General features: G+C 34.1%; 2 protein-coding genes across 9 annotated transcripts; both read left to right on the forward strand.

The window, feature by feature from the left end:
- The first annotated feature begins 58,064 nt into the window (after nucleotides 1-58,064).
- On the forward strand, nucleotides 58,065-227,535 carry LOC111054002 (formin-binding protein 1-like). 8 transcript variants are annotated; one of them, XM_039432515.1, is made up of 14 exons: nucleotides 58,065-58,232; nucleotides 130,721-130,836; nucleotides 162,767-162,817; nucleotides 177,405-177,552; nucleotides 180,145-180,402; nucleotides 182,423-182,608; nucleotides 185,519-185,761; nucleotides 192,616-192,645; nucleotides 196,472-196,599; nucleotides 205,173-205,394; nucleotides 213,390-213,578; nucleotides 217,405-217,556; nucleotides 220,074-220,249; nucleotides 222,652-227,535. In XM_039432515.1, exons 1-13 carry the CDS (start codon nucleotides 58,209-58,211, stop codon nucleotides 220,235-220,237), a joined length of 1,911 nt encoding a protein of 636 aa, XP_039288449.1. In that variant the 5' UTR covers nucleotides 58,065-58,208; the 3' UTR covers nucleotides 220,238-220,249; nucleotides 222,652-227,535. The 8 variants fall into 8 exon arrangements, with proteins under 8 accessions (XP_039288449.1, XP_039288451.1, XP_039288453.1 ...); XM_039432517.1 differs by having other exon boundaries at nucleotides 58,072-58,232; nucleotides 217,417-217,556; XM_039432519.1 differs by having other exon boundaries at nucleotides 58,072-58,232; nucleotides 213,402-213,578.
- Nucleotides 198,084-202,270, forward strand: LOC120352361. Its single transcript, XM_039432514.1, has 2 exons — nucleotides 198,084-198,568; nucleotides 199,263-202,270. The coding sequence occupies exons 1-2, from the start codon at nucleotides 198,479-198,481 to the stop codon at nucleotides 201,798-201,800; spliced, it is 2,628 nt and encodes an 875-aa protein (XP_039288448.1). The 5' UTR covers nucleotides 198,084-198,478; the 3' UTR covers nucleotides 201,801-202,270.
- Nucleotides 227,536-238,525: the final 10,990 nt, after the last annotated feature.

Raw genomic sequence — 238,525 nt, forward strand, 5'->3', positions numbered from 1 at the left:
GTTTATTGTCAATTTTTTTCAAATTTTTTCGGGCTTGTGCACTACAAGTTCACGGAGCCCTATTATAGTCATGGTCTCTTTATAGACCTTGATTATATTATTTTATAATATGTGAAATAGACGTATACACTATTCTGGTAGAATGTAAGCTGTATGTCCAGTCTTCATTTTCAACAAGATAGCATGCATTTATTCCACATACCATTATAATAATATTCAAAATAATATATTCTCTATTATTTAATATAGTTGTTTACTTTGTGAAATTTAATGTACACATTTTATATATATCTAGTTGGACTACAAATGGGTATAAAAGAACCAACAAGAGACGAACAATCTAATAATGATTTGTTATATTTATAGTTAATTGAATTAAGTAACATTCTTTAGCACCAAACAATATAAATTTTGCACAATAGAATTCCATAGTTATTAGTAAGTACATGAATTTAGGAGCTAGTAAAAGGCTATAGTAGGCTACTTGTTAAAAATTATTCATTTTTATGAGTTTTAGTTAAATAGTAGGCTACTTAGTTCAACAAAACATGTTTATAATCTATTAAACTAGGTTTACATCAAAGTTATTAACAAAATGTTAATAACTTAATCCCTATATATTCTATTAGATTGAACATAACTTATCATACACATGATGAACATAATATGTGTTCCGTTCAATGTAATAGTATGTAAAGGATTAAGTTATTAACATTTTGTTAATAACTTTGGTTTAAACCCAGCTTCAGGCTCTAAATCAAATCAAAATCCATTTTTTTTCAAAGACAAATTACAATTTGTATAGGACACTTCATGAGAAAATTACATAAATTATTACATAAAAACATAATCATACCACATAAAAACAAGAAATCATCACATTAACGTCTTACAAATTCTCCATATTAAAGGCAAAATATTCATCATTAGTATAAAAACAGGTTTCTTATTAGAAAATCCTTAATTTTAAGTTTATATTCACTCACTCTAGTAAGCCTCTTTATATGTAACGGTAACTGATTATAAAACCTGATTGCACAAGCCATAAAACTGATATGACTAGATTTATACCGACAATATTCGTTTCTAGGTTCAACCTATTGTGTTGTACGAATAAACATCAAAATGACTAGAGAATGAGAGCAAGTTAATCTTTATAAATAATAAATATTGAAAAATAAAAATACACGGCAAACACATAATTCTCAATCTAACAAATAGCGGTTTGCAGTGCTTAAGTGGAGGAACATAACCGTATACATGGTTCTTATTGCTTTTTTTTGTAACACAAAACATGAATGTAAATCACTACAATTGGCCCATAATATTGCTCCATACAAAAGATGTGAATGCACGTAACTATAGTAGACATTGACTAAAAAATTTTGACACACTATTTCCTTTTATCTTCTCAACATAAAAACACCTCTTGTTACCTTGGGGATAGTGCAGTCAATATTACACTTCCATTTGATATTATTCTGTATATTGATGTCCAGAAATTTGACAGAATGTCCTGAATTCAAGTTATTATGAAATACAGATAAGTTTTGCGTTTTGTTCAAATTCAGAGCAAGTTTATAAGGATTACACCAATCAGACATCAGTTCTAATTTTCATTTGATAAGGTTTCTCTTCTGTTGAGATCGTTCATGATATTTAGGCACACATCGTCTGCATACATAACAAGTTGTGCTCTCATCCTCAATATTGCCTAGCAGGTCATTCATATAAATAGCAAACAGTAATGGTCCTAGAATTGAGCCTATATATATTTGAAAAGTTTTTAAAAACTAGGGTACTTCGATTTTTGTGTTTTAAACCATTTTATTAAGTAGAACCAAGTGAGAATTTCAATTTTTCAAACGACTGATCAACCAGAGATTGCTCACAAGTAATTTGAAAAAAAAGTTATTGACCTTTAAATAAAATTAGTTTTGTTAAAACTTGGCGAACTTGAGCGCCCCTCAAGTTGGCGGATTCTTCACGGCACATATGGTGAATTCGTATAGTGAAATAATGCTTCAAAATTATCTTCAATAGTATTGAAAAATGTGTTTCTTCGCTCAACTCTGTCGCGAGCAGCAGATGTGGTACATTTTTGGATATCTCTTGGCAATGCCCGCTGAGTCAAACAAATGAACTTTTGTATCAAATTAGAGCCCCTCTTGTTGAGTATGTTCATTGACCTGAATGTTGTCTCCGCCACCGTACAAATCTTGACAACGTCAGGGGCTGGATTGACAAGTCCATTTTTCACATCTTTACTTTTTATGAGGCCTGTCTTTTCATGTCCTGCAGTCGCATACATCGCTTCGACACAGTCACTGCATTTGAGCTTCCGGGCGCAAACACGAACAACATTTCCTGATATGTATTGTATAACATTTTCACAAAATACACTCAGTGATAGATATTCTGGAACATAGTCATGATCGAATCCTATTAGGGATGAAATAGTGCCCTGCAGTAGAACATTTTGATGCTGCATATCTAACACGAGTTGGTTTGTATTATTGTTGGCATCACAGTTTCCATATTTAGAAGGATCAATCTGGGCAATCAAACATTTTCTATAAGCAGATCGGAACTGTAATGTGGTTGGATTATTGTTGTTTCCCCCGCGATTACGAATGGATGCAAAAAAAAGCTCAAGATGATCTTGACTCAGTCTCCGAGTCAAGAAATATTTTAGAATTGGATCTTGTCCCCAAAGGTACTCTTCTGCAATCCCTCTGATTGACAGCAAATCTAAAAAAAGGCCATATAAAGGAGTACCTCGCTTGGAATTCCAGACTAATTTTCCATCTGCAAGCTTCAATGATTTTAAATAAGTAATCCCATCTTTGATGCAACTCAGAACTGAAGCCTTGTTTTTTTGCGTGATGGGATGCTTCGTACCCACACCATGAGGATGACATGAATTATTTGATAAGTCAAAAATGACATCTACCTTCTTGATGAATTTAACAGTTGTCCCACAATTCAAAAATGCATCAAGCCCTATGTCCTGGCAGAACTCCATTGAATTTCCGACCGAATTACTCAGTGTTTGCGCTGCTAATGATACTATCATTTTCTGTCTTTGCCATTCTATGTGGTACCGGCGTAGCTTGTTTGCAGCATGGAGGCCCTCCTTACTTTGAAGCTTTTCCAACTCAGCAAAGTAATGCCATTCAATTTTGTTGTTGAGTGAGGGCATTGTGCCATCTAGAAGAAGCTCCTTTTCTCCTATTAAATTTCTCATCAACTTCAACATAAGGGCTGCATCTAAAAGGCAATACACTTTATAAGTGAGATCCGAAGGGTGTGCAAACCAACTCTTTGCAGATTCCCCATTGATTTCGACACCAAGACCATCCAGCACTGATTTATTTGTAGTTGTACCGTCACATGTCAATGCTACAACTTTCACTCCAGTTTCATGGAGCTTCCGTAAATATTGATTGATCAAATTAATTCTTGTATTAGCACTGAGGCCATTAATCAGGCAATATCCTATTGGTATTTTCCAGCTCTGATTGACGGTGGTTAGCATGAAAACCAGAGCTTCCTTTGCCACCGGGCAGTTTTTGTTATCAAGGGCAGCATTTCCCAAGTCACAGCGACCCACAACCTGTTTCCCATCCCAATCAACTTGCTTCTTTAAAGCTATCTCATCAAGCATCAGACAACCAAGAATGGGAACCCGACTCCTCTCCACTTCTTATTTATTTATTTATTTATTCACATTGTGTACAAATACTCAACATTAGGAAAGGCACAACAGGCTCATGCCCAAAACTGTCCCATTTCCAATTTATATTATAATGTCCAAATCAAAATGTTGGTTATGTCACTTTCACTTTTCAAAATACAATTTACACTCTTCAATACTCAGATAAACGAGCAAATTTTAAATCAAATAGATACTATTAGAGTCTGAAATTAGAAAATCTAGAACAGTAACTTAATAATTATTTAAAAAGTCTAAATTTTGAATGAAACTACAAATTTTTGAGCTAAAAACTTCACACTTCTGATGCTATTTTCACAAAGCTCTCCTCGGTGAACCCTGGTTTACCATCTACAGCTAAAGCCCAATGTCTAATTGTGCGCGGATGCGGCAGCTTTATGAATTTACGTAAATAAGTGTATGCCCTTGCAGAATAGAAGTGAAGGGTTAGGGCAAATGTTTTTACCATATCAGGATACACATTGTTCTTGAACCCTTTGGAGTGATGCAGCAAGAGATCCTTCAAAACATCATCGAAACAATTGTCTGTAATTAGAGTACCAGTTTCACAAAGTCTTTGCTTGAGGCCTCGTTGCAGTTTCTTCAAGGAATCACACTTATTTCTTTGTCTCTCTGAATCCTGTTTTGCTGCGTGTAGTCATTTCCATAGCATCTGGCACTCTGTCTTCTTTTCCTCGTACATCTTCTTCACCTTCCGTGGACTTGGCAGGCAGTACTCATGATCTTGACAAGTTGGTGAGAAGTCGGTAGAGGCTTGTACTTCATCTGATAGAAAAACAAATAATGCAATATTTTTGAAACTACATAGTTGTAATCATGCATGTTTATAATTCAAGTAATAATTCAAAGAATTCATTCTGCATAACTATATAAGTCAAAAAAGAATAATTATAGTTGGCCAAGGGTCACTGATTCAACTTGAACTGCTCAAACGTTTTGCATTTGGTTTGTGTTATAATATTACATTTTTTTCTCAATTAAAATCGAATCTTCAATTCGAGATCTATAAAACTTGATAGTAAATATCAGAGTAATCGATATGCAGACAACTTTTAACTGAGAATTTATCATAAATAATTGTGTTGCACATTCCATGGTATCACCGAAACAGAGTTAACAGAATTAACAGATCATTATAAATAGCATAGAGGATAAATAAATTTAAAATAATAGTTTCGAAATAAAGTTTTATTGAGAACAAATGTAAAATGTAAATTCTAAACTTGTAATTTATAATTTTTGAAATTTAATATCGATGATGTGTTCATAATGTTGTCACTGTTTTTGGCTTCATCTAAAATGCTATCTTTGTATGCCTTCTCTAAAAAATGGTGGCTGGCTATGGTGTTCTAATTTTGTGCTCTCTGAATATTTTTCTGTTTAATTGAAATTTATAATGTTTCAATTTGAGATTTGAACAGTTTTATGGTGTTCTAATTTTGTATAATTTTATTTGTGTGTCTACAAGCCTATAGCCATTGTTTTCAACTATATAAATTGTAATATTACATTTTTTCTCGATTAAAATCGAATCTTCAATTCGAGATCTATAAAACTTGATAGTAAATATCAGAGTAATCGATATGTGGACAACTTTTTAACTGAGAATTTATCGTAAATAATTGTGTTGCATTCCATGCTATCACCGAAACAGAGAAACAGAATTAATAGATTATTTAAATATAGATGATATAAAAATTTAAAATAACAGTTTCAAAATAAAGTTTTATTGAGAACAAATATAAAATGTAAATTCCAAACTTGTAATTTATAATTTTTTGGAATTTAATATCAATGACGTGTCCATAACATTGACACTGATTTTGAGGTGTGGTCTTTGCTCTGTACTTTGTGCTTGTTCTTCTCTAAAAAAATGGTGGCTGGCTATGGAAAGTGTTTTGTGCTCTCTGAATATTTTTCTGCTTAATTGAAATTTATAATGTTTTAAATTGAGTTTTGAACAGTTTTATGGTGTTCTAATTTTGTATAAAACTGTTTTGTGTGTATACAAGCCTATAGCCATTGTTTTCAACTATATAAACTGGATAAGTATTTTAGCTTGTAATGATGCTAGGATGTTTAAGTGTGTAAGGTATTGTATTGTGGATTTGTGTTGTATATTGCCAAAATTCTTCTGAAGATTATAAGTTGGTTTGCTTTGAAAACTGGATTTCTCATTCATAGGCGATAGATCCATTCATAGTGAGATATCTGGGCCTAATTTGGGTGTAACTCCGAATTGTGAGATAGTGGACTGTAGACAATGAATAATGTAGATGTTGAAGTAACTGTCTAGGTTAGACAATGTCGGTCCAGAATCACATAAATTCAATGCGGAGAAACAACAACTTGAGTGTGCTGGTTCTCGTTCTCTCTGGTATGACAGAATACAATAATGTATCTGTGAATGAAATGAAAACAGCTCAGGACGCTGAATGACAGACAAATAAATATGTTTATTTGCTGTTGTGTTGAAAATACCTCTAAGCATGTAGTAGGATCTTAATGTATGAATTAATGTAGGAATGTATAATACAATTGATATTTATTGAATTGCCTTGTGCAATGCTTAAGACTGATTGCAGTCCAAATGTTGATGAAAATCTGAATAAATGAATTGAATGCTCAAAACCGCTTGTATTTAATGAATTGACCTATTTCCATAGATATAAGAATAATGTAGGAACGTAGGAATTGACCTTCTGTGAGGTTTGAAATTGAATTGATTTGAGTAATAAGAATACAACTTAATACTATGAATAATTGCATGAATAAGTAGAATAATAATAATAAATGTGCTTCCAAAATTGCTAATGGAATGATTGAAATTGAAATAAGTATCACAACTTGAAATATTAAATAATGTTTGAATAATAATTGAATTGAGATAAATAAAATCTTGAATTGAATGATAACTTGTCATAAAGTTTCATGAATAATCTTTGCAAAACACAATAAATGAATAAATGTACTTGACCTAATAACTAATGATTAGATATGGTATACAAAATTGAATGTTGGTAACTTGATGTTACAAAAAGTCTCATATGTGAGATGGAAACCTGAATCTTATGAGATGTCAGTGAATCAGTAATTAATGAAGCCTTCAAAACCAATAATGCTTGGTGGAAGGTACAGAAACAACAACTAGAGATGCTCTGTAAGATGACTGTGAGGACAGTTGAAACCGCCTTATTAAGTTTTAGTAAATAATGTACAAAAATGTTGAAGGTGCCATATAATATCCAGTGGTAGAGCAATGCATAATTGACTCTGATATTATATTTCATATGCTGATAATTGTAAGACCTAACCTCAGTTAGAATTATGAATAATAATAATCGTTGAAGCAAGAAAAATGCACAAGTGTTTATGAACACTGTCATGTGAAAATTATGCTGCAAATAAATGGGAGCTACCATGAAATATGAATTAATAAATGCCTCTGAGAAAAGGGACCATGAATAAGATTGTTAAATGAATTGAAATTTACGTATCTTAAATGAAACCTGGTGAGGGAAGAGCTGGTCTGTCCCATATGCGGCCGTACCCCCGTACTGGCTCTGCTTGGCTGAATCCAACGTCATTGGGCGCGGATGAAGACCTCTTGGAGTTGAATGATGAGTGACTGAACCGAATCGGGGTTGAACTATGACGAATTTGGACGATGACGCACGAAATGAATGTTTTTGACAGGACAGTTTATGAACTTGGTGCACAATGACTAATTCACTGGGTGTAATGAATGTTCTGACTCTAATCCACGATGAATGAAGGCAATTGATGAAAGTTCAATTCTACATGTGCATGTTGGATGGCTAAGTATGAGTGGGCAAGTTAGGTTATGTGAACTAACTGCATGAATGTAACCATGAATTGGCTGGTTCAATGGTGAAAATAATGTTGCTAATTAATTGAATACTGCAAAATATAACTTTATGATGTAGATATATGACCTGGCTGACTCTAGTGTCCAACGTATGTTGGGATGCTTGGATCGTTTCTGGAACACACTAGTTGAAGGGTCTCTAACTTGATGTCTAGAGCCTATGATGAAAAGCAATATGTTGCTGAAGTTGGATTGAATTGTTGAATTGATTGAATGTAGATTGAGTGCATTCTATATGACAGAAATGCCTCGAATTGGTTGTCAGCCAGATGGAAGGAATGCAGAACCAAGTCTTACAAAACCATTGAAACTAATGAAAATTGCAGTTTGAAATAACAGTTCATAATTGTGTGAGCCTATGCTTTATGTTGAATTGATAATTAATGATGAGAGTTCTTGAGAATAAACGTTTGAAGTGATTGAATGTGAAAGCATGGTGAGATTGGCACTAAGTCCTAAAGTTGAGATATTTACTGAAATGGTCTTACAAATTCGATGAATGATATATTGGCGTTGACGGTATTCCTTGATGAATCCATTGAAAACACTTTTGAACTGTTATGAATGACTGGGAAGTTTAAATAAACTTTCTTGACGGTATTCCTTGATGAATCCATTGAAAACACTTTTGAACTGTTATGAATGACTGGGAAGTTTAAATAAACTTGAAAACGGGAGCCTACCCCATGACAATGTTGACCTGTTGAATTTGGAATTGAGAGTGCCCGGCAGAAGCCAAAAAGTAAAGTGCAACGTGCGTGACCGGAAACACATGAATGCATGTGCGAATTATGAATGTAAATCTTGTAGAGATGAATTTTGAGCGTTGGCAAATATATGAAATAAACCAATAAATACGTTGACGTCGAATAGATAAAAATATACGATGAAATATACGCAGAAATAGTATGATGCAGATGACCAAAAAAGATGGCGGTGGGATTGATCGATGGCAGTGGCGAAATTGGCGGTCGATTCAAATGAGGTGTCGATCGATTGAATCAGCTGCTGAAACGATGCTGACAAAGTGGTAAGACAAAATGTACAAAATTGACACACCTTGATGATAAAAATGGCGAAACAAGTTAATGAGCAGCTGAGATTTCACAGTTGAAATATGCAAAAAATCTAAGTAGAAAAACACAGACTTCTACGTTTGATGCCCAATAACTTTCTTTAATGACCAGTAAACAAATAATTTTTTGCAATAAAAATTGTAGAGAATTTATTTCTGAAAAGAATTATGTAAGCTGTGTAAACTAAATTCAAAAGTTGATTAAAATGTATTCTTATGTAGTACATTGCACCACAAAAATTTGCTGTTTTATGAGGAGAGAACTAATAACTCATAAGTTGTAGCTGATTGCAAATAAAATATTCGGTTATTTATGAAAAGTTTTTTTTTATATGAAAGTAGCATATCTAAATGACATTGAACTTATACCAAAAGACTAGTAGATTATGCCATTAAGCCCGGGTGGAAGCTCGAACAGAAGTAGATGATCTCTTAATGATTTCTGCCCAAATGTTTACTGAAAACTGATGTTGTGGAAGATTAGTATTGATGGCATGAGGATTCTCAGCTGCCCAAATATGTTGGTTGTGGACGTAAACGATAGCTGTTCTTGTAAAGTATTGTAAAGTAAAATTTCGTCAGTAAATAAAACGGTTGTTAAAAAGTTTGGGTTAACAAGTTTTTCTAAAAACCATCGGCAAATACCAGCACGAGGAATACAGTCTCGTGGCAATAGAGTATGAACTTTATGGAGTTGGTATGGATGTAATTGTTGCTCTTTTAGTATCCTCCAAATATTAGATTGATTGACATTAAACTGCACTGACAACTCTCTCGTGCTCTTCTCTGGATGTTCATAAATTTCATTAAGAACTTGTTCTTCTAACTCAACAGTCATAGTAGATGAGGGTCTGCCTGCATAAATGTGCTATTTGGATATCAAAGAATCTGTTTCAGACAGACGTTGATGAATAGTGACAAAAAACCTTGAACTTAGATATACTATAGGTTAGGAAAGTTCTCTTGATACAAACGTCTTGCTTCAGTACTATTACAGTACCGTAAACCGGGGTGAATTCGGACTACTGTGGCGAAGTCGGACAGAGCTACCCGCGTCTACTGATTTTGAATTTGGAGGCATTAGACACTCGATATAACCTCAAAAAGTGGTGACTCGAGAAGGCAGTAAGCTGTTGAATGTTGTTTACATGTTTTAAGAACCAACACACGTGATATTTCGAGTGAATAAATAGAAATTTGAAGTGCCAAAAATATTGATTTACATTTATATTGATCAAAACCTCCACAAATCATCGATATCAAAGTAAGTTGAAGCTTGCACTTATTTTTCTTCGATAATACATATTCTCAGCTACATAACCAAACTTTCACATTCTATGTTTTCGACTTTTTAGTATTTTTTATATAATAAATACTGAAAAGTCACACTTTTCAGGGGCGAATTCGGACATGCCAAGAATGGTTGTAAAATGGTGTTTAAAGTTTAAATGTCAAAACAAACGTAATTTTTCATTATTCTATGCATTGCGGTACAGATACGGTATCGTGACAAACTTTTTTTTTGGGGGGGGGGGCAAAATGTTTTATGAGTGAAGGGGTGTACAACATGCCAATATTGTGTAGTTTTTCATTATTTTATGTTTAGCTAATGCATTATTGTGTACCTACATTTTTATTACCTATTCTATGCATGTCGGTACAGAGGTGTACTGTGATCAACTTTTATTGTTGGGAGGGGGGGAGTAGAATAACTTTTTCTTGAAGGGGGTACAACATGCCAATATTGTGAACTTTTTCATTATTTTATGTTTAGATAAAATGAGTTACAGTGTAATGTTTCATTATTATTAGCTTAGTGGTACGGAGGCGTACCGTGACCTACTTTTTTAAAATGGGGGGGGGGGCAAAAATATTTTTTGTGGAGTACAACATGTCAATATTGTGTAGTTCAGGCATTGACAAAATTCTTTTTTTTAAGGGTTTTCAACATGACAAGGAAATATAAGCCAGTCCTTGGGCCAACTGGCCACAAGAAATATAGTGAAGAATCACTTCTAAAAGCTGTAAGAGAGGTGAAGACTGGATTACTAACGATACGTAAAGCTGCAGAGAAACATGGGGTCCCAAGGTCTACGCTATCAGATTATCTGAAAAGAAGCCGTTCAGGACAAATGCATCGTAAACCGGGGGGACAACCTGTTTTGTCAAACAATGATGAACAATGTTTGATGGATGGACTCCTTGTATGTGCAGAGTGGGGTTACCCACTACACGCTGCAGACGTGAAAGATGTTGTGCAGTCTTTTCTGAACCGGGAGGGTAGGGTAGTGAAGCGTTTCAAAGACAATAGGCCTGGAGAGGATTGGACTTGGAATTTTTTAAAAAGACACCCCCAACTGACCAATAGGTTCGCGGAGAACATCAAGAGGTGCAGAGCAGCAGTTGATGCTGAGGCAGTAAAAAGCTATTTTGAACACTTAGACAAAACTCTTGAGCCTGAAGGAAGTGCTGCAATTCCACCTGAAAATTGGGTGAACTTCGATGAAACAATTTTTCCGATGACCCCGGATCCAAAAAAGTAATTGTGCGTCGAGGCTGCCGCCGTCCAGAAAGAATAATGGACCACTCTAAAAGCTCCACTAGTGTTATGATGGCAGTAAATGGGAGGGGTGATCTACTGCCACCATTCACTGTGTACAAATCTCAATTTTTGTACCCCACCTGGATAGAGGGTGGTCTCCCAGGAATGAGATATGGATGTAGCAAGAGTGGGTGGTTTGACATGCGCCTGTTCGAGGAATGGTTCATCACGGTGGCCCTCGTCTATTTTCGTGACAAAGTGGGGAGAAAGTTGTTGATTGGTGACAACCTAGCCAGTCACTTCTCAGCTGAGGTTATAAGACTGTGTAAGCTGAATGGCATTGATTTTGTTTTCTTTCCGCCAAATTCTACCCACTTATTCCAGCCGTTGGATGTTGCAGTTTTCAGAAGCATGAAAGCTGCCTGGCGTAGCACATTAGGAGAGTGGAAGAAGAGGAACAGAGGTGCTGTGCAAAAATCTGTGTTCCCCAGACTTTAGCGTGAAGCTATAGAATCCATGGGGGACAAACTTCGAGCGAACATCATTGCTGGATTTAGGGCTACTGGTCTAATCCCATTAGACAAAGAGGAGGTGCTCAAGAAGCTACCTAAGCAAGCAGATGATACTTCACCAAATTGGTGCGATGCTCTAAGAGAAAAGTTGGAGGAGACACGAAAAGGTGACACTCCTAAAAGTCGTGGGAAACGCGTGACTGTCCATCCAGGGCAGAGCATCACAACAACATGTTTGAATAATGACACCGACAATAACGTCCTGCAAACTGTTATGGCTGAAGAGGAAGGAATCTTTGCATCTGAGTCTGAAGAAAGTGATGCTGGCACCTCCCATGAAGAGCTGGTCGACATCCCTGATGAGCACAAGGCTGAAGGTGACTTCGTCCTTGTTAAATTTGTGACACAAGAAGATAACCGGGACAAAGTTTATGTTGGAAGAATCGAAAACATCCTTGATACAGAGAACACCGAATATGAAATTCGATTTTTAAGAAAGAAGGATGGAAAAAAGGAGATTACTTTCAGTTTTCCTGATATCCCAGACATTGAAACTGTGTCACTGGGATCAATCATAACAAAACTGAAACCCAAAAAACTGCGTAGAGAAAAGTTCATGTTCCCTGGACTAGAAGACTTTGTGAATATTAAGAATGTATACTAATATTATCTGATTGTGTTCAATTCATTCCTTCATATTATCTGATTGTATTTTTGATTTTTTGCATTATAGTAAATTTCAATAGTGAATTTTATGGATAAATGCTTCTAATTATTTTTAAAGGGTTTTCTGTTTTTTTTTTTTAACGAAAATATGTGTCCGAAATAGCCCCTAGTGTCATCAGAATTCGGAAATAAATGCAAAACAACCTGTGTCCGACTTCACCCCAACCCATGGGGTGAATCCGGACACAATTTGGGATTTAAAAAAAAAAAACGGGTTGGTGTACAAATATGAAAATGGGATAGAAAGCACCGGGAAGAACAGTAGATTTTATATTCCAAGTATGAAAATGATCATTTTAATATAAACCACTTAAATATTTAAAAAACCTGAAAAAGTGTCCGACTTCACCCCGGTTTACGGTAGTGTCCCATTACATACATTAAATGCATGTCAGCTAATTCGGAGTATGAATAATGTCTAAGATTACCTGCCATTTTTTAAAAACTTAACACTAAAGCAAAGTGGAATGGTTACAAATAACTGGTTAATAGATTAAACAAAAAACACAGCGCGGTAGGCCTAACTTACAGTTTTTTTTTGTTCAACAGTTAGCTAAAATATTTCTGAAAATAATTTTCAGCTGATAATTTCTTTTAAATATTTTCTTATTTAAAACATAATAAAACAGCTGTTTTGGAACAGCTGTTATTAAAATCCATGTTTTATTTGCAATCAGCTACAACCTATGAGTATTAGTTCTCTCCTCATAAAACAGCAAATTTTTGTGGTGTAATGTATTACATAAGAATACATTCTATTCAACTTTTATTTAAATTTAGTTTTCACAGCTCACATAATTCTTTTGAGAAATAAATTCTCTACAATTTTTATTGCGAAAAATTATTTGTTTACTGGTCATTAAAGAAAGTTATTGGGCATCAAACGTAGAAGTCTGTGTTTTTCTACTTGGATTTTTTGCATATTTCAACTTTTTTCTCAAAAACTACTCACACTACAGCATATAGACTAGTTTTATTCAATTTTTCAGATATTTTTCCATATGAATCCAGCATAAGTTTTTCAAAAACTAGTCCCCAAACAATTCAGCATCGGTGTATTTCACCAGAGGAACTGAATTCTGGGTGAAATCTTTCACTCTGTATAGCTCGCTAATGAAGCATTTATGGATATAATATGTTTATAGAATAGAATAGGATAGAATAGAATTTATTGGTCATTCAATATTCACAAGAAATACATTGACTTTGTCAGATTACATTTTGAAATCAAAATTCATACATAAAAATTTAATACATAAAATCATAAATCACTATTACTACAGGAACTGCACCCAGTTAATCAAAAAGAAATCATTCACAGTATACAAACATTCATTAATCAACACATATTTTATTTTATTTTTAAATTGTGCATATGTGAGTAACTTAAACTTGTCAGGTGTGGAGTTGTATAGCTTTATTGACATGAAATGCCAGTTTCTCTGCGATTTGGTATGGCTGTATTGAGGAATTCTAAGTCTATGTCTATTTCGTGTATTTAAGTTATGGTGATTATTATTTGAGTCATATTTTACCAAATTTTTTTGTACATAACAAAGAATATTAAAGACATACAGAGATGGCAATGTCAGTAAGCCTAGTTCAATAAAATGCGGTTTACAATGAGCATTGAGAGGCAAATTACAAATGATCCTAATAGCTTTTTTTTGAAGGACAAAGATTGAATTAGCTCTTACACTATTAGCCCAAAGCATTATTCCGTAAGATAGGAGACTTTGTATGTGTGCGTAATATATATTTATCAGCACAGGCCTATCAACCGTTACAGATAGTCTACGAAGCATATAAAGGCCTTTAGCAAGTTTACTAGACAAGAAATCAACTTTTTGTATGAACTTTTTTTCTTATTTTTACCTCTTCTATCACGTATTAAAATATTTTACCATAATTATGAATCACTCTGTATATATAATAAGCACATAATATGCTTATTCCGTGGCCAAATGAAAGAGCAACTCAAAACAGTTTTTGTTTGTTGGCACCAGTGCGCATGTGTGTAAAATGTTTCCGCGGCGATCCGCTAGAATGCGGTATAGCAAAGATAGCGACTAGCAAAGACCTTAAAGAGATATAGACCCACAATGCCTATGCCTTCCCAATGATAGCTCTTACTTGAAATTGAAGGCCGCCATTAGGGTATTTTAGCACGAGATATTATATTATTATTTATTTGTAATACTATAGATCACAAAGGCATTGGTATTGGTTGCCCCCTCAATTTGGTATGGGTTGCAGATTTCAATTCCGCCAGGTCATTGGTAGTCATTGATTATAGAGAATAAGATTAATAAGAGCGAAGTCCGCTATGATGCCACTGCGCTAGTATCGCTACCAGAAATTTCGGGCAAGAAGTCGGGTATTTGTATTCACTGTGTAGAAAAAGAGCCTTTTCCAAATGATAATATTTTTTTTCTACAGTTACGTTGAAAAGTGGCCATTGCTGCACTGATTACAGAACGCAAAGAATCACTTTTCCGCTCTAGTGTGGGAACATTTTTCTGCACTCCAGATTTGCAACATGGCAACGCAAAATACTTAGTAGGTTATATGGAACAACAGTGCAGCAAAATCAAAATGAAGTTGGTAACAGTGACTGGGCTGCTATAGTGAGCAGAGGTGCACCGAGCACCTTATTAAGTAGATATTATAACCAAGGACAACATTTTTATTCAATTTGACAATAAATTAAGGTTTTTATCAATAATAAAATTACACAGAAAAACATTTGATGCATTTCAGGCAATTTTACCATAATTACCCACTTTTCATATTCAATGGTAACTGTAGGAAAAATTTAATGTGCAATACGTGCGCAAAGTTCCTCTGCTGCACTCAAGAAACCATTCCGCCATTGCCTACGGCTCGGGCGTAAACGTTTCTTTTGGTGCAGCAAACTGTCACTTTGCGCACTAGTTGCAGAAATAACTATTTATTGAAGCAATAAAAAATATTCAAAGTATGGTAGTTTCATGCAGTCCTTATGGATGTACAAATTGGCATGCACCATATAAAAATACTAGCAAGAACCCGTGCTTCGCAAGGATCTATTTTAAAACTTGACATACTGAAATTTTGAAGAATTGAGAATAGGCCTATAACCATCCTTGGTTAATTAAGAATCTATAAGCAGAATTTCAAGTTAATTAGTCCAGTAGTTCAGACATGATGGTGCGTCAAACATATTTTCCTATCCCGTACATGCATAAGCCAGCTCTTTACTTTATAATTATTATAGATATAGTTAACGACTGCAAGAGATAGGACTGTGGAACAGAATAGTGGTGAAACTATGATAGCGCCAGAAGTGTCTCAAACACAAAAAAATAGTTTGTTTGTTCCCTGTAGACTTGAAAACTACTTGACATAACGGCTTGAAACTTTGGGAATATGTTGTGTGAATATTGGGGATGGTTTCTGAACAGAAATTTCAATAGGGGGGCTAATAATAATTAATCCAATTTACAGACATATGTTTTCGAAATTTTCGGCTGAGCGGCTACTGAAGAATGTAAAGATGATACTGATTCAAGATCATATTGTGATAATATGATTTAGCATCTAAAGTTACCAGCTGTAATAAACATATCACCCTGTGATAAATTATTGTGTACTGGTATTAAAACAGTAGTTTGGAGTTGAAGTGTAGTTGATTGGTACCAGCTGTTGATAATGGTTCCTTAGAAGACCTATACAAGTAATTATCACTCCCCTATCATTGAGAAACTGGAAAATGTCGAAAAAATTATTCACCTAATGACAGAGAGTATATATTTATTATATAGTATTCATATTGCATTCATGAATTACTGAAGAATGAAAGAATAATTTACAATTTTTGAACTTAGCTTAGCTTATATTCATCCTAAAATGGAAAGAATATGGAATTCTGTGTGATTCATCGTACATCGCATATTTCCTGGACCATATATCGACAATCTACAGCTATGAAAACATTGAATATTTTTCTTTGAAACACTGATATAACCTTTCTTTTTTAATTAAAACCTCTACTGATAGATATTACTACCAATTGATTGAGAAGAATAATATGTTTTCGGAATAATGAATGCTGCATGACTAAGCACATAGGAAGTCCGTATTAAGATGTAAATGAACATGTTGATTGTCAGATAAATTTCATGATTCACCAAATAAAGTCAAGTGTAACATGAGATACATTGGCGGTACGAAGTTCGCTGGGTAAGCTAGTTGTAAATTAATATTTATTATTAATAGACAACGCTGAAAAAGACAGGCTCAATCACCAGGAATACTATAAATCTATGAGGGACCAGTAAGCCATTAATTTTGAGTAGTTCAATTACTTCCATTATGGACACTGGATACATTATGGACAATCAATATGTATGAAATTTATTAGCTACTGTACAGAATAAAAAATTTTTGATTGCAGTGACCCCGACTACTGTATTATGAATAACCATTCGGATCAAATATAAGGAATTACTCGCATCTCTCATCAACTCGTAATTTTTATTCACAAAATATTAACAAAAATCTGGTGTGGTACACTCACACAACTTTCCTTGCTCATATTTGAAACTATGATCAGACTTTTGTATATGTGTATATATAATTGTTTTCAGAGTACTTTTTCCTTTGTGTAAATAAATTGTGAAATTCGATGATTTTTTTTGTTGTCATTTTTTTAAGGCATCAAAACAGCTGTTCTACAGATGAAATATCTCGACTATGTGTTCTTTTTATGAACTGCTCTACCTACCTACCTCATGCACGAGAAGGAGGTTACAAAGTCCATTTCTCAAGGATGGGGTGGACCCCCCATTAGTTTCCCAGAAAGGAGACTCATGCCAGTTAATAGAGCTGATAAATAACTATACAGAGAATGAATTTGAAAAAAATCGGTCAAGTTATTTTGAGAAAATCATGAAAAACATGTTTTTTTTTTAGTAGTTATCCGCCATTTTTCTTAAGTATATTACGGAGCTCCTGCAATTTTCTCGTTGAACCTGCATTAGTGCATGCCCCCGCTCCACGACCTATTCAATTTTCACAAGGTTTCAAATTACCAGAAATACCATTGCCTCGTTTTAATGGTGATTTTGAAAATTGGTTGAATTTTCGTTCTGCATTTACTAGTATTATAGTTGATAATGATTCAGTTGATAACAGTGCAAAGTTTCAATATCTCAAACAGGTATTATCCGGCGAAGCGTTGAATAGAATCGCCAATGCACCACCAGGTGATTTCACTTTAGCTTGGAATTTGTTGAAAACCAGGTACGACAATCCAATACTTATTGCTGATCGACATGTTTCGGCAATCTTGAACCCACCGCAACTCAATTCAAAATCAGCACAATCTTGGCGCAGTCTTATTGACCATCAAAAAACAAACATTTTTGCTTTAGAAGCACTTGATTTAGGTATAGATGTTAAAGACCTTCTGTTCATGTATGTCACTGTGTCTCGTTTTGATATTGCTACCCTACGTGATTGGGAGCGATACAACTCTACTATGGATGATGTTTCTATTGACAATCTCTGGAACTTTATGGAGTCCCAACATAAAGTGTCACAAGCTGTGTCACTTAATTTGAATCACTCAGCTCAGGTCAATCCTAGGGCTAACCAGCAGCAGCCCAGCAGATCGGCAGCTCTTTCTTTCAACTCTAACAATCATAGTATTGGAACATCCAATTCATCATTCAACAACAGTCGCAGTACTGCTACACCCAATTCGGTATTTCAACGTCCCAATGCTTGCTTGTATTGTAACAACTCAGCACATTCTGTCTTCACTTGTTCTCAGCTGTCAAATCTACAGCCACAAGCTCGTGTTGACGCAGTACGCAAAAAGCACTTGTGCTTCAATTGTCTCCGCCCATTTTCAACAGGACACCAATGCTTTGGTGCATGTAAGCAGTGTGGCAAGGCACATCATTCCATTTTGCACGGTGCATCATTTCAATTTACGTCATCTGGCTCTAAGGCTACAGCAAATGCCAACAGTGTTCAATTAAGGAATACTACAATTTCCTCCAACAGCAATCGTTCAGCACATCTTCACAGCTGCAGTTGTGGTTCACAGCGGCAGTCAACCTCCGCACGTCGCCGCTCGCTTCATCATCAGTTGTCGCATCTACTTCTGAACAGTCATTGAATTCAACTGTAGAGTCATCTGCTAGGTCGCCGATTCCAGCCGCTGGTCAAGTAGTTAGTAATTCCAGTCACACATATGATGGCAACAAAAATTCAACAGTATCCATCATGCCTACTGCAGAGGTAGTAGTCTATGATAAGGTTGGTCAACCTATTTTGTGTCGCACGTTGTTGGACACAGGTAGTGACACCTGTTTCATTTCCAAACATCTTGCTTCACGGTTGTCTTTAGTTTCAACTTGTCATAACAATACTATACATACAGTTTCTGGCATCAATACAGCACCGATGTATTCCACATCTGTGGAAGTGTTTTCTTCTGATCGCACATGGTCTAGAAAGGTCTCTTGCATTATTGCCGACAAAATTACACCCAGTCTTCCATCAGTAGGAATTGATATTCAAAACTTAGTTTGCCCACTCACATTCAGCTTGCTGATCCTGCTTTTCACCTTTCTCAGGGAATCGATCTTCTTTTGAGCGTTTCAGTCTATGCTTCCATATTGACATTCGGTCAAATTCAAATTTCATCTGACTGCATTTTGCAAGGCACCAAACTAGGTTGGGTGGTTTGGGGTGCTGTCTTGTCCACGCATTCATCTCAGATAGAACCTTCTGTTCATTCCAACTTCATTTCTACTTGTGAGATTTCCAATCAGATGGAAAAATTTTGGAAGCTTGAAGAAGTTCTTCCTAAGGACAATCTAACAGCTGAGCACCGAAAGATTGAACAGCATTATCTTGCCAATGTCGAGCGTGCCTCAGACGGCAGATTTTCTGTGGCTCTTCCCAAAAAAGAGTCACTTCACACTCTAGGTCAATCTCGTTTCCAAGCTCTTAACCGTTTCCATTCACTGGAAAAAAGATTGGCTGCTAATCCTGAATTGAAGGAGCAGTATACGGCATTCATGGATGAGTATCAATCACTGGGACACATGTCTCCAGTTCCACCCTCAACCTGGAAGGAGATTTCATCGAATGTAATCATTTCACAGCCTAAAATCTCGCTTGTCACTTGTTCAACAACTTCATTGTTTTCAGATTTATCGTCAAAAATTTCATCATATCACAAATTAGTTCGCATTGCTGCTTACATTCTTCGTTTCATTCATAATTTGAAGCATTGCCGTGAACCAGCATCTCAGCAATCTGTTGAACTGTCGGTTCAGGAAATTCAAGCTGCTGAATTGCGCATCATTCAAGACATTCAATCAGATGTTTTTGCCGACGATTTGAAATCTTTGCGTCAGGGTAAGGAGCTGCCCTCCAATAGTTCTATCAAGTCACTCTCTCCATTTATTCATACTGACAATCTTCTGAGAGTAGGTGGTCGTCTTCGGGAGGCAGATATTCCATTCGACTATAAACATCAAATCTTATTGCCAGCTAAACATAGGTTCACGCGTGCGCTCATTGTCTCATTTCATAGACGTCTTCAACATGCTGGCGTTCAGGTCACTATGGCCAGTATTCGACAACGTTTTTGGATACCATCCACCCGTCGCATCATCAAGAGTGTAATAAAGGGTTGCAAAATGTGTTTTCGTTTCTCTACGTTTCGTTCCGAGCAAATCATGGGGCATCTTCCCGCAGTTCGTGTACAACCGGATTTTCCATTTTATAATTGTGGAGTTGACTACGCAGGTCCTCTTTCAATTCGTCTTGGTGGCTCAAAGTCGCGCAATTTCTCCAAGGCTTACCTTGCTTTGTTTATTTGCATGGTAACGCGCGCAGTTCACGTAGAGGTGGTCTCCGAGCTTTCAACAAAGGCCTTCATTGCCGCACTCATCAGGTTCTCTGCTCGTCGTGGCATCCCTTTTGCCATTCATTCAGACAATGCTACAACGTTTGTTGGCGCTCACAATGAACTCAATGAGTTACATGCATTTCTTTCAGATTCTGCTATTCAGTCTGAAATTCACAACTTTGCCGCCGTTTTCAACATTGGTTGGCATTTCATCCCTCCCAGGGCTCCTCATTTTGGAGGTCTATGGGAAAACGCTGTAAAAAATTTTAAACGAATTTTCAGAGTGGTCACTTTGAATAAGATTTTGAATTTTGAAGAGCTTTCCACGCTGTCTGCACAGATTGAAGCTATCCTCAACTCCCGGCCTCTTGTGCCTCTGTCTGAGGACCCTCAAGATTTAGCATACTTGTCTCCTGGGCATTTTTTGGTTGGTCGTCCGCTCACCGCACTGCCGTTCCACACACCAACCACCACTCACATCGATCACCGTTCACGCTGGCGTCAGTTAGCACTGATCACTCAGGAACTCTGGGATCGTTGGTCTGCTGAGTTTCTAGTCACACTTCAAAGGAAGAGCAAGTGGAGCTCTGAATCTGAAAACCTGCAGATTGGTGCTGTGGTTATTCTCAAGGACCCAGGTACGTCACCTTCGGTATGGAAGCTTGCGCGCATCACGGCCGTTCATCCAGGGAAGGACAACAAGGTACGGGTGGTCACCGTTCGCACCGCATCAGGCACTTTCAAGCGGGCTATTTCTAGCATTGCACCGCTTCCACTCGACGAGGAATTTTCTGATTAATTCAGCATTGCTCATCCGACATAATCTCCGTTTCTTTTTTGTTCTCTCGTATGTCTCTCTTTTGAGACCCTGCAGGCCTCAAGGGGGCCAGGTTTATGTCAGATTTCGCACTATGCATTGTGTTCTTGTCCCAACTTGTCGCGTTAGTGCGCAAGTCACTTTGTCATCGGTCCACTTTCACTGTGTTTTCTGCAGTTCACGGATTACATCAGTTTTTTGTCATGCTACATTTGTACATTAATTTTATTGTACATTTTGGTATTATTTAATATTATTTTGGAGTATTTCCTACCGTGTCTAGACGTTTTTTACGCATATCTTTTTCATCGACGTGGCTATGGGTGGCTTCTTACATCGCAATTCGTGCAGGCACTTTCCTGTTTTCTTCTACACACTCAGCAATGGCGTAACAGTTCACATCAGCTTTTTTCCGTTCTTCAATTTTCGTCGCTTTCAATTCAAAATTTTCAATTCTCAGTTTTAAATTCATGTTTATTCAACGTAGAATGTTTCTTCCAGTGCTTTGATAAAGTTTCAGTATTTTCGGTTCGTTAGTTTGTGAAATATCTTCAATCATCAGTATTTGGTATGTTCCAACACGTTTCATTCGTCACGATTATTTCGAATTTTTATCTTCAATTTAAATTTATTCACTTCTCAGTGTGAGAACTCAAATCATTTTCATATTACTGATTATGAAAATCAAGTTTCCAGAACATTCAGCAACAAGTTTATGATTGAACTGAACATGCATTTAGCGGTAGGCATTTTTGGTAGGGCTTGAGGCCCAATTTCGCATTCATTCGTTTCATTGAAGTAATTCTGGTCTCGCGGGACATTATTACTGGTGTGTTGCTTGCATTCCAAGATCACACTCTCATCATTTCACGGTGCAGTCAGACGTTCTGCTCTGTATCCGTTTTTGTTAGGTTAGTCAGCTAGCTACCTACTCATTCATTGCTAGATCGAAGTATTAGCAATTTTTCATGTCTACCCCGTAGATGGTGTATCAGTTTCAATCAGTTATTTTAGTGATCTACGAACATTTGTTACATTTCATTCACCATGCCAAGCATTTGGATGGTTGTCTATTCAGACATTCACTATAGCATCAGTGTTGTGATTTTTGGCCGTAACCAACTCAATTAACTTTGCATTTCATTCACCGTGCCTAAACTTTTGGACGGTTCATTCAATTCAGTAAATCTTCAGCTACGTTACATTCAAATTTATGTGTTGCATATCTCAACTGTGTCACACCGTCATTGTGTCAGCCTTGCCCGTATTGCACTGACAATAGTTAACCTGACATTACCCACTCATCGCTGTGTCGCCGCCGTTCCTGTGTCGTCACCACTGAGCCATCGCTGTTGGCTATCCTGATTCGTCACCATTCCAGTCCGGAGTCTGTCGCTCGGATTGATTCTTGTCCTGCCTGAGGGTCATCCTAGTCGCCGCTCTTCATGGTTCGCCGTCCAGTCCAGCTCCGGTTGCTCGCTCTGGTCCGCTCCATTTCGTGGGTCCATCCAGGTCTCCACCATCGTCCGGTATCATCGAGGGGGTCTCGATGTACTGCCCATCCAATTCAAGATTGGATCTCATGCTCTTCATGCATTTGATAAGTATTCTGTATCAATTTTGAATCATTATCAGCATTTTTCATTACTTGTTCAATTGCCTTGTTTGTTTTAATTATTATTTGACCTTTTCAGGGTTTACTTGGAATTATTTATTCTAAAGTCGCGATTCCCATTTGTAGACACAACTTTTTACCAATATTTTTGGAAGTATTGCAAGTATTTGTACTTTACATTTATCATATCAGACTTATTGATCTATCATTTTAAGTTAGTCTAAGCCAATGTCAATTACGTTTTTGAATACAGTGTCTGTTTCATTTCACTGTACTACCTATTTTATATTGTCTTTGAAATTATTAATTACATTGAATATATGCTTTTCAATTGACGTTCAACTCATGATTATTTAGTGTATCTAATAAAACCTATCCAGAACTACAAAGGTTTTAATATGTCCTGAAAGCATTCGTTTTTTTGTTACCTTTAGTATTTACATTTCAATTGTTCTTTATTGTCAAACTACATTTACCTTTTGTATTTTTTGCGATTACTCTTTGACCTGATTTTTTCTATTTTACTTATTGCCATTTGAAAGTTTATTTTCTCTTTGAATTTATTCATTAACTCATTATGGAGCATTACATATAGTAGTTTTGTACTTGTTCATTAGTCACAAATTGTTTTGTTTACTAGGAATTTGGTCTAGTACCTAAATTAAATTTTCCTGTTATCAAGTCAGCATTTATCAATTGACAATCTCAATTTTTACTGTTTCAATTTTTTATTATGTCATTTTTATTGTTTTGTACTCCTGACTATTGAGTCAATTATTCGTATCTCGTCAGTCAACTGCCCTGTGTGGCATTTCCTAAATTTAAGACCATATGTCACGTTTCTCAAAGTATACAATAAATCTATTGAACTGTTTTACTTAAACCTTTTTTTTTATTATTTGGCGTCTTTCCCAGCTACCAGTTTTATTATAAATTATCATTCATATTTTTTAGCATGTTGGATTTGTGCAGTAGTACAATAAATATACAATTCATACATCTTAACATTTTTTATTTACAAAAGCATTTCTTACAGTCCACTATTATTTCATTCAGTGGCACAAATCACAGTCAGTAAGCCTAGTTCAATAAAATGCGGTTTACAATGAGCATTGAGAGGCAAATTACAAATGATCCTAATAGCTTTTTTTTGAAGGACAAAGATTGAATTAGCTCTTACACTATTAGCCCAAAGCATTATTCCGTAAGATAGGAGACTTTGTATGTGTGCGTAATATATATTTATCAGCACAGGCCTATCAACCGTTACAGATAGTCTACGAAGCATATAAAGGCCTTTAGCAAGTTTACTAGACAAGAAATCAACTTTTGTATGAACTTTTTTTCTTATTTTTACCTCTTCTATCACGTATTAAAATATTTTACCATAATTATGAATCACTCTGTATATATAATAAGCACATAATATGCTTATTCCGTGGCCAAATGAAAGAGCAACTCAAAACAGTTTTTGTTTGTTGGCACCAGTGCGCATGTGTGTAAAATGTTTCCGCGGCGATCCGCTAGAATGCGGTATAGCAAAGATAGCGACTAGCAAAGACCTTAAAGAGATATAGACCCACAATGCCTATGCCTTCCCAATGATAGCTCTTACTTGAAATTGAAGGCCGCCATTAGGGTATTTTAGCACGAGATATTATATTATTATTTATTTGTAATACTATAGATCACAAAGGCATTGGTATTGGTTGCCCCCTCAATTTGGTATGGGTTGCAGATTTCAATTCCGCCAGGTCATTGGTAGTCATTGATTATAGAGAATAAGATTAATAAGAGCGAAGTCCGCTATGATGCCACTGCGCTAGTATCGCTACCAGAAATTTCGGGCAAGAAGTCGGGTATTTGTATTCACTGTGTAGAAAAAGAGCCTTTTCCAAATGATAATATTTTTTTTCTACAGTTACGTTGAAAAGTGGCCATTGCTGCACTGATTACAGAACGCAAAGAATCACTTTTCCGCTCTAGTGTGGGAACATTTTTCTGCACTCCAGATTTGCAACATGGCAACGCAAAATACTTAGTAGGTTATATGGAACAACAGTGCAGCAAAATCAAAATGAAGTTGGTAACAGTGACTGGGCTGCTATAGTGAGCAGAGGTGCACCGAGCACCTTATTAAGTAGATATTATAACCAAGGACAACATTTTTATTCAATTTGACAATAAATTAAGGTTTTTATCAATAATAAAATTACACAGAAAAACATTTGATGCATTTCAGGCAATTTTACCCATAATTACCCACTTTTCATATTCAATGGTAACTGTAGGAAAAATTTAATGTGCAATACGTGCGCAAAGTTCCTCTGCTGCACTCAAGAAACCATTCCGCCATTGCCTACAGCTCGGGCGTAAACGTTTCTTTTGGTGCAGCAAACTGTCACTTTGCGCACTAGTTGCAGAAATAACTATTTATTGAAGCAATAAAAAATATTCAAAGTATGGTAGTTTCATGCAGTCCTTATGGATGTACAAATTGGCATGCACCATATAAAAATACTAGCAAGAACCCGTGCTTCGCAAGGATCTATTTTAAAACTTGACATACTGAAATTTTGAAGAATTGAGAATAGGCCTATAACCATCCTTGGTTAATTAAGAATCTATAAGCAGAATTTCAAGTTAATTAGTCCAGTAGTTCAGACATGATGGTGCGTCAAACATAATTTTCCTATCCCGTACATGCATAAGCCAGCTCTTTACTTTATAATTATTATAGATATAGTTAACGACTGCAAGAGATAGGACTGTGGAACAGAATAGTGGTGAAACTATGATAGCGCCAGAAGTGTCTCAAACACAAAAAAATAGTTTGTTTGTTCCCTGTAGACTTGAAAACTACTTGACATAACGGCTTGAAACTTTGGGAATATGTTGTGTGAATATTGGGGATGGTTTCTGAACAGAAATTTCAATAGGGGGGCTAATAATAATTAATCCAATTTACAGACATATGTTTTCGAAATTTTCGGCTGAGCGGCTACTGAAGAATGTAAAGATGATACTGATTCAAGATCATATTGTGATAATATGATTTAGCATCTAAAGTTACCAGCTGTAATAAACATATCACCCTGTGATAAATTATTGTGTACTGGTATTAAAACAGTAGTTTGGAGTTGAAGTGTAGTTGATTGGTACCAGCTGTTGATAATGGTTCCTTAGAAGACCTATACAAGTAATTATCACTCCCCTATCATTGAGAAACTGGAAAATGTCGAAAAAATTATTCACCTAATGACAGAGAGTATATATTTATTATATAGTATTCATATTGCATTCATGAATTACTGAAGAATGAAAGAATAATTTACAATTTTTGAACTTAGCTTAGCTTATATTCATCCTAAAATGGAAAGAATATGGAATTCTGTGTGATTCATCGTACATCGCATATTTCCTGGACCATATATCGACAATCTACAGCTATGAAAACATTGAATATTTTTCTTTGAAACACTGATATAACCTTTCTTTTTTAATTAAAACCTCTACTGATAGATATTACTACCAATTGATTGAGAAGAATAATATGTTTTCGGAATAATGAATGCTGCATGACTAAGCACATAGGAAGTCCGTATTAAGATGTAAATGAACATGTTGATTGTCAGATAAATTTCATGATTCACCAAATAAAGTCAAGTGTAACATGAGATACATTGGCGGTACGAAGTTCGCTGGGTAAGCTAGTTGTAAATTAATATTTATTATTAATAGACAACGCTGAAAAAGACAGGCTCAATCACCAGGAATACTATAAATCTATGAGGGACCAGTAAGCCATTAATTTTGAGTAGTTCAATTACTTCCATTATGGACACTGGATACATTATGGACAATCAATATGTATGAAATTTATTAGCTACTGTACAGAATAAAAAATTTTTGATTGCAGTGACCCCGACTACTGTATTATGAATAACCATTCGGATCAAATATAAGGAATTACTCGCATCTCTCATCAACTCGTAATTTTTATTCACAAAATATTAACAAAAATCTGGTGTGGTACACTCACACAACTTTCCTTGCTCATATTTGAAACTATGATCAGACTTTTGTATATGTGTATATATAATTGTTTTCAGAGTACTTTTTCCTTTGTGTAAATAAATTGTGAAATTCGATGATTTTTTTTGTTGTCATTTTTTTAAGGCATCAAAACAGCTGTTCTACAGATGAAATATCTCGACTATGTGTTCTTTTTATGAACTGCTCTACCTACCTACCTCATGCACGAGAAGGAGGTTACAAAGTCCATTTCTCAAGGATGGGGTGGACCCCCCATTAGTTTCCCAGAAAGGAGACTCATGCCAGTTAATAGAGCTGATAAATAACTATACAGAGAATGAATTTGAAAAAAATCGGTCAAGTTATTTTGAGAAAATCATGAAAAACATGTTTTTTTTTAGTAGTTATCCGCCATTTTTCTTAAGTATATTACGGAGCTCCTGCAATTTTCTCAGAAATGAGACTCATGTCAGTTGATAGGGCTTATAAATAGCTATCCATGGTATGAATTTAAAGAAAATCGTTAAAGCCGTTTTCGAGAAAACCGTGAATAACATGGTTTTTTAGTGATTATCCGCCATTTTTCACAAGAATATTACAGAGCTCATTCAATTTTCCCAGAAATGAAACTCATGTCAGTTGATAGGGCTTGTAAATAGCTATCCATGGTATAAATTTGAAGAAAATCGTTAGAGCCGTTTTCGAGAAAACCGTGAAAAACATGGTTTTTTAGTAATTACCCGCCATTTTTTCTGCCATTTTGAATTCAATTTTATTGAATTTCTTATTGTCAGATCCTCATGGTATAAGGACCTTAAGTTTAAAATTAGCTGGTGATTACAATATAAATGTTATGTCAACTTCGCCTGAGCATAGAAATTTATCTCTTATGCTGGATCAATATGACTTGCGTTATACCATAACTGAGCCAACAAGAATAAGGCCCAACTCGTGTACTGCGATAGATAATATAATAACAAATATTGAAGATGAACTTTGTGAGTCATCCGTATCACACACATTACTGTCAGACCACTCTGCAATAGTTTTCTTGATTAATTCATCTCCAAATTACAATAATTGTCATAATAAAGAGTCTTCTGGTATCAACTATAAATGCTCTGAATCAAATTTAGTTAATTTAAAAGCTGCTCTTAATAGAGAAGAATGGTCCTCTGTGTATGAAAAGAGGGATGTTAATGAACAGTTCAAGTCATTTCATAATACCCTCCTTTATCATCTTGGTGTTCAGTGTCCGGTGATAAAGAAGAAAAAATTGGGAAATGATAATAAAAATAGAAATATCAGAAACAGGGTAAATTGGCTTACTCCTGAGGTTGAACAGATAAAAACACTTCTAGACATAACTAAGAATAGGATTGATCAGGGAGCTGCTATTGATGATAATCTTCTAAAAAGAGTAAGATCACAGTAAGATCATAGAGGCCAACAGACAGTACTATGGTAATATAATCAAAGATTCTTCAAACAAATCTAAAACAAGCTGGAATATAATTAATAATTTTAGAGGCAAAAATAAGGTGGCTGAGCATGATATTATTCTTGAAGAAAATGGCATAAAAATTAAAGAATCTAAAGCTGTAGCTGAGACTTTAAATAGGTATTTTATTTCCATGGCTCCTGAGATGCAAACCAGTCAATCTTCTGTTGAATTTGCACAGCACAACAATATACCACATAATTTTGTTCTCTTTCCTACAAATAAAAAAGAAATTTTAAAAGTTATTAAGGGTTTGAAAATGAAGAATAGTGTAGGTTATGATAATATTCCAATGAAGGTGATAAAAAGCTGTAGTGATGAATAATTAGTTGAGCCACTTGTTTTAATTTTGAACTGTATTTTTCAGTCTGGAGTTTTCCCGGACGCCCTCAAGATAGTCAAAGTCATAGCCATTTTCAAAAAAGGACATAGAGCTAGCAAAACAAATTATAGGCCCATATCTGTATTACCTGTTCTCTCAAAAATTTTTGAAAAAATTATTCATAATAGAATTTTAAACTATCTGGAAAAATTTAAACTTTTTAGTGAATGTCAGAATGGTTTTGTAAAGGGCAAATCAACAACTACAGCTGCAATAAAATTTATGGGAAATGTTATAGAAGAGATCGATAAAGGCAACTATGCAATGGGGGTACTACTTGATTTGTCTAAGGCTTTTGATAGCGTAAATGTCAATATTCTCTTGAAAAAGCTTTTTTCGCTGGGTGTGAGGGGTGTTGCTGGCAAATTGATTAAACCATATATGTCCAATAGGATGCAATACGTTAGTGTATGCAATGGAGGATACAGAGCGAGCTCTGATAGATTGAATATAAGCACTGGAGTCCCTCAAGGATCCATACTTGGACCTCTTCTGTTTGTTCTCTATATTAATGATTTGCAGCTCTCAATTCCCAGAATCTCGGATATCACACTTTATGCTGATGATACTTCCTTGTTATTTCTTGTCTAGATTAATTCACAATTAATAGCATTTATTTTAAATATACTTACCATTGTTTGAATAAAAATATTCCATTTTAAATTATTAGCTTAAGATTTAGAAACAGTTACGGTAAGTCTCTACTCCTACTGGCGAACAAGTGTTTCACTTATGCCAGTAGTTCTTCACCTCCAGCCGTATTTTACAGTTAGATGATATAGATATTTAGAATAATAATTATTGTTTTTTTCTGATTGTCACATCTTTGTAAAGTTTTTGTGTTTTGGTGAAATAAATTGAATTGAATTGAATTGAATTGAATTTCATAGCAAAAATATTGTTGACCTTGAGATCACATCAAACTTATTCACAAATCAAGTTGTGTAGTTTTTTAATGAATGCGCCCTCTCTGTGAATCCAAGTAAAAAAAAGCCTGGCAATTCAATTTGATTTAAAGAAGACACATCCTTTTGAACCAGCTATTTTTATAAATGACAGCATTGTAGAAAATGCTAATGTAGTTAATTTTTTAGGTTTAACTGTCGATGACAAATTGTCATGGAATGAGCATGTGGATAGGGTGGTGGGTAAAATTAGTAAGGGACTCTTTGTCTTAAGATATATTGTAAAGTATGTACCATTGAACGTAGCAAAATCTGTATACTTTTCTCTGATTTATACTCATCTTGTCTATTGTATTGAGCTTTGGGGAAGTACATCTATTGGAAACACTCAAAAAATTTTCATTTTACAGAAGTGTGCAGTACACATTATTTGGCTAAGCTTGATTACAATCACCCCTGTAGAGATGCCTTCATAGATTAAAAAATTCTAACTTTACCATGTATTTACATCTACAGAGTTGTTCTTTGTATTGCTAATAACTTAGACTCATTCAAAATTAATTCTGAGATGCATGGCTATAATACACGAGGTAGTGGCAATCCATGTATTGTTCAGCATAGATTGAAGTTTTTCGACAAAGACCCTCGAACCTATGGTCTGCGGAAGGCCTTTTTAAAACTAGAAAGATGACATCAATAAAAATCTATGATACTTTTATCCAAAATGGCGGCTGATTGAATTTTATCAATTATTTCTTTAAAAACCAAAACTTCAATCAGCTGCCATTTTGGATAAAAGTATCATATAAGATTTTTATTGATTTCATCTTTCTCGTTTTGAGAAGGCTTTTAAGATAATACACAATGGGTATTTACATTCAAAATCTTTGATTTACAACCCCCAAGTCACCCCCTTATGAGGAGTTGAAATTCAGTTGTATGTTAAAAGGTGGAGTATTCGACCAATAACTTATCCTGAAAGTTACCTACAGTATTATATCTACAACAGTCTCCAACTTATTGAAGGGTTGAAGACTGTGATGTTTTGAAAATAAATTCAATTTTAATATAAATTATTGTTGTTTCACCATTTTATTAAAGCAAAAATCTCCCTATTGGCCATCCAGACATTTATGGTTTTTTCCCATTGGTGATGCAAAGCTAATACAAGCAAATGGCTGATACAAAGTCCAACAGCTGAAAAATAAGCTTACATGAAACATTTTTGAAATTTTTCAACTGTTGAATGATTACAAATGAAAATGAGCTTTCTTTTTGTAATAAATTATAGTGTCCAGCTGTTAGATTGCATATATCACTACTTACTAGGAAAAATCCATTTATCTGAATAGGACTCTATAGTTGAATTTAATTTTTATTCACTTTTGTGTAAAATTATTGTAAAGTTAGGGTAGAGAATTTACTTCACATTATATTGTGGTTATTCAAAAGTTTTATAAGATTTATAGTTTTTTAATGTAAAAATAAAGAATTGAAAAGGTTATTCATTCAGATAATTAAGGTAATCCTTCTCCATCTTTCACAATAAAATATTGTAAAAATGTATTTTAAAAACGTTATTTTCATGTGAATTTTTGTAAATTTTCATGCGAAAGAAATGACCAAATGTGGGACAAGAAATGTAGAAAAAACCGTTTTATTCATGTTCTTTTCTGAGAGTTCAGTATACATGTTCAGTATAACGTGAAAATGTAGAAACAAAAAAAATGTTATTTTCAAGTTTCAGTTTCACGTACTTTTCACATGAAAAGTTGGAACATTTACACTTTTTTTCACATGAAAAAATGTGATTTTCTCAACTTTTCCACCAAAATATGACGTTATAATGTAAAACTGTGAGGACATAATTTTCACGTGAAAAGAATGCTCTTGTGTTATCTTTGACTTTCATTCCAGGAGAGGGAGAATCATGCATATTTAAATACATTTTTAGGTTATTAAATAAATTTGCTAGCAGATTAATTCAGGAAATAAAATCCTCATTTTCTAATTTGTAAAGATTGTATACTTTGAACTGTTATTTGTTCTAGAAATGTTCAAACACCAGATCCTGGAGGAAAATCTGAATGCTACAAAAATTGAGATTGAATTGAGGTACAGTAACATAAACCAGTATGTAGCTCAAAAAATTGCTACTTCAAACAGGAAGAGATTAAAGTATTCTGGAGCACCACAATAAGGACCTTTCTTAATAGATAAATGACATGAATATGAGTTATTTTAATAAACAAACTTCTCACATTATTCAAGTCTTAACTATTTATATCCCTTAATTTTTCATCAATATGTCAATAGACATCTATTCACTGAATCCAATTCACTTAATATATTAATTATAGATAATTAAACAGGTCTTGTCTAATGCCAGTTGCAGCTGGGTTGAAATATTATAATACTTGCAAATGTTATCTTCATCCTTGTATGGGCCAGCCATTTGAATCAACCGCGCTAACCCACGGCCATCTAGCATGCCACTGCCATCAGCCACTCTTAGATCGCCTAGTTCAATATGTAGATGGCACTGTTCTCCCTCTGGCTTTGCTTTGTTTCCCAGTCCTCTCCACTTGTAACCGCTTCTTGAGGAAGCTTGCTGTCCTTACGCTACATGGTTGTTCCTCTTTTTAAAGAAACAAACAAAAAAAAAAAACAAAAACAAAACATAATAATACAACACTTTACAGCATAGAGAAACACTAAAGAGATTTATAAACAGTGTATATAAAAAAATACATAATAATAAATGTTAATCTATGCAAAAAGTACAGAACACTCAAGTTAAAATTGAATTGAAAATCAGAATTAGCGGTTAAAAATATTAATTGAGAGGAAAAGAAGAAAAATACTAAGAGAGAGACAGGTTAATCGAGAAATTTTGATGTTTTTCTTTTTTTTTAATATTGCATCTAATAAATTAGATATTTTTATTCAATATATCAGACAGATCACAGCGTAATCTGATTAAGTATTTTAGGATATGGGTCACTCGAGTTTTAAATGGTCGAAATATAAATATATCGACGTAAAATGAAAAGGAAAAATGAAAAGGAGACAATACAGACATTTATATTAAGTAACGTTACTGGAATAGTTTCTCATCAAGCTTGTAATCTAATATGTTTTTATCTATAATCTTGCTTAAATTGTAAGTATTTGCAATACCTAGTACCTCATCAGGAAGAAAATTGACTAATTTATTTGCTACAAATACAAATTGTCTACAGCATACATCGAGAACAGTACGGTCAAAGTTGTAGGTTATACTAGATGTTCTTAAATTATATTGAGTCACACGGGGATGAAATTTGTGTTTATTTTTTATTATGTAAAGGATAAGGCTTTTTGAATACAGCTGTCTGACGGTTAAACCTTGAAATCGGTAAAGAGATCGTTAGTTGGGTACATTCTGGGTTTGGAAGATATAGCTTTGATTAAAAATTTTTGTGTGACAAACAATTTATTGAAATGGACATTTCTGGCTCCCCCCCAGGCGATGATTCCATACTGAAGGACTGATTGGCCATAAGCATAATACACCAATCGAGCAATATCTCTATCTTTCAGCAAGCCGATGTTGTAAAATTTATAAATTACGAATCTTAGCCTACGACATAAGTTATTGATGTGTGCATCCCACCTCAAGTGTTGGTCAAGGATAATACCTAGGAACCTTGTATTTTTTTCACTTTTTATGCTAGGGCAGTCACAGGTTCCATTGACGTTAAGCAAACAGGAATGAATTTTTAGGTCATTAAGATTTCCAGGGAGACCCGACTTATTAGGTGAGAAAGTTAAATAAATACTTTTCTTTGAGTTCAAAGTTAAGGTGTGTTCATCCAGATAGTTTTTTATTTTTCTCAGACCATTTTCACAGATGACCTTCATGTCTTCCCAGGAATCAGCCGAAAAAACAAGTGTAGTATCATCTGCATAGGACAAAATTTCACAGTTTTTGACTCCCATTCTAAGCATATCATTGATGTAGATCAAAAATAGTATTGGAGATAATACTGTCCCCTGAGGCAACCCATAATTCGATAAATTAATAGTACTCGTTTTACCATCCAATGTCAGATACTGAGAGCATTCATTTAAATAATTGGTGAATAATTTTAGAGGGATGCCACATATGCCCAAATATTGTAGCTTTTCGAGTAGTCTGTCATGAGGTATAGTATCGAATGCTTTACTGAGGTCGATAAACACAGCTAAAGTCTTCTTTTTATCATTAAAATTCTTGTATATAATATTTATTAACCTAATTATCGCATCCTCCATACCCCTACCCTCCCGGAAGCCATATTGATTATCCTGAATTATTTTATGGTAATTTAAATATTTAATGAGGCAGCATTTTATTACTTTTTCCATAATTTTAGAGAAAACACTCAATAAACTTATTGGCCGATAGTTGGAAGGATCCTTATGGTCACCAGATTTAAATAAAGGGACAATTGAAGCAATTTTGAAATGTTTTGGAAAGACTCCTTCAGTAAAACATTTGTTAATGATCAAAGATAATGGGAAAGCAATATAATGAGCTATTCTCTTCATGGTTAAGTTAGATATTTTGTCTATACCCGGAGATGAATTATTTTTCAAAGAAAGAATTAATTTTAAAATCTCATTTTCATTCGTAGGAAACAGAAAGAAAGAGTTAGGAGAGTTTATTTTTGAATCTGAACTCGACGTGTGAGATGATGGGCTACCATAATTTGTGTTGTTTTGCGATTTAAGTCTTTCCGCATATATTTTACCCACATCGGCAAAATGTTTATTGAGTACATCAGGGTCGATTTTTGGAGATGTAACTTTTTTTCTTTGCCTAACAGTTCGTTAATGCAACTCCAAGTTCTATTACTGTTCCCTTTAGCGTCTGAAATTTTGTTCCGGTAATACATTATTTTACATAGTTTGATGAGTTTGTTTAACCTGTTTCTGTAATCTGTATATTCCTTTTTAAGAGTGACATTATAAGATTGTTTAGTAAGAGTTCTATGCATTTTATCTCTGGTGCGAATAGATTGAATAAGTCCTTTTGTAATCCAATTTTTTAATGGTTTTAACTTATGTGGGATGGGCTTTTTAGTAGAAGCGATCTGAATAAAGTTTTGCAATCTGTTTATTAGAATATCAGTTGATTTATTTGCATCGTTGAGGGGGTCATTTATATCCACCCACTTTTCTGACTCTAACATTTTAAAAAGTGTATCAAAGTTTATGATGTCTCTTTGGGTTTGGGTTTTATTATTACATGTTATTGGTAAACTTATATGTAGGCAAGTGGGATAGTGATCTGTTATATTGGTTTTAAAAATAATCCCCAACATGTCGTTATCCTTTAGATCGCAGGTTTTAAGGAAAATGTGATCAATGCAAGAAGATGAATTTAAGTGAACTCTAGTTGCTTTATTAATGTGAGACCTGAAGCCATAGGAAGACATTGAGTTGAAATAATCATCTGTGTATTTATTGTTTGAATTTAAATTTATGTTGAGGTCCCCAAGAATTATAATATTTCTATGATCTCTAAAAAAGTGTAAACAAATATTGAAGCTATTTAGAAAGCATTCCATGTTAGAAGATGGGGATCTGTATAATGCTAAAATAGTTATATCCACATTTTTCAAAGGCTGAGATATATTTAGTATAATGCTATTGCATTCATCCAAACTATAATCGAGTCGCTACAATTGGCTAACTCGGAACTCGCTGACTCAATGTTAAATCTGCCATATGAAACTTAACTGCGCTGATCGGCATTGACTAACTGTGGAAGTGGTTGTTTATGCATCGACCGGAATTCGTTGACTGAGAATTCACTGACTCTCCCTCTTTTCAACAGCAGTCGACAGAAATGGCTAAGTCCGGAACTGGCTAACTCAGGATCCACTGATTACTACGTCATCGTCTGTTTCGTCTGCTACTCATTCCCTCGCACTCGGTCCTGTTCACTCTTTCACACTGGGACGGATAACAGATTGCGGCACACTAAGCTCGTATATTTTTTGGTAGCTTATTTCAGTATATAAATGATTGGATCTTATGTAAAACTTTCTGATAAATCCAATAAAACTAGTAAGAGGTTAGTAACTTTGATGGTTATTGAAATAACAGGCATAATATTATGCCGAAAACCATTATTTTCTCCCGTTAAGAGTTGTTCAACTTGATTATTTGATTGTTGAACCAAGTATTTGTATTGGATGAAACTTAAATAATGAATATAACATTTTCAATCACCCAATAATAGTTTGAAATGCTGCAATACTTCCATACCTCAGGAATCAGGATTGAAAGGAGGCAAAAAAGAAAAAAATACTATAAATTTTGAAGAATCAGTGTTTTGATTAAGCCTCCTTTATACTATTTAACTGTTATAAAACAATTTTATATCACAAAAGTTACAAAAAATTATATAACTTTGTTATAAAATAAAAAATAAACATTTTCAAACAAATAAATATAATATTGTCATATAACATTACTGACTCAGAGTCTCAGTCAAGATGACTTATGGACTCAATGTAGTCTCTCATAAGAGTATCTAGTATACCCATATCCGTTCACAGTAGAATTTTTAGTATGGCATAATTTTCCGAAAATGAATTGCTACAAGAATAGAACTTTCCACTATGCATTTATGCAATCCAACACCTGAAAAGTGAATGTAGCCTATGCAATCATAAGGGGAAATTTGTTTGAAAATGATCTGTATATAACAGAGTTTTCAGCATTCAAAAATACAAACTAATCTAGTGAAGGTCGATTCCCTGCCTACTCCCCCCCCACAAAAAAAACTCGTTACATCATAAAACAACAGACGATGCAAACTATAACACATTAGTGTAATTCAATACTAGTCCAGTCAATGAAAGATTATAGAAGGAAACGTTTGGAATACAATTTTTGACCCCACAACACTTTTAAGGATAGTAAGTAGGTAAACATTACAAAAGTCCTCACTCCTACCCCCTGTGTTAAGTGGGTGGGGGTTATTTAAAAGTTCCATATTCTGTTTTTTTTTGCATATATCTTAAACAAATTCGTCTCTCGGAAATTTTTGTCAATTACAAAATTAAAGTTTCATCCTTAACATTCTTCCATATATCTCATAGTTTTCTAGATTTGAGCTCTTGAAGGAGTCACATTTTTGAAGAAACCCTTCCGGCTCAGATTTTTTCATCTTTTTGGCCTTATATCTTTTCCACGATTGAATGAAAAAATCTGTGCCAATCATGAGCCTATAGAGCACCTTATTCTCTTCAATCTCATGAATCTTTTCATTATTTTACGCATCTCCCCACGATTGTTGCAGCCATTATAGTGTTGAGTGTAAAAACTTCAGTTCAACAACAATAGATCTTTCTATTCTGTTTCTGAGAATCTAGCCCACTCCTCTGCCTTCAACATATCAGCAAAATCGATGGCAGAAGTTGGAAGTCTCGGAAAATTCAATTTTCTACATTTCCGCATCGATTATTCGATTGTTCCAAAGGCCAAACTTTGGGCTACTTCACTGGAAACTCTGAAATTGAAAGATTTTATGGTAGAGTTGGTGGACCCTTGAGTTTCTTAGTTGTATTGAATAGATTTTAAACTATAAACGTTCCTTAATGTTTACATTATACAGAGTGAGTCATATGTATGGGAACCCTCCAATAAGTTGGAGACAGTTGTAGATATAATACTGTAACTTTCAAGATAAATTATTGGTCAAATACTCTACCTTTTTACGCACAACTGAATTTCAACCCCTCATAAGGGGGTGACTTAGGGTTTGTAACTCGAATATTTTAAATGTAAACACCCATTGTGTGGAGAAGGAGAAGAGGAAGGAGAAGAAGAAGGAGAAGGAGAAGAAGAAGAGAAGGAGAAGAAGAAGGAGAAGGAGAAGAAGAAGAAGAAGAAGAAGAAGAAGAAGAAGAAGAAGAAGAAGAAGAGAAGAAGAAGAAGAAGAAGGAGAAGAAGAAGAAGAAGAAGAAGAAGAAGAGGAAGGAGTAGTAGAATAAAGAGAAGAATAAAAATGAAAAGAAAATGAAGAAAGAGGAAGAAGCGGAAGAAAAAGAAGAGTTTAATAAAGTCGCACGTTCGTGCGACCCGGGATAACCTAGTGAAATACAGTATTAACTATTAACACATTGATTACACTCAATAAAAAATAATAGATTCCATGAGAAACAGGTTGAAAGCCAAACATAACCGAAAACTAACTTAACGCTTATGAGTACCCAGAACCCAACTGTAAAATCCAAGTTTTAGAAATAATATTATTCTGAAACTAATACAATAGTCATGACTCTATGTAACAAAACAAAATAATAGAAGAAATTACAAATTTATTCATATCATAATAAGTCACAAGTTGATAATTTCAGATCCTGGAATGAGAAAATCCAATTTTTGAGTTGTATTGAAAACAAATTCAGGCTATTCGCTGATTAAATATGGAGTGGTAATTGATTCAAATACTTTGGAACAATACAATTTTTGAAATTTCCGTTCATAGATTTATTAACTTTAGGCAAACATTATTTGCATTGTAGGTCCCGTTTGATTATTAAATATATAGTTAATTAAAGTATTGAATTTTATTGATAAACTTACTTATTGCACTCCTCGTCAAAAATCCTTTTCAGCTGTGTTGATTCACGTTCGGCCCGCTGAAATATTGCTTCTCGTAGCACATGCTTAGCTTCTAGCAGAGGATCTGGGCTGTGATTATGGCAAGGGAAATTTTCATTATTTGTAATGTTTTTACTTCTATGTTCAACCCAAATCCTAGCTCTACACGTGTTTAAGTAGCAACGGTAATGTGTTTTCACCCTTGATATGCTAATATACTGGTAATAGAAACTATCGTTGCAAGTGAAAAGTGTCGCACCACGACGTACCCCGGGAATCTCCCTTAATGCCATTAGGTACTGTATAGAAAATAATTATTACATGTGACCTCTGAACCGAACTAAACACACTACTTCCTCCACTACTGATATAGGATACAATACTAATTACAAAAAACACTACTTAGATTATCCTCCACATTAGCATAAATGGGAGAACCGTGTTAGGTGAAAATTGTCATCACGCCATCAGAACCATTCAAGCAAGGACACTCTAGATGAACTGGCCGTGCTCTTCCCCTACCACTTTGGGTAATGGTACGTCACAAGACTTGTCGGACTGTGTCCCGGGGATTCCCGTATTCCCCCACTGAAATAGATACGTTGAAACCTCCATTTAATAATTGATACTACCCCAATTGAATTTTTGAGCTCCGTATGAACTAAAATAGCATCGACTCGCTCAGTTCCAAGCGTTAGCTCATGTGGGTAATGCATCGGTGATTATGTGCAGTGCAGTTAATCATGCCTTATATATGCTGTGTACCAGGCTTTAGAAGCAATTATGATAGATTATCTAAGGTATCAGTATTTTCGTTCCCCAAGGACTTAAATGGGGCTGAAATATGGCTTCCAGCTATACACAAAATTAATATTGTGGATTGACTAAATCTATGTCAAGCCCGAAATAACATATAAAGGTAGAAAATTCGAAGGTTTAGCTGTTCAATCAAATGAAAATTCATGCAATTTAGCAACAACTATACAAACATTCATGGTATCCTCTCTGTTATGTTGTAGGCTTATCTCCTTGTAAAAATTTAACAGGAGATCAGTTATATGATCTCACTCTACAAATCTTAGAGTTGTTGACTGAATCAGGATGCAACGTTTTTAGTATAATTTCTGATAACAATCGTATTAACAGGTCAATGTTCAAAAAGTTATGTAGAGGAGCTCTGAAATCTAAGTTTGTCAATATATAAAGAGCTCCAAGTGATTTCATTTTATTCAGAATTTTATAATCTGAAAAAAGGCGAGAGCAAATTTAACTGTCCGACGACTGGATTTGGCGGAAATAAGCTGAAAACTAGAAAGTAAGCCGAAAATACGAGGTGTTTGGGCCATTCTGTATCTAGCATAAGGAAATTTTGCATGCAAAAATTGGTTCTGGACTTCTCTTATGTATACCAAATAATATTGAAAAATCAGAACTAGATTACTATATTGAAAGCACATACCCTTTGTCATGTCTATTATTGCTTGTCTATATAATATTGATTGGACTAATTATTAAACATAACATTTTTGGTTCTGAAAAACATATGTGTAATTTGATTCACTATCAATAATTTCAACATCGATAATACCTACACCAGATACTGAACTCTACCTCAAATGGATATAAAGGTATTTCCACACATGCCGAACCGAAGCTCGAACAGCGTAGCGAATCGTACAATCCGCCCTGCAGCGAACATTAGCCATATTATGTTTCATAGTTTTTAAACTCAGCTGTTAAACGACAGCCGCGAAGTTCTCCGAACCGTTCGACGTCCCTCTAGCCGCTCTCTTAACCATTCTCCATGCCGTTCGCCGAACGCTGAACTTTTCAGCCAATCAGAGCCCTCGATTAAAATTCGCCGTGCAGCTAGCGGTCCAATTTTGGCTATCCATCACAATTGGAAAACATGAGAATTCTTTCGCGAATATTAATACAGTACAGGCCTCCTCTGATAATCTATATTTTGAACAATTCATTGTCATGAATAATACATTAGGAATCGATAAATAATGTTTAATGCAAATATAATCATTTCTGAAAAATTAATGATTGGATAAATTTCAATATAAAAATATTTTTGACCAAGAACCAAGTATCATGACAATTATTTTCTTTTAAAATTATAATCACTTTGTTATGTTTAAACTAATAATATTAATTTCACCAACTAATTAAGTTCACTGGAATAGATTCTGTAATTTCAATATCCTATATATTTTAATAAATACTACAGCATATAATAACTCACAAAAAGTGACACCTTTATAAATATTTTCCAATTGCCATCGATTTTTGTTGGTAAGAACCTTGATCATTGTTATTTCAAGAAAAAGTGGGTAGAGTTGAATAATTTCCCCCAAAAGGTGTCTGGTTTAGTCTATGTTTTGGCAACCAAAAAAACGTACTCACGTGGATAGGATCTTCTCAGGCTCACCAATCTATACTATAATAAAGTAAAGAGCTGGCTTATATTAGTACAGGATAGGAAAATTATGTTTGACGCACGTCTGAACTACTGGACTGATCAACTTGAAATTTTGCATATATATACTTAATTAACCGAGGATGGTTATAGGCCTGTTTTAAATTCTTCAAATTTTCATTACGTCAAGTTTTCAATTTGTCAAGTTTTAAAATAGACCCTTGCCGAGCACGGGTTACATGCTAGTCAATAATAAAGTTTTGATCAAGGAATAAAGGAGTGTTATTTCCATCGATTTGCAACATTCAGAACAGTTCTGAACACTGTACTCTGCACGACACTCCACAGCGTTTTCGGCCAACTGTACAGTGCGTCAGTCAGTTTATCAGTGACTTGATTTGATGTCTTAAATGAGGAAGAGGCTGAACAAATTGAATAAAACATATCGTAGAGATTTACAATTTATTGATGAAAATATAAACACATCGAAGAATGCGTTTTTGCATTGCGGGTACTAGTCCAGGCAGTGAATGCTCAAAAAAGTTTATAGAAGGAAAAGTTAGTAAGACAATTTTTGACCCCGCGGATCTCTTTAGGGTAGTAAGGTGGTGAACATATCGAAAGTCCCCATCTCTACCCACTTTGCTGAGGGGGTGGTGGTGGTGGTTCAAAAGTACAATTTTTTGGTTTCTTGCATATAACTCGAAAACTATACATCTTACGGACATGACTATACAATAAAACATTGAAGCTTACATAATTTCCTACAATATTCATTCCACGACTTTTTCTATACCTTCCATACTTTGAATAGAAAAAATTCAAAAATTTGATGAAAACCTGTTATTCCAACAATTACATACTTTCAAGACCGGATTTCTCGAAAACTGTTGGAAATATCACAAAACTCCACTCAACAGGAATTGTAGAGAATCTATCAAACTTAATTTAGAGCAGTTATCTTGGTTGAACGCATTGTTGCGAAGATATAAGCGTGGAAGCAAAAAGCTAAAGAATGCAACATTTAAATCACCCTCATCACTTCAAAAAATGGGGTAGGGATGGGGACTTCTGATATGTTCTCCTCCTAACTAGTATCAACAACGCTGCAAAGTCAAAAATTGTGTTCAAAACTCTCCTTCAAAATTCATTTGTCAATTGGTCAATTGTTGCAAAACTGGAAATTTCATATTCAACACTAGATAAAGCTGCTGCAAAAGTCGTAGGGAAATGCGTAAAAGTGTGGAATTATACATCAAATTGAAGAGAATTTGATGCTCTATGAGCTCACAATTAGCATGGATTTTCTCCATGGGTATCAAATTTTTCATTTTGAATGTTGCATTCTTTTAAAGCTGCTACATTTTTCTCATCAAATACCTTAACACATAGCTTGACATTTTGCCTTTCAAGGGAACTTGGGAAGAGAACTTTTCTGTCGAGTGGAGGTGCTAATTTGATAACACTATTCGCTTCTGAGTAATGAAACGTTTTCAAGTGAGAAAAGCTTGCAGTGAGGATACTATCATGGTTAGCAGAATCTGGTATGTGAAAGGTTTGTTTTGAGTCAGTCTGATTCAACCAGCTGTTACGAATACATTCCAAGATATGTACTGAATCAAATAGTAGAAAATATACTATGTGAGGGATCAATCTATATGTAATGTGTTCTGAGTCACAAAAACGAGTGAAATTTCAACAAAATAATCAATTTTAATGAATTTTAGTTTTCAATCAACAATATCTTCTGATTGCTACAATTCAAATGTATAATCCAAAATCCCTTTGGGCGTGATTTTGTGCGCTCTCCGGTCTCAGGTTGAAGAGCACAAAATTACGCCAAGAGGGATTTTGAATTGTACATTTAAATTGTGACAATTAGAGGATATTGAAAATTTTGCATGAAATATTGGTTCTAGACTCTAGAATTCTCCTATGTATCCAAACGATTTATTGAAAAATCAAACTAAAATATATATTGCAAACACCAATGTATATACCGGTAGTGACTGGACTATAATGTTTCAAAGGGTAAAGGGTAGGATTAGCGAGTTTCGATTTTTCTTCTAAATTGCCTTTTTTGTATTATTCAGAATACATAGTTATAATCGTATAATGGTGCTACATTTTGATGAATAACATACTTTTGCACTTTTGAGATTGTTATTTGAGAATATTATATTCTTCCAATAAACATGTGTTTCAACCAGCAAGGAAAACCGGGAAGAACGGCAAATGGTACGCCCTGGTGTGGGACTGAATCACCACATTTGTTCCAAATGTTACCCCTGTGGTGGGACAGAATTACAAAATAAATATGTCCCAAATGGTACACCATGAAATCCCTGGTTATAGAAATTATTAGTAGATAGATATCTTGATAGGTTATGAATGGTTTGTTGCTGAGTGGGAAATCGGTTCAAGAGAGATCAAGTCCTAATGAATATATTATCTGTGCAGACTAGCAAAATGGCATACAATATGAAAAATATTAAAATTGATGATGAATTAATAGCTGCCTTAACACAACTGTTTGATAAGCAAGATGCTAAGTTAGACCAAATGTTTGAAAATCAAAATGCTATGTTTAATGCTAGGTTTGATGAGATGAAGCAAGAATTTGCTAGCATAAGACTAGAGCAGGTTAGTATAAACCTTCTATTGAAAAATGCAAATGAAACAGTGAAAGATAATCATGAAGATGAAAACAAATTGAAGCAGGATGATAGTAGTGTTAAGTTACAAGATCAACTCATTCAAGTTTCTGACAATGTAGGCCTAGTTACTGTTGTTGAAAGGGTCAACCATAGTGAAAGTGTAGAATTGAGTAAAGAAGTAGGTAGGGAGTTGTCTTCATTGAAAGTCAACTATCAAGAAAGTACTATTGCTACATTGAAGGTTAGGAAAACAGTAAACAAATCGAATGTTTCTATGGATCAGATTACTACATCGAAAGTTAGGAAAACAGTAAATAAAATGAATGATTACATGAGAAAGGTTTCTGTGGAGGTTAGAAACAATGTGAACAAAATGAATTTTGCTTTGAGTCAAGTTGATGAGTTCAACTTTCAACTGAAAATTGAAAAGGTGTATGCTATGCATTTTCAAGTGAACATGACAAACTTTTGTAGGCAAAACTGCTTGGTTGAAACTAATGAACCCATGAATAATATCATGCTATTGAAGAAAACAAAACGCAAAGTTTCCATTGATGTATTAGTATTCAAAGGTTGTTTCAAGTTGCTTATTTACAAGATGATGACAATGAATCACATGATGAAAGGGTATTCCCCAACACACAATGATTAGGAATCCTGTGTTATGCCGGGATTCAGAATAGCATAATCGCTACACAGTGTATGGTAAGAGTCCATAATTGTGTCTTTTTTCTTTCCTGTAGCCTATTTTCTTGGCCCTTAATCTTTTCAATTTTCGATTCTTTCCTGTCTTTGTGTAATATTCAGTAAATTTCTTCTATGAAGCATATCTTAACCAATCTTGTCCATAGTCATTTAAATTTGTATTTTTCTGAAATAATATTAGAAGTTGAAATAGTAGCTTATTTTCCTAATCTTTAAATTGTTGATAAAACTTAACTTTTCCAAAATCTATCCACTGTAGTGTAAAGAATTGTGTGCTTGTGACATATTTTTTCATCATGTATCACTTATGTGAAGTGTATCAATTTTGTGTGTGTTGTTTTAGGGAATTTATTTACCCAATTTTCTTTTCCTCTTGTTTGTATTTTTTAGGGAACTTATTTACCCAGTATTTCATCTTGATCATCTTTGTATCATAATCTTGAAATGTTTATACTTATTATACAGTCTTTAAATTTTAAATTATTTTAAAAAATAATTGGTTTAATTTAAAACGTTGTGTTATATTATCAATTGAAATGAGTTAAAGGCTAAAATTTTTCTAAAGTGTTTTGTAATTGATATATTTTTTTTTAATTTTAAAACTGTTTGTTCTATAAATTTTGATATGATTGATTATCGTTTGAAATGGATGCTGGAGTGTATGTAGAATTTTTAGTGGGTTTGTTGATTAGAATTTTGCTGGTATGTGATTGTTTTTTGAGATGGAAACCCATATTGCCTAAAGAAGGAATAACAGAGGTTATGACTTAGAGAGGCAGTAATGAGATAATATTTTTGTGTTGATTACTTATGTTGATTGCCATAGATGCAAAAATAATGATTAATAATGTTGATTGCCATAGATGCAAAATGATGATTAATTATGAATATTGTTTGCCTTTGAAGCAAAATATTATTGATGTTTTGAATGGTTTCTTGTTTAATGATTGATAGTAAAGTTTTGTCATGAAATGTAGTTTGTGTTTAGAACATTGAAGAGTCGAAATAAACTATAGTATCCAACAAACGATGATAAATAATATTAAATAATTTGCTTTTTATACAATTTTTGAAAACAAAATTAAAACTAAATAATTTTGAAACCCTGAATGATAAATCATAAATGTGAAATGAACATGCTATAAATGAAATGTTATATTAAATAATAATGAAATGCAAATATATTATGAAATGATTGAATAGAAGACCAAATGTCTGAAATTATTGAAATATGTATTGAAATTAAATTTTTGTTGTGTTGTTATGATGTTTGTTTTTTACAATTTTGATAATGATACAGGATGTTATGAAATTATATTTCTATTTTGAAGAATGGATTAAAATGTTGATATTTGAACAGTGAATAAATGAATGATTTTTTTTTAAATTTATCATTGATATGTCCATATTTCACAATTTATGTATTGCTGACTGTATAATAAGATGTTAACAAATTTCAATTTTATATATATTAAAATAATTTTTATGTGTATTAGATTGTATGGATAGCCTAATCAAGTTTTTCTTCTTAGTTTATAAGCATTTTAAGATAACAGGTACAGCACAGACATTAACATTGAAATAGTTATCATGTGAATCTCGAAATCAGTAACAAGTGAACGCCATGAAGAGTGTTAAGAACATTTGGGTGATTTTCGAACTAGTGTGACATATCTACGCCAAAATCAACGCTGCGGCCTACACCAATAACTACGCCAAAATCTACGCCGATGCCTGTGCTGATGCCAACGCCAATATCTATGCCGATGCCTGCGCCGAAGCCAATATCTGCGCCAATGCTGATGCCAAAATCTGTGCCAATGCTGATGCCTACACTAATACCTACAACAATATTAACACTAATAACTACGCCAAAATGCCAATAGCTACGCCAATAGCTGCAAAATGCCAAAATCTGCGCCAATGCCAACAACAAAAATCAATGCCAATAGCTACGCCAATGCCTGCGCCAATGCCAATAGCTACGCCAATGCCAAAATCTGCGCCAATGCCAACAACAAAAAATCAATGCCAATAGCTACGCCAATGCCTGCGCCAATGCTGATGCCAACACCAAAATCAACGCCGATGCCTGTGCTGATTTCAATGCCTGCGCCAATGCCAATGCCAAAGCCGACACCAAAGAATACGCCAATAGCAATGCCAATGCTTGTTGCTGACTCTGTATCTCAAACTTCAACACTACTGCATACCTGGAGGTAATTGCCATCCATGTTCACATTCACAACTTTGAATTCAGAAGAACAGTCACAGTATCATGAAAGAATTAATTCAAAAAATCCTCTCCTGAATTATTCCTGTATGCAGAACTCTAAACCTTGAAAGCTGAAAATATCAAAAAACCAAACCTTACCTAAATTAATCCTCACCTAAATTAATCCTGTATGCAGCGTCTATCTCTTTTCCAAAAAACGAATTACATTGTCATTTCAAGCCTGAAATGTACATTGTATAATTACAAATATGATACAAAATTTATGTGACTCTGTATTGAATTTGGAATGCAGCCGTCTACTACAAACATGAAGCAATGCTAACTGAGATGTCACCGGTATCAAGTTTGGAATGCAGCCGTCTACTACAAACATGAAGCAATGCCAACTGAGATGTCACCTGTATCGAGTTTGATATGCATCAGTCGACTACAAGTATCAGCTCAACACTACATGCATCCAGATCAGCCCAACACTAACGTCATCACACTGGAGTCACACTAAACTGAAAATCATACTGAGTGCCTTAACGGACTGTTTTCCAAAATGTGCATCAATAAAATCAACCGCGTCAATAGTGAAAGAAATGAACATTTTTTGATTTATTGAAATTTTATGTGAAAATTAAATGTAACAATTCATCAATTCATTAAAAAAAAAAAAAAATAATAATAATAATAATAATAATAATTTTTTTATTCAACATACTAAAATTTTTTTTATGCAATAAAATTAAATTTTTCTATCTATTAAATTTATGTGCAATTTCAAAAAACTATTCTTTACATATTAAACTTTCTGTTGAGATATTTTTCTTTAAATTATAAAGCTAAATCAAAAGTAATATTGATATTCTATATTCTGAAATATTGTTTGGAAACATATAACAAACGCTATTGATGAATTTTTATAATAATTTTCAATTATAGGGTGACATGTATTGTTTTTCTAGAAAAAATTGTTACTGTTCTCAAATTTAAATTTCAACAATTTTCATTAGGGTCAATGTAAATTTTTTCTTTGAATTTTCAAACAGTAAAATTTTTTTATGTCAAGAGGGGGGTATTTGTAATATTACATTTTTCTTCTCACATTGGAATCGAATCTTCAATTCGAGATCTATGGAACTTTATAGTAAATGTCAGAGTTATCAATAGACGGACAAATTTTTTGACGGAGAATTTATTATCGTAAATGTTTGTTGCATTGTTCCATAATGTCACCGAGGTAGGGTTAACAAATTACTGGATAAATCGTTTATTTAAATAGAATATATGTATAAAAATTTAAAATAACATTTTCAAAATAAAGTTTTATTGAGAACAGATGTAGAATGTGAATTCTAAACTTATAAGTTATAATTTTTTTGTGACGTGTCTGTAATGTTGAAGGCGTTGTCTTTCGTGACTGGCAATTTGTGTCTTTTCCTGTTCGACCTTCTTCTGAAACTAATGGCTGGCTGTTGCTTGTATAATTTTGTGCTCTGAGTTATTGTCTGTTTAAGTAAATTTATTAATGTTTTAAATTGAGTTTATATAAATTTTTGTGCAAAATTCGCTATTAGTGTTGTAAAGCCAATAGCCACTGTGTTTCAACTGTAAACTAGATAAGTATTTTTTAGTTCGTAATAATTCTGAATCATTAGGCTTGTAAGTTATTGTTCGTTTTATATTTCTGTGTTTTTGCCAAAATTTTCATCTGAAGATTATAAGTTAATTTGCTCTGAAAACTGGATTTCTCATTCATAGGCAATAGATCCATTCACAGTTTATCAAGAATCTATTTTATTGGAGCCGACAACTTTCCTTAGTGTGATAGGTGTTATATGCTATTCCAACCGTTTAAGGAAAAATTGGTAGCACGGCAGTATCCAAACGATTTATTGAAAAATCAAACTAAAATATATATTGCAAACACCAATGTATATACCGGTAGTGACTGGACTATAATGTTTCAAAGGGTAAAGGGTAGGATTAGCGAGTTTCGATTTTTCTTCTAAATTGCCTTTTTTGTATTATTCAGAATACATAGTTATAATCGTATAATGGTGCTACATTTTGATGAATAACATACTTTTGCACTTTTGAGATTGTTATTTGAGAATATTATATTCTTCCAATAAACATGTGTTTCAACCAGCAAGGAAAACCGGGAAGAACGTGAAATATACGGGGAATGTACGGGAATTTCCTGAGCCTGATTCAGTGGACACTCTGTATAGAGATTAGGTTAGAATTTTGTCAATAACTTCGGTCCAAACGCGGCTCAAGTCAACTCGCTAACGCTCATTCAATAAATGTAATTGAATTAAAAATATCTGAATAATAGTTACAGAACAGAGTTAAAACGAATATATAATAGTAACAACAATGTTATTATCATATTTAATTCTATTGATGTAATATTATACAATATTAATTCGAATTCAAATTCATTAAAATAGTTCTATTATTATTGTTTTAAATGTCATAATAATAATAATAATAATATAATAACTTTTGTACTAATAATAACAACAATGTTATTATCATTAGTACAAAGCTATGCCAAAGTTATAAAATCAGAATAATTTGTTATTATGACAAAACAATAATAATAGAATGAATAGACGACTCATATAATAGAACAGGAACCCCAGCAATAATAAGAATTCAATCATGGCAATATATTCAATACCCTCTAGAATATTATATAAAGAAATGATAATTTGGCCGGAGGATAATGATGACAAGGAGGAGGAGGAGGAGGTGAAGGAGTAGGAGGAGGAGGAGTAGGAGAAGGAGCTTGTGGTTGTAGAGGGGTTGGTGGAGGTGGATGAGGATGATGAGACGATGACGAAAGGAGAAAGGTGAAAACGATGACGTCATAATCAATGAGTTGCCAGTTAGCGACTTCCAAAGTTAGCCATTTCCAATTCTCCACAATTCTCTGGCCAGAATCAGCGGGTTCCAGAGTTAGCCAATCCTGTCTGTGACAGAATCAGTGAGTTCCTAGCCAGTCACTTCTACAACCACAGTTAGCCAAATTCCAGTTAGCGAATTCCGCGTTCCCCTATAATCTACTCTGGTGACATTTAATGAATCTTTGAAAAATATACAAATACCATCACATTTATTCAACTTACTGGGCTGATTGAGTACGCTATATCCATTAATAGAGAAATCGAAATAGTTATTATCTGTAATCCATGTCTCCGTGAAAACAATAACATGGAAAGTAGTTTTGCTATTTTGAATTAAGTATGCAAATTCGTCAAAATTCCTTCTAATACTACAAATATTCAACTGTATTATATTTATGCCACTTATGGTTGATTTTTTTGTATATGACTTAGGATCAAATGTAGTGATGTCATCAACCAGTAACGTATCGTAACATTCTTCTGTGATTTCATGATCAAAATCATTGAGAATAACCATAGAAAGCAGAAAAGTATGTATTAAAAGAGAATAAAAATGAAAGAGAAAGAAAGAATTGATTGTTTGACAATCGAAGAAAGTGTGAGTTGAAAGGGAAGATTAGGAGAATAAGAGATAAGAGATAATAGTGGGTTGACACCGGACTGTCATGCTGAAAGTTAGATAACTCCAATCTAAGCTAGGATTCGAAGCAGTTTCAAAATGTAATACACCAATTCATATAATATGTGATTGAGTTCAGAGTACGGTTCGTAAGAGAAAAGAAAAAAAATATAATCATAAATTTTGTAAATTAGTAAATTAGTTTTAGCTTCTTCAATGTATGTATGCCAGGAAAAGAAAATGCTTGTGTAATAAATCATTAGTCTACTATCATACGTCTCTGATTCACTTAATGATAGGTAATTCAAAACGTGATTACATAGGAAAAAAAAAGGGGGGGGAAATGTATAGTGTGATATAAGATAGAGTTAGTCAATCCTTCCATCTTATGCAGAGAATAGAAAGTAAAGTTTTTCTTTTCTATCGTTAACCACTGATAAAATATAGTAGAGGAAAAAAAATTTTTTTTTTCCAATGTGAGAGAAAAATCACACATTTCATAAAAGAATTCACATATGAGTTCATATATAACTGTAGTTAATATAAATAAATGCACAAACAAAAAATGAAACCTTCAGCAAATCAAGACTAGATTTAGAAAATTAGAAGTTATAAATGTATTACCCCTTCGCTTGTTTGAATTTAAACTACTACCGTGACTAGTTAGGAAAAGTTATTGTGAGAGTACTCCACTAAATATCTAGATTTGGATCTTCTTTGTGTAACCTCTTCGCTGCGACATGTGCTCATGTATTCATCATTGCCAGTGCAAGTGAGTCCTGATTATCTGAATGTGCTACCGTCTATCAGAACGAGGAGACTGCTCTTACAGTCTACTGTGAACCCGCCATACCCGAACGAGATGCTTTTAAAGGAAACAATTCTATTTTCTGAGCTACTAAGTAACATGTTTAGAAGCCCACCTCATTGGCTCTAACATGAAACCTGGTCCTCCGGGCCAGATATTGGAGGAAAAGCGACCTACGGACAGTGAAAACACTCATTTCAATTTATTCTGAGATTTTCTTTGTGAGTTTTCTTGGAAAATTGTAAATTTTTGATTCGGACGCTTTCGACCGCCATCTTGTATCGTAATCTGAAAACATTGATTAGTGACTCATGATATTGACTATCGAGCTGTTAACTATCGAACTTTTACACCCGGTTCGATATAACCTAAAAAGTTTTGTTTTGGTTTTGAACTTCAGTGCCTAACAGTCAGCTACAAACTTTTACCGCTAACTGTGTGTTTTCTTACCACTAAATGTAGTGAATTACCACCTATCTTTTATTAATTGTAAATATTAAACTATGAACTATTGATTTTGAACATTGATCTTGAACTATTTCTTGTTAAATATGAACTTTTTTGGCCATTAACTTAAACTTTTCTGACCCCTAATCTGAACTTTTTCGATTGTAAATTTCAATCTGAACAACGCTCTGAACACCAGTTTGTTGAGCAGCACCAAGCACCAAATCAATATGGACGCCCGCATACTGGTAGCCTACTAGCCAAAACGCCATGCACCATGCACCTCCTCCTGGTTTCAGCCCGCTACCTGTGCCAACTTTTGCCGCTGCCTCACTGCAACCGCCAGTAAGCTCTTATCATGTACATTCTAGCAGCACACCAAACCTGGCTATCAGCTCGAATCTGCCTCCTAGTTCGCCACAGTACAACGATTCATTGCCTGATGAGGTACACCTCATACGCTATGCTCTGACAATGCCAAAACTTTTGTATCTGCCGCTAGAAAAATGCATGAATTGGCCAAGCTTTTGGAATCACTACCCTCTGATGTCACTTGTTTTCTGTCCAACTATGGCATAAATTGGAAATTCATCCCTCCTTATGCACCCCACCATGGAGGCCTGTGGGAAGCTGCCGTCAAATCCACTAAAATGCTGTTGTATCTGTATTGGAGACAAGGCTCTCACATATGAAGAATTTGAAACAATATTCACCCGCATAGAAAGCATTTTGAACAGCCGAACACTAACTGAACTGTCTTCACAGCCCGCAGAAGCCGCTTCTGTTCTAACACCTGGCCATTTCCTAGTAGGTGGACCCCTGACTGCACCACCGCAACCGATAGAGACTAAAGAAATACTATCAACTTGCCATTGGAGACATTGTAGCCAAATGATGCAATTCTTCTGGAGCCAATGGTCAAAAGAATATCTATGCACACTAATGAACCGCACGAAATGGAAGGTTACTGAAAGAAACTTACAGATTGACGATTTGGTTGTAGTCAAATCAATCAACACCTTGCGCTAAGCTGGCCGCTAGGCAGAATTGTAGCACTGCACCCTGGCAAAGATGGACTTGTCAGAATAGCGACAATCAAATGTGCCTCTGGTAATATTGTCAGAGACCTAAGTAAAATTCACCGCCTCATTTAGAACAATCTAACAATGTTATTGTAAATAGTTTGGTTTTACCCGCATAACCTGTGACTGTCCATGTCGCTTCGTTATCGCCACCTTGTGTTATCTACTCTGCCGCAACATCCTGATGACCACACCGCTGTTTGTTGCTTTGCTCCACTTAGCTGTTTTGATGACCGCACCTCTGTTGACCGCACCTGTGACTGTCTGCATCGCTTCGTTAACGCTGCCTTGTGTTATCTACTTTGCCGCAACATCCTGATGACCGCACCGCTGTTTGCTGCTTTGCTCCACTTAGCTGTTTTGATGACCGCACCTGTGACTGTCCACATTGCTTTGTTATCGCCGCCTTGTGTTATCTACTCTGCCGCAACATCCTGATGACCGCACCGCTGTTTGCTGCTTTGCTCCACTTAGCTGATTTGATGACCGCACCTCTGTTGACCGCACCTATGACTGTCCGCGTTGCTTTGTTATCGCCGCCTTGTGTTATCTATTCTGCCGCAACATCCTGATGACCGCACCACTGTTTGCTGCTTTGCTCCACTTAGCTGTTTTGATGACCACACCTCTGTTGACCGCACCTGTGACTGTCTGCGTCGCTTCGTTATCGCCACCTTGTGTTATCTACTCTGCTGCAACATCCTGATGACCACACCACAGTTCATTCTGCAACTTGTGCTGTGCCACCCCACTTGTCTACTTCTATGACCGCACCGCAGTTCATGTCTACTCGCATTCCGCAACTTGTGCTGTGCCACCCCGCTTGTCTACTTCTATGACCGCACTGCAGTTCATGTCCATGTGCATTCCGCAACTTGTGCTGTGCCGCCCCGCTTGTCTACTTCTATGACCGCACTGCAGTTCATGTCTACACGCATTCCGCAACTTGTGCTGTGCCGCCCTGCTTGTCTTCACGTCACGCTCCCGTGTTCACACCACATTGCTCTGGACTTCTCGGCTCACTGTATTCAAGACCGCAGACCCATCGCCATCTAGTTATTGCCGCCTGCCCTGCCGCAATGTACAGTGTTTGTTGCTGCTTCACCCGATTTAAAAACTGTTCATTTTTGGGGGGGAGTATGTATGGGCCAGCCATTTGAATCAACCGCGCTCACCCACGGCCATCTAGCATGCCACTGCCATCAGCCATTCTGAGATCGCCTAGTTCAATATGTAGATGGCACTGTTCTCCCTCTGGCTTTGCTTTGTTTCCCAGTCCTCTCCGCTTGTAACCGCTTCTTGAGGAAGCTTGCTGTCCTTATGCTACATGGTTGTTCCTCTTTTTAAAGAAGTTATAAATGTATTACCCCTCCGCTTGTTTGAATTTAAACTACTACCGTGACTAGTTAGGAAAAGTTATTGTGAGAGTACTCTGCTAAATATCTAGATTTGGATCTTCTTTGTGTAACCTCTTCGCTGCAACATGGGCCCATGTATTCATCATTGCCAGTGCAAGTGAGTCCTGATTATCTGAACGTGCTACCGCCTATCAGAACGAGGAGATCACTCTTACAGTCCACTGTGAACCTGCCATACCCGAACTGGACGCTTTTAAAGGTAACAATTTTATTTTCTGAGCTACTAAGTAACGTGTTTAGAAGCCCACCTCATTGGCTCTAACAATCCTAAGCTGCTCTCCTAGATTTAAAAGAGGTTTTTTTCCTATAAAGGAGACAGGCTGCTTATGGATGGCTATTGATCTGTATTGATATCATTAGGTATTTGGGCCAATACATATCCATGGAAATGTATTGATGTGTATTGATATCAATACAGCTGGTTATGTATTGATATCCATGGATATGTATTGATATCAATAGGTATTTGGGCCAATACACATCAATACATATCCATGGAAATGTATTGATGTGTATTGATATCCATGGATATTGTATTGATTTGTATTGATATCAATAGGTATTTGGGCCAATACACATCAATACATATCCATGGATACCTATTGATGTGTATTGGCCCAAATACCTATTGATATCAATACATTTTTTTCTATTGATCTCTATTGATCACTTCCACTAGGGTGAGACTATTAAATAAGCTACCTAGATCTCTGTCCATGTCATCTGCAACTTTTAAAAAAGATCTGTATACTTTTCTTGTGGAGAAAGCATATTATAGTGTGGAAGAGTTCCTCACTGATAGATAAATATTGTTTATTTCATAATGTCTGTATTATTTAATACACGTGGTTGGATTGCTGGCTGTGACATGCTTATTCAGATGACATTCTTTAGGCTATTTTGGAATATTCTGACGATATATGTTAAGTTTTTGTGATATCTTTTTATAGTTTTTGTGTATTGTTTTACAATTTATTGTAAATATTGACTTGGCCTGTACTTTCTTGTATTGTTTATGGCTTGATAAATATCTAATCTAAAATAATCAATTATATTTTAGTAAGCAAAAAAATTATATTTTTCAATAACTACATGATAAATTTTCATAATTAAGATGAAATATTTTGTTATCAATTCAACATTGTTAAAAGACAATCTGGCAACAGAGCAAAGCGAGAAAGAGATAGCACTATCTGCTTTGTTGAATGATAGACAAGGAGAGCAATACCATTGTTAATTAAACAATGCCATTATAACATGGACCTCACAATAGTGTCTGCAACGTCACCATTTGAAAACAAATACCCTCGACTAGAGTCAAGTCTCTTCTCGACCTGAGTCGTGTAAGGCTCAACTCATACTTATGCAACTCAGGTTGAGAAGAGATTCGACTCTATAGTGAGGTCCATATTATAATGACAGTATTTGATCAACTTTGGTTTTGCTATCCTTGTCTATCATTAGACAAAGCCAGTGGTATTATCCTTTTCTAGGTCCACAACGATGCCAATTATGTTTTTGACAGTGTAGAAATATAATTAATTAATGCAGAGAATCGGCATCGCTATTCTTCTATCTTTATCCATTGCCGTTATAACGTGGACCTCACTATAGTCGAGAGCATGTGTTTCCAAATGGTGACACTCAGACCAGTCGATTCTAGTCTCCACGACTGTCACCATTGGAAAACACAACATGCTCTTGACTAAAGTCACAGAGAAGTGAGTAATTTGGGCGAAATTGAAGCATAACCTCCAATCTTCTAAGCGGACTGATTGTGACATTAAGAGTCGTCAAAATCTGAATTGCAACTCTCAATGAGACCACCCAAACTGTCCTCATAAAAGACTCTGGTAAGCAAAAAGGGAATGATAATTAAGAGAGTTATTGATCAGCTGTAGTTGAAATTGAATATATGAATTTATAGTACCATCTTGGAACAGGTAGGCCTAGGCTAAATGACATACAAGGATTAGAATCATAAAGAATATTATAATGATCATGAATACGTAACAGATCTTCTAAAAAGTGTAATTTGGTTTGTTTTATTACCTTAGATAGTAGATCATGTACATACAATGGTGGGTCCACACAGTTGGACAATTATGTTGACAAATAAAAAGAGAATTCAGAATCTTCAAAATACAATTGATTTGAATTTATTGTAGAACTCCTAGTCACAAAAATCGTGTAATTAATGAAATTCCAGCTGTTGCATAAACAAACAAATATTGAAAGCAGTAGGATTTCTGGAAGGTCTGCAATGCCCATGGGCTGGACACCAGGTAGGCATTGGCGTTGAATTGGACCAGATACCCGGACAGAACTGGCAACAGGACGGCAGGGAGCCGTGGAACCAAGTACCAGGGCGGCGTTGGCGGCGAACTGCGTTGGATCTTCAGACAGACCGGCAGTGAGACGGCAGGGAGCCGTGCAGAAGTTGAATCCACTCCATGTGTGACCAGCAGCAGGTAATGATGGTAACAAGGGCGCTGTACTAAGTGCTACAACTCAGTAGGTTTGTTACAAATAGAGATAGAATTGAATCCAAGTCAGTAGGATGATGATTACAGATGTCATCACGGCAGGTGTTGCGCGATAATGCGTAGGCTTGTGCATGGACAAGATGTTGTTAGAGAAAACTAGTAACTCCAGGTAAGTGAGTAGATCACAAATGTAAATTGTTGTGGTGATATGAACGAAGCACACACAAATTCTGATAAACCACAATGGTGATGATGATAGTTCAATGAAGGTGTACACACGGCAGGCACAATGTAACTTAACAGCATACAAGTAGATTGATAGCCGCGACCCAATAAAGCAATTTCAAACATGAACAGTTCTAGGTTACAATGAGGTGGCAACTGGTGGCCAAAAAAGTGTGCAATAGTCACTGAGAAAAGAAATCACAATGGTGTAGATTTCAAATGATGAGAGGAAATTACAAGGGTTGATGTAATTCCAGGAAGAATTTGTCATGGACAAGCTTCTTCAAATCCTAGATGCAGGATAAATTGTAACCTTGCTTAGTAACTAGTTCAATGCAGAAATGTCTGATGCATAAATCATTTTTTTTAATGCATTGAGTGTAATGGAACTATATATTTTCTTGATGATTGAAAATTGTCAGTTGCTGACAAAAATGTTCTTGCAAGTGAGAGATTGCAAATAAAGTTCATGATGAAACGAATAGCCTAACATGTATCATTTGGACACAGCTAGAATTGAATACAGAGAATAAAGTTCTTCTGAGCTTTCTTCTAGTAAAAATAGTTCATTCTGGATATTATCGTTGTTGGATCAACAGTTCTTCAGAATTAGAAGCACAAATTTGATAAATGTCGAAATTCGAAGTTGAGGGACAAAGCACATTGCGTGCGAGTAATGTCGTTCAGTTACTTACAAGTTTTTTGACACAAATAATGATGAACGTTGAAAACTAGAATACCAAATCGAGAATAGATATTTATGAATCGATGAGACACATTTTCAATGCGAATTTGTCACTTTTAGATTAAAAAGGATAAACTTGAAACTTGGAAATACACTTTCTTCAACCATTCCATTGAGAATCGAGATCGACAGGAGAAGGAGGAACTCAGCCAACAAGGCAGTGTACCAACTGTGAAACAATGAACCCACCAGCAGAAAAATGGCAAATATAAATGAATAATGCCAAAATAGGCTAAAATAGGACTAATGCTGAACTAAGTATAATGAATCTAATTGATAAATCGATTGAAATGACAAACTTGACGAATAAAAATTAAAACTATCAAAATCAACAGGGCAACTGTGAACACAAGCACCAGCGCTCCAAGCGGCAGCAATCAAAACAAGTGGTGACACACAAGCACCAGCGCTCCAGGAGGCGGCGACCAAAGCAAGTGGATACTGCAAATGCCAGATTTAACATAAGATAAGACTTTTCCTCCTACTTTGTGCTAAAGTCCAGTTTTTTCTCAACCTGAGTCGAGAGCTTGGAGTCGAAAAGCTTAGAAAACGCAGATTTTTGGCGTATCTTGGTAATTGTCTTCCAAATCCGTTCTTAATGCGACTGTACATGGTCAACTGAACATGCATTGCCACATTTGAACATATTTGGCCCAGTATATCCTTAGTTCTGTTGATTATTAATGAGTGAGTGAATGAATCAGTGCAACTTCGATCAAAAAGCGGTACTTCTTCAAATATCTTGTAAAGCGTTCACACTTTGAAACGTAGAATTCATCTATTCTTCTATGTTGTGTCTACAGAGTGATCGAGAGATGTTTCACTTCAAAAGTTTATGTTTTTAACAAATTTGTATTGAAATGACAATCCTTCAAAAAATCTTTTCAACTCTAATTCGATCAACCAACAGATTTTAACAAATTTTCTCCAAATTTTTCTCATCAAGTTTCATCTGTGATGCAGTAATGTAGTGAAAATATTAGTTGGTAGTACTGTATTCTTGAGCAGTGATTGTGGTCTGAAATTTCAGTCATCCATGAGCTAAGTTGTGTTGTGGTGAGTTTTTTGTTAGTGTTGGTGAAATAAAAGTGTAGAAAAAAATTCTTACAGTGAATTAAAGTGCAGTGTTGGATTATTAATTTTACGAATTGTGGATTAAACAAAAATGAGTTGGGGGACCGAACTCTGGGTAAGTAGGTTCCAACATTTTTATGTCATTTCAAGTCACTGCCTAAATATCTACATGCTAGGTAATATAATGGTTTCAAATCATTATTTGAATATTTTTAAATGTTAATTCATTAAAAGTTGTTTCTAATTGTCAATTTGGTTAAAACGAACTCAACAAGGAATGTTTTATTATGTATTAAATTTCTTTACAGTAGGGTAGTTTTATCTTTTTATTCAGGCTGATAGATGATAATAGGCCTACATTATTTATAAACCTGCATCATTGAGTAGTCGTGAAATAGTTTTTATCAGTTTTGTAGTACCCAATTAAAATTACCAATTCCTATCTCATTCATATTAAGCCCAGTAGGCCATGATTATGAAAGAAGTTGTTATTTTGAAAATCAGACTAGTATTGCTACGATAACTTACAATATCAAATTTTAGTTTACTACTCCTGTTAAGTATTTTATTTATATTCTATATTATTATGTTAGCAAGTAAAATTTTATCAACTCCTATAATAGTCTACTTTGAATATACCGTAACCTTGCAAGATTACCCATGCAAAAGACCATTTATTTGGATCATTTTATTTTCTGACAATAATTGGGCTTTATTTATGTTGATGAAAATTTAAATAAACGAGCACAGAAAGAACTCTTATAATACCTAGCATTATTACGAGTTTTTTTATATGTTACTTGGCTAAAGATCTTTCAACATTATCAATATCCAGTTGTTTTTTAATATTGGTAATATTATAAACCTATTATTCCCTTAGGCATTTGAACAATTTCTGCATATAAGTTATAGCCTAATTTTTTAAAACTACTAGGCTGTATATCTTTTGTTATTCCAAAGGTTTTATCAATTTAAATAGGCCTATAGTTTAAGTAATTCAGGTTTTTTTGCAATCCCTCTAAAAGGACTTCTATTGGAGTAATTCATTATCACATAAATCAAAAACTAGCCTTCCACTTTTAATCACAAAAAACGATAGTCTAATTAACTATACAATATGATTCAATGTTTTATAGAACTGAACTTACCAAGTTCTAGTATGTTTTACTTCTTACATTACGACAAATGTAATGTTCAACTCTTATTAATATTTTATATTTTTAAGGTCGCTTTCTGCAAATTTGGTTTACCTATTAAACATGTTTAATCAACATAAGAATTGAGTTGAACATTATATTTGTCGTAATGTAAGTAGTAAGACATACTAGAACTTGGTAAGTCGATTTCAGTTCTATAAAACATTGAATCATATTGTAGGCTATAGTTAATTAGACTATCGTTTTTGTTGATTAAAAGTGTGTGTATATAAACATTAGAACACCTGTATTTTATAAATTAAACGCATTTGTAAAATGCGGGTCACCTTCTTCAATAAAGTTGAACTGAAATTCTAGTTTAAAGAATCAGGTGACTCAATTGAAGTACATTTTAATAAATGCGACTATTATGTTGAATAAACATGTTTAATAGGTAAACCAACTTTGCAGAAAGCGACCTTAAGAATATAAAATATTAATAAGAGTTGAACATTACATTTGTCTATTAGCACAGACTTCATTCACTACAGTAGCTCAGAAAAACATTCATGCAGTGAGAAAGTATTTTCAGAAGCTCAAACAGGTGACCAACGCCCAAAATAAGGCAACATATTATTTCTTGCAAAAATGTTATATTTTATACTTTTGTAAGACTTTCAAACTAGCCTTCAACTTTGAATAAAACAATGGTAGGTGAAAATTTTTTAATGAGCTGGCATGTGTGAAGTTTCCAAATAATCTTGAAACGTTGATGATTCGAGGTTAGGAATGCGTGCCGGTGCGGACGCGGACTGTACCTGGCTGGCCGATCCTTTGAAACCGGTTTCAGCCAACCTCGGGTTCCAGCTCCAGCAGTAGAGACAGGTCTTACTTTAAAAGGTGACGTCGAAGGCATGCGATTTTCTCTAAGACTTCTGGCTGTCGCTTTAGAAAATGTGATATGTTCACTTTATCAGACTTACCAGGTGTTCTGTATTTGCAATCGATGTCCTGCACTTATTTTCTGTGACTGGCTGATTGACAACCTTCATAAAATCACAAATGTAATAGATCTGTTTCAATCATTCAAATTATAATAAAGTGATTAATAAAATGAAAATAATAATAATTTTTAATTATGAAGACAGCAGGTAGAGCCCCATTTTGCCTCCTTCACACAATACAATATTTTCAACATAATATTGTAAAATTTGAAATAAAAAGAAGATGAAAAATGAAAGAATTATATATTCAATTATAAAAGAATACAAATAATAACTGAAGTAATCGTGAATGATGCGCAAAAATAATTGATAACCATTGAGTTGATAACCATTCAGTTGATAACCAATTGAGTTGATAACCATCCTCAGTAAATAAAGAAAAAATCTGGTGTGGTACACTCACACAACATTCCTTGCTCATTGAACTGTGCTGAGCCTCATTCTTAAACGAGAATAATTTAGGGGAATAACATAATGACGATTGGCGTCAACATATTTGAAACTACGATCAGACTACTGTCTGTAAATATAATTAATTGTTTTCAGAGTACTTTTTTTTTGTGTAAATTGTGAAATTCGATGATTTTTTAAAAGTCGTCAAAACAGCTGTTCTACAGATGAAATATCTCAACTAAGTTAGGTATTCTTTTAATAAACTGCTCTACCTACCTACCTCATGCACGAGAAGGAGGTTAAAAAGTCCATTTCTCAAGGATGGGGTGGACCCCTCATTAGTTTCCCAGGAAGGAGACTCATGCCAGTTGATAGAGCTGATAAATACAGGGTATGAATTTGAAAAAAAATCGATCGTCATTTTTGAGAAATTAGTGGAAAACATGGTTTTCCATCCGCCATTTTTCTCAAGAATATTACGGAGCTCCTGAAATTTTCCCAGAAATAAGACTCATGTCAGTTGATAGGGCTCATAAATAGCTCCATGAAATATAATAATAAATCCATGGTATAAATTTGAAGAGAATCGTTAGAGCCGTTTTCGAGAAAACCGTGAAAAACATGTTTTTTTAGTAATAATCAGCCATTTTTTCCGCCATTTTGAATTGAATTTTATTGAATTTCTTATTGTCGGATCCTTATGGTATATGGACCTCAAGTTTAAAATTTCAAGTCAATCGGTTAATTAGGAATGGAGTTATCGTGTTCACACACACACAAACACCCAAAAATCATGTTTTTGGACTCAGGGGACCTTGAAACGTATAGAAAACTTGAAATTAGGGTACCTTAATTTTTTTTTGGAAAGCAATACTTTTCTTACATGGTAATAGGGCAAGGAAAGTAAAAATAGATGAAAAATTTCAAGTTATCAGTTGAGTAGTTGAGACCAGTGCAGTGAGTATAGGATGTAATTCATTCTATACTCACTGGTTCAGACCTGATGATGCGTCAAACACGTATTTCGTAACCCGTACTTGTAAAATGTATAAACCAATTCCTTCCTTTATATAAAGTATGCCTATAAATAATGTTGAAATGGGTTTTGGTTGAATTTGAGGGTGATTGGGTGAAGGCAGAGGCGGTCGCCGGTGGTCGAGAATTGGTTGATTCTTCAGCTTTGTCAAATGTCCGTCGTTGTATAAGCATAAGCCAAGGGCACCTGTCCTGTTCTTTTGTTACCAATTATTTTTGTTATACAATTTGCTACTTCCCCTTATCAACTGACTATCGTTAAAACCATTGTACTGAACCCTCAAATTATTGTAACCTGAACAATAAAGTCGGAAAAATAGAGTAAAATAGAATAAAGTCGGAGATGGGATTGAAATGGATTCTTGTTACACTTGCATATAAATCTCTTTAGCTGACAAGGTACTATCTAGTTTTAAAATTTTATTAGTATTTGAATCCATTGAGACTGTTAATATCTCAGTTTGAATTATTCATAACAGTCTTATTATTTCTAGAATCTTCATTAAAAACTTATATAGAAATACCGGTAATCAATGGCACCCATGAAAGTGAGCAGTGAGTGTTTTGATAATAATGGATATCAATGTAAATACTTACTTAGGAAGTGCTACAGCCCTACTTGGACCTTGGCCTCCTCAACAATTCGCCTCCAATCATCTCTAACACTTTCGAGTTAGAGGCTCGACTCCATCAGTTTCTCACTCCCAAGCACGCCAGATCTCTCTCCACTTCTTAAAGCCATATTAATTAGCAAAATTTAAATTTCTTTCTATATTAGTTATAGAGAAGACCTTTCACTTTTTCGCTCTTCCTTACTGATCCTGATTGTTCATTACTTCATCAAGTTATCACATCTTTGCCTATGCAAAATACTTGGGTTTTTCTGTATCATACAATGCAACTAGGGACTCCCCACCAACCAAAGACATAAGAATTTGCTTTATACACAATATTGTTACTGTAGGCCTATATACTGTATTCGGCTTATTAATTCACACATTATTTCAACGGTAGGTCAGTAGGAGAGAAACTAGTTTTCTGCTCATAATTTCATTGTAATTAGTTATTTTATAGTGTACTATTATTTACAATACTCTTCAATCCTTTAATCTGAAGACATTTGACTATTGATAGCTATTGATTCTCAAATTATCAAAACAGTATAAAGAAATAAGATTTTCGCTCATAACCCCCACACTCAACCAATTCAATCTATCTATTTTAATCACAGAAATATATCATAACAAATTCCTAATAAACTCTAAATTCACATAAAATAAACCCCTTGGCGTTTATTGCCTAGATTCAATCCGTTCAAACTGAAGTTGAGCATCAAGTATATACATAGGAATTGACATTTTGGATATATAGTTGTTGTTCTGATGAAAGCATTGATTGCCTGAAGGCTACAATCGAGAATTACGCCTTGAGAAAATCTAATATAGGTGGGCGAGGGTGAGCCATCCATGAGTCACCTCCCATCTCCCATCGCGCCTGCGTTGTGACGGGGTTTCCCCGACTCAAGGGATTGAGTTGAGGAGTAGGCCTATTCTAGTGTGGGGTGGAATGGACATCGCGTGCCACGTGGGGTGGTTAGACTCAACAATGGTATATAGATTGATATACACTATCCTTGGGTTAGACTTAGCATTGCGTAGCAACAGATAGCGTCAAAACCTTTCATCTATTGATCAATTTCCATTGTTGGTGGCTTATCTCAGTCAATGAAATTTGCATTGCATTCTTTCTTCAAGCCTCATTCTAGTTGCTACTGAATTTATCCATCTGTTACAACTTTACCATCAATCTCCTCTTTTCCTCTCAACCCTCTCACCCATTTAGGGTTGTATGGCAGAGGGGACCTCAAGTCCTAACTTCGCCCTATTAAAGGCATATAATCAATCAATCCCGGTCAAGTGTTTGGAAAGGACATCTGCAACATTATAATAATTTTCACGATCTTAATTTATGATTTTACTTGAAAAATCACATATAACAGCTTATTCATGTATGATTAGGAAATACAGTATTATGATGTCAGTCTGCTATCACATCCATTGACCTACTATATGAATATGTTTTCAATAATTTCTAGTCCATTGAAATTGACATTTTGAATATTAACATGAGGGAATATTGGGAATGATTGATTTGCATTCTTTTATTGACTTTTGAATTACATTCATCATACGTAGAGATAAGGTTCCACTTGATCATGTCATGGTTTGACATGTAGCTTCTTGTGTTTTTAATTTCACAATGAATGTCCATCATTATTTTTATCAATGGTTACCAATCATTTATATATTATTTCATCAATAATAAATTATAAATATTTTACTACAATTAGGTACAATAATTGAAGGAACTACTTTTTTTGTATGAATTTAATTCTTATTCTTCAAGAAATAAATTGGATGGAAATAATCTCCTTTTTTGGCAATCTTCTCCACCTATTTTTAATTTCTTTAGTTTCAATTAGGAATTTGCTAATCATATTTCCATTGGTGTCATTCTTCTCCAGTGGCTTTAAAGTAATTCTACTCCATGTTCAAAATAGGTAACTCCATTGATCAATGTTTGAATTGTAGCTCTTTTGATTTGGATTGATCCTAGTTACATTTATTATTGCTCTTTATTCTTTCCTTATTAGTTTCATGTGTCTTGTTTTACAATCCTTACAAGCAGAGACATTTCTTCCCAATCTTTTTCTATTTTTATTCCTCTTTATTTTTTATTTTTTTCAATAATTTGTCATCACAATAAATTATTTTCAACTACAATCGTTGAGTAATCATTTACATTTTGGTAATTTGTATTTTCTAGTATATTTTTGATCATGATTTTGACATCTCCAACTTACTTGATTGTCTTATTGTCTTTATATTGGTAAATATTTATTACTTTCTGGTTATTGAAGTAATTTTTATTGTACGAAATACCAAATAATATCTAATCAAAATATTGACAACATGGAGAATAAGTAGTGGTAAATTCATCTTTTAATTTCAGACTTATTTCATTTTCACAGTAGCCTACTGAAATTAATTTTATTTTATTATTTCCATGCTGTTCTGGGGTATTGTGTATTCCTTTTTTTCTATGAGGTAGTAATGTAATCACTTTTTAGCGACCATATTATAATAGACAATACACAGATTTGGTGAGACTGACACTGCTAGACAAGACAATAACTTAAGCTACAGTATTACATTTTTCTGTTATCAATGTGTATGAACTTTGTTCTTCAGGTAATCTACCACTTTTACGTTTCGAAGGTTATGATACTGTAGTATTTATTATTGATGAAACAGGGATTTTCAGTGACGACCTTGAATGGCTTCTAGCGTCCATGATGCTTTGGCTTACTCACGCGCATGCGTTGTGGGTCGTGGGAGTTGGTGCGAAAATTAGCATGTTCGTAGCTTTGTACAGTCGACGACGTAGGAAGCTGTCTCTTCTTGCCGACGCTAATTCCATTCTTTCCAATTCTGAAAATACATACCATTCTACTTACAGGCCAGAAATTGCCTGGACCAGAGGAGATGGAACCGTCTTTCAGTCGTCTTTCACCCTCACTACACTCATCGTGTAGGAAAATGCTGTGTCTAAAAAAAGGTCCCAACAAATCCATATTTCTTTGATTTCATTTATCCGTAGGAATTTGGGTTTTGAACAATTCAAAGTCGTGGTCATTAGTCATTATTATGAGGGAAAAAACTTGTACATTTTTACAATTCTTGTTCCAGTTACTGATTTGAATTACTTTCAGAACAATATAATTCAAACCTATAATGTGAAACCTATCAAAAGTGAATCTGTGGTTTACTTGATTGTAAAACAGCTATTTAGTTCACACAAGAGGTTTAATTATTTGGCACTGGTTAATTGTTCAGTCTATCGAGTCATGTCTATCAGTCTATGTTGTGGGACCGGACTCCCCACACCCCGCTAGGTTCTCAAGCTATTCAGTTTTCCGGCCCTCTTCGATGAATTTTAATTTCTCTCTTTTGCCAGTGTTTGTGCTTAATCATAACCTGTAGTCTCTGTTAACTGATGGCGTTTTATTGCATGATAGCGATTGTTGACCGAACACAGTGAGGTCTATGTTTTAACTAGGATTTTCTTTTGTCTGTCTGTATGTATTGTCTATTCTCTATTTAATAACAAATGTGCACTTTTGCACAGTGAGGATATAATGTTATATTCTATACTCTCTGCTCGTGCGATAGATAGAAAAATATTATTGTATACTCGAGGTGACTTTCATCTTTGGCATTGACTGATAGTTTATTTATACCCCAAAATTATCTTTTTTGGGAGAGCTCGTTTGATAGGACTCATAGTAAGGTTCGTCTGATCTAGTGAAGAGGATAGACATGTTTTTTTATAATAAAGTTTTTTCCGTCGCAGTTTGAGCAGTATAAAAAAGAATTTTATTATCAGAGAAGACAAGAATGAACAGATTCATTAGTTCAGATAATTTGATCTTCATTTTTAATTTGTAAAGTTGCGTCTATCAGTGAATTCCAAACGGAAGGGTATCTCGAAAGGTGTTTTTTTTTTGTTTTTTGAGATCCATTTAATTTTATTACCACAAAAATTCAAATCTTTCAAGCCAAGCGAGTAGCGTTCATATTTATTTATTTAAGAATCTTAAAAGCTAGTTTTGTGTAACTATTGTTTTTAAATGTTATATATATATTTTTTTTTATATATTTGATATAGCCCAATCATAATATTTAACCATATTACCACATTACCTACTATATTATTTAACCATAACCATAGTTATCATAATATTAAAAGTGCTAAATATTCTTTTCTACCATTTTTGTAATCATTACATATTTGGTGGACGCGCCCCGCCACCTTTCTCTCCTCGCCTTTACAATATGAATCGCATTTACGGCCAAACGCGTTCATAGGATTCGGTGAGATTTGGCAGGAATATTCCTTTTTCAACTGCGCGTCGTTGTATACACAAGGTTTTTTTTGAAATTTTGAATTTTAAGGATAATATGAAAAGAAAAGGAATTCCTCCAAACTCCGATATCACTATTATATAATATTATCATCTATTTACTCTGAAGACAGGATTAATTCAACGTTAGTAGACAGAATTGTCTACTAACTTTGGGATTAATCAGACTATAGAATTATTCATAATCAATCAGCTGACAAGTGGATTATTCATTGCATGCATTACACAGACGTCTGGTGAAGCCATGTCTATTTCTATAAGTTCTATGGTTTCAATATTTTGTTTTGCAGTCATGGTATTATGCGTGCCCATCAGTATCAATATTCTCACATTTGAAAAAACAATTTTAATAGATGATTAAAAATAATTAAATGAACCAAATAATGATAAAGAAATTATAATATTTTTGAATGAAAAAAATTAATTTTCTAATATTTGTGAAATATTTTCATCAGATAGAAAAATTATCACGGAACTGGATATTATCATATGGAATATAAATTCAAACGTGAACTGAGTTTTTTAACATTTCAAACAGGTGACATCAGATACTTGTGGATGAGAAAACTGCGTGAGGTCTACTGTTCACAGAACTACTAGTAATAATTTTGTTGAACCCAGTTGAACAAGCGTACCAAATTCCCACTTTTGACTTGTGGCTCGACAAGTCCGATTATGGGTTTGTTTGTATGTTTGATGATAAATTTCGAATTCTTGCATCAAAACAATTCAAATATTCAAAACATTCTTTGGACCATCATACAGATGATGTTCGTTGTCCAACAAAATTGATCTACTTCTTTTGACTTTCCACTGCTCTCAATAAAACAGCTGACAGAATATGTGCGGCTCTAGTCTGGGGAGCTCACTGGTATTTCTATTTTGAATGCTAGTAATATTCTGTATACTGCTGAATGCTTTTGTGTTTCAAAGACAAGTACAAAAAGAAAATGGTCAGTATTGTGTATTATAGAAAAACTGCTATTGATGAATTGTAATTATTCTTATTGGTTTTCAGGTAAGTCGCCTTCTACTGCTAATTAAAATCTGAAGAGTCTGTAAATATCCTTGAAAGTGAACATAATCTCATACTTTTTTCGCTGAGGGGTATGTTTACATAAGTCCTGGGCTTTGACATAGGTAAATGAAGAATGATTGCAGATAAATGATCATGCAGTATCCATGTAGCTGCGAACCATTGGCAAGTGATTTTTAAGCTTGTAATTGAACTTTTTTAATAGCTAGCCTATATTTTTGGTTAATTACAAGTACAGAAGTTGACAAATAATGAGATGGATTAGATAATTTGCTATTCAAGACTTCCTAGTCAAAGTGGTTTAAATTCCTCCTCAATTTTTGCTCTTATTACTGAAAAACTTTATTAATTTAGTTGATAAAGACCTACATAACGGATTGGCGATTGCCAAGGGCAAATTCGGGAAGGAGGCACGAGTTGTTCGAAGAGTAGCATTCATTGCGTGACACATAAAACTAAATCTAACCTAGCAATCATTTTATTTCTTGAAATGGATTTGTGACAGTTGTCAGTTAGTTCATGCATCAGTTATATCCTGAAGGCGACTAGAGGTTTGAGGAAGATTCCCAAGGATATATTTTTTAAGCCAACTCCAATTCCGGTACTTCGTTTTTGATCAATCTTTCTCATTTTAATAAGTGATCCAAAGCTAATTCACAGACTACTTTTTGATAGGGAAATAGGTAATTTTCTATTATTTTGATGATTTATTCTAATAAAGTTATTAGTAGTATAAATAAATAGTCATTTGACGCTTCAAATGTACTTTACAGAAATATAGTAGGCCTCAATTGGGTTCTTTAGCTCTGATATCTCTTGAATTCTTTAAATTAATTCTTCTAATTTAAAGAATTTAAATTTTTTCTTTCTTAATTAATTCTCTTGAATTCTTATTTTAGACACTATATTTCAGCCACCATTTTTATTTTTCAGGATTATCCCTGTAGCGGTAGGGTCACTGTATACAAATATTATATCTCACCAAATAATCAGTTTCATTTACATTTTAAATAAATTTCAGTAACTTAATGTAGTTCGTTGAATTGAATGAAAAAGACTAAGAGATTGTCAAAAAACACTGATTTATTGATAATTAGAAAGACCGGTTTCGGTTATTACACCATTGTCAATCTCTAATAAACTGTTTATCAGATAAAATGTTTATCAGAGATTGACAATGGGGTAATAACCGAAACCGGTCTTTCTAATTATCAATAAATCAGTGGTTTTTTGACAATTTCTTAGTCTTTTTCATTCAATATGAATAATTACCACAATATCAACTTCTCAACTACACAAAAAGTAGTTCGTTGAACTAAAATACTCAGTAGGCTACGTAGCAATTTAAAAATGGAAACTGATGGCAGCCATAAAATGAGAGAATTTTAATGACTAAATAGATTTCTAATTGTTTTCCGACTCCGTTTTTCGTTCACATACTAATGACATTTCCATTCCGTTGTTGTTAGCTGGCATAGTACGGTTAGTACCTCTACTGTTGAATCTTTTGTAGAAATATTTTTGAATATTGCAAAGGTGAAACAACGTAACCGTTGAGAAGGTGGATTCGCTCCAACAAATCTAACAAATTCCAGATTGGAAAGTCAACCACTTCTAAAGTGAAATTTACTTTGAACTGTCAGCGTTAGTTTTATGGGAAGTATTGTTGTTACTTGTAAGGAATGCTGACATGTCTTTGTTTGGCGCCACTCTTGGCGGATTATAGGAAGAAATTCTTGCAGTTATTAATTCAAAACTTGTTTCTATAAATAAAACGATGACTACAGGACTACATTCTTATTGCCGAAAATGTTTGCCATTGCTACAGGCTACTCTTGTATTTTTCACAGTATCTGTTAGGTCAAAGGAAAAAAGGATATTAGCTGAAATATTATATACATATACTGTATTCATTTTCTTTATCTTTACATCTTGATACATTTCCATTTTTGTTTGACTAATTTGTTACATTCAAGATTTTAGACTTTTCTATACATATTACACATTTCTATACACATCATTATAGTCATCATTTTTCAGTTTATAAAAAAAATCTGGTGTGGCGCACTCACACAACTTTTCTTGCCGTTATGAAAATTTATCACCTGACGCTAGTGTTACCGCGCATCTCAAGTCTACTATTCAAAGATTTGAGCCAGCTGATGACAGGACAATAACGTTGGGACACACGATGTCTGCTATCCTAGTGAATCATTTAATAGAATTAACAGTTGCCAACAGTTTGCAATTGGATAATCACATTTTCTTGAATTTCGAGCTTATTTCTAATTTTAGGTGAAAATGTTTCTGAACATTAATTATAGATATTCTCATGCTCAATCTTTTCCACTCGAAATGTTTTGTTTAAATTGTATCTGAAGTCTGATAATTGAGAATCTAAAATCAAAGTTTGCATTGATGGGGCGGAGCTCCTGAAATTTTTACAGATATGGGACTTGTGGCAGTTGATAGAACTTATCGATGACTATTTTACTTTAATCAAAATCGTTGGAGCCGTTTTCGAGAAAATCGCGAAAAACACTGTTTTTGACAACATTATCGCCATTTTAGCCGCCATCTTGAATCGCGTTTGATCGAAATTGTACGTGTCGGATCCTTATATTGTAAGGACCTCACGTTCCAAATTTCAAGTCATTCCGTTGATTGTGATATGAGATATCGTGTACACAGACGCACATACACTCATACACACACACACACACCACACACACACACCACACACACACACACACACACACACCACACACACACACCACACACACACACACACACACCACACACACACACACACACACACACACACACACACACACACACACACACACACACACACACACACACACACACACACCACACACACACACACACACACACACACACACACACACACACCACACACACACACACACACACACACACACACACACACAACACACACACACACACACACACACACACACACACACACACACACAGTCCAATACCCAAAAACCACTTTTTTGGACTCAGAGGACCCTGAAACGTATATAAATTTAGAAATTGGGGTACCTTGATTTTTTTCGGAAAGCAATACTTTCCTTACCTATTGGTAATAGGGCAAGGAAAGTAAAATGTAAATGGTTGGTACACTGTTGCATTTCAATGTGATTATAATATTCAATATTTAAAAATGTGAAGTGGTGTTATGTATGTGTTCAATCAAGTTTAGAGATTACTTTGCCCTTGTAATAATTCAAATGCCTCCTACTTTTACATCGAGTGTCACTTTCCCATTTTTGAGAAGTTTGTGATCAGTTGCTAACTTACAGCTTATCATATAGCCGCCCATATTCAGGGAGGATTCTTACTTTTAACCTTCTATGTTGTTGTGAATGCGATAGGCGATTTGTTGTCGTAAATATCCATATTATTATAAATGTGTTGTGTATGCTGCCTAACGCTAAATAAATTCATATTATTTGATGAAAACGACTTGATGCTTTCATTCAATTATTACTTTTGACAATGTTCATTTAGAAGTAACCCATGACATTTCTCTGATTCAATCAATTCATTTTGTGGAAATTGTAACTTTCCGCACTTTATTCCTCAGTTATTTGCTAACCACTATCTCGATTCCCGAGGCTAGATTGAAATATTGTATTTTCTTTCATTGACTTAGCCAATATATTTCGACCCTCAAGTTTGATTCTTGGCTGCTATCATCCTTGCATGAAACAGTTTGACTGAATCCTGGGAGCTTCTTTCTTCAGTGGCCAGCGAAGCTGAATGGAGGAGTGCCTCTGACTGCTTCCTCTTCTATCTCCTCGATCCAACATCTTTCTCTCTGCAATCTGATCCTTTTCTTCTTTCAAGAGGAGCCACATGAATCAGGAGCAAGGATAACAGGGTGCCCCCACAATGTGACGTCACTACGGTCAACGCACTCCTTTGCGCACCAACTGTAAATATGCAGGTTCTTTCTTTCACTTTTCCTCTCTCTCACTCGCTTATCTCTTGTCAGTCCACGTGAGCCGGACGTCTGTTGCAAATTAGTGACGCGATTCGACCGAAAAAAAACTCTGAAGAAGACGCCCAGTTGTGTCAATTTATTTTGCAATCCACCTACATTTGGTAGCTAGCCCTTTCCTTTCTACTCTCAAATTTATTCAGAACGCTGGATTAAATATAGAATACAATCAAACTCAATCGAGTTGACTCCACAATGGAGCATGACCGAATATGTAAGTATCTAAGTATATTTTTTTCAATAATAATCTCTATTAAAATGAAAATTTTACTTCACATTTTTATATTTTAACATATCTTGTTTGACAATAATTATAATAATGAGAAGAATACTTTTCAACATTATGAAATTGAAAATAATTCTGTGATTATGATTGTCCATTCAAGTCTATTACATTTTTTGAACTATTTGAGTAGTTTCCTGATGTTGTCTTACATATAACGTAGGAATGATCTGAAGTTTCAACAATATCACAGAAAACTAAGACTATATAAAGGTAAAATGAGAAGAAAACTAAACTGTGCGACGTAATGTCCGGGCTTCCATTTCTCCAGATGGCACCCAATGTAGTTTAATACATTCTGTGGTTGCGTGTCCAGTTCTACGCAATTTCCACATGCTCTGTTTTCCGCGGCTATAGTAATATATGAACATTTCGTATATTACTGTGGCACTGGCATGCCTCTGGTCCAGTTGGTTGCTTGATTCTCCTCTGTGGCATTCGATGAGCTATAGATATGTTAGAAAAACTCGGGTATGTATATGTATAGGTCTACTCGAGATGAATATAAGTATGTTTGGTGGCTAATTTGAGCGATTGGCCTCGATTTCATCTCAGTCGCTGTAGGCCTACATCCTCCTAGCAGCCAGCTTGGCCGGCCGGCCGGCTCTGCCAGTCGATTTTTCTGGTTGATTTGTTGCAATGACAACCTAACCTTGCGTTGCGTGACGATCGCTCCTCTCCCATGAACAGCAGCAACTGCAGCAATTGTAGTCCGGCTGTCAATCATTGCAGAAGATGATCACTAATGAACTAAGGCATCGAAAAGATTATACGCTGACGCTAACTTAGATTGCGTTCCTCCAAAATATCTGATGCCAGGCAAAGTATGTAGTGATTATAAAACGGTCATCAAGTCACAATAAATGCTGAAAAAATGAAATCCAATATATTGCAATTATTTCGCCAATTCTGTATCAAGTAAAATTATATAGTGCAAAATTCACATGTTACGAAGTGTTTATTATCTTTGAGTATATCACTTGAAGTTTTTGAAAAATCTTATTACAATTGATGAAGAGGTTAGGGGTAGAGGTATTGAAACAATCTACAATTATGATGTATATACCATGAATTTGAAGAACTGGCAAGTTTTATGCTGACATAATGTGTGTTCAACTTGAATAGTAAATACTTTTAGTGATATAAAGTACAGTAAATTGAAGATGACTACACTTTTCTTATAGAGATTGTCTAAAAATCTTTGCCAGTTTGTTTGTTATTTTTTCACTTGTTCTTTTCATTGACCTTGATCTTACTCATTAACATTGAACTTGCGTCAATGGAGTGAAATTCACAAACTCATGTTGATTTCGGAAAAAGCATTATCGTAGAATGGGGTGAATACGGACAATTTTCCCCAATTTTTTCTTATAACTTGCTCAAAAATTATTTTATTAAAAAAAATTCAGTCACAATCTCTCGATAAAGTCTCCTCCCAAATTGCAGTGCTTTGCAAAAATATGGTGACAATTGTTATATGTTTGATGGTTCATATCACAAATTATTGTAAAGTTGATTAATTTTCTAACGTGATCGAACTCTAGAGGGAGCATTTCAATAATATGATTATTAGACTATAAGTTATGTTGAGCATTCAGCTTAATTGAGCATCATTTTTCCAATTGAGTAGGCCAACAAAAGTGGTGTAAATCAATCTAATCCCAGCCTGCTCCGTTTTTATCAAGAAAGGCCGCTCTTAGTGCGTTGGCGTCAATTCATGTTGGACTGGACCACCCAAATCCTTCGATAATAATGGCCAGTTTTTATGACAAAATGATGTCTTATTTCCCGCTATTATTCTTGTTTTGAACGCTATTTGTACCTTCATTTTTTGCCACTAGGATGAAAGCTCTATTAGTAGGCTACTATGTTACCTGCTCAACATGAAGTGTTCCGTCCTGGAGGCTGTCCATTTAAATCATCATTTAATTTGGTAAATTAAATTTCCATGATACTGGAATACTAAATTATTATCCAAGTAATAATTACAATAATTAATCAACTAGGCAATTAAAAAAAAATTCTGAATGTTTTATTTTTTTAAACCACAATAGGTACTCAAATTATCGATTTGAACCTTACAATCGTAGTCTCTTAAATCATTCATCCATTATGCTATTAATATTGAGAATAATGTCATTTTGAATTTGTTTTCTGTTGTTAATATTGCTATCAAGTCTTGAGAATAAGGAGCAAAGAATTTGGAGTTGAATTTCAATTTGGTTTGTTTACTTCAATGATAATTTTATATGTAGTGCTCTTACATGTTTATAAAATACAAAAATAAGCGGACTCAATACTAATATCAGTACGTATAGAGATATTCTTCTAAATTCTTAATTTACTATGCAAATTCTATGTCAAGTAGGCCTACACCCGATCTGCTAAATAAGAACGGAATTGAACGCTACCACCAGACCAACTGGAAGAAACCTTTGTTCATTTATCAGTTTAGTTCGTGTGTTTTATGTCTTTGAATGGGAAACGTGGCAACACTGCAGCTATTTAATTGATTAGGGCTTGGCTATATACGATGTCGATAAAATTTATTGAACAGCTATGAGTCTGAAAGTGGACGCATTCAAGGCTTCTTTCTGTGTCTTGTTATCTGCCAGAAACTTGAACATTCTACAAGTCTATTAAGTGTGATTTTTTTATTTTCGTTTTAATGAGGTTTATATGTACAGTTGCATAATTTGGTTGTAAGATAAATGAAGTTGAAGATCTCCAATCTCCCGTTTCTGGTTTAAAGTTACCATTCAATTGAAAAATTACAGTAAGCCTAATTCTATTCTAATTGTACTGTCGCTAATTCTTGCAGCCAAGTCATGTACCTAATATAACTGTGATCGGCACCACGCTGCATTGTCATGTACTGTGAATGAGAAGGCAAATCGCCAAAAAATTGTCATGCAATTCCAATCGGCTGTAGTTGAAATTCCAAAGTGCGCTGCCTAAGTTTTTGAAAGTTTCTGATTCAATAAATTGTGACTATTGAAGCGCCAAGTTTTCAGTGTTCGAACTTCCTTATATGATTTCTCCAGTTTGAACTTGGACGCTGAATTATTTTGTTTTGCCAATTGTTATTTTCTACATTATCTTTCTGCTATCCCTTACCTACAAGCTGCGAATTTCATCACTGAAAATAAAATGAATCGCAATATAGTATATTGATTTTAGTTTTATTTGAATTCTACAAGTTGTATTTAAGCAATTTTTTCAACAAATTTCCACAGTATTAATCTTATTGATTCCTTATACTAGATTTACTAGATAATTATCATTCAGTCTAAAGACAGTCTATTTACATAATCTGTAATAATTATATAAGTTGTTGGGCAATTTCTAGTGTAAGATTTACCTCCATCAAATGAGGGAGGAATATCTTAGAATAGTGACTGTTTTCTTGGCTTCAGACTCTGATCCTGAACGTAATCTTAATCTTAATGTATTCGAAGATAATTACCCAAGCACAAGCCTCCAACCCTCTATCATTTTTCTCTGATGACGATACTCATATAAACAATAGGATTATGCTTGGATAGTGGTAGGGATGATGATAATATGTGGGCTCTGAACCACCGGCAAGTGATTTCGCAGCTCATAAATTACTCTTTTGCAGAATAAAAATATAATAATACAGAAAAGATATCCACATTAAAAACTATTTTTTCTTTATTATGTTCACATCTTAATGTATACATAATACACTCGACAGTCATATCACTTCACTAAAGCTCTTATGAAGGCTTGTACACTCCCTAGTCTTTCCTGAGAGGAACACAATCGGGTAACACAACATGCAATAGTTAAAAAAAAACCTAAAGACGACACCTATCCAATTTGCAATTTGAATTCAGCTCATGAAGAGATCCATGTAGAGATGTTCATTATTTAACATGTAATGTGGGTGTGATATTTGTCGTAAATTTTCCGGCTACAGAGGTGGGCTCAGATCTCGATAAAATGATGCGACACCACTTTCACTTTTCCCTGCGTGCATCTACTGAATTCGCAGCCCTGTCTTATTGGCCGAATGTTTGGAATAATAAGCGTGCGCTGGTCGTTTTCCAACTGCATTCCTCAGCTCTGATGATTGTCTATTCAAGGCACAAGCTCACTTCGACTCTATTATTGTTATTGTCTCTATCACACTACAGGCATAAACAGTATTATGGGTCGTATGTGATACTATGATAACGGATTGTCAGTTGGGTAACGTGGTTATTGAAGGGGCATTTGAACTGGATTTGCAGAGGATGAAGCTCATACTGGTAGGACACTTATTCTTCTTCTATCAGTCATATTTGATAGTATTATAACGGCTAGTCTTGCTTACTTATGGAGCAGTGTATTTGTTTTTGCGGGGAATGTTGCTCTCATTAGTTGTAGACTTATGCTTAGGCTTATAGACTTTGGGTCGTATTTGATTCTATGAAATCGGCTGTTGTGATGGGTGGTTCTGCCATCAAATGTATTTACATTTTGATACTCTTCCATAAGACATTTGTGGATTGACTACGAGTAGTAGGAGTAGTAGGTGGTGTGTTGTGTGTAGGTAATACTATGGAAATGGTCAATGCGGCTTGACAGACACTAGCATTCAACAACCTCTTTGGTACTAGGTTTTTAGTTCTTGGTGATGGTACGTTATTATTTAATGAGGATTCTAGAAAGAAAATTACAAATGAAAGTGTGAGAATTTGTTTGTAGGAGAGCTGACCATCATTATTATGTAATACAATCCAGGAAAATTGAACTACTGTCTCAGCTTAAGGAAGACGGCAAACTGGTTAATTTTTCTTGAACATGGAACATTTCTCAGCAATTTGGTGTGCAGTCGATGATAGTTATTCTCGAATCGACTCTCTGAGTGAACTGTGCCACTTCCAAGCCAAAGATGGCAGACACATACAGTAATTGAATTCACGTCCCAGAATCGTCTCGAAGTGCAGAGTGCTTTGCTGCAACCATGCTGTGAATTTATTTCCCGCTCCGAGTTAGCTGATTGAATGTAGTAAATAAAAACAAATCTGTGCTCAGATCGCAGTGGGAAGCCACTTCCTTTTCCGGGACTCGGTCTTCCCTCTTATCACATTTATTATCTATCGGGCCGAATCGCCTGTGTGGTAAGGGTCATTGCTCACAATACGACTTCTACCGTATTTAGTTTGTGTGTTCTGAATTTCTAATCACATATTATTATGTCTGTCCCTCTTATTACAATTAAAACGTTTATTTAGAAGTGACTGTACTTAAAATAAAATTTTAAGAAGAAAATTCTCTTTATCCCGTGTGGATGTACGGTATCACTTCAGTGTCAGTAATATTCATCGCTGAGAAAATCCGCTTCAATATCATCGTACTCTTCACTCGTCCTCCACTTATGATGATCAAAGTGAAGTTGGATGTATCAAATGAATATCCTAACAAATCAAACGAAGGATACTGACACTTGACAGTGACTTTAACTTGTACAACAAAAGTAAATTTTACTGGTTACGTATGAATTGTCTCAGTACTCGGTGTAAATCTGTGCAACTTTGGCTAGAAGATTCTTTTCTCCAAACTACCCTACTACTGTAAAGTAGTTCTACCTACTACCCTAAGCAAGCAATTGTCTCTTTTATTTATTATTTGTTGGTCTTCTTGTGGGGAGAGGATCCAGGATAGAAGTTATGATTTGCATCATCGAACATTCATTCTTTTAAGAAAAAATTGTGATATAGGCTACGATACTAGATTTTTCAGATTTTTTTGAGCTGCAAAAATAATCCAATCGAAAGCAAGAAGACACCTTGTCTCACGAATATCTGCTGAGGGTGTCTGCTTCAGTTTGAATGATGTCAATGATTAATAACCTTGAAGTTTTTATTTGGCTAAGTGTGTTGCACGCAGTGACAAGCGACAGGCTTCTATTAGCCGGAAGAAGAGACCGACTGACCCACTGCTGACGAAGAAGAGGAAAATGGATATGACAGAGAGGAAAAGTGTTCCTTTTGAAAGGTAATGAAGAACCCGGCAAACCGCCAGAGCATCTGCACAAACAAGAAAGAGAAAAGGCGGTTCTAAAAAGTTGAGTGAGTGAGTGAGATGTGAGGAGACGTTCAAAATAGTTTGAAGTGCATGGTAGACGGGCATTCCTTAATAATTACAGCGATACCTGGTGTTTTGGTACTAACGGTGTTTCTTGTCTCACTCTTTAGTGTCTTCTTTTGGGTTGAATTGACTAGCTTTCGTTGCAAAGTAGGACTGTTGAAGTGAATATGTTGTAGTCCATGTTTGGGGATCGCCAGACCCATTTAGTTACATAAATGGGTCGCTAAAAATAGTTTTTGGATGTTGAGCTATTTTTATAGTTATAGTGTTGAAACCCTGTTTAATGAGTAAATATGTTAAGAGTAAAGTTGGCTATCTACAAAAATCTTGATAATTATGGGAACTGCAATTCACCGATCAAATTCTTTATAGCATCAATAGCTGTAGAGAATTTAAAATTCGTTCGTTTGCTAGAGACTGTAGAAGTCTTGACACTGACTACTTTGTACAATTGTCATAAAATTACAATAGTGTTCTACTTGAATTAATAAAAACAATATAAAAATCGTGTAGTACCTAAATCTTGTATCTAAAAACATAGATAATTACAGCTAGTTCCCTAAAACTCCTTAATGAACAGATAACAATCGCCTTTGATTTATTTTTGTGACAATGACAGGTTTCAAGCTCTGCTTTAGTTTCATATAGCTTTGTTTCAGTGTTAAATCCAACAATTTATTTTTGCAAACAGGTAAACGTTTGTTTTCAATTCAAGGTCGTTTCTATGCTGATACTACTTCGGCTACTGCAACTTTTGTTCACTGTCATCTGCAATTTCATACCTAGATTTCATAACTTAGAAAAGTTATTTTCTAATGGTTGTGATGTGATTGTGTTCAGAATTTTCAACTAATAATGCGCTTTTGACAGAATAGTAAAGGTTCATTTTTTCACGGCATGATAATTGATGTAGGTTGATTCATGATCTGTATTTAACAGAGTATAGAGCACTTTGCTACTAAATAAAATTATAGCTATAACTTTTAACTTAGATTTTACCATATTTTCTTTTCCATTAAACCTGTATTGTTTAAAAGTATTCTTCCAGTTGAAATAAAATTTAATGGGTACTAACAAAACATCAATTGAACTTATTTTTCAGTGATCTTGGCGTGTTATCCAATTATTTAGATTTGAATCTTTTTCAGTATTATTAATGTTGTATTGAGTATAAATGTAATTCGAAAGTTAACGATCTGAAATATTATTTTATATAAAAATGTTGAAATTTTTCTGTGCTTTCATAGTTTTTACAAAGAACAGATATCATAAGAATAATAAGTGTTGAATCTACGTCAGTCAGCCGATTTCCGCATCGAGTAAAGTGCTTCCTTCAAAAGAACGGATGCTGAAACTCAATTACTGTACTTGATCGTAGTTGTTGACAATCAGAGGGGTTTTCATGGATTTTTGTGTGAGTCACATCGAACTTTTAGGAAGTAGTCATATTGCACACATCCCGTTACTACACCTTACTTTTTCCGCTCTATACTCCAAACTAACTAACTTTATTTTAAGTCTTCCTTCCACATTTCGAACTACATCATCAAAATATTATTATGTTGTAGAACTACTGTTTAAGGAAATTTTATGATTTTAAAATTTCTGTTGAGATTATACAATAGGTAGAACATTATTTGGTGAAAAAAGTTTCAAAATTTTACTCACATTATGAACCTGATGTGTGTTTTTCAAGTTGACAATGAGATTAGATGATTGAATCGATTTGTAATGGAATATAAATTTCAACAGAGGACAACTAACTATTCAATAGCTTTTGCTGATGAAAGTAAGCTAATTTGTTTGAGAATGTTTATATTTTGGATACGTAATTGGCATCAAATTGGTCCACGTATCCTAAATGCAATATTCTTAATTTGTTTCTAAAAATAATCATTTAAAGTTTTGGATTATTTACAATAAATTTTAATTCAAGATATCAATTTTGTTGTATGACTTTTCCTATCATGTAAGAATGTTACAGCATTTCGTTCAATCGTGGAAAAATAATCTACATCTATAATATATCGTTTGATGTACAATGTATATGTACACTATCGTGATCAGTCCAGTTCGCTCTCTAGTTTAATTGGAACTAATTTGAATGTGAATGTAGGTGGAGGGAGACCAAGGCCAATCACTTTCATCAGTGTTTTATACTCAGTTATCATTTTTATTAATCACAATTTTTGATCAGTCTTATTGAAAATTACCCATGATTTGCCTTGAATTCAGGTACTGAGGGTCTAAATTAAATAACAAATAATTGAGTATTCATATCTCACCTTGAAATAACCCTAAAACGTGAACCACCAACAGTAATTGATGTGTGAGAAAAATGCGAAGAATAAGGTCTCCTCGATTCAGGCCAGGGATATCACATGAGAACTCTGAAGAGCATTTTTCGAATTTATCGAACTCGTTCTTACCATTTACCCAATTATGTGCTCAAGCCATTTCCGATAGCGATTGGCCAGTAAATACAAGCCAAAACTATCAAGACGTCAGGCTAAGTTGCAATGACCAATTATATTGAAGCCTCTATCAACTTGTCCTAACTATCTGTGAGCATGCAACGTGTTCTGCCATCAAATCTGTTGCATGCAGCTTGCAAAACGAAAGGTTGGCCTTGCCTATTTACACTACACAACAAACGTTAGCTCCTAGCACAAGAAATGATCCAAGTGCTTTATTTTTATCTATTTTGTGTTGAGAATGTTGACTACATCAACCGTATTAGCATTGGGCGTTTTCCTTTATTTGTCCCAGAGTTTCATGCGAAAAATTCCATTCGTTTTTAAGCCCACGCATTCCATATGTGAGTAGGTAAGCGACCTTAATGTCTTCATTCATTTCTTTCTATGAGAGAATGATAAAGTATTGAGAAAGCTTGCAGACAACTTCATAGTCAAGAGAATTGCTGTGTTGAAGGTGACGTTTCCAAACTTGAAGGTTATTATTTGTGTTTTATGTAAAAGACTTTTAATTTCTGTTAACTCAATGCTCGTGTAAGCTTCTGTTGAAATTCCCACACTGGAAATTGAAAATGAAAATAAATTCAAATGAAATATTATTATGAATATCCTCACATATGTTATGCTTGCAAGTCTACTGTTTGCGCAAATGTGCCGGTTTGCGTAAACCTCTTTTCAAACGACACCAACTTTAATACAAAACTCAAGAGAGTCACACGACAGAAAAAGTGAGATTCTATTCAGTTCGGTAACGATTGTGTTGTGCAGTGCAGTTTGTGTTCCTCATCCGCAATGGATGAGCTTCTCTTGTGGTCCATCTATGTAAGGAGACAGTTCAGAAAAGGACGTCTCACTAAGCTAATAAATAATAGTTTGAATCGGCCGCCAGAGGCTATATATATGTCCAGTCAACTTGATGACGTCACGAATTGACTTAAAGTGATCAATTGGAAAATAATAATAATGGTATTTGTTAATTAAAAGGCAATTTGTGAATTTAATGGGCTAGAAAAATAATTAATATTATAATCGTCACAACTAAAATTACAAATTCATAAAATAGTTATATTCTCATTGGGTTGGTAATTCAAAAGTCAGCTGACTCTTGAGGAGATACGAGAAAAAATTTGTCTTGTTCCCGATTATTCTTTTAAACTGGCTGTGTTACCAATGTGAATTATTGTTCTCAACTGGTTTTAAATGTTTCATTTGTTTTCTCAATGTAAATTATAGTTGGGGCTAAAAAAATTAGAAACGCAAATGATATGAAAAGTAAAGTCCAAGTTGAATTTAGTTTGCTCAAATAATCTATCGCGAATGTAAAGTTAGTAGGCTAGCCCAACACGTTTGAATTGAACTAAAAGCAAAAAAATTAATTTCACTCTCAAACAAAAATTAGACGAAGGGCACATAAGTAATAGATTTAGTGGCCACTAGTCTTTAAGTCAGTCAGTTAAATTTATCTAAAAAAAAAGAAGTCGTTACATGAGACTTAATAATACAAATTTTCTTGTGCCAACTTGTTTGTCAACACAAATATTCCTATTGAATATTGTCCTAATCACTTTGAGAAAATAATAAGCTGCATATCCGATACAAGTTTTCTGGTTTCTATGAGCATTTCAAACTAATAGTATTATATTATATCATCTTGTAAGGTTAAGTTCTGGCTCACCCAACTGGCTATTCGAGCGAATAAACGTCAAGGAGGCCCTGAGGTGAGTCAATCATAGAATTTCTATCATTTTATTAGAACAACCCTTACACTATGTTATTTGTCTTTCGAAAAGTATTGAAAAAAGGAAGAAAACCTAGAAGTAAGTGGAGTCAGAATTGGTTGAATAAGAAGGGCTTATCCCCTATACAGTTATTAAAAGAATTGCGACATGAACCTTATGGCTGGAGGAATTACTTGAGGATGACTGAAGATACATACACCGAATGATCAATAATTATTATTGATGATCGATGTGAATCAATTAATTGTAATAACTCGATACAATCGTTTTTCTATTGACTCAAGTATTTGGAATAGCTATTTATTTTTTTACATTTTACCAAAATTTTCAGACCCCTGAATTCTACGGCCCTAGGCTATAGTCCATTCAGCCCATAATTATGTAAATCCAGCCCTGCTCTGACTTCAACTTTTTTGTTGAACCCTCCTCCTCCACCTTTTCCTCATCCTCCGCCGCCGCCTCCTCCTCATCCTCCTCCTCCTCCTCCTCCTCCTCCTCCTCCTCCTCCACCACCTCCTCCACCACCTCCTCCACCTCCTCCTCCTCCTCTTCCTCTTCCTTAATACTAATCAAGAATACTGTTTATTAAGTTGAGAGTGAATAACTATATCTATAACAAAATTATAATCTATTGAAAAATCTTCCTTATTTTTGAGTATTTTTCAGAATTGACCTCGCGCATCGTTAATTCGAGGGTGTTGAATCCAAATCTGAAGTCGTGAATTCTCTATCTTGATTTTGAAGCGATTTAGGTTTTGATGGATAGGATGAGTCATAATCGTATCCTAGAATTTTTTTTTTTTTTAAGATTACGTCCTAAAGACTCCAGTCATGGAGTATAAGACAAGTCATGTTATTACATAATAATTCTAACACTAAGTAGTTCAACCTAGTTTAGGTTTGAAAGGAATTCTTGCACTATAATAAGCTCTATCAACTAAATATTTTTTAATTTGTTTTTTGAAAATCTTCAAATCATCATTACTTTTCAAGATTTGAGGTAGCTTGTTATAAAATTTCCTACCAATATAATCTGGTTTTTGTTCAAATAACCTACTATTGTGACCCATTATATGATAATCTGCTCTGTTTCGCGTATTATACTCATGAACATCTGAATTCTGGATCACACCACTCGTTTTCACATGCATTACAACTTCATATACATACAAAGATGGCACAGTTAATAGACCAAGCTTTTTAAATAAAGGCCTACAAGAGTCTAACCTATTCACTTTCTCTATACATCTGAGTGCCTTCTTTTGAATCTTAAACACCCTGTCCATATTTTGTTGAGATGAATTACCCCATACTAAAATAGCATACCTAATATGAGATAGTATAAGTCCATGGTAAGCAGTTAACAGTAGTTTTTTATCATTCAGCCTAGCAAGCTGCCGCAGGACAAATACCCCAGATGATATCTTATTACATATCCTCTCAATGTAAGGATGCCATGTTAATTTCCTGTCCAATAAAATTCCCAAGAATGCTACTTTCTCTTCTTGGTCTAATTCATTTTCCTCTACAAACACATTTATTTCTCTATCCTCTACTGAATTATATTTACTTTTGAATTGTAGGAATTGACATTTCTTACTATTTATTGTTAATTGCCTTTGCTTCAAGAATTGGACAATTGACTGTACTCCAGTAAAAGCATTTATTTCTAGACTATCTAATAAATAATTGTTAAAGATAAGCGATGTGTCATCAGCAAACAACAGAGCTCTGTGATCTTTTAACTCTTTTGGTAATTGGTTCACATACAACAGAAACAGTAAGGGACCCAGAATTGAGCCTTGAGGTACTCCAGCCTGAACCTCCAGTTTTTGAGATTTAATTTTTACTATTTCATTCCCATCCACCTTGGTAAGCTCAACACACTGGTTTCTACCTATGAGATATGATTCAAACCATTTTAGTTCTATACCATTCACACCTACAGTTTTTAGTATTTCCAATAATATTCTATGGTTCACACAATCAAAAGCTTTGGATAAATCAAGAAATATTGCGGCTGCCTTCTCACCTGAATCTATTATATCTATTAGTCTTTCAACAAGAGAGTTTTCTCTCTTGGTTATGTCGAGTGAGTAAACGTGTGTCAGCTCGGCTCTGTCTTCTAACAGATATTTCGTAGGGTTATACAGTTCAATTCACTAGATATTATACATCAAGTTATTCAGTTTCTCGAGCTAAATTCAATAGTGTAATTATATTTTTGATTAACTCACACTCTTTTTATTTATCTTGAAAAAACATTCCTAATTCTTCAGTTCACCTTCTCGCCTAGCCTATAAAAGTGTAAATCCACCTAACGGTACACAATGGTTCGACCAAACAGAGGCACTCCGAAGAATGAGGTCAATGCTCCGAAGCCAGGGCCAGCTATTTCTGGATCACTGTCTGAAGAGACCCTCCGAATTATTCGACAGCAAATCGAAGAGTCTGTCCATTGTGCTGTATCAATGGCAGTGAAGTCCATTTTTGAGGAACTTCAGGCATTGAAGGAGGAGAACAAACAGCTGCATGATAGAATTCGTGAGCTAGAGGTGTCTTGTCACCTGAAGGTCGACGACCTCGAGCAATATGGGCGCCGACATTCCATACGTATTTTTGGGATCCCGGAGAGCGACAAAGAAGACACGGACCTGCTGGCGCTCGATGTCTTCAACAAGAAGCTGAACGTGCCCGTGACTCTGGCGGATGTCAACCCCTCGCATCGCGTTGGAAGGCGTCAACCACCTCAACAAGGGTAAGCTAAACCCAAGGACCGACCCATCATAGTACGACTCTGCAGCTACCGGACCAGGAAGATGATCTTCGACGCTAAGAGGAAGCTTAAGGGTTCTGGCGTCACCATTCGCGAGGATCTGACTGCGGAGTGTCTCAAGATCCTCAACGCTGCGGCCGACCGGCATGGGCATAGGAATGTCTGGTCATCGGACGGGAGGATCAAGATCTCTATCGGCGAGGGAGGATCCAAGAGGGTCCACACAGTCGAGAGGATGACCGACCTTCAAAAAATAAAGGTAAATTAAATCATTTCAGGATTCGATGACTAAGGTGCCCTTCACTACAATAATAGGAAATTCGTATTAATACATTTCACAGTAGATATACCTTGGCATTTTTCATGAGCCGGCTTTCTGTTCTATAAATGAATCTTTCCACTGCTATTTATGATTATACATGAGGCAATTATTTCAAACGAAGGAGATCCACATTTGTTAATACTGATTAATAATTTATCTTGATATTAATTCCCAAAACTATGTTCAATGCATCAACTACTATACTCCAGAGGGTACTTAGAGAATCATTATCTCTATTCTTACTAATAATTATTACATCTCTTACCAAAATTATTTCCATAATTAATAATTTTCGAAATGCTGAATTTCAAATAAATTGGATGATTAACATACGTTATAGATATGGATGTAATCTATAGGTAAAGATAGTAATCTCTTCTATATAATGATATCTTCTACTGTTGCCACAGCTTGAACAATAGAAGCTAATGTGTGAAGAATTATTGATAGAACAGAGGGGTGGGTAGTCTGTTCATATGCTTATATAGGGGCTGTGTTTCATTTAACGTTATATTAGACATTCATCACTAAACTATTACAGTTCTCAATTTACTACTTTTATCGTTATTGCAACTCCCAATAGTTAATTATACTTCTAATACTATATAATATTTTTCACACTTCACCATTCAATACTATTTAAAACTCATCTAAAATAATCAACCACTTTCTCCATCGTCTCCTCTACTCCTTATTTTTTCTTTCTCGTTTCTCTTCTTGATCTTATATTTATAATGATTACTTGAATATTGTTGTTTGTGATGATGATTATTATTCTTTTCTATTCTTCTTCTTCTTCTTCTTCTTCTTCTTCTTCTTCTTCCTCTTCTTCTTCTTCTTCTTCTCTTCTTCTTCTTCTTCTTCTTCTTCTTCTTCTTCTTCTTCTTCTTCTTCTTCTTCTTCTTCTTCTTCTTCTTCTTCTCTTTCTTTTTCTTTTCTTCTTTTTCTTCTCTCCTTGATTAATTCAAGATCACAATGCGATGTTCTATTTCTTATTCTATAATTCAGTTTCATAAGTTCTTCGCAATTTGTGCACATTCCTTCTTTCTCTTCTTTTCTTCCCTATTATTATCATTATTTTCCCTGTGATTTTTCCACTAGCTATCCAGCATGTTCAAATGTTTATTTTTCTTTCTATATCTATTTATCTTTCTACCTTTTCTCTTTCTATCTGATTACCTTCTACTAATATCCATATATTATATTATAATATCCATATATTTATCCATATAATATTCGATTCTTTCCCACATTAAATCATACTATTCCTCTTCAATTTTATGCGAATATTATTCATTATCAGTTGTATTATGTATCTTTCCTCTATTGATAACTTTCTTCAAAGATTTTTCGTTTTTCTGCTGGCTTCTTCTTCTCTTTTTCAGTTTTTACTGGATCCCATTTCGCTCTATCTCCACCATGAACACGATCTTCCACTACTGGATTTCATCTCTCTCTATCTCCACTTGGACTCGATTTTCCACCACTGGATTCCATCTCTCTCTGTCTCCACTTGGACTCGATCTTCCACTACTGGATTCCTTCTCGCTCTACCTCCACTTGGACCCGATTCTTCCACTACTGGATACCTACTCGCTCTATCTCCACTTGGACCAGATCTCCCACTACCAGTTCTTCCTCAATCTTCATCTTATTTACCATTAGGATTATTCATCACCGAAACTCCACACATCTACATCTTATTGTGTTTAGTGAATTTCTGAACTAGTGCTTTAAATAGTGAAGTGAGCCGAACTGTCAAGGCATACTGAATGCACTCGAATCAAGAGACTTTTTCATTTAGGTTAAGTTTTATCAGTTTCATCCCCATTCCCCCGTCATGTGTCGTTCTGAGGTCGGTTCACGATTGGTCTGCTGCTTCCATGATGCCTCTTACTGACACGTCAGCTCGCTCGCCCTCAAGTAGGTATGATTATTTCAATAATAGTAATAATGACGCAGGTATGTTTCTAGCAAATAAGCTCCACTCTTTCAAAAAACTTTTCAAGGCTGCTCACCTTAACGTACAATCCCTCAGTTGCCACATTGATGAACTCAGAGCAATCTTCCGTTTTCAGGACTTCAATATAATCGGATTTTCCGAATCATTTTTGAAGCCTAGTATTTCATCAAATTTTGTTGCATTGCCTGGATATAATCTTTTCCGGAATGATAGATTAAATAAAGCTTGTGGGGGTGTAGCAATTTATGTGAAAGATGGTATCAAAACAAAAGTTTTAATCACATCTAAACAAGAGTATTGTTCTAGACCAGAGTTTATGCTACTTGAATTATCCTTATCTAGTAATGATAAATTACTCGTTGGTATCTGTTATCGCCCACCAAAAATAGGTCATTTCACAGATTTCGAAAATGCCTTGCTTTCTCTTATGCCTTGTTATAACCGTATACTAGTTATGGGGGATATGAACACCGACTTGAACATGACGAATCGTAACTTTGACTACTTTCAACTGACTACAATTTTCCAATGCCTAAACATGACTATTTTACCCCTCGATCCAACTCATCATACTAATGAATCAGACACACTCATTGACCTTCTCATTGTTAGTGATCCCAATGAGGTTGTTCAAGCAGGCCAAATCTCAGTCCCAGCTATTTCTAGACATGATTTGATCTACTGTGTACTTTCCCATAAGATACCCAAGCCAGAACAGAAAATTATCACTTATAGAGACTTCAAAAACTTTGATGAAGCCGCCTTCCTGACTGATGTGGCTCAGACTCCATGGCATCAAATTGAAGCATTACCCTCAGTTGATGACATGGTCAAGACTTTCGAGAATTGGACTTTGACTTTGTATGACAAACATGCACCTTATGTGAGAAGGAGGATTAATAGAAAACGACGAGTACCATGGATGACTGAAGACATACTTAAGATGATGGGACGTAGAGACAAAGCACATAGAAAATTTAAAAAGACATTTGACTTGGACAGTTTGATAGAGTATAGGAGCCTTAGAAATAGGGTTAAACAGGAATTACGGAACTCAAAGATTAGGTACTTGAATTCGTTTATGACAAACAATAGACAAGACTCTAAATCACTTTGGCAGGGAATAAAAGAATTCGGGCTTGGCAAACAGAAATCGAATCCACAAATTGACTTACCATTGAATAATATAAATGACCATTTCGTTTCACACTCTAACCAATGCGACGAAGTTGTCATTGCTAATCATATAGATGATCTTGAAGAGCAGGTTACAAACTTAGATTTACCAATCACTGATCAATTTCATTTCCATCCAATCTCAGAAGAAGACACTTTCAGAGCAATTCAACGTATTCATAGTAATGCTACGGGTGTAGACAAAATTCCTATTAAATTTATCAAGAAGATGTTATTTGTTGTTTTACCAACCATTACATACATTTTCAACAAGTCACTTGAAGAAGGCATTTTCCCTGAAGACTGGAAGTTTGCTCTGGTTCGCCCTCTAAATAAAGATCCATCACCCAATAAAGTTGAGGATTTTAGACCAATCAGTATTTTACCTGCATTGTCCAAAGTGCTAGAAAGACTCATTCATGCTCAAGTTGTAAAATTTCTAGACAACAATAGTAAGCTTCATAACTTTCAATCAGGCTTTAGAAAATTCCATTCAACTGAGACAGCTCTGCTTCGTGTCACTGATGATATAAGGTTAGCTATGGACCAAAGAAAATGCACCATCCTCACCCTATTTGATTTTTCTAAAGCATTCGATACTGTTGATCGTACAGTCCTTCTGAATAAGTTGGCTATTCTTGGTTTCAGTCGCAACTCGTTAGTTTGGTTTAAATCCTATCTATTAGGTAGGAAACAATGTGTATCTGTCGGTGACAAAAAGTCAACTTGGAAAAACGTTATGCATGGAGTACCACAAGGTTCAATTTTAGGCCCTCTCCTCTTCACTTTGTATGCTAATGACCTTTCTTCCATTATCAAATTCTCCAGATTCCATACTTATGCAGACGACCTTCAAATCTATTTAAGCTGTCCCATAACAAAAATTAATGAAACAGTTGGAATAATGAATCAGGATATCAATTCGATAGTGGAATGGACAAAGAAAAATGGCCTTAAGCTTAATCCCATCAAAACACAACCCATTATAATTGGATATTCTCGTCTTATAAACACTATTGACCTTGAATTGATTCACAAAATTAGTGTAGACGGTAATGACATTCCTTACTGTAGCTCAGTTAAAAATTTAGGCATTATTATGAATAATACTCTTGACTGGTCAGAACAAGTGAACAAAACTTGTAAAAAGGTATTCGCAGCCATGCATGCATTGAAGAAAATGCACGATATCCTCCCTAGAAACATTAAATTATTATTGGTTCAATCACTCATCTTCCCACATTTAATGTATTGTAATTCTGTTCTTAACGATATGCAAGTCACTCTGAATGATAAACTACAGCGTTGCCAAAATTATTGTCTACGTTTCGTCTACTCTCTCCAACGCCATGATCATATCACCCCAGCCCACATTGCTAGTTCAACATTGAAGCTTCCGATCAGAGGCTTTTTCGAATAGTCAAGCTTGTTAGAGATATCTTGAAATACGGTAATCCGAACTATTTTAAAGATGATTTCAAATTTGTCTCTGAAGGTAGGAGGATAGATGCTTCACATACTAGAACCGGAGAAAGTACTTTAAGGATACCCAATCATCGAACTACTATTTTCACAAAATCCTTCTTAGTCAGTGCCTGTCGTGCATGGAATACACTTCCTGTTTCTATCAGGTCTATCGAGAGCCGAGCGAGCTTCAACCTGACTTTAAAAAAACATATTTTGAAACAAATGACTGAAACTGTCCGGCCCTAGAACGATCACATGACAACCATCCCTCACCCATTCCACCAATATAAACCTTTAAACCATGTTATAGAACGAATTGTATATATATATATATATTATATAAACTCATGTTATTTCAATTATCCACTGCATACTGCTGTATATTACTGAAATTTGATAACCCTGATCTACTTTCAGCCTACTTCATTTTATTAATCAATTATTTGATCTTATCTACCTATATAATTATTTTACTTTATCAATTTTCTGTTTTTTTTCTCCTCAGTATTCATATTGATTAAAACTTTTACAATATTTCCATTAATAAATAAATCCTTAGTTTAAATAACGAAATTAACGTTTTGGTAGAGAGTTAGTGGGGAGGATATTTTTAATATTCTTCCCAAAGAATGGACATTGATATGTCCAAAGCTCCGCCAATTTATGTAGATGCATAACAATATGATTATTATCTATAGTTATTATATTACAAATTGCTTTTTCATATCATATACAGTTCAATAGTTATTTTCCTAGTCTATATTATGTAAATTCATCTATAATTTTGCTGTATTGTAAGCTATTGTATATTAGTGTATACTCAATCAATCAATCAATCAAACAAGGGATACTATTGCAGTCTTAGTAGATTTCCCTTTCTGGAACCCATGCTGTTCATCACATATGAAATTAATTTCTTCCAGGTGCATCAATAGCCTATTTAAAACTACTCTTTCAAAAATTTTACTTATTACATTTAGAATACTAATGGGTCTATAATTTTCAACTCTTTCAGAATCACCGCTCTTGAAAATTGGCAAAATTTTTCCTTGTTTCAGATCATCAGGGAAAATACCCTGCTCTAGTGAAGTATTAAGGAGATGCAATAAAGGGTCCAGTAATTCATTTTCACATTCTTTTAAAATTTTGCTTGAGACCCCATCCAATCCTACTGTTTTTTTGTTATTCAAATTTTTTATTATTCTTGACAACTCATCTCTTGATAATGGATGAAATTTAAATACGTTTTCAATTGGCTCAGCATTTAATGTAGTTGTATTAAAAGTATTAGTGTTCAGTGACTTTTGGAGATTATATGCAACCTGTTGATAATACTTATTGAAAAAGTTACAAATGTCTATACTATCATCCATATAATTTCCATGTTCATCGATTATCCTAGGGACATTAGTAACTGTATCTTTTTGAGCTGCTCTCCTATTTCTATTAATTACCTCCCAAACAGCAGAGTTAAAATTGGTACTAGTTGTTAATATTTCAGCTGTTTTCTTACACTTAGCTTTCCTCACTTCTTTTGCATAGTTTTTCTTTAGACATTTGTATTTGACTTCACTCGGAACATCCCTCACTAATTTAAATTCCTCATAAGCTTCCCTAACAATATTTCTTTGAGTAAGAATATCTTCAGTTATCCATTCATCTACTTTGTTCAATTTACTTTTTACTTTGACTTTTTTTATTGGACAGCATACACTAATGTGAAATCTTAGAGTATCAATGAATTGCTTATATTTGTAATTTAGGTTACAACTGTTATAAACACTACTCCAATTTTCTTGAAGCAGTTCCTGCTTCAAACAATTTATATTTCCTAGCTCATATTGCTGAATTTCTTTCACAAAAGTTTTTTTTCTGCTTGGATTCTGGCCCTGCAACTTAACATCTAAAATTTGATAGTTATGATCTGATAGATCTGAGCTACCTAACCTGACATTACAACCTTCTATATTTATGAGGATATTATCAATAATTGTCTGTGAAGTTCGAGTTACTCTTGTATATTCGTGGACCTTAATTTCTAAATTATTCATATTAATAATATCTCTAATATCCTCTGTCATTTTATCCTGCCTGGCAAAATCGGTATTGAAATATCCTACAACTATAACATTTGTGAAACGAGCGGTTGTAATTTCCAAAAGTGTATGGAGCAGCTCACAAAATTTTTGCCAGTCTCCATTTGGTGACCTGTGAACCTAACACTGCTACCTCAAATCGATCATCAATTTTTAACCTTAGTCCCGTCACCTCTAAATCCATCTCAACAGAAAATCTCTTAACAAAATCCAGTTCATAAGTTTGGGTATGTTTAGCATTGCTAGTGAATATACCACCACTTCTATGAGCTATTCTACAAAATTCTGATCTCAGTGAATAGCCTGGAATCCTAACTTGATTTATTTCCTTTATTTTTAAGCCATGCTCTGTGAAAATAACAATGTCAGGATCCTCCTGTTTAAGAAATACTTCTAATCTGTCAATTTTGTTGCGAAGATACTGAATATTTTGATGATAAATACTAAAAACCTTACCATCTTGTGCTACTCTATCTCTAGCATTTGTAGCTATTTCCCTTTCCCTGTTTTGAGCCAATTTACTAAAAAATCGTTATTTGTTTTTTTGACTGTTTTTAAACCAGAGGATTGCAAACGGCTTTCAATCAGCTCTGCCAATCTATTACAAAATATTACTTTGCCAGATCGATTTAGATGCAACCCATGATTAGTGAAGTTATGTCTTATCAGCCTTTCATTTAGAAAACAAATCCCCAGTTGTTTAGAATTCTTATTTTTTAGGCTGTTGATTGTATTATGGATTGATTTGTTTGTCGAATTGATTGCTTCATTTAATTCTGGCCTATCAAACCTATTAGGAATAGTACTTATTATTAAGTTTGTTTTTTTGCTGAGTGGCACAATTTCCTTGATTTTTTCTGTTACTTGAGGAAGATGATTCAAGTTAGGTTCATTTATATTATTTGAGCCACCCAGTACAATTAGATAGTCATTTTCATCAAAGTCTTTAGTTTGTTCCCTAGCTGACTCTACAACTGCATTAATTGATGCACTTGGCTTGAAAAAACATTGGACATCAAATTTATTTTTCAATCTTTTATCAAGGAGATCACTGCAATCACGTCCATGACTGACGTCAGTAGCAGAACTCTCCCTTTCCTATCTTTATTTCCCTCAGCTATATTTTTGGTTGCTGTCTTCAAAACCTCACTGTACGTTTTATTTCGACCATTCTCAGAGCATTTCCCATCATTTAGGTTAGATTCTATTTTTTTGCATTTGGACGGAGGTTCTATCATACATTTAGTATTATCAAATTTAGATTTTAGTTTATTTATTTCCTCCGACATTAGACTACATTGATTTTTTAGATTTAGTATTTCTTTTTTATGGTCTTCATCTTGTAATTTTATAATCAGTTCCAAAGATTTAATTTCTTCTACCATCCCTAACCTTTCTTCCTCAGACGTTTTTAGAGTTACTTCTAATTGGTTTTTTAAATTAGTGTGGCTACTTTGTAGTTGAGCAACTTTTTCGGCTAAAGTAGTTTGAGGAACTGGGGTTTTTGGTTTTGGGAACGCGTAAGTACTCCCGCTATGTTGACATTTCTATTAATAACCTTCGGTGTTCTATTTGAGCTCATCTTCCTATCTAAGAAATTATATTACTTGCAATAATAATAATTGATTTATAAATGATAGGATTTTAATTAGGTTATAATTTTAGTCAAGTAAACTATCTATGTTTATTTTTAAATCTCGAAAACCTAACCTCAAAATAACCTCTAAACGATGTTTGGCTTATAAAATAGAATTAAGAATTAAAATCTAAAACAAAATGATAGCCTAAAACGTGATCAAGAACAATTAATAATGAAATTAATACAAAATTTGTACTTATCCGTGACTATTTATAACACAAAATCTTCCAAAACCCAGGAGCGAAATTATGTATGACTTTCATTCACAACCTCAAGGTCATCTCTCTTTAAAAACCTGGCTGAGATTGATAGAAAAAGAGCACAAACCTTCAAGCCTGAGAAATTTGCAATGATCTTCCGTCTACACGACGCAAACTTAACGTATAGTTAAATATTTACGCAAAATGCAATTTTTACGTTAAATATTTATTATATTTTTGGTTTACGCAAACCAGGTTTTCGCAAAAATATAGTTGTTGTGTTGACCAGTGAGTATAGAATGTAATATAAATTCATAATATACTGTATAATGTAATATATTTTGTCACATTCTATACTCACTGGTGTAGACCCGGCATTATGCTTGTATGTCTTGATTCATCTTATTGCAAAAACAGTATTTGTGTTTTTTCGAATTCTATTTTTCCCCTATGTGTGGTGAATCCTAAAATTTTCAAGGTTTGAGACTAGCTTACTTGAATACTTAGAAAAATACTGATCATTAGAGGAAAATTAAAAATGAATGAGGAAAAATATGTGCTTGTTAGGATGTCATTCAAGAATTGTGATTTGCCCATTAAGTAACCAGCAGCAATAATAGAGTAATCAACGTAAATTTCTATAACCTTGAACTCTAATAGCATATATTTGAATCTCAATAGTTGTAGAGCTTTTGCACTATTGTGCTATCAACTCTGTTTTGATTGATAAAAATGTATTGTAGTTGATAGTTTTCCAACTAGATTTCTAAGTAGCTTTTCAATCCACTTTTAACAATTAGCTTTTCAATTCATTAGTTACCGGTATTTCTGTAGGCCTACCAATCTCTAGTTGGTACGATGCTTGCATTACAAACTTGTTTTATTTGCCCAACTAATAGTCCATCTATTTGTTAAGTATTTCTCAAATACCGTCTGGTCTCATTTATATTAAAATACATTTAATACAATGTAATTTAATTTGAAAAATATATATTAAAATACATAGTAGACTAATCTAAAATAACCAGTTCGAAAAGCCCGCATATGTATAGAAAGTGAGTTCTCCCATGTAGGACAAAATTGGATTGTCGATATCAATGTTAGCTTTCATAAACTAGAACTAGAAAGTGAATCTGTTATCTTACAGAACAACTTATGTAAATATACGTTGCCTTTTAATCTTGTCTATTATTATGTCATGCTTCTACTATGATATCTATTGAACTAATGGCCGATTTAAACTGTTATCAAAATTAGAACAGACAATATGACGGTTTCAGGAATTGAAATATTCCAATCATAATGTATCTGAGATCAATTTACGAGTAATTGAATACAAAACATGATTGACCATCTATTTCTCTAATTGAAGACATTTTGATGTTACAGTTCATAATGAATCAAGAAATCTAGTCTCCATGACATTATTATTCCAAGGCACACCTTATTGTGAATTTTTATTTTTGACCTTTAAGAGCCTGTATGAATGAGTCTTGCATATTAAAAAGGTTTGGTAACTGAGGAATAGATTGTCTTTATAGAAAATATTACGTGTTGCGTGTAACAACAATATGATCTTGATGAAATTTTGCAAACTTGTCAAACTAAGCATAATTATGCAAAAGAGTACGGGGTGAAATACAATGGTAGGGCTTGTAGATTGTAGCTTGTATTGTGCAGACTCTAGAAGGCTAGGTGACGAAGAATGATGTGAACACTTGCTATGAGAATTATATATAATATTCTCCATTAGAAAGTCACATCACTTCTCAATTTCAAAAGTGAAGACGGCTGAACGATCTGTAAAGGCTAGACAAGTAGACATGTTTTGGTTTGGCACAAGACCGATTCAGACTGACACTGTGACAGTGGAACAACAATGAGAGGGGTGCGGGGAGGGGTGTGACAAAGAAGCCACGAAAATAAATCCTATGTTTGCCAACAGGACTCGTGCGTGGTTGAGGCTCTAGATCTATAAATTTAGGGTATATCGGTTACGGTTACTAGTGTATCCGCTTCAGAGTCTGCTTCCGATGGTTATCTCTCTTTCAACGCATTCTCCTTCCACTGAGCAACATTTGATCTCTGTGTCTCCAGCAGTCCAGATTGCAGATCAACATTAAACAACGTTCATTGTTCAAATTAGTATGCACAGTTTGTTGGTGTGATGTGTGATATGTGGATGGGTGCTCTGGTGCTCATTTCCTATGTTGTACTCCATCAAGTGTGTTGAAAATGTAGAAAGTAGAGGGACCGCTAATATATTAGGCACTCAAGCATCATGTACACTCTTCTTTTTATTTATTTTGTATAGTTTTTATTTTCCCACTACATATTACTCTGCAATTACATTATAATATTAATCTCCAATTATTTGTACACCATAACGATAATTTAGTGTGGCACGGCTATGTGTGGGATAGTGTGTTGCTGGTGTGTCTCCGTTGCCCATACCGGGATGAGACGGTGCCTTTCTTCACATGACCAGCAGCGGTCGGTCGGTATGGGCACCTCTCACCACGAGGTCACCGGCCAACACTAAATTACTCCGCAACATGTGTAATAGTGCAAGCCATGTAAGTTCATCGTTAAATTACACTTTCCCACTTCAAGTTCTTGCTCAGTACACAGAAGGGATTGTAATAAAATTCTCCACCACTAATAAAACTGGGCACAATCGTTCATCTTCGATCTTTAAGCATAATTTGTGAAATTCACTCCTACGTAACGAGTATCGTTTTATTGTTTTGTAATTTGCCGTTCAAACTTGGAGCCAACTTCCTTGAAAGATTGATTGAATCAATCACCTCTTCACTGAATTACTGGTAATCTATGCTAAGCTATGATGTCATCCAAGCAGACAGTGGTGTTCTGTTTAATTTGAATTGCTTCTCTGAAATTTCGTAATCGCAATTAATTCTTACGCTACTGCTTGGCATATGTGCCAATTCACTTATTGCACATTCTACTGTTTGTGTTCATTCATCTTTAATAATAATCATCTATCTTAAAAGTTATAATCATTGTAAAATAGTCATGAATAACTCATTTATTTAGGCTTGATATCTATTCAATTCCATATAGACAATGTTGTGTATGCTGTATTTACTATGTAACAAAATGTAGAAAATATAAATTTTAGTGGTGAATAAACTTGTTTTCAAGCGTTTGATTTTCAACTTTCTGTCAAGTATTGAAGGTGATATCGTGGTAGATTACCATATTAATAAAAACTTTGAGTTATCACAATCATTCATCCATTAAAATAATGATAAACTTATTTTCATTGTTACACCATTATTAATTTACAGTAATATTTCAAGAAATTGGCATAACAAACAAAAATAGCTTCTATAAGGTATTGATTTCAATAAATAAATTGTTCTGGCAATGCCAGGTTTTTCTATTTAAATCAAATTAAATTACTTCTAATTTCACATTTATGAATAAAATTAGTGAAACAATACTATACAGCCTAGTATATAAAAACAATGAAAAGTATCAAAGAATCATTACATTTGAGATTTCTACCTTTAAAAATGAATTATTTAAAATAATAAGTACAGTACTCTGAAAGAACCTTCATGACACTGTCATATTTCATGTAACAAGGAGTCATATGATTTTCATGTAACAAGGAGAAATCTGTTGTCTCTATTCCTGCAAATAAAGAAATATTATAAAATTTCCCAATAAAGCAATAGAAAGAAGACAATAATTGGTTTTTGTAATGTTCTATTAGTAGACTATTCTTACTTAGAAACTATACCGGTTCGTTTAAAATGAAAGACAATAAGTTACATGCTTTCCAGTCCTTAATTGAAGCCTTTTCGAAATCTTTTATTGGGAACAGTAAGAATTTGTATGAGCCAAATATGGTAACTTTTATAAAATGTGTTGCTATACTATTAGCCAACGACCTCGAATGGAAACTGTAATCAATCGCATTTATAACACTCGAATAGGCAGATACACTTGACTGAACCACTCTCATTTCTTCATCTCAAGTAGAAGACAGCTTACTTTTAATGCCAACTTATAGGTTATCAAGTGAACGTGAGAACGTTCTGGCATTGGTCAATCCAGTTCAATGTAGGTTATTACTTGGTGTATTATAAAGACGTTATTTACAATTTTCTCCACAATTCATTAACAGTGAAAACATTTTCAAATTATTAATCGCCATCAATTTTGTTTTTATGTAGTAAAAGCTAGTTAGTGATTATTTTGTTGCTTGTTGAAGCTGTATTTTCTTGTAGAAAATCTGTTAACACATTTATTTTCTTTTTCCAGGTAAGTGATTACTGATACAGTAGAAATCCGTCAAACGCTTTTTATCCATTCTTGACTGATGTTCATCATTGGGTGGGTCGGTGGATGAGTGAGTACTGAATACTGAGTTTCAATAATTTTCTGTAATCATAAACTAAATACAATTGAACTAAATTGAAATAGAGCAGAATACTACGATAATAATTGACGAACATTCATTCATGTTGAACACATTGATAAAATTTCATGTTTTTTCTGTCTAAATACTAAATTATAATCTGAGTGACTCTTTAGGAAATAAAATTTCGAAATTTCATTAAAAATGAAACCATACCGTTCTGGTAGATAAGAATTTAATCTCATACTGAAAGATTCAATGGCTGTATCTTTACTACTGGTTGTCATTCGATTATGTGCTATTCTTGAAAATATCCAATTATTCTGTACTGGTTTTATTCTGTATTATAATATTGATAGATTGTATCTGCCTGAAATGTATCTTCAAATTTGATGTAGCCTTAGAAAAATAACAGAAAACTTATCCCAAATTTCGTGGCATGAATGTTTGCCCTTCATTTCCGTTTCTAGAGTTTGATTCAGTTATGTTTTTTGCTGATTTGTCTTAAGCCGGGTTCACACTGAACAAAAATGTTCGACAAACATGTTTGTTGAAACAGTTTGGGAAAATTTTGTTATGTTTGACAAACAATGTTTGCCCTTGGCTAGTGTGGACGTGTCACTAAACAAAAATATAAAGTGGGGGAGAACGGTTTTGGGTTGCGCCAATCACTGAAAATGTTTGGAAAAACACTAGATTCATGTTTGACAAACAATGATTGTCCAAACTTTTTAAAATGTTTGTCCCTGTGCCCCTCAACAAAAATGATTGCCGAACATGTATGTCAAACATTTGTTCAGTGTGGACCCGGCTTTATTTTACAACCCTGATGTTTGTTAAACAAACCTGAATTTCCCTGATAAGTTCCAAATCTTATGCATAAATACAGTACTCTGTATTTTATTACTTTAGCTATAGTTACCACTGCTGGTTTCTAAGATACCCGATCCTTTTTTGAATTTTCAAGAACATCTTTCCATTAGTTTTTTAATAAGTTTTCACATGTGTTGTACTTTGCTCATGTCTAAAGCAGTTCTAAAAGCTCTAAAATTCAACTACAAATAATCCAAACGTTTGAAAATAATCTATACTCTATGAATATACATATGCACTATCAAATTCATATAAAATCTATACGTAAATATCATATAATTATTTATGAAATCATTGTAATTTGAAGTGTTATCGTGCAGCATATGCACGAATAGAAAAATTAATTTGGTTCCTTTTTTGTTCGTAGTAGTATCTGGTCTAAACTTGAAGAGAATGTAACATTCTATACTCTCTGGAAGACACATTGATTTTCAACTTGCTTGACCCCACTCAATATGTCCCTTAACATCTCATCTTTATCATGAATTTTTCATCACTACACTTTCTCTTTCTCTCATTCGTCAAGGGATCAATTGCGGCATTGATCACTATGAGTAACTAGCCGTCAGGCTCGCTTCGCTCGCCATATCCGTCTAGCCAGGGGGCTCCGCCCCCTGGACCCCCGACTGGATCGTCCAAGAATGAGATCAGCAGGCTCGCTTCGCTCGCCTGCATTTTTCATTTCAGCATTTTTATCATATGTTAGGACAATCCAGTCGGGGGTCCAGACTAAACGTCTGGCTAAACGGATATGGCGAGCGAAGCGAGCCTGACGGCTAGTAATATAATATTTCCAGGTGCCCAATCAATTTTTCCGCGATAAATGCATTTAAATCTTCAACTTGGTGCCAACCTAACGAAGTCAACTCAACTTAATTCCAACCTGACAAAATTATTAATTTAGTTGCCAGTTAACAACTGTTTCGAAGAGGTACTCTATCTAGATTATAGCTCTATAGTAACATATGATATATGATATGGAAATTTCAATTTATAATTAAGAGATTGGGAGAAGAAGAATATACATGCTAAAAGACGAACTTTAAACCCTTAAAAACCACCCTTAGAGTTAAAATATTGCCAAAAGATTTCTTAGTGCGCCTCTAAAGGGCCAACTGAACATACCTACCAAATTTGAACGTTTTTGGTCCAGTAGATTTTTAGTTCTGCGAGTGAGTGAGTGAGTGAGTCAGTCAGTGAGTGAGTGCCATTTCGCTTTTATATATATAGATGCAAGGAGGCGTATGCTCTTAAGGGGGGGGGGAGCTTAAATTTATCTCACGGGATCATCCTTGTCGCGTAAAGAAAAAAAGCTGAGATACTTTCTTGGTGCTACTGAGCAAAAAGTCTCCTTCACTCCTTGTAAAATTTCCTATAGGTTTCTCTTCAAATTTTAATAGATATTATATATTACATTCAACTCGTGAATGAACTGAGTTTACTAGTGATTATTGGCAGTGATGTATCATTATTGTAACTAGTACTTAGTATCTCTTCTATAATGATCGTTATATCTAGTTTCAATTGTATTATGTTCTTTATAATAATATGAATAGAATAGAATGACTTTTTTATTTGTTGACGTGGCGAAGTTTGGACAGTAATATCCACTCTACCACAACCACGAAGTGCCGTATATATGGACACACTTTATATTAATTTACATAAAATTCTTCGAGAGAAGAGGATACCCAGATATTGAAAATGAACAATTTTATGTAATCTGGACTTGTTCTGGATTTGTTCGAATCAAAAGCAATCTACGTATGTTCCCCCTCATTAATATAGTAGCCTACAGTCTACAGTGTGGTGGGTATCGAACTGAACACCATGACCACAAAGGAATGAACATAGAGTGTCTTCGCCTTCTTCTGTGCCATCACCAACCAAATGAAAATCATCTTATCTTGTGTGCTGTGCAGTGAGGTGTCCAAGCCACTCTAACAACATTGATCAACACCTAAAATCAAATGGCATAGGTTAATACTTTCCGATTTCGCCCGCACCTTGCGTGGAATCCGCACAAAGGTTAAAAGTCAATTATCTCCAACCTGTGACTTTCCTCCAGTTGAAACAAGTATCCAAAGCGTAAAAATCTCAAGATTTGTTTATTGGACATTGATGGTGTTTTATGGTAATTGATAGTGGATAGGAGTGCTCAATAGAAGAATCCAACAAGCTTACTCCGACAAGTTATTGATAAGGTGTGAATTTATTGTTGCATGGCGAACTTGTTACTAGTCATCTATCTTCTCTAATCTCGATTCAGCTTTCAAATCAGTTGATTAATTTACATAACACATACTTCAGTAGCATCCAGCTTGGTTTAGAATGGGATTTGCAGAGATCCAACTTTCTTTCACATTTATTTTTGTAGTTTTTGTTATTTTCGTGCTTCTAGTGAATATTATGTAATGATAATAGTTTAAAAAGATTTTGAGGGATGGAGTCTAACTATTGCAGGAACTGCTGGATATGTAGTTCACTGTCTTAATATTGACACTTCTAAGATTATAGCTGTTACTATAACTTGTGAAGCAGATCAAATTACGTATCTTAGGATAAATCTACAACTGGTTCTTAGCTAGTACTTGTACTTGGTTAAGCAGAGCTCTTGCAGACTTAAAGTTATAAAGTAGGGTTCTAGCAGTGCTGCACTTATTTGAGAGAATGAGGATTTTTAATTTCGGAAACAATGTTGTAAATGTATGAAATTTATCTCTACAGATATGAGTTTCTCAAACTTAGTTTCCAACAATATCCTTTGTTCTACTTTTATTCTGGTTTTTAATGCTATAAGCCACTTTTATCCATTCCTCAAACTATCCAGAAATAAGGATGTAATTTATAGTTTTCAATGACTACTGTATTTTCTACATAAATCTCATGTGTGGGTTCATTGACCATTCAAAAGAAGTGAAATGTAAAAGATAGGTGCATTCTTTCATTGTGGACTGTTAAATAATGCATCATGAATAGGATCGATGGGGTGAAAGTAATAGGCCTTTCCACCATTCAGCATTCAGTAGTCAGTAGCGTGGAAGGCAAAGGCTGTTGCTGTTCATGTTCAGTAGGCTCGCCCGCATCATTAGTTCCATATGAAACAATAATATTATAATGGCATGATGTCGAGCCTAACGGTATTTCACATTAAATTACCATCAAGATGTCGGAGCATCCGTCAGGAGTGTTGTTGTGTTCTTCTACTTGTACAATTTATCGTCTTGTCACAACATTGCTCGCTCTGATTTAGTAATAGATTGCTGTAAAAATAATGTATCAAATTTCTAGGTCATTTACAGTATGAGTGAGATTGATCACCTTAGATGAGGTAATTGCAGAAATAATTCATGATTCATAAACATGTTAGGTTAAACTATGAGCTATGTTTTATCTACTATAAGTCTCTTTAACTACAATAAAAATTCCTTTCCAATTTTTGTGATCGAAATTGAGGTTCTGCCTGGCCGATTCATGGAAACCCAATATTTTCAATTTCCTTGGGACATATTGGGCACCTTATATCGTATCATAGTTTTGTGTGTGAAGTAACACTCAGCCAATTTATTGATCTATGAAGTTAATTCACTGTTCAATACAAATGAAAATGTTTTTATAGCCTAGTACAAACCACTGGAGGAGTAAAATTTAGAAATATAGAGAGTTGAGAATTGAATGTATATGCTCTTGTGCTTTGAAAATTCAATCTTATGTCTACCTCATGTGAGCAGTTCAAATGATTCATTTGGCAATACATATTTTGGAAATCAAACTCAAGTTAAAAAAGAAAGCTTGTATAAACTTTATTATTTTATGTGGAGTGATATGGAGTTTCCCAATATTGTCTGGCATCTGTCTGTGTTTCCGGTACGATTTCACATGAGCGATTCATTCCTGACTTGATTTTGAACATAATTGCAAATCAATATTGAATTGATCGTTGGAGCATTAATATGTAAAAAAAGGGTGCTCCCTTTTGGATAGTCAGTTGGATTTCACCTTCACCTCTTGCTGCGGACAGGATTTGTTTTCAATTATTATTGCCATGACAACCTCTGTAGTCGTTTGTTCAACCGCCATGTCACCCTCTACTTCCACCCCTACATCAGTTTCCTCTGTAAATGTTATGTAAGTTATTCAAGCTTGATTGATGTTCGAAATGGAATTTAGGAAACCTTTTACTAAAGTTCCAAAGTATGTAAAATAATGCTTACACCAATATATATCAACTATTTTGAATCTACTGTTAATTTATTCTGCTGATAATAAATTTGAATTGATTTTCCTTATTAGTTATTTTAAGAAAAGAATAGAGAAACAGACTGAGTTAATCAAATTAACGCCATTTATTGGAATTTTACAATCCATAAATGCAATGTATTTTCTATCTTCATAGTATGATTGATGGTTATATTTGTTCTATATAATCTTGATCAATGTATGCTTCATTTTTGGTATCGTGCTAAATGTGTTCCTGTTCCATTTCATTGTTCACAGAATTCTATTGGTGAAAATACCTTGGAGCTCAAGTAGAATTATAATAATTCTAGTTAGAGAAAACAATAGACACATGTGATTTTGTACTTATTAATTAGTAAAATACGTGCTAAGGAATTGTCTTTTTTCTCTAGGGCTACTTTTGAATATAAATAAAAATATAAATCTGAATACCCTTTTTAAATTATTTTCTCATGTCATGTTTCGGCCACTAATACCATTTTCAAGTCATTTATGCCATTTTATTTGTTTTGGAATCTGGTATTAGGTATTCGTGGATACAATAAGGCCCTTTGCACACTGGGCCACCATGGAAGTGGTAGCATTGTCACTGCACACTAGAGCCATCAGCCACCAGCCACCAGCCACCAGCTGAGCTTCCAGGAATGTGGTGGCTCAAGCCGCCGATTTTGTTAGCCACCAGACTGTCGCGACACCACGTCATATCATTGAGTATTATGTGTCATTGCACACTAGAGCCACCAGAAAATCAATCAACCAGACAGAAATCAGTTCAGTTTCAATTCAAATCAACCTTTTTCTTAACCTTAACGTTATGAGTAACTCAACTTCTATGAGTATCCTGAAGGTACAGAATCTCTGAGCCTTGCACTCTCTCTTGTAATTTTATCTCTCAAACACATGAGAAGCTCGTCAAAGCTGGAAACACTCATTCTTGTGTACGTATAGTACTTATCGTGATTGTTTCTTAAGTCTTGATAACGGGTGAAAAATGTTCCCTTTGCTATTTCTGCGACGACGATTTCGTGCTCGCAGCACAACATATGCCAATAGTCCTGCTTCTTCCACGTCCATTCTTCAACTGATCATTGAGTTAACTAGTGAACTGGAGTGATGACTCAAGTGGTGGCGGCGTGGTGGTGGCGGCTGTAGTGTGCAATGCTATCAAATTTTGATGTTGGCGTTTCCATCTTGGCCTAGTGCGCAAAGATCCTAATCACATTTTCTCTCTAGACTACAAAATACTAAACTTTATTTGCTAAGGATTAGGAATGTATCTTCAATTTTCAGTGAATTTCCCGCTAGGTTTATTGACATCTTCTCATAATAAATTTGTGTTTGATGTGAGCTCAGATAATAGTACTAGACAAGAGCATTGTTTGTGGTGTGATTTAAGTCTTTAAAATTATTTGTGCAATTTGGTACTGTATAATTTTTTAATGGTTCGTTTTATTTTCTAACAAACTTTTCATTTTACTCTTATTATCTGGACAGTCCCAATTCATCTACCTATAAAGGATAATATTGAATCATTTGAGCACTAGTTAAAAATACATTAATTGCAAATAGTAACAGAGTCTGGGCCTCTTTGAGCTAATGTCTCCAAACTAATCGTTATCCAATTTGTACTTTTCTTCTCAACTTATTAATATCTCACTTTCTTGTCAGGTTTTGTTATATCACTCCAACAGTATCCTCACCCTCGACAATTTCCTTTGAGACAAATGAAAGGATACCTATTCAATTTGCTCTCTTAATTAAAGTGCTCAAGGTGATTACGGTTATAATAATATACTATTATCCTTTGAATTATGCTAACGGTATTGTGGATGATCATTAGCAGTGCATTGAAAAACCCACGTTTTAATTATAATCTATTTCAACAGTAGACTTTAAGTTGTTTTTATCGTAGGTTGCTGCCTGAGTAGAGCATACTTGGAGTCAAGTAGAGATCAATAGCTTTCAATTTGTTGTTTCTTCACCAATTCTCTGAAGTAGTATTTCAGTTCAGACAATAGTCTTAAAGGCTGGAGCTCCAACTGTGTTCTTTGAAAAGGCCTTCATATGTATTTCTGCCAACCTCCATGAATTCCTTAGAACGAAGATGGTTAGCCTTTCAAATTCCAATTTCACTTTTAAATTATATGAAATCTAGATACATTCTCATTCATGAATATGCTGGTTGAATTCTAGTTTATTGCTGAGGTATCAGCTCGTGGCATTCAAGATCTACACTGTATCATGCTCTCAGGTTCATTATTATTCCTGTATTCTGTATAAGTGTATTCCTCGCCATCTACTAGAGTGTGATATGAATTTTTATATGGAGAAGTATTTTGCGTGTATTTGTGTCGATTCATAATAATATGAATTATATGATTATTTTATATTGTATGTGTATTATTTGTGTACTAACTGGTGCAGTTTAGGGATCTCAGCAGTGAGAAAAGTAGGTGGTCACATAACCGTTAATCTGTATTATCCCTGTGGTTTTTGATTTTAGATTAGTAGCAGAAATAGGCTTATTATAAAGTTGACACAAGAGTTGCATTATAAAGTTGAATGGCGTCCGAAACGGGAAACTGTGTAGCGACGGAAAATCCCGAGCTTTTCCATCCCTCACTGCTTTATTCTACCCTCTGAAAATCCACGTGCCGTCTGAGAGCCACCCACCCTTTCACCGGCACTGCCTTGCACGTAGAACGTGGGGTAGGTTAGGTATTTTGGGTGACGCACCCCCTAGCAATGAGGCGATGTACTCTCAACAGGGGTAGAACCGGACTTATTACGGCGCACGTTCCTGGTTTTGCTGCTTTTATCACTGTTTCATCTCTCCCTCATCCTATCTTCTTCACTCTATCTCTCGTTATATGTTTCACTCTCTCTTACTTTCTCTCTCTCACTCTCTCTCTTTCTTTCTCCAATATCTATGTATCTCTTTCTTTTCTCTATCTATCCTACCCCGTCCTGCAATCTCCCTCCCATTGTGTTAAAAACGATTACTGCACTTTCCTTATGTGTTGTGCCTAGGGGATGTTTACTGCTACTTGAGATCACATAATGTGATCTGCCTTCTTTCTCATCTGAGCAAGTTAATCAAAGGGCGTTGGGTGTGTACCTTCCACCTTTCATTTATTCATTAACTGCGTCTTCTGATAATGAAGTCAGGTGTACTAAGTTTGCTGGAGGTGCCTTGATGAATCTTGTGGCTAGAGTTGTGGTTGTTGATTCTGATGATGAATAAGTTAACGGCGGTTTGGCACGCCAAAGAGTAGTTAATGAGTTGTATATTCTCGTAAAACTTTTTGAAAGAAGTGTACTCACTGTAATCGATCTCTCTCGTTTTAATTTCCCTGAAGTAAAATGCCTTCTAGCGAGTAACTATAATCTCCCGTCACATTAGTATAGTGTAGACATGATTGATATATTATTTCAAATTAACACAGTTTATCTATCAGCTCAAATATCTATAATTTAATAAATATTCTGTGTCTTGTGTCTGTCCATTGACTTCATATTAGAAATTTCTTCCCTCGTGAAGCAAGTTTGACTATAAAATATTTTTGATTGAAATACTTGAACAAGAAAGTTGAAATGAATTATTTTCGTACGATTCAAGTTTATAGTACTTCAGTTTGTAGTGTTCTGTACAATAGAAGATCTATTAGTTAATCAGGCTAACTATTGTCTTACTCATGTCAATTAGTCCTAAGGTTTAGAAGTCAGAATAACTTTATTAAATATTCCTCCCAATTTTCATCAGTAATGGATTAGACGAAGAATTTATAAACTTAGATTTTTTCACTAAGAATTGCATAAAGTGATTACCGATGTTAGCCATCAATACACGATCTCGTGTCCGGAAATTTGCGATTTCTATCTTATCAATCGATAGCTAGTTTCTATATAATTCGGCTGTTGCGATGGTGATCGTCTCCTGAAATGTTGGCATTGTGGCACTCAGTACTCAGTGCTCAGTACTCAATGGTCGTGACGAAACCAGATAGCTGCATGATTATTGATCTTCTCCGTTTACGTAACATTTAATTCACCTACCTCACTGATATCTATATCCACATTAATTTAACTGTTGCATTTTTCCAAGTTGTGTAAGGATTTTAATGTGAAAAGACTCTATTGTAGACTAGATGAACATATCTCTTTTCTGTATAGGGCTACTTGTAATATAAATATAAAGAAAATAAAAATCTCAGTACCCTTTTTTTGAAATATTTTATCACTACATGTTTCGGACATTTATGCCATTTTCAAGTGATATGAAGTAAATAAATTTAATACTACTGGAAGATTCTTATTTTGATCATATGTTAGTGTATTCATATGTTTTTATGAACTAGGACTGTAAATTGTGGGTTTAAATTCGCATGATTCTATCAAAAATGGGGTTATTGGTGTCTAATTGGATTAAGTTTATTATTTTATCTCTGTTTAATTTTGCTGCTTTATAAATATGGAATTCTTCTTTGACATTCAGTTTTTGACTTTTATTACCATAATTAAGTATTTTCATATTGGAATTTATATCTGTAAAATTATGGCCTGAATCTATCAAGTGTTCAGCAAATGCCGACTTTTGTGTATAATTTTTAGATTTTAGTGCTTGGATATGTTCTCGAAACCTGATATGGAAATTTCTACCCGTTTGCCCGATATACACTTTGTCGCAATCACTACAATTAAGTTCATAGATTCCAGATTTTTTAAACTTATCTTGCTGTACATTTAAATTTGATTTCTTTTTTATCAGTTCGAATGCATTATTTGTTGTCCTATAACCTAGAATGAATTTATTTTTTGTAAAGGTTTTTCTTATAGCTTTATTGAATAAATTGTGTTTTATGGAACACAAATATATTCTTTATTTCCTACATTTCCTTGATTCTTTTTAGTTCTATTCTGTATTAATTTTCCTTTTTGTTTGTAAATCATTCTATCAATAGTTTTGGTATTATATTTAAATTCAATATCACCTTCTATAAAATTTACGATGGAAGCTCAAGAACATGAAATAAATTTCCTTGATTTAACGATTAGTATGAAACATAACAAACATGATTTTAGCATTTATAGAAAACCCACGCATACAGATTGTATAATTCCTAGAGATTCAAATCATCCTTGGCAACAAAAAATTTCAACTTTCAATTCAATGATATACAGGCTAATAAATATTCCCATGTCAAAAGATAATTTATTACAGAAAAGAGAAGAAAATAATAAAATATATGGCAATAACAAATGGATATAATACCAAAACTATTGATAGAATGATTTACAAACAAAAAGGAAAATTAATACAGAATAGAACTAAAAAGAATCAAGGAAATGTAGGAAATAAAGAATATATTTGTGTTCCATAAAACACAATTTATTCAATAAAGCTATAAGAAAAACCTTTACAAAAAATAAATTCATTCTAGGTTATAGGACAACAAATAATGCATTCGAACTGATAAAAAAGAAATCAAATTTAAATGTACAGCAAGATAAGTTTAAAAAATCTGGAATCTATGAACTTAATTGTAGTGATTGCGACAAAGTGTATATCGGGCAAACGGGTAGAAATTTCCATATCAGGTTTCGAGAACATATCCAAGCACTAAAATCTAAAAATTATACACAAAAGTCGGCATTTGCTGAACACTTGATAGATTCAGGCCATAATTTTACAGATATAAATTCCAATATGAAAATACTTAATTATGGTAATAAAAGTCAAAAACTGAATGTCAAAGAAGAATTCCATATTTATAAAGCAGCAAAATTAAACAGAGATAAAATAATAAACTTAATCCAATTAGACACCAATAACCCCATTTTTGATAGAATCATGCGAATTTAAACCCACAATTTACAGTCCTAGTTCATAAAAACATATGAATACACTAACATATGATCAAAATAAGAATCTTCCAGTAGTATTAAATTTATTTACTTCATATCACTTGAAAATGGCATAAATGTCCGAAACATGTAGTGATAAAATATTTCAAAAAAAAGGGTACTGAGATTTTTTATTTTCTCTATATTTATAGATAAACATAATAATATGTAATCATTTCCAACGTAATTTAGTGACATTGATAGTGTGTTATTTTTGTAAACATTTTTTTCAAATTTGTTATATAGTATTCTTTTATCTGTGTGTCATAACAAGCGGCTACTCAGTACAAAGCATATATACAGCATACTTTCAGTATTGTAGAACAAGACATTCCTGTGCTATTTTAAATTTTGGATTGCAACAGTGAAAGTGGAAGTGCATCATATTTTTATGAATGCACTGTTTTTATGCTTTTTTACAAGACGTGCAGTTAATTATCCAAGTAAATAAGAAACTTTGTATATTTACTAACTGGTGTAGCGTACTTTGGAAAGGCAAGCCTCTGTTTTCAACAGACACATTGCAATTATTTAAGAGTCACACAATTTAATATCAGATGAAATAATTCCAGTTTACTCTTATACTATATTAATATTCATTTACAATGAATTAATGAATAGGTCATATTTTTCAAAATTACATTGATAAGCTCTGTTTCTTGTAATCTTCATTCAAAGTTTTTATTGTAGGGTCACATATACCAAATATATGGAGGATACTACTTAGTGAGTCTCTTCTCTTATGTTTCTCGTACAACGTACATAGTTTTAGCTGGTTTAGAACCTTCACTGTAACTGTAGAGTAAAGAAGAAGAATTGACGACGTACCTAGTCTACCTGTTTATTGTAGTTGAGAGGATTATCAGCTTTCTGCACGGCTGCCCATGTCTTTGTGGTTTCTTCTCATCCTTTTCTTTGCTACTTCTCCATTCCCCCTATTTCAAAATGTAAGAGTGGTCCATTCAAGTGTCCTCTTCATACTATCTTTTACATAAATTATTGATTCTCCAAGGATGTTCAACTCTTCAATTATCCTCAACTGTCAGCAAAAGTTATTCAAAAGGTTCCTTTTCATCAACAAACTTTAAAAGCTGTGACAGATACAAATAGAAAAAAAATTCTAGAATACCAATTTTCTTCCATGAAATATGACAACTTAGTGGCTCTTGGTACACGAATAGTAAATATTGGAAAATGAAGAATTTGGTCAAAAGATTGAGAATGTGAGAATTATAACTTATGAAATTCACTGAGAGAGGAAACACTCCAATTCAATTGTGAATAGGTATAAGGATACTTGACTTAGTTGTCAGAAATAGGAACCACTTGTCAGAGGGAGCAGGAGCAGGAGCAGGATTACTCCACTCATCACTGAGAACTGTTTGTTACTTTTCACCATGCTGCAGTTTGCTTACTTGTCCCTTGCACTAATAGCTTGAATGATAGAGATCTTTGAATCATGGATCTCTTTAAATCATGGAAATGTTGAATCTTCTGAGATAATAGACCTCAGCAAACTTATCCTGGACAACATTAGGATGAGAACTATTTAATAACGGATTTGTAGCAATATCCGTTGGCTTAGTCACAAAGGCCGAAAAATTGTGGGCCCAATTATTGTGGATTGCCGACTGTCGTACGGTCCATTAATATTGAAAGTACTGCACTTCCATGGACCGTGACACGTGATTGCCTCATGAACAATAGAAGAACAGTACAATGCAGTGCAGTAAAGTACGGTGAACTGTTCTATCATCCTTTCTTTGAGTCTGGTTCCACAGTTGTGATTGTCTGTACACTTTGTCTGCTTATTGCATTGCTTCTAATACTAATGCTAAACTCAGACCAAAGTATCTTTTCGTGGCTAACGGTGGTGAGATTTGCCAATTGTACTCCAAAATGATCAAACCGACAATGCGGTATCAAAAATTAGCAATTCTACAATGCGATCCGACGTGTGTGTAGGTTTTCCTTCAGCATGATGTTAGCTGAAAATTCTATCAACAGATGTGCTTTTTAAATCTAATAATAAATTGCATTCAAAAATCCAGTGATGGAGGAATAATAATAATAATAATAATAATAGGGCTATAGAAAACCTTGAAGATCCACCACTGGGAATATTTTCTACAGATACAATCAGAAAGAAATTCCAATAATATAAAATTAGAATAACAGTTATTATTAGAATAAAGTTATTAAAATAAAACTCTAATAACCCCAATCAGATGACTAGCCTTGTTCTACAACAAATATTATGATTGGAGGTAGTTAAAGAGGATCATCTGAAAAGTTGGCAAGTATTGCCGGCTTTAATATTACAGTATTTTGACAGTCAAGGACAAGCTTGCTTTGATCGAGTGGAAGCTTGCATTCTAGCACAAGTTTCGCATCTCAATTCAATTATATGACTCTAGTGTGGTGTAAACTACAATTTTGTATTAATCCAATACTATTAAACGAGCAACTTCTGTATATATGTTTAGATGTTTGGATGTTTATATGTTTGTATTTCTCCGTATCTCGAAAACGGCTCTAACGATTCACACAAAATTCAGAACATAGTAGGTTTATAATATAAAGATTCGATTGCACAAGGTCTCATCCCTGAGAAAACTCGCTGAAGGACATTAAAAGGATAATTATTATTCATCCTTGGAAAAACAGCTGATAATAATTATTTCGTCGTCTGCTGGTGATGGAAGTGAGTGAGCGAGTTCACACGGGACTGTGTAAGAATGATTATGACTCAGCTGTTGAACTTTTTTAATCATTCAATCAGGTACTTAGAGCCGGTTGCAAAAACGCTGGGTTATTTTCAATCCTGATCAATTCCAGTAGATCCATCTTTTTGAAATGGTCTTCTCTGATTTGGTTCACGTGAACTTAATCAGGACTAAAATTTAACCGGCTTTTGTGCAACTGGGCCTTTGTGAGGGAAATTTTTGCATTCCTCTGGGAATTAATCTCAATTTACTGTGATTAGATAGTACATTTCTGTATGAATGTTATTATAATTTATTTTTTCGTAATAAATTTTTCATTCTTTTGTACTCCAGAGCGAAGCTCGGTCCCCGTTATTCAGTAATAATCTCCCAACTCCCATATCATTCATAGTCGTACCTCTATAATTTAACAACATCCTCCAATTAACGAATTTTGTGACATGACATTTCAAAATTTTTTCTAGTTTTTCACCTGCATATAACGAAATCCTCTCTACAGCGAGAATTCTCCTCGCTCCACACAACTCGCTCCTTCGCTACAGCGAAGATTCTCCTGATTTTTTAGGATATTCTTGTGTCGAAGAAGGAATGTTTGTGTCTCTTTGTTACACAGAGTTTCAACTAGATTGTGAACAGCTGAGATTCATTACACAGGGTGTTTTGAAAAAGACCTCCCTATTTTTAGTATGTCATAGAATCTGAAAAAAGTGATATACACTAATCTAGTTTGTGGTGTTTGATTCAGCAACTGTCTATGTTTTGTCCCCCCGCAGATAGCAGACCTGCTTGGCCTTGAGACGGCGCCAGGGAACAGTTCCCTCAGTTGAGTTCGGGCTTTCCGGGAAGGTGGATAGGGAGAGCCCGCCCAGTTGCTTGTCACCACGAAGCCCGGACTCAACCCCTCTGGACTTTCTCTTTTAGGGACACATGAAAAATGTTGTGTACAGTGGAAAAATTCCAGACATAAACCATTTACAGGAAAGAATCGTCACGGCGGTTGGGATAACACCTGATATGTTGGTGAATAAATGGCAAGAGCTTGAATATCGTCTAGACGTGTGCAGGGCACCAAATTGATTCCATGTTGAAGTGTACTAATGTTGAACAAAACTTGAAGGTTCTCTCTTTCATTGTATGTACTTGTTGATGTAGTTTTGAATCAATTAACACATTGAATTTATACCTAAAACGAGTTCTTTTTCAAACACTCTGTAGATTAATTTTAGAAATGAGTCCATTTTGGTGAGAATTCAGTCAGCAGCGTCGCTTTTCTGAAGCTGCTTTGTGGTAGCTACAGGCGTCTCGCAGATTTCGGACAAGCGGGCGACGATGGGCGATTGCGTAAGTCATCCTCAACCGGTACGCGGTGGATGTGGATACATGCGAAACGGCTGCTGACTCCTTATCCTCTCAGCCATGTGCGGCGCGATGCGGTGTGGTGCGGTGAGATTGAAGCCGAGAGTTCGACGACCGGCGCTACAAACACCACACTACAATGCCATCCACAATCCACATTGCGACTGCTGCTTGCCTTTTACCACCATACAGCAAACAATACTTTATATTTAATCTCTGCTGGCCACCCAGCCTAATCGGGACAAATCAATAACCTTGTATAGTACTGTACTTGAAATATCAAGTGAGGATGACTTAGAAGTGAGAAGGAAACAGAAATTGTGAGGGATTTTAAGGATGTAATTGAAGGAAGTTTCTTAGAAAATGAATCTGGTCCAACCAAACATACGTCAAAGGTTGTTTGGCTTAGAAGAAGAAGAACTCGACTTACCATTAGAAGATTTCCAAGGACAAGACTAGTGAGAAAGAGGAATGATCCAAAGAACTCAGTGAGTTTCTTTGGATGAAGTGTTGGTGAGATGGGTTTAACCAGAGACTTATAAGAGACAAAAACAACCGTAATTTATATATAATTTACTCTATGGTTTAACTGAAACAATATAATAATGAATTTAAAATAACTATGTTATGATATTCTAGAAGAGATTTTCCAAGGAGAATCTGAATGATAGTTGATATTTTAAACTTATTCACTAATCAATGGGACAAGTTTGTCTTGAAACATTCTTTTGAAGGCAAGTACTTTGAAGGAGTTATTACGGTATGTATGTTTTAGTAGAGTTTTCCAAGGAGGAAAATGCTCCAATAGTCACTTGTATTAGGAAAATCACAAAATGAAGCTTATTTCATAATCGCAACCTATTCCATTCAAAAGAATTCTCATAAATGTATATTCGTTATAAAGTTAGTTCTGTAATAAGTTAGTGAATGTAGTTATGCGTTCAAATTACATTTATAGTTCTTCCTCCATTTCACAAAACCTCACTGTAGAATTCTCTAAAAAAATTTAGTTCGAATTCTTTGATGCCTAAGTTATTGGAGAAGATCATAAAAGTTAGTTGAGTTTGAATATCTAATATAATTATGCAAATAGGTATTCAGGTGTGTTATCTTGGATCTTGCGTGAAGTTAGGCTTAGCCATACGGCTGGCTATTGATCAACATTATTGTTTGCCAAGATAAAAAAGTCTGCGTTTGGACAACCAGGAAATGGAACGAAACGTAGGTAACATGATCGATCAAACTTTCACAATGAAAGTGAAATGTAATACTGTATTTTTGTTAGCTTGAAAACTAGGTAATCTGTAGAAGGACAGACGGTTAGTCAACTCGGCAAAAATACTGGCTGACAATATACAAGTAGTAGCCTACAGTATTTTTGCACAGTATAGTTACGTTTGTCTTACGATTTGTATTACGTCGTATGAATTGTTGGAACAACCCACGATTGGTTCGTAGTTGGTAGGTAATGTCATTAGAATTGTCAGCTCATTTCTCCTGTCTACCAACTTACTGTAGTGTGATACCCTGAAATTGCATTTTAAAATTTGAAATACAGTAGTAGGGGTATCCTAAGGGTAATTTGAAATACAGTACGAACTTTTCCATAATAGAAAAAAGTGTCAAAATATTTTCAAATTACTGTAAAATGTTCTGCGATATAATAGAATTAGTGAAGAGAGATTCGAAAAGGGTAATCAACACCGAAACCCCATATGTTTGAAGTAATATGTGAGTTTACAGTACACTATCGGGTAAACATTACAATAATTCAATAAATTATAATCCTTGTGGATAATCACTTAACCGCTTGAAACCAACTCCTCATCAGTAATGAGCTTCAGAATCGCTTTCCTGTGTTTAAAGAGCTCATTAAAACTGTGGATCACTCAAATGAAGTCATTATAATCTATCCTATTATTCATCGGTAAATTTTCTATATCGCATGCAAATCACCTTCCAGTGATTTCCTTAAATCCCTTCTGTTAAACCCTCCACCTAAATTTGTAGGTCAACTCATCTGTTTCTCACAATTATTTCTATCACAAACCACGAGAATCACTCACTGTTAGATCGGAATTCATCTAAAACGGGAGGTGCAGTCATATTTCTACCATCATTATTTTAGTTATAATCGTAGCAAGCTATTCTCTGGTAGATCGGAACTCACCTAAAACAGAGGTCAACTTATCTGCTCCGCACCATTATTATTCTCATCGAAAACGGCCAAATCTAGGTGACTTTTTGGATGGATATCATCACAGCAAAATAGATACAAGTTCATAGTTAATTTGAAATATTTTCCAATTTGAAAATCTTCTATAATCGGATTATATTAATAATATACAGTATAATTGATTTCCATAGCGTTTGGTGAAGTGGCATCCTCTTGGCTGCGCTGTGTTTACACTGGATGTTACTGAAATAAATTTCTCTCTTTTCCTCTTCGTGTTATGAGTCGGTTAGACTATTTTCATACATCTCTCGTCATCGCTCCCCTTTTATGCCCTCCTTTTCTCCACTCTTGGGCTTGTATCTTGGACCCCCACGAGCATCCTATTTTCGCCACTATTTCGGCTTTCCAACACTATATTGAGGACAGCCTATTTTTTGCGCGGGCTAATGCTCTGCCGTCTTCCATCAACTTCTTCACACAGTTTTGTCTAGATATTTTGTGTATTGCGCAATTGGTTGACCTCTGTAATGTTGCGTTACAACATACTGAAAATGTGGAATGTAAGTTATGTCAAAGTGAATATTATGAGAAAATATAAAAAACTTAATATTCTTGTAGAGAATCTGACGTCAAGCATACTGAGTATAGGCTAATGAGAAAATAGGAATGGTAAAAATGTTGTAACGACAGTACATTTTCTTTTTTTTTTTAGAAAGCCAGCTAGTGATTGGGAAATGTCAATTTGGACTATTTTTATTAATCCCAAATCTAATTGAAAGTGAGTAGATATTAGATATGCCTTTATTTACTTATAGTCCAGGCAATGAATGCTCAAAAAAGGGTATAGAGGGAAATGTTTGGAAGACAATTTTTGACTTCGCAGTTCTGTTAAGGGTAGTAAGGAGGAAAACGTATCAAAATGGGATGGTTCAAAGGTACCATTTTTTGGCTTCTCGCATATAACTCAAAAAGTAGGTATCTTACGGACTTAATTGTTGTATACAAAATTGAAGCATACATAATTTCCTACAATATTGATCTCTTAACTTTTCCTATAACTTCTCTAGTTTTCGAGATAACCGCTCTTGGAGGTATGACGTTTTTGAAAAAACCCTGTTTGCCTCCAATTGTTTTTCAATTTTTGCTCTTATAACTCTTTAAAAATCGATGGGAAAAATCCATGCTGATTATGAACTTATAGAGCATTGAATTCTCTTCAATTGATGTATTGAAAATTGAAATTAAAATGAAATTTATTCACAAGACTGACATGTTTTACAAATATTTTTACAATGCAATTATTATAAAGAAACAGTATCATGATGGAAAAAAAAGAAAAGAACTTCAGTAGCTTAACAGCAGCTGTGGTTGAAGTTCTACACTATTGTTATTGTACATAATAATATGAACGAGACAGTCACTTGATTTTGGTAACTAAAAAAAAAAAGAATAAATCTTTGTCAATTTCACACAAACAGAATTAGAGCAATAGTAAAAAACAAAAAAGAAATAATAATAAAACCCGAAAAAACAAATAAAATATAATTTCCTGAAGTACCTAAACATCTATATAGTAAATATATAACACAAAAAGAATAAATAAAATAATGAATAAATAAATAATTCACCAGTCAAATTTTAACAATTGAGTCTAAAACCAGTCAAATTGAGCATCAGTAAAGTGACAAATGAAGGCAAAAGTTAAATTTAGTACAAAATACTACTAGGAAATACTTCACACAAAAGTATAAATTATACACAATGTGTATAATTTCACATATTTACGCATTTCCCTACACCTTTCGCAGCAGCTTTAGTGTTGATTGTGAAATCTCCATTTTCCCCTCCAATTTGGAGGGAATGTTTTAAAAACAATTTTTGACTTTGCAGCTTCATTAGGAATAGTTGGGAGAAGAACATATCGAAAGTCCCCATTCTTAACTCATGTGCTAAGGGGATGAGGGTGGTTTAAAAGTCGAATTTTTCAGTGTTTTGCTCCCACGCTCATATCTTGAGAACAATACCTTCAACCGAAATAACTATTTTAAAATGAAGCTTGATTCACTTGAAATGATGACTCTAAACTTTTTGTTCAGTGGAATTTTGTGATATTCCCAACAGTTCCCGAGATATTCGCTCTTGAAAGTGTGTAATTGTTAAAATTACAGGTTTTTACCCAATGTTTTGCTCTTTCAGGGCTTATAACTCTCCAACAATGCATAGTAAAAATTTATGCTTATCCGAGGTTTGTAGAGAATTAATTCTCTTTGAAATGGTATGTTCACCTACTAACTAGTCCAAATTAAGCTGCAAAGTCAAAAATTATTTCACAGACACCCCTTCAACTGTCAATATCAAACGATCAATTGTTGCAGCAATGAAAATTTCACCCCCTGCATTGAAGCTGCTATAACAATGAAAGGAAAACTTGGAATAGTGGAATAATACATCATTTCAAAGCGAATTCAATGCTCTACAAACCTAGGATAAGCATCAGTTTTTACATCGCATTGTTGGAGAATTATAAGCCCTGAAAGAGCAAAACATTGGATAAAAACGTGTCATATTAACAATTACACACCTTCAAGAGCGAATATCTCGGAAACTGTTGGGAATATCACAAAATTCCACTGAACAAAAAGTGTAGAGAATGTATCAAGCTTCATTTTAAAATAGTTAGCTATTTAGGTTGAAGGTATTGTTATCAAGATATGAGCGTGGAAGCAAAATGCTGAAAAATTTAACTTTCAAACCACCCTCATCCCTTTAGCATATGAGTTAGGAATGGGGACTTTTGATATGTTCTCCTCTCAACTTGTCCCAACAGAACTGCAAAGTCGAAAACTGTGTTCAAAACATTCCCTCCAAATTCCTTTGCCAATTGGTCTATTGTTGCATAAATGGTGTTTTCACACTCAACACTAAAGCTGCTGCAACAGTTGTAGGGAAATGCCTAAAAGTGTGAAATTATTTTTTATTCAAATTCAAATTCTTTATTAAAAAAACAATCAAATACATTCAATTATACATTAAATTGAAGAGAATTTAATGCTCTTGAGTTCATAATCAGCATGGATTTTTCCCATCCATTTTTTAAAAGTTATAAGGGCAAAAATTGGAGGCAAACATGCTTTTTCAAAAATGTCACACCTTCAAGTGCGGATATCTCGAAAACTAGGAAATATATAGAAAAGTTGAGAGATAAATATTGTAGGAAATTATGTATGCTTCATTTTTGTTTATAACAATAAATTATGTCCGTAAGATACCCATAGTCCAGTCACTATATACATTGGTGCATGCAATTTATATTGTAGTTCTGATTTTTCAATATATTATTTGAACTTATGTCATTGTGTGAAATATCAAGACTATGTAGTTAGTGATGATGGTTGAAGCTGAAAATTAGGTGTTTTTCACAATACAAGGAGCATTGTTGTCAGGTGAACCTGGATATCTATATGAGATAGAGCGCTCTACCTGATCTCAAACTGTAGAGCACAAAAATACGCCCAGAGGGATTTTGAATCATACATCTAAATGGTAACAATCGGAAGATATTGTTGATCAAAAACTAAAATTCATCAAAACTTATTTTTTCTTCAAATTTCACTCATTTTTGAAAAGTTATGACCCAGTACTCATTGGAGATAGAGAGTTCCAAATGATCTCATTTTATGATCTAAAAAAAAGGCGAGAGCAATTTTTTTGTCCGATAACGAGATTTGGCAGAAATAGCTGAAAACTGGAAAATGAGCCGAAAATACGAAGTTTTTGGGCCATCCTGTATCTAGCACAAGGAAATTTTGCATGAAGAAATTGGTTCTGGACTTCTCTTATGTACCCAAATAATATATTAGAAAATCAGAACTACAATATAAATTGCAAGCACACCCCCTTTTTACTTTCCTTGCCCTACTACCATAGGTAAGGAAAGTATTGCTTTCCAAAAAAAATTAAGGTACCCCAATTTCAAGTTTTCTATACGTTTCAAGGTTCCCTGAGTCCAAAAACATGATTTTTGGGTGTTGGTCTGTGTGTGTGTGTATGTGTGTGTGTGTGTGTGTGTGTGTGTATGTGTGTATGTCTGTGAACACAATAACTCCATTCCTAATTAACCGATTGACTTGAAATTTTAAACTTAAGGTCCTTATACCATGAGGACCCGACAATAAGAAATTCAATAAAATTCAATTCAAGATGGCGGAAAAAATGGCGGATAATTACTAAAAAACCATGTTTTTCACGATTTTCTCAAAAACGGCTCTAACGATTTTTTTCAAATTTATACCATGGATAGCTATTTATAAGCCCTATCAACTGACATGAGTCTCATTTCCAGGAAAATTGCAGGAGCTGCGTAATATTCTCGAGAAAAATGGCGGATAATTACTGAAAAACCATGTTTTTCACGATTTTCTCAAAAATTACTCGACTGATTTATTTCAAATTCATACTCTGTATAGTTATTTATCAGCTCCATCAACTGGCACGAGTCTCCTTTCTGAGAAACTAATGGGGGGTTCACCCCATCCTTGAGAAATGGACTTTGTAACCTCCTTCTCATGCATGAGGTAGGTAGGTAGAGCAGTCCATAAAAATAACACATAGTCGAGATATTTCATCTGTAGAATAGCTGTTTTGACTTCTTTTAAAAAATCATCGGATTTCACAATTTACACAAAACAAAAAGTACTCTGAAAACAATTATATACACACATATACAGTAGTCTGATCGTAGTTTCAAATAATTGTTGCCACCAATCGTCATTATGTTATTTCTCTAAATTATTGTCGTTTAAGAATGAGGCTCCCAGTTCGATGAGCAAGGAAAGTTGTGTGAGTGTACCACACCATATTTTTATTTATGTCTATATTGACTGGACTACTAGTTTTCGAGTTATATGCGAGAAACCAAAAAATGGCACCTTTGAACCATTGGGGACTTTTGATATGTGTTCCTCCTTACTACCCTTAACAAAACTGCAAAGTCAAAAATTATTGTCTTCCAAACATTCCCCTCTATAATCTTTCTTTGACTGGACTATTAGCAGAATAAAGATTGTAAAATCTTTTGGTTTCAAATCTTCTGATGGTTCACGATAGGTTACATTTTTGTATTAAATTCAGCTCTCTTCTAAATTCAATCTCATCGATTTAGATTGATTGCTTTCTTTTTTTAAATCATCTTTTGATTATTTCATCATCCAACCCCAAGTAATATAATTAACAGAGATACCGGATATCGTGGAAACTCTCAAGAAGAGAAGAAAATTTTATTCTAAAATTCAAATCATACAGATTGCAGAACGTGCCATGAATAAGGGGTGCAGTGCCCGTAAGGAATAGTTTATGATTACAAGTTTTAAATCATATTATATCGAGTCCTGCAGTACTTGAATCTTATTATAAGTTGTAATATACCTAATTAATGAGCATTGGGATGAATGCCTTGATTGACCCGCTTAGTTGAATCCGCGGTTACTTAATATCACTGCAGCCACAAAGTTTATTTACGTAGTGGGCTTGAAAGTGTAGACTGTCTAGTAGACTATATACTGGAATTACATATAGAATTACCTACCCGTGTATCTAGTGCATGCAAATTGGACGAAAACTTTCCTTTCTTTACCGATTCTACTTTTAGTATGCAATTAAATACCCTGCCGCATACGTAATAGACCTACCTTAATTGAATAGGTTAGAGTATGTTATCTACACTACTTCTGTGTTACTTTATCACCTTATTTGGAGTGTGTTGATTGTTCCCATTGAAAATCCTATTTGGAAATATTTCGAGATAACTTGTTTGAAGTTTGTTCATATTGTGTTTATTCAAATTAAATGGTGAACATGAGAACCCTCGAATTGTATGAATTGTTCAAATAGTGTGATTTGGAATCATGAGAAATTCGACAATAATCCATATTTCCTTGGGGTTTTCATATACAGTATTATGCACTAAATTGAGCTCTGCTGCACCCAGAGAATAAAGTATGTTTGTTTGTATGTAATGTATGTTGCATTCTATATTCTATAATACGCTCTGAATGCACCTTGAATGCACCACCAATAATAATTTATTTTTCATTATTATAGTAATTGAATCAGTTATTATTGTATTGAGAAGATCTAGCACAGTACTATATGACTGTGAATAAATGACATTTGTAGATGTGCTTGAAAGTGCAATTTTTCAAAGGAAGTGATATGATTCACTTTCGTTAATATTTATATAGGTATTTATCATAATATACCTATTCATCAATTTTTAACAGACATAGGCTACTGATATTCGCCTCTAATTTATTTATTCGCCTCTTATTTATTGCACAATCCAATGACCTAATGGTTCATTTCCTTTCAAAATACATTGGAAAATTTCATCTAATAAATACCAGATAACAGCAATATGTATTCTTATTCACTATCATCACCATTCAGTTTCACTGATCCTGTCAGGTATCATCAGGTTGGTTGCAGATCTGTGAGTTGTGACTGTGAGGTAATTCAACAATCTGACTCTATTAAATATCTTGGGCTAATATTGGATCAAAGTCTAAATTGGGACTTGCATGTAAATAAAGTGAAAGGGTACCTCTTATACTTGGTAAGGACTTCCTATCAGCTGCGTCAATTCTTCCCTGTAAATATTCTTCGTATAATGTATTTCTCTTTTTTCAATAGTAGGCTGGAATACGGAATCTCATCTTATGCATCTACCTTCATCTCTCATTTTAAAAATCTTATAGTTCTAAAAAAATCAGTTTGAATAATTTCTGGTGCTGATAGACGAGCGCAAACTTTCCCAATATTCAAGTTTTTTTGGAATTCTTCCTTTCAGATACATGTATGTACTGAAAGCGTTATCTTTGTTTTATGAAATGAGTGGGGATAGGAATCAAACGGGGAATCTTGGACAAAAAATCAGCAGATAAGTAGGCAAACTACAAGGATACTACTCAGACTCCCCAAACCAAACAGCACTACCTTCCAGAGATGCTTTTTATTTCTAGGACCTAAATTCTTTAAAATTCTTCCAGATGACATCAGAAAGCTACACAATCTAAAGAAATTTCAAAACAAACAAAGAGTTGGCTATGGCTTCATTCACCATTAGAAGTAGAACACTATTCAAAGTAGTGCGCTGAGAAACACATGGTGCTAATATATGAATCTAATCCATTATTGAATATGAATTTCAGTGTAGTATGGCCTTTTTAGTGTAGTTACTTCTGTATCCTGTAAAGTTTAACCTTTGCTTTGAGCTTTGATCTAAAAACATTGTTTTTCTTTATCACTGTTATGTCCCACTTTTTATTTTATTTTTTTCCTCCCTTGTCATTAATTATGTTGATGCAATAATTTTACTGGCGGTTCTTCCTCCCATTTTTTCGCAGTTTGAACTACAAATTCATAATATAAGTGTATTTGAAGAGAGGAAATGCTTCAATCAATCAATAAAATTATTTGATGATGGTGATTGAATGTGTGTGTGTGTGCGCGGGTGTTGTGTGTATGTGTGTAGGCTTTTATCTTCTCTTATATCGCTTCCCGATTAAAGCTAAACTCCTGTTCACGGACAAGGGCTTCAGGAAGCACTTTGTGAGCAGTAATTATTGTTTACATTATTATTTTCTACCATGCATGATGGTATACTCTCTCAATATTTGATTTTGTTTTTTGCCATTTTCAATGTAGCCTATAATTATTTGATGTGTACCGATGTGAACAATAAAACTTGATTTGATTTGATATTATTTAATCGCTTGTATTTTTGTCTTCTCATGGAAATATGGATATATTTCACCATTCTTCCATCTTCCATAAAGATGGAGATATCCACCCACAATTAATAAAAAATCATTACTGAGAAAACAGTGTAAATTGAAAAAGTTTATACAATATTCTCAGTGTTGTGCTAATGTATAAAAATAATATTAGCCTACTATGTTTTGAAAACTGATAAAACGTCATCCATAATTTTATTGTATAGGATCAAAGACTACGTCGTGTTGACAAAATAACACGATAAGCCATTGGCGCCTCAATATAGCATAGATAAACTTTTGTATTTACCAATGTCACGATTTTGGAAAGCTGTGAATTTCCACTTGTGTAATTCTAAATGGTTGAATGAATGAATAATTTTTAAATAACATTTTTAAATCACATTATAGTTTTTGTTCGCTGCATAATAATATTCTTCAAATTGATCCGAAAAATCTATACGAGCAATGAACTGGTAATTCATTAAAATTCAGACTTATTCAAGTCTAATAAAAATGCTACAACAAAAATGATTCACACAAAAAGACTACAGCTAAAATCTGTACTATAATAGTCTACTAGCCAAACCAATAGGTTGTGAAATTTCTTCTTTCTTCTAAAAGTAGCTCAACGATTTCTATATACAATTATTTTCCAGCACAAACAGGAGTGCTCGTCTTATTCTTGATTGAAATGATTAGGCTACTGTTTAGTGTTGACCCAATTTAGGCTATCTCGCTAAGTTTGTCTGTCATGGTCAATATAGTTTGTTTACAAATCGTGTTCTTGTAAACCATGTACAATCTGAAAAAAATTAATTTATTAATAAAGTCTTGCTTCTGCTATTTTCTGACTGCTTGATCTTAGCGATTTGTGAACTGTGCCTGAAGTCAAATATTACTACTGAACTTGATTTATTGATATTTTGTGTTACTTTGGCAACAGAAAGTAAATCTTTTGCAAAAAATGCTGAAACAGTTAAGAATACGAAAATATAACTGTGAATTCAAATAATTTTTAGTTTATAATAAAACTATGTATATATTTTTTACATTACATTCAAATGTAGGAGCTTTTTTCTCAGTAATAAATCGACATTAGTTGACAAAAGTTCAATTGTAGGTTTAATTAATGCAAAACTAGATTTTCTTAATAATACCGTAGACCTGAGTTTCTTATTTTAAATGTTATTTTCAACCTCTAAAAATTCCATTCAATTCGATTCAAACCAGGATGGTCAGGTAAAAAGACTTTATTTATCGTAGGCTGGCAATAGAATCTTGTTATTCAACAGGGCAATGGAACCAATTAATCTCATTTCCAGTATACTGTATACAACAAATCTTGAATTGAGAATGCTGTATCTTGTTAAATATTCTGGTCTTCCCATTTTGTAACACTTGTGTAGGTGTAGAACATACTTATTTAGGAGCTTCCTTTTCGAGTGAGTTATTATCATAGCATTTGGATGCTCAATTATGCTCAGCATGGACATGGACACTGCTTAAGGCACATGCTTTCAAATTATCATCATTATTCTTCCTTCAAGATTACTGTGTCTGTTCCAGCCTTACCAAAATCTTCTGTTTTCTATTTTCTATTTTGAGAAACACGTGGATTAGTGTATAATGGATTCACTTTAAAAGAAGGAATGATAATTTCAATCCATAATGATTTTGATAGTTTTCCTTGTATTTTTTCCTTTATTTGACGAGTACTTGCAGTTGCTATAGAACAATAGAACTGTTCAATGAATCTAGGATTTACTATTCAACAATCTATTACATGATCAATCTAGTAATGCATGTGTGACGCACATGCGTTATAGAGAGTATAGAATATACTCGCACAGAGAGTATAGAATATATATTACATTCTATACTAATTTTAATATAGTAATTGTAAATAATGTAATATAGAATGTATATTACATTCTATACTCTTTGGTAATGCATGTTAGGAGCTCGGCAGTTTTCTCATCATTTTGCACACATGGTGATTGGTTGTCTGTCATTTACGGGAGCCTTCCGTGTCAAGTCTCCTATTTTATAATGGCGACGCTGTGTAGACATCCGGGGCAGCGTTACCTGTGGCTTAGCTGCTGAGAGCCACCCTTACAATAATGGAAATGGACTTGCAAGGTGTGGCTCACTCTTCAAAACACTCCCGCTTCTCCCTCACCACCCCAGCTGCTGCCTTTCGAATAAATAGATATATAAGAAAGCAAGAGGAGACTTATATAGGTTCGCTGGGAATCGTCCCCTACCAAATAGCATACGATAAGTGTATCACTATATCGTACTTGATATAGCATGTGTTAGAATGAGAAAGACATCTACTTGTTTCTCCCAGGCTGGTGCACTTTTGTATTCTTCCATGGTGTTTGTCTGCGTTTCAGTGGCCCATCTGCTTCTTCTAATCCAACATCAATTTGGAGCTTCCTCTTTCCATATCTTCTGATTGAGCCTACTATCAACAGATACCTGATCAACAATGTTTCATAGGTGGTGTGCCAAAATAATTTAGAGGAAAAAGCTTGCAATTTTTAGTAGTACAGTAATTTTAGAAGAGAATATTTGGAAAATACTCTAACAGACGTTGCAAAGTGTCTCGTCTTTGAAGTCATCATAAACTAGCTACTAAATATCCTAGAATTTTTCTTTGGATCCTTGAGTGTTTGACATTTCCAACTAGACCTTGAAACTTTCGGGCGAAATAAGGTTAAATAGACTACTGTTTCAGATGTTGGGAATGCGGTTTCAGAATTGTAGACGAATAGTGCTAGAATCCTAGAATTCCTAAGATTCAATGAAATTTGACTATCCCTTTTTGCTGTTTTTTTTTCAAAAAATGAAGTTTAGAAGTTGCTTCAAGATGCAATATAGGAGCAACAAAACACATTGTTTTGCAGTTTTCACCTTAAGACCTTTCATTTTACTATAGCGATTATCAGGACTGAATAAAAGAATGAATACGAGATATATGAAACCAACCCACCCTCTCTTCTATCACTTTAACATAATATTCATGGACCCTATTTCTAAAAACTCGAACCTTGTACACGCTAGATTATTCAAATTTCAATAAAAATCACAAGTAGAACACATTGAAAATAGAACTTTTATTATAGATACACTAGTCAAATCATGTTGTTACCTGTGTTTGGCTGTGATTGAAATAACTCTCCTTTGCGGGTCATATTATCATTCTTTTCCGTACAAAGGTAGGCTACTCCATACACTTTTGTAATCGAAACGTGTATGGTAGGCCTTAGCAAACAATCATTGCCCTTCTGATTTTGATAGAGCGGTAAGAGATTGATGGATTAATGGAGTCTCCGTATGAAAAGATCGGCTGCAATCATTTGTCCCTAACAAGAACAGAGTTATTAATGCTCGGGCAGGTTTTATTCAGTCCTATTATAAAAGACCTGAAGAATGGCGCTCAAGGTTAGCTAACCCATTGCTGGATGGGAAGAGAACAGAACAGTTGGTCGTGCAAAGACCTCGCACCAATTCGTGGTGGCACTTTGCACGCCTATTGTTTGAATTTACACGAAAAAACTAAAAAAAAAAATGTTGAACTCTTTGTTGTGAAGAGAGTGATATTCTCTAAAATATACAGGTACCGTATATGCTTTATTATATAACTAGAAGCAGAATAAAATGATAAAATGAGTGAATGTTAATAAGCTCATTTCAATTTATGGATGTACGTAGTTGAAATGCTGTAGATGCAATGATACCTCATGTATGATAGGCCTATTGTTTTATTATTAATATTATCAATTTGTTGCGTTCAGTCGCTCAAGTGATCAGAGCTCTTGCAGCATGCAACACGTGGAAAGAAAAGGAAACGAAAAGAAAACTCTCTTAAACTAACTATATGACCATAGAAAAAACACACTATTCATGTATGCTTATTCTATGCTAAGTTTTTTGCCAGAGAGAACTCGCTTGAACTTGTTATAACGCTTTCTATCGATTGTATATCATCATAGATAGCATATGATAGAGAATAATGCATATGCTTTCTCTATGATATTATTCAGACTACAAGATTTTTTTAATAAATTCACCCAGTTCCAATATTGTCTTTTCCGTGAAAGCAAGAAAAGTGCTTTCAACATCTTCTCCCTCTTCAATAATGCCTAAACTTTGTTCAGTAATGGGCTTTCGATAAACTATCATCAATCATTCAAACATTTTATAAGCTAGAGTAAGTAAAGTAGGGTATGGGTATGATAGAAAATTTGATCATAACATCTTTAAAGTGATATACAGTGCTATATTACAAGTGATACCGGTACAGGTTGCAATTGAAGTAGGCTCTTTAAAAATAAAATAATCCAAAACAAACACCTGCCAATGTTTGAGGCATATTATGGCTGTGTACCATAGGGCTGAGTTGAGGCTCCCTCACCCTTTTCGCATCCTAGAGACTTCCGGCAGCTCTTTTCATTGACAGGCTCAGATTTCAGCTATCGGATACTCATCCTCTTCACTTTCCACAGTCTATGCTTCCGCCCTTCTATCCTCCATTCTAGTGTTTGATATAAGCTGAAAAGTGTTATGCTAATCATCAATTGATAGGAAGATAGTTTTACCAAATACGAATGATGGATATCGCATTGCATTATTTGTTTCAAGTATGAAATAGAAGCGCAGATGGAGGCAGAAAAACTGAAAATAAATAAATTACCCAAATATAATTATAATCTGATAAACCAAGTGTGGAATTATCAATCATGAAAATATTATCGTGGATATCTCATGGCCTTGACGTGATAAGTAGATCTCTATAATTGAATTTTTCATTATCTAATTCGGTGATAAAAAGCTTCTCAGTTTTTGTTATCTTGGTAATCAAATGAACCGAATAAAAACAAATTGAATTCATGAATCTGACTCCATTTACTTCACCATCATGTAGTCATGTAGCGACAACGTTTTACATTCGAAGTACGATAATTTCGATTTATCACTTTTTTACTGCTTGAACAGTTATTTCAGAAAAATATAATGTTCTGCTCGTGGTGTGGCAAAGAAAATGTGTGTTTTTTAGATAGCTAATCCAATTCTACCGATCAGCTAATCTATAGGAGGGCGCGACAGTCGAGACCGACGACATTCGAGGCCTACGACCGTAGAGGACTGTACAACAGTCCTCTACGGTCGTAGGCCTCGACTGTCGGGAGTGTACGAAAATTAGAGTGGCCTCAACTGTCACCTAACGCAGGCGACATTTGAGGCCACTTTTCCAGGAGTCCTCTTCGGTCGTAGGTCTCGACTGTCGGGGCTGTACAAAAATTAGAGTGGCCTCAACTGTCGCCTAACGCAGGCGACATTTGAGGCCTCTTTTTCAGGAGTCCTCTACCGTCGCTGGCCTCGAATGTCGCTGGTCTCGACTGTCGGGCCTGTACAAAAATTAGAGACTCGCTTGCAGCAGGCGACAGTTGAGGACACATCCTACTGCGATTCCAGACAAAATACATTTTATAATGATTATAACTTCTGATTTGTTGAAAACTAAATAATGGAAACTTCCTTCATAGAAAAAGCATATGAACTTTGAAGGTAGATAGTGCTTATCCTTGAAGGATTTTCAGAACGATCATCTTTGTGAAGAATTACAGCTTAATCAGTCAAGTATTTCAAGCGTGATGAGCTCACATACAAACAGACAGAAAGACAGACACCATCTCGTCTTATAGATGGATAGAAGATAGATAAATATTTAGATTTGTCAATGAAGGAGGCATAATTCAGTAGTAATGGATTCCCATTGCTTAAAAATATGTTTAGGGACCATCATCCAAGTACTGGAATGTATATGACTTGACCACCTTTGTTGACGAAACTCAATTGGAGGAGTCCTCTTTTCAGGAGTCCTCTGCCGTCGCAGGTCTCGACTGTCGGGGCTGTACAAAAATTAGAGTGGCCTCAACTGTCGCCTAACGCAGGCGACATTTGAGGCCACTTTTTCAGGAGTCCTCTGCCGTCGCAGGTCTCGACTGTCGGGGCTGTACAACAATGAAGGAGGCATAATTCAGTAGTAATGGATTCCCATTGCTTAAAAATATGTTTAGGGACCATCATCCAAGTACTGGAATGTATATGACTTGACCACCTTTGTTGACGAAACTCAATTGGAGGAGTCCTCTTTTCAGGAGTCCTCTGCCGTCGCAGGTCTCGACTGTCGGGGCTGTACAAAAATTAGAGTGGCCTCAACTGTCGCCTAACGCAGGCGACATTTGAGGCCACTTTTTCAGGAGTCCTCTACCGTCGCTGGCCTCGAATGTCGCCGGTCTCTACCGTCGCTGGTCTCGACTGTCGCAGGACTCTTCTGTCGTTTGCATCGTTTGACATCGACCCATCTATAGCCTCTCCATATCACCTATTAATTAGAATATAATTATAATATTTAAGGGTTGCTATTCAAAGTTGGTATTCAAGTTTGTTCCTCCAAATGAATGAAATTAAAATTTCAGATTAAATAATCTTCTGACTCAATTGAAACACATTTAAATGCGACCATACATTGATTACAAAGGTTTAATGCTTGAACCATCTTAGGAGCGATCCTTACGCAATAACATTTTACGAACTAGTTCTTTATGTTAGCAGCCAGTTTTATTCTCTAATTTGTATTTTGAATATTGATTACTTATTTTTTTCCTCTTCCTCTATCTTAATTAACAACCATTGAATATTTTGAATAACATATACCTTCCACCTCAGAATTGGTCTAGTTTTTTACATAATTTCTGTTTTTCTCTGGATAGGACTATTTCTCGGTTTTTCAAGGTTCATTACATTGGTACCACGTCATCAGAATAATAGAATGACAGGCTGTAAAAATGATCTGTGTTGTTTATGTGGGAGTGTTCTCAATTTTCTCTGAGCTGATTTTATCTGACCGCTGATCCTCGACCATGCTGTCGATTTTTTTTGCGTAATTGCAGCTTCTGTTGAGTTATTCTGTGCAGTGAACAAAGAGTAGTTTAGTTCTGTAGCTAAACTTTTAGAAGTAGTGAGAGGTTATCAAGCAAATAATGGAACGAATTACTTGTTTGCAAAAGTAAAATCTGTGTCAATTTATCTGAAGCACTGATGGCATTTTCATCAATAAACAAAGCCAGCCTACCTCTCTCACTTGTCTGCACTTCTCCCTGTTGGATTCATGGCTTTATAATATGATAATTGTGACTTCATGTTTTTCTTATGAATTTCTTTGTATGCTCCACTGAAGCTTTTCTCTACTTATCTCTGAAAGTATTCTTTCAACTTATTAATTTTTTGTTTCGTTTGATTCCAGGACCAATATGAGAATTTATCACTACACACACAAAAAGGAATTGACTTTCTGGAAAAGTATGGACAGTTTATTAAAGAACGATGTACAATCGAAGTGGAATACGCAAAAAACCTCAGGTTAGTTTTACTTTAGTTTTTGTTTTACATTGTTATAATATGTATAGGCTTTCAAACAACGTATATTCATAATCATTTGTAGTCTATTGATAATTCATCATTCATAGTAGTAATCTATAAATAATTGATAATTTCCAGTAGTGATCCACTACTAACTACTGTATTTCTGAAAGTATTTTTTCCAGCGATGGTATAGATTATATCAATATGAAAATTATCAAGTACAATCTCATATTTAGTTCTAATAAATTACATTCATAATTAATTATGAGCAAAACAGTATTTTTAAATGATTCTGAAGATCTACTCATACTGCATTTTCAAAAATGAAAACTGGTACAGTTCTACAATAAGTTTAATAGTTATTCATCAAATTTATATTAAAAACTACACCATATTATTTTCAAAGCATTCTATTCTAATATTCGGTTTGAAATACTGTACAGTTTGTGATCGTATTGATCGTCTAGTTTCTAGCCTTCTTCTTGGTAACTTCATAGCTTGGTGAAGCTGTTTAGTCAATAAGAAGAGGGTGAGCTATGTTTACTCCAGGTCTGCTGCCTGATCTAAACTGGGCTTGCATCCGGTATGGTTTGTCTCCTGCTGATAACACAAAACTGTCACTTTTGACAGCCACCATTGAGTGAGTGGCTGCATACATACAGTAACTTATGACACCTGATATAAATGCTATATACAGTACCTGTGACGTAGGGACAATAATCTCTCTCTTGACTCGCTGCTATTATCGGAAGTTGAAGTTTTTCAATTTATCAATCAAAATCAGAATGGAGGCCCATTTCGTTTGGAATCCATTCTTATTAATTTCTAATAAAAAGTTATTCTGTTCTATTCCGTTGTAGGTCTTATTCTTATGATCCTAATCATTATTTTGCGAGCAATCAAAATCACTTCCCAGTAGTTCAGACCCTACCAGAAATGGTATTCTGGTTTTCATTGGGAGTAACTTGTGAAGAAATCAGGAAACTATAGGGAGAAATTAAAAATGAACTTTCAACTTGTTGAATTTGATAAAGTAACAAATTTATTAGATTCAGTAATTCATATTTAACATATAGAAACTTCGTTTATTCTAATAATCGTATCCTTATAATTTGGAGAAGATAAAAAGAGCAGCAGATTGTTTCATTTCCAGAAATTGAATGACAAGTATGGATTTTTTGTACTGACATTCTTTTTTTTATGAAACAATATTGTCAGTCAAAGGTAGCTTTTGTTTTTTCGACAATCAATCAAATCTGTTTCTGATTTGAAATGATTTTCAACAAGTAGCCTAATTGCTCTGCTTGTGACAGACATCAAATCACATGCTGAGTGCCCGATGACACTGAGAGTGTTCTGGACAGGACAGTGTTCTGCTTGGTGCTCGCTTTGATAAGCTTTGTTTTGAAATGAGAAAGGAGAATCGAGTGAAAAGTAACCGTACTCTCAACTAGAATCATATTCCAGAAACAGTAAATTCTGTTAGGGAACCCAACTAGTCCAGTCAATATAGACATAAAAAAGGGGGTGTGCTTGCAATATTTATATTGTAGTTCTGATTTTTATATATATTTTTTGGGTACATAAGAGAAGTCCAGAACCAATTCCTTCATGCAAAATTTCCTTGTGCTAGATAAAGGTTGGCCCAAAAACCTCGTATTTTCGGCTCATTTTCCAGTTTTCAGCTATTTCTGCCAAATCTCGTAATCGGACAGAAAAATTTACTCTCGCCTTTTCTCTAGAATATGAAATTCTGAATAAAATGAGATCATTCGGAACTCTCTATCTCCAATGAGTACTGAGTTATGATTACAATGAATTTGTACTGAGTACTGAGTTATGACAATACATTTTCCACTTTTCGACCGAATTTGACTTATGATGCATGATTTTGGACCGCCTTGACGAGCCGAGAAGAATGAAGTGTACGATGAAATCTGAGCATTGTGTCAGAAGTTATAAGTGTTTGAAATTTTGATCGTTGGGGTTTCCTTAAGCGCGCCTCTCCACTAGGAAATACTGAAATGAAGTGCATCTAACGGGTGATTCTCATGGAACATAATTTCATGAACTTATGTCATTGTGCGAAATATCAATGTGAAGACTATGTAGTTGGTGATGATGGTTGAAGCTGGAGGAAATCAGGTGTTTTTCACAATACAAGGAGCATTGTTGTCAGGTGTACCTGGAAATCTATATGAGCGCTCTACCTGATCTCAGATTGTATAGCACAAAAATACGCCCAGAGGGATTTTAAATTATACACCTCAATGGTAACAATCGGAAGATATTGTTGATCAAAAACTAAAGTTCATCAAAATTGATTTTTTTCTTCAAATTTCACTCATTTTTGAAAAATCATAACTCAGTACTCATTGGAGACAGAGAGTTCCGAATGATCTCATTCTAATCAGAATTTCATAATCTAGAAAAAAGGCGGGATCAAATTTTTCTGTCCGATTACGAGATTTGGCAGAAATAGCTGAAAACTGAAAAATGAGCCGAAAATTCGAGGTTTTTGGGCCACTCTGTATCTAGCACAAGGAAATTTTGCATGAAGAAACTGGTTCTGGACTTCTCTTATGTACCCAAATATGTACACTTTTTTTATTTAAATTGGATAATCTTTTTCAATATCATTGTTAAAATATCATTCATTATAAGAGTGAGAAAAAGTGGCAACTGAAATTTTTAAGTGGTCTAATAAGCGAATTATGGGTTGTTGAAGTGCTAACTCAGTTTTCTTTCCAGATCATAAACGGTTTTGACTATATTAACAGAACTTCTCTTAAAAATTCAAAAAATGTATCTTTCCAAACTAAAACATTTTATTCCCCATAACGTTCATAATTTTTTTTTTTGTAAATTCGATAACTTGTTTATTTTGGCATAAATCACGAAAAAACGCATATTAGAACAAAGCCAATGATATACTGAATGTATTAAAAAAAACTCCATTGTAAAATTCGAAACCGTTTATGATCTGGAAAGAAAACGGAGTTAGCACTTCAACAACCCATAACTCGTTTATTAGACCACTTAAAAATTTCAGTTGCCACTTTTTCTCACTCTTATAATGATATTAACAATTAAATTGAAAAAGATTAACCAATTTAATAAAAAAAGTGTACTGAACAGCCTTAATATTCTTTCAAAATATCACCTAGTGCTCTTAAAATTTGTTTCAATCTTCAACCTATTAGTATCATCAACCTTACCGTTTTTAATTTATCATAATCAATCAATGATTATGACTAGCTGATATAGATCAGCTGAAATCAACAAGTTTTTATTGGTGTAGGATCCCTACCTGTGCAGACGTCGCCAGAATGCACTATGGCTTGGTTTACGGAGGTAGTGGTATCACAGTCCCATAACGTATTAAAAAATATCCGTGGCAAGAGAATAAAACGTTCCATGTACATATTCAGAATATTTACATGTAACAAATTTTGTTCTTGGAATTTTTTGTCTCGACACGTGGACATTAGGCTATCTAATGAATTTTCTGTAGATTCCAATTCTATTTAACCAACAGTGCCTTATCCTATTGCAAAATTGCATCAAACATCCATACAAACTATGTGCCTAAATTGTACAACTGTTGAAGAATTTGTAGTAAAACTAGTTTTGCTATCATAAGGAGATCTGATGGAACGAGACAGAAAATACATTTTAGAAATGGATGTCAATAACTGGTGTACGGGTAACCCATATTTAATTTATTTGACCTTATATTTATTTATACTTAGTAAAATGTAAATACTTTACTCGGTATACTTCATACTCCATACTTCAGTAAAGTGTGAAAATAAAGACATTTTATCTTCCCATTTATATATTATGAAATCATTTTTATGCCTTGAATCCATTCATTTCGAATTACGAAACACTTTCGCATCTTTAATTCCTATTTCGATTTGAACTAAGAACAATTTTCATCTTTTTTCCACTATCTTCATTTATATAACTTCCTTCCTATCTTTTAAACTTGGTTGAATTCAATCTATTGTTTGCTTCAAATCCTTTCTCATGTTCAAGGTACATAAGTGTCATTAAATATTTCATCTCTCATTATATCATTCGCCTCATAACCCACGCACAAGCCTAGAGCTCATGTGTGCATCACCCTCAGCAAAAAATCGTATTCTTGATCTTTTGTTTTTGACTGGCTTCTAGTTTGTGGACAAATTTACCATTTTCTTCAGCGAACTAGAATTATTGCAATTCCCCCATCGTGTCCCTGTTTACTACCAGGCTATCTGTTACTTGAATAAGTTAATCCAATGCTAGCCCATCTTCTTTATTTAGATCTATCCATTTTCCTATCATGTACATCTCCTATTTTGTAGACGAGCGAATTTGTGCTCTCTATACGACTCTAGCATTGCAAGTCGGCGTTGCCGTCTACCTGACCCGATGCTGTCTCAATGACTCGGAGGGTCGGTAACTCTTTATGAAGGACCGTGGGCTGCGAGCCGAGGTCAACAACTGACTGTTGTCAGCCCTCGACCACTTGCTATTGTCACTGTCATTGTTCATTCGATCGCTCTTCGTTTCTCGAGGCTCTCATTGTCTGCTAATTGTCTTCAGTAGAACTACCTGAACCTAAATACTGTACTAGTTGTCTAATTTGATTGGGGAAGTAATCATATGGATTGATTATTATTCCTCGGTTCACGCTTCTAGAGTCTAACATTGTACAGTATATCATTGCTATCGTTGGATGTTATTTAGCTCGATGAAGGATATAATTGTCAAACTGGTCTCAATTCGATCGATTTGTGTGGGTTGATCTTAAATTATTGTCCTCGTGTCTACTAATTTTAATTGAAAATTACAAAGGTGATTGTATTTGGCCTACCTCATCAAGTCACATTCAGAGAGTATAGAATGAATACATTCGTTCAGAAGTTACTTTTAATTGCTAGTTACTTTACAATTTTATAATGAGAATGATGAGTTACAAGGAGCTCTTTGTTAATCTGTGCAATCCAGTTGTTAGAGATAACTGCAAAGTACCGTAGAGTGACAATAACTTGGAAGCTATTTTCAGCTTTCAACTCATAGAGTGACGGCTCGTTTTATAACATAAGATGTGGAGTCTGAAATTCATAGTTTTTTATTTGTTGTTAAACTTAAGCAGTATGAAAGTACACCTATTCTATTTTTCTCAAAAATAAGTTTTTGGTTTATTATGATGTTTAATCACAATGTGTCTTGCAATGTTTCTTTCCATTGGTTCGTCAATTATTATAAGATTATAATAATTGTAGTATAGACAAGATCCATATCATCCCTTGAATAATTGGGGGCACCTAATCAGTATGCATCTTAACATAATCCTTGTTCATATCTTCATATTCAATAGCAAGGACAATATTGATTACTTTCTTCCAATTACACTCTCCAGTATCAATTTTCCGCGTGTGTCACATAATTCATTACTGTATTCTGCAATAACTTGCAATAACTTCTCTGCCTCTCCTATTGTGATGTACCCAATGATTAATAATAATAATAATAATAAAATAATAATAAATTGGCCTTTATTCAATTTCACAATAATTACATTACAAAATAGATCAGTTATAACATTTTATTGTAGGCATTTTTTCTCCATGGCAAAGTGCCGTCTGGAGGAGCAGATGGAATTTACATGTTCAGACTCCAAATAGATGTGAAAAAAAAGAAATGTGAAAAGCTCAAAGACAACAACTCGAACAAAAACAATTAAAAATTGAACTCCTGGACCAGAAAGAATCTGTACTGCCATGCCTCCCTGCAGTACCGGCTCACCGCCTGCCAGTCCTGTCCATTCAGGTGCGCCCGCAACTCCCCTTCAGACAGGATACTCTTCCGCAGGTGTCTCGTCCGGATCTCAGCGAGAACAGGGCATCTGGCGATGAAGTGGGGCACATCCTCGTCTTCCTTCAAATTGCAGAGGGAACACGTCTTGACACCACGATTGAAGGAGTACTTGTTCAGCAGGACGAGCTCAGTCCTTGCCTTCATGAACCATTTGACCAGCGTGAAGTCGTCCTGCCGATGAACATAGTTGGTGAAACGTTCAAGCTGTGGGTAGATTGAACACCTCTGGCTCACCATCAATCTTCTTCTGAAGTTTTCCTGCAGTTTCTCGTCAACTCCGTTTAGAATCGCTTGAACATCGCCCGTCAGGAGACTTGTAGCAGGGACCCCATACACCCTCTCTAGATTGCTCCAATCATTATGCATAAAGACTTTTTTCTCAATCACTTTTTTCAGCAGTATGTGCGGGTATCTTTGTTCCGGAAGCTCTAGGCATCGACGCATATACTTGATATGCAGCCTCAATGTATAAACCAGCAGAGGTTTTAGTCCAGTTTCCAGGTACAAACAATAATCTGGGGCCCACATTGGCAGGTTGAAGACCCTCTTAATGAAGAGGCGTTGCACTTTCTCGACCTCATCTATCATTCTTCCTCCCCAGACTTGGGCTCCATAGCATACTGTGGATCTAGACATTGCCTCAAATACATCAAGCTTAGGTTTGAATTGAATATTTTTCTGGGTCAGAAGGCTGTTGAACATATTCAGTGTCATCTTTGCTACAGAAGCTTTCTCTTTAAAATGATTATTCAGTGAAAGTTTTGGTGTTAAGTTCACTCCCAGATACTTATAACTCCCTACAACTTCGATTGGCTCATTGTTGTAGAACCATACATCATGACGACTGGTTCTGCCCCCTCTCCTGAAAATCATAATCTTCGACTTACTCAGATTAACTTGAAGATTCCATCTTTCACAATACACCTCTAGGTTAGATACCCAATGATTGTACAGCCCCTCAATTATAAATTAGATCATTTATAGACCGTTATGCGAGCAAAATAAATTCCATCACTGGGAAAGAACAACAATCTTATCTAAGGCAGATAAACGACAGTTATCTGACCTATAAAGGCTGAAACTAATAAATCAGTAATTGTATATCTTTCAGAAACTTATCAACTAAAAACCATATGTATTTGTGATGTTTATTGTTTTGATCGGTAATTCAAATATTTGGAGGTTAGAATATTGAATCAATACATAACCCCAAACAGACCAAAGCTAACTTGTCAACAACTAGCCAATTGAGAAGGCAGTTTGACCAATAATTGTTCGCAACAGCTATATAATATTAATTTTTTCACCTTTCATACTGTAATTTCTATGCCGAATGGGCCCAAATATTTATTTATAAGCTGTCATGAAGCTATATTTATTATAGAGATGTAATACGTGTTAGTTTATATGTAGTGATTGGGGATTGACATTCCAACACATAAAAAACTATGTAAACAAAAAAATATATTTATTTATTAGTATGATTATTATAAGCATGTGTATTGTTATATGTTTTTATACTTCTACTTTATTTTATAAAATTACGTCTATGTTCTACAAATCATTAGCTACTCTTGAAGTTCACAAAATTAGCGCCAGCACAAGTTCTTTTGAATTGTTAAACCTATCTCGTTATTTAACAAATGTATATCGTAATGGATGAAATTATATTATTTATTTTATATTTTTATGGAACCAAATAATAATTTGGAACAACTTACAATAAGGAATTTTACTCATTTAAAAGCTTTATAGTTGGATCTATTTCCACCATCCATCTGACGCATTTGTTACGTCACAAGATCTGACCAATCCTGAATTAGTATGTAAATTTGGATTAATTTCTAAGAAGAATCTCAGGTGGAAATTAGAAGAGGAGGACTCGAGGCCATTTTTCGAAAATCACCAGTGGGATACAGACCTGGTCCACATACTTAATTGTTTAAAAGCTATAATTCCTGTTTTAATGTAATTTAATCTTTGTTCTTTCTGTTTTAAAAGTTGTTCTAAAGTTCCTATAATAATCTGTGATATTAATTTTTGCGATTTCATTTAAATAAACCCTTATGAAACCAACTGTGACAAACATAATGTTCTACAAATCAGAGCACGAGGAATTAAATTTGTAGCATATGCCATCAACTTTGTATATATGATCAGAACCAGATGGGTTAGAATATTAGTTTCTCGCCGACTGCCATGTGTCAGTTCTGTTCTTCAACAGTTCCTATATTTATGTATACTGTTTTATATAAAGCCAATCAAACCATAGATGTAACTTATGCTGTCTCTAATGCTGTCAGTTTTGTTCAGTTAATGAGTTTTACTTGATATAAATTTGAAAAATTAAAAGGTTATTTATTTATATTTGTCATCCTAGTTTGACAAATAGATATGGCTTACCTAATCCTATATCTGGTAAGAAGAAGTACACATTTCTATTCAAAAAAGGACTAGAAAGGTATGATACCATATCTATAGTATCATATCTCGTAGGTCCTTCTTTATTAAAAATGTTGCATAAATCTATTATTTGAAGTTGGTCACATCATTTACCGGCTGATGCCCAGTGTTGCAACTGTTCAAAGGTAAATACGCCGACTTGATTTTGAATTATGATCGTCTGAACGAGCGCGTTGTTACTGGTATAATGTAATAATGCACAACTCCGTGGGAAGTCGCACAATAAACTTGTACATTCTTTGTGGCCACTTTGCTGTGTTGAGTGGAGCTGGAGCCGGTCTCAGGTCTCAATGTGAGAGGCGTCACTTGTTTGTTTGAAATCGCCGCCTCCTGGCCATCAACAGCTGCAATGGATGTATTCGTTTTACCTGTTGGTCAATACTGTATTCAGAATTCAAGATACTAATGCACAAATGCAGCATTCATTGTCATTATGGGCACTCATTGCCAAAGCATTTCAAAGTTAGTACTGAACTTATTTGCAGGCAAACTTGAAGAGATGATGCATGCACAAAGCCTTTTGATTGACCTTCGGGAAGTTTATACTGTTGCTATGTTTCCTGATTGTGGAAAATACATTAATCCTATTTCAAATTCCAGTTTAAAATTAAAGTTAAGAGATATGAGATGATGATTTTCAGCTACCGTTTACACTGAAGTATTGTTGTATACATTTCTTACCACTTGTCTAACATTATGATCTACATCTCCCATTTTCATTCTATAGTTTTTGGAAACTATCCATTTGATACTTTATTCAGTCTTCCATGCCTTTTCCTCGTCCTTCTTGGTCGTCTTCATCATTAACTAAAGAGTTCAATCCACTTCTCAGACGTGTCTTCTATTTATTATCTGTTTTTTCCTTGCTGTAGTCTATCGACCATGTCAGATGTCACACACATTAACACTGTTTCGTTAGTTGGCTCCGACATTTTATGGAGCTGACTGACGTATCGGACGGATTTTACGGTCAATTTGAAAATTGTGAACTGTGTAACGGGGATCGGTCACAACCAATGACAACAATAAAATCGACTGTCATCAGGTCTAGTTTTTTCTGATCGGCGGTCAGAGAATGCCAGAAGAAGAAGATAAGGAGTTAGAAAGAGAAGTAAGAATAAGGAAAAAATGAGAAAGAAAGGGGAAGAAAGATATCTGAGAGAGGAGAGAAAATAAACGGAATATGAGAGGGTGGTTTGGATGATTTTTAGGCTCAGGAACAAGATAAGGAAAAGAATGAATGAAAGGAAAGGAAGTGGAGTAGGTGGGTGGAGGAGGACGAGTAGATGGAAGAGTGATCTGTTGGATACAGGTAATCGATGAGTGAAGAATGTGAATCATCCGAAACGGTCGGTTGTTGCACTAATTGATATGATTGACGAACGGAAAGTAGCACAATTGGTTGATTTGAACGCTGTTTTCACGTATTCAATTAATAGGTCAACACTCAGTCACGCTGTTATCAACCATTTGATTCTTCCTGTCGGCGGCTCATTCAAAACAAATCGCTTGATGAATCATTATCATTGTCACCAGTATTCATCGTGGAAGATTGCATTGATTTATGTCCACTGTAATTGTATGATCGTTGCCAGATTGCCAATGATACTCTATTGAATTATTTTTTCGAGCATTGATTTAACAAATTTCCATAGAAATACCCCTTCTCAGAGCGTATTCATTTTGAATATCCTCAGAATCTTTTATCAAAAGGATCTCGTTATTAAAAGTACGTTTCGTTTTAAATTTTATCATCAATATGTTCCAGTGATATTTGACTGCCCTAGTTTGTGTGGTCATAGTAGAGTATTTTCTGCTTTCATTCTTTTTTTAAATTAAGAGAATATTAGAAAAAATTATGAGAATATTCATATATTTGTTTCATCTCCCAAAAGCTTGAAAGCTAAAAATATTTCTCAGAATCGAATTGTATTTCATGTTATTGAAAAGGGAAGGCTTTGTAAATTGATTGTTTCCAGATTCAGGGAACCTCGTAATTTACAGGATTATTCACTTATTTTTTCAAAAAAAAAACAAGCAAAAATTGAAACTGATTTTGTGTTCTGAAGACTGCATTCCGTTGAAATTCAAATGTCGTTTCAAGTGGGACACCAAGGATTTACTCGGTTTTCAAATCTCATGAAATATTTATTTTTTATTAATGACTTGGCAGGTACTCATTCACTTGGGAAATTGTGTTGTGTATTTGGGCATGGAAATTACTCATTTAGCGACAAACCTTTGTGAAAGAGGTTGAAATATTAATATGCCGCCAAGTGGTGTCTTGGGTCCTGGTCCTGGAATTCATTGGTCATAACTATGCTTACACTTGATGGTCATATGCTACATCTTTTTCACACCAATGTGCAAACTCGCGCATGCGCAATCACCTGTCCTTAACCTTCTCGCTTTTCTTTATAAATGTTGCTAACTTTCACACCGCGCACAGCATCGCATCGAACTGCGTAGTAGTTGTGTCTGCCTGCTGCGGTCGGTTGCAGGTCGCAGTCGCAGATAGCAGCAGTTGAAGTTGTGTCGTTATTCCCACTTTCTGAATCTCGTTTTTCCTCTTTTGCTCTTTTTATGCGCTAATCTACCTGAGTGGATGACCTTGGCATTGTTTGTGTCGCTGTAATTTCTGGCATTGTTGATTTACTTTCAATTCGTTACTTTAACTTTTTACACAAACTATATTCAATTTCGTTAAAGTATCACATAATATATTAATTTCATAGTTTATCTGAATTATTATGATAGGCTATTTGATACGTTATAACTGAATATAGTTATATACAATTATACATTATTTTATAGACATCGTATCATCAAAGAGAAAAGATTCCATTCATTACTGTCTCTTGTATTACCTTAGTATATTTTTACTGTACTAGGTAACTTATTATTGTAGAGTGAGTGTTATTTTTGTCTGTGCATTAAGATTTTGGACACAATTGAATTATTTTTCAGCAATTATTAATCAATTATAATGATTTATTAGATCTAGTTAATATTATTACAAAAATTTTGTTATAATTTTTATTTTGAAGAGTTGCATTTAGGAAGAGTAAGTTGGTGGATTTCCTGTTAATTATCTTAATGTAATTGTAAATTGAGAAATTATTGTGAGTCTCCAAATTCAATAATAGTTTCAGTGGAAAGCCCCATTCTGGAGTGTGGTAAAATATTCTAAGGTTTTCAAAATAAAAACTTTTCTCACCAATAGTAGTATCCAATATCACACTCTTATTGTTTGGTTGAAGGAGACAAAATGGGTTTACGTCTCCGTAAATAAATGAATAAATATAATTATCAATTCCAGCCTCTATTCTATATGTTTCATCAATCATGCTTTTCTCACTATTATTTATGCTGGACTTTCTATTTGAACAGTTTGAAGAGGCTTTTATTCTAAACTCATTCTTAATTGAACAATTTTTTTTATCATAACGTTCTCACTCTTCACAACTCATCATCCTTTACTCAATTCAGATGTCTTAATGTCATTCTTCCTATCATGCAGTTGAAGTTACTCTAACTTCTCAATAGCAATAATGCGTCAATATTTTCCCTTGAAAATTTGTTCTCCCTGTGTGCTGATAGTGATGGCTTCAGATCAGGCACAGGCATACACCAACACGTAGGCCTATTCCAAGTATACGTCCAACTTGAACAAATCTCTCCAAACCTAAACGACCGCTTTCTTCAAATAACGCCGTTGAATGAAATTGCCTACCGCACCCAAATTCTTCTTCAACCTTCTAAACTACGGCAACTTTCTTCTGGTTGCCTCTATACAAGGACCAGTAGTTCAGGTTGCTGACAATTGCAGTTGGCTATTTGATTAGGTTTGTGTTCTATTTGTATTCAAACCCGTTGATAAGCAAACTCGTTTCTCTATTTAACAACTAGTCTCTAATTATTTCAAACTCAATAACAAACCTGGTTGCTCCAAAACTTCAATCCTAACAATAATGAACAATATTTCCTTATCATCTGTTTATAAAATTTTATAAAAAGTTGCATCATTAGGATGATTTTGTAAAACCATGAAAGTGAAAATCATATAAAAGAATTTCTACTGTCGTAGTAATGTGAGAAGATAAATATTATACTGTAAATGTTTTAATCTTTGTTGGATCTAGTCTATTATATTCATTGTATAAATACTGTAATCAGTATTCAGTGATAGGTTTTATTGTCTTTACTACTGCTCAGTCACTAATTGATTGTTGAAAACCTCTCAATAATATTGATTGTTGACTATTTCTCAATAATAATTGATTGTTGACTATTTCTAAATAATTCTTCATGCTCATTTTCTTCTGTAATAAATTCACTTAACTTCACATCCCATATTTATCAATCATAACATTCAGTAACATATTTCAGTGTCCAGATTGGAGATTGCTGATCTGGACATCTCCGTAACTAAGCAGATTTCTAACTAATTCCTTTACTTTCACCCCCTCACTTACATTAATTAAAAATTAATTTACATTTTTTTATATACATCTTTTATTTAATATCAGAGGCACCTGCCGAAAAACCTTGCATGGTTTAACGGGATCATTGAGTGTTAGTTTTTGTCAATGAAGAATTTGAATTTGAATTGTTCTGAAAAAAAATGAATTCCTCGGATTTTGTTTGAATAACTGCTCTTTGTCCCATGCAATGCAACGTCAATTTCTTCACCAGTCAATGTTGAAAGCACCTCTGTTGTTGCACAATAATTGCATCCATCTGATATCTGTACATAAGATCGATGCTTTTTTGTTGCCTCACAGTGACAGGCACAGGCAAGATTGGCCTGCTACTTGGGTGCAATGCACTAAGCACTGTTCGGGTGAGAGTAGTATCGGCGAATAGGCCTGGCCCATTGTTCGCACGGAGACGATCGGTCGCGTTCGTCATGGGCGCATCGCGCGATTCGACGCGGACGATCTTTGCGTTCAGGAATTTGATCGCTGCTGAAAAATATTGATGAAATTATTGCCAGTGATGGAAAATTCTACATTAGTAATTAACTTTAACTATAGGTGACTGTGTTCGGTTGAAACGCTCCCATTCGTCTATAAATAACTGGATGAATTAACTGTATCTCTGAAAGACAGTCAACATCACAGGTTGATTTCCAGCTTTGGTTATCATTTTATTATTATCATGAGTTATCATGGGTAGGCCTATTCGAATATGCATCTTTTTTATCATATTACCGAGAAATTCAACCTCAATAAATTTACCGTTTAATTTTTACCATTTACTTTCCCTACTTTGTGGAAATTCTTGAGCTTTTCTTCTCCTTAGAAATTCTGTTTCTCCTTTCTCATTGTTATTTACTTTCCTAAAAAAAATATTCCTTATCGTGAATTCTCCTGAAAATCTTTCCTATCAATTTGATTTTTATAAATGTGTATCCAACATATCGAAAGCTCAAATCAATTATTCTAGTTCAATGTGTATTCATTTTCATTTTTTGAAACAATAATTAGTTTACTTGGTTAATTAATTTGTATCGAATTTTTTTCAGATGTTTGCTCTTCCATAATGAAGAAGGTAGTCTATCAATATCGATCCATTTCCAAATTTGAGTTATTCTGTTTATGTAGAGTTTAAAGTTTATATAGGATTATAATAGATATATTACAGTTTTCTGTTTATAAGACGAGACATCTTCAGTAGAATAATTATTATGAGTGAAGCAATACTGAGGTCAAATCATTGAGATATTTCAAGGCAATTCATTAAAATCGTCGCAATGTTTTCATTTAGTTGAAGCCTGCAGATATCATTTCTATCGCGTGAGTCATTCACTATATCATTACTATTACTGTACTTGTACTACCATCATCACTGTCAATACCATTACTCCCCCCCCCCACCATCACTACTTGTTATGAGAAGCGAGACGTGCTTAATGACCCAGAAAACTATGTCAGTTATGTTTCACTGATATCCAATCATATCCATTCAACCGATCCAACAATTCAACAAAAACTTTAAAAAAATAAAAAATGTTGGATAATAACTATAATTTACCAAATTTTTGTTTCTTATTTATGTCCATTAGAAAATTCCACAGAACTTCATTAGAAAGTGATATTTACAGTAGAATATATATATTTTAAGAGTAAATAAGTTGTCTGTTGTCTGTGAAACCTCGGTAGGTCGCCTCTGAGAAGTCCACGAAATATAGATTGAGATTTTACTAATAAATATCAGCAGAGACAAACGAATAGTATTCCCATTCTTTATGATATTAGTCACCAAAAAATACTTTTAGGGAAGCGGTTAGCTCCGTGGTCGAGCTGGTATCTTATATCGCTCAGATAAGTTGACATGCGCCTGCTGCTTCCGTTGAACGGGTTACCACATAAAACAAAGAATAATTCATTGTGTTCATATAAAATCATCAACTCTAAATAACCTCTATACTGTTCATTTAAAATCAGGGATTATAACAGTTTTGGGCAAATGCATTATTAGTCCAGTCACTATATACATTGGTGCATGCAATTTATATTGTAGTTCTGATTTCTTAATATATTTTTTGGGTACATAAGAGAAGTCCAGAACCAATTTCCTCATGCAAAATTTCCTTGTGCTAGATACAGGATGGCCCAAAAACCTCGTATTTTCGGCTCATTTTCCAGTTTTCAGCTATTTCTGCCAAATCTCGTAATCGGACAGAAAAATTTGCTCTCTCCTTTTCTTGTAGATGATAAAATTTTGAATGAAATGAGATCATTGGGAACTCTCTATCTCCAATGAGTACTAAGTTATGAATTTTCAAAAATGAGTGAAATTTAGAGAAAAAATCAATTTTGATGAATTTTAGTTTTTGATCAACAATATCTTTCGATTGTTACCATTTAAACTAAATTAGCACCATTATGCTAAATTATTTGACTTTGAAAATCGCTTGAATTTTAGAGTTGCTCCTCAGTTGCTAGTTGGCCTATTATTCGCTACAGCTGAATAGTTCATTGATAGATCACTAACTTTATTGTTAAGAGACCAGTTTAGTGCGCACCATCTGTGTAATGGCCGCGATGCCCCATGCGGATGCATTCATTATTCAAACGAAACTCGCCTTGACCTATTACACAAGTGATGTTTATCTATTATTCCACTGCGGCTCTGCTTTTGCTTGGCAATATTGATAGCTCGCCAGCTCCAGCCTTCCAACACATAACAACTCAAATTTTTCTAACATTGAAGATTTTATTTGAAATTGCAAATTCCAACTGCTGGAATATTATTATTTATGTATAATATTATTATGTATAAGTATTGACTACTTCAATAAATTGCACAAATTAATAGTCCATAAACAAGATAAATTTGAATACTTTTTAATAATTATTTCAAATGTCCAATGGTATATAAATTTGAAACTAAGCTCAATATTTGCTGTAGCAGTGCAGAAGTCCTTAGTTCTATTTATATAGCTTTAATTGGATATTTGAAATAATTATTATCCAGTAATCAAATTTATCTTGTTTATGGACTATTAATTTGTGCAATTTATTGAAGTACACTAAGGATTTATAAAGTTGATTAATGTTTGATTGATTTTGTTTATGTTTACGGAGTATTAACTCTCGAGAAATATTTCAAGGGATTGTTGTGATTCTCGAATAATGGTTACATATTCAAGTTATTTATTTATTGAAGTTTTTGAGAAATAATTTATTGTTTCACATAATTTACTGTTGTTTTATTTTGCTGTTCACTGTATGCTTGCTGCCGGTTGTATTTCTAGTTTCGGACTGTTGAAAAATATGTTTTTTCGTGAATAAATATATGATTTCATATTATGATTTAATAGAAATCCTGACTAAAATTCAACGTTGAATTATATTTTATTTCAACTAATATGCCAAAAAATGAAGCAATACAAACAAGACTCTACAGCTAGTTGTAATGAAGCAAGGTATGAATTAGAACACTTTTATTGACTATATTCATCAAAATTCTATCCAGTTGAATTCAATCCAAATTTATCCGATTCAACACAAAATACACAATGAAAATCAAAAATACGAAATTTCTAATAAGACTACAAAAAACAAGCTTTATGGTGGGGTGTGCTGAGTGAAATTAAAGGAGAAAAAATACCTAGCCAACTATTTTTTCCCATGTAAACCATGTCTGGTAGTGGGTAAACGTAAGGAAAGAAGGTTGAAGAGGAGTGAAGAAAGGAAAAATAGAAAAGGAAGAGATGAAAAAAATGGGAGAGAAAGAAAAAAGACAAGCAAAATATGTAAGCGAGTCCACGTTCGACAAATATGGTTAAAGATATGTGATTGTAATCAATAGTTTCAGCAGAAATATTCAGCCGCCGCCCGCATACATCGATATAGTTGCTATAGGTCTAGTTTTTACATCTACTTTAAATTGTTCTACTAATCTTAGAGTCTGTGAGAAGTTGGTCCCGAATAAGTCAGGTTCAATAAGGTTCAACATCTCGTATCTAAACAAGCAGTTGCTGGAATTGTCTAAATAAATGCTCCAGATGAAAGCTTCAACGCAGACCGTTGTGAGCGAACCCCTCAGTATTCTAGCAACATTGATAAGTTGCTTTAAACATAGCAACCATACACAGGCACCAGGCTTGTGTTATCAGTCTTATTCTGAAATGCTATGCTACACAACAAATACGTGTGTAAAAGATGTTGGAGCTTTCAACTGACAGTTGATTGCACCACCATTACCCAAGTAATTTCCATGCCCTGCGAAACCTAAGCTCATCTATTATTGAACTTGTCCAAAGTACGAAGTATTAGCATTCACATACAGAATATAAATAAGTCTAAATATTCAATTTCAATTCCTATACTCCTATAGGCTACTCGTTTATCTTTTTTTCTTTTGTTGCCTATTCATCATCTATACCATTGAATATATTGCAATTAAAAAACAAATTCTGGGAAGAATTTTGTTAATCAAATTATTTTTAAAAATTGTTCAATTAATAATAATGTGCTTGCATAAATAGGCTTGTATTTTTTGTTTCTACAGTATTATATTTCTTGTCTCTATATCCTCTACACTACATCTACTGTGCAATGATATGAAGAATTGGATAGTGAAATCCCTATCCCAATACCAGACTATACAGTACTTGAATAATTCTGTGAAGATTCATGGAACCTTGTAAAATATTAAGATCGCGTGACTTGGAACCTAGTACATGGTCAATGGTATTGAATGATGGCATATTATGCAATATTGGTAAATAGATTCATTCAATATCAGCACGGATCAACCACCCTTCTCTCCTCTGTGATACGAGGCAGTAAAATGCTGTTGAATGCTCTTGTAGAATGATTCATTTTCTATTCTTAGAAAATAATAGTGATCCATTTCTTTGAGTATGATTCAGTTGGAATTTCAAGAAATTGTTCTTAGATAGCTTTCACTCCAATAGAGTAATTTTCAATAATATGCGTTTTGTAATCTCAATAGTAAGCAGTAATCTGGCAACTTTTAGAATGTAATCATTTCATACCTGTCTCTGTTTTATAGAAGTTGGTTTAATGTTTCTAATCTGAACTTTTATCAGACAGTATGATTCGAGATGAATGAATGTGGTATATCGTTTAAGAATACAGAGTAAAGTAATATCAATTAGAGAATATGAATTTGAAAAATATACTGTATGTTCCATCCATTTGTCATGCCTTTCTGAATGAAGTCTCAGCCTTTACTGAATGAATTAATTGGAATATTGTAATTGAAATTACAATTCTCAATAACCTCAATTCAATTATTTTTTTTCAATTCTTTAAAAATTATTATAAAATTACAAGTCATTACATATATTTTTCCACTATCTGTTCACTAAAACCCAAATGAAGAATAAATTGTAACAATTATTCTTCAGATTTAGATGATTCCTATGATAATTCAATTTCAATACTTGTAATAATTATACTTGTACTTTCTGATTGATTCACGTACATTAGTCATTTAATCACAACTGGATTAAGATATTCTATATACAATTGTATAACATTTTCCACTTCCATAAATGAAGTTCCAAACTAAAAGAGGTTTTTATGCTTACCATGGATCATAGAGGAATATACAGTTTTTTCGAATAGTTCCATGAGAATTTATTTATTAATATTATTGTCAAGAGCTCAATCCCATACACATCTTCACACTCGAACCCTCAATATAAATAGTAAGTAAATGTGTCTGTGAGTGTTGCCTCAGCTTACTGTAACCTAATTTTGTTGATAGTTTATCTTGAAACCTTACTGATTTCTTTGCATTTACTCGTTAAAAGTTTGGGTTGGTTTTTCTTATCTTCTAATGGATGTTCTAGATAAAATATAACAAGAAAAATTTGGCAATAGTCAAAGTGAAGTTATGTATAGGAGGCAACGCCCTTCGCAAGGTCGTGCTTGCAAGGTCATTGTACAACAATATTGCTGCTGCTGCTGCTGCTTCCAATCCAATCTGTTTTTTTATCAAGATGAGATTTTCACATGAATAGAAGGTACACAAGGAACACAAGACATATCTCAAAGAATGAGTGTGGTGATTCGTAATACTGTGGTTGCATTTTCAGTCGTTTTTTCTACCTTGATTGAATCACCTTCCAATCAATGTTTTCTTCGGAAACACAAAAAATGAAATTCCAGTGCTTTTATTTGTTTATAAAAGTTCATCACTGTAATTGAGTCAATCTGTTTACAGATTCACAGTTTGTAATTTTGCGTTGTATAAACCTTGTTCATCCAAATTAAACACCTTATTGTCTATTGTTCAACGCATTACCAGAACTAGGTAAATACAGACAAGATAATTTTCTAGTGATTCATGATAGTTTATGAACCGAAACTAGTTTCTCGATTTTCCATTGGATAAGTGGTTGTGACGAAAAATTTATGTCGGATTCATAATAAATTAAGAGTCATTCATAGTAATTATACCTAATTTTTCATTATCTAGACTGGACATTTTTTGCTGGGTAGCATGAAGCTGCAACAATTTTAATCCTGGGTCAGAGAATTGCTAAGTAGATTATGACATTGAGAGTCATCTACAATATTATTTGACCTCTACCAACTTGTGATAGAGATACCATAGAATCCAAAGATTGTCTTCTATTCATTTTATTATAGCATCCTCGTAGAATTACTATTTAATAAAGGGAGAGCTCTTCTCAAAACTTTCTTGATTCTATATTGTACAAGATGTTCTTGACAGGTTGTTTCACACACAGTGTTGCTCTTCTCATTTTGTATTTGCCTCTTATTTGTAGTGCAAGTCATGTCTCTAGGATCTATCTCTGCTTATGAATTGAAACTCCTTTAAGAACATTTTTGTATGGCCAGTCTATTGTTTGACAGCCGCAGCCCTCTCTTCAACTTCTATTAAGCCAGCTGCTCAACCAGCCCAGCCACACATCTTATTAAGTTGAATAAATTGTCACGACTTTCGGCTCTTATTATGATCATCTGCTTTGGGCTGTAGAATGGTGTCTTCGACCTTCCTTCTGTCTGCTAATTGAACATAAGCCACTATCCACTGCTTCACTGCACCACTCGCGTCACCACTGCACCTCTTATCACCATTACGTTGTTTATTTCATTCTTATCTTTGTTATTATTATCCGCTTCGTCTCATGCTCACCAATGTCATCTCCTCTTCATATCTTTTTTCACTGTATTACTCGCTCATCCAATCTAATTATTTATTCTCTCACTTATCCTCTCTCATCCTTGTAATTATTTCTCTCTCATTATTTATTTATTTGAAAATATACGTATTTGAGGGCACCAGGAAATAAATCTCAAACAACTAAATTGTGTTGTTTATTCCATTCTCACTGTTCCATTTCCTCCAATTTGTTCCTAAATATTCCTTCTCTCACTATCAATACTTGATGAGTTAATTATTTATCTCTCACATTATTCCGTTATCATCCTTCCATACCATATCCTTATGTTCTTGTCTACATTTTTTTATCTCTCTTTATATTTTTCGTCTCATTTTTACAATGTTGTCTATCCTCTTCTCCACTGATTGTTTTTCCCATGCATTTATTCTTCTCTTTTATCATCATTACACTGTTCATTGTACTTTTTTTCTTATTTCATTCTATTCCATCCATTGTACTTTCATCTCCCTCCATCTTCACCTTTGTCTCTTTTCCCCTAATTCCACTTCTCCCCTCTTCTTTGTAATGTTTATACAATTCTCTTAGTTTCTCTATCTAGAGCAATTTATCATTTCAACTGCAACGGCATGGAGCCAATTGCGTGTCATCCAAGTGCCATAAGGCTGTACTTGAATCGATGGAGTGTACTCTCTCGCACTTGACTTAATTCATTAGCCTTCTTCAAATTCTCACAGATGCTTCTCTTGAAAAGAAGATTGGTCACAACTAGAAGCTCATGTTCTATCACATTCATGAGTCCAGTTCCACTCCACTCTACGTTTCGATGAATTTTATAATCTTACAATATTTATTTATCAATAACAAAAATTTGTTTCGCGATAATAACATAATACAAAGTCAGTTCAAGTACATGTAGACTATAGTAGATTGTACTTGCCATAAAAGAGTAGGTCGAATCTGGAATAACCAACCAGAGATATACAACCAGAGATAAGTTGGATAAGATATACAATCAAAATAATCACCAACTTGAATATATTTACTCTATGATACAATGCATAAATAATATAAAAATTTGCTGTAGCTATTTAGTGTGAAATTGTATTCATCCAGTCAGTCATTGAATATATATTTCATTATTACCGTACTAGACATTTATTTTGAAAAACCTGGTTCTAAAAATGTTGTAATAGTAATTCACAGAATTCCAAATATAGCCAGACAAGCCAACTAAAAGTTGGAACATATAAAAGTACTGAAGTTCGAAATGAGCACTTGTTGCGGTTGGTGGGCATGACGGCATCTTAGAAGCTATTTAAGATTCACTGTCTCTGCTACTAGATCTATAAGTTTACTATACTTGTATCTAATGTACCTCGCATGAACTACCGCAAGATTTACTGTCACTACTATTCGTGCACTGTGCTCTATACCTCTTTAGCTCTATATCTCACTATAGCTCCAGTGAGGTCGCAAATAAGAGTAGTCCGAAGTATGTGTGCATTCCTCCACTCCATGAGCAGTCAGTTGCAGCCAGCAAAGACTGGTTGGTCGCCGATCTCCCAGTCCCAGCACAGTGGTGATGATGATGATGATGATGATGATGCTTTCATTGAGCAATTGGGTCAGAAGCCTGGACGCACTCCGATAGAGATAACCAGTATCAATGAACGCGTAAAAAATAGAATTAATAACCGGCCGGCAGTAGCCGAGAAAGAAAGAAGTAGAGGAACACGTTTCACCTGTTCATTTTTTTTCTTTCTCAGTTTGTTCGCCAGGAGAATTTTTGAGGAATGCGCACGCAGAGAAATCGAGAACGTTATCAATTTTCAGAATGTCAACCTAGGCACGTGATATTTGGTTCAGATAATTCATGACTATTAGATAGATTAGTCAATCATTAGGATTTCCACTTGTTAATATTAAGATTGGTTGGCATTACAGTGTATCTAGATTGCGTTTTTTATTTTTGGAAATGAATGATTTGTAGCCTACATTTGTAGTACGTATGTGGTTTAAAGTTCTAAGTTCTATGTTTCTGCTGCATCGATTTATAGGAACTATAAATTTTATTTTATCAGGATAAAAAATGCATTCAGTTCTATTCATTTTGTTGAAGAGTGAAGTGCAGTATCTTTTAGGTTTGTAATCTGTGAGGACTGTTTGTCAAGAGAGCAACCAAACCTAAATTCGATGAGATTCTATTGATTTATATGAAATAGTTCATATATTCCTATTCTAGGAAGAGCTTTCTTCAAACTCAAGATATAATTTGTCACAAAAATACTATTTTCCTTTTAACATTACCTTCCATTCATAGTAAAGTAAACTTAACTCCTTTGAATCAAATAAGCCTACATGTCTCCAAGCAACACCAAAATTTGTTGTCCATTACTTATACATTTTCTATTTCTTCTTATCAGTTTATTAAAATTATCCCTAGTTTTATATATTTTTCTGTTCATCTTTAATGTAAAGAAAAATTGTGAAAATAGAATTATTTCTCCCAGAATTCTCACAAAATTCTTATACAAAATACATAAATTTAAGTCATTAAATAATATTATTGATCCTCACATCAGCAATATTGATTGAATAAGAAACTGACTTACAATAATCACTTCAGTAAAATAGAATCAGGATAATAAGAAAGGTTTCGTCTAGGATCTTAATCGGTCTACAGCATATCTTAATTTCGAAGTACTGTATTTTCCCAGTACTACTTTCCAGCTTTTAATAAGTCTAAGACTTGAATAATTTCAAGGTTTGTCCGATCATAAACTTGAATCAAATAATAAACTCGAGTAACGGTAATGAATCGAAAGAAATACCGTACAAGGTATTTTCTAGTTGTGTGATTTGAATAATCTCACCATTGTTGGTCCACTTATTTTTTAGTGAATGCTTCTTCGTCAGTGAAACAAGTGTATGGCTGGAGGCTAGGAAAAACCGGCCAGTTCTGTTGTTTTCCATAGCTGATCGTCTACTAATACCGTTCGTATACGGATAGAGGATATAATGCTAGTATTAAAGTATAGATATACTGGCGATGACCAGGTCAGAGCATTAGAGCAGCACCGGTCTAACAACTACCTGTATAGTATTTTTCAGTGTATGGTTCCTGCGACAGGTCCACGCACTTTTCCTCTATCTTGATCTAGGACCAAATTATATTGTGTACCTATGATGGACTACTTCCACCTTGTGTTTCGGATCTATACCCGTTGAGATTCTATCTCGCACAGGTTGCAAGTGGGTGATTGTGTGTACTGTATCCAGCGATTTTTATCCAATCAATCTATTTAAGATAAGGAATATGATAGCGGAGTAATATGAGCTTGAGAAATATTTTATTAGTACTGTTTTAGAATTTTGTGACAAACATAAATAATTAATATGTATTCGTCTCGTTTCAATACATTCTTCATTCAAATAAAATTTAATTTTCTACTTTATAAATTTTATACTGCTACTGTGACTACCGAGTCACAATTTTGATTGAACTCTTAAAAGTGTTGTTTTGCTATTATTAGAATAAAAACTTCATACTTCTTAGAAATTTAACGAAATTTTGCTGTCAAATTTTTGGTATTTTTGCTATTTTTTGTAGTGGAAAATTACTGATTTCTAATGACGTTACAGCATATCTTCTATTTATACTACATTGCTTAATATTCATTCATAATTACTACTTATCAATATTACCATGAAGAAAAATATTAAATCCATGTTGCCATATGTTTCCCATAATTTGATTCACTTTCAAATAGGACCTTTTCTGTCCCTCTGGAGAATGTTTTGCGCATAATAATGTCACACCGTTCCACTTCCACAATGAAATACTGTTTAGTGAATCTGCCAAGTGCATCATACCTCATTTTCTTCATCCGAGCCGGATCATTGACTTTATCAAAATTTTTACAAAGAGGTGGTCAGATAAATGGATGAGGAAGCTGTGAAGTCATACATCGAAGAGAGTTGAGTGATGTAGGCCTACGTGATACACATTATATCAATATTCAATCCCATCAAATGGAGCAAATGAAATTTATATCCTAATATAAATAAAGAGATTAGAACTTACGGTGAAACGTCTTTAGTTTAATTCACTTCCAACTGTCAGCATTTCTAATAAATTAGGCCTATGAAACAAGTGCTGACAGTTGGAAGTGAATTAAACTAAAGACGTTTCACCGTAAGTTCTAATCTCTTTATTTATATTAGGATATAAATTTCATTTGCTCCATTTGATGGGATTGAATATTGATATAATGTGTATCACGTAGGCCTACATCACTCAACTCTCTTCGATGTATGACTTCACAGCTTCCTCATCCATTTATCTGACCACCTCTTTGTAAAAATTTTGATAAAGTCAATGATCCGGCTCGGATGAAGAAAATGAGGTATGATGCACTTGGCAGATTCACTAAACAGTATTTCATTGTGGAAGTGGAACGGTGTGACATTATTATGCGCAAAACATTCTCCAGAGGGACAGAAAAGGTCCTATCTACTACCTGGAACTATTACTTAGTGAATTACCATCCAGGTATCAGACAAACCGAAAGTAAGATGCGTACGAAATTTTCCAGTGGGTCAGAATACATTCTCAATTTTATTCAATAAATCTATTAAATTATTATTGCTCTCTTTCAGAAATATTATTTCAGTCTAGTACCAACAGACTACTCTAATAACAAAATATTTTTAGAAATGAATAATTTATAATGATAATTTGTTTAGAAGAAAGGTCCATTATCTATGGAATATTATTTTTGTTTGTGAATAACATAATTAGTATTCCCTTTTTCTCCACTTATATATTATCGTGTATGTTAAAGTAAAGTTCACATTAATTACTGATATCATAGAGTGAAGATACCGTTTATCTTGTATCATTTGTCTCTGCTGATATGCAACTATCCTATTCAGTCTAAATATTATATAAGAATAACATTTTTTCTTCAAAACAAACCTCAAAGACGCATTCGATGAAGAAGCACGAGTTTTATCCTATCTGATCACTATTTGTTAACACAAGATCTACTCTCATTTTCACATCGAAATATAATATGTCTATAGTGAAATATAGTGTTACATGGGAGAAATAGTTGCTCAACAGAAAAACCCAGGCTCATATCCTGTACTTAGATAAATTTCTCTGTATTGTCCTCTTGAAGCAATTTCTCTTTTTCAACGGAAAATCCTAGGCTCATTTCCTGTGCTAAGACATAAGCACTCATTAAAAATTATATTATTTAAATAAGTATTTCTATAAATTATACCTTTTTTTAATTTCTAACACGATCTCCATAAGAAAATATTAAATGAGCCTAGAATTTATCTTTCAAATTCTCAAAAAAATCAAACATTTTTGTGTTTCGGAATATGTCTGTGAACACGATAAATCCATTCCTAATTAACCGATTGACTTGAACTTTTAAACTTAAGGTCCTTATATCATCATGAGGATCAAACGATAAGAAATTCAATAAAATTCAATTCAAGATGGCGGGAAAAATGGCGGATAATTACTAAAAAACCATGTTTTTCACGTTTTTCTCGAAAACGGCTCTAACAATTTCCTTAAAATTTATACCATGGATAGCTATTTTCAAGCCCTATCAACTGGCATGAGTCTCATTTCTGGGAAAATTTCAGGAGCTCCGTAATATTCTTGAGAAAAAAGGCGGATAATGACTAAAAATCCATGTTTTTCACGGTTTTCTCGAAAACGGCTCTAACGATTTTCTTCAAATTTATACCATGGATAGCTATTTTTAAGCCCTATCAACTGGCATGAGTCTCAATTCTGGGAAAATTCCATGAGCTCCGTAATATTCTTGAGAAAAATGGCGGATAATGACTAAAAAACCACGTTTGTCACGGTTTTCTCGAAAACGGCTCTAACGATTTTCTTCAAATTTATACCATGGATAGCTATTTATAAGCCCTATCAAATGACATGAGTTTTCTGGTGTGGTACACTCACACAACTTTCCTTGCTCATATTTGAAACTACGATCAGACTTCTGTATATGTGTATAATTATGTAATTGTTTCCAGAGTACTTTTTCTTTGTGTGAATTGTGAAATTCGATGATTTTTTTAGTCGTCATTTCTTTAAAGTCGTCAAAACAGCTGTTCTACGGATGAAATATCTCGACTATGTGTTCTTTTTATGAACTGCCCTACCTACCTACCTCATGCACGAGAAGGAGGTTACTAAGTCCATTTCCCAAGGATGGGGTGGACCCCCCATTGGTTTCCCAGAAAGGAAACTCATGCTGGTTGATAGAGCTGATAAATAACTATACAGGATACTATACTATATGAATTTGAAAAAAATCGGTCAAGTTATTTTCGAGAAAATCGTGAAAAACATGGTTTTTTACTTTCCTTGCCCTATTACCATAGGTAAGGAAAGTATTGCTTTCCAAAAAAATTCAAGGTACCCTAATTTCATGTTTTCTATATGTTTCAAGATCCCCTGAGTCCAAAAACATGATTTTTGGGTGTTGGTCTGTGTGTGTGTATGTGTGTGTGTGTGTGTGTGGTGTGTGTGTGTGTGTGTGTGTGTGTGTGTGTGTGTGTGTGTGTGTGTGTGTGTGTGTGTGCATGTGTATGTCTGTGAACACGATAACTCCATTCCTAATAAACCGATTGAGTTGAAATTTTAAACTTAAGGTCCTTATATCATGAGGATCCGACAATAAGAAATTCAATAAAATTCAATCAAAGATGGCGGAAAAAATGGCGGATAATTACTAAAAAAACCACGTTTTTCACGTTTTTCTTGAAAACGGCTCTAACGATTTTCTTCAAATTCATACCATGGATAGCTATTTATAAGCCCTATCGACTGACATTAGTCTCTTTTCTGGGAAAATTTCAGGAGCTGCGTAATATTCATGAGAAAAATTGCGGATGATGACTAAAAAACCATGTTTTTCACGGTTTTCTCAAAAACGGTTCTAACGATTTCCTTCAAATTTATACCATGGATAGCTATTTATAAGCCCTATCAAATAACATGAGTTTTTCTTCTGGGAAAATTGCAGGAGCTCCGTAATATTCTTGAGAAAAATGGCGGCGTACTAAAAAACCATGTTTTTCACGATTTTCTCAAAAATAACTTGACCGATTTTTTTCAAATTCATACCCTGTATAGTTATTCATCAGCTCTATCACTGGCATTAGTCTTCTTTCTGGGAAACCAATGGGGGTCCACCCCATCCATGGGAAATGGACTTAGTAACCTCCTTCTCGTGCATGAGGTGGGTAGGTAGCGCAGTTCATAAAAAGAACACATAGTCGAGATATTTCATCTGTAGAACAGCTGTTTTGACGACTTTAAAGAAATGACGACTAAAAAAATCATCGAATTTCACAATTCACACAAAGAAAAAGTACTCTGAAAACAATTATATATACACATATACAGAAGTCTGATCGTAGTTTCAAATATGAGCAAGGTAAGTTGTGTGAGTGTACCACACCAGATTTTTGGTAATTGTCCGCCATTTTTCTCAAGAATATTACGGAACTCCTGCAATTTTCCCAGAAAAAAAAAACTCATGTTATTTGATAGGGCTTATAAATAGCTATCCATGGTATAAATTTGAAGAAAATCGTTAGAGCCGTTTTCGAGAAAACCGTGACAAACATGGTTTTTTAGTCATTATCCGCCATTTTCTCAAGAATATTACGGAGCTCATGGAATTTTCCCAGAATTGAGACTCATGCCAGTTGATAGGGCTTAAAAATAGCTATCCATGGTATAAATTTGAAGAAAATCGTTAGAGCCGTTTTCGAGAAAACCGTGAAAAACATGGATTTTTAGTCATTATCCGCCATTTTTCTCAAGAATATTACGGAGCTCCTGAAATTTTCCCAGAAATGAGACTCATGCCAGTTGATAGGGCTTGAAAATAGCTATCCATGGTATAAATTTTAAGGAAATTGTTAGAGCCGTTTTCGGGAAAAACGTGAAAAACATGGTTTTTTAGTAATTATCCGCCATTTTTCCCGCCATCTTGAATTGAATTTCTTATCGTTTGATCCTCATGATATAAGGAACTTAAGTTTAAAAGTTCAAGTCAATCGGTTAATTAGGAATGGATTTATCGTGTTCACAGACATACACACATACATACACACACACACACACACACACACACACACACACACACCACACACACACACACACACACACACACACACACACACACACACACACACACAGACCAACACCCAAAAATCATGTTTTTGGACTCAGGGGACCTTGAAACGTATAGAAAACATGAAATTAGGGTACCTTGAATTTTTTTGGAAAGCAATACTTTCCTTACCTATGGTAATAGGGCAAGGAAAGTAAAAAGTCATTCTATTCTAAAGACAGTATCACTTTGTAAATTCAGGTTATTCTTAAAAATGATTCGATTTAAATATGAGAAAAGATAAAGTCTATACTAAGCATTTACTAAGCCTACTAAGCATTTACAGCCTTTACTAAGTATTTTGATGTCACTTTCGGTTCGTCATGCTACCTGAATGGTAGTCAAGCTGGACGAGACCCTTTCTATATCCATTAGTATGCGCACAACGCATACATCTAAAATTACAGTCGTGCGCATTTGTCATGTAACCAGTGGAAATGTCAGTCTTCAAACAACTCAATAGAACAGATCAATTTCCTTGAGGAAACTACATGAATAAATAGGTAGGTATTAGAGGTTAGGGCCGTCAACTGTTGATCTTGGCTGGAATTGACTCGAAGACAAATATGCAATCGAACCTATCCTTTTATCCTGTCTATCCACACCACTAATAATCGATTAATTTATTGATCCCTGGGTGTTATTAGGCCGCGCGCAAATCCAACCAATCCTATACTTTGTCTTTTTCTTTCTTGTTCTTCTTTTTTCTATTCTTGATATTCCTTCTTGTTTCTTCCTTATTTTTTAACTCTCATTTCCTTGTTTCTTTGTCCTGTATCTCTTGATTCCTTCCCGTATTTTCCTTTTTTTTGGTCCCCTATATTTTCTTCCATGTTTCCTTGTTTTCTCTTCCCTTTCCCATTTCTTGTTCCATTATTTTTCTTTTGCCTTCATCTCGATTCTTTCTTTTTCTTTTCATTTAATTATCACTTTTCTAGTTCTCTTCTTCCTCTTTATTTGTTCCTTGTCCAATTTTACTATTTCTTTTTCTGTTTTCCTTCTCAATTTTGTCTCCCTGTTCTCTCCTTCCCTTCTTTCCTTTAATTTTCTTCTCCCAATGATTCTGATTCTCTCTTTCTTCTAATCTATTTTTGTTATTTTCGACATGATTCTAGTTGTAGCTGTTGTAGGTGTGTATTTCCTTGTTGCAATAAGTAATGAGTACATGCACTGACCATTAGTCGTGACGTGACGCAGCTATGACTTGTTCTTCTTGTTTCCCACGGAAGACAGTTATTGTCCGTCCTGCTAGCTTCTCTGTCCAGTGAATTCTGTAATTTTGTCTGGCTGCATAATCACGCTGTTGTCGCCTTTCTACTGTACTTCATTCATCATTTTTTGCCTGAATCACCGCGCTACGGGTGTTCACTTGTTGCATTCATGAAAAATGTTCTTTGAAGTTCAATAAGAATAGTTCACGGTAATATTGTTATTCGTATTCCTTATTGTTTTTCGTTTTCTTTGTTTGTAATGTTTTTTTGGAAAAATAAAGTTCAATATCAAAGTTCAATATTCCTGCAGTTCCATTTCTCATTCCACAGTGAATGTAAATCTTGTTTGCTTTGACTTCAAGGTAAAATTTCTTGATGGATGGTTCATCGTCATTCCAACTTTGTTTATTACTCATGATTTGGTTGAGACTATGATAATGTGTTCAACTTTCTGTTGGTACAGTAGAACTCCAATAATTCGAAAATAATTCCAATAATTCAGATTATCACTTTATCTCCTTATCACTTTTGGAAGATAATAGGCGGAATTACAAGAATTTCATTTATGTTAAAAAAGAATTAACACTCATCAAAGTTCAATTTATACAGTTAACTATTTAATCAGTCAAGTTATAATAAATAAAGAAAATAATACAATCATTTTTTTCTAAATATTCCGGTTTTCTGTGAAAACTCCAATTACCCGACAATTTAATTCACCAAATTCATTTTGGTCTCAATTGATTTGGATAATTGGGAGTTGTACAGACTGTACTTCAATGCTCCTGCAACCAGATAGCTTCTAGATCCACTAGAACTCGCAAGATTTGTTTCATGTTTTGCTTCATCAATAAAAATCTGGTCTGCACACAACCAAAAATGCAAGCAGACCATCTTATCTTTACTGTAATTCATTCATCCCCTATTATCACACATTCAATTTCTCACCTTCAAGTTTTTAAATTACCATAGTCATATAATAGGTAATGGACTCAATGTTATATTGTATTTTTCCTATAAGTCATAATTACAGCTTGTACAGCATTAATGAATTGTATACTTTGTCCATTTATTCGAGATTTATTTTCGTAATTTATACTAGAGAATTATACATTTATTCAAATTATAGCAATTATATACGTATACATTTATAAATTTTAGTTTCTATGCTGATTCTGGTTAATGGTTCAGTCTTGTTCTCCCATAAACATGTTGAAATGTACATATTTTCACTTACTGTTATGATGTTTTAGATTAATATTTTTGTCTCTCTCTCTACCCTGTTTCATTTGCTTGAAAATAAATTGCTAAACCTACATAACGTATGCCAAACCTGGACTAAATTGTCAAAGTCACCCTGCTGCATTGCAGCATGCATGAACTCGAGGACCAAATGTGCACTGTGTAGCCTCTATTAGATAGCCGTATTTGACAGATGGTGAACTGAGCGAGTTGGTTGACCCGGGTCGTAGCTGTGTGCTCCTCGTTGCTCTGTGGTCAGTTGTTAGACTGCCGCCTCTAATAAATGCAGTAGGCTGGCTGGCCTTCTGTACTTGCAAGTGTTTGTAGTAATGATTCACCGTCGACGGGACGGGACGGGATGGGATGGCACATTGAGATGCGTGGCACGGTCCAGACTCTCATTCTTGCAGCAGCCAACGATTATCCGTCCACAGGAACAGTTCATTAGGATTGGTCTCTTCTTGGCCATTATTGCATATGGCGTTTTCCTCCGCTCCTCAGAAGAGCATTATCGTCGACGACTTGAAGTAGTCGGCCAACGCAGCAAGTGGTCAGTCATCAAACCCTTCCTGTTTTGTTGCCCTACCACATTAATTTGTGTACTTCTTCAGGACTGGTTCTGATTTGTTGTTTTTCAACGTCGTCAGTTTGTGTGATCTTGTTTGTTCAATAATTGACCTTTTATCATTGTTCTCATATTATAATAATTATTAATTTTTTACTCTATGAGTTTGGAGCAGTAAATCCAATTCCAATTTCAACTTCATTTATCTATGGTAAGAGATAGAAAATCAAAGAAATTTAGAATAGTCCACCTTCAATGATTAAGGAAGAATAGTAGAACTTGGGTAAAATTGTTTTCATGATAAATCTTGGGAAATTTCATGGAATTCTATTGAAATAAGGAAAGCACTTTGAAGGCTGTTTTTTAGTAAAGGCATTTTCCGTAGGTTTAGCTGAATAAAATGATCAATAAATAGCTGAATGGCAAGTTTGTTAAATTAGCCAAAATATTTGATTCAGCCAATTGAAGTATTCTTTCTATTCAAGCTCAAGTGTTGAAGTATTGATTCTGTGAATGACAACAAATTTGGACATTCCAAGCTGTAAATAACCTTTTATTTTTCATGTCCAAGTAACTTAGTAAAAAAATACGTTCTATTAAAAAAAACATTATTATTTTGGCTGTTTATGGAATTGCACACATTTTTAACCAGGAAAATCGAATATTGGTTCGTTCTCATCTCAATGAAGAAACTTATTTGAATGTTTTTGTGTTGCAGGAGGCTGGTCAAAAACTTTCAACCGAAAAAGAAGGATGAAGAAGATTATCAGTAAGTAGAACTTAGATTACATTCAGTTATTCAGAGTAGGCACGGAACTGTTTGTGTTCTAACACAAAGTATACTCATTATAAATAAATAACTTGGTATTCAACTTGACTTAGTTTCTTTTATTCCATAAAAGATGTAACATGATTAATGTAGCCATATTCAATCTTTTATGAAATGAAAGAAACTATCAAGTTAATTACCAAGTTATTTATTTTTAATGAGTATAAATTGTATTAGAACACAAACAGTTCCATGCCTACTCTGGCTACATAAAGTTATAGTGATAATTTATCATGATTTTACCTACTGATATGCATGCATTAAAACTAAAACTTGTTGGGTAATGCAGGATTAGTAGGTGACATCAAAGCTCAAATTATATTGATGACTAGCTGGCCCGGCGAACTTTGTACCGTCAAATAGTTGATGCATTTCATAACAAACTTTAGCTGGATGCACACCTCAAAATCTATACCTAACCCATACTAACAATCCTCAAATCCAGACCATCCTATTATTTTTTATTGACAAAATAATCAGTTCAGCATACTCTTCCTTGTGCGTGTACGATAAAATCATAACTGACAAATTAATTGATCACGCATATCATTGATCGAAGTGTAGTTTAAGGTATGCTATCTTTTTGCATAAATCACATGTGCTCTCCCATTCACTCCTTTCACTTACTCAAAGCATGCAGGGAATTTAAAACTCATGAAAAAATCTGATGCGTGACCTTGGAAATAGCTGGAAAATTAATTGCTTCACAAACTTTTTAAATAATTGGTGAGTGTCGATGAACCCTGATGTCGGAATTATAATCGGAGAATCGAGAGTTTTGATAGAAATCAATGGTACAAAATTGATTACTTTTATCAGTAATAACTTCAAATACCAACTTTTATTAGAAACTTGCAGGTAACTCATGCTCCGCATGGGTCCAAATAAAAACTTGACCTACTGAAATCTTGAAGAATTGAAAATAGGCCTATAACCATCCTCGGAAAATTAAGCATTGAAAAAGATTGATTAATAATAAGTCTGAATAACTAACTGAATATAAACATTGTGACGTCCTGCTCCAGGGAGGGCATGGAAAACACAAAAATGGATATTCATAAACTTGGAGCCATTAAACAAAAAACCAAAATTATAGTCATAAACCATGTGTAATGTTTCTCAACGTATAATGCCCCACGTTGTGTCGGCATGTGTCAAGATTCTGACTTTTATGGGTACATAAAAATATATGCCCCTCCCTGTGATATTAGAGCTGAGAATTTATTTATTTCTGAATTCGGACGAATTTTGTCTAAGTGATTTATGTCTGTGTGACTCAAGATTACCTGATTCTGATTGTGAATGGATATTATGGAACCCTGAAGAGGATAACCATGTAAAATATTCAGAGAAAATAATGTGTAAGCTGTAATAATTACTGAGGTTACTAAGATAAATTTTGTGCGTGTCACATACAAGGTGACAAATAAAGATGTGTTTATTTGGTCATTGTCAACGGCGGTTGCTGATAGACACACCTTGACCTCTTATATGGACCGAGAAATTTGTAGGTTATCCCAGATTTGGGATTGGAATATGTCAATTGCAATGAGCTTAAATAAAGCAATCTTTAAAATATTACCTGTTTGTTGTTCTGATATAGAGCCAATGCAACCTGAAACAAGTCAGGAAATTAATTGAGTGGAAGGTTGTAGATGGTTGCTAATGTATCAGTTGATCACTGCAGAATTAATAAATATAGATTTGCGCACATTTGCTCTTACATTGGTTGCTGTCGGTAGCCTAGCTCATAATTTCCAGACTAAATTAAGCAGTGTGTGCGGCATTTTGCAGGATATAGGTCAATGTAGCTCAACACTGATAAGATTAGATTCTGTACTCGAACCCCTTTTCAGAAATTATATTTATTTAATAAATTACTCATTATTAATTCTGATAGCGGTGAGAGACACAATCATACATGGATTTGTGATCTATATCTTTGTTCAGGTTGCATTGGCTCTTTATCAGAACAACAAACAGGTAATAGTTTTAAGATTGCTTTATTTAAGCTCATTGAAATTGACATATTCCAATCCCAAATCTGGGATAACCTACAAATTTCTCGGTCCATATAAGAGGTCAAGGTGTGTCTATCAGCAACCGCCGTTGACAATGACCAAATAAACACATCTTTATTTGTCACCTTGTATGTGACACGCACAAAATTTATCTTAGTAACCTCAGTAATTATTACAGCTTACACATTATTTTCTCTGAATATTTTACATGGTTATCATCTTCAGGGTTCCATAATATCCATTCACAATCAGAATCAGGTAATCTTGAGTCACACAGACATAACCACAATCCCTTAGACAAAATTCGTCCGAATTCAGAAATAAATAAATACTCAGCTCTAATATCACAGGGAGGGGCATATATTTATGTACCCATAAAAGTCAGAATCCTGACACATGCCGACACAACGTGGGGCATTAAACGTTGAGAAACATTACACATGGTTTATGACTATTTGGTTTCTTGTTTAATGGCTCCAAGTTTATAATTATCCATTTTTGTGTTGTCCATGCCCTCCCTGGAGCAGGACGTCACAATATGTGGCTAATAACTGAAACATGTAATAACTGTAACTAATATAAATTTAACTGAATGAGTAACTGATATTTGAATAAGTAACTGACTTCAGGGGATTTTAATGGATTTCATTTATATAGATAATTATCCAAACCCCAAATAAATAATTTGTTGAAAATCAATTAATTCTAAACACCGAAGACAGCACAATTATTCGAAACAAAGCAATGTCTTTAACCTGAGGCCGCACTGCTGGATGGTCACACACAGAACAGACATTTTGTTTTTTGTGGGGGCGCTATAATATAATACATAGGTGGTTATGGATCAGCACACACTCTTGTTTACTATCTATCGACGGCTTTTGGATGACGCAATGATTATAACAGCTGATTTTTATTTTTCTGTTTGGCCAGCTCACAAAATTTCTACTCCCATAAGGATTACATGTAAACTTTGAAGGATCGTAGGAAAAAGTCCTGAAGTCGGATTATAAATTTGATAGGCCAAAAACCTGATCCTGAACGTAAAAAATAAAACAACTAAAAAATCATCAAATTCGGTGCACACATAACAAAGTTATTGAATGTTAAAATTTGAGCCTTGATTTTTATTTATGTAGGAGATAAAGGTTATTATTTGTGTATTATTGGTTTGTGTGTTATTTGGTTATTTGTGTGGAGATAAAGGTTATTTTATGTAAAGTTAAAGGTTATTTGGAAATTACAGAGAGCTTGATTTTACCATTGTCATTCTATTGAAAACTTTCTCAGTGTTACAATAACTGCACAGTAGTGCACTAGTATATCCTTTGAGGAAATGACAAGTGCGACTCATGTGTTGCCCTCTCACTTCCTGCGTGTTTACATCGTACACTCTCCTTGTCACACGAGGCACACGTCCCCTTCCCCCCTCACCCTTGACCCCTAACGTGTGACAAGGTCATTTATATTTATATTTATAGTAGCCTAGTGCTGTGCTGTATACCGTATTCTGTTTTTTATTGGCATTAGAAAGATACCTACTTGGTGCTTTCATACGTGACACGTGCAAATGTTTACAAACAGCACATTCGGAATGCGGCCGGAGATGAACTGCTCCAGAGCTCTACTTGTCTAATGTTTTGAAGATTAGGTGACTTTAAGCCACTCTTCCGAACATTTACCTTCTCTCCAGCTTCTCACATTATTCCTTCAATGATAATTATGTTCAATGCAGTAAAATTTAGTATATTAGGAGTCAATAGATTCCTAATTTATGATTTTGGAAAACAGTATTCCTTATAATTAGAAAATTATAATTTCTGAATGAATTCAAGATTGTGAATAAGAATATCAAGTTTTGAAAATTGTAGCTAAATTGAAAAATACCTATTGCAAAATACAGTAAATTTTATGATATTAGCAGTAGTTAATAGCTTCCCCAAAAATTGACAGTCAACTCACAGATATCGCTGCACCCTCGAAGAACTATGATATAGGCTACTATAAAAAATTGTTTGTTTATTAGCCAGTTTCTAAGGCACATATAATGTCATTATACCTTGTTTTAGTATCTTTTTGTTATTACTCACTGTAGTTTAATGTTTCTGAATAATAAAAAATCAACATTCGATCATAAATAATGTGGGACAGGAACATTGAAACTCCAATGTATTTCAATTAAAGTTCCAAGATTAATAATTAAATATTATCTTCAACGAAGGAAATATACATTTTTTGTACAATGGTAAGATAGCCTACTCGTTGGTTTTATAATTATTGTCAACTGTCGAGAACATCCCTTGTCCATATATTACTTAATTCCGACACAATTCACCCCCTAATTCACATACAGTGTAACAGCTGAATAAAACATTATTTTCTATTGCTGTTTGACCTGAGAACAGGGAAACCTGGCAATGACGTCATTGCGCCGTCAAAGTACTGCATCTTGAGGGGTTTGGGTTCGAGTAATGTTCGCTTTTCCCTCTTCATACCTTCCAGTTGTATTCATGTACACAGTACCCTCACTTGCTCACTGGCACCCTCACACTCTCTCGCTCTCTCTCACGAGCCGATCGATGGGAAGCAGTGACTCAATGTGTGCTCCAACCATGCGTCATTCAAAGCGAGAGATGTATCGAGGGTTGCATGTCACCGCAGGGAAAGCTGGAAAAGCATAGTTGCAACATTTCTCATCATAACAGAGAACTGTTGTTTGCAGTCTATTATTTCTGTTGTAGTAGTAGCAAACAAATTATAAATAGATCCAATCTCTTTACAGCAACAGAATGATTGAAAGTTAATCAAAATTGTCTACTTTTAGACATGTTCAAACTATTTTACACGATTTCTGCCCGGCTTCAACTAGATGTTATTCGTTCAGGTGAACAATTTCTTCTACTATTGTCACTGACTACAAGTTGTACCCTACATGCATTCATATTTTCCCAATCTGTTTCAGTTTTGCTACAACATTAAATGTGAACTTGAAAAATATTTCTCAAGTTTGGAAAGTAAGAAAGTGGGGGTTTAGTTTAAGTCTTTGCATGTATTGATGAATTTTTATATTTGTCTTCACTTTTCCATTCTGAAGAAGAGAAAAAGTATCCATTTAATGTCTAATACATTACAAGCTCTGGTAATGTAAAGACACGCCTCATTGCCGCCGTCTGGTAATTCTCTTTTTGGATTGGAGTATTTGTGAAACTTTACTTGCGAGTACCATTCCTCATGTGATGATGGGATATACACCTTCTTGTTGATGTAGTTGTGATGCAGCCTCCACGAATCTCATTTCAAAACATATTATTTCGGGAATAGAAATCTCTCGCTCTCAATGCATACGTTATGTTTGCATGTGAGAATCCATCCATTGTTATTCTTCTACTGTGTATTCGTTTGCACCCCATATAGATTTTCCATCTCTCAAAATACATAAACTTTTAGATTCACACAATACGCGTGTACTTTGCTTATTCTTACACGATGTAAGATGCCAGTTCGTTCTTTTTTCTACAATACCTGTTGATTAGTATCATAGTAGGGGGTACGATACAATTTCCAGGAGATACAATTCAGATGAGAAGTTAAGAAACTTTCAAATAATCAAGTACATAGTACTTCCCCATATAGATTTTCCATCTCTCAAAATACATAAACTTTTAGATTCACACAATACGCGTGTACTTTGCTTATTCTTACACGATGTAAGATGCCAGTTCGTTCTTTTTTCTACAATACCTGTTGATTAGTATCATAGTAGGGGGTACGATACAATTTCCAGAGATACAATTCAGATGAGAAGTTAAGAAACTTTCAAATAATCAAGTACATAGTACTTCCCCATATAGATTTTCCATCTCTCAAAATACATAAACTTTTAGATTCACACAATACGCGTGTACTTTGCTTATTCTTACACGATGTAAGATGCCAGTTCGTTCTTTTTTCTACAATACCTGTTGATTAGTATCATAGTAGGGGGTACGATACAATTTCCAGGAGATACAATTCAGATGAGAAGTTAAGAAACTTTCAAATAATCAAGTACATAGTACTTCCCCATATAGATTTTCCATCTCTCAAAATACATAAACTTTTAGATTCACACAATACGCGTGTACTTTGCTTATTCTTACACGATGTAAGATGCCAGTTCGTTCTTTTTTCTACAATACCTGTTGATTAGTATCATAGTAGGGGTTACGATACAATTTCCAGGAGATACAATTCAGATGAGAAGTTAAGAAACTTTCAAATAATCAAGTACATAGTACTTCCCTTGTCCATATATTACTTAATTCCGACACAATTCACCCCCTAATTCACATACAGTGTAACAGCTGAATAAAACATTATTTTCTATTGCTGTTTGACCTGAGAACAGGGAAACCTGGCAATGACGTCATTGCGCCGTCAAAGTACTGCATCTTGAGGGGTTTGGGTTCGAGTAATGTTCGCTTTTCCCTCTTCATACCTTCCAGTTGTATTCATGTACACAGTACCCTCACTTGCTCACTGGCACCCTCACACTCTCTCGCTCTCTCTCACGAGCCGATCGATGGGAAGCAGTGACTCAATGTGTGCTCCAACCATGCGTCATTCAAAGCGAGAGATGTATCGAGGGTTGCATGTCACCGCAGGGAAAGCTGGAAAAGCATAGTTGCAACATTTCTCATCATAACAGAGAACTGTTGTTTGCAGTCTATTATTTCTGTTGTAGTAGTAGCAAACAAATTATAAATAGATCCAATCTCTTTACAGCAACAGAATGATTGAAAGTTAATCAAAATTGTCTACTTTTAGACATGTTCAAACTATTTTACACGATTTCTGCCCGGCTTCAACTAGATGTTATTCGTTCAGGTGAACAATTTCTTCTACTATTGTCACTGACTACAAGTTGTACCCTACATGCATTCATATTTTCCCAATCTGTTTCAGTTTTGCTACAACATTAAATGTGAACTTGAAAAATATTTCTCAAGTTTGGAAAGTAAGAAAGTGGGGGTTTAGTTTAAGTCTTTGCATGTATTGATGAATTTTTATATTTGTCTTCACTTTTCCATTCTGAAGAAGAGAAAAAGTATCCATTTAATGTCTAATACATTACAAGCTCTGGTAATGTAAAGACACGCCTCATTGCCGCCGTCTGGTAATTCTCTTTTTGGATTGGAGTATTTGTGAAACTTTACTTGCGAGTACCATTCCTCATGTGATGATGGGATATACACCTTCTTGTTGATGTAGTTGTGATGCAGCCTCCACGAATCTCATTTCAAAACATATTATTTCGGGAATAGAAATCTCTCGCTCTCAATGCATACGTTATGTTTGCATGTGAGAATCCATCCATTGTTATTCTTCTACTGTGTATTCGTTTGCACCCCATATAGATTTTCCATCTCTCAAAATACATAAACTTTTAGATTCACACAATACGCGTGTACTTTGCTTATTCTTACACGATGTAAGATGCCAGTTCGTTCTTTTTTCTACAATACCTGTTGATTAGTATCATAGTAGGGGGTACGATACAATTTCCAGGAGATACAATTCAGATGAGAAGTTAAGAAACTTTCAAATAATCAAGTACATAGTACTTCCCCATATAGATTTTCCATCTCTCAAAATACATAAACTTTTAGATTCACACAATACGCGTGTACTTTGCTTATTCTTACACGATGTAAGATGCCAGTTCGTTCTTTTTTCTACAATACCTGTTGATTAGTATCATAGTAGGGGTTACGATACAATTTCCAGGAGATACAATTCAGATGAGAAGTTAAGAAACTTTCAAATAATCAAGTACATAGTACTTCCCCATATAGATTTTCCATCTCTCAAAATACATAAACTTTTAGATTCACACAATACGCGTTTACTTTGCTTATTCTTACACGATGTAAGATGCCAGTTCGTTCTTTTTCCTACAATACCTGTTGATTAGTATCATAGTAGGGTGTACGATACAATTTCCAGGAGATACAATTCAGATGAGAAGTTAAGAAACTTTCAAATAATCAAGTACATAGTACTTCAAAATTATAAGAAGGGCAACAATTGAAAGGAATAATTGATATTAGCTGATGAATAGCGATTAGTGAAGGTTTGAATTGAAATATGACAATAATAACTGAATCATAATTATTGTAACCATACCTATCCTACCCCCTACCTTGACAATGAAATGTACCCACATTCATCTTTGTATCAAGGAATGGAACAGCAAGATATATTCGTTATTATTCTTAATCACGCATTGTTGTATTGTAAGATTATCTTGATGATCACAGATAATATTGACCGTAAAAATCGTTGTATTCGATGGAACAATTCACTAGCTCATGTGAATGTACTTTTGCCGAATTCTTTACCGTTGCAAATGGTTTGATTGGAGAAATACCGTTGACTCCATAAAGTGGCTGACTGTTACTGTTACTGTTCAACCATTCAAACGGAAAAAGTATTGCATGACTGAATAGCATTGATTAGCAGATTGAATAGCTGGCTCATTGAATTAGTGCATCCTCGTCTAGGAATGCATCTCAAAGGAAGAAAGATTATTGCTATATTTGTTACAGCAAGCAATTTACAATTATTATTTTGCTTTTTTTCCAAGTAGTCTTCAAATTCATAAAGTAAAAAGTGGGAACTGTAACCTAGTATTTGCGAACTTAAAACACATGTCTAAGGAAACTGAAAACTTGGCATAAAAAAATTTATTTCTACAATATTCTAATTAATCTATTAATGTTCTAATTCAATTTATATGAGCGTATTCATTCACGAGTGAAAGTATGGAACCTCTCATCTTCATTTATAAAATAAATTTTAATCAAAAAATCTATGAATAGGGAGCATTTAGGTTACGAACAAGAGGACCTTCCAAGTTTCTTCACTAACAAAGCCTTCCAATACAAATTATTTTAAAACTCTAGTAAAATTTTTTGGCGATTAACACGTTAATTAATGAACAGCTCAATTCTAATTTGAGTTAATAGGAATTTTTAGACAAAACAAATTATTGGTCAATTACTCATTTTCAACTGCAATTATTGAAAGCAATGTTCCTACACCCTTATTCATAGATATTTTCAACATCACTTCACACAATGTCTCATGGAAATGTTATGGAAGGTTAGTCTATTTATGTAATATTACTGTACTACTATAATAGGCCTACTCCAATGTTTTCGTACTACTGTATTTTGAGATTAATGTCAAATTTGTGAATTTCAAACATGCCTGTTTTTTCATTGAATCAACACAAATCTTTAGCATTCTCTTGAGAATAAATTATTTAAATAAATAGAAAAATATTGTCATGGATGAAGAGTAAAGTATTTTGATGAACCGATACTGGATCCATTCAGAGGTCAAGTTCTGTTTATGGATACAGTATTACGGAATCAGACTTCTGAGTGTGATTCCCAGTTTTGAAAGTTTTCCTGGTTGTGGGCATTATGCAAATGCAATTGAGTTCAGCTCTTATTAATGAATTTTCCACGTCTCTACCTGCCGTTCTTCAGCCACTTTTGTGAATATCCACTTCACAATTTATTTTTCCTCATCAGAAGAACTAACAGACATGTGAAGAGTGCTGAGTGCTCTCTGCTTCGCTTATAATGAGCTGAGTCGTTGAACACCAGCTCTTCATTCTCCTCCTCATCCTCCTCCACCTCCTACTCCTCATCCTCCTCCACCTCCTACTCCTCATCCTCCTCCACCTCCTACTCCTCATCCTCCTCCACCTCCTACTCCTCATCCTCCTAAACTTTTAGATTCACACAATACGCGTGTACTTTGCTTATTCTTACACGATGTAAGATGCCAGTTCGTTCTTTTTTCTACAATACCTGTTGATTAGTATCATAGTAGGGGGTACGATACAATTTCCAGGAGATACAATTCAGATGAGAAGTTAAGAAACTTTCAAATAATCAAGTACATAGTACTTCCCCATATAGATTTTCCATCTCTCAAAATACATAAACTTTTAGATTCACACAATACGCGTGTACTTTGCTTATTCTTACACGATGTAAGATGCCAGTTCGTTCTTTTTTCTACAATACCTGTTGATTAGTATCATAGTAGGGGGTACGATACAATTTCCAGGAGATACAATTCAGATGAGAAGTTAAGAAACTTTCAAATAATCAAGTACATAGTACTTCCCCATATAGATTTTCCATCTCTCAAAATACATAAACTTTTAGATTCACACAATACGCGTGTACTTTGCTTATTCTTACACGATGTAAGATGCCAGTTCGTTCTTTTTTCTACAATACCTGTTGATTAGTATCATAGTAGGGGGTACGATACAATTTCCAGGAGATACAATTCAGATGAGAAGTTAAGAAACTTTCAAATAATCAAGTACATAGTACTTCAAAATTATAAGAAGGGCAACAATTGAAAGGAATAATTGATATTAGCTGATGAATAGCGATTAGTGAAGGTTTGAATTGAAATATGACAATAATAACTGAATCATAATTATTGTAACCATACCTATCCTACCCCCTACCTTGACAATGAAATGTACCCACATTCATCTTTGTATCAAGGAATGGAACAGCAAGATATATTCGTTATTATTCTTAATCACGCATTGTTGTATTGTAAGATTATCTTGATGATCACAGATAATATTGACCGTAAAAATCGTTGTATTCGATGGAACAATTCACTAGCTCATGTGAATGTACTTTTGCCGAATTCTTTACCGTTGCAAATGGTTTGATTGGAGAAATACCGTTGACTCCATAAAGTGGCTGACTGTTACTGTTACTGTTCAACCATTCAAACGGAAAAAGTATTGCATGACTGAATAGCATTGATTAGCAGATTGAATAGCTGGCTCATTGAATTAGTGCATCCTCGTCTAGGAATGCATCTCAAAGGAAGAAAGATTATTGCTATATTTGTTACAGCAAGCAATTTACAATTATTATTTTGCTTTTTTTCCAAGTAGTCTTCAAATTCATAAAGTAAAAAGTGGGAACTGTAACCTAGTATTTGCGAACTTAAAACACATGTCTAAGGAAACTGAAAACTTGGCATAAAAAAATTTATTTCTACAATATTCTAATTAATCTATTAATGTTCTAATTCAATTTATATGAGCGTATTCATTCACGAGTGAAAGTATGGAACCTCTCATCTTCATTTATAAAATAAATTTTAATCAAAAAATCTATGAATAGGGAGCATTTAGGTTACGAACAAGAGGACCTTCCAAGTTTCTTCACTAACAAAGCCTTCCAATACAAATTATTTTAAAACTCTAGTAAAATTTTTTGGCGATTAACACGTTAATTAATGAACAGCTCAATTCTAATTTGAGTTAATAGGAATTTTTAGACAAAACAAATTATTGGTCAATTACTCATTTTCAACTGCAATTATTGAAAGCAATGTTCCTACACCCTTATTCATAGATATTTTCAACATCACTTCACACAATGTCTCATGGAAATGTTATGGAAGGTTAGTCTATTTATGTAATATTACTGTACTACTATAATAGGCCTACTCCAATGTTTTCGTACTACTGTATTTTGAGATTAATGTCAAATTTGTGAATTTCAAACATGCCTGTTTTTTTCATTGAATCAACACAAATCTTTAGCATTCTCTTGAGAATAAATTATTTAAATAAATAGAAAAATATTGTCATGGATGAAGAGTAAAGTATTTTGATGAACCGATACTGGATCCATTCAGAGGTCAAGTTCTGTTTATGGATACAGTATTACGGAATCAGACTTCTGAGTGTGATTCCCAGTTTTGAAAGTTTTCCTGGTTGTGGGCATTATGCAAATGCAATTGAGTTCAGCTCTTATTAATGAATTTTCCACGTCTCTACCTGCCGTTCTTCAGCCACTTTTGTGAATATCCACTTCACAATTTATTTTTCCTCATCAGAAGAACTAACAGACATGTGAAGAGTGCTGAGTGCTCTCTGCTTCGCTTATAATGAGCTGAGTCGTTGAACACCAGCTCTTCATTCTCCTCCTCATCCTCCTCCACCTCCTACTCCTCATCCTCCTCCACCTCCTACTCCTCATCCTCCTCCACCTCCTACTCCTCATCCTCATCCACCTCATCCTCTTCCTCCTCCTCCTCTTCCTAATCCCCCTCCGGCTATTAGCCGTTGTTGCTTTTCTCTGTGCACATCTCACCCGCTCCTTGATGGGCTCTTTTATGAATTTGACTTTTAACCCTTTAAAAATATCCAGTCTGTTGCCCCGGATGCTGGAAGCATCTCAACTGTCGCTCATCAATATTTCGATCTTTCTGCCTATAAACTACTGCTACTTGATAGAAAATTGAAATGAATTATGTTGTAAAAACTGCAGTTACAATTCAAATATATGAAAATCGTTGGTTTGAAAAGCTGTATTCAGTTTGGATAGACTTGAAAATTAGTTCTATTTTTTGAAAACTGGCACATTTTTGTACTAACAGATAGAGCAAGAGTTAGAATATAGAATAGCAAGAGTTTACAAGAGATACATTTTGCATCCTAAACTCTTAGGCCTCTTTCACACGATAGGAGACGTGCAACTTGAACACTGAACAGTGTTCACGTTTTTTTGTCGAAGTACATTGAGTCAAATCGTGTCTTTCACATGGTGACTCCTATCCAGGAACCTCGTTTTGTCACGTCTTTTCCCCTCGAGGCAAGCAGAGGCAAGATCTAACAACTATGCCGACGTTTGCTCAAAGTATATGACTCATCACTTTTTCTCAAAGTCTAACTTCCTTAAAAATATAGATAGAAGATTTCTGATTTCGGATTTGGATTCAGCGACCCCAAATTCTTTAAAGCGTAAGTCCCGTTTTCGAAAATATCCGAAAACAAGGAAGTTATGGCTGTTTTTAATAAAGCTTTCTATTATCATATAATTATACGGTAAAAACGAACAGGTACTGTACTATACAGTACGTAAGTACTGTAGCTTCAAAATACAACTTACACTGTATTCATGTAGGAAATTTGGTAGGTTATTTATCTTGATTTCTGAAAATACCCCAAAATAAGGGAGTAAGATAACTTTGAAAAACCAAAGTTTTCCTGCCGATTGAAGAAACACTAAAAATTAGTCTAAGACATATTATGTCTTAGAATAAAAACGTGTAACAAATATATCAGATCACTATTCAAGCTATCAAGCTTTTCATAAATTTATTTGTCTCCTCATAGCAGAAGGTTTGCGCCCAACGTTTTCATTTAAACATTTCTATGATTAAATTGTGATAGAGAACATTATCGTATTGATCTTCTAAATCCAGTTACATGTACATCGATTTTCGTAAAACTGATTTTTTTACCGTTCCTATGAATTCTAAGAATTCTATGAATTGTTTATACAGGTTCATCACAGGCCAGGCTGGTCTGAGCTATTCATGACTTTTTTTTGTAAAAAGAAATAGTCAATAATTGCTGGGATTTTAAAGTGATATTCAACGATTTGAACCTGATAAATTGGATTGATGAATGACAATTGAAATTCAGTGAATTTTACTGTACAACATTCCTTTTCCTCCTATTTTATTGGGTGATGAGTGGAGATGATTTATGATTTCATATTTGGATTCATCTTTTCATAGTTCAATATTTTTTTGGAAAACTAGAACTTTCAAAAATTAAAAATGTTTATGTATAAACTTCTCAGGTGTTCAAAAACTTCTTAAAACCTTTGCCTGTCCCTTTGTGAGGCAGGAGTATTATTATCTTAGTATGTACTATATAATCATATGATAATGGAAAGCTATATTAAAAACAGCTATAACTCCCTTGTTTTCGGGTATTTTTGAAAATGGGACTTACGCTTTAAAGAATTTGGGGTCGCTGAATCCAAATCCGAAATCAGAAATCTTCTATCTATATTTTTAAGGAAGTTAGACTTTGAGAAAAAGTGATGAGTCATACTTTTCGCAAACGGCGGCATAGTTGTTAGATCTGTCGGCTTATTCGTAAGATCCCCATGTGAAAGTACAGGAGAGCTACAAAATATGAAATATGATCTTCCGTAATATGATATTCCAGGAGCGAGGTCTCTGCCGTGTGAAACTGGCCTCACGGTAACTCCTCATGGAAAATTGTCAAACGACCATCAAAACATTTAAACATTAAGAGAAATGCCAAACCGTCGACTTGAATCTTAGATCTCACTTCGCTCGGTCAATTAAATGGAGGAACCCTTCAAGAACTTTCATCTTTATCACTGTAAATGATTATGAAATTCATTGAATTCATCCAATTAAAAAACTGTTAATGTATTAATTGTTGATATGATCAATTTGAATTATTGTAATGATTCTTGCAAACTTTTTACAAACTATACGTTGTTTATATTGTACACTGCATGGGAAAATCGTCTCAAAAATGATCGCAACAATGTTAATGTAGCAGCAAACCGTTTGACTTCTATAGATTAATACATTTTCCTTCTCATGTGTCTAATGGAATGTTGAATTTGTTACAGGTATAGTCCGTGTAAAGCGTTCAAATTGGTTATGGCCGAGGTAAACGACCTAGCCGGCCAACACGAAGTCATATCCGAAAACCTCCAGTCAGAAGTGCTCAGGGCAGTCAACATTTTAGTCAAAGATTTGAAAGACGATAGAAAAAAGGTGAGCGTTTTTAATGAATCTGTCAGCATTTAGGGTACATCTTTCCTTAAAGCGTTTAATATTGTTGTGAATGGTGAAATCGTGAATTGTGTGAGAATTTGACAGTCGTCTGTTGGCACAAATTTAACTCCAACTTGTCAAACTCTATTTTTGTCAGTTGAGGAGTTGGGGAGAAATTTGAAAGAATCAGAACTGTAATAGTATAATGTCAGATGATTAAGAGTAGTAGTGTTTGCTAATAGTAAATAGTTCGTATAATTGAATATGATTTGATCTTAACGCCTATGCCTGTGGTCTGACAATTATAAAAGGCTTGTACATTTCGCACCAAGAGTTGTTAGAGCCTTGCAACTTGAGCTGGATGGGCCCAAAAAACACCATTCAAAACTGATTAGCAACATATAAAATCATCGCTTAATCCCAAAGCCTAGACGGTTAGCGTGTTCGGTAACGGAACGTGAGGACCCAAGTTCAATTCAGAAAGTGGTTTAAACTTTTTGGCTAAGAATTTTGAACTTCATTGAAGATTATCAATGTTATTTTTGACTAGATAATGAATGTTTGTTTATATATTTTTTTAAATTAAAGTAAAGTTTATATACTTTGAATTTAGGCCTAATCTTGAATCGTTTGCTTGGAACTTAGAAACACTGAGGCTCTGTTGCATTAAAATCTGCCTGCTCAATTTCAACCAAATCAATGAAAACAAATTGAATGAAATCAAGTTTAAGGCTGTGCAAAGGCTAAAAATAAACTTTTTACTGGTAATATTTTTCATAGTTTTTCGATTTGTATATCATCAAGCTATCAAAATGAAGAAGTTTTCTCAATAAAACATTTTTTTCCGATCATTACTTTTTGAGATGTTCAAATTTTTTGGGACAGAACATTTCAAATTCGTTAAGAAATAAATCCATGAGATTTAGTGGATAAATTCTTCATGGTATTGTTGATTGAATAAAACAAAAATGTTTTGAAAATATCAATTTTTGATAAAGTTATTCAATTTACCAAAAATAATTTTTTTGAGTTATTTTTGGTCATTTCTAGTGAATTGAATAACTTTCTCAAAAATTAATATTTTTAGAAGATTTTTGTTTTATTAAATCAACAATACCATGAAAAATGTATCCTTTGAATCTCATGGATTTATTTCTTACCGAATTTGAAATGTTCTGTCCCAAAAATTTGAACTTTAGGCGCTCATATCTCAAAAAGCAATGATCGTAAAAAATGTCTTTCTGAGAAAACTTTTTTATTTTGATAGCTTGATTATATACAAATCGAAAAACTTTGAAAATATCACCAGTAGAAAGTTTATTTTTAGCCTTTGGACAGCCTTAATTGGATGACATTACTTACATAACCAATTCCGTTACACAGTCAATATTACAGATCATTGTATACATTACTGTTTGCTTAAGAAAATTTTATTCACTTAACCCATGATCAAATGCCACGAGAACTGATCCGAGAAGCCTTCATTTCAAAAAAGTCTACTCTGATTGTTTCTCATGGCATTTAATCCTGATTAAAATGTATCAGGCTTCTGTGCAACGGGGCCTGAGAGTTTATAATGTATATATTTGTGTTTTCGCAATGTTATCAATTTCCCATCGAAAATGTTATACTAAACTCATCGGAAGTTCAAAATATGTTTTCAATCGGTAAAAGAAGTGATAAATTCCATATTTCCAATGCAATAAGATAGGATTATAAAGTTTGTTTGGAATCTGAATGGCGTATTTGTACCACGTGATCGAGCTAGCCAATCAAAAGCGTGACAGTCAATGACCATACTGTGGTTGTACAGAGTGGGTGGAAAGTCTGAGAACGGCTTAATATCTCATACACAAAGGTAATTTGACGGTGGGTGTGATTGGGGATCCTACTCAAATTGAAAATACTACTTTACTATGACTTTAAAAATCTGGTTCGTCATCCTGGATCCGCCATTTTGAATGAAACTTTTTTTTTAAAAAATATGAAGGTGGTCATGCGATACATGATTTCGATACAGAATTTCAAGACAAAATGAATAGCGAAAACCGCACATCGATATCTCAAATCGTTTAGAAGATATTCATATTATTAATCAATACCACTAATGTATTTAATTTCTGTTTTGCATCTTATTGATTAATAATATGAATATCGGTTTGAGATATCGATATGCGGTTTTCGCCATTCATTTTCTCTCGAAATCATGTATAGCATGACCAGCTTCCTATTTAAAAAAAATGAAGTTGCATTCAAAATGGCGGATCCAAGATGGCGGCCATTTTTAAAGTCATAGTAAAGTAGTATTTTCAATTTGAGTAGGATCCCCAATCACACCCACCGTCAAATTACCTTTGTGTATGAGATATTAAGCCGTTCTCGAACTTTTCACCTACTCTGTATGGTTACTGTAGTTCTAGTTACATCAGTAGACAGTCTACCAACTTTGACATTTATTAATATCGAAGATTGTTTATAAAGTAACTGTGGCTCTAGCTATACAAATAAGATTATACAGTTGACTCGAATCCTAGCATTTGCTTGAGAATTACTTGGAACTAGCAATTGCTAGCTTGTATTGAATTGTTTCAGCACCTACAAGAAGGCGCGCGCATGATGACTCAGCTGACGAACCAGCTGGCGACGCTGGAGCGGGCGCGCAAGAACTATGAGAAGGCGTCACGGGAGGCGGAACGCGCATTGGACACATTCCAGCGTGTCGACGCCGACATGAACCTGTCGCGTGCCGAGGTGGAGAAGCAGCGCATGAACATGACGCTCAAGTCGCAGCAGTGCGAGGAGACCAAGAACGAGTACGCCAGCCAGCTGCAGAGGACCAACGACCTACAGGTCGGCACAATTATTGCAAAAGTCAATTCCAATATACAGTACTAACAATTTTTTATTTATTGGAACAGGACTAAAAATCTTCTGTCACATCAGTGACTTAACTTGAAGCTTTGATTAGAAGCTTTGTTTGAAGTTTTGTGCATCTGAATCAAATTTGATGTAGTGAGTGAAAAAATGTTCTTATCGTGTGTCATGCTTATTTCCTGTCAGTCATGAGATATGGAGTCATATTTTGGGGAAAGACCATTGAGAATAATGGAATACACATACTGCAGAAGAAAGATGTGAGAATAATTTATAAAATGAATGCAAGGTGTTCTTGCAGGCCTTATTTTGAAGAAAATAAATTGTTGATGGCTATTTATATATTTGTTGCAAGCTTCGTCTTCAAGAATAGACGAAGAATAGGGTGGGTATATGAGAAGAACCAGGTGAATCATCCCCCCCCCCCCAATTAACAAGGTTTAGAAATTTTGTATACACAACTCATAGACTTTGCCTTCTGTTGAGTGGTCCGTTTTATATGGGAATGAATATATTCAATGCACTCCCATCTCACATCAGAGAAATTTAGGGCTTGAAGGAGTTCAAAAGAACACTTACAGGATTCCTTATTGTAGCCTATTGTGTCCATTCAAATTAGCGGACTTCCTTGATAGATGTTTTTTGCTTTATACATGCTATGTAAAATTTGTTGCGTTTTCTTGTCTGTTATGTTTGGTAGATGGTAGTTTGTGTGAAATAAGTTGAGACTTGGCCCTCCATCCGAAGAAATTACAGGGTTGCCAAATCGTGTAAAATTTCAACTTTCTCAAATTTCCAATTCAACGTTAGAATTGGATGTAGAATATCATCCTCGATATACTAGTAGTACTAAAAAAGCTTCAGGGTTGGAGAATCATGGGGCGTCGTAATGCGTAATAATTTTATATCAAATTAGGGGGGAGAATGTCTCCTTTCTATTGGTGTCTGGATCATTTCTATCCGACTTATAGTTATATTTTAATTACTGATTATGTTCGTCAATGTCGACACAATTCGAACACAAAACATGAAATTTTCGACATGCTAGAAACTTTTTGGTTTCAAAAGATAAGTAGGTGGTGAAAGCGAGAAAGTTTCTCAGAAATAATTGAAATTATTTTTGCAATTGTCATAAGTAGTCGGAAGATCGTATTTTGGTCTCCAAAGAATTTTAGGAGAGCGGCTAGCAAAGTAAAAAAGTAAAGATGGTTAAATAAGGTGTTCCCATATTATAGCATTAAAGAGTTTGATTATAAAAAGCCTATAATCGTAAATGTCGTAACTACAGTCAACCGCACGAAAATAGTCTGATAGAAATTGGAACAGATGAATGCAAAAGTTACCAAATAAGAGTTGAATATCGGGGCACCAAGCTTCGCACGTTATTTATTTATTGATAGACAGAACCCAATATTATGCTTTAGAATGATTGGGGAATGACTAACAGGCACAGCCCAAAACTGTTTCTTCCTCGAATTTTGATTTTATACACTATAAGTAGTCCAAAAAGTAGGTTATGTTTCTTACACTTGAATTCAGGTCCAATTTTCAGTCCAAACATTTGAAAACAGAAAAGTTCTAATTTAGATTGTTTACAAACCAAATTGAATAACAAAATAACACTCACTAATCACTTATAACTGTAAAATAATGATTAACTTTGAACATTATGATATACCATCTCATGTCAACAAATCAAATTATTTTGATCGAATCAATTATAAAATTTCTAGATTTCTCGCGAGAGGTACTCAGCAGTTCCAATTTTTATCGGACTATTCTCGTGCGGTTGACTATAGTTACTCCTTATTTGAATGAATCAAGATTTTTAACATTCCGTAAACTCTTTGTCAAAATCTTCAACATATTCTCATTGTGACTATCTACCTATCGAGTATCTTTTCCTTATTTTGTTCAAAATATAAAATATTTTTTTCTCACAAAAAACTTACTAATATTATTTTGATTTTTCAATAGTTTTCTTTGTTTTTTCCAGAATCAACATTACCATATATTACTACCCGATGTTTTTAGGAATTTACAAGACCTCGATGAGAAGAGGATAAAAGATATAAGAAATTTCATGATTCACTCTGCCGATGTCGAAAGGAAAGTGTTTCCTATTATTAGTAAGTGTTTAGATGGTATCGTCTCAGCGGCGCAGCAAATCAACGAGAAAGAGGTAATGCGAAATATTAATATAATATCAATATAATATAATATCAATATTTTAAGGTAACATTGTCAAATTTCGACTTGACAAGATTTTCTCGTTATGTGAGTTTGTTGTAATACTACTAAACGAAAATTATTATTAAATTATGCGAAGCGGTTTGACTTGGTGGTCGCGCTGATTAGCTATTGCTTTATAAGAGTCATGCGCGCCTGCTACTTCCATTGGAAAGGTAACCACTTGAGCCAACTCCTCTGATTCATGAGTATTTTGGAGACATCGCTTCTCGGTGGTTCGGAATCCACCTAAAACTGTAGGTCCACACATCTCTCATAATCATCCGCCATATTACTCACGCAAAAGCCTAGATCTCATGTAGGCATCATCCTCAGGAAAATAAAAATAATAAAATGAATTATTGTTCATTTTCATATTTTATTAATAAAGAAGAGAACTGTAAATATATCGCACCGTGAAATTTCTTTGGTGAATAACAAATCTAGAACATTGAACTGACTAAAGGCCGTTTGCACAGTGAAAGCTTGTGACTCAAACTCATTTGAGTCAGCTGGTGGCTTAAGAACCACATTAAAACAAATTTGATTTAATGTGGATTTAATCCACCTAAAATTGATTTTTGGTTTAAAGTGGAACCGTGCACATGGCACTAAGGTTTTAAAATGTTAAATAAGCAATGTTTGGTGTAAATGGAATACGAAAGTTTTAACAAATAAGACAGATCCAAGTCAAACCTATATGTCATGGTACTCATCAATATTAAACATGTTACCGTATTCTAAGTCTATGAAGTACAACATTTGAACCTGACATTACCTTTTATACATGACCATGTCAAAGGTAACATTGACGTTATCATTTGAAATAAAAGGTAATATACTTCATTGAGGATAGATCAAAAGATATATTCCTTACTGCGTCTATTGGTCTCAAGCAGACACCGAGACACGTAAATTAACAGACAGTTGTCTGTGCTGGTAGATGTGAATATGCTCATTCTTATCACTTGGAAGAAATTCTATTTTGTCTTCAATGATGCTATCTCTGTTTGTTTAATTTCGGTAGACTAATTGGAATCGATATAGTCTAATTAGTAATGTTTCAGTTACTTGACTCAGTCATGCATCACATTACATATTTCTTGACTCAACCATATATAATACAAAATCTTTTATATTTCCTTGACTTCCAAGGCTCTTGGCAAACCCTTGTTTCTGTGTCACATATAATCAAGGTCTTTTTTTGTAGATCAGTTGAAAAAATTGTACCCTAATAAATATTGTAAGTAGTGGTATAAATCACAATGTTGTGCATATGTATCACATAATAGACACTTCAGTGTTTTATAATACGTGGGGCATTCAATAAGTAACGAGACAAATTACTAATTTGCAAAAACGGCTAAATTGATCCTTATGAAACTTTCAGGACATGAAGTTGGCAACCTTGCGATGACATCTGATCAGTTGTTCCACCGTATTTCGTAAACATAATCGTAAATTGACTCAGTTAACAATGGCGAGTCCGCTTGAGAATGCACCGTGAAGAACAACGTGCTGTGATCAGAATTTCAGTCGCAGAAGGTGAGGAAGGTAGTGAAATCCACAAAAGAATGTTAAAAGTGAACGGAGACCATTGTTTGAATCAAATGGGTAGACCAGTTTCAAAGTGGCCGTACAAAAGTTTGTGACAATCAACGCAGTGGACGACCAGTCAAAGTTGGGACTTCCTCTCTAGAATCTCAAATGTATTCGTTAATTCGGGACAATAGGCGTATCACTGATGAATTTATAAGTGAAAAAGTAAACGCGAATGTTGGAACTGTCCATAACAACAAGCTGCAGTACAACAAAACTTGTGCAAGATGGGTGCCTAGACAACTCACGGACGTTCACAAAGAAACCCGGCTTCAAATCAGTCAACAGTTGAAAAATCGGTATGTGACTGAAGAGGAATGTTCTTTTCAGAAAAATTGTAACGTGTGATGAAGCCATGGATCCACCACTATGAGCCAGAGTCAAAACGACAGACAAAGTCAAATCTGATCACGTTGTTCTTCCACGGTACAATTCGCCATTGTTAACTGAGTCAATTTTCGATTATGTTTACGAAATACTATAGAACAACTAACTGATCAGATGTCATGGCAAGGTTCCCAACTTCATGTCCTGAAAGTTTCATAAGGATCAATTTAGCAGTTTTTAAAAATTAGTAATTTGTCTCGTTACTTTTTGAATGACCCTCGTATTAATATAAACAGAAAACAACACAGATAGATTTAAAAACACTTAGGGCCGGTTTCCGAGCTTGGAATTTGGCTAAGTTCTAGACTTTAAACAGCTGGAGTCAGAAAATTGGCTTTCCGAAATGGGGCGTAGTCGCAGTCATTGTCATAGTCACGTTTGAATTAAATTTCAAAAAAACTAGAAAATTAAACACTAAATAAAATAAAGAGAAAATAGTGTAGAGTTTCAGCTATTTTGAATTATTTAGAAATATTTAATTTCGTCAAGGAAAACGTTTCCAATTAATAGAAATGAGAAAATAAAAACTGCAGCTACTGTTATAAAAACTGCGACTACGCCCCGTTTTGGAAAGCTAATTTTCTGACTCCAGCTGTTTAAAGTCTAGAACTTAGCTAAATCCCGAGCTCGGAAACCGGCACTTAGAAACTTACATTATACAAAAATTTTCACAATGATTTCAGATATTTTTCCAAAACTGTTCGAATTTATAATTTTAAAATAAAACATTTGATTGAACAAAACTAATTTTATGAAACTAAAGAAGTTATAAAGTTTGATTTATGTCAATTCGTTCATTTTCGATTTTACTAATAATTTGAGTTCAAAAACTTGGAAAAATGTTGATATTTATGTTTGTTTTGTTTTGCGTTTGCAGGATACGTTATTAGTGATAGAACGATACAAGTCAGGCTTCCAGCCACCGACAGACATTCCGTTTGAAGACCTGAACGGTAGGGGGGGCAGCGAGCGGGATGGGAGCAGTGGGGGGGTGGGACCGCCGCCCCTCAGCAGTGTGGGTGGATTCCGACCGGAGGCCATGACAGTCAAAGGCACCATGTCAGCCGGTGGCAAGCTCAAGAAGAGGGTCGGCATATTCAACATTTTCAGCTCCAACAAGGTATGTAACCTCCACTATTTGCTATTCATTTCTGCCTAATATTCAACTCTCTCTTACAGGCTACTGGATTGTTTCTGTTGTGTACTATGTAAAAACTGAGGATACAAGCCTTTTATCCACCAAATACTTCATCAGGCCTGCAAGTAAACAAAATTATTTTACATTATTCAGCTGTCCTCTCTTGTAAAAGATTGTCTTCGAGGCTAATGTCCAAAGTTCTCTTACAAGGTATTTGATTGTATCTGTTATGTTCTTTAAAAACTACCAGTGGACACTAGACTATACTAAAGGATTCTCCCTCTCACCAGGCCTATAAGTTTATAACTCTTTTAAAATTGAATTTAGCTGTCCTCACCTGTAAAAAGTTTCCTTCTAGGCCAATGTTCAATGTTCAAGATCAACTAGTTCTTGATTTTCATTTTTGTTAGTTTGGAAACTTTCTACTTCCCGACAGTAACTTACAGCTGATGATGTATGAGCACACACGAAAGTAAGTTCCAGGTTTTCTTACAGGATACCTTATTATTTGTTGTATTGTGTTGTTTTATAAACAACCAGGCGATACACGTTTTCAATAAATAATTCAGCAAGCCTAAAAGTATTCAGAACGCTTATCAAATCTGTTTAACTGTTCTCTCTAGGTTTCATCTCAAGATACATTCATTTTTGTTCATTGTTATTTCAGTGGAAACATATTGAAGAATATAAGTTTTACTATTTGAAAGTTTTACTATTTCTATTTGAATGAATTTTGTCTCATCAGAAGTTTATTTGCAGGATACCTTCAGTTTTTGAGTTCTATTGTAACAAGAATAAGTTACAGAAATTCTTATTCTTCCATAAAAATGATCTCTTGAAAATTTATATTTTTGAATTGATATTTCAAACATGTGAGATTTTATTAACATTTTCAAACATTTTTTCTATTACTGAGATTCTCATGTAAAAAATGGTTGAGGATTAGAAATTTTTAGTATTTCAAAATTTATATGATTTACTATTATAAAAAAGGTGGGAGCTGTTCAACTCAAGTTCGTTCTAAAGTTGAAAAATGTGATTTTTATAATTAATTATGGCTACCTGGATTTATCCTTCAACATGGAACAAGTTTTTTGTTGTAGAAAATGTACTGAAATTTCAGGGGTTGAATGGAGGATTGTTGTAATTAAGATTAAAACGTTTGTCTCCACAGAAGAATCACATTTATACTTTTCGCTATTTCCATGTGCTGTACAAACTCATCTTGTAAATAGCTACAATAGGGTGATAGCTATTCATCTTGGTTATGTACTGTGGTTTTGAAGGTACTTCAAAAATCACTTCAATTATTCTGCTGCAATTGATCTATCTCAGAAGTATATTCTGTATTATTCAGATTATAGGACTATTCTATAATCAGCAGATAATGCAAATTTCACAAAAGTTTATTGGTTTTTGAATATTGGTACTATAATATCATGATGAATTGAAATGGTGTTAATAAGAAAGAATTTTTACGCTTAAGCCTAAGTAATATCACTTCTAACAAAACAAACATTGTGAATAAATTCTGAATTTCAGATTTTCTGTAGGTTTATAACAGGTTTATAACAACAGTAAATATGTTGAATTGAAGCTTGTAAGAAAAAGGTCATCCATTTGTAAATTCACTGTTTTGAAAATTCTCAGATTAATATAATATATTAACAATCTATGTTAATATATTAACATATTATGTGTTGACTCTTGTTAACAATCATCTTCATGATGTGTACAGCAATAACTAACCTGCTTGGTATTCAATAATATTGTAGGTGTCAACTTTCCAATCAATTCTATAAGAATGATATTCATGCCTTGGGATATGAATAAAAGAGGATACATTTGAGACATAGAATTAAACAGTGTAAAGTAAATTTACAGTAGTTATGGAGAAGATTCCAATTTCCAATTTTAGTGTAATATTCTATAGAGATTTCATGCTCGATAATCTAGAGCAATCACAATCTTCAGGGTTTTTATTTTACTAGGTAGATAGAATTCAACAATATTTATGATCTGTTGAGGTTTCGATCTGTTGAGAATACTTGGGAGAATATTGTTGAGTTGCAATAGTTCAACTAAAAATTGACAAACAATTTAATCTTTAAAATACTGCACTCGTATAGTATATAATTGCTTAGAGCTTAATTAATTGAATTTCATGTGTAGACTTATCTTACTTGTTGTAGCAACTTGTGTAAAAATAAGAATGTAAAATACATTGAATATAGTACAATTATGTTTGTTTTTTGGGGCCTCTCCTATTTTGTTTCATGTCTTTATATACATAATTTTCATATCATATTATGATAAGTGACTCCTCATGCATTGCATGTTGTCGAATCGTCTATTATGGGTGATGTGCTATTAAACTTATTTGATAATGTGCTGTTTCAGTGGTAATGTGGAAAATGTGTACAGTGGGGTCACATTTCGATTTTATAGAAATTAATTTAAAACTAAGAATGATATAGAAAGAAAAAAAATCTTAGTACCCTTTTTGAAATATTTAATCACAATTGTGATTAAGTATTTCAAAAAAGGGTACTATGATTTTTCTTTTTCTTTCTATTTCTATAAAAGTAGCCCTATACAGAAAAGAGATAAACTAAGAATGATTTCTTTTCTTACTTCCATGTCTAGTCTGATATAATCTAGTCTGTTTCAAAAATGTATAATTTAATATAAATTAAATGCTGACTGTTCAAGTGATATGAATATCTTCTCAATAAACAACTGTCTACTAAGCGCAAATATACCATATTTATTCTATTAAATTGAAAATACAAATTCTCAAATACATTATCAGCCAATTGAAATTATAATTCAAATGTTCATCCTATGTTCTTCCATAATCGGTTCCATTCCATTGTCTGCATCATGTTTGTCTGCAACATCCTCTTCATCTGTTGTTGTTTCTGTCTCTCCACACTTCAATCATCTGTGATTCATGTATTTGATTTGTTATTATGTTCTGGTGTTTTCTTTCCCTCTCGTTGATCATTGGTGAACGTATCTTTTATTTAGGCAAATTGTAGTTGTTTGGAAATCTGGTTTGTGTGGTGGCTATTTCTTGCTTAGCTATCTGGTATATTAACCTGTTGATTAAGTAATTGTTGTAATTTGGTGATGGAATGCTTATTAATGTAAAACATTTAGTTTTATTGTTGTGTGTATCGCTAATACTTTGAAAGTAGTTCGCTTTTCCTGTCGTTTATGCAGTACTCTCTTAAATTTCTCATTCATTTTACCAAGATTAGTGGAAAAATAAATGAAATTTTCCAAGTTCATATCAAGAGTTAATTCAATTTTCATGTATACTTGCAATCGTTTGTGTTTTCTACGCATTCTTCCGCAGTTCTCTCCTTGCTTTATTATTTATAATTTTGTCGTATTTCCTATTCATAAATTGAAAATTTGAAAAAAAACTAGCTATAGTTATATTGATATGAGAAGCGACAAGGTTCTTTATGAGCAACAAGCGAAACCTCTGCTTTGCGTGTCACTTCTTTCAGCGAATTGAGTGACGATGGTCAAATTCATTTCTGGATTTGTCTTTACAGCAAGAAAAATAGTGGTTGACAGTAGATCTTGAATCATTAATATTGATAAATATTGTCTCTCATTAGTTGGTTTACTCGTTAGTTGTAGTTTTTGTTGAAGTAATGATGTAGTATTAATTTCATTGTTATTGGTGTTGGAATAACCACATTGTAATTTACAGTATAATGAAAATTGAAGGACATTGTCTAATGATTGTTATAATTTACAGCACTAGCAATTCATGTTACTCATGTGTGTGCCATTTAATTTCTGTGTAAGAATTATGTTTGCAGTAATGATCAGTTTAAATTCTACTGAACTTAAAGTTGAGAAGTCCAAAATTCAAAGTTGATTTGAAGTCAAGCTAATATTACCAAAAGTTTAAGTAAACAAATTCACTTTTGTAGATTTTTATCCTAGCATAAAACAATTTTCATTTTTAGAACTTGGTTATTCCTGATTATTTTGTAAATAATAAACAAGTAATGTATTATCAAAGAAATCTGTGAATCTCCTGCACAAAAAATGATTCTTCATTAAATGTGACCCGCAAACTGAGATTACAATGATTCAATGTCATTCAAGTAACTCTTCAACTTCAATATTGTAAGTCCTCAACATTTGAAAATATCTGCAATTTACATTTTTCATATTGAAAATGGAATACCTATGACAAATAATTTTTCTAGTATAAAATTCATCAAGATTAATGTTATTCAATTTTTACATTATTAAATATCAAACTACTGTTTCCATAGTTCAATGTCCTTCAATTACTAGCTATGTGTTCTTGAAAAGAGACTGATCAATTCTGATTCCTCTTTTTGGTTCATATTTTGATTTTGTTGTGTTTTCTCTTTTGTTTCAATTATCGATGTGTAACCTTTCACTACCACCTCTACTCCCCTCTTCTAATAATGGTGACTGGTGACGAATTCGATTCAAAATCCTGTAAGTATTTGTCCTCAAAACGTCATTCTCATTTTTTCATTCATATAACAACCATAACACGTTTTCATCTCAAGTTGCACTTTTTCGAATGTTGTTGGTGGTGTTTTCTTCCTCTTTTTCTCTATCTGAGGGGGTCCTAACTAATCATTTTTGCTCAATATAAGTTTATAAATTCCAACTTCGAAACATTCAGGAAAATTTGTGATGAATTGATAAATTTTATTGGAGAAGTTTTGACGCTCATTATTGCTCATTTCTTAAATTTTTCTCATTCTTATTTTTAATACTGTACTGGTTCTGTTGTCTAATTAACGAAAAAAATCAAACGATATTTTGTACTTTCATGGATTATTTGACAGTATTTGATTTGTTCTGATTATGTAATCATTTTATAAATAGATTGTCCCACAAAAGTGAAAACAAAACCTTTTATTATTCGCAATAGTTTCATATTCCTGATACAGTTTACAGTCATAGTTGTCTCTTGAGTTATTGGCTGAGTCTGTTAGTTCTGGACTTGGTCACTGGCTGGATCCGCTAATTCATATCAAAAATATTGCTGCAATTATCAAGATAACCTTACTTTGATTCTCCCGACAAATATTCTAGTGTTCTACTTTTTTCACTCTCATTCATCGTAATTTTTCCATCGCCCAATAAATATGAAATTGATTAATTAAATAACACATAGACTCTTGTTGACATTAAAATATAATATAAAATGAAAACTCTTCACTTATATTGAGCAAAATAACGAGGCCTTTATGAATTATTAACAGTTTGCTTCTGGCGTTGGTGGCTTTCAAATAATTCTACTAAGAAATTAATAATCAACACTGTTATGCATTTTCCCTATTGACATCGACTCATTGTTCTCTCAATATGACTGTTACTTGAAATTAAATTCATCATCCATTTCGAATTTTATTCAATTGAAGGGGTTTTTTATTCCACGCGAATTTGTATACCAGCTTCTCTGAAGTGAATGTTATGCTGTCTATTGTAACATTCCTTATAATGTATAGTAATAATATTATTCGAAGAGTTAGTGAATTCATATCGATAACAAGAAAGCTTTAATTTTATGTGATACATTATCTAGATTAATATAAATATAATTTTTTTACATATACGTGATTTTTATTGCATTCTATTTACCATCCAGGGCGCAATCTGGTCGGTCAGCTTGTTATCTAATTTAATTCACTCCGTCCAATTCCAAATTCTATCAAATCTCTTCTGCACTTTATTTTTGTAATTTTTACTTGTATTATTTAGCTTAAGCTTTTGTTCGAATATTTAGTGTGCGTGCGAGTCAATCCATGTGTATGTATCAATTTAAAGTTAATTCCATTGTAAAAATTCCAATTTGACTACCTGACTTGTTGTATATTTCGAAATATAGAATACCATAATATAACTCTCCTCAATCCCAATAATTGAAAAATCCTATCATCAAATCATATAATCATTTTCTCATCATTTTTCTTATCATATTTCTCTTTATCATAAAATCATCAAATTTATTTCGTACTATCAGGTAGCCAGTGATTTGCTCTGGGAAAAATTTTGTGTTGTAAAATTCAATCTTCTTATGTCCATAAAACAATAATTTATTTTTTTTGTCAGAATTACGTGGATAATGTTTGATTCATCCCCCGCAACCTTTGATTCATCAGCCGCGCGTGCTAAGAAGATATTTGGAGAAAAATCTGCTTGGTTAGGCTTTTATTGTAGCTTAAACTTCTAATCACAATTGGATAAATTCGTTTTTATTTTTAAATTGAAAACTAATTCATTAATAGCAATGAGAACGACCCTCCATCCATCCTCGGTAAATTCAGAATCTTTATGCAAAATTTCAAGTTAGTCAGTTTAGTAGTTCAGACGCGATGATGCGTCAAACATGCATTTCATATCCCGTACATGAAAAAGCCAATTCCTTCCTTTATAATATCATAGATAGATGAATAGTCAAGCAAATTTTCACAAACTGGAAACTTGACGGGCTAAAACGTTTCAATATAAAAGTATTGTTTTTAGCAAGAAACCTTTAACACCGTTCATCTAAGTAAAACACAACTAAAATACAGATTGTAACTAAAATTAGGGTACTGAGAGTTCCCCCTCCCCATTTCCGACTCATCTCAAACACAAATCACAATGACTATGAGATTAGCAGTAATTAAGAATAATCAAAACTATTTGATAAAATTTTTCTTAAAATTGGTTATTTTTTAGAAAATTTTCAAATGTTTGATCGCTGTGAGTGCTATAAATATTTTGTTGAAGTGTGAATGGTAATACGGCTTGGTTTTTTCATGCCTCCACGCGTACAGAAGCTAATCGATGTGTGCAATTCACTGAAGGTACGTTGTTGCATTCAGGCTTCATGGCTGTTTTTGTGTAGACTGTAGAGTTTTGTGTATGTGTAGACCGTTCTTCACTTCATTATCTGTACATTCAAAATTCTTCTTCCTTTATTGCACTATCATATTAATTGTTGGAGATCTCTTCTTGCTCTTCAATACATGCTATTTTCTGAGAACTGCAGTTGAAGATCCAACTACCTAATGATAGTGTTAACGATAGTTCTAATGTAGTAAAGAACATTATTTAGAATGGCAACAATTCATTAACTCTTTTATGTTTTTGTTTTAGTCATTAAGTATATCTACTAACTATTGAGTTTCAGTGAAACTCAGTGACTTGGAAGTCTTCTTACAATTGAATCATGCTTTGATAGTAAATTTCATTGTATTGTTGCTAAATAAAATTTCATTTCATTTTATTGTTTCAAACGTCTTTATTTAAAGAAATGTTGTTGTGTAGACAAAATTATGGATATAACTTTGGTAATCGGGCTATTCAAGTGACAAACAGAACTGAAGATTTTCTTTCCTTGTAAAACAATAAACATTTTTCAGTTTCTTACAGGATCAGATCACTATTAGATTAATTATCTCAAAGAGCAGTTCATTAATATAATTTTTCTGCAGTCTGTTAAATAAAAATGAAATTAGATTTCCATTATTATAATAATGATCTGTAAATTGCCAATGAAATAGTATGATTCTGCCATGAGATAGCTCAATCTCTAGCTATAATTAAACTATCATCAAATAAATAGAATAATTAAACTATCTCCAAGCTAGCTCTAATTTATCAAATTATCATTGAATGAAGCCAACATTTTTACAGGGTATCTCGTTATTCATCTATTCCTTCCTACTTATGAATTTTTTATGCCTGAACCTTATTTGTAGAAAATCTCTTCTGCTTGCCTGTGCATATTACTCATCGCCAAATTAATAATTATTTTTTATATGTTTTTCACATCTCTCAACTGGTTCTTGAAGCTGCTTAAGCATTAATAATAACAAGAACTTAATACTGAATTTTTGATCAAACAATAATTTCTTTAGAACAAATGTTGAAAACATAAAAACAATAAAGATTCGGTTTTCTCGCCAAAATTATTCATTATTTATGATGAATCATATCGTTCCAAAGATCCTCAATGATGATTTCAGATTTCAAGTATCTTATTATTCTTTAACCTACTCTAGAACATGGTAAGCCTTAGTGGAGTAGGTCAATTTCCACACAGAAAACACTAAACATGTAGAGCACACAATATAATAAATTTTTATTGTAACTAACTATTGTATGTAATTGTAATTTATTTAATATTTTCTGTAATTGATGTAGTAGTTTTAGTTTTTTGGGAGGGGGGAATAAACATTTATTTAATATTTTTGTGAAAAGTTTGTATTGAATTAGGTGTTTTTGTATTGATTTAGGCCGAGCCTGGGCATAAAGTTGTTGTTTAATAAAAAAGTTCAGAATTTTATTTTGCTTGATAAAGCCCAAATAAGTATTTACTAATGCGTAGATAATGAAATGACTTACTCTAAAATTGATTTGAATCAGCGTTTTCCGCTATCGGTCCAGGGTCTATCAAAGGTTGATAGCACCTTAACTGACTGTGTAATCGCAGTCTGCAAATACTTCAATAGTCATAGATGCTTTACTAATTCATGACGTTCTTCAATATCCTACTCTATTGCTTGTATTCTTCATTTGAATGACATCACAGAACACATACAAATTGTGAACCTTGTTTGGCGTTTGCCAGTTAAGATGATGTTGTAAGTGGCTGTGCTGTCGGTCAGTGGAAAAGAGGTGCAACAGAAACAGTGTCATATACTACCAAGCTTTGCTTGATTCTGTAGTGTTATAATATGACGAAAATTAAACTAAACTAAACTAGTGTAAACATACTATTCTATTCCCCTCTCCCCTCTAGCTGCTAACATTATTTGAAACATATTTTCAAGGCTCAACCACCTTTATCAGGATATTGACATGAATATTTAACATAGCTAACTTCTAACAAATTACTTCTAAATATGACGGTATGGAATTAGCTGTGACCATTTAATAAATCTGGCGTTCTAATGAAACGGTATTTTTTTAAATTTCAAGTTCACAAGATAGATAAGTCCTACTTGATTTATCAATAGTGTTGTAAAAATTGTAAAAAAGTCTACATTCAAGCTAACGCATGTTTTTAGCACTTGCATTAAGTCCACTTGCTACATCATTGCAACATTATTTTTTTATTATTAATCAATATAATTTTTTCCTCATGCTGTACAATATTGATGGCTAATAGTTATCTGTGTAACTAGTGAGTTAAGTTAGGAATTGCTGCACCAGAGAAACAGTTTTTTCACGAGCCGCAGGTGAGTGTATAACGTTTTTTGAGTGCAGCAACAACGCTAAACGCCCGAGTTACACATGAATAATGAATTCATTGTCAAATACAATAAATGTTTTTACAAATATGAATAATCATTAAAATACAATAGTTTTGGGCGTGACTGGAAAAGAAGCCTTGAGCTCCAGCCACGAGTATAATTACATATAATTTTATAGTTCATCCTCTAATCATGAGGAAGAGTTTATAATATGTACTGAATAATATTTATATTTCTCTACATAGAACGTATATTATAAAAGAGTTTATCGTATTTTGATTCTATAAAAAGAGTTTCATTTCTCTTTGTAGAAAAGGACCTTTTATAAGTTGATAATCATAAAACCTCAATGTATCTGAAATTATACTAATTAATAACTTGTGAAGCAAAGTCGGCATCTAAGTTGGGCTGGATATAACTAAAATACTAGCGTTATGAAGGTTATTTTCTTCACCAAAAATTAAATTGATTGAAAAGTAATTTACTACTTCCTTCAGTGGACTCAATCTGTTTTAGAATAATGTAGTACATAGTTTTGGTTTTATATTTTTACTAATACCATTCAAATACTTTATTGAACTTACTACCAGAAAATGTTTTTCTCGAATTATCTATGAGTAGATATTGTAAGTTTGTGTAGTTTGAGTTGTACAGTATGTGAGATCTTGTACAATTCTTTCGAGTTGAATTATAATTTTTTAAACTATAATTTCTACCCAGTTGACAGCATATATTTTTTGTAGCGAAGTTTGTATGATTATGCAAAATGTATTTTGTGACTCCTCCAATTTATAAATCTTCTCAACTGCTTGTCATTTATTTGTATTTAATCCACTGTACTGATTATGCTTACTGTACTGAAATTTACTTTCCAAAGCTTAGTTACGTATATGCCGGCGCTTCACTCTCGTCGAGTTGGTGCGAATTATGACGAACGTGAGTGTGGCTGGCTACTATGCCTTTACTCCGCTCGGCCCTACGCTCGGCTCCTATTTATGTCAATTCGGCGAGCGACTCGGGGCGAGAGTGTAGCCAAGGCATAAGATTTTTTGCAGAATTTAGGTAGCAATAATATTATTTTACCTGTCTATTTCATACCTAGGCCAGTTGTTATAGGTCCAGGTATACTCGTATCATATAACATATGAATGTTCTACTGTCATGTTATTTGCTGCAATCGAAAAGTTTAAAGAAATTATCACTCAAGAACGAATTTAATCCTATATTACTTTGGGTTTCCAGATTCATAAAGAAAGGCATAAAGGCATTTTGTTTCAATTTAAATGTTTAATAAAAAATTTTCTCTTCATGTAAAGTTTTATTGTTTAAATTTATTCCTTGATTTTCCTAACGAAACTGCTCGGCTCGACTATTGAATTAAAAAAAGTATTAACCACTCAGCAGATTGTTTCATTTATTTTTCGTTCCACAGTCCAACCTCTCTTCGTATGGTGATAACAAGGAGGATTACAGTGATTTACCACCCAACCAAAGGAAGAAGAAACTGCAGATGAAAGTTGAAGAGATTGTAGCAAAAATTCAGCAAGAAACTGCTGCGAGGTAATTTCATATTATTTCTGTAATACAGTATATAATTCAGCCTTAAATGTGGGTTATACAGAAATTTATCATTGTGCATTTTTCATTTCCACTCAATTCGCATAATGTATTAAATGTTAGGCCCAATCTACATAGAAGTGGCGTGGCACAGACTTGGCAAAACACCACTTCTGTTTGCATTGGAGCATAAGTTTATGTTTGAATAGGAGTGGCGTGGAAGTGACAAAAAGTCAGCGCCAAGCCATTGCCACGCCACTACTGTGTAAATTAGGCTTTAACTGTAAAATTCATTGGTAATTTGTTCCATTTAGGTAATTTGATAGTATCCAAGTTGAAATACTTTGATTATGTCACCAATTTTCTTTTGGCTTTTCCTCGCACACAGGCTTTGATATATGATGAACCGTCTTCAAGTTTTGTATATGTATATTCTGTATTGTTTGTACTTTCGAAGAAGAAGAATAAAGATAATTTCAATTTGAATTTGAAATTTGTAAAAGCCTGGAGCACAGCCTTAGAATGAATGAACGGATTTAGTTTTTCTTTCAAGTGCTCAACATCAACAAATTACCAAATTATTCATGAAATATTCAGGTCATTAAAAAGTGTATGATAAATTGCCAATATATCTCCTATCAGATGCACGGAAACTACCGTCAACACTGTAAATCTGTTTTTCAATAAGGTGATATTTTAGTACTAATCATTATTTTGTAGAACTTTAATATGTTTCTTCTTTACTCCTGCTATTGAAAAACATATCTTGTAGCTCCAGTTACAGTGAGCAACAAATTCAAAATGGATTCTGAGAAAATCCAATCCAGCACTCAAGATTCACTTATAGACCACTTGAAACATTAGAAACATTACTTTTCAATGTTAGGACGGATTACAAATTTCTGTGAACTCAATGCAAATGTTTGAAAGCGTCAAGTTTGGATCTAAAGCAAATTTGATTACATGATTTCGATTTAGCCGGCTTGATACTGGAGGGCACAGCATTATAAAATCCAGTTACTTAAATAATCTTGCAAGACTGGTAAAAGAGAGCGCACCTGGGTCTAGGGCACCTGATACTTGAACTTGTAGCTAGCCTAGTTGGATGACTGAAATAATAGACTGATTAATAGTATTGCTCTGAAAAAACACTGATATCACTTCGAAAACATTTGAATGTGTTGCAGAAAAAGGTTGATGCAAATCAAGGAATGTTTCTATAGTTTTCATGTTTCTAACAAATAAGTATTGAATTGAAATAATATTCATTTATTTCATTTTCCATGACGAACTGTTACTTAATAATTAGTTTTTGAACTATTTTTGACGATTTTACAATCAAGTTTTTGAATTAAAGTTATTGAAAACTAGTTTTTATAAAAAACTTGAATGTAGTCTTCCAGAATAGTTCAAAAACTAGTGAAATAATAAATTGAAATGATTAATCAACAATTTATTCCTCTGTTATCACAAATCGCATGCATAATAAATTGGACGGTGTTATGCATCACTAGACCAAGCGCCATTTGACAAAAAACGTGATGAGACCGTATTCTGGTAGGGAATGTTACAAAGTATCTAAGAAAAAATCACTGTTATTGTCACGACAACGGTTCTTTGGTAATATTTGAAAAGACCAAGTGCCATTTCAACTAAGTTTGATTTTGTGTTTTGCATCACGAATCTAAAAGCCAACGTCTGGTATTTATTTCTGTATCATTAGACCAAGCGCCATTCGTTGGTCTTTGGTCTAGTGATGCAAAGCAGATGGCGGCACTAATTTTCAGCAGACCACAATAATGTTGGTTGTTGTGTTTTGTTTACAAAACGTATCTCACAGTGTTTGATTCTTAAAATAATGTGAATATAGTAAAATATTATAATGGATCAAGAATACGGGATATTCAAATCAAGAACAAGACGAATATTTGATAATGCCAGGAAAGTTGCTGATGAATTTTCAATATTACAGGTAAGAAAATCAAATATAATTTTTTAGGTTAACCTTTCATAGAATCCGTAATAATTACGGATTCACTCAAAACTCAATTATTGAGTTTTGAGTATTGAGGTAAGCTGTAGGCCTACAGTAATTATCACTCAAATCAAATTTTAAAGTATATAATTGTTTCAATTGTTCATTATTTAAGCTGATTGCAAAAGTTGACATTGGTTGGGTAGCTCAACTGAACAGTTAAAAACGAAAATCTTCTGCTTGAAAATGTAAGCGCTTTTCAATGAACAGCTTTGCAGAAAGTAAAAAAGTTTGTTATTTTAGTGGAAATAAAAAAGCAAATAGTAACATCGCAAAGGAAAATTGGCATGTTCACAAAAACTTTACTCTGAATCAGTTTACTCTGCTTCATTTATTGAGATGGTAGGCCTAAACATAAAGTTTTCATTTAAGAACAAATTTCGCATATGTTTAGGCTTGTGTGTGGGGAACTTGGCAGGTTATTTAATGTACAGGAACATATTATTACACAAAAAATCCATTCCAAAAGCAGCATTTGAACCCGAGTCACTGGAGTGAGAAGTAACGATGCTGCTCCCAAGTCACAGAAGCCAATAAATTCTCTGCCTACTGCATTTAATTCTCTATATTATTAGCAAAGCTACAGGCCTATAATTTTTGTATTAATTGCTAATGCTTTTATTGCTTTCAGAAAGAAGACCAGTCACTTTTACATGATGAGAATGTTTGTTATCAAGCCTTGGATTCTTCAAGTTCTGGAATTCTAAATGTAATACCTTCACCTTCAATGGATGAGCCTTCTCAAGATGAGTCAGTTAACAATAAGAATCCTTTACCAGGTACACTAAGTAGTTCAAATACTTCTAATTTTATTTTAAAAGACTGCCCATCAACTTTTTTGGATACATGTGAACGCTACAAAAACCAGCAAGTTTCTTTTAATACTGTTAGTACTGAACAAAGTATGACAGTTTCACCAAACGACAGCATATATTATTTATGTATAGGCAATAACTCTGAGCTTACCGAGCTTGTGCCGCTAACTTTAGAAGCACCTTCTACAAGTAATTTGAATAGTTCATATGTTACTGAAATGGAATCATCTTTCAAAGTTAGTATTGAGCACCCTTATTGCTTATCTAACGACAAAAATTGCAATGACATTGACGTCAGTGACCATTCCAATAAAGCACGCCCAAAGGAAAATGATATGCATTTTGAAACTATTGAGACAGCCATTTCTATCAATGAAGAAAACAATGCAAATGATAGGGATGTAAGTGAAATATTATGCCATGTAACCAATACTATGGATACTTCAGCCAGATCAAGCAGCAATTCTGAAGGTGATAAAGATCTACAAAAATCTAACTGTAATGTTGATACAGTGACCCCAATGGATCCAGGTATTACTAATTCTATGGACGAAAATCATTCTTCCAGTGGAAGACCCAAACGGGGAAGGAAACTGAAATATGAAAATCAAAATCGAACGATGAGAAAAAAATTGTGCATTCAGAACAAAGATTATTATACACAAAGAAATAAGTTCAAAGAAGCCAAAGCGTTCCGTCATTACATATGCAAATGTAAATGTTTAGAAAGAATTGGAGAGGAAAATGCTAGAAAAGAGTATGATAAGTTTTATAATGTCGAATCCCATGATGCCCAACGTGCATTGATTTGTTCAATGATTTCAGAACTGAAAATAAAACGGAAGAGAGTTAAAAATTCTGACACACGGAAATTCACCAGAGTGTATAACATGTTGGGAAAAGTTGTGTGTAAAACTTTTTTTTTGCAAACACTGCGAATATCAAGTTGCAAAGTTGATTCTGCCTTAAAAAATATGAAACGCCCAGAAGGAGTTCGTGATTGTCGCGGAGTAAGTGGTGGAAAAAATAAAATTGATGATGAACGTGTACAAGAGATCATTGAGCACATCCAGAAATTTCCCAAGTACAAGTCTCATTACAGAAGAGCCGATACAGAAAGAGAGTTTCTTTCTGAAGATACCACGGTACAAAAAATGCATGAGTTGTACTCACAAGAAGTAAACAAACCAGTTACTTTGTCATTTTATAAAAAAATTTTCCTAACTAGATTCAACTTGCGCAGAAAAAAACTCAAAAAAGATACTTGTAATTTGTGCGATCGTTTGGAAGTAGAAATCAAGCATTGTGATGATAATGCAAAGTTGGATGAATTGAAAAAGGAAAAATGTCAGCATTTGGAAAAAGCTGAAAATGCTCAAAATAAAAGAAAAGAAGACATGCTAGCAGCCAAGAATAATCCTGATTTAGAAACTTTTTGTTTTGATTTGGAAAAAACTCTGCCACTTCCCAGGATTCCCACAAATGTAGCATATTATAAAAGACAGCTATGTGTGTACAACCTTGGGATTCATAGTGGAAAGACTAATAAAGGTCACTGCTATGTTTGGATCGAGGGTGAGGCTGGTCGTGGAGCACAGGAGGTAGGCAGCTGCCTTAGAAAACATATTTTGGAAAATGTTACTTCTGCGAAACATGTTATTCTCTGGTCCGACTCATGTGGGGGACAGAACAGAAACATCAAAATAGTTTTATTACTTAAAACTGTATTGGAAAATCACCCCACTCTGGAAAAAATCACATTGCGCTATCTTATTCCAGGTCATAGTTTTTTACCAAACGACAGCGACTTCGGAGATATAGAGTCAGCTTTAAAGTTGCAACAGCGTCTATATACTGTAGAAGACTACATGAATGTCATGAAAATCTGCCGCAAAAAGAATGCTCTTATTGTTCACAGAATGAAAAAACAAGATTTCATTGGAACGAAAAAGATAGAAACGCTCATCACTAACAGGAAGAAAGACATAGGAAATGGTAAGGTAAGCTGGTTGAAAACCAGAGAAATTGAAATTAAAAAGGACAAGAAACTCAGTATTTTTATGAGAAGTGAATTTAATGAAGAACATAAGCTGTTTGAAGTAAATATTCAAAGGAAACAAGCAAAGGGGCGTCCTTCTTTACAGCTACTTCAAAATCTGGGTGATCATTTAGTTCCATTGTGGCCAAGTGGGAAACCGATATCCCGACCTAAGCTTGAAGATTTAAAGTTTTTGATGACTCTAATACCAAAAGATGCCAGACCAATCTACAGAATGCTTTCCGGCAGTAGTGAAGTGGAAGACGATATTGACGGTTTTAATGGAGAGCTAGATTTTGAAGTAGACAATGAATAAGTTTTTTCAATAGTTTAAGTTAAGTTAGTTTAGTTAAGTTTTTTTAATAGTTGTGATTTTTCTTTATTATGGTATATTTTTAATTTGTTTGAAAACACTGTTCTATGACAAAACAATTATTCACTTTTTTTGTATTGTATTTTCTTTAAGTTTAGTTGAGTTTTTTTAATAGTTGCGATTTTTCTTTATTATGGTATATTTTTAATTTGTTTGAAAACACTTCTATGACAAAACAATTATTCACTTTTTTTGTATTGTATTTTCTTCACAAGCTAAGCTTATTGTATTGTTTCAGGACCCACTAGTTCAATAATGATTAAGGCCTATTCTGTTCTTATGAGTTATTTGTTTTTGTGTACTTAATTATTGCAGATTTATGTCTAATAATAATAATAAAAGAGTTTTGTCAATTAAAATTATTTATATTTTATTGCTTTCCATGATAATGGGACCATATAATTGGACTTATTTGGTCTTGCATCAGAAAACCAAAAGACTTCAATGTCTGTTGGTCTAGTGAGGAATTCTTTCTGTTTTCATAATATTGTAAAAATATATACCATCGTTTCTTATCTCTAAAATAGAAATAAAGTATTTTTTTGATATTATTTTTGAGACTAGCAGTGCACCCGTTCTTGTTCGGGAGGACTAGAAAGAACTTCATTACATCAGGAAAAACTACATGACACATATTTTAATAGGATATTAAAAGATAAGTAAGGGAGGCTTTGCTTTTTAGATGTTAAGGTTACTTATAAAAAGTTGAATAATAATATCATTGATAATTCTTTATTGCAAAAGAATATTGCATAGCAATCTTGGTAAACATTCATACAAATTTGGAACGATTTTATTCATACAATATATAATGTCGGCAAGTTTAGGTATTCTAAATCCTATACTATTAAACGAACAATTTCTGTTTAGATGTTTTGATGTTTAAATTTTTAGATGTTTATATGTTTGTATTTCACCGGATCTCGAAAACGGCTCTAACGATTCTCACGAAATCCAGAACATAATAGTAGGTTTATAATATGAAAATTCGATTACACTAGGTCTCATCCCTGGGGAAACTCGCTGAAGGACATTAAAAGAATTTATTCATCCTTGGAAAAACAGCTGATAATTTCGGCGTCTGTTGATGATGGAAGTGAGTGAGCGAATGCATGTGTGTGGGACTGAGACCAAATTATGACTCAGCTGTTGAACTTTTGTACATATTTCAATCAGGTACTTAGTGACAGTTGTACAAAAGCCGTTTAAATTTTAATCCTGATTAATTCCAGTAGAACCAATCAGATAAACTATCTTTTTGAGATGGTCTTCTGTGATTTGGTTCACGTGACATGAATCAGGATTAAAATTTAACATGCTTTTGTGAGAGAAATTTTTGCATTCCTCTGCGAATTAATCTCAATCCACTGTGATTAGATAGAACCTTTCTGTATGAACTATGAATATTTATTATAATTTCTTCTTTCGTAATAATTTTTATATGTAGGTACTCTAGAGCGGAGCTCGGTGCCCCGATATTTATCATGAATTGGAATAGGTTGTCACTGATGTTGTGTTGTTGGTAGTATTTACTTTTTAACATTACAGGAGTAAATAACACAAGTCGAACAAAATGTATGTTTAAATGGTTTGGTTTTTGGAATAAAGATATCATCTGAACAAGTACATTTTGTAAATTCTATCTATTAATACCAAAGAATCGGGGCACCGAGCTTTGCTCGTTATTTATTCATCGATAAACAGATTTATTTCATTGATTATCATTTCTTTAAAATGATTGGGGAAGTACTAACAGGCACAGCCCAAAACTGTTACTTACCCGAATTTTGATTTATTCACTACGAAAAATATATTTCGTCTGTGATTTATTCATAGACGAAATCATCATCTGTTTTTCCAAGGATGAATTATCCTTTTCATGTCCTTCAGGGAGTTTTCTCAGGGATGAGACCTAGTGCAATCAAATTTTGATATCATAAACCTACTATTTTCCGAATTTCGTGAAAATCGTTAGAGCCGTTTCCGAGATCCGTTGAACATAAATAACCAGATAACCAGATATAGAAATAGAAAAATATAAACAGATATACATAAATTGCTCGCTATTATAATAGGATAACAACTTATAGTCCAGTCAAATGGTCGTTTTTCAGGAAACAGCCCCGAAATAATTTTTTCGATGGTTCCATATATATTTTGGGGCGCTGAATTCTAATCTGAAATTTGCTGACACACCAGAAGGCGACTTCACCCCAAAATTTTGGATTTTTTTAAGTTTTCCATTTAATCTCGAGAACCTTGAATTTTTCGAGAAAAAGCATTCTCTATATAATATTAAAGATAATAAATTTCCAATGAATTGAGTGGTCGCGCAGGACTGCTTTTTGGATTTTATATCTGAAGTGTTCCACAAGATACGCAACTTTGAATGTGCGAGAAATTTGTGATATTTTCCCCATTCTCACAGTCTCGCATATGCAACGTTGCGTATCTTGTGGAACACTTCAGATGCAAAATCCAAAAAAGTGGTCGAGGTTGTGATGAATTTTCTCCTCTTTTCACTCCCATGAAATATACTTCTGTTTTCAATACCGTTCAAAAGTTACAGCCAATTGAATGATGATCTTTATTTTCTCATTTTTCTTGCGATTTTACTGTTATTAAAGAGTCTCTAAAATGAGTACAATGCATGATAGAAACTTGCGATTGGTCTTAAATGGGAGGAAATTTCATGCTCTATAAGCTGAGTTGCCCTAAATTGATCTTGCATTACTGTTTATATCGAAAAACTGTCGAGACTGTGAAAATGAGAAAAATGTCGCATATTTCTTGCAACAGCAAGGAAACTCAAACACAGGACCATTAAAAATTAAAATGAATCAAAGGAAATCAGAATAATAGTGGATGATGAAGCTATAATTTATTTTTGTCAAAGATTTACCTTCAAATTCATAGGCTTAAAATACTAAAATTCCTGAATACAAAATATTATCAATTGTGCTTATGCTTTATATTGAGTTACACTTAGCAAAATATAACATTGTAAAGGTGGGAAAAATTAACTACATTAGGATAACTCTATTTCATACCTTGATTTTTTAATCATATATTCAAAATGTTGACATAAAATATACAAAAATCATGCCCCCCCCAAAAATGTTGATGGCGCAAATTGCGCCATGCCCCCCCCTTTGTGGGCACCCCTGGCTCCAAGCCTCTCCTTGTCAGTCTTAACCTATTGCCACCATCTCTGTCTTATCTTTAAATGATATATTAAATTGAAATGAATTTATATACATATATGTTGAATTGAAATGAATTTATATACATATATGTTGAATTGTAATGTTTTAGAGACGGACTGATGAAGATCAAGGGCGTGTACGAAGCGAACCCAGCGATGGGCGACCCGATGTCGGTCGAGGGACAGCTAAACGAGAGCGGCCACAAACTTGACAAGCTGCGCTTGGAGCTGCACAAATTCCAGGGCTTCCTCGATGAAGTGGAGGGGGGAGGGGGAGGCAGTCCGGCCAACCGCCGACACAACAATGTCAACGGCGTCGAGAGGAAGCGCAGGTTAGTCACTGCTGGGCCAAAACATACGAGGTGTTTTTTCAGATGAGCCGGCTCGGCAGGAATCGAGAATCAGCCAATCTCATTTATAAACGATTTTTGAGAATTAATAGGACAAGTTTGGTTTGGTTGCTTAGCAAGCTATGCTGACTGCTGAGTGTAATAATGTGAACGATTGATTGCTAGGAAACCAAAACTTACGTGGCTAAGTTTGAATTCAAGGATCGTTTAAAAATAAGATTCTAATTATTGAGGTTATATTGAATGACACAATTATTGTTGAATTATCTGTATACCTATACTGTACTAGTAGTTCTGTGAACAGTAGACCTCGTGCAGTTATAAACCACAGCCTTCTCTTATACTGTCAATCAGAGTAAACCCTGTCCGTATGTCGTGTCGGCGAGATATCGGTGTGGAAACGGCTAGTGGCTGTTGGGGTTGGTGTATCAAAAATGTTAACATCAAAAGCTAATCTCCTTCAAGACATATTGGCAACAGGTGAGCCCAAGTTGAATGCAGAGAAAGGTCGAGAGAAAATACTATGTTACTTTCAGTTATTAATTAATTGCATGCGTCATCATGCGGAGCATAAAAAATATAAACGTAAAGGGAAATGCAAAACCGTCGACTTGAATCTTCGACCTCACTTCGCTTGGTCAACTATATTTTTATATAGTACCGAATGATAATATCAAGAGACTTGGTTCTGACGTTGAAAAGAAAGTGTGTGAATGTCCCTCACGAATATTGATGCCCTCTACTTCACTCGGGCAACAACGTTTCCCCATAGTCCTGTTTTCTAACGAACTTTTGCTCTGCTGGGCAGAAAAATATTACCAATAGCGGAATGAAAAGGTATGACCAGTTGCAGAAGGGCCGAAACACGCGAGACATTTTTCCAGACGAGTCAGCACGACAGGACAGGAAGCTCTCTGATGTGCTGATTAGGTTGGCGAGAATCGGAGAGTCCAATCAGACAATCCTGTCCTGTCGTGCCGACTCGTCTGCAAAAACGTCTCGTGTGTTTCAGCCTTTCTGCGACTGGTCATACCGCTATTGGTAATATCTTCCTGCCCAGCAGAGCATAAGTTCGTTAGAAAACAGGCCTATGGGGAAACGTTGCTCGAGTGAAGTAGAATTTTTGAAGTTTTTCACTTTCAATAGTAAAAACTTGACCTATTCTTTTGGACATGTTACTCATTATCAAAATTTGGGAGTAGAATAGTTTTGGGCCTAGCCTGTTGCTCTATCCCAATCATATTTTGATCTGTAATTGTATCCACAAATAAATATCAATGAGGGAGATTCACCTACCACTTTTGCTTCGACGCCAGTACTGAACCAACCAGGTCTCTCAATATAATTATTAGGTACTAATACAAAAATGCAACACTACTTATTATCATCTCATTCAATATAACCTCAATATTTAGAATCTTATTTTTAAACGATTCTTGATTGCGAACTTGGACAAGTAAGTTTTGGTTTCCAAGCAATCAATCGTTCACATTTGCACTCAGAATTGGTTGCTAGGCAACCAAACCAAACTTGCCTCATTTCATTCTCAAAAATCTGGTGTGGCGCACTCACACAACTTTCCTTGCCGTTATGAGAATTAATCACCTGACGCTAGTGTTCCCGCGCATCTCAAGTCTACTTATAAACAAAGATCTGAGCCAGCTGGTGACAGGAAAATAACGCTGGAGACATACGAGTTCTGATATCTCTTCATAGTGACTCATTCAATAGAATCAACAGTTGCCAACAGTTTGCAATTGGATATTCATATTTTCTCGAATTTTGATCTTATTTTCAATTTTAGGTGGAAATTTTACTGAACATTAATTGTAGAGATTTTCATGCTCAATATTTTCCACTTGAAATTTTTTGTTTAAACTGTATCTGAAGCCTGATAATTGGGAATCTAAAATCAAACTTTGCATAGATGGGGCGCAGCTCCTGGAATTTTTACAGGTATGGGACTTGTGGTAGTTGATAGAGCTTATCAATGACTATTTTAGGTATATATTTAAAATCGTTGGACGATCGTTAACGATCAAAATCGTTGGAGCCGTTTTCTAGAAAATCGCGAAAAACCCTGTTTTTGACAACATTTTTGCCATTTTAGCCGCCATCTTGAATTGCATTTGATCGAAATTGTTCGTGTCGGATCCTTATAGTGTAAGGACCTTAAGTTCCAAATTTCAAGTTATTCCGATAATTGAGAGATGAGATATCGTGTACACAGACCCACATACACTCATACACAAACACACACACACACAGACCAATACCCAAAAACCACTTTTTTGGACTCAGGGGACCTTGAAACGTATAGAAATTTAGAAATTGGGGTACCTTAATTTTTTTCGGAAAGCAATACTTTCCTTACCTATCTGGTAATAGGGCAAAAGTAAAAATCTGGTGTGGCGCACTCACACAACTTTCCTTGCCGTTATGAAAATTTTTCACCTGACGCTAGTGTTCCCGCGCATCTCAAGTCTACTATTCGAAGATCTAAGCCAGCTGGTGATAGGATTATAACCCTGGAGACACACGAGTTCTGCTATCTCTTCATAGTGAATGATTCAATAGAATCAACAGTTGCCAACAGTTTGCAATTGAAATAATAACATTTTCTCGAATTTCGAGCTTATTTTAAATTTTAGGTTAAAATGTTACGGAACATAATTGTAGAGATTTTCATGCTCAATCTTTTCCATTTGGAATTTTTTGTTTAAATTGTATCTGAAGCCTGATAATTGGGAATCTAAAATCAAACTTTACCTAGATGGGGCGGAGCTCCTGAAATTTTTACAGATATGGGACTTGAGGAAGTTGATAGAGCTTAACAATGACTATTTTAGGTATGAATTTAATCAAAATCGTTGGAGCCATTTTTGAGAAAATCGCGAAAAACCCTGTTTTTGACAACATCTTCGCCATTTTAGCCGCCATCTTGAATGGAAATTGTTCGTGTCGGATCCTCATACTGTAAGGACCTTAAGTTCCAAATTTCAAGTAATTCCGTTAATTGGGAGATGAGATATCGTGTACACAGACGCATACACACACACACACACACACACACACACCACACACACACACACACACACACACACACACACACACACACACCAATACCTAAAAAACACTTTTTTGGACTCCGAAACGTATAGAAATTTAAAAATTGGGGTACCTTAATTTTTTTTGGAAATCAATACTTTCCTTACCTATGGTAATAGGGCAAGGAAAGTAAAAATCGTTTATAAATACGAACCCAATCTACAAAAGCTACAAATAATGCTAAGTCCTTGCAGAACACAGTAGACACAACATTCATAGAGATGACATTTGAAAGTTTTATCAGATTTTTGCCAGCCAGGTTACTCGATATTGTTATTATTACCAGATTTTTTTGTCCCTATCTCGGTGTTTTTGAATTTTTCTTCCTTGTTACTTTAAGTTCAACGAAAATAAATTTAATAATCTGGTACTCTGGTGATTTGTGTATCGAGAGACCAAAGTGGAGCTTTTACACCTTCCAGTGGACGTATTCTGAAGTATTCTGAAGAATACAATATCACTAATAATTATAAAACTGTTAAAAAGTTGAATTCAAGCGAGATTAGTTTTTTGTCTTTGCTGATTGATTTAATGAAAGATGGCTTCTTGGTATTATTTTATTTGAATGGCCAAAGGTATATAGAACGCAATTTTGAAAACGTTCAATCATTTTTATTACTATGTGTATTGTAAATTTATATAGAATGATTCCAAACAGCTTTATTAGAGCCGAAGATCCACAAATTGAACAAGAACAGGTTGATTTGAATATTTTTATCAATAAAATAATTGTATTCTACATCATTGTCACAATATTGTCAATAATTAGGATTTCAATATTGGTAAGACTCCATTATCCTATTAATATAAATCTTTATCTTATCGTGTGCAGTAGGTGGCTAGCCGAATTTTTCATGAGTAACGAAGTTGTTATTTTATTTTTCTACCCAATCCAATGCCTTTTGAAGTAGGTGATACAGTTGATGGTATCTATGATACGCTGGAGGTTCAAGATATTGCTAACTTCAAGCCGGATAATTATTTAAATAGTAATACAGAGAGTTTACTCAACTTATTGCATATGAACATAAGGAGTGTTAATAAAAATTTTGATCAATTTATATGTTATCTGAACCAGTGTGAAACAAAATTTCATGTGATAATTTTATCAGAAACATGGATAAATGAGGACTCTCAATGTAATTTTATTATGGATGGATACGAACTATATATAAAAAATCCAAATATTCAATATCAATACTAAATATTGACAATAGCATCATAGACTTCGAACTGATTGATTTAGAAATAGATAAAGCTAACTCGATTGCAATTACATTCACATTTCAAGATAAGAAGTATACGCTGTTGTCTGTCTATCGCTCACCTTCACTTAATATTGTTGATTTCATAAACAGTTTCGACTCTCTTTTGCAAAATACTAATAATGGAAATACATTTTTGGTGCTAGGAGACATGAATTTGAACCTATTAGAAAATTGCAATCTAACGAACGAATACTTGAGTGCTGTTCATTTAAATGGATTTAAATCCTACATAAATATACCAACAAGAATTCAAAATAATACTAAGACATGTATTGATCATATATTTCTCAAAGATAAGAATATAAATCCTGAAAACATATTAGCAAATGTAATCGAATCAAATATTACTGATCATTTTTGCACAACCATCCATTTAAATCAGAATAACATAAAAACTAAGAGTATTTCATCGACTAATGATATAGTCAAAATTGATTATGAAAAATTATGTCGTAGCTTAGAAGAAGAAAGATGGGATAAGATATTTAATAACAATACTGAAGACATTGATGAGTTAGTGGATGCTTTTATAAATACACTCACGGACCACATTAAACTTAGCTCACGATCTTTTAAGATACCTCATAAAAGTAAAAGAAAACCACTGAAGCCATGGATAGGTCAGGGCATTATTAATTCTATAAGAAAGCGAGACAAGATGCATAGGAAACTGACTAAAGAACCATTTAATATTAGATTGAAGGAGGAATATAAGCGATATAGAAACACTCTGAACATTTTGATCAAAAAAGCAAAAATTGAATACTATAATCAAAAGTTTCTCAATTATAAAGGTAATATTAAGAAAACTTGGGATTGCATAAAAGAAATTACCAAAACCAAAACTAAAGAATTTGAAGCTAGAATTGAAGCTGTCGTACTAAATAAACATTTTGCAACAGTAGGCCAGAAATATGCTAAAAACCTAATTCAAAATAATATAATTGAAATTCCCGAAACAATCTCACCTAGAACCTTACATAGCTTTTTTCTAAGCCCAACCAATGTTACAGAAATAAATAAATACGTTCATGAGCTAAAACCAAACTCTTCTCCAGGTGCGGATGGCATAAGTAGCATATGTCTAAAGAAAATTTCAAACTATATTGTTTGTCCTCTTGAATTTATAGTTAATAGATGCTTTCTACTAGGATATTTCCCAGAAAATTTAAAGTAGCCTTAATAAAACCGATTCCTAAATCCAATAAACTTGATGATCCACAAAATTATAGACCTATTAGTCTACTCAGCAACTTGTCTAAAATCATGGAAAAAATTATAAAAGCCAGACTGTTGAATTTTCTTGAAAAAAAAATGAATTTATTGAGGGCAACCAGTATGGATTCCAAAAAGGTAAATCTACCAAGGATGCTGTGTTACATTTGACAAGTATAATCGACAAAAATTTCAATAGTAATTAAAAAACACTTGCTGTATTCTGTGACTTAGCGAAGGCGTTCGATACAATACCAAATTCTATCTTATTAAACAAGTTGGAAAATAGTGGAATAAGGGGGATATCAAAAAAACTATTCGCAAGCTATTTGAAGGATTGAACCCAAATTTTGGAAACTGATATCCAGATTATTAAAGATTATGGTCTGCCACAAGGCACTGTGCTATCGCCTCTTATGTTTTTGATTTATTGAAACTACGCATTCCGAATGGTATTGCTCTATCTTTTGCCGATGACACTGCTTTAATCTTTTCTGGCTCAACTTGGGATGAAACATTCAACTGTGCAAATCGCGGTCTTTCAGTGGTCAAGTCGTTGTTAAAAAGTCATATTCTAACATTAAATACAATAAAAACTAAATATATAACTTTTTCACCTAATAGAAGCGGTCAACCTTCAGAACATTTAAAACTAATAATACATAATCATAACTGCGACACTCCCAACTGTACTTGTTCAACTATAGAAAGAGTTAAGTCAATGAAATATTTAGGATTACGATTAAATCGGACATTCACATCCAAAATCTTTGTTATAAATTAAAATACTTGATTACAATATTTTACAAAATTAATCAATTGAAAGACTTGAACATTCTCAGAACAATTTACAATGCATATGCTCACTCAATCTTCCACTACAATATAGAAGTATGGGGAGCAGCCTTTGACACCCATTTCAATAAACTTTTTACTATTCAAAAGCATATCATCAGGGCTGCGCTAGGAAGACCAAGACGCTATCGTAGCAGACTAATATTTGATGAGATAAACTTACCAACGCTTCGCCAAACGTACATAACAAACTTAATTATATTCATAAATAAAAATACACATCTATTTACTCAACGCAATGTCACTTACAATTTAAGACCAGCAAGTGTAAGTGCTTACAGTATAAATTTCACTGCATTGACAACCAGCAATCATCAGTTCAAGTTCCAGAGCGATAAGCTAATAAATAGGATACCAGACGATTTCATTAGGGATAAAATTACAAGTAATAAATTAAATAAAATAAGATCCTGGGTTAAAGAGAATTACTTTTTTAAAATCGAAAACTTAATTATTATAATATTATGACTTGTTTTTAACACGCTCAGTTTAAACTTGGTTTTTTTGATTACCTAAAAGAATTTTTTTTATTATTATTATTATTATAATTTCTATATTACCTATTTCTATTATTGGTCTTGTTGATTTTTGATTCAAGAATTGATTTTGTGTGTTTATTTATACATATTTTTGGTTTTTGGTTTACTATCTTTTGGTTTGTATTTTAGAATATTATCACGGCAAATGTACCAATAATTTAAAGAATATTTTCGAACTCGTGGCTGGAGCTCAAGGCTTCTTTTTCCAGCCACACCAATGTATATTAGTTGATAAGTGTTATTTTGTGAATTTCTAGTGAATTGGTAAATAAAAATAATTCATTCATTCATTCAGTGAATCCAGTGGGATAATTTCCCTCAAGTTAAGTAAGACTTGATAGTAGTTGTAGGAAAAAATGATACCTCAGAGACCAAATTGAATCGTAGTAATTTATTACTGACGAGAAGGTAACCCGTGCTCCGCAAGGGTCTATTTTGAAACTTGACAAACTGAAAACTTGATGTAATGAAATCTTTGATAATTGAAAATAGGCCTTTAACCATCCTCAGTTAGTTAATAATCTATACGCAAAATTTCAAGTTAATCAGCCCAGTAGTTCAGACATGATGATGCGTCAAACATAATTTTCCTATCCCGTATGTGTATGAGTCAGTTCTTTCCTTTATTATAGTACCTATAATTATATAGATAAAAAAAATTAATCGTTCGAGTGCGTATTTTTATTTTTTTATGAGACTGTCGATTAATATATTACTCACAGTACTTGTTGAGCCTTTCAAAATTTATTCAAATGTTTCATCTATGTTAAGTGTAAAATGTTTTACGAATTCTTTTGATTCTATGTTTCAATTCATTTTATATTTACTTTTGATATTAGTTTCTTCTTGCATCTTTTACTTTCTATTCACTTTAATTATTACTTCTTAGTTCACTTTTCCCCCTTTTTTATCGTTAGATTTTGTTTATTTTTTTATATTTTTTGCCGTTATTTTTGTTTGTTAATTTTAATTGTGGCTGTTTGCTGAAACAGTTTGTTGCACAGAAACAGCGCAGGTGGTGGGTCGGGGGGAGAAGAGGAGTCGCTGAGTCGGTCAGCGTCGGACTCGTCTGTCTCCAACAACCACAACCACAATCACAACAACCACCACAACAACAGCAGTTCCAGCAGTCACAACAACCACAAACAGTCGGCGCCCGGAACGCCCCTACCTGTCCATGGGTCAGCATACTTTCTTTCTATTCATAGTCTGTATATAAAATAGTTAGACTTGGCCCTCCATCCGGAAAAATAGCAACGTTGTCAAATTGTGTAAAATTCCACCTTACTCAAATTTCTAATTTAACCACAGAATTGTATGTAGAATATCGTCCCCGATATTGTAGTAGTACTGAAAAAGTTTCAGGGTTAAAGGATAAAAGGATTTTATTCATATGAAATCGAAAAAATATGTTTTTCTATAACTGCGCCTAAAGAAAGAATTTACATACTCAATTCTCCTCGTGAAACAGCTTATTTCTGAGGAGAATCTACTTTTTCGCTCGCTCACCATCTGCGCATGCGCAGTAGATTTTCTTTACGCTCGCTAATCATTCGCGTATGCGCAGAAGAGTTTCTTTACGCTCGCTAATCAGCTGATGATAAGCAGCTCGCCAAAAGACAAACCACTCTCGGTCAGATCTTAACCTAAAAAGTCGATAATTGTACCGATTCTACAACCATGATGGATATCAGTGTAGACGAATTATTATAAACTCCGCCAGATATAAGTGATTTAACAGGTTTGTGCAGTTGTAGAAAAAATGTTGTATGTAATTCGCGCGTAATGCTTCTTTATCGCTCTTGCAAAATTATCACGCTCCGCTTCGCGTCGCGTGATAACTGTTTTGCGCGAGCGATAAAGTCTTAATACATAAATAGCTATTTTTTAACCTTCCGGTAGTCGCGCCCTACTCAACCACACGAGCAGTCGCGTTTTGTATTTTGTACAACATCCAATTTTCCAAATGTCATGTACTCTGTTTACTGTCAAAACATATTAATTAATCGTATAATTACTTTTATTTAGTTTTTGTAAAGCTTTTTTGTTTTATTTTTGGCAAGTAAAATTCATTCATTCATTTTTCCACCTTCTTGGATTATTTTACGCCTATGAACATTTGGCTGATTACCATTTCATAGCTCAATAAGGTACATCAAGAAAAGCCATCAATTCTGTGTTATTGGTTCGTTTACAGTCCCCGTATACAACAGTCTTTCCCTATCTTATGCACAGTGCGATTTATGCACTGTCGCGACTAAATGGCACCTAAAGACTGAACCATTGCTCGGTTGATACTGTAACTCAGTGGAGTGATGGGGGAAATTTTTGGAATGCATAGGTGACTCATTCACTGACACCACCCCATTCAATAGTTTTGTGCAGCAAAAAACTGACACTGTTGTACTTTTTACAACATCGCGACTGCCGGAAGGTTAATATCATTTCCCTAAGGATTATGGGATGTCGTAATCAGTAAGAATTTAATATCAATAACGGGAAGAATGTCTTCTTTCTATTGGAGTATAAATCATTTTTCCATTCTAACTATTGTATATTTCTTATTTAAACATTTTGACAATTTCCACTGATTTTGATGAGTTTTTGTTCCCCAAAACAACACTTCACATAAATAAACATGATGTAAAACTAAATTATAGTTAATAAATCCAGTAATAACGTGGATTGCAAGAAAAACAAAGAAAAAGATTGACAAGAAAAATAGAATATAAAGAAAAAATTGAAATAAAAAAGTTATACATCATCACTTAAGATGCAAACTCTCATATACCACAGTTATCAAATTTCTCAAGAATGAATAAAAACTATTCAATTCATTGTCTTTCTATATTTTATTGAAGTTTTTACTTGTATTCTACTCTGTATATATTTTTAAATAAATATGTTGACAGAAATTTGTTCTATAAGACTAAATCTGTATTTTTCATATAATAAAAACATTTCCATTGATTACTATTACGATGTAATTGCTATTCAAAATTTGGCACTATGATGTGGCTTACAATGTTTTGCAACCTTCAGTACACGACATGAAATCGTAACACGTAGCGAACATCATCTGTTGATGGTTACAAGGTTTTGCACCCATGCGAAAAGATGTTAACCAACCATTCAAATCAGAATTAGGCTATTGTGGCATACGAGATTTTGATGAAGACCTGCAAGGCCATGTATGCCATATTGGTTGGCTTACAAGTAATTGCAGTATATTGAGTAACTTATTTAATGTTGGGTAGATACAGTATTATGCAGGGACATTCCTGTAGGAAAATATAAGCTTTTGGCAAAATTTCGGGATAAGAGGCTTTGCATCTTTACTGACTATATCACTCCTTCATTTTTATTAATACCGCTTTATACTTTGGAAATATAAATACACATACACAATTTGAAATTATTGCAAAAAAGGTTGACATTGTTTTTCCAATAAAATACGCCGAATCACTTACATGTATAATTATTTTTTATTAACTTTTAAATGTGTTATATAGTTCATGTTCATCCAATGATAAAGAGAATTTGGCATCAAATCAGATAAAGATCTTGATTGCTGGAAATAATGGCATAACAACGTCAGTATTGGCAGAGCAATATACAAATATCTATCTGTAGTCAAAATATAAAAAATATATTTAATGTATATAAATTCAGTTTTTAATTAATTAAGATGTTTATATCTTGAATATTTTTATCCAATACCGTATATTAATATTTTATTAACATTTTACTCTGAAATGTAAGGTTGCGCATAGTATAGTGAATGCGTTCAAGTTAAACGAATCTGCCATACTACTAGACAAAATAGGAACCACTCAGAACAAGAATATACAAAATTAAACATGGGGACAAAAATAGAAACCAGTATTAAAATAATAGTGGGACTATATATAATAATACATTTGATAATATTAATACTATTAATATCAATATAGGCTTATGTGTATAATATCAATGAGTGAGTTCTATAGAAATTGTAGTTTTGAATAGATCATATGGTAAATTGACCATTAGCATGTTGTCTGTGAAGGTATCCACTGTGGGCGCAGCCTTTTTCTACTTTGTTTTATTGTGTGGTATTAAGCCGCATCTTCATGTTGGCCCATTCTGAAATTTGGCAATTGCTAAGTGAAGATCAGCGATTGCCAGCGTTGGCAAACCACCCATCGACACTGGCGCTGGTCGACATTGGCCAACATGTGGGTGCGGCATTACAACAAGTAGACAAAAATTTCCAATGTCCAAATATATTTACCATTTTTTCTTAATAATATTTTTGGAATTATATCAATTCTCATTCTATTCCATACTATCAGGTAGCCCGTGCTTTGCACCGGTGAAATTTTGGTGTTGTAAAATACCAATCTCCTTAAGTTCAGGAAACATAAAAAATATATTTATTATTTTGTTCAAACTTACTTAGATAATATTTTATACGAGTTGAAAATTTCCAGCAAAAAAAGTTTGATATGTCTCGAACCCGTAACCTTTGATTCATGACCCGAGCACGCTACCAACTAAGCTACCGAGTCACTTCGAGAAATTACTGTTTGGTTGGGCTTTTACAATTACGTGAACTTTGAACTAAAAATTGAATAAACATTTTTAAATTAGAACTAACTGATTAATAGCAATGTGATTAATAGCATGAACATGTGATTAATAGCAATGAAAATAAGCATATGTCCATCCTCGGTGGATTCAGAATCTTTATGCAAAATTTCAAGTTAATAAGTTCAGTAGTTGAGACGTGAGACGTTTCTTTCCTTAATACATATAATATTATAGATTTCTCTTCATACCCTATTTAGTGATTGAATAATGTATACTTTATAGCAAAAAATGAGATATTGTGTTTTATTGTAAGTGGTTAAGTGACGAGAAAAAGGTTGAAATAGTAGAGGTCGAATGGTGTTGCTTTGGTTTGTGACTGAACGATGTACCTGTATGTTGGTTTGTGTTTGTTGCTATACTGTGTGCATGTGCTAGGTGCTCCAACAGCCCGGCCGAGTCAGGGATCGGCACCTCACACACGTCGCTGCCCGACTCGGACGACGCTCTGCCTGTCAACGACGCTGACTACTACGAGGCTGAGCTGCTGCCTCCGCTCGGCGTCTGCAAGGCCCTCTATCCTTTCGAAGGTATCTAATTCTCACAATTCTACTACATTCATTCAATTCACCAATTTTGGGCGAATTCCTGTTTTAATTTCTTCATGCTGTATGTCTAAGACTGACCACTAACGGTAGAACATGCATGATAAACAAAGTGTCTATCATGCACTAACACATGTTCATCAGCGAGAGACTTCTAACATAAAATTAACAACAACCAATAACATTGAAAAAACACTGGTAAATTACAAATTATAATGATAGAAAAATTATTTAACCTCAAATAGAGTAGCGAAGATAAAAAAATGGGAGATACAAAAACCTAACTTTGAAAAGTTTTGCTCGAAGCGTTTAGCTGTGATAACACAACAATGTATGACGACTGTGTATTATACATGTTTTACCGTTAGTGGCCAGCCTTATATGACAAAGTACATAAATTGATAAATTAGCTATTCACCTACTGATATTACCCTTGAATACCGGTAGATATTTATAATAATAATAATAATAATATAAATTTTTTGCCAAAATAACATTACATAAGAAAACTTTTAATTTCAATTTTACAATACAATTAATTAAAGTTTTTCAATTGAATAAAATAAATTATTTGTTGGCACAACCGGTAAGGGAATCCTGAGCGCCTCCTGCGAGCTCAAAAATAAAAATGAACATTTCATATTACAGTTCCAAATACAACTGTGAACAATTATTATAGGCCTTGCTAAATGCAGGACCGCTGTACCGAATCCACATTATATAAAATGTGCTTAATACTTGGACTTTGAAGCACCCGTGAGGTGTAAAATTCATAACTTGAATCTTACTCGCTTCTACCATAGAGAAAAGATAGAATGAGAAGATAGTATATGACGCTTATTTTCCAAATTTAACTTTCCAAATAGATTACCATTCAACATTTTCTAGTGGAACTTTCTCTTATAATAAAGCTTATTCTCTCTTTCCAAGCATCCTGCTGCAGTACTTCAACACACTCATCCTATTAGTTGACTAATTTTCGTGTAGTTGATAAAGCTTTATCCTTGCCTACCCATGAAACCAAACAGAAAGTAACTAGTTGGAAATGAAGAGCATAGTGGCCTACAGTGGGGGGCGGGCGGAGCCTAGCTAGAGTAGCCTGCATCCGTCTCTGCTGCTTTCGACTAAATACTAAAATAATGTAGATGTTATCGGGGGGGTAGTCTACATGAGCGCCTTGAGTTCATCGTAGAAGACAAGGACGAGGGCGCCTCCGGTTCCTCTGAGCACGTTGGAGAAGGCTCCCTTGAAGAAGGCGGCTGTGCCTTCCTGCTTGGCGATCTTGGCCCAGCAGTCCAAGGTGTTCTTGTAGGCGTGCTCGGCCTTCGGTCTGCCTGACTGCATCATCATGCACCTACGCACTGTGTCGAATGGGTACGACATGATGCCGGCGAATGTCGTCACAAACTGAGCGATGGCCCAGGAGACGAGCAGAGGTGTGTTTTTGGGGTCGGGCAGCATTCCCTTGGCGGTGTCAAAGAAGCCGAAGTAGGCGGCACGGTAGATGATGATGCCCTGCACCGAGACAGCGAAGCCTCTGTACAGACCGACTTGAAGGTCTTTGATAGGCAGTTACGCTAAGCCGATTATTGTTGATTACTGCTTAGTTACCAACAAGTAGGCCTACTCATACACCTGGCAGGGTAGTAGTTGACTGACTTTTAGGGTCTACGTAGAACTCTAATTATGTGGCGGATAACGTAACACATTACGACTTTACATAGAATTTGAGAATTTAAAGAAAATTCAATAGAAACTGACAGATCGACATTGTAGGTTACCGCTCTCAGGCTATCCATTACTGTTTTAATAAAACACTTCACAGAAAATTATTGGAATCAACATTCATTTGTATTCAGGACACAACATTATAATTTCATAGATTTTAGTTATGTCTGGTTGGATAGTTTAAACTGTTATGATTTCTTTTTTTCAGTCTATGGTCTTATCCTTTTTCTATCCTTTATCCCAATTGTTGTGTCATATCACAAAAACCAGACAACAACCTATCATGATTGTTTTGCAATTATCTAGCTTTTTATATATTCTATGTTAGCAATATAGTATTATTTTCACTGTTTTAGTATATTATAATATAAAATATTTGAATATTAATATTACATTTTCAAATATTGGATTATTTATTTATCACTTTTGGATCATCAAAAGTATTAGTCATTTTTGATGTTCAAATTCTTTCATTTTCTTTGTTTCCATATTGAACATTAATTAGTATAAAGTTAATTTTATCTGTTTAATAATAGTTGGGAAATATAAATATGAGATTTGAAAATAAAACTAGCCTAGTGGATGAAGACAAAGGATAAATATATGTATTATTTCTTCATTGTATAGGACTGGTTTATTATTTGCCTGCAGTGATGTGATCCTCTAAATAGAAAATGTTGGGTAAACTGTATTTGTTCATTGTCTAAGACTGGTTTATTATTTGGCTGAAGTAATGTGATAATTGTGTGACTTGAATGTTTTTGTGTTGAACAGCAACAAGCGAAGGTTCGATTCGGATGGGCGACGGGGAGGAGCTGCTCATAATCGAGCTGGACCAGGGCGACGGGTGGACGCGCGTGCGCAGAGCCACCGGTGACCAGGAAGAGGGATTCGTGCCAACCTCATACATCGAATGCACGCTACACTCCACCTGTTAACACCCAACCTAGGTAAACAATTAACTTACTGCTCTCAGGCCAGCTATTCATTATTATATGGTACAACCAAGAGTTTAGGTGAGTTTAAGATGAGAAGATTTTAGTTGAATGACGGGGTAGCAGTGGTGTATTCTCAAGGCTAGCTAGGCTAGCTGCGAAGCCCAACTAGTTTCAACAAATAAATATTATTGCACATGTATTATTCAAAGAAGTAGAAAGTTTCTTAAAAACCAGTAAAACATGGCTTCATGTTTTAACTCAAATTTAGTGTGTGCGATGCGGCGCAATGAGGCCGTATACGACAAGCTAGCTCTTTCTGAGGGTAGTCGGTCGCGTCGGCCTGTAATGACAATGTTGTTCTCGAAGGAGAAATGGTGTAGAGTAAGTAGGTTTCATTGGAACCAAAGCTTGGCTCTTGCGAGAGCAAGTCCTCGTCCTAGCATTGACTATAACAGCCGACTGAAGCCGATGTGAGTTGAGTGCACTGTGCAGGCTTGCAATGCAATATTATTTTTTGCTAGTTTGGTCCCGATCTGTTGTAGCTTGTTGTTTTTACAAGTTTGTTTTATTTTTCATAATCCTTTTGGCAAAAATTTAAATTATTATGAATTTTCTATTTAAGTTATCCGACTTGTTGTCTATGACTAGTAAAATGAAGAGTTTTGACTTCCGAAAGGTAATTTTAAAATTACTGTAGAGGGGGGGGTTGGGGGGGGTTGATTTGCCAGGAAGCCCAAGATAAGTTTTGATGCGGGTTTTTAGACTATCGATTCTCAGGTTAGGCCATAGCCACAAACTAATTTGGTTTTTATTCAAATCCACCATAGCTATCTCCACTTGGGTTTAAACATAGAATAAAACAATCTTATAAGTTATCTTACAATAAGTTCTCTCCGGTGTTTATCGGATGACTGGGTCGGATTTACTTATCTGCGCAGATAGAAATAATTTTGAAATTAAATTGTTCCTTGATGACATGTACGGACTGCCTGGTTGCGACACACATTTTCTGGTTTCCCTATTAACGTTAATTGATTTGGCAAACCATGAAATGAATGGCTAGTCTAATGTAACAGTGAAATAATACTTAGGCTACATACTAGACTAGAGTGATGCTGAAGTGCTTCAAATGCGCAAACTCTTTCACTGTGACAGTTGAACAATGGTCAGGAATCTAGACCGTTCTTCAATTGAAATAATATTTTTGTGTTGCTCAAGTGTAGCAGGGTTAAATGGCACGCTGGTAAGGCAATCCTGATTCAATTTTTCTGATAACAATTATATTTCTTACACGGAAATGAAAATTATAATATTGATAATTCTTAGTACGGTACCACAAATATGAATGAATCCCCTAATGTGCTATTTATTCAGGTTAATAGCATCCAGTTGTTTAAAAATGAATCTTGTGTAAGAGATTTTATTAGAATTAATTAATTTAAGTAATTTTTCCTTCAAATTATTTGTCCTCTTTATTTAAAGAAACTTTTGCTTTTGAATTTCTTGATTCTCGTATTTTACAACGTTTTCATCAACCAACTTTCGTTAATGTCTGTCTGTAACGTACACATTTTATAACGCAATTGTCGATCCCTTGAAAATGTCATGATTGGTCACAACCCGATGCTGATACATTTCTTATTTATTTTTATTATAACTATTGTAATTAAAATTAATACATACCAAATTCAATACATAAGAGATCTGAGGCGTAGACAAACTATTTTCTTATTTTTTGTCGGCAGAAAAACGTTGGCTCTTGAAAGTATTTTCGATTCATAGAGTAATCATGAAAAATAATGCCTCCAATGAATCATATATAAAATTAATCTGCAGAATAGAAAGATCAGTGAACATTTTTCTTTTATTATTTATTGTTTGTAATATTTTTTATTTAAGGTGCGATTTTTTAAATTGACGAAACTAATTATTGACGTTACTACTCATTCGTATGGGAAAGTCCACAAGAATACAAAAACTTATTGTATTTATTATTATAAAAAATTGAAGTTTGTTTAAACTGTATTTCGCTGGAGAACCTTTCAAATATTATCCAACTGGGGACTGAATATTACTCTATTAAAAGTGCTTTCTTCTGTATTGAAACATTACTGTACATTAAATGTTTCATCAAGAAATACAAAAAAATGTATTACTCTTTTTTTTTAATTTTTTATTCACATGTTTAAAAATAAATGTCATTTTCAAGTCACTTACATTTCAATGTCACAGTCATTTCAATGTCACTTACATTACTCACTTGAAAATGACATTAATGTTGAAACATTTTCTGAGTAAAAAATTTTTAAAAAGTTTACTTAGATATTTTATTTATTGATAATATTAAGAGTAGCCCTAAAAAAAAGGTAATTCAACGTTTCACTTTATTAATCGTATGTTCTGTTTTATTTCAGATTAAAACTCTGCAATGGAGAATGGAGTAGGCAGAAAGCAATTTTAGAAATAATGTAAACGTAAAGTTATGGGAGTTTCAAACCTTTCCAGCAGCCATTATTTATTCGTAATTAATTTTACTGTAAAATGAATTTATATATGTTGTGAATGTAATTGTATTGTATTATGTTGTCGCGCATGTACATAAATGTTCGTATGTGTGTTATGTGCCTGCTATTTTTCACGCTCCACAGACTTTTACGAAATAAAATCAGTACCGGTACTGTACGTTGTAAAATTTAACATAATAATTGTAAATAAACTAATAACAATCTGTTAACTTATTAGGAAATCTCTATTGGCACTGCATTGCTTTTTAACCTCATCCAAAATATTTATTCAGAAATTTGCATGTTATCCCCCTCTAATACTATAAATGTAAGTTTGATTTTTATTAGAAATTCGATCTTTACAATTAAAATGAAAAAAAACTTTCCTAAAACGTGATTATCATATTTGTAAAGTTTCATCCCTATAATATTTTCCACAAACGGTAAGACTCAATTCATATATTTTGGGATACTTATTTTCTATACTCCTTTGCCCTCGTTCCTGAAACTTAATAATGTGGTATTACTGTGCTTCTGAGGCTCGAGGATTCAAATCCATACAGGTCCGTGTTTAATTGAGTGCTTATTCACTTCTGTGCATTCCAAAATTTTCTTGAGTTTAGTTTAGCTATTTCTACGTTTTTTAAATTGTATTGAACATTGCCCCTTTCTCATTACCTCCAAGTTTCCTATTTAGAGGAGCCGATTGTAGCCGCGCGACCACAGCTGCCACTGAATCAGTGCTGATTTTATATAGAACATAATATATAGATTATACAATAAAATGAAGTAATAAACCATAGCCTTTAATAAAGTAGTGGCGCGTTCAACATTGTAGAGTCGGCGCTTAGAAATTGGACCTTGAGACAGTCGTTCTTATTCACTCACTGTTTCCACTTTCTTGTATTTGTTAATAGTACCCCGATAATATCTGCTTCCTCAATATATTAATCAATTTTTCCTAAATTTGGATGGAATATCAAAGACAAATTTATTGAAAGGATCAGCCTTTTTCTAACTTCAGTTATAAAATTAATGCAATAACTTTTTCGACGCGTTAACCTATTTCATTCAAATTTTATAGTAAAAAATTAACATTTTATAAAATGAATTTTGAAATGCCAAAAGAATGAACAATTTTCAAAAATTAATATTTATGTTACTTCTTGCTTGATGACCTAAAATTAGAAACACATTTTTCATTTATAACATTCCAATTTATTTTTTTCTATCATTTTGGTAATACACACAATTTGGTAATCACCCAAACTATGATGCTCATGTCCACTTGGCTCTGTTAATATTGATTTCTCCTATTAATATTATTATTCATTGATCTGAAATTTCAATAACTTACACTGTCTAATTATGTAAAAATTATTATATTCATTCTCAATGAGCTCATGCTGTCTTTGTTGAAACTAATAAAAATGCTTTTTGTGGGGATATTCCAACAAACCTTGTAAAATACAAATTTTGAATCTAGTTCATTCTCTTACAATAGAAGCGGGCTAAAGGTGAGAGTTTTATTGACAAAACTACCAACTCTTGAATAGTAGATTAGTATAGATAATATTAAAATATAGTTGAAAATGTATTGTTTTTTCGAACAAACTGTTGAATTTGAAAAATTCCTCCGGCAGTTGAATAAAATTTAGCTCTTATCAGAATAAACTATCTTTATCTGTCATTATTTATTGTAATCCCAACATAGAATTAACTTCTTACAAACTGAACTGTTTCTATATAATATTGTAAAATTATTGTAATTATTAATGTAATAAATTTATTGTAAATATATAGTTATAAATATATATATATATTATGTAATGTAACTTAAGTAAAGCGTGTAATATATATATATTTTTTTAATACATGTCGCTCGTTATTATGCGCAAAATTGTACGGTAATATTGATAGTGTTAGTTATGTTGAAATATTGTGCCAATATTTAAAGTTATTTTGTGTTCTTATTACCCGAACATTTATATTTTTGTGCATTTCTAATCTAAGTATAGAACAAAATAATTTTGTAAATTAATCTTGAAAGATGAATAATGCCTAGGATAATAATTGATTGAGGTATTTGTAATATATTACTGTAATCAACACTTATTTTTCTTGAACATCGAAAATTAAGGATCTTCTTGATGCTTCTTCCCTCTTGATGTTATTATGATCTTGAATTAATTGTTAATTATTGGAAAGTCCCATATTATTAGCCTCCACCAAGAAGTAATTCATGTGAAAGTTTGATACAGAAGTGATGCATATTGTAAATATGTGCCAATCTTGTTGCAATTGAAGACTGTTAAGGATTGCTCTCGTTAACTCCCATTAACACATTTTTTCTCATTATATATACTTATTTTAAATTTTGAAATTATCTTTTAAAATAATTTTCTGTAATTATTTATTTTTATCACATAATTCAAGAACAACTAGAGTGTAAGTTAGTTGACTCAAATCCTCATTCATGTCCATCATATCGTCATTATTTTAGCATATTTCCGATTTATGTTATCTGGAGGAAGAAACTAACAATCTGACATGAGATAAAATTATAAAAGTCCTGTCAATATGAACATAAAAGAGGGGGTGTGTTAGCAATTTATATTGCAGTTCTGATTATTTTATGTATTGTTTGGATACATAAGAGAACTGGACTTCTCCAGAACCAATTTTTTTTTGCAAAATTTCTTTATGCTACATACAGAGTGGCCTAAAAACCTCGTATTTTCCGTCCATTTACAAGTTTCCAGCTATTTCTGCCAAATCCAGTCATCAGACAGAAAAATTCGTTCCAGGCTTTTATTAAGATTATAAAATGATGAATAAAGAGTTAATTCACAATTCTCTATCTTCAATGAGTACAGAGTTACCTTTTTTTTAAATGAGTAACATTTCAAGAATAAATTTATTTTGATAAATTTCACTTTTTGATCAATAATATCTTACGATTGTTACCATTTGAATCAATAATTCAAAATCCCTCTGGGAGTAATTTTGTGCTCTACAACCTGTGTCTAGGTAGAGCGCTTTATCTCATATAGATTTCCAGGTGCACCTGATAACAATGCTCCTTATATTTTGAAAAACGCCTCATTTTTAGCTTCAACCAACATCATTACCTTCATTGGCCTCACATTGAGATTTCGCATAATGATATGAGTTCATAAGATCATGTTCTATGGAAATCACCTGTTGGATGCACTTTATTTCAGTATTTCCTAGTGGAGAGGCGCGCATAAGGACACCTCAAGGATCAAAATTTCAAACAATCATAACTTTTGACACAAGAACAATAAAAACTTTACTTTTAAGAAAACACAAACACAATGATCCGATCTCGTTGCAGAAATGATGAAGTTATTGTTGAGTGTACTTTAACCAATATTTCCATTCACATCAAAATGGCCAATTTCTATATTCTATGTATATCTCATTTTATCCGTGATTTTATTATTTCAAAAAAGTCGAATTTAAAGCGAGCAAATTTTTTTGTCCGATGACTGGATTTGGCAGAAAGAACTGAAAAAACGAGCTTTTTGGGCCATACTGTATCTACCACAAGGAAGTTTTGCATGGAATTGGTTCTGGACTACTCTCATGTATCCAAACAATATATTAAAATCATAACTACAATTTGATTTGCAAGCAACAATGTATATAGTGACTGGACTACTGGACTATAAATGATTTGAAATGTTCAATAGCTGGTTGGCATATTTGAAATTAGGTTGTGACTTTTTTCATAGAGAAATCTAAAAAAAACGTTTTAGAAAACAAGGTTGTTTGCATGCCAAAACTAGAATATAATCATGAAGATACATAACATTTTTATTATCTTGAAATGCTTTGATATCAATCTAGAATTCATATAGCTTTCTAGTGATATTTTCAAAACAATTTAATTATAGTGAGATTCATAATAAACTGTCAGCTTTGGTTAAGTGTGAAGAATTGGTGTTATCTGTGCTTACAGTCTGTAGTTAATCTTACTATAGATATTTCCTATTTTGTCTCTTGAGGATTTAATTCAATCAGTATTTGTATGTTTCAAATTTCTTGTCCATCACTAATTTCTAAGATAAGATTCTATCCACCCTGCGCGACTTGAACAAAATGGGGATTTATAATATTAAATAGTATAAGTTTTTCTTATGCTATTGTTTCTCTATGATAGTAGTTACTATAAATTCAACCTGTTACTATTCGAGTAGTCTACTTGCTAATTTTGTATTATTGTAACAATCCCGTATAATTGATTTTTTCAAAAAATAATCATCCATGATTACTCCCGTATAAATTTACTATTTTCCATTGCAAGTAATGTATTTGTTAATTATTGCTTATTTTATGTATGTCCGTCCGAGGGTAATATTTTGACATTGATGTTCAATGAATGAATTGATATTGTTCGACTACTTTTGTAAATTAAAAATCATTAAGCAGTTGTCACCGCTACTATATTTTATACTCTCACTTCTTTGCTCAAAAAATTCAAATTTCCATGATTATATTCGTGTATCCAGGATCCAGCTCTCACAATATCGTCTATCGTGATAAAATAATTTTCTTGATCAATTTGATTTTCTAGAATGTATCAACTGTTGTTTGTATTGCAGTTAATAATAATTATTATTAATCTAGATGGAAAAATGTGTATTTCAGCTTGTTTGTAGATTGTAAAATACTCTGTAAATAAATAATATTGAAAATGTTCCTGTTTGTCTTACATAGATTCTCAAGACTAATGTAAGGAGCTAATTTCAAATATAACATTTCTATGAATGTGTCTTTTTTATATCCTTAATTACCATAACGCTTTGACAAGTCGCTTTATTCAATTATGTGATTGTGTAGTTTACAGTTTGCCGCGGGTTCTTTTCTGTCACTCCTGTAGTGAGGTCCATATTATAATGACAGTAATTGATTAACATTGGTGTTGCTTTCTTCGTCTATTATTCGACAAAGCAGATAGCGCTATCCTTTTCTAGCCCCGCAATGTTGCCGGTTTTAAACAATGTAGAAATATAATAAATTGAAATATTCAATCTCAATTATGGAAATTTATTATTAATCATCAAAAAATATATTCTCGTGACGAATAAATTTAATTGATTACTTTATACAAGAATGAACCTTGAACTTTGTATCAGCTATAATCTATAGAAATTTAAAATAATCTATTTACAAGAAAAAAATACAGCAGCAGAGACAATATATGCATAATGAATATTGCACACAAAGACAACAAGTCTGGGTGTGGGGAATGAGTTCTGTGAACTGCATTATATTAACAATAACAGTTGAAGATTACAATGAATAATAAAACATAACAATAAGTATAAGATACTGTAGAGTAGATAAAATAAAAAAGCTTCATTAAAGGATGTTGAGAGCACTTGATACTGTTAACCCTAAATTTCTGTTGCATTAAAAAAATCTATTTATTTATGATTATAATATATAAATTAATAAAGAAGGCAGTGGCAAGGTTGTTCTATATTTCTCCACTGCCATTATAACGTGGATCTCACTATAGTAGAATGTAAAAAGCACTGACTCAAGTTTCTAATTCTATCAGGTTGTATTTCAAATTAGAAAAATCTGGTGTGGTGCACTCACACAACTTTCCTTGCCGTTATGAAAATTTATCAACTGATGCTAGTGTTCCCGCGCATCTCAAGTCTACTTTTCTAAGATCTGAACCAGCTGGTGACAGGACAATAACGCTAGATATACACGAGATCTGCTATCTCTTCATAGTGAATGATTTAATAGAATCGACAGTTGCCAACAGTTTGCAATTGACTAATCTTATTTTCTCGAATTTCGAGCTTATTTTCAATTTTAGGAGTAAATGTTACTAAACATTAATTGTAGAGATTTTTATTCTCAATCTTTTCCACTCGAATTTTTTTGTTTAAATTGTATCTGAAGCCTGATAATTGGGAATCTAAAACCAAACTTTGCATAGATGGTGCAGTGCTCCTGAAATTTTTACAGATATGAGACTTGTGGCAGTTGATAGAGCTTATCAATGACTTTTCTAGGTATGAATTTGATCAAAATCGTTGGAGCCGTTTTCGAGAAAATCGCGAAAAACCCTGTTTTTGACAACATTTTCGTTATTTTAGCCGCCATATTGAATTGCATTTGATTGAAAATGTTCGTGTCGGATCCTTATAGTGTAAGGACCTTGAGTTCCAAATTTCAAGTCATTCCGTTAATTGGGAGATGAGATATCGTGTACACAGACGCACATACACTCATATACACACACACATACAGACCAATACCCAAAAACCACTTTATTGGACTCAGGGACCTTGAAACGTATAGAAATTTGGGTACCTTAATTTTTTTCGGAAAACAATACTTTCCTTACCTATGGTAATAGGGCAAGGAAAGTAATGAAACGTATAGAAAACATGAAATTAGGGTACCTTAAATTTTTTTGGAAAGCAATACTTTCCTTACCTATGGTAATAGGGCAAGGAAAGTAAAAAATGAATACGGGATACCTTATTAGTCCAGGCAATGAATGCTCAAAAAAGGATATAGAGGGAAAAGTTTGGAAGACAATTTTTGACCTTGCAGTTCTGTTTACGGTAGTGATGAGGTAAACATATCAAAAGTCCCCAACCCTACCCCCTGTGCTAAGGGGGTGGGGGTGGTTCAAAAGTATCATTTTTTTGGTTTCTCGCATATAACTCGAAAATTATGCATTTTACAGACATTACTATTCTATAAGAAATTGAAGCTTATATAATTTCCTACAATATTGATCCAACAACTTTTTCTATATCTCTTTCTATATCTCTTTCGAGATATCCGCTCTAAAAGATGTGACATTTTTGAAAAAACACCTTTTCCTTCAATTTTTTTGCTATTTTTGCTCTTATAACTTTTCGAATATCGATGGGGAAAATCCATGCTGATCATGAGCTTATAGAACATCAAATTCTCTTCAATTTGATGTATAATATCACAAGTTTACGCACATCCCCACGACTGTTGCAGCAGCTTCAGTGTTGAGTGTGATATCTTCAGTTATGCAAAAATAGACCAATTGACAAAGGAATTTGGAGAGAATGTTTTGAACACAATTTTTGACTTTGCAGCTTTATTGGGACCAGTTAGGGGGTGAACATATCAAAAGTCCCCATCCCTACCCCTTGTGCTGAAGGGGTTAGGGTGGTTTAAAAGTTGAATTTTACAATGTTTTGCTTACACGCTCATATCTTGAGAAAAATGCGTTCATTCGACATGACTAACTATTCAGAAATGAAGCTTGATAAATTCTCTACAATATTATTTGTTCTGTGGTGATTTGTGATATCTCCAACAGTTTTCGAGATATATACGCTCTTAAAAGTGTGAAATTGTTAAAATAACAGCTTTTAATACTATTTTTTGATGTTTCAGGGCCTACAAGTCTCCAACAATGCATCATAAAAATGAATGCTCACCGTAGATTTGTAGAGCTTTGTTTTCTCTTCAATGTGATTTATTATTTCACTACTTAATGTATAGTTAGCCAAGAGAAAGAATAGTATATAGCCTAGTATACTTACAAATTCACAAAACCTCACTTTTCAAGTTCCATCGACATAATTATACTACGATTATTCATACCATATTTATCTTTATTTTTCTAGAAATGTAATACCTTTAGGGACATATGCTAATATGCAAATATCACCAGTAGAAAGTTTATTTTTAGCCTTTGCACAGCCTTAAACCGAGTATCTGCATTCGGACCTTAGACGGCAGGACCTTTCAGAATGCTCGATTTCGTAAGGGCATGCTCATCGAATACCTGTTGCTCTATTATTAAAAAAACCAACATGTTTTTCCTAGCTCTTTTGTAATTTAATTATAATAAATTTGATAAATCATCATTAGATACATTGATTAGAGAATTGAAAACGTGAAAACATTAATTATACAATGAAATATTTCCCTTCTTGGTCTTGTTTTTGTATGGCGCTACTAACAGCCCAGGGTGAGCCTTGGCCTCCGCAACTATCATCCTCCACTCATCTCTATAGTTAGCTATGCCTCCCCATCCCCTCATTCTCAAACTCCTAAAACCATTCAACACCTCATCCAACCATCTATTTCTGGGTCTCCCTCTTTGTCTCCTATTGTGGAGCTTTCCCGCATCACAATTTTAGGGATTGATCCTCTCCTCTCCACATCACCCAACCACCTCATTCTTTCAGCCTTTATAAATAGAACTACGGTCTGTCCTTTCCTCAAGTCTTATAATTCCTTGTTGGAATTACGTTGGCCATTACAACGCTTGTCGTACTGGGCCATACTTTTCCCGCGGAGTTGTCCACGTCTCCGAGCCATAGGTATAATTTGGTACCAAGCTGAGGTATAATTTTATTTTGGCCTCTCTGCTAATCAAACGGCTACTGAATAAGCTTGCATTTGCGTAAAATGTTCTTTTTCCAGCTTGAATTATTTCACAGATGGCCTGACTCATTTCGTTTCTCTTATTCATCGTTGCTCCAAGATACTTATTTATTTATTTCATTTACATATGCACAAAATCAAAACAATGATTTTGAAGTATGCTACTCCTCTATTTTATTCCTGTCTAAATATTTCCCTTGCATTCTTTATATCACGTGTGTATACTGTATTTATAGAATCAATAGAACATCTTCAATCCTTTAGAAGGACACTCCAAATGAGTGAAATTCATTTCCATTTCAGGAAAATATGGCTCACACATACTTGAACCACGAATAGTTGTGTTTTACAGTAATAAATTTTATTCATCTTCATTTTTCTTGATCTTTCAGAATGCTTGATTATGTAAGGCCATGCATACCGGCTTGGTGATAGGGAATTTTCATTTGATACTAGATGGGGTAAAGTAAAGCCTCCTTCCTTAGCTCATCTAGTATCAAATGAGATAAATGTTATGATCATATGAATCATATCACATGATCATATGAATTCCCTATCTCCAAACAAAAGTAATAAGCAACATGTGGAAAGTTTTGAGATTCGAATGGCTCCAAAGGTTTTTTACTGCGGGAAGATTTTTATTCACGGTCTTAATTAAATAAAAATTGGATAGCCTAGTAAAATAGATGTACGGCAGGCTACTGCATATATTTCTCCTTGCAATACTTCGAATTAGAATTAATTCCTTCAATTACTGTTTTATTATAATAATGATTAGGCTTGGCATGAATAACTTTAAAGTTCTCGTATTTATTACTGTACGTCACACACATTTGAAACAATATCCTTTCTTCTAAAATTAAATTTGTTGGAAAAACAGAAATTTGGAGGAAATTGAGTTTTTAATCAACAGTACTGTATATTTCCGATTTCAACTATTATACATTTTATAATATCCAAAATTCCTCTGGGCGTAATTTTGTGTTCTACAAGCTGAGACTAGGTAAATGATTCTATCTCAGATAGATTTCCAGGTATACCTGATAGCAATGTTCCTTGTATTACGAAGAACACCTGATTTTTAGCTTCAACCCCCATCATTAACTTCATCATCCTCTTACTGAGAATTCGCACAATAATAAAGGTCTATGAGATCATGTTCTATCATACTCACCCGTTGGATAAACTTTTATAAGAACACCTCAAGGATCAAAATTTCAAACACTGAAAACTTTTGACTCAAAGATCGAATCTCCATACTACAGCTCATTCTCGGATCCTCCGGGCGGTTCGAAATTACGTATTATATAAGTCAAATTCGGTCGAGAATGGGAAATTTATCTTCGACAGTACTTAAACCTATATTTTCATACACAAAAATGGCTCATTTCTTTATTCAAAGCTGCTTATTTAACCCATTATGATAATAAATTTTACTTGGTCTTAAATAGTAGAACAGAATCTTCTCTTTCATTAATTTGACATGAATAATTCATGGAAAAATAATATATTGGCAAGTTCTATTCGCTCGTTTCTCGTTTCAATGAAAATTGAGATATTTTTCTCATTTTTACTTTCCCCGTAGTTTTTCGTTGAAGATGGATTTGAGGCAACTGAGCATGCAGAGCATGGAATTCTCTTGACTAGATTCATAATTTTCCACATCTACTATTCCATATCCAGGCAATGAATGCTCAAAAGAGGACATAGAGGGAATAGTTTGGAAGACAATTTTTGACCCCACAGATCTGTTAAGGGTAGTAAGGAGGAAAACATATAAAAAGTCCCCACCCCTACTGTACCTCATGTGCTAAGGGGGTACAAAGGTACCATTTTTTGGTTTCTCACATATAACTAGAAAACCATATATCTCACGGACATTATGTTATACCAGGTGTGTCCCACGAAGAGGTTTACACGTTCAATTTATATTACGTGCCCATTCTTGCACTGAATTTTTTAAAATTTTTCACAGTTTACAAAGTAGGTTCTGAAAATATTCTGGGAAAATTTCAGCTCCCTAACCTTCGTAGAAACAAAATGGCGGCTTATTGAAAATTTTACCAATTCGCTTACTACTTTCATGAGTTATTATCTTGATTGTTTACTACGTTGCAGTATTATTGCCTCATTTGATGGTACAAGAAATGGATCAAGCAATCTTCCAACAAGATAGTGCTCCAACTCATTTTGCAAATCATGTTAAACAATTACTAAATGACAAACTTCATGGCCGTTGGATTGGTCGTGGAAGTGATTTTTTAGATTGGCCACCCCGATCACCAGATTTAACTGTTTGTGGCTTCTTTTTTTGGGTTACCGTACTTGAAGGAAAAAGTTTATACCCATAAATTCAATAATGATGTGGAACTAAAACGATCAATATAAGAAGAACTTCTCCGGATACTGCGGAGTTTCTTTGTAAGAGCTTACGAATCATTTATTAATAGGCGCTGTTATCAGTGTGTTGCTGTGGATGGGTTTCAATTTCAATAATTTTGGACTTTTAAGGTTTTTTATAAGGCCTTGTTCTAGTTCATTATTGAAAAGTTATATTGCCCTTAAGTGTAACAATAAAAATATTTTATAAAACCAAAAACACCTTTTTAATGTTATTAAAGTATCGTTTTTCAATATGCCGCCATTTTGTTTCTACAAAGGTTAGGGAGTTGAAATTTTCCCAGAATATTTTCGGAACCTACTTTGTAAACTGTGTAAGATAAAAAAAAATCGGTAAATGAATAGGCACGTAATATAAAATGAAACGTGTAAATCTCTTGGTGGGACACCCGGTATATAAAAATGAAGCTTACATAATTTCCTACAATATTCATCTCACAACTTTTTCTATATCTTCTCACAAAGTAGAAGGAATTCTTCTTCTCTGTGATCTTCTCTAGTTTTTGAGATATCCGCTCTTATGAAGGTGTGAGATTTTTGAAAAAACACGTTTGTCTCCAATTTTCTTCTATTTTTACTCTTATAACATTTTTAAAATCTATGGGGAAATCTATGCTGATTATAGAATAGAATGACTTTTTTATTTATTTTGACGTGGCGAAGTTTGGACAATATTGTTCACTCTACCACTTAACCACGTCGTTAGCAAACAATACAATACAAAATATGCAGAGATAACAAAAAAAAAAAAAAAAAATGAAGCAAGAAATGACAATAAAATGTAATAAATATGAGAGATCAATATTGGATAATAAACGTATTTTAGAAAATAAGTGTTTTCCAATAAACTCAATCACTTCACTGCTGAAAGAAAAAGCAAAAAATAAATTAAAACAAAATAAAAGACAAGCTACTGGAGGGAATTAATACAGTAAGAATTGGAATCAAAGATGAAATTTGTTTATTTTATGAATAGTGGATATGGATATGAGGAAAAAGAACCTGTGTAGGCCTAACAGTATTCAATACCTGGGAAAGAGAATAAAGAAAAGTGGGGAAAATCAGATAGCAAATAAGAAGATTTTAAATAGGAAACATTTTGAAAAGAAAGAGGATAAGATGTAGGTAGCTACTTAATCAATACATATTTTTGAGAATTGTAATAGATACAGAATTGCAATGCAATACGTTTTGCAGAATAAAATGTTTTATAGACAAGGAAAAAAAAACTGCGAAAATAATAGAAATTTAAAAGACAAGCACACACCAGACATTCAACATTCACACTCGTAAGCATCCTATATGAGGATACTGATAACTTTAATGATAGCAAGATGAAGCCCCGTCTACCGACTCAAACAAGTTTTGAGCTTATGAGCTTACAGAGCATTGAATTCTCTTTAATTTGATGTACAATTTCACACTTTTACTTATTTCCCTACAACTGTTGCAGCATCTTTATTGTTGAGTGTGAAACCTCCAGTTTTGCAACAATAGACAAATTGCCAAAGGAATTTGGAGGGAATGTTTTGAACACAAGTTTTGACTTTTCAGCTTTGTTGAGACCATTTGGGAGAACATATGAAAACTCCCCATTCCTAACTCATGTGTTTTATTTAAAAGATGGATAATACGGAGGGAAACATTTTCGATGTGGACTGATTGTCAATCTGTCAATCACAGGCCAAAGCTACGTCTACACTTGAAAAATGTTTCAAAAAACATATTTGCTATTGGACTTGAGAATTTTTTCCAAGTTGGAAAAACGTTTTTGTCAAACAAACAACAGTCTCAATTAGTGCTGACCAAGCTAATAACATGGATTTGGGCCTACTTATCCGTGAGAATTTGTAGTTAGCCAGTGTTGTCATTATGAAAGCTGTCCAAACAAATACCAGCTTTCACCAAACTAGAAACATTTTTTTTGCGATGACCACGGGCAAATTTTGTTTTACAAACTCAATAAAATTCACCCAACTGTTTAAACTAAACATATCAACCATTTTCTCAAGCTCGGTATTGGCGTTTGAAAAGTGAAAAGATTGTAATCGGAAAAATCTTCTGAAGTAGCCTTCCAATTAAGGATATCTGTTTACTCATGATTTACTTTTTATGGGGGCTCTGCTTTTTTGTTAAATGTTAAATCCATATGATTCAACTATCTCTTAATTCTTATTTCTTAATTCTACTATCCCAGTTTCTATTTCAATTCAATATTACTTTCTTGAAGATATAAATGCTGATCAGATGAAAAATACCTTTGAGAGCAGACAAGTAAGAACACTCTTTGATTCGTTGAATATGGAAATACTCAATAAAACTTCACCCACTTTTCACACTGACACTCTTGTCATTCCCTACTCGATCTTACTATTGTGAGTGATCCGGATTTTGTTATGGCTGATGGACAAATACCATTCTGTATGTCGGGTCATAATCTGATTTATGTTATATATAGTCTTGAGCATGAAGTAAGATACACGCCAAAGATTAGGGGCAGGAACCTAAAAAACCATTGATTTAGATCGCTGTCTGGCTGATGCTGTGGAGAAGCCTTGGCATGATATTGTGAATATGAATAATATCGATGACAAGGTAGACCCCTTTAATTCAATGATTTTCTCAATCTTTGACGAACATGCACCAGTACAGGATGTGAAGGTTCACCGCAGGCCATGTCCCTGGTTTAACAGTGAAATATCTCTTCTGAGACGAGAGAGAGAGTTAAAGCTAGGCGTAACCATCTCAGGACTGGTTGCAATGCAGACTTTATGCGTTACAAAGCTTTGAGAAACAGATTGAGGTCTGTCTGTCGTAGAGCTAAGATAGAATACTATGGTAAACTTTTTGAGGGAAGGCAGTCCACTTCAGAGCTGTGGAGGAACATTCGAAAAGTCGAGGTGATACCACCCAAGTCCAAGTCCACTGCTGTTAATGTTCCTCTGGAACAGCTTAATGAATTCTTTTCTACTCCATCTCCACCTTCTTCATTTGCTCACCATTCACTGAACTCAATCATGATTAATCAATTTACTCACACACTTCCGCAGGATAAATTTTTCTTCTCATATGTCTTTCCTGAGACAGTCTCCTCCGCTATTCTCTCAATTAAAAAGAATAATAAAGGTATTGATAATATACCTATTTCATTTTTTTAGATTATTTTACCAATTATCATTCCTGCTATCACACATATATTCAATTTCTCTTTCCAAATGGGAGTTTTCCCATCTCTTTGGAAGCAATCATTGATATGTCCAGTTCCAAAAATAATAATCCTACTACTCCACAAGACTTCCGACCTATAAACATAGTTTGTAGTATTTCCAAGGCACTGGAGAGAATAGTACATGAACAGTTGTCACTGTACCTGGAATCATTCAACTTCTTTGATGAAAATCAGTCTGGTTACCGCCCTTTTCACAGCACAACAACAGCACTATTGAAAATCACTGATGACATTCGAAGTTCAATGGATCATCGTTCTTTCACTCTTCTTGTGTCATTTGATTTCACAAAAGCTTTCGATAATGTCTGTCATTCAATCTTACTTCATAAACTCTTTTTCCAGTGTGGTCTATCATCTTCTTGTGTTTCCTGGTTCAAGTTCTACCTTACTGATAGGTACCAGTGTGTCAGAGTGGCTGAGGAGAAAATGTCCAGGTGGCTGCCAGTTGTTGCAGGGGTCCCACAGGGCACAATCCTTGGCCCTCTTCTTTTCTCTATCTATGTAAATAACCTTCCTTTGATTTTTCGTGATTTGTCTTATCATATTTATGCTGATGATCTTGTTTGGTACAGTCGCTTTCCTTCTGGTCACTCTTCTCATGCTGATGATGCTGTGGCTGTCATGAATGTTAATATAGCATCTTTGATTGTATGGGCAAAGGCGCATTGCTTGAGTCTCAATGCCAGGAAATGCAAAAGTATTATTGTTGCTTATGGCAGACTGTACAATCAACTGGACAATGCAGTGTCGAAAGTAATGCAAGATGGCAATGCACTTCAGTATGAGGAATGTATCAGGGTTCTGGGAGTTTTCATAGATAAGAATCTTGATTGGGCCTATCATATCAACACCTTATTGAGGAGGATTTTCGCAACAATGCATCAATTCAAGAGGTTAAGGAAGTTTCTCCCAACCAACCTTCGTGTTACGCTAGTTCGAAGTCTTGTCCTGCCCATTGTGGACTATGGCAGCATGGTCTACAATGACATGATTGAGGAGCTTAATATGAAATTGCAGTGTGCATTGAACTATGCAGTTAGGTTCATATGTGATGCAAGAAGGGATGACCATATCACACCTTTGTATAGGAGACTGCAATGGCTGAAACTGAAGGACCGGAGACAGTACTTCATATTATGTCTTGCATATCACCTAGTTGTCGAGGGTAAGGGTCCGCAGTATCTGAAAGATAGATTCACCCCTCTTGCACACATCCACCACAGAAACACACGGCAGCACCAGTATTTCTTACCCCGACTGTGGAACAATCTATCACCTGAGTTGATTTTCTCACCAAGCTTCTATTTGTTTAAATCGAGGCTTTTGTCATCATTGATAAATGATAACTTAGCATAAGGTTTATGCTTGGCAGGGTTTGGTGCATTCATGCTCTCATTCCACGATTACTTCTTTTCTTTTTTATTAAAAGTCTGATCATAATGTTTTGTAATAGGACCACCTTCATAGTTTATTTCTTACCTATTCCATCTACTCTCTATTGTATTGTATTATGAAGTTTAATATTTCGAATACTTTCATGATAAGTTTCATTCCACATGGATGCAAATAATAACTTTTCTTTCCTCCAGTATTGCTAATGTAATCTAGTATAATGTTGATAGCTTAATATATACTATATTATTTTCTTCGATATTTGTAATTGATCAATACTAGTGCAGAACTGTTAAATAATTATTATTTATCTATTAAGTTTGATTTAAT

This window comes from Nilaparvata lugens, chromosome 7, assembly GCF_014356525.2.
Source record: "Nilaparvata lugens isolate BPH chromosome 7, ASM1435652v1, whole genome shotgun sequence".
In the NCBI taxonomy this organism is placed as follows: Eukaryota; Metazoa; Arthropoda; class Insecta; order Hemiptera; family Delphacidae; genus Nilaparvata; species Nilaparvata lugens.

What these genes read in the sequence shown, in the direction of transcription:
- LOC111054002 (XM_039432515.1), top strand. Translation starts at nt 58,209, where the DNA reads ATGAGTTGGGGGACCGAACTCTGG. An exon ending in AGAGGACCAACGACCTACAG is followed by an intron (nt 180,403 to 182,422) that starts GTCGGCACAATT and finishes TGTTTTTTCCAG; the next exon opens with AATCAACATTACCATATATT. An exon ending in GGCGTCGAGAGGAAGCGCAG is followed by an intron (nt 205,395 to 213,389) that starts GTTAGTCACTGC and finishes TTGCTGAAACAG; the next exon opens with TTTGTTGCACAGAAACAGCG.
- LOC120352361 (XM_039432514.1), top strand. Translation starts at nt 198,479, where the DNA reads ATGGATCAAGAATACGGGATATTCAAATCAAGAACAAGACGAATATTT. An exon ending in ATGAATTTTCAATATTACAG is followed by an intron (nt 198,569 to 199,262) that starts GTAAGAAAATCA and finishes TATTGCTTTCAG; the next exon opens with AAAGAAGACCAGTCACTTTT.